We start from the raw sequence: 259,787 nt of genomic DNA on the forward strand, positions 1-259,787 counted from the left end.
CTGAGCACAGCTTGACTGAGTTGTCTGCTTTGGGTCTCACCAGGCTGCAATCAAATTCTCGGCTGGGGATGCTGTCTCATCTGAGGTTTGACTGGGGCAGGATCTGCTCTGTTAGCCAAATTTAGTTCCTTGAGGTTGTAAGACTGAAGGCTTCAATTTCTTACTAGCTTTTGGCCAGAGGCCACCCTCTGTTCCTTGACACATAGATCTCTCCATATGGCAGCTCACAATATGGCGGCTCGTGTCATCAAAGCCAGCAAGGGAGAGAGGAAGAGTCTCCTCACAAAACAAGCATTACAATCTCATGTAACATAGAGGCCACAACATGGCAATTTGATTTTTCAAAGCCATCACAGAGACACTAGCAAGATGGACACTATAATCTTATGTAACATAGTCAAGTACATACTTTCACATTCATGGGAAGGAAATCACACAAAGAATACCAGGAAGAGAGAGGTGACAGAGTTCACCCTAAGAGTCGGTCTTTCGTGCCTGCTTACAGCAAAATAATAATTCTCATAATTTGAAATATGAGCTAGATTAGCTTTGTTTTCAATTTCATTTGACTCTGACACTAAACTCCATTTATTATTTGTTGATCATGGAAAATGATCAACCCCTAAAATTCTAAAGAGAAATCAGAGAGGACAATTTTCAGAAAATTCCAGCTATCTCAACAAGCATGTTCATTTAATTTTGCCTTTTCAGTAGGCACTGCCATCTTCCCTTGAGGAGACAGACACACAGTTACCTAGCCATTATTTAATACAACTAGTACTATGTCTTTATCCAAATCCTAGGCAAGGATCTGGGAATTCTTGGCCATACAAGAATAAAAAATAAATATATTTTTAAAAAATTCATATTGGTACTGTCTCACCTATCTGGTTTTAGTGTAAGTATCAGACTTGGAGCCAAGGAATCTATTTTGTAACTGAAGAGCAGTCTTTCAAACAGGGGTCAACAAAGGAAAGCCCTTGCTTCTGCACAAGTTTTGTCAGAGTTAACAAAAGCAACATATGCTCGAACTCCTCAGGATGGTGTTCTGAAGCTAGTGTGGGCCATTCCAAATCTGCAGTCACAATACTTGATTTCCTTACCCTATGTATGTATCCGGGAATAGGATACATCTAACTGCTGCTCACACTTCTGCACTGGCCTTTCCTTCTCTGAATCCAAGCTCCCTCTGAAAGAGGGTAACGCAAGAACATTGACCAGCTCAGGGCCATCTCACAGGGTTTCCCCGAGGTCTGGGGTAATGAGAAGCTAGATTCCCTCTGGTTCAATTTACATCTGTGCTTAACCTTTATACAAAGCAGTACTTATTTCATTTTTTTTTTTTACTTTTTTCTTTTTTTTTAAAGATTTTTGTTTGTTTGTTTTCTCCCCAAAGCCCCCCAGTACATAGTTGTATATTCTTCGTTGTGGGTCGTTCTAGTTGTGGGTTGTTCTAGTTGTGGCATGTGGGACGCTGCCTCAGCGTGGTTTGATGAGCAGTGCCATGTCCGTGCCCAGGATTTGAACCAATGAAACACTGGGCCGCCTGCAGCAGAGCGCGCAAACTTAACCACTCGGCCACGGGGCCAGCCCCTAGTACTTATTTCATTTTAAACTCTCTTGCTCTACTAAATTCATTAAAATGAAATAAAATAAGCAAATACTAATAACATTAAGAAGTTTCTGCTAACTTCTCAATTTTAAAACAATAGCCATAAAACTATGGTGTTAGAAATCAGAACAGTGGTCACCAGTGGGCTTCCAATAACTAGAAGGGAGGAGGAGGGGCCTTTTGGGAGATGGTCATGTTCTGTTTCTTGATCTAGATGCAAGTCACATGGCTGTGTCCAGTTCGTGAAAAATTTTTAAGTTAGACTCTTACAGTATGCTCATTTTTTGAATATATATTATTCTTCAGTAAAATTTTCAAAATAGAGTCATAATCTTGCTTAGTTTTGTTGCTATGAAATGAAGTTTTCCTGTTTTCTAGCTTGGATATTTAGTTACAACTCGATTTAAGTTCATATTTCATCCCAAACTTATTTTATTAAATGGATTACGATGTGGTTTAAACTGCTTCATTTTTGAGACGTATTTGAATTAACTACTTTTAATTCTATTTGGTGAATTAAATGCTATTATTTTACAAAGGTTTCAACATATATAGAAAAGCTGTCTTCCACTCACCATTGAGTTAGTATTTAATTTTTAAAATTTTCCAAGGTATTTTATGTGAATCATGAAAAATATAAAACTAGGAGATTGAACTTGGTAGGAGTAGGACCAAGAACATAGAAAGAGGAAATCTTTTCCAAGGATATGGGTCGTTCTTCCTGTTAGGCAATGCAAAAAGAGGAAAAGGCTAAATATATAGTTACCTCCTAAATTGGAGAAAAGTTAAGGATGCTTAAAAAGGATGGTCTTGGTTTTTCCAGGGAATAATGAAACAAGGTTCTGTACTAAGAATAAATGTTGGGGTGGGGCTGGTAGTTTAAGGAAAAGGGAAATAGGAAACAGCACTGACAAGGTAAACACGGCTGAAGGTCAAGGGAATTGAAGTTACTAGTGAGAGTGCAGCAAAATGGTTGATAATATGTTCTCACAGTTTAGGAAGAGAAGAGAAGATAGGAAATAACTGATAAACTCTGAGAACAAAGATTGGAGGTCATATTGAGGACAAACTGCAGACTCAATGGGAGGAGTGAGAGAGATAGAAGATAAGGTAGCTCTGGGCAGAGAGGGAAATTCATAATCCAAAATTTTGCAGGTGGAGTAATTTCATCTGATGACTTAATTCAAGCTATGGTTACACCTGTGGGTTTCTGATAAAGAGTGAAGATGAAGATCATTTGAAAAGAGAAGGATGAGAAATTGTGAGGTCAGGGTGCTAATTGAGTCATTATAATGGATGCTGAAGTCATCAGGTTGATGCAGGATATGGAGATAGTTCCAACGCTGACACAGAGTTTCAGAAACACAACTGGGCACAGGCAAGGAAGTAAATGGCTATCCACGTACTTCCTGGTCAGGGCCAGATTTAAACAGAATGCAAGGCAGGCAAAGTTTGTCTTCAACATTTATCACCTTGCTTCTGTAGCATTTTTTCCTAGCTTTGTTCACCTACTCTCAAGTAACCTCAGCGTCCTCATGTTGCCCTCTCACAGTACAAGTTCCCCACCCTCTGCTTTTGACATATCTAAATTCTCAAATGGTCCCAAGGTATAAATGGAAAGTTCTCGATTGGTATGTCACTTTTCCTCACTTATCTTTACCTTTTGACAGGGCTTTCTAATGACAAATCCTTAACTTGAAAGTGATCATTTCAGGGCCAATACCCTACAGAGGTATCTGTAAAGTCATGTAATTCTAGCTGAGGGGAGAAGGGCTCTTGCTGTTCTGAAAAATCTTTCTCCAATATTGACTCATTCTTTTAGCCTAGGACTTTAACCACTCCCACAAATTGTGAGTTTCTTAGGGGTTAGGGCCAGGCTAAGCCAACACAAAGATATCCACAAAAGGGCTAATTCAGTCCCTTGCTTTCCTGACCAGTGTGCAAGGCAGCCTAGTGTGCTGTGAGAGAGTGATTCCCTCTGTCTACTCCGTGCCACTGAAATAGCATCATTTTCAAATATTTTGCGATGCAAAAGGTTTGGGAAGCACTGACATAGTGGACATTCAATAATGATAAGAGCTGACATTTACGGAGCACCTATGTGCCAAGCACTTCATGTATTTTAACTCATTTAACTCTTGCAGCAATCCTATTAGCTTGGTACATTGCTGCCCAAGGTCACAGACAGAGGCATTAGTAGCACCAGGATTCAAATTCAGGCAATTTGGAACCAAAAAGTATACAACCACTATACATTGCGCTGAATAAATGTTCACTAGATCTAAATAAATTTTTTAATTTAACAAAATCCTTCAAAAGTTTTTTGTTTTTAAGATTGGCACCTGAGCTAACATCTGTTGCCAATCTTTTCTTTCTTCTTCTCCCCCAAGCCCCCCATTACATAGTTGTCTATTCTAGTTGTAGGTCCTCCTGGTTCTGTGGGACACCGCCTCAGCATGGCTTGATGAGCAGTGCTAGGTCTGCACCCAGGATGCGAAGTCGCAAAACCCGGGGCTGCTGGAGCGAGTGAATTTAACCACTCGGCCACTGGGCGGCCCCTCAAAGTTTGTTTTAAAATAAACATCTATATAAATGGCCAAACTAGAACACGATCCAGTCACACTCTGTAGGTTAGATATAGGATGACAGGGAGCAGCAAGAGCTGAATGCAACGGAGCCTTGTCTCCCCTGCAGCACCATCCCCAAGCTTGCCTGGGACTTCTTTAGCATGACACATAGCAGGCCCACTTTTCCGTGTCTTTTAAGAATTATCTGGTCAACAACTAAGACATCATAATTTGGTCTATGTTTTACTCTATCTGAATCCTCAATATAATGAAGAACCTTATAATTGTCTGTTAATTTATGGGTATAATTTGTTCGAGTCCATTAAATCATTATTCTCCTCCTATAGCCTGCCATTCTTCCACAAAAGGCCCCGGCCTCGGATGTGCTTCTTTATACACACACACACACACACACACACACCGCTTATCTTTTAAGCTTCTCATCTTGTTTTGGGGAAAAAAATACATCAAAGTGAGCCTGAAGGGCCCTTTTACAGGCTGGGGTAGGAGAATGTAATGAAATTGGTTTTTACTCGGTATTTTTATCACAGATTGGAAGGTACAACCCGCAAAGAAAAACTAGTTTCTTGGCGCGTCACCAGCTCTGGGGTTCACTGATAAATCACACCCAAACTCATTTACTAACTTAAAAATATATATAGTATTAAGTAAGGTCCGTTTACATAAGACTTGGACCGAAGCCTCCACTGCCACAATCTGCGGTGATCTCCTGTGGAGTCACGACCACCGAGCCCTTCAGTCTTCCCGAGGAGGTCCCACGCCTCCTCTGTCCCCAGGGGTGCCCGGCGGTCCCTCGCGGCTCTGAGTCCCTCGCGGAAGGTCGCCAAGGGAGGCCGAAGGAGCCGCGGCGAGAAGGCAGGGCGGCCGGCGCGGGCAGAACCCGACCTTCAGTTCACGACCCCGTTATTCCACGGGAAAATGGAACATTCCGCTCCTTCCGCCCGCACAGAGGAGGTGGGGGGAACCCTTCGATCTCGTCTGGGAGAGGCGACGCGGGCGCTGCCACCGGAATCCGGGACGCCGGGAGCCGCGTTACGGGAATCGCAGCCGCCTAGAGTCCCGCCCCCTCGCCGACGGGTGGCCGCTGGGCCAATGCCCGGGCGTGCCGGGTCTCGCGGGGGCCAATGGGCGTGCAGGCCCCAAGCCCGTGGGCGGGGCGCGCCGAGGGCGCCGCGGGGCGGGCTCAGGGGGGCAGATCGCCCCGCGGTGGGAGGAGGCTTGCGTGCCGCGTCTGCGGGAAGGAGCCTGGAGCCAGCCCGAGCCGGGGCGAAGAACCGAGAGGCCCGCGGAGCCGCGAGGAGAACGCTCGGGCGCCGCTGAGCTGGGGGCCGCGGCCGGCCGGCCTACGGGCCCAGCCCGGCCTGGCGCTGAGGGGGACGTGCGCTGTGGAGACGTGGAGGAGCGAGGTGCCGCGGCCTGAGGTGAGGAGGGGCCGGGCTGGGGCGGAGGGCCATGTAGCGGAAGCGTAAGGGCTCGGTCGGGGCCGACCGGCCGGGAACTGGGGGCCCTCGCGGCGGCCCCCGTTCCCGGGAGAGGGGCGCCCCGACACCGCGCACGGCCCGGGCTTATTCGCCCCAGCCTGGAAATTCCCGCATTCCTTCCTCTCCCGGTTCCCACACCTCCGAATTTGATTTCCCCAACTTTGTCACCTCGTTTCTCGACCTTAGGTACAAACCTTACCTCCAACACACCACGCACACACGCCCCCGCCCCAAGACTACCTTCTGGATCATACTCCTTTTTGGTTACCAAATCCCTGCTTTTTCCACAATCTTCTTTCCGTCTCCCCTTAAATTCCACTAGCCCCGCACTGGACTCTTCATTTTCTCCCCGAAGGTTAATTTCCTTTTCCCAAAGCCATCTTTTCATCCTTAAATTGTAACGTTTCAACATTGCCGAAAGTTCACCGTACTTATTAACGTTCTTAACTAACGTCTGTTTCCTTCTTTTGATCTTTTATTGTGTGCCGGTCCTAATGAATCCCGCAGACCGCTGTATCCTAAAGGCTCCCAATCCAGGTCTTTAGAACTTCACCCCCTCCCCCAAGCTTAAAGGTTATGCCAAGCAGCAAAGTTCTGTTTTTTGGTAGACGGACAGCATTTTATTCATAACCCCAAACTGAAAAAATATCACAGGTTCAAAATAAGACTTGTCGCTTTTGTTCTTTTTTCCTTCAGGAGGAAATCCATTTCGGTTTAATTTGTGTAGTATTGGGCATTTCAGCAATTATACTGCTTCAAAATAATTAATTGTTGGAGTGCCAGGAGGAATCTTCTAAAAGATTGGAGTGTTTGGTTTAGTCAGTGCTGTAAACAAACCCTTTAGACTGTATGACCGCCAGCGTCAAGTTGGAACAACTCTTAATTTGAAATTACTGACTCAGATCATCATATGAGCTGTTCGCCATTATCTTCATTTCTTAAGTTCTTGTTAATTCCTGTTTGGAAGTATATTTGGGTTCTAAATTGGAATACTACATTTATAGAACCAACTTCGTATAAAGTTAAATTGTGCTTTGCAAATATTTCTCTTCTGGGATAATTTTGAATACTTGTTTTTAATCACAAGTGAAAGAAAAAAATTACAGGATGGAGAAAATGTCAGAAAAAGAGGATAATTTTTGTAGTGGAATTTTTCCCCCTTCTCAAATCTGTGTAGTTGACAATACTGTAGGTGTTTAATTTTCTCATAGGTGATTTGGAATATTATAACTACTGCTGCCAGCTAATTTAATATGTTTTCTTCTGAAAAATGTGTTCAGTGTCCTCATTTTTATTTATGAATTGCAGTGTTTTCAGTTTCTTTAAAATTTTTCCCAGGAGAATTTGTGCTTCAGTTAAATGTTAGGGTGAATGTGATTGTATATACCTGTAAAGTAGGTGTTAAAATAACAATACCCACCTTTGAGAGAAGGAAACTGAGGCAAAGGGTCCCTGTGAAACCTTCATCTGCGTAATTCCAAATCCTGTCCTCTCAATCGTTTTGTCCTGCTGACACATTTGTCATAGAGGATACACTATTACAGAGTGGTTTGGGAACGAAAGGACTCCCCATAACTACTCTACAGGGAAGGTTTTTCCCCCCCAGAAGCTATTTCAGAGCTTTTCATTTTAGTGCGAGAATTCCCTGGCCCTGATACATTTGCATCTTGGCTCCAAGAAGCATGGAATGTTCTCACAGTCTTCTCCATTTCTTTGATTGCAAAGGCAGTATGATCAAGCTGATGTTTCTGCTGAGCTTTATTACTTTACACAACAGATACTAAGCACTTACTGCTGGCTGTAGGAACTCACAAAGATGCGCGAGATGTCATCAGGACCTACAAAGGGTTTACAGACATTGGGTTGACAAATGTTACGTGAAAAATTACAAGGATGCAAGGCAGTCTTAATTAAATGCAGAATGATAGAGAAAATGCTATAGATACTTAAATTAGGGAGTGATCGTTTAAGGGTTGGAATGATCAAAGGATTTACCAGAAATCAGCCTTGAAACCTGGGTAAGACTGGGTAAAGGGAAAAATGAACGGAGCCCATTCCGAATAGAGGTCTATGTGGAAAGGGTAGGAAATAACCAAGGTATGTTAATTATAATAGCCAATACATATGTAATGCTTATTTTATGCCAGTCACTACTCTGACTGGTGTAAAATACATTAATACATTTTCCCTGTAGTAACTCATTTGATCCTCATAACATTACAAAATAGATCTTATTATCCTCCTTTTACAAAGAGGGAAACCAAGGCACAGAGAGGTTAATTAATTTTCCCAGTGCCACACAACTCATAAGTGGTAGATCCAAAATTCATATCTAGACAGCCTGGCCTCAGAATCTAAGCTCTTAACCATGATACGTATACTGCCTCTTCGTATAGTATACTTGAGTGACAGTAACTGGAATAATATGGCCATACCAGTGGGTCTTTTAAAACCCACTCTTAATTGTGCCTCAGCGACAGGGATATGGTTTAATAAATATGTCCTTAGGCGATTTCATCATTGTGCAAACATCATAGAATGTACTTACACAAATCTAGATGGTATAGCCTACTACACAGGCTATATGGTACTAATCTTGTGGGACCACCATCATATCATATATGCAGTCCGTTGTTGACCGAAATGTCGTTATGTTGAACATGACTGTTGGATTCTGAGGATATCAAGACATAAACAATTACAGTACAGTGGTATGAATCCTATTAGGGAACTATATACAAGTGCATTGGGAGCAAAGATGTTTGCGAGAGTTGGGAAATTCCACAGAAGAGATGATGTTTCCATCTGAGTTATAAACAGTGTAAAGCAGAATCCAGGAAAAGACATTCTAGAGGCAGGGAATAGCATATGGAGAAGCACAGACTCTGAAATAAGTGTGTTAGAGAAAGTCTAGTCATTTGCTGTGACTTGAGCTTGGAGTCCATAGGGGTGGCTAGTAAGGGAACAAAAGGTAAGATCAAATTGTGAATGGCATGGTGAGGTCAAGTAAAATGAAGAGCTTAAATATTTGCTTTGCATTTGGGAAACTACAAAAATAATTTCAGCATGATTAGAGTGGAAACCAGATTGCTTGCTATTCTCTAGAAGTATAGTGGTGGAGTAGCTTGGGGGAAAAGTCTGAGTAGAGGGGTGTTTTTTAGAATGGACTTTAAGTATTGGAGAAGATAGATTGGACAGGCACACTGAAGCCAAATTTTTAGGTTCTTAAATAGCTAAAATACTTGGCATTATTATTCTCCCTTTAAAAAGCTTTTGAGAAAAACAGTGACAAGTTTAAAGTAGTGTCTTAGAGAGATTCATCCACCAATAACGTTCAGACTGATTTGGAAGGAGGATAGAGACTGGAAGCAGGAAGGCAGTTATAAGTAATGAGGTGATCAATGCCTAAATTAGGTAGAAAAGAGGAGACAAATGGGAAAGACATTATAAAAGAAGACTGCATAAGATTTGTAACTGAGAAAAGCTTAATGTAATAGACAGGTAAGAGACAACGATGGACCCTATTGACTTAGGCAATTCAAGAAGGGTGAGTATTTTTAGATGAGGGAAAAAGATAAGTACTGTGATTGAAAAAAAGTGTGCATTTATGTACATAGTGTGCGTGACCCTGTGTATGTGTGTGTGTGTGGTTTTTAGACCTGTTAAATTTATTTGAGTCAGAGGCAGAATTTCTAAGATATGTAACTGGAGTTAAAAGAAAGGTCCCAGCCAGAATTCTTGAAATTATTTTGTTTGAAGGTAATAGTTGAAGTCATATGTTTTCAAGATGTTAGTATTTTAAAAGAATAGTAGATGCCAGATACTTTGGGGTACGTTCATAGTCAGGAGGTAAAACCTAGCAGAGAATTCAGTAAAGGAGATAGTAAAGTAGATAAAGCAAAGAATTCAACCACTTGATATGATTACATAGAAACCAGGAGATAGGAGAAATTCAAGAAGCAGAGATGGTCAATAATGTAAAATGCTTCAGAAACACTTATAATATTGTCACAATAGCTACAGTTTCTTTTTTTATTCTGTGTCTATCTAGTATATCTTAGTGAGATTTAATGAGAAATGAGTTAGCTATTTAATCATGAATAGGAGATCTACATCTATGGAAATGTGGCTATAATAGAGATTATTGTTTTAAAGCTGCATGTGTACATATCCAGAGCAGGAGCTTCATTTCTTTCAGCACGATAAATCCCTTGCCCTGTTAAAATTTGAATATTCTGCCTCTAAATTTTTATTTTTTCTTTACTCAAACTAATCAGTTTCATGCTTTGCCCTAAAATAGATCGGTTTCATCATTACTTCTGAGTAGTGCATTTCATATCTGTCTTCCGTACAGTCTGTTTTTGTTTGGATGTTCTGTTGTGTGTATTCACTACCCCCAGCCCCTAACACAGAGTAAACTCCTCAGAGCTGTGTTTCAGATAGCACTGCTCTGGTTTGTAGACTGGTGTGCGCTGGGATTTTGCTGTTGGTAATCTTCATTTGACAGTTAGAATCAAAGATGCTGTATAGCTCATATGTATTCTGTTTTCTTTGTCTAGAAAGCCTTTACTCTTAATTTCATAGCTGGGCTCTTCTGGTTCCTCTCTGAATTGGGTATTCTGTGTGTTCCTCTAGTACTCTGTGTATGTTCTACCTCTCTAAACTTTGAACTTCTGAAGTGCAGGAACTGTTTATTTGGCTTCAACTATGTTTGTAATGTTTTATTTCTTAAGCTATGGTGAGAACACAGATGGTCATTAAAGAAGTAGTCTTTAAACTTTTCGTATGTCTAAAACAGTCAGTGATAATTTGAAAAAGCCTTCTGTAACTCTAAGGTCATAAGCATACTCTGTATTTTCTTCCAATACTCTTAAAATTTTACTTTTGCATTTAGGTCCTTAATCAGTCTGGAGTATATGCATCTGATGAAGTAGGGCTCTTTATTTTTTTGCTTGTGGAGCCAGTTGTTCCAGTACTATTTGTTGAATAGTCCTTTATTTTCCTAGTGATATGAGATACTTTTTTTAAAATCACATATATTAAATTCTAATATATCCTTGCGTCTGTTTCTGGACTTTTTGTTTTGTGCCATTTGATTTAATTGTCTATTACTATGCCAATTCCATGTTTGGGGTTTTTTTTTATTTTTGTTTTTTGAGGAAGATTAGCCCTGAGCTAACAGCTGCTGCCAATACTCCTCTTTTTGCTGAGGAAGACTGGCCCTGAGCTAACACCCATGCCCATCTTCCTCTACTTTATATGTGGGACGCCTGCCACAGCATGGCTTGCTGAGCAGTGCCATGTCTACACCCGGGATCTGAACCAGCGAACCCTGGGCCGCCGAAGCGGAACATGTGAACTTAACCGCTGTGCCACAGGGCGGGCCTCCCAATGCCATGTTTTAATTACTGTAACTTTATAGTATGTATTAATAGATGGTACAGCAAGTACTCTGTTTATTCTTTTTGAAAATTGGCTTTTGGCTATTCTCTAATATTTTATGTGAAATTTTAAATTGGTTTGTAAAGTATGATAATAAACCACTTTGCAATTTGGGTTAAAATTATATTGCATTAATATGTTAATTTGTGAAGAAATGATGTCTCTACTATATATATATATTTTTTTCATCCCATAATATTTAGATCTTACTAATGAACCTTTTAGTAAGGTTTTATAGTTTTCTCCATAAAGTTCTTTTATAGTTCTGAGTCGATCTTTTCCTAGATATATTATAGTTTTTGATGTTATTGTGAATAGGATTTTTTCTATTACATTTTCTAATTAGTTGTTACTATAGGACAGCCATATTTTTTTGTGATCTTTTGTTCAACTATTATGTTAAACTTTCAATAGTCCAAATAGTTTGTCATTTGATTCTCATTCTTTTTCTTGATAAGTGATCATATCATCTATAAGTTTTTCTTTTTTCATGTTTATATTTTATTTATTTATTATATTCTTGGTTAAGCCCTCTAGAACAGTGTTGAATAAGTGATGACTCCAGGCATCTTCTTTGAATCCTGACTTTAATAGGAATGCTTCTAATTTTTATCTTTAAATATGATGTTAATTATAGGTTTCTGATAAAGGACTGTGGCAGCAACAACAAGAACTGCACTGATAATAACAGCTTTTTAAATTTATTAAGTACATACTATGAGCCAGACAGATTCTAAATAATTTATGTGTATTGACTTATTTAATCTTCACAAAAGTCCTAGGTGGTATGTGGGTAAGCGATGGTGTTATCCTCATTTTTACAGATAAGGAAAATGAAAGCAAAGGATATGAAATAACTTGCCTAAGATGTTTTACAAAAAATAGAGGAGTTGGGATTTGAACACAGGCAGTCTGATTCCAGAGTCCATCCTTTTGTGTTTGTTATACTTCATCAAGATAGGAATGGTCTCTTTCAGTCTTAGTTTCTGACACTTTGTTGTTTTTAAGTTTTAAGTGAACAGTTGTTGAGTATTATCAGATGCTTTTCAAGTGTCTATTGGAATGATTGTGTAGTTTTCTTCTTTATTAATAAATATAGTGGGTAACATTGATATCTTTTATGTTGAACCATACTTGTATTTTTAGGCTAAATACTTGTTATTATTTATGGTTTAGTTTGGTTTTCAAATACATTGCAAGAATAAATTTGCAAATACTTTAATTAGGCTTTTTCACACCAATATTCAAATAGTTTGACAGTAGTTTTCATTGTGTAATCCTTTTTTGATTTGATATTCATATGACTATGCAACTTGCACTTCTGGCCAAAAGGTGTAACAAAGATAAGATTTACTCTCCTGTCTAAAACAACCATAAAACAGAAAAATACATGAAACAATGATAATCAAGACACTGGACACTGGATGATAAAAGGAAATGGATCTTGAGAGATGGGAAACAAATAATGTGAACCCTGTAATTGCACTAGCCTACTACCTTGAAAGAGTTTTCAGACCATGGCACAAGTAGGGGAAATCCAGGCTAAGCTCAGTGGACACTCTTTGAGTCGAAGGGATGGCTAGGGACACCAAAGTCTGGAGTTCACAGAACAGGATACTGAAGAACTCTTGCAGTTCTTGAAACAAGAGAACTCTTGAAAGATTCAGAGGTCCCCTTCAACTATTCAGCTGAGTACTGACCAGTGCATATGTGTAAAGAAACTACTGAAGGCCAGGGAAAGAACCTCCTGAAAGGATTAGAGATAACTGTGCTTGGTGTTTCCATAGGGTCAGGAATGGTGTGGGTCTTCACCAACCAGATTGGAGACCATCTTGATTCATGAACATTGGATAGAGTACACAAAAGGGTCTTATCTCAGTAGCAGGGAGTAATTAGCCCTAGAATAATCACTTCTCCAGTCCCACCCAGTGTATCTTAAAATCAAGACCCGAAAGAATCAGCCTGTTTCCAGTGAACTGTGTCCTAGGACAAAGTTTGAGAGTATTTATAGGAATACAAAAATATCTGATGCCCAACAAGGTAAAATTCACAATGTCTGACATCCAATCAAAAATTACCAGACATGCAAAGAACCATGAAAATACAATGTATAAGGGGAAAAATCAGTCAATCAAATCTAGCACAGAGCTGATGTTAGAATCACCAAAGACATTAATTAAAACAATTGTTATAACTGTATTCTATGTTCAAAAAGTTGAGTAGAGTTATAGAATATATGAAAAAGAACCAAACTGAAATTCTAGAGATGAAAAATACAATGTATGAGATGAAAATACACTAGTTAGGATTAATGGCAGATTAAACATTGCAGAGGAAAAGATCAGTAACCTTAAAGACCAGCAGTTTTATCATAAACAAAACACAGAGAAGAAAAGAAAAAAAAATGAACTGAGCATCAGTGAGCTGTGGGAGTACTGCAGGCGTCCTGATATACATGGTTATTGGAGTTCTCAAGGGTGGGAGAAGGAGTGGCAGAGACAGAAATATATTTAAAGAAATAAAGGCCAGAATTTTTCTGGATTTGATAAAAACTGTAAATCAGCAGATCTAAGAAGTTCAACAAACTCTAAGCACAAGAAACAAGATGAAAACTACACTGAGGTGGCTCACAATCAGATTGCTCAAAAGTAATAATGAAACTAGCTGTAAAAAACTTAAACACATCCAGAGGGAAAAAAAAGAGACATTTTATACAAAAGAACAAAGATAAGGATAAATTTCTCATTAGAAAACAAGGCAAGTAAGAAGTTAGTGGAGCTACATTTTTAAAGTACTGAAAGAAAAAAACTATCAATCAAGAATCTATACTCAGTTGAAAATATCTGTGAAAATGATAACGTTTTTTAGATATACAAAAACAAAGAATTTATCACCAGCAGACTCACACACAGAAAAAGCTAAAGGAGTCCTTCAGGCAGAAGGAAAATATCAGATGGAAACATGGGTCTATGTAAAGGAATGAAAAACTCTGGAAATGGTAACTACATCAGTAAATATACAGATTTTCATATTATTTAAGTCAAAATAAGTGACTCTTTAAACGAAAATAATGACAATATAGTTTATAACATTTGTGAAGTGCATGTGAAGTTTATAACATATGTAAAATTAAGTTGTATTTCAAAAATAGCACAAAGGTCAAGAGGGGAGAATTGGATGCATACTCTCGTATAGGTATACCTCACTTTATTGGGCTTAGCTATATTGCATTTGGCAGATACTGCATTTTTTACAAATTGAATGGTTGTGGCAACCCTGTGTCAAGCAAGTCTATTGATGCCATTTTTCCAACAGCGTTTGCTCACTTTGTGTCTCTGTGTCACATTTTGGTAATTCTCGCAGTATTTCCAGCTTTTTCATTATTATATTTGTTATGGTGATCTGTAATCAGTGTTTGTTGATGTTACTGTTATAATTGTTCTGGGGTGCCACAAGCAGCGCCCATAGAAGAAGACAAACTTAGTTGATAAAATGTTGTGTGCGTTCTGACTCCTCTACCTATCCGCCAGTCCCCCATCTCTCTTCCTTTCCTTGGGCTTCCCTATTCCCTGAGACCCAACAATATTGAAAGTAGGCCAGTTAATAACCCTACAGTGGCATCTAAGTATTCAAGTGAAAGGAATAGTCACCCATCTCTCACTTTAAATCAAAAGCTAGAAATGATTAAGCTTAGTGAGGAAGATGTGTCAAAAGCCAAGACAGGCTGAAAGCTAGGCCTCTTGTGCCAAACAGTTAGCCAAGTTGTGAATGCCAGGGAAAAGTTCTTGAAGGAAATTAAAAGTGCTACTCCAGTGAATACATAAATGATAAGAAAGAAAAACAGTCTTATTGCTGATAGGGAGAACATTTTAGCAGTCTGGATAGAAGATCAAACCAGCCACAACATTTCCGTAAACCAAAGCCTAATCCAGAGCAAATCCAGAGCAAGACCCTAATCCCTTCAATTCTATGAAGGCTGAGAGAGGTGAGGAAGCTGCAGAAGAAAAGTTTGAAGCTAGCAGAGGTTGGTTTATGAGGTTTAAGGAAAGAAGCTGTCTCCATAACATAAAAGTACAAGGTAAAGCCACAAGTGCTGATGTAGGAGCTGCAGGATGTTATGCAGAAGATCTAGCTAAAATAGTTAATGAAGGTGGCTATACTAGAAAACAGATTTTCAGTGTAGACAAAACAGCCTTATATTGGAAGAAGATGCCATCTAGGACTTTCATAGCTAGGGAAGAGAAGTCAGTGCCTGGCTTCCAAGCTTCAAAGGACAGGCTGACTCTCTTGTTAGGGGCTAGTGCTGCTGGTAACTTTAAGTTGAAGCCAGTGCTCATTTACCATTCTGAAAATCCTAGGGCCCTTAAGAATGATGCTAAATTTATTCTGCCTCTGCTCTATAATTGGAACAACAAAGCCTGGATGACAGCATGGTTTACTGAATATTTTGAGCCCACTGTTGAGATGTACTGTTCAGAAAAACGGATTCCTTCCAAAATATTACTGCTCATTGATAATGCATCTGGTCACCCAGGGGCTCTAATGGAGATGTATAATGAGATTAATGTTTTCATGCCTGCTAACGCAACATCCATTCTGCAGCCTGTGGATCAAGGAGTAATTTCAACTTTCAGGTCTTATTGTTTAAGAGATACATTTCGTAATGCTATAGCTTTCATAGATAGTGATTCCTCTGATGGATCTGGGCAAAGTAAATTGAAAACATTCTGGAAAGGATTCACCATTCTAGATGCCGTTAAGAACATTAGTGATTCATGGGAAGAGGTCAAAATACCATCATTAACAGGAGTTTGGAAGAAGTTGATTTCAACCCTCATGGATGATTTTGAGGGTTTCAAGACTTCAATGGAGGAAGTAACTGCAGATGTGGTAGAAATAGCAAGAGAATACAATTGGAAGTGGAGCCTGAAGATGTGACTGAATTGCTGCAGTTTCATGATAAAACCTTAATGAATGAGGACTTACTTTCTCTGGATGAGCAAAGGAAATGGTTCTTGAGATGGAATCTACTTCTGGTGAAGATGCTGTGAAGATAATTGAAATCACAACAAGGATTTAGAATATAACATAAACTTAGTTGATAAAGCAGTGGTAGACTTTGAGAGAATTGACTCCAATTTTGAAAGAATTTCTACTGTGGGTAAAATGCTATCAAATACCATCATATGCTATGGAGAAATTGTTCATGAAAGGAAGAATAAATCAGTGCAGCAGAGTTCATTGTTGTCTATTTTAAGAAATTGCTACAGCCACCCTAACCTTCAGCAACCATCACCCTGATCAGTCAGCAGCCATTGGCATCGAGACAAGACCCTCCAATAGCAAAAAGATTACGACTTACTGAAGGCTCAGGTGATGGTTAGTATTTTTTAGCAGTTAAGTATTTTTTAATTAAGGTGTGTACTTTTTTTAGACATAATGCTGTTAGTCATTTATAGACTACAGTGTAGACTATAGTGTAAATGTAATTTTTATATGCCCTAGGAATCATAAAATTTGTGTGACTTCCTTTATTGAAATATTTGCTTCATTGTGGTGGTCTGGAACCAAACCCACAATATCTTTGAGGTATGCATGTATACTTTACTATGCATGAAGTGGTATAATATCACTTGAAGATAGACTGTGATAAGTTAAAGATGTATACTGTAAACCTTAAAGCAACCACAAAGATAACAAAACAAAGAACTATAGTTTATAAGCCAACAGGAAGACAAAATGGAAATCATAAAAAATATTTAGTTAAAAATAAAGAGAAAAAGAAGACAAGGGAAACAAAAAACTAAGTAGAAAACAAATATGAAGATGATAGCTTTAAACCTACCTGTGTCAGTAATATTAAATGTAAGTAAATTAAATACCCAATTGGAAAGCAGAAATTGTCAGATTAGATACAACTATCTGCCACCCACCAAAAACAATACTCTTTAAATATGAAGAAACAAGCAGGTTAAACCTAAAAGGATGGGAAAAGATATACCATGATAACACTAATGAAAAGAAAATTGGATTGGCTATAATGATTTCAAAGTAGATTTCAGAGCAAAGAATGTTACTGAGGGTAAAGAACATTATTGCACAATAATAAAAGTCAGTTCATCAAGAGGAACTAATAATTATGTGCCTAATAACATAGCTTCAAAATACATGGGGCAAAAACTGAGAACTGCAAGGAGAAATAAATAAAGCCACACTTATATTTGGGGATCTCACTACCTCTTTTTCAATAATTGGTAGAGGGAGTAGACAGAAAATTACTAAGAATGTAGAAGATTTGAACAACAGTATCAACCAAATTGGCCTGATAGACATTTATGTAACACTCCACCCAGCAACAGCTGTGCTTTTTAAGTACACACGGAACATTAATTTCTTATAAAGCTACATTGATGACTTATAAAGCTACAGTCACCAAGACAGTATACTAGTAGCATAAAGATAAGCGCATAGGTCAATGGAACAGAATAGACCAGGAGTTGGGAAGTTACAGCCCACAGGTAAATATTGTTAGAATACAGCCACACCGCTTTGTTTATGTACTATCTGTGGCTGCTTTTGTGTGACAATAGCAGATTAAATAGTTCCAAGAGACCCTATAGCCTACAAAACCTAAAATATTTACTTTCTGGCCCTTTAAAAGTTTGCCCACCCCTGGAGTAGAGAGTACATTAATAGACCCATGCATATATGGACAACTGATTTTTGACAAAAGTGTAAAGGCAATTCACTTGAGAAAGGATAGTTTTTCAACAAATAGTTCTGAAACAATTGGTTATCCACACGTAACAAAATGAACTTGAATCTCTACTTCATAACATATATAAAAGTCAACTTAAAATAGTTCAGAGACCTAAATGTAAAACCTAAAACTAAAGCTTTTTTTTTTTTAAGATTTTATTTTTTTCCTGTTTCTCCCCAAAACCCCCAGTACATAGTTGTATATTCTTCATTGTGAGTCCTTCTAGTTGTGGCATGTGGGATGCTGCCTCAGCGTGGTTTGATGAGCAGTGCCATGTCCGCGCCCAGGATTCGAACCAACGAAACACTGGGCCGCCTGCAGTGGAGCGCGCAAACTTAACTGCTCGGCCACGGGGCCAGCCCCTAAAACTAAAGCTTTTAGCTAGAAAATATAGGAGAAAACCTTTGAGACTTTGGGTTAGGCAAAGATTTCTTAGATACAGCACCAAAAGCACTAATTGATAAATTGGACTTGATTAAAATGAAAACTTGTGCTCTTTAAAAACACCGTTAAGAGAATGAAAAGACAAGACACAGGTTGGAAGAAGATGTGTACATACCAATTTTCTAATAAATACCTTATATCCAGAATATGTTTTTAAAACTTTCAAAACATAATAATGAGAAAGCAACAAACCAAGTTAAAAAGTGAGCAAAATATTTGAAGAGATGCATTACCAAAAGAGGATGTGGCTAAACATACACCTACCATATGACTGAGTTATTCTACTCCTAGGTATTTTCCCAAGAGAAATGAAAGCTTATGTCCATGCAAAGACTTGGGACTGGTTAAATTATAGAGTATTTATACACTAATAAATATATTATGCACCTGCTCGCAGCAAGGGAGTCAGTGTATTCATCCAGCAAATAATATTAAGTACTTATTATGCTGGGTATGATTCTAGATGCTAGGAATATAACAGGGAACAAAACAGACAAAATTTCCTGCCTCATTTGCTTACATTGTATTTTGGGGCCACAGACAATGTATTCGTTTCCTAGGGCTACTGTAACAAAGTACCGCAAACTAGGCGGCTTGAAACAACAGAAATTTATTCTTTCAAGGTTCTAGAGGCCAGAGGTCCTTCCGAGATTCTGGGGAGAATTCTTCATTGCCTCTTCATAGCTTCTGGTGGTGGCTGTCAGTCCTTGGCATTCCTTAGCTTACAGCTGCATCACTCCAGTCTCTGCCTCTGTTGTCACATGGCGTTCTTCAGATGCGTCTCTTCTTATAATGACACCAGTCATACATATTGTATTACTACTCCAGGATAACATCTTAACTAATTACATATACAACAGCCAAACAGGGTCACATTTTGAGGTACTGGGGGGTGGGACTTCAATATATGTTTTTAGAGGGACACAATTCAACCCATAACAGACAATAAGCAAAATAAGTAAATTAAATAGTGTTATAAATTTTATTTTTTTGAGGAAGATCAGCCCTCAGCTAACATCTGCTGCCAATCCTCCGCTTTTTGCTGAGAAAGACTGGCCTTGAGCTAAGATCCATGCCCATCTCCCTTCACTTTTTATATGTGGGATGCCTGCCACAGCATGGCTTGATGAGCCGAGCCATGTCTGCACCCAGGATCCAAACCGGTGAACCCCAGGCCACCGAAGCGGAAGATACAGAGTTAACCACTGTGCCACCGGGGTGGCCCCTATGTAGTGTTTTAGAACAGTGGTTGGCAAACTGTGGTCCGCAGACCAAATCTGGGCATGCATCTTATTTTTGTAAATAGAGTTTTATTGGAACTCAGCCACGCCCATTTGTTTACATATTGTCTGTGGCTGCTTTTTCATACCAATAACAGAATTGACTAGTTACAGCAGAGACCTTAAGGCCCACAAAGCCTAAATTTTTATTATCTGGCCCTTTACAGGAAATGCTTGCCAACCTATTTCAGAAGGTGTTAAGTGCTATTGAGAAAAAACGGGAAGGAGGGGATAAGTAATGAGTGTAGTCAGGGAAGACCTGCATGAGAAGGTGAATTTGAGGAAAAGCTACAAAGAATTAATCTTCATGTATTGAATTAGATGTCCAATATGTAATGTTAAGTGAAAAAAGCGAGTTACACAACATTATTGTGATCCCGTTTTTGTAAAATAAGAAAGTATATATTTATACAATATAAAGTTATAAGTATATACATTGAAAATTTTACAAAATTATCCACTAAATTGTTCACAGTAATTCTCTCGGTGGGATTACAGGAGACTTTCACGTGATATATTTTCAATTTCTATTCATTTGTAAATTTTTAAATAATTATGTATTTCCTTTGCATTTTAAAATATTGTCATAAATTTAATTTCTTATGTGCTTAAATTATATCAAAGGCTTAGTGTGTTTAAAACAATAATGGAGGATTCAACTCCTTCCCTAAATTTGAAGTTAGCTTGTTACATTTAGAAGAGGAACCACCACTACTTATGCTAGAATTTAACCTACTACTGAACAAATCTTAAAATGAATTTTTACATCTCTATGTATAAAATAGTTTGGCATAGCCTTAAGTTACTGGTAGTGGAAGACAAAAGGTACGATTCTGTTAAGGATTTACTTTAACTGCTTTTGTCAAATTCAACAAAATGTTCCTTTCACGTTTCTATGATGTTACTTGGACCTCAGGGAAGTTCCGATTAGGCATGGGGGAGCTAATAATGTTTCCAAGTTATGTATCAAAACAACAGTAGGATGTTTGAACACTCTTATACAAGTATTTATGGGACTGTTTGATCTGAAGCTCACAAGATAGTCTGAAATGGGATACTTTCTGAAAACCTGAAAGCTTAATAGCAGGCAGGGATTTAAGAAGTACACATATAATGTGTTATCTAAGCCACCTTTCTGAACAAGGCTCTCCTCTCTTTACAGTGAGACCCAATAAAAAGAGCATGACATTTGGAGGCAGAAGACTTAGTTTCAAATCCCTGCTCCTTCACTTACTAATTTTGTGGTTTGGGTAAGTAACTTTGTCTAGTTTTTTTCTTTTGTGAAGTTCCAATAGTTAATTCCTGCCATTCCAAACCCATAGAATGTACAACACCAAGAGTGAACTTTAAGGTATAGGCTTTGGGTGATTATGGTGTGTTAATGTAGGTTCATCCTTGGCAAACTGTACCGTTCTAGAGAGTGATGTTGATAATGGGAGGGCTATGCATATGTTGGGGCAGAGGGTATGTGGGAAATCTCTGTACCTGCCTCTGGGTTTTGTTGTAAACCTAAAACTGCTTTAAGAAAATAAACTCTTTAAAAAAATAAAATGTTGGGGCCAGCCCACTGGTGCACCAGTTAAGTTTGCACGTTCTGCTTTGGTGGCCCGGGGTTCGCCCATTCAGATCCCAGGTGGGGACCTACTCCCCGCTTGTCAAGCCACACTGTGTCAGTCATCTCACATATAAAGTAGAGGAAGATAGGTATGGATGTTAGCTCAAGGCCAGTCTTCCTCAGCAAAAAAGAGGAGGATTGGCATCAGATGTTAGCTCAGGGCTAATTTTCCTCAAAAAAAATAAATAAATAAAATATTAATCCCTGCCTTACCCACCTGCTTCTTTAAGATATTAGGAGAATCAAGTAGAATAATTTACATGAAAGCACTTTGTAATGTAAAATAGTATACAAGTGTTAGTACTTATGAATTTATAATTACTAGTAATGGAATAAAGCAGAGTTGGATAATATTTTAAATAATTTGATAATTAGTTTATACAGTGTAGGCATGAACAACTTTTTGCAAGTTTGTTCAAAGTAATACTGTACAATGTAACAAATGTAAAAGATACCATATTGAAATTTTCCCCATTCTGATCCCTGCTCAGCTAATTCATTCAGCAAATTTTACTTTGCCTTCTGTTTGGCAATTGTAGTTCATCTGCTATTCTACAATTATAGTAGTAAAGTTAGTATAGTAACAATGTTTATACTAGCATTCTTCCTCACATGCAATGTAAATCTAAATGTATTATTCATTCTTTTTCATTCTGTTCTTGTGTCAAATTAAAAATAAAAAGAACAGAAACTCAAAACTCACAAGCCATAGATAAGAAAAATAATTTATAAAGGGCAAAACTATTAAATATTTATCAATTATAACTCCACTGCTTTTTCTTCCACCTGAGAAAATCCATGGGAATGAAAGCGAATGAGAATGAACAACTATAGGGATAGTATTGAATTTGTTCTAATTTCTTTAAGTAATCATTCATAAACTTTGTTACTTTAACATTAATAGTAGTGAATCACTTATGATGCATCTTATAGCTCCTTTCAAAACATGAGTGTGGTGAACCGGGTATACAGGAATTGCTGCTGTAGAAGAACTACTCTGTTCTTGGAATAAACCTTCCCTGTATATGTGATTAGTAGTCATGCTTTGACTCCATAGAAGCTGCCAGGATAACATGCAGATTTCAAGGAAAATTAATGTATGCAATATGTAGCTGTAATCTATGCATAGGAAATTCTGCAAGAGATGAGGAAAGAGGATAGTGCTAGAAATATATCTTAAATTGAATATTTTTTGTCAACAGAATGAATGGAGAGGAAAAATAAGCAGATACTGTCAATTCTGTCAATTTTAAAACAAGATAAGCCCCAAAATGAAGTTGACTATATTACATATAATATTTTAGATAACATTACTGTGTCTCCATCTCTTAAGTTTGGACTATGAAATCAAGTTCCTTAATCAGATGTTCCTGTATCACGTGTCAATGACAATCCTTTAAAAAATAAGGAAACATTACTTTCTAACTGTTAAAATGTGAAATCTACCTTTGCCGTTTTTGCTTTTACTGTCATGCACCGTATAACGACATTTTGGTCAACGACAGACCACGTATGCAACAGTAGTCCCATAAGATTAGTACCATATAGCCTAGGTGTGTAGGCTATACTATCTAGGTTTGTGAAAGTATACTCTGTGATGTTGGTACAACAATGAAATCACCTAATGACACATTTCCCAGAATGTATTTCTGTCATTAAGTGATGCATGGTTATACTTGTGTTTCATGGCACTGCTCGGATATATCTAATTGCTTTGAAGAAATCATGAATACCTTCATGGGACCTCTGGTTTTTTGTTTTCTTATGAGAGTATAGTACATCGATAGAAAGATTGCCAATTTTAAGGAACTGTAGAGGAACCTCTCTACAATGTGAACAAGGTACTTGGTAGGGGGAGTAGTCAGGATGGCATGACCACATATACTCTACCAATGTACTAAGATATTTTATTTGTTTTGTTATTTTGATGAACAGTAGAATGATGTGGTGGATTTTTCTAATATGAGACTTAAAAAATTGGAAAGTAAGGAATAAAACAGGTGGAGGAAAATGGTTCCTGGAAGTTACTTCTTTCATACCTTTACCTGAGACAGTCTAAACAGTTCATTATCAAATGATTTTGTTACAGAGTGACTGTTAGGTGGTTAGGGAGTACAAAAAGTCAAGTTAGTATTTAAATTAAAAGAGTACTGTGTTCCAAATGTAGTATGTGAAGCCCTCATCAAGAAGTTTTATTTAGGAGAGAAAATTTACACATGAAGCATTTTTTAATTTAAATTATATTTATTTATTTATTTATTTTTCTGCTTTATCTCCCCAAACTCCCCCGTACATAGTTGTATATCTTAGTTGCAGGGAAATTATATTTATTTTTTGACTAAGTACTAGAGTCACATGGTACAACATTGGAAAGGTGCAAAGAGTGTATGGTAGAGAGTCTCCCTACCACTCTGGTGTCTCAAACACCCAGTGACAGCCAGTATCTGAATTTTTATCCTTCTGGAGGTATTTTATGAATATATAACGAAATTAGTGTATGTTTTCTTTTTCGTTGTTGTTTTTGCCCACAAATAGCAAATAATACTCTTCTGTACCTTAGCAGTGTATTTTAGATATCATTACATATCTGTACATATAGAGCTTCCTCATTTTTTTTTGGTGGCTACTTGTATACTGTATTTGGATATGCCATAATTTAACTATCCTCTATTCACAAACATTTAGGTTGCTTCAGCCTTTTACTATTAAAAACAAAGTTGTAGTGAGTAACCTTGTACATGTGTTGTTTTGCTCATATCTATAGGATAAAATACTGGAAATAAAATCATTAGATTTAAACATATGTATATTTTAATTTTGAGTGATAGTGCAAAACTGGCCATTCACCTTATCTGGATAGGGTTTTTGTTGGTTTTTAATTGAAATCTAATTTACACAAAATGAAATTCACAGTTTTATGTGTACAATTTGTTGGGAAGGTTATGTCGGTTTACACTATAACCTGCAGTAGATGAGATTGCCTTTATGTCATAGTCTCACAACACTGTGTTGATAACTCTAGTTTTTATATTTTTGCTGGTACTAGAGGTGAGAATGATATTGGGATAGTTTTTGTTTTGTTTGCTTGTTTACTATGTACAACTTACATACAATAAAGTCCACAGATCATAAGTGTACAGCTTAGTGAATTTTTACTACTATCCAGATCAAGATATAGAAATGTCCAGCATCCCAGAATGCTCTCTTTTGTCCTCTTCTCCCCCGAGAAAGATAACCACTATTCTGACCTCTCTTACCACAGGTCGTTTTTCTGTTTTTGAACTTCATATAAAGGGAATCATGTAGAATATACTTTTTTAATCTGGTTTCTTTCTTCTCTATCATATGTGAGATTCAGTCGCGTTGTTGTGAGTACCTGTAATTTATTCTTTTTATTGCTGTGATTCAACTACTTGAATATACCACAATTTATCTGTTCTGCTGTTTATGAATTTTTGGTTCCTTGTACTTTTCAGCTTCTATGAATAAAATTTCCATGAACACTCTTGTACATGTCTTTTGGAGGAGTTAAGCACTCATTTATTTTGGCTATACCCCCTGTCTGGGTAGGTTTTGTTTGTTTTTTATTGTGGTCTGATTTATAAACAATAAAATTCACCAATTTTTAGTGTACAATTTGTTAGGAAACAATTCCCTGTGGGTCTCTTGCACTTCTGCATGTCTTATGAACAAAAGCCCTTACTGCATTTTTTCAGACTATCTTTTCAAGGATATTAGAAGATAGAAATGGTGTCTCTCCATAGAGCAAAGGGCAGGCTTGCTTATAGCCTTGGAAAATAGAGGTAATGGCTCCTTCCCAAATAAAGTATAAGTCTTCATGTGGGCACATATTTTTATTTCTCTTGGGTGTATTCTTAGGAGTGGAAATGCCGAGCCTTATGATGTGCTTTTAACTTGGTAAAGAACTGCCATATTGTTTTCCAGCGTATTTGTATCATTTTGCATTCCTATCTGGGTAGTTTTAATTTGCATCTCTTATTATGAGTGAGGTTGAAAGTATCATTTCATATGTTTGAGTTACTTGTATTTCCTTTTTTATAAATTGTCTATTCAACTCATCTGGCCTGTTTTTCTACTAGATGTTGGAATTTTTTAGTGATTTATAGGCATTTTTCATATATTAGGGGATATTTTGATCATACTATGAATTGCAAACTTTTTTTCCATTGTCTCAAGTATCTTTTGAGGTTGCTTATGTTGGGTTTTGCCATGCAGAAATTTGTTTCTCTGAAGTTCTCAGTCTCAGAGTACTTATTAATAGTGCAAGACTTCACATAATAAAGAAACAGAATTGCTCTTTTAATTGTCCTTAAAGTATAAGTTATGTTTTCCAGCAATATTTTACATAGCATTAATTTCAGGAGGAATAAAGAACAATATTCTGAAGACTTAGACTTGTTTTCTGCATTCTCATAAGAATTTTACCACCTTTTAGAAAACAGCTACACAATGGAAACAAGAGAGTTTTAGAAATTGTGTCTTAACTTATGTGTAATGAGGAAAAATATTAAAAATAATATTACATGTCTTTTACAGAAATATCTGTGCAAGATGTTGACGTTGCAAACTTGGATAGTGCAAGCCTTGTTTGTTTTCCTCACCACTGAATCTATAGGTAAGATTTATGAAATACCTCACCTCCCAACCCCACAGATTAGGTTTATGTATTTTTATATAATTATGTAGTTAAGTTTATGCTTAATAATTATGCTTATGTATTTATTCTTTCTAGGATCATTATTGAGAGAATAGTGTTGTTTTAAAAATTATTTTAAGCAGTAAAAATACTCTTGTTAAATTATAATTTGTATAATTTGAGTTGAAACACTCAGTCACTCAGTAATCCTAAATGCTACTTAACTATACTAACAGAATTTTAAGGTAGGGAAGGAAGAAAATATATAGCTTTTTTCTTTAAATAAAGAAATAGAAAATCTTTTAACACTTTGCTCCTTAATGACCAAGGGTGTCACTGGAGCAGCAGGGTGATTGTGATACCAAAATAAAAAGGTCACTTAGAGCAGTACTGCTTAAACTGGTCCACAGCCTGATGTCTGCCTGACTACAGGCTATTACTGGTCCACAGTGAGATAAGTACAGAAATTAAAATAAATGTCTAGAAACTCTCTTGAACAATTTGACATAGCTGTAACATTCAAGCATGTGATCAGTGGACTTGTCTCATGGAACATAGTGTAGAACAAAAGTGCAAGTTTGCAAAGGATTGGGAAAAAATAATACCAAACCAATCCTTCACCACAGATAGTTAGAGAAGCTCTAAATCAACTCCTCTCCAAATTCAAGAATGCAACTTCTTTTGGAACACTTCAAGTGACAGAAAGCTTACATTGAAAATCTTTTTTATTTAGAAAGTCTTTCCTTATTCTTGAACCCAGATTTTCTTCCTTTAATTTTTTTTCCATTGATCCTATTTCTAGGATTAATCCTAGTTCTGGTTCTCTTCCCACTGCTCAGTTCTTCAAGCATTGAAGGACTGCTTTCATGTGTCTCTAAGCCCTCTCTTCCCCGAACTAAACTTACCCAGTTATCCTAATCATTGTTTATGGGACTTGGCTTCCAACCCTGTACGTAGTGATTACCCTCCTGATTGTGCTCTTGGTTGTCCATGTCACATTTAAAATATAATACCATTCTACTTCTCCCACTTACCAGCTGTAGGACTTTGGCCAGTCACTTAGTCTGTGCCTCAGTTTCCTGGTCTATAAGATAGGGATAATAATGGTTCCTACTTTCTAGGGTTATTGTGAGGATGAAATGAATTAGTATACATTACAAGATACAGAAGGCGTTTGGACAGTGCCTGGCCCACACTAAGCATTATAAAAATGGTAGTAACTATATATTTATTACGAAGGTTTGAATAAAATGCATTTAAGAAAAAAAAGTAATGTAACAGAATTAGGGCATGGTCTGAATGTAGTGACTTTAGTACTTACTTTGATCTGAACATCATTTTTATTAAAGCAACATAGTTTTTTACCAGCTGAGATAAACCATAGTTTTCTATTAAGCTATCAGTCAGTGAAAATTCTCAGGTTGTTTTCAGATGAATTACTTTTAAACCATTTCCCCTCTACCCTATGTTTTTTTCTTATCAACCTAAATAGATATTTTCCTCTCTGGCAGAGTTCATTTTATTACTTTTAGGCTATCTGTGTAATCTTTTAACATAATTTTGAATCCTAACATTGTCATCCAAATTGTTGGCATTCCTTCATAGTCTTGTCCTTTGCTAATTTGGTAAGTGTGTGTGTGTCTCTTGCTCTGTTTTCCCCGAAGTTGTTGATAAAAACGTTGAAAATAAAAGGACTACATTATCTGTTGCTGCCTCACAAAACTTCCTGGCTTAAAATGTTATTATTTCTCATGGTTTCTGTGGGTCAGGAATACCAACAGCACAGCTGAACTGGTTCATCTGTGCTCTGTGATGTCTGGGGCCTCAGCTGGAATATTCAAAGACTCGGGGCTGGAATCATCTGAATGCTCATTCACTTCTCTGTCTAGTGTTGATGCTGGCTGTGTAGGCTAAGGGCTTTGCTGAGGCTGTTGGCCAGAACACCACACCTGGTCTCTCCATGTGGCCATGACTTCCTTACAACATGTGGCTGGGTTCCGAGGGCAAATGCCCCAAAACAAAAAGAAAGCTAGTCGGAAGTTGTATTCTTTTATTGATCTAGCCTTGGAAGTCCCGTAGCATGCTCCATTGGCTGAGGTGGACATAAGCACCCACACAGATCTAAGGCAGGAGGAGAATTGAGACTCCATTTCTTTGTGGAAGGATTATCAGTCACATTGTAAGAAGAGCCTGTGGGATGGGATATATAGGTGTAACCGTCTTGGGACCATGGGAAAATACAGTCTGCCCCAAGGACTGAGGTAGGCACTTCAGCATACTCTACTCAAGACCTTCCTCTCATTGCCTTGTTTCTAACTCAATACTTTTTGTATATGAGTAATCAACCAGTTAAAAATCTCTTAGTTTGCACTTATGCAATTTCTGTTTTTGTAGATCAGGAACAACCAAGTATCAACAGTTTCATAATGCTCATTCTAATATCTGTTACAGTATATTCTAATGCACATTTCTTCATCTTCTCCACATGAATACCCCAATTAACTTTATCAAATACCTTTTTTAAAATTAAAATACTCTCTTTCTACAATTTAATCTCAAATAGCCTGGTAGCCCTATAAAAATAGGATTAATTTGGCATGGGATGGTCTTATTTTTTAATTTTTAAAATTTTTTTAAAGATTGGCACCTGAGCTAACATCTGTTGCCAATCTTTTTTTTCCCCTCCTTCTTCTCCCCAAAGCCCCCCAGTACATAATTGTGAGTGCCTCTGGTTGTGCTATGTGGGCTGGCACCACAGCATGACTTGATGAGCAGTGCCATGTCCATGCCCAGGATATGAACCGGCAAAACCCCTGGCCACCAAAGTGGAGCACGTGAATATAACTGTTCAGCCGTGGGGCTAGCCGCACATGAGATGGTTTTAACGAGTCTGTGTTTCACTTTGACAACTGGAACATTTGCCCATTTCTAGTATTTCTCTTATTCTATGTGATTAAAAATTATTAATATTGCGTCTCTGGATATAGCTCATGTTCTTTAATACTCTAAAGTATATTTTCTATTTACTGTTCCCTATAATTATTTTAGAGAAGGCAAAACAGGAATAATTTTATGAAGGAATAATAAAGTGAGGTCTAGGAAGTTTTAAGGACTAATATAGTCACAGGGTAACTTAATACTCCGCAAGATGAAGTTCTATACAGTTGAAAATTTAGAGTAATATGTGCACTGGGACTACAGTAGACATGTATAAATAATGGCAAGGTCATGTAAACAGGCCTATTATAAGTTTTGAAACAAAGAAATACATATTCTGACTCTGGGTCTTGAAATACGCTTTGAGAGGTCCCAGGATTCCATTGAAGATTCCATTGATGGTAATAGGTAGCTATTAAATAATTTAAAATGGGGAAATGGGATAATCAGAATTTTGAACAGTAACTTTTGCAGCAGTATGTAGGATAAACTGGGAGGAGGTCAGACTGGTATAATATGGTGGCCTGAGCTTCAGCAGTCAAATAGGATTGGTGAGAAGAGGTTAATACACATATTAGGAATATAGAACCAGCAAGACTCAGTGCAGTATTATTAAGTTGGAGGTAGGAGGATGCTAATTAGAGATGTTGAAGATGACTACAAAGTATCTGGCCTAGGGAATGGTACTGTTAGCAGAGGTAGAGAAATAAGAAATAATAAGAAATAAGATAGAATAAATTTGAAAGTGACTGTGATGCATACAGTTTTAGACGTGTTCATTTTAAACAGTAACATGTTCATTTTAAAGTACCTACAGAATATCTCAGGTGGCTATGTCTCAAAAGCTATTGAAAACATAGGAAGGTAGAACTAGAGATAGGGATTTGAATGTCATCAACATGGAGTAGATGATAGTTAAAGCATATAGTTGTGGGTTTTTAAAATACAATCTGATTCTTTGTTTTTTGATATGGGATTTTATCCCATACAACTTATTGTAAAAACTAATGTATTTGGTCATCTTGTTCTATTCATTTTGTTTTTTATTGCTCCTTTGCTGTTTCCTTTGTTATCTGAGTTTTGATGTATGAGTGATGTATGCTATCTCTCCGTGCCCCCATCTGCACTCCCAGCAGCATTCAGGACTGGAGAGGAGCAGAGACTACCACTGCCTGTTTTCTGGAAGGTTTAATTTAGATCTCGGGTTTGAGTTGAGGAACAGGGTTGATGGTGGAGCAAGTATGAATCATGCTGCAGGCAGCCTGTATTTTCTAAAGCAAAGTTAGAATATAAAAGGGGCCGAAGCTTACATAGGGTTTTTTTAATCCACCTCCATCTGCCTTATAATTTGTGTATTTCTTTACAAACTTAGGCATTAAATTCTGAACATATTAATTTTCACTGTGTTTCTTTTTCTGTGTCTTTAGAAATATTTTAGTGAAGATTGAGGGATTGCCTTGATACAAAATATCATTTTGTACCAGAAAAATTCAATTCATTTTTATCTTTTCTATTTTTCTTTTTCAGGTGGACTTCTAGATCCATGTGGGTATATCAACCCTGAATCTCCAGTTGTACAACTTGGTTCTAATTTCACTGCAGTTTGTGTGCTAAAGGAAAAATGTATGGATTATTTCCATGTAAATGCTAATTACATTTTCTGGAAAACAAACCATGTTACTGTTCCTAAAGAACAATATACTGTCATAAACAGAACAGCATCTAGTGTCACATTTACAAACATATCTTTATTGAATATTCAACTCACTTGCAACATTCGTACGTTTGGACAGATTGATCAGAATGTTTATGGAATCAGAATAATTTCAGGCTGTAAGTTTTGTTTTGTTTTTGTCTTATTACAGATTTTGTGATGACTGTTGAATTACATTTTTAATGTCTATTGGTCTCTGTGAAATGCAGTAACTTGTAGGCTCAGTGACTTTTATACATATATATTTTTAAAAAATAAGTTCAGAAGTGGAACTGCGTTTGTATTACTAATATATAAAAAGCGTAAAGAGTAACACGTTTTATATCTTTACTGAAAGTCAAGCATCTGTCAGTATTCTAGAAAAATATTTTGATGTGAGACTTCCAGAAAAGTTTTGTCCAATTAAAATCTGTGAATGTATTCACAGTAACTTTCAGTATCCTTTAATTACTGAGAAAATGCACATATAAAACAGCTACCTGAAGAAATGAGTAAGTACTAGAGAAAGTCCTTCTTCTTTGTCAAAGTAAATAAGTAACAGTGATCCAGGAGTGAATTATCAAATTTGTGGATCATCCGAAACTGCAGTTTTGGCGTTTGCTTTTCCTTCGGTAGAGTTTGGGAAGGCAATAGGAAGAGAAATAAAAGGAATCATTTTTGCTTCTATTTAATTGCCTCTTCGTAACATGCAAATATTACTTTTTAAAATATACTTAATAGAGAAATCATGTGATCCAGTTATAAATGAAAGTTGAGTTTATATAGAAAATTAATTTGATACATACTATTTAATGACAATTATGATAGAAAATGTATATTACTATCTGAAAAGTTTGAGTTTAAATAGAAAAGAAATTAATTTTTTACTCACCAATCTTTCATTATGTCCACAGTTTTTGCTTGGGTTTCTTTTTCTAATTTAGGTTGTAAATGTCTTGGGTAGTATTAAATTACATGTTATTTGTGGATATAAAACTTTTTGAAAATTGCTAATTTTTCCCTTTTAGTGCCTCCAGAAAAACCTAAAAATTTGAATTGCATTGTGAATGAAGGAAAGAAAATGATGTGTCAGTGGGCTCCTGGAAGGGAAACGTACCTGGAAACAAACTTCACTTTAAAATCTGAATGGCAAGTTATTTTAAGTTTGTTGTATGTTGAATTTATTAAGTTAATCATTTGTGCTGGAATTTTTATCTCAGTAAGTAGTAATATTAAATGGAAATTTTTCACCATTTTATTTAGCCTTTTATAACATCTGAAAGATATAAAAGTAGAAAGAATAGTACAGTAAATCCCCATTTGCCCATCCAGTTTCAATAATGATCAGCTTATGACCAGTCTTACTTTATATATACCCCACCCCAGATTGTCTTAGAAAATCAGATATTGTATCATCTCATCCATAAATATTTTAGTACATATCTCCAAAAGAAAAGGACACTTTTCTAAAAAACATAACTACATCCTATTATTACACCCAAATATACAGTCTCGCACCATGTAACAACCTTTTGGTCAACGACACACTGCATATGCGACAGTGGCCCCGTAAGATTAGTACCATATAGTCTAGGTGCGTAGTAGGCTATACCATCTAGGTTTATGTAAGTACACTCTGATGTTCGCAGAACAACAAAGTTGCCTAATGATGCATTTATCAGAACATTTCCTTATCGTTAAATGACGCATGACTATAACTGAAAATACTCTAACGTTGTGACATTTTTAGTTAGCGTTCAAATTTCCCCAGTGGACATGTCTTGTAAGTCTCCCTTAACCATAGGTTCTACCTGCTTTTCTCTTCTTTCTTTTTCTCTGCAACTGAGTTGTTAAAATAATGATTATACATTGTTTAACATATTCCTCTGCCCCTTTATTTCCTAAATATTGCTATTAGATCTAGACACTTGATCAGATTTGGGTTTGATTTTTTTTTTTCCCCAACAATAATCCATAGGAGTGATGTGTACCTCCATCAGGAACCACTGCATAATATTTGACTGTTTCTTTTTCTGATACTAAGATTAAGCAGTGGTTTCAGGTGTTGTCAGCCTATCCCCTCATTATAAAATTCCCCGTTAGTTTTTTTCAAACATAAAGAAAAGTTGAAAGAATTGTACAGTGATTACTTGTACATACCCATCACCTAGACTCCACAGTTAACATTTTACTTTATTTGCTTTATCACATACCTATTTATCTGCGCATCCTTCTCTCCATTTATCAATCCATCTCTTTATTTTTTTATCATTTCAAAGTGAGTTGTAGACATTAGTGTGTACTTCACCCTTGAACACTTCAAAATTTACATCATTAATTAGATGTAATTAACTAGATGTTTATAGGTATGTTTTTGTTTTTAGGTAAAATTTATATATATCTTAAAATATACTTAGGTATCTTAAATCTATTATTCAGTGAGTTTTGACTAGTGCATATACCTGTGTAACTCAAACTGCTGTCAAGATATAGAACGTTATTAACGCTCGCAGAAAGTTCACTGATGCCCATTCCCAGTTAATCCCAGCCACTACCATATCCCACCCCATCCCACAAGGCAACCACTTGTCTGATTTTTCTTCACTATAGATTTTTGTGTGTTCCAGAATATCATATAAATGGAATCATACAGTATCTCCTCTTTTGTGAAAGGTGTTTGTGACTCCGCAGAATGTTTCTGGGATTTAACCATGTTGCTTCCCCTTAGTTTCTCACTTTACGATTTGAGAAGTCATCAGTGATCATTATTTGTATATGAAGTACAAAACAGTAGTATTCTGTCTTTTTTTTAACCTGGAAAACTTCACTTTGTCAACTGTTGCTTAACCTGAGGTACAGTTCATATAAGAGAAGCAAAATTGTATTAATATTTTCCCTTTATAATTAAACAATTTTATAGTTGATTGGTTCCCTAGTGTCCTCCAAAGGTAGATAATGAGGGGTTTTTCCTCTCATTATGAATTCTTATTTAAACACATTTGATATATTATGGTTATTATTCTTCTTGATATTTAAACTGTTCTATCTTTGGTTAGTGGGAACTTATTTGGATTGGCTTGTCCTTTTTTTTTTTTTGATTTTATTTTTTTCCTTTTTGTCCCCAAAGCCCCCTGTACATAGTTGTATATTCTTCGTTGTGGGTCCTTCTAGTTGTGGCCTGTGGGATGCTGCCTCAGCGTGGTTTGATGAGCAGTGCCATGTCCGCACCCAGGCTTCGAACCAATATGAAACACTGGGCCGCCTGCAGCGGAGCGCACGAACTCAACCACTCGGCCACAGGGCCAGGCCACAGGGCCAGCCCCCGGATTGGCTTGTCCTTTTGATACAACTTCATTACTCTTTGTTAGCTGCCTTGATTTCTGATATGACATGATTTTGTAGGTTCTTCTTAATATATTTCCTGCCCCAGACCTATCTAGTGCTAGGGGAACTCCTTGCTCCATGTTTGTTGTTGTTTCTGGCCCTTTTCAGTGGAAGGAGCTAAGAAATATTTTTAAGATAAAATACATCATGAAATTATACTGATAGTTCCAATTTAAAATCCACGCTATGGGTGTTTACTTAATTTCATCTAACGTCTACATCTTCTGTCTTCTGTGCTGAAAACCTTCATTTCCAGCAACACCACCATATTTATTTGCTTTATCCCACAATAAACACAACTGCAGAATAACAATGCCAATATTAGGACCAACAATATGATTACTAAAAAGAATTCTGTGGCAGGATCCCACATGCAAAGAATGGAGGAGGATTGGCACAAGTATTGGCTCAGGGACAATCTTCCTCAAGCAAAAAGAGGAAGATTGGCAACAGATATTAGCTCAGGGCCAGTCTTCCTCACCAAAAAAATTAAATAAAAAATTAATTAAAAAAAAACAAATTTTAAGATTTTTTTTTTAAAGTGTGGCACCTGAGCTAACAACTATGGTGAATCTTTTCTTTTTCTTCTTCTTCTTCTTCTTCTCCCCAAAGTACCCCAGTACATAGTTGTATATTCTAGTTTTGACTGCCTCTGGTTGTGCCATGTGGGCTGCCACCTCAGCATGGCCTAATGAATGGTGCCCTGTCCGTGCCTAGGATCTGAACTGGCAAAACCCTGGGCTGCCGAAGCGGAGCGTGCAAGCTTAACCACTCAGCCACAGGGCTGACCCCTAAGATTGTTTTTAAAGTTACTTGAAATAGTTCCTTTCTATGTTTTATACCACCAACTCAATACAAGAGTTCATATGTTTCATTTTGCTTTTTATTTTTAGGAATTTTCTTAATTACATCAAATAATAAATTAATACAAAAAGTCAAATTTATAAAGCAAAGTATATTCACAGAAGTTTCAGTTCCCTGTCTCCTATACCTTATTCCCTCTCTCCCCCTAGAGGGTACTTGTTTCACTTTTGATTTGTCCTTTTATTTCAAAAAATAGTGTGTTATATATGAATATTCTTAAGTGATGCATACTTTGAATATATATGAGTAAATAAAGTAATATCACTTGAAACTTTCTATGGTGATCAAAATCAAAAAGTGGTTGCCTGGGTTTGACTGGAAAGAGGCTGAGGGAATTTTTTGAGGTGATAGAAATTCTTGTCCCTATCCTCCTCTCACCTCCTAGCATATTGCCCTTAGAAAAAGCATACTGTGCCTGAAGAAAGACATTGCTGGTACAGTAGGATTCTCTTTCAGGAAAGGAAAGAAACAGTACTAAGATCACAGGAATTAGATCATTTTTGGAGAAGGGTCAATGGAAATAGAGCATAACATTCTAAATGTAATATTCTTGGACTGAAAATTTGAAAATAATTTTGTGTTTTAAGATATAGATCAAACTCAGTTTTAAAGGAAAATGGGTTACTTTTTAAGAAATTTTTATTTGTTTTTACTTTTTAAGAAATTTGTTATTTGTTTGTAGTGATCGCACTTTATTCTAAATTTAAGGGAATTAAGTTATTTATTCCAAGCTGTGTTTATTCCAATCTGGGTCTCATCAAATCTTTTCAAGTAGCCTTTTTCACTCTGATTTTTTCAAATCTATTTTTAGTGAGTGATTCCTCCTTTTTTGCGTTTAGGGCAACAGAGAAGTTTGATGATTGTGAAGCAAAACGTGATACCCCCACCTCATGCACTGTTGATTATTCTCCTGTGTATTTTGTCAACATTGAAGTCTGGGTAGAAGCAGAGAACGCCCTTGGGAAGGTTACATCAGATCATATCAATTTTGATCCTATAGATAAAGGTAATTATAAACCTGAATTTGAGAATTTATTAGAATATACAGTGGTTTACAAATTAAAGTAGTTTTTAGATTTTGGTTAATGTAGAAACAAGCATTTTATTATCTTAGTGACTTTTACAAATTCATTTTATCAACAACATTAAAAATAATTTGGAAAAAGAAAAATATGTATAATCCCACCACACTCACAGCTGTTTTCACTTTGCATATTCTGGTATTTGTCCAATTATCAAACATTTTACAGCATTGTAATCATAGTATACATGTTCCTTTTTTTATTCTTTTTTAAATTTTATGTCATAAATATTTAATTATCTTTTGATATCTGAACCTGAAAAGATTAACAAATGTAATAAAGTGACAAGGAAAACTAAAGTTTCTCTAGAAACCTTTCTTTCCATTATAATACTATGGCATAGCATTGTTTTAGAGAGTTTCGTTCACTTTCTAAGAATAAATTAATATTGTGAAATTAAAAAAAATATGAAGAGTGTATTTGAGTTTGTATAAGAAGTTGTGACAGTAAAACATGAAAAACATTGGAGTTTATTTTATTCTTCAGTGAAGCCCAATCCACCACATAATTTATCAGTCAGCAACTCAGAGGAACTGTCTAGTATCTTAAAATTGACATGGATCGACTCAAGTATTAAGACTTTTATCAGACTGAAATACAACATTCAATATAGGACCAAAGATGCTTCAACTTGGAGCCAGGTAAATTGAGAGTTACTGTTTATTCAAGTAGTCTTTCTTGCAACCCTCTAACCTAAAAGTCCCAGTCATTTTCTGAATGTCTTAAGTTTCTGGTTATGTGAAATATTTTACTTGACACCTCTTTCAGATCTGTGTTCAAGCTAGGGCAGACAGACATCCAGATAGAAAATACAGTTTTCCTGAATATAGTAGCTTTTAAGTGAAGCTATGGAAGTGATGCAGAGTGATGGGGAATAGCATTTTTAATGGGAGGCAAAAGGAACACAAATAAAAGCAAATTAAGTGAAGGAGTAAAAATGAAGAGATTACATGGATGAGGTAGAGCAGAAGTTGGCAAACTATGTCTGCAGGCCACATTCAGCTTGCCACCTGTTTTTGTAAATAAAGTTTTATTGGATCACAGCCACACAGGTATTGTCTCTAGATATTTTTGTGCTACAGTGAAAGAGTCAAGTATTTGCAACAGAGACTATCTGGCCCATAGCCTAAAATATTTGCTATCTAGCCCTTTATAGAAAGTTCACCAACCCCTGAGGTCGAGAATGGGGTTGATGGGGAACTTGTAAGACTGAAAAGGAAAAGAACAATGTAACCAAAGATGATGCTGTCAGCAAAAGGAATACTTGCAGATTTTTAAAAGGCTATCACCATAACATTGAACTCCCCTTAATATTCTTTCTTATAACTTTATTTATTACTAACAGTGTGCTTTTGGTTTGTTTCTCTGGTTGCAATAATGAGCTTATAAGGGAATGGAGCCCATGACCTTACTACTTCTGTCCTCCATTCCACTAATCTAAAAGGCTCAGAATACAATCAGAAAAAAAAACAAACCAAAATGGATTAATGCTTCGTGTTGTACACAGAGGATACTATACCTGAAGTTCTTCAAAATATTTTTTAATATCATAGCATCTTAGTTCATTGATACAAAAGTGACTGACACCTATTTTGTTATCCAATATTGAAATCCCAGAGTAGTAGAAAGGACCAATTATTTATCTATATTTAGTCTCCTTTTTTCCTGAATACTAAGTTTATCTACAATAATAGCTTTAGTTTTTCTTAGTTGGGCTAGATATCTTCTTTTTGCCTCTCCAGATCTTACACTCTACCCTTCTCCATCCTACTCTTTGTCTTAGGATGCTGACTTATATGGATTTCGTCTGTGGGTTCCCATTGCCTCTAGTTCCCCCTAGCAAGTTTAGTGGGAGGAGGGGGCCTGGCAAGAAAGAAGAGAGGTAGAAGTGAGATCAGCACTTTTGTTTTCCCTGCTTCCTCCGTGGAGCTGCCCCATATTTCTCAACCTAGGGTCACTGCTCCTCTCAAGTTAGTCCTAGCTGACCCCCTTCCAGGTTCTGGTCCTCCACTCATCCCGTTGGGCCCAGGAGTGGTAATAGCTACAAGCCTCAGAGCACTGACTACACTATCTAAGGTTTCCCTACATCCTGTCCCCTTTCCCTTTAGTAAACTCTCCTTGAACTAAATTCTAATGGGAGTGTACCATATTTTTCCTGCTGAGACCGTGAGTGTTATAGGCCCCATGGAAGAAAGAAAGAAAAAAAGGAAGAAAGGATTAATAATAGATGTTTTCATACTTCCCAAATCTATTAACTTTACTGATTTTGACTGCTTTTTAACTTTCATTAATCTCCAGAGCTTGAGTTTATTAGTGTTGTTTCGTTAAATTAGTTTCTAAAATCTTTTGCAATTTACAAGACCGATAATAAATACCTTTGGATTTATTGTTGGTCAATTTGCTTTATTTTCAGATTCCTCCTGAAGATACAGCATCCACTCGATCTTCATTCACTGTCCAGGACCTTAAGCCTTTTACAGAATATGTGTTTAGAATTCGTTGTATGAAGGCAGATGGTAAAGGATTCTGGAGTGACTGGAGTGAAGAAGCAAGTGGCATCACATATGAAGATAGTAAGTCAACAAGTATAATGAAGTAATAAAGCTAATATTGGAATTCTGGCTGTGAATTGTGTCTCATTAGTCCTCATTGCTTCTTATTTTGTGATCATTTTATCCAAACTAGTATTTTACACTTTTCTTTTTAAGGACATCAAGATATAAAATTTAATGTGCATTGTTGATAGTATAAATCTATTTGATACCTAAAAAATTATCATGGGGTGGTGTCTTCGATACCATGAGAAAACCATTGACTTTAATGGTTGATCAGTCCAGAACATTTTTTAAAGGAGTATGGTCCAGAGATATCCCTAACTAGAGAATTATATCCTGAATCATCAAAAGCAGTCTATCTAGCAAAATATACCTTAGACCTTCACTGTCAAAAGATATTTTTACTCTGTGTTTTCTTTATATTTTTCTGCCAGCACTTGATCAGCTCCTGGAAAGAGATCCTGGAGTTTTGGTTGGTTGGTTGATTTTTTTTCTTTTTATTCCATCATTATACAATGCATATAGTATAGAATCCAAAGGGCATAAAAGGGTGTATGGTCTAAAGTAAGATTCCTTCCCCAAAGCAGCTAACATTACTAATTTCTTCTATAGCCATCAAGAAATAGTCGTATGGCATATAGATTTTTTTTTTTTGAACATTTTCCTATCACCGTCTCACACTTTAGGTGTCAATGGCAGCAGCTATGCTTTCAAACCTCGGCTACCACCTATATCCCTTCACTTCCAGCTCTACTAGAGGTCTAGATAATTATATGAAGTGAGAATGCCAAAGGCAGAAAAGTAAAGTCCCCTTCTCCACTGACAATTTTCTCTCATTCTTATAAATGCCAGGAAAGAAAGCAATCCTGCTACTGCTGGTTTGGAGTCCTCAACCAGATTCCTTTATCTTGGCCAAGAATTCTCAAACTGGGATTCTTGGGGCCTTTAAAGGTACTTGGCTCAGTTTAGGGGAGTTCCTGAACTACTTTAAAATGTAGACAAAATATTGTGGTTAATGCTTGTGTACATTTTCTGAGGAGATGGTACCTAACCTTTGTGAAATCAAAGCCATATCTGGAGCCCAAAAAGTTGTGAACCATTGGATTAAGCATTTCTTCACCTTAGTGAGTGAATCCTCCAGGTTCTCTTTATGTTAGAAAATATTTCTGGCCTATAACATTTTCTTATAACATTTTCTTTATAATTTCATGTTCTTTATTTTTTTTGGGTGTATACTGTACTCACAAATATATCTGTTTGAACCCCCTGTATCGGCAAGCCTTTTCAAAACCCAGCTTTCCTGGTCTGCTTTTTCTCTTTTCTCTGTTTTGTCATCTGTATAATTGCCTCTTCATGATCAACACATCACTGCTTAGATTTTATTCAGATCCTTTTTTAATCTATTGAATACCAAATTTTTCAATTTATAAAAATTTTGAAAAATTAGTTGATCCTATAGGAATTTTAAAAATCTAATTGCTAGCATTTGATACTTTGTTTCACAAAGTGCTTTTTCATGCGGTTGGTGATTAACACAACAATCCTGTGAATTCATTTTTATTATATCCCATTACACTGAATTACATTTACTTCATTTATTTTAATTTGTTTTAGGTTCTTACATATATACATTTGGAGGTTTTAATCATGTATTTAAATATGATTTCAGTTTGATTTTTTGCAATAAGTAATAGTGATACATCTTTGGTTATTGCTTAGGATTTATAGCTTTATAATTTTAAGCTTAGAAAAGAGTCCCAATATAATCTAAATCATCATGCTATTACCTTGAGTAAAGGAAGACCCAGGCATATCATGCTGGGATGGGAAAATGCTGGTATGAAGAAAGAGTTAAAAGACACCATGTGATTGACGGGCAAGAATGTTATAATTTCCAAGATTTTATTTTATTGTTATAATAAAAACTTTTATTTTAAAAAGCTTATGTCATTCCTTTAGGACCATCTAAGGCACCAAGTTTCTGGTATAAGATAGAACCATCCCATACTCATGGCCATAGATCTGTACGACTCATATGGAAGGTAAAAAAAAAAAAATTACATATTTTTATTTTTTAATCTCACAAATACATTGTATATGGTATTATGAGTGGAGTTTTTTTTAACTTTTTATCTAAATGTCAGCAAAGCATTTGATAACTTTTAAATAAATAGACACACTGAGCTTTATATATACTATATGGAAGTCAGATTCATAAACTGCATGTAATAACTCATAGATAGTTCAGCACAGTTCTATGAAAGTTCTATCAGGAGAGGGCCCTTTTTTTGAACTTTCCTGAGTGCCTCATAGAAAATAATTAATAAGGGTTTTGGGTAACAAAATGTATGCCAGTAATAGGAAATATAAAATTTTTGTGCACTCCATAGATGTGCATGAGTGGATCATACTAAAAAGTAGAGAGAAAAATACTCAGGCATAGAATAATTTGAGTCCATGTAGCCACAGTGCAGAGTTGTATACAGAACTAAAAGCTAACAGAATGTTGCTACTTTCCCTCTTAGTTGAAGTCATGCCTTTACTCTTCATTCAGTATGTAGTCGTTTTACTTTAGTAGTGAGTTCAAAATGAGGTTGCCAGCCCCTTCTAATTAAATATTTAGAGATTTGACATTAAAAGCAGAATTTGTGATCATGAAGAATAACTGATTAGCTTTAAGGTTCATGAGATATGTTTGTAAAATAAATTATTTTATTATAGACATTGCCTCCTTTTCAAGCCAATGGAAATATTTTGGATTATGAAGTGACTCTCACAAGATGGAAATCACGTTTACAAAATTACTCAGTTAATGACACAGAACTGACGGTAAACCTCACAAATGATCGCTATATAGCGACTTTAACAGCAAGAAATCTGGTTGGCAAATCAGATGCATCTGTTTTAACTATCCCTGCCTGTGACTTTCAAGGTTTGTGTCTGTAAGATGGAGTCTGACTTATGGATGGGAAAAGGTGGTTAGGTATGGTGAGAGCTCCCATAAAAAAGCATAAGTGTTCTAAGACTGTCTCATCAGTATCAACGATGATCATACTTTTAGAAATCAGTCAGCAGCCAAATAATCTGTTCCATCATTATGTGGCTCACTTAAACTTTTCAGTAAGCTACTTAGTTCATTTAATCATTTTCTGATTACTTATCTGGTTTTTTAAATATTAAGGTTTTGTGAACTTTATATGCATATGACTTAAGTATATTGTTTTTCTATAGCTTTATCTGTAGCTGTCAAAAAAGAAAAAGTTGCAATTTCCATGCACAAAACATTTGAAGAATTTTGGAAAAGGAAGAATTTAAGTTTCAAAATAGAGTACTTTACATGTAAATTATAATGAAGTGCTTTTATTTATGCAAATACATGTTAAAATTATATGCTACCAAAACTGATAGCAAGATAGAGCACGTGGTTATGGAAATGAATGTAAAATATCAAAATTTCAAATTTTTAAATGTTCATTTTATCATAGCAGTATTCAAACTTTGTTTTAAAGCTACTCACCCCGTAAAGGATCTTAAGGCATTTCCCAAAGATAACGTGCTTTGGGTAGAATGGACTGCTCCGAATGAATCTGTAAACAAATATGTACTTGAGTGGTGTGTGTTATCGGATAAATTGCCCTGTAACCCAGACTGGCAACAAGAAGACGGTACTGTCCATCGCACCTATTTAAGAGGTATACCTGGCTAGAAACATTTAAGTTGGTATCCTTTTTCTACCTCTTTAGACAGATTTTTCTTTTACATATTCTTTTCTGCTTTATAGGCATTGTGGTCCATTGGAAAGACTTCCAATTTATCAATGTTACCAGTTACATCTAGTTTACTAGATGTGTGACTCTTCAGCAAGTCACACTTAATCCCTCTGAACTGCAGTCTGTTTATGGACAAGGCGGGTTAATACTATCTTCTTTCTATACCCCAGTGTTGTTTTGATCATCAGAGGAGAACACTTAAACATGTAAAGTAAGAGAGAAATATTAGATAATCCATCCTCTGCTTCCAACTAGTTGTGTATTCTCTACACCTGAGTTAACGTCCTCATCTTTCAGTGAGAAAGTATTTTTCTAGAGCATCTGGGTAACTTACTGACTTCTTACAGCTGTTGAATAGGGGAAGCAGAACTAGAGCTCAGATTTTCCTATGTCTGTTAATTGTACTATGTATTTAAAAGGACTAATGAAGGATAGAAAGTAATGAGGATACAGAGCTCCAAAATGGATTGCTCTGCATTGTAAGGTACTACTTAAGTGGCTTTAAAGTGATATAAAAACTTCAAAGAGAAAACAGAAACACTCAACTTGTGTGTGTTTTTTAAGTAAAGAAGGATAACCATTAGAATTCAGCTATAAATAATATGATTAATCAGAAAAAAACTCTAAGCAAAGATATACATGCCATAAAGTTTGTGAGCTTTATTCATAAAATAGGCTCTTTGGTCCTCATTAACCTATTATTTAATATACTATTTATTTATTTATTTTTTGGTGAGGAAGATTGTCGCTGAGCTAACATCTGTGCCAGTCTTCCTCTATTTTGCATTTGGGAGGCCACCATAGCATGGCTTGATGAGCAGTGGGTAGGTCCGTGCCCAGGATCTGAACCCACGAACCCCAAGCTTCTGGAGTGGAGTGCACAAACTTAACCACTACGCCACTGGGCTGGCCCCTGCTGTGCAATTTTAATAAACTTTGTTTCTAGTTTATCAACCTTATCAAATTAAAAGCATGGTGGAACTAGAGAGGAGACAGATTGGTAGTAACTGGACAATAGAAACTTTTTAAAGTATATCGTAGACTCTAGAGACCTTCAGGTTGTAGAAGTAGCCCCATATAGCTCAGTAGCCCTGATTATGTCACTGTATTACAGCAGAATATAAAAATTATTCATCTTCTCGGCATTACTGAGTCATCAAGAATAGGTAAAATTACTCTGTTTAATAAGTTAAAGGGGCATATGTAACTTCATGAATAATAGGGAAATATAAGTTCTTGTTGAAGGTATAAACTTCAGTATACAAACACCTTATTTTCTGATGTGGACAGATAAAATGCTGTATAAAAAGAACTTTACTATTGCATGCTAAAGGAATAGATGGATTACTTTGTTAATTTGGAGAGATATGGGGCTGGCCCCATGGCTGAGTGGTTAAGTTTGCACGCTTCAATACAGCGGCACAGGGTTTCGCCGGTTCAGATCCTGGGCACGGACACGGTACTGCTCATCAAGCCATGCTGAGGCAGTATCCCACATAGCTCAACCAGAAGGACCTACAACTAGAATATACGACTATGTACTGGGGGGCTTTGGGGAGAAGAAAGGAAAAAAAAAAAAAGAAGATTGGCACTAGATGTTAGCTCAGGGCCAATCTTTAAAAAAAAAAATTGGAGAGATTATAAATACAGGAAACATTAAAAGATAATTTTTTCTTTTAAAATTATGTTACTGTCTGGGAGAAATAACACTAATTCTTTTTTTCCCAGTCACCTGAGAAACCAGGGCCATTAGTGTTTTCGCTAGCTCTTACTAGTGGCATCTTGCTCATTAGGCAGTCTTCAGCGAATTAGGTAAGATGTAGAGAAATTGTCAAACTAGAAGTAAGACCCAGGATAATTTGAGACCACTGTTTTATAAATCCTGAATAGAAATGCAATTATTACTTTTATTGACAACATAAATTTTTTTTTATCCACTGTATTGGCAATAAAAGTAACCGTTTACTTTCATAAACGGTTTTGCTTTATTAAGCTTGAGTCTGGTATACAAAAAGCAATGCTTACTTAAAAAGCTGCAGTGTTAAAAGTTCAATGGTCATGATATTATAATATAAAAATAAATACTGGAATTAAACTTTTTTGTTATAGGAAAAAAACTGCTTAATCTACTATTCTTACTTTAGGAAACCTAGCAGAGAGCAAATGTTATTTGATAAAAGTTACTCCAGTATATGCTGATGGCCCAGGAAGCCCCGAGTCTGTAAAGGCATACCTTAAACAAGCTCGTAAGTCCAAACTCACTTTATTTGAAAAATGTTGGATTTTGTATTAACAAAGGCATTTTATCATTTTTAAATAAGAATATGTCTCATTATGTTCAAATAATTTCATGATGAAATTTTACTAAGTTCTAATGATTTTCAGTTAGCAAATACCTTTATTCTGTTCTAGCGCCTTCCAAAGGACCTACTGTTCGGACAAAAAAAGTGGGGAAAAATGAAGCTGTCTTAGAGTGGGACCAACTTCCTGTTGATGTTCAGAATGGATTCATCAGAAATTATACTATATTTTATAGAACCATCATTGGAAATGAAACTGGTAATAAAACTATATCAGTTATTAAAGAATCAGATGTTTTTTTCTTAAGCTTTTAAATACTAATTTAAGTCTCACCTGCTTATGTTACACATCTTAGTATAGTCACATACCGCATGACGATATTTCTGTCAAGTACAGACCACATATATGACAGAGGTCTTGTAAGATCAGTGTCATATAGCCCAGGTGTTTAGTAGGCTGTACCACCTAGGTTTGTGTAAGTACATTCTGTGATGTTCACACAACGACGAAATCAGCTAATGATGCATTTCTCAGATTTTATCCCTGTTGTTAAGCGACAATTACTGTATGGTATATTATCCTCAAAGAAGAAACACCTGAGAATATGCATTATGGTTGTACTGTTAAAGAAATATTGTGTTGTGCTTATTGAAGAATATTGTCAGAGTATGAAAATCGTTTTCTGATGAAATATATTTTTTATTTGTTTTTAAATACTTTCTCAGTGTCAAATATAGGCCAGATGAAGCAAAAACACTTGAGTAGTTGAATAAAGCACACTTACTGATTTCTTTCAGCCGTAAACGTGGATTCTTCCCACACAGAATATACACTGTCCTCTTTGACTAGTGACACTTTGTACATGGTACGAATGGCAGCATACACAGATGAAGGTGGAAAGTATGGTCCAGAATTCACATTTACCACACCAAAGTTTGGTAAGAAGTAATGACTTTTGATCTTTTTTTTCTCTCTTTATTTCTTTTTAAAATTTAATCATGCTAATAATTGACTTAGTTTATATGCTAAAATTTTGTTAAAAGTGCATCTTTGGATTCATAGAAATGCAGTGTTAATAAATTATGATTTTTATATTGTTGTTTATCTGGTTTTGGTTCTTCCTTTAAACTATAGAAATATTTTTCCTCAACTTTTTTGTTGTTTGATTAACTGTTTCTAATTTCACCTATACTCTATAAATCCCAAAAGAGTTTTTATATCTTTCTAAATGGGTTCATTTTTTCACTGGCAAAACTTGGGTGTTGTCTCTTTCCTTCTTCCCTTGTTCCTTCCTTTTTTAGGCAGGTTGCTGGAAAGACTGCTCCACCCTTACTGTCTCCTCTTCCATACTTCCAGCTCAGTCTTTAACCTCCTGGAACCAGGCTTCCAGCCCACCAGTCCACTGAAACCTCTCTCGTACCACTCATAGAAGACCTCTTAGTTGTCATATCCAGTGCATGGTTTTTAGTATTAATCTTTTTTTCCTACACTTCTCAGTATTTGACTCTGTTGGCCTCTCCATCCTTGAAACTACCTCTTACCTTGGTTCGCTGAACTTTTCTTTGTTTTTTTAATAGCATTCTCCTGAGTCTCCTCCCTTCTGGTACTTCTTTCCTGATTTCCTTTTCCACTCTGCTTTTAAATGTTTTGTATTCTCCAGAACTCTGTTCAAGAGCTCTTTTCTTACTGCCTATTCAAACTCCCTGTCCATGACTTTATCCATCCTCTCTTTCCTTCCCAAATACATTTATCTTTCTTTGTTCCATGCCACAACCATCCAGCTCTTTGCCAAAACCAGAAATGTAAATGCAATTTCTTCATATCTTTTTCAGTTAGATAAGCCAAGGATCAAGTCCTGTTGATCGGGCCTCCTAATTACTGTTTGTCTTTGCCCTCTCATAATCCCTTTCTTTGACCCTAAGTTTCTCATCATTTTCTCCACCTTTCTCTGTCTTTTCCTAGTGCGTTGCCCTGGGTTAGCTTCTCACCGTCTTTTGTTTTGTCTGTTTCTGTAGCCTCCCTAAAGCAGACTTAAGCTGTATTCTTTCTTGTTCTTACTACATTTTGAATAATTATAGAAATTACCTTATTTTACTGTAATTGTATTTGTAGCCCCTACCCCCAAGTACCAACACAATGAATAATAAACACTAAACTCCATATTCCTTGTTGGTTGAATGATTGCTGAATGGGAGAATAAACGGATGAGTGACTACGTAAAATAGATCCTGAGCTTTGCTGTGATGGCCAATAGTGAATATAGTTTCTGGGATAAGATTTGTGGTGACATGTTAATAGAACATATATGTAACAAATAGTATTTGAAATAAAACTTTGTGCCATGATCTTTAGAAAAATAAAAATAATAAACTTTTAAATATTATCCTGATTATAAAAGTAATGTTCATTATAGGGAATTTATACAGTAAAAATACAAAGAGGAAGAAAAATCACTCCTAATCCTTCATCTAAGATAATCTCTTAACATGTTTGTATATCCTTCTAGTTTTTTCTATGCATACATTTTTTCCAAAATTAGATCATACTTAGTAGTATTACTTCATCATCTGCTTTTTTCACTGACCTGTCTATTTTATGGATTCATTATGGTTTCTCCATATGGCATGGGCCTTGCTCCTGGGGACCTTAGTTGAAGAAATACGGCATAAGAAACAAAACAAATGGAGAGCCATTTGGGTGATTTAGACTGTAACTAGAGTAGGAATTTAAACATATCGGTGGGGGGAGTTTCACCGTTAAAGATTTTGTGGAGCAGATAATGTTTGAGCCTTGAAGTTAGAATGTGGACAAATAGGAAAAAGAAGCCATCTTAGAGCAGCATGAGTAAAGGTCCAAGGCATGAAAATATAAGCAGAAGTTTAGCAGCAGTAAAGGAAAGGTTCTGCCTAAATTTGATTTGGCATATATCTATGTATATGAGAACCTTAGCATTCAAGAGTTATTTACCAACCTATAGTTTATTCTCAAGCATTGATCTGATTTGATGACTTCCTAGGCTTCATAAGATGTAAAGTTACTGGGGCCGGCCTGGTGGCCGAGTGGTTAAGTTTGCACGCTCCACTGCAGCGGCCCAGTGTTTCGCCAGTTCGAGTCCTGGGCGAGGACATGACACTGCTCATCAAACCATGCTGAGGCGGCATCCCATGTGCCAGAACTAGAAGGACCCACAGCTAAGAATATACAACTATGTTCTGGGAGGCTTTGGGGAGAAAAAGGAAAAAATAAAATAATTTTGAAAAAAAAAAAGATGTAAAATTACTTACAAAGGGATATATGTGGTAGAAAGATAAGACATAGTGAATATTATATGACTGCAGTGTTACTTTCATAGATTTTTTCCTGTAAAAGACTAATTAAAAGGGGGCTGGAAGAGTCAACAAGAAACAACCATAAGGTAAATCATTAAAAAATATCTCCAATATAGGGACCAGCCCAGTGGCACAGCTGGTGAGTTCACACATTCTGCTTTGGCAGCCTGAGGTTCGCCGGTTCAGATCCCGGGTGCGGACCTACACCCTGCTTGTGAAGCCATGCTGTGGCAGGCATCCCACATATAAAGTAGAGGAAGATGGGCATGGATGTTAGCTCAGGGCCAGTCTTCCTCAGCAAAAAGAGGAGGATTTGTGGCAGATGTTAGCTTAGGGCTAATCATCTTCAAAAAACAAAAAAGATATTGCCAATATAAATTTTCCCAATTAGTGGATTCAGTTGATTAATAAGCTCTCTTGTAAATGCAGATAAGGATTCATGTGGTATTTAGGAATCTTAGACTTCTTGCTTTTTAAATGATGCTGTTCCTGCTTTTGCCACTCCTTGTGCCTAAGATTCTCCTAAAATTCTTAGCCCTATATCAGATACATCGTCTTTTTGAAAACAGAAAATAACTATTAAAAATTTCCCTAAAGGTTACATTTTTATTCCTTGTAGGTTACATTTGTAGTTCAATTATTAAGATTGCTTTAGAGCTTTTCCAATTCTGCCCAGTACTCACAGAACTCAAAGATAAGCTTTTGCTAGGATTCTGCTGAGTGCAGATCATAAATGTAATAAATGGTTAAGTTTGAAAGCTCTAACTTACCAGCTTAGCCAATAAACTGAACGAATCATTTTATTCCCCCAACTGACATCATAATTTATGCGTACTATGTGGCCTTGCTATGGAAGGCATAAGTGGCTAGGATATGATCTACCAAGAGGGGGAAAAACACTCTGTAAAGGCTGTAAAAAGAATTAGGACAGGATTTCATCTTTTCAAATGTAATCTGGTTGGGAAGTTGCATTATTTCTCTTTAGCATATGTGTCAACAATTATTTTCCTTCCTACCTCTTTCTGTCTTTTAGCTCAAGGAGAAATTGAAGCCATAGTTGTGCCTGTTTGCTTAGCATTCCTCTTGACAACCCTTTTGGGAGTATTGTTCTGCTTTAATAAACGAGACTTGTAAGTACCCTTATTCATATTTTTGCAGCTTTCCCCCAGCTTTATTGAGCTATAATTTACACACAATAAAATTCATTCCTTTTAAGAGTACCGTTTGATGAATTTTTATAAATGTATACAGATGTGTAACTACTACCACAATCTAGATAGAGAACATGACTATAACCCTAAAATGTTTCCTCATTCTGTTTTGTAGTCTATCCTCTCCCTCAACCCCTGGCCCCACGCAATCACTGATTTGCTGTCTGTGACTGTAGTTTTGCCTTTTCTAGGATTTCATATAAATAGAATCAAACAGCATGTAGTCTTTTGTGTGTGACATCTTTTGCTTAGAATATTTTTGAGATTCATCTGTGTTGTTGCATATACTAATATTTTTCTTTTTATTGCTGAAGAGTATTCTGTAGTGTAGCTGTATCAAAATTTATCCATACATCTGTTGTGGAAGTTCAGGTTGTTTCTTTCATTTTTGGCTATTATAAATTATGTTGCTATGAGCATTTGCATACAAATCATTGTGAGGGCATATGTTATTTATCTTGAGTAAATACCTAGTATTGGTGTTGCTGGGTCATATGGTTAAGTGCATACTTAACTTTATAAGAAACTGTTAAACTGTTCCTCAAAGTGGCTATACCATGTTGTGTTCCCAACAGCAAATGTGAGAGTTCCAGTTGTTCCATATCTTCACCAACACTTGGTACTTGTCAGGGTTTTTAATTTTAGCTGTTCTTTCTCATGGGTGATAGTGCTATCTCATTATGGTTTTAATGTCCATTTCCCTGGTAACTAGTAGGATCTTTTCATGTGCCACTTACATATCTTCCTTTGTAATGTGTTGTTTGAAATCTTTAGACCATTTTTAAGTTGGGTTGTTTGTCTTGTTAATATTGAGCTGTAAGAGTTCTTTATTCTGGTTACAAAATATTTGTCAAATGTATATTTTGCAAATTCTGGTCTGTGGCTTGCATTTTTGTTTTCTTAACTGTGACTTGAGAAAAGCAAAAGTTTTTCATTTTGATGAAGTCCATTTTATTTGGGGTTTTTGTTTTTTTTTTTTTCACTCAAAGTCCCATTGCAATTTATTCTAAGGAAATTTAAAGGAAAACAAACAAAACATGGAGTGGTTAGGATATATAATGTAGTCCCATATTCCCACATTCCATTTCCAACAATCATCTGGTAACCTGACCGACCTCAGTCTATAGTTTTTACATGATCCTGTTATTTCTGTTCTTGGTTGAAGTCAAAATTCATGAGATTATTCTAAAAATAAGATGAGACTTTGCAAGGTTGCTCAGGCTGGTTTTGAAATCACTCATCCTATGCATGTACTTTGTAATGCTTTTCCCATTGTTTTTAATAACTTCCTAGCTAATTGTTGGTGTTGAGGTTAAAACACCATAGTCTCTGCAGAAATTATTTGTAAAATTTTCCTGGTCACTCAGTCTCACATTCAGCATTTTGCATTTTTCTGTTTTGTATTTTTTTTTTATTAATGTTATGATAGATTACAACCTTGTGAGATTTCAGTGGTACATTTTTGTTAGTCATGTTGTGGGTACACCACTTCCCCCTTTGTGCCCTCCCCCCACCCCCCCTTTTCCCTGGTAACCACCGATCTGATCTCCTTATCAATATACTAACTTCCACCTATGAGTGGAGTCATATAGAGTTCGTCTTTCTCTGACTGGCTTATTTCGCCCCTCGAGGTCCATCCACGTTGTTGTGAATGGGCCAATTTTGTCTTTTTTTATGGCTGAGTAGTATTTATTTGGGGTTTTTTTATGGTTCTTAGATTTTTATCTCCTGTTTAAGAAATCTTTGCTTAACCCAGTGTCAAAAATATGTTCTCCTGTGTTTTCCTCTTGAAGTTTAATCATTTTAGCCTTATGTCTATGATCTATTTAGAATTTTTGTGCATGGTGTAAGATCAGGGTCAAAGTTCATTTTTTCCCATAGGTATAGGTAGCCATTCCAGCATCATTTATTGAAAAGACTTTTTCCTGTTGAATTCCCTTGATGCTTTTGCCAAAATCAATTGTCCATGTAAGTCTGGATCTGTTTGTGAACTTCCAATACTGTTCCATTGATCCATATGTCTATTCATGCCAATACCACACAGTCTTGATTATCATAGCTCTGTATTAAGTTTTAAGAGCAGGTAGTGGAATTCCTCCAACATCTTCTTTTTCAAAATTATTTTGGCTGGGTTCTTTGTCTTTTCATATAAATTTTAATATCAGCTAATCAATTTTCTAAAAAAACATGTTAGAGTTTTGATTGAGATTTTATTGAATCTCTAAATCAGTTTAGGGGAAAAATCCAGTCTGAACATGAGTTCACATGTTCATGAGTCATGTGAGTCTTTTAGTCCATACACATGATATACTTACTGGGTTTTCTTTAATTTCCTTTTGCAATGTTGTGTAGTTTTCAGTGGATGGGCCTTGTATATCTTATGTTAAATTTATTCCTAAGTATTTTTTATACTATTGTAAATGGAATTTTAAAAAATTTTTATTTTCCAGCTGTTCATTGCTAGCGTATAGAAATGCAATCCATTTTTTTAGTATGTTGATCTTGTGTACTGAGACCTTGATAAATTCATTTACTCTAGTGGCTGTTTGGATTCCTTAGGATTTTCTACATATGCAATCATGTTGCCTGCAAGTGAAGATGGCTATTCCAATCTTTATGCTTTTAGTTCATTTACTTATTGTACTGGCTAAGACCTCTCCAGTACAGTGTTGAATAGAAGTGGTAAGAGCCACATCTTTCCACTATTCCTTATTTTAGGGGGGAAGGCATTCAGTCTTTCACCATTGCATGTGATGTTAGCTGTAAATTGAGGAAGTTCTCTTGAATTTCTTTTTGCTGAGAGTTTTTATCATGAATCATTGTTGAATTTTGTCAAATACTTTTTCTGCATCTATTGAAATCATGATATTTCTCTTTTCTTCCATGAATGTGGTGAATTTTATTCATTGATTTTCAGATGTTAAACCATCCTTTCATTCCTCAGATTTTGCTGGATTCAGTGTGTTAATAATTTTTGCATCTATGTTCATGAGTGATATTAGTCAATACTTTTTTTATGATGTCTTTGTCTAGTTTTGGAATCAGGGTAATACAGATTACCTCAGAAAATGAATGGCCTCAGAAAATTAATTGGGACATGTTACCTCCTCTATTTTCTAGGAGAGTTTGTGTAGGATTGGTATTTTTCCTCTTTAAATGTTTGATAAAATTCACAGATGAAGCCATCGGGGCCTGCCATTTTTCTTTGTGGGAAGACTTTTAATTAAAAATTTACTTTCTTTATAAATATAGGGCTATTGAAGTTTTCTTTTTCAGTCTATTTTGGTAATTTGTGTCTTTCAGAGAATTCACTCGTTGCTTGGTTAGTTGTTCATCTGGGTTGTTAACTTGATTGCTTTTCATGTTATGTCCAGAGTTTATAGTTGTTCCCCCAGTAGCGTCAATCTGGTAGGATCTTATTACTCATCTTTATTTTTATATTTGAATTTATTCTTAGATTCCTCACTTCCTGTATACTTAATTTACACTTACAAACTTCTAACTTTGGGCTAGGAACTATAGTAAGGTAAAATACTTATGTTGGCTTTTGATGATGGGGATATTCTAAATTAATTGGGTATTTTTAATATCATTAGCCTTTCTTCCTTGTAAAAAATCAAATTTATCTTATTTTAGCTGGTACCAATGTGAAAATGTATTTGTTATCTGGCTTCTTTCAGTTAGAAATTGAACATTTTTGCTTTTTCTATTGTTCTTGGGAGGAGGTGTACCACAACAGTTTGTGATGAAGTGGCTTTTATTATAGGATTTGTTTTCAGAGATATTTTTTAATTGAATACTGATAACTAGCTTTAGCCTTAACAATTTTTTTAATTGAGGTAACGTTAGTTAATAACATATAAATTTAAGGTGTACATCATTATATTTCAATTTGTGTGTTGTTGTTTTTATCTTCTATTTACAAGTAAGATCATACAATATTTGACTTTCTCCCTGTGATTTATTTTGCTTAGCATAATACCCTCAAGGTTCATCCATGTTGTCGCAAATGGCAAGATTTCATCTTTTTGTTATGGCTGAGTAGTACTCCATTGTGTGTACATACCACATCTTCTTTATCCATTCATCCCTTGATGGGCACCTAGGTTGCTTCCAACTCTTGGCTACTGTGAATAATGTTGCAGTGAACATAGGGGTGCATGTATCTTTACATATTTGTGTTTTCATGTTCTGTAGATAAATACCCAGCAGTGGAATAGCTGGATCATAAGTAGTCCTATTCTTAATTTTTTTAAGAATCTCCATAGTTTTTTCCATAGTGGCTGCACCAGTTTGCACTCCCACCAGCAGTGTGTGAGAGTTCCCTTTTCTCCACATCCTCTCCAACACTTGTTATTTCTTGTCTTATTAATTATAACCACTTTGACAGGTGTGAGATGATATCTCATTGTAGTTTTGATTTTTGTTTCCCTAATAATTAGTGATGTTGAACATCTTTTCATGTGCCTGTGGCTGTCTGTATATCTTCTTTGGAAAAATGTCTGTTCAGGTCTTTTGCCCATTTTTTAATTCGGTTGTTTTTCTGTTGTTGAGATATGTGAGTTATTTATATATTTTGGATATTAACCCCTTATCAGATATATGGTTTGCAAATATCTTCTCCCACCTGGTAGGTTGTCTTTTCATTTTGTTTGTGGTTTCCTTCACTTTGCAGAAGGCTTTTAGTTAAATGTAGTCCCATTTGTTATTTTTTCTATTGTTTCAGTTGCCTGGTCAGACATGGTATTTGAAAATATGCTGCTAAGACCTATTTCAAAGAGTGTACTGCCTATGTTTTCTTCTAGAAGTTTTATGGTTTCAGATCTTACATTCAAGTCTTTATTCCATTTTGAGTTCATTTTTGTGTATGGTGTAATAAGATAGTGGTCTACTTTCATTCTTTTGCATCTATCTGGCTGTCCAGTTTTCCCAGCACCATTTATTGAGGAGACTTTCCTTTCTCCATTGTATATTCTTTTCTCCCTTGTCAAAAATTAGCTGTCCATGGATGTGTGGGTTTATTTCTGGGCTCTTAATTCTGTTCCATTGATCTGTATTTCTGTTTTTGTGCCAGTACCATGCTGTTTTGATTACTACAGTTTTGTAGTATATTTTGAAATCAGGAAGTGTGATACCTCCAGCTTTGTTCTTTTTCTCAGAATTCTTTCAGCTATTTGGGGTCTTTTGTTGTTCCATATAAATTTTAGGATTCTTTGTTCTATTTCTGTGAAAAATATTGTTGGACCTCTGATAGGGATTGCATTGACTCTGTAGATTGCTTTAGGAAGTATGGACATTTTAACTAAGTGAATTCTTACAATCCAAGAGCATAGAATATCTTTCCATTTATTTGTGTCATCTTCAATTTCTTTTAACAGTGTTTCATAGTTTTCAGTGTATAGGTCTTTTACCTCTTTGGTTAAATTTATTCCTAAGTTTTTTATTATTTTTGTTGCAATTGTAAATGGGATTGTGTTATTAATTTCTCTTTATGCTACTTCATTGTTAGTGTATAAAAACACAACTGATTTTTGTATGTTGATTTTGTATCCTGTAACTTTACCGTATTATTATTTCTAAAAGTTTTTTAGTGGATTCTTTAGGCTTTTCTATATACAAAATCATGTCATCTGCAAATAGTGACAGTTTCTCTTCTTCCTTTTCAATTTGGATCCCCTTGATTTCTTTTTCTTGCCTGATTTCTCTGACTAGGACTTTCAGTACCATGTTAAATAAGAGTGGCGAAAGTGGGCATCTTTCTCTGGTTCCTGTTCTTAGAGGGATAGCATTCAGTTTTTCTCCATTGAGTATGATATTAGCTGTGGGTTTCTCATATATGGCCTTTATTATGTTGAGGTATTTTCCTTCTATACCCATTTTATTCAGAGTTTTCATCATAAATGGATGCTGTATCTTGTCAGATGCTTTCTCTGCATCTATTGATGATCATGTGATTTTTATTCTTCATTTCATTAATGTGGTGTATCACGTTGATTCATCTGTGGATGTTTATCCCTACGTCCCTGGAATAAATCTCACTTGATCGTGGTGTAGGATGTCTTTAATGTATTGTTGTGTTCGATTTGCTAGTATTTTGTTGAGGATTTTTGCATCGATATTCATCAGGTATTGGCCTGTAATTTTCTTTTTTTGTGCTGTTGTTTTCTGGTTTGGTATCAGGGTAACGTTGACCTCATAGAATGAGTTAGGAAGCGTCCCCTCCTCTTCAATTTTTTGGAACGGTCTGAGAAGTATTAAGTCTTCTTTCAATGTTTCGTAGAATTCACCAGGGAAGCCATCTGGTCCTGGGCTAGTTATTTTTGGGGAGATTTTCGATTACTGTTTTGATCTCCTTACTGGTGTTTGGTCTATTCAGATTCTCTATTCAGTTTTGGAAGGTTGTCAGATTCTGTGAACTTATCCATTCCTTCTAGATTATCCAGTTTGTTGTTGTATAGCTTTTTGTAGTATTCTCTTATGATCCTGTGTATTTCTGAGATATCTGTTGTAATTTCTCCTCTTTGATTACTCTTTTTCTTGGTGACTCTAACTAAAGGTTTGTCAATTTTGTTTATCTTTTCAAAAAACCTTATCTTCGTTTCATTGATTTTTTTCTTTTTTTTTTTTTAGCTTCTATTTCACTTATTTCTGCTCTGATTTTTATTTCCTTCCTTCTACTGATTTGGGCTTTGTTTGTTTTTCTTTTTCCAGTTCCTTTAGGTATACTGTTAGATCGTTTATTTGAGGTTTTTCTTGTTTGTTGAGGTAGGCCTGTATTACTCTAAACCTGTCTCTTAGAACCACTTTTGCTGTATTCCATAGATTTTGGCATGTCGTATTTTCATTTTCATTTGTCTTCAGGTATTTTTTTATTTATCCTCTGATTTCTTCATTGTCTCAATAGTTGTTCAGTAGCATTTTGTTTAACGTCAACATATTTGTGGCTTTTCAGTTTTATTCCTGTAGTTGATTTCTAGTTTCATACCGTTGTGGTCATAAAAGATGCTTGGTGTTATTTCAGTCTTCTTAAATTTATTGAGACTTGTTTTGTGGCCTAATATGTGATCTATCTAGGAGAATGTCCCATGTGCATTTGAAAAGATTGTGTATTCTGTGGTTTTATTGTTTTGTTTTTGATAATTTTCTTATTCCTATTTATGGTCTTTTCCACTTAAAGTCCCTTTTGCATTTCTTGTAAGGCTGGTTTATTGGTGATAAACTCCTCTAGTTTTTGCTTGCCTGGGAAACTCACTCTCCTTCCATTCTGAATGATAACCTTGCCAGGTAGAGTATTCTTGGCTGTAGGTTTTTTCTTCTCAGCACTTTTAATATCTTGCCACTCCCTAGAATTCTAGCCTGTAAAATTTCTGCTGAGAAGTCCGCTGATAGCCTTATAGGGTTTCCTTTGTATGTCACTTGTTGCTTTTCTCTTGCAGCTTTTAGGATTCACTCTTTAGTTCTTGACATTTTAATTGTAATGTGTCTTGATGTGGGCCTCTTTGGCTTTATCTTGTTTGGTGCTCTCTGTGCTTCCTGTACCTGAATGTCTGTTTCCTTTCTTAGGTTAGGAAAGTTTTCAGCTATTATTTCTTCAAATCGATTTTCTGCCCCTTTGTCTCTTTCTTCTCCTTCTGAGTCACCTGTAATACGGATGTTATTGCACTTGATGTTGTCCCAAAGTCCCCCTTAGACTGTCCTCATTCTTTTTAATTCTTTTTTCTTTTCAGCTTGGGTGATTTCCTCTAGTATTTCGTCCAGCTTGCTGATCTGTTCTTCTATATCTTCTTCTCTGCTGTTGAGTCCCTCTACTGAAGTTTTCATTTCCATTATTGTATTCTTAGTTCTGATTGTTCTTTTTTATATTTTCCAATTCTTTTTTGAAGTTCTCACTGAATTCATCCATTCTTCTCCCAAGATCAGTGAGCATCCTTATGACTATTAGTTTGTGCTCTTTATGAGATAGATTGTTTATCTCTGTTTTCTCTTTCATTTAGTTCTTTTTCTGAGGATTTGTCCTGTTCCCTTATTTGGAACATATTCCTTTGTCTCCTCATTTTGCTGCTTTTTCTGTGCTTATATCTATATATTAGATAGATCAGCTACCTCTCCCAGTCTTAGAGAAGTGGTCTTATATAAGAGATGCCTTTTGAGGCCCAGCAGTTTGCTTGCATCTTGTCACCAGTTCCGGATGTTCCAGGAGTGTCCCCTGTGTGGGCTACATGTGTCCTTCTGTTGTGGTCAGGTTCCTCTTGCTGCAGGTGCCCAGGGAGACTAGTCTTTCCCCCTGGCTGCCTGGTTGTAATGCTTAGCTGCATGCAGCTGCTACACTCCCTTCAGTCACTTTATCAGGCACAGGGAGCCCCAGCACAGTTGGCTTCAGGGTCTAATAGCTCATTCCTACTGCAGTTTTTCTGTTAAGGGAATAGGCCCCCAGCATGGCTGGTTGCTAGGCTCAGATGCTCCAATTGCTATAGGCCTCCAGCCTGCAAAGCTGTTTTCAGCTCTCTCAGTAGCACAGCTGGGTGGGGCCAGTCCCAGGCATGAGAGCACCCAGTTGTTTCAGGCATTGGAATGTGGGGCTGATCCTCTGTGTGGCTGTTTGAGAAGCACAAGTCTGCTGCAGCTGACAAGCCCCACCACCCACAGGCCCATACACTCCATAAACATAGTTCTACCCCGGGCACATGCCTTGACTCACTGAAGCAGACCCACTCGCCCTGCTGCAGAAGCCCCAGACACGTCATGTATGTGGGCCCACAAGTTGCCTGAGGGCTTACTGTTGCTTGGGGCCAGTCCGTAGGATGGGCTGCCTGCCCTGGCTGAGTTGGATTAAATCAGTGCTCTAGTGGGTGGGGCAGACTCCTGTGCTAATAGGCCAGGGGAAGAACTCCAGTGGTGTCTGCCAGCATCTGTGTCAGCATACCTGAACTATGTCACAATAATGGCTGTGGCCAATGTCTGAGTCCCTGGGGAGGCGGTCTCAGCCACCTCCTGCCTCGCCGAGAAACGCCCAGAGCCTATCAAGCGAGTCTCTTTTCACCAAAGGACTGCGCACCTTTCTTTCTGGTGATTTTAGGTTTCTTTCCAAAATGGGTGAATTTGTGCATGAGCCTTTTAAGAGCAGACTTTTCTTTCTCTTATGTCTGATAGCTTTTCTGGGGGTATTCCCCATTGTTGTTAATAGCCAGCAAAGCCAGATATTATGACACTCATCTTGGTTGTGTTGAGTTCAAAAGCTGCTTATTGTGGCAAAGCTGTCCTTTTCAGATCCCCAACTCCTTCAGGGAAAGCTTCATACCTTAAGATTGGTCCTGGCTGTGAAGTGTCACAGCTAAAATGTGGCTTTTTCCTCTCCAGAAAGGAGTTTCTGCCTCTTCCACCTCATCCAGTACTGTCCATTATTGTGGGGGTTCTTTTTATCCAGTTTTCAGTTCTCTCTCAGGGGTAATCGTTCCAAGGGTAGTTGTAAATTTGTTTTGTCTGTGGGAGGTGAGTTCATAGTCTCCTACACCGCAGTCTTTCCAGGCTCCTCTCTAGCCTTAACAATTTTTTATTATGACTAGATTAAGATCCTTATGCATTTTTAACAGTATTTTTATATTGGTTATAAGAAAAATAATTTTTTTGTTGGGTTTGGGGTATAGTAGGTATTTTTGGGTTTATTTAATTGGTTTCATTCTTTTTTTTTTTTTTTTTTTTGCTTTTTCCTCCCAAATCCCCCCAGTACATAGTTACATATTTTTCAGTTGTTGGTCCTTCTAGTTGTGGCACATGGGACATCGCCTCAACATGGCCCAATGAGCAGTGCCATGTCTGCACCCAGGATCTGAACTGGTGAAACCCTGGGCCGCTGAAGCAGAGTGTGCAAACTTAACCACTCGGCCACGGGGCCAGCCCCAGTTTGATTCTTAAGATTCTTTGATGAACATGTTTAGAAATAGGGCATATTCATTGTTCATTATATGTGGGTCTACATATGCCGTATTTCTTTTCTCTCCAGAATAAAAAAACACATCTGGCCTAATGTTCCAGATCCTTCAAAGAGTCATATTGCCCAGTGGTCCCCTCACACACCTCCAAGGGTAAGATAAAATGTTTCTGGTTTGTTTATAATACACAGCATATTACGATACAGTTGTACAGTTCAACCAAAAGATAGACTGAATCAAAAAGTAAACACAAACAAAATAGTACATAGATGAAAATTTTAAATAATACCTACACATTGAAGGAGTTTATCATCATCATAGTATATTTGTTCTAATTCCTAATTTTATTCAGTAAACATTAAAAATATTTAAGTTTTCAATTTGCAAGTCCAGAGTGTTAATACTGCTATGTGTTAACTCTGTTCTAAGGCAAGCATTTTGGATTGGATGTTAAAATCTAATTTAACAGTCTACCATTTTAACATTGATGATATGATTTCTGGAATCCTACGCTAATATCTTTGAACTTCCTTAAGGAGAAATGATTTGTATTTATTACCTTCTAATAATCCTAAATTTTATATTAACAGATTAAAATGCATTGTATATTTCATATTCTATGAAATTTCAGTCATTTGAGTTTGATTTTTCTTAATGTTTCCTAGTTTTTCTGTCGAATTAATCCTAGTCTAGGCATGAATAAAATGTGAAATACTATTTGTAGACCCTTAACTTATCAAAATGTAACACCAACGATATTGATTTGGAATTCTTGGGAAATACAGCCTGGTTTATACTTTTTAGAATCATTTCACAATATCTGTGATTCAGGTAGTTGACAGTGATTTAGTGATATAGCTTATCCCTGTACCATGGAAGGTTACTGAGAAGTTTCAGAGATGCTTTGACTAATATTTGCCATATGTATGTATTTCAGTGTTTCTGAATGAATATATACCAGTGTATAATCCTTTTTCTCTTTCTTAGCATAATTTTAATCCAAAAGATCAAATGTATTCAGATGGCAATTTCACTGATGTAAGTGTTGTGGAAATAGAAGCAAACGACAGAAAGCCCTTTACAGAAGATCTGAAATCATTGGAGCTATTCAAGAAGGAAAAAATTAGTACTGAAGGACACAGCAGTGGTATTGGAGGGTCTTCGTGCATGTCATCTTCTAGGCCAAGCATTTCTAGCAGTGATGAAAATGAATCTGCACAAAACACTTCGAGCACTGTCCAGTATTCCACTGTGGTGCACAGTGGCTACAGACACCAGGTTCCGTCAGTCCAAGTCTTCTCAAGATCCGAGTCTACCCAGCCTTTGTTAGATTCCGAAGAACGGCCAGAAGATCTACAGCTGGTAGATAATGTAGAGGGCAGTGACGGCATTTTGCCCAGACAACAGTATTTCAAACAAAACTGTAGTCAACATGAAACCAGTCCAGTTATTTCACATTTTGAAAGGTCAAAGCAAGGTTCATCAGTCAATGAAGAAGATTTTGTTAGACTTAAACAGCAGCAGATTTCAGATCATATTTCACAGTCCAATGGATCTGGGCAAATGAAAATGTTTCAAGAAGTTCCTACAGCAAATGTTTTTGGTCTAGGTACTGAGGGACAAGTAGAGAGATTTGAAACAGTTGGGATGGAGGCTGCGCTTGATGAAGGAATGCCTAAAAGTTACTTGCCACAGACTGTAAGACAAGGTGGCTACATGCCTCAGTGAAAGACTATTTCTGTTACAACTTCAGCAGTACCTGTAAAGTAAAGCTAAAAATACTTTATCTGGAATTTCAGATAAAAATAATCTTCACCCACTGAAGATGTTGAAAATGTACTGTTCTCCCACATGGGCTGTTTCCTTTCCAGAATATCTGGGATTCTACTTTAAGCACTACATAAACTGACTTCATCCTCTGAATAGCTGAATGACTTTGTGCTGTTTTAGGATGTTTGCACTGAAGAAGAACAGAAAGCTTGTCTGAAATTTATAAAGTAAAACTTTTTGTTTTGCTACCTAGAAAACAGAGAGTATTTAAATAGTAAGCAGTGAGCACAGCTATCCTGATTTTAGTGATAATAGTCATCAAAGTGGCTTCGGGAGAGTTAATAGAAAAAATTAGGGGAGCAAAGTCTAAACCCACTACTTCAGCTGCCAACGTAATTTAAAAAGAGGTTCAGACGGCATAACTATATGAGCGCAGCTTTTATTGTCTGACAGAAAAACCCACAACAAATGGACTCATTTAAAATCATACCAACATATAAAATAAGTTTTCTTCCATTGGTAATAATGTTGCCAGTTACTGGAGAAAAGGAATTCAGGAATTTTAACTTGGCAAATTAAAAATATTAATTTTTGAATGTTACATAATCTTAACAAATTTTAACAGATTTTCAAAAAATTTTCTATCATTATTGACAGCCTCTCTGAAGATCTATTTCACAAAGTCATTAGAGTGTCCAGATGAGAGCTAGGAAGGAATGCCACAAGCTATCTTAAGCATTTAAAAAATTCTTTGCCATTTATAAAGGTTTAAATTGTTAACATTTTCTCTGTGTGTATATAAACATTATTGAGCCTTCTTGTTAAGACTTCAGAGAATTTGGTTGATGAAGCACTTTATATAATATGTCTTTGGCTTAAAATGTGTTTTAATTTAATATTCTTTGTTTTTATTTTTAAGTAGGCTGAGATCAAAAATGTTCTTTTTTTCTAGTAAGTGTTTGAAGCAAACTAATTAGAAGACTTGGGCAATACTCACCAAAACACAACCCCCAAAATGTACATATTGATCTTAGTAAATATCACGGTTAGCAAATATCCTTATTGTAGAGGCACTTAATGAATAGTGTTTTAATATCTGCCAGTTCTGAGGTAGGTGGAACTTAGTTTTACATTGTGATTTAGTAATATTTTAAACCCTTTCCACATGTTCTGTTCTTCAGTGGAGAAGTGAGCCAGGCCTGCAGAGTTTAGTGCTAAACCCCCTTTTGCACTTATGCCATTTCCATTTGACAAGGAGGCAGGGGGTTGAAGATAGGAGCTGAGTAAGTGAGAAGAAGTTGTCATAAATCATTAGTGGTTGACTACTGCTATCAAGTAGTTTGGAGAATATAGGTTTTGTTTTTCTGTCATATTTAAGTTAAAGAAACCAGGTCAACTTAAAATAGTTTGTAGAGGTTATGAAGAATAAAATGCCAAGAAACATTGGTACCCATTTACAGTTGAAATAGGATTCTACTCATTACTCTTTCAGAATATTGTTCACATGAGACTTCCTGTTACACTTTATCCTTTGTATTCTTGCCTAATAATTTTCATGAGTTCTTTCACAAATATGGTCTTTGTGACACAGAGCAGATGCTTTATTCTGATATATCCAGTTCTACTTTCGGCACAACCAACATGAGATTTGTAGAATTACGGAATTAGAAGTAGATGAGGAAAATCAGGCACAGAGAGGTCAAGTAGGGACAGAGAGACTCCAGACACACTACAGGACAATGGCATCACCACCATTTAAGTTGGTTGTCAAAATCTGGTCCAAATCAGGACTACATTTATCTTCCTAAATGTCTGTCATGAAATTTATATCTAATCTATTAAATTTTTTATTTCCTCAAAATAAGTAATCGCTTGATTGTAATCATGTTTAGCTCTCACCTTATAACAAATAGGAGAGTTGAGAAGAACATTCTAGTGTGAAGTTTATACATGGTGGGGGGCACTTTGAAATGTGAACTCATGATCTAAGGGAATAAGAATGAAGAGTCATTTAAGAAAGGACATTGTGCAAGCAAATTTGTCTGTTGAAACTTGTATAGAACATGGTGCAGTGAGGGAATGCCTCCCAGCCCCAAGATCACTTTGGACATTAAATGGATACGTGATTACTGTGTAAAAATCCACTCAAGAAATAAATCTATATTTGGTCACTAATATATAACATACATCTTTTGCCCAAAAAGAGAAAAGCAATCATGAAACTTGTTTTAAGTACAAAATTACTTTCCTAAGGCATATCTTAGAATAATCTATGTTTTGATGCATGTAAATTGTATTTTAGGTAGGCAGAGAAACAAATCTGGTTTATTTATGTGAAAATTAGTCTACGTTAGTGGATTTATTACTCATTAAATCTTTATATCCAAAAATTTAGTTTAAAGTAATGCTACCATATCAGAAAACAGCCTCTTTGTGGACAAAACTAATTTACTGCGTCTGATGCAGTTGTCCGCTTGTAGGATTAAAAAAATAAGCATATGTTACATGTACTGCTGTTGTAATGTGACTGTTAGTTACTGATGTCTTTGGTGTCCTATCCCCATCCCTCATAAAGGCATGATGCTGAATAACTATTGGAGAACTATCCAACTTCAAAACCATTAAAATGTAAAAATTTAATCCTTTTTTAACATGGATCAGTCAGCACTCACAAACATACCCAACATGTAAGTAGATGCAGGAGGAAAAGCAAAATCATTCACGTTTTGTGTTCACATCTGTTCTCTACCTAGTTGTCTGTATAATTTCAACATTATTCCTTTTCTTTTCTTTTTTTAAGATTGGCATCTGAGCTAACAACTGTTGCCGATCTTTTTTTTTTCTTCTCCCCAAAGCCCCCCAGTACATAGTTGTATATTCTAGTTGTGAGTGCCTCTGGTTGGGGTATATGGAACGCCGCCTCAGCGTGGCTTGATGAGCGGTGCCATGTCCGCGCCCAGGATCTGAACCAGCGAAACCCTGGGCCGCCAAAGCTTAACCACTTGGCCATGGGGCCAGCCCCTCAACATTATTCCTTGATAAGAGATTTTACACGTCATCCAGTGACCCTAGCTTATCGTGAAATTAAAGGTATGAAGTCGAAGTATACTTTAAAACATTTATTAACGCTCATAAAGTGGAACATCTAAAATAGCTTTATAAACAGAAATCAAATTTTAAAAGATGTCTATTTTCTACCCACACACCCTTAACTAGTTAAAATCATGCCTTAAATGTAGAATAATTACATAGTCGAATTCCCTGAAATATTTCTATTACCTGGCTCACATTGACCAGTGTAAATTAAGTAGGTGAGCTCTTCCTCCATTCTCCTCTATTTCACATCATTCTCCTCCTCCGTTGGATTTTGAGAACAAATTCCTAAACCATACACTTCTGTTTCACTAGTTTTATTTTGTTGAAATGGGTAAACTGTCAAAATAATAAGCTACAGAAAACTTAAAATTTCATTGTTAGAAATTCTTTGGATAGCTTTGTATTGTAGGTCATGTCAGGTTCTATTGCCCGGGTAAGATTACTTTAAAAAAATTTTTTGCACTTTTCTGTAAGTTGAGAAGATGAAGCCATGAAATAGCAAGGTATTTAGGTTTAGCCTAAAACTGGATATTTTCATTGATTTCAAAGAAAGTATAAACCAGGAAACCTAGAGCCTAATTCTTTGGACAAGTCCTTGACAGCAGTCCCTTTTCAGTCTTTTCATAAACAGAATTCAGATGTAAGACAAAACAAAACTTTCCAAAGCCAGATGTCATATCTTTCGGATTAACCTATTTCTTAATCATATGTGCTACTAGTATGTGTCTTAGCATGATATTCTAGCATACACTGCATTAAAAATAAAGGAAGGTAGCTCTGGGTGAGCTCTCTGTTAGGCATTTTTTCCTAAATTTTTAAGAGTTTCTTTCAGTCAATAGTTCCTTCAAATGGGTTAGTTTCCCTTCGTTACCCAGTCGTTCTTTCAAGTTGATAGATGATGATGGAAATGCATTTAAGGCCAGTGGGGATAGATGGTCCAGGTCTTTTGTCCCATAAACACAAACTTTGGATGATAACTACGTGTTTCAAATGCTGTTACATGAATAGCAAAATGTGATGGTCAGAAATAAAGGGATACTTTGAAGGTGGATGTTTGAAATTCTTTAGTCTTAATGTATATGTATATTGAATAATATACTCAAAAAATAAGTGTGCAATTTGCTAGTACTACAATACAGTGATTAGCATTAGGTGTGTCTCCTCTTTTTAAATACTAGCTGTGTCCCATTTACTTCTAAGTGCAGTCCTTTCAAGTTCACTTGCTCTTTTACCCCGTCTAATCTAACTTCACATAGAAGCCTTGTCTAGAGAGAGTAATGTACGTATTTTTACCTTTGCAGTGAATTGCATGTGCTATCGTAACCACAGCTAATTGCTTTTATGTTGACATAACTCTAAAAGTTGTTGTAAGTGTTCTCCTATATATCAGCTCTAATCCTTTAAGTAAATTTAAATAAATTCTTGTTCAGATTTTTTCTGTGTGGTCACTACTATCTGATGTCATCATATGTAACGTTTGAAGTAACAGTAGTTATCACTACTGGTGTTGAGTCTTAGGTTCAACTAGATGCTTATGAGTTCTGTGCCTTTTTAAATGCTCTTGTAGCATAATGGAATAGGATTCAGAAGAAAATAAACAAACTATCTTGGCTTTAATAATATATAGAGTGGACTTGGAGATGGCAAATTCATTTACCGGTTTTCCAGACTTTTTAAGATGAGTTCTAGAATCCCAACATCCTACCTCCCGGTGGATATTTTTTTCCTACTGGGTTACTCAGGGACCAGCCAAGTACAGAGGTGCTGCGCCATCTTGTGGCCTGTTTGTGCCCACACTGCTGGAGTGTAGTCCTCACAGTGAGGCATGAAGCCAGTTGATGCATAGCACCCCACTGCAACCCCTGAGGTTGCTGCGTAGTAGTGTATGAAACTAACTTAGTCAACAATTCCACCTGGAAGAATATTTGAACTGTTGGAGTTACGTGTCTTCACAGTGTGATTTTATCTAAACTATGCAGTGAGTCAAAAATAAATTCACAAACCAGAAAACAAGTTACCTTCATCCCTTCACATATATACTAAAGGCTATAGAAATAATACCTTGGCTTTGGGGTTCCTTTGTTTAGAATCATATTTGGCTATGGCGCTTACAGGCTCAGTCTGACTTCTTTGTGGTACCTCTTGTCTTCTCCTAATTTGTTTTATGGATCTAGTCCATCCTGCTTCCAAGATTACCAGGCTCCCTCAGCATTCTGTTTCCCTAGCCTAGAGGCAGAGAAACAATTTTAACTTTTTAAAGTAATGTAAAACATTTCTTCCATGCTTTCAGATTATAAATATAAAACTTAGTACAACAAACTGTGCTCTTACGTATTTAAGTCCAAGTCTTGGGCTAGTTGATAAACAGACGAGTAGGAGAAAAGGAGAACTGGGGTGGAAAAAGAAGAAAGGGCAGGAAGCAGAGGGAAGATAAACGCCTCGAGTCCCTGTTGCTGCTCGCTTAGGCTGGCTCTTGGATGACCCAGAAAGACCTTAGAAAGGCTACTTGGTTTCTCAACAGCTTAAAACAGTTCTGTCTCCATTGAGGGAGAAAATCTAACTTTAAATTCAAAGTTTAACATTTATTTAGATTATAGTTACTTTCAGCTGCTAAAGGTTTTAAACACATGGGAAGGCATAACGTGGTTTTAGAAATCTGTGGACATTCAAAACCTCATTCTTTTACATTTATTCCTTGTGACTATGGTTATATCATTTTATACGTTAGAAAAATGTAACTAGAATTCTTACCATTCTTGAATATTTTTAGTGAGGATTATCCCCCACTTAAATTTTTTTATTTTTACTTTTATTTGGTTTATACATTTATGCATTTGTATGAAATTGGAATCTTACCAGGATAACATGGTGAGACACATGGTGGGAATCCTCACATACAAAATAAAATTGGGGAAAACAACTCAGATCAAGTGTTTTTCACTCCAACTGCCTCTTCAGCCAGGGCTGTGGACAGTCGTTTCCAGAAAGTAGCCAGAGTAACTGAGAAATCAGAAGTAGTTTATCCCTGAAAGCACTTAATTCAAACACTGAATAAGACCCACGGTATGACTCAGTTGAGGCCCCCTTTGCTAGAACAGTCTTAATGGGTCCAAGATACAATCTGGATCCTGTCCCTATGAGAAATTGTTTTTCCCACAGTTTTGACTTTTGCCAGAAAAAAGCCTGTTGGCTAGTGATAGCTTTTATTTTATTTATTTTTTATTGTGGTAACATTGGTTTATAACATTATATAAACTTTAGGTGTACATCATTATATGTCAATTTCTGTGTAGGTTACATCATGTTCACCAACCAAAGACTAATGACAATCTATCACCATACACATGCCTAATCACCCCTTTTGCCCACCTCCCTCCCTTCTTCCCCTCTGGTAACCACCAATCCAATCTCTGTCTCTGATTGTTTGTTGTTGTTTTTATCTTCTACTTACAAGTGAGATCATATGGTATTTGACTTTCTCCCTCTGACTGACTTCGCTTAACATAATACCTTCAATAGTGATAGCTTTTAAATGAATATAAATTTCTCTGGAATTGGTTCTATAAGCTTCCAGTAAAGGGATCGTCCTTTTAAATGAATGGCCTAAAAGAGAATGTTTAAGTAAAAAGGTAAAAGCACTGAAATTCTGACAATAGAAAACAATTCTGTGCAAGCATTCAAAAAGTGAAAAGGCAACCACTCGCGATAGGTCAGAGGCGGTGTGAATTTTGCCCTTCCTTCACTCTAGACTTAAAACACCTGGGCTGGCCAGCAGCATCAGAGCCTGGGAAAGGACTTCGGAGAAAAATCTAAGTTCCGCTCTTTAGGATTGTGACTGGAAATTGTTGGCTGCTCATGTTGCTGGGGTGAGGGGCTGTTCCCTGCATGCCCAAGACATTTCTGATTACCTACTGGGGGCCACATACTGGTGCGGCGTGTAGAAAGGTGAATAAACACATGGCATCTATGGAATGTTTTCATTGGGTCATTAAATCCTTAAAAACTTTTATGAGAGAAAGATCAGAACCATTTACAGACTCACAGGCTCAGAGAGGTTGAACGACTTGCCTCAGAGTCAGATGGTTGACAAGTAGCAGGATGGGGTTCCAACTCTAACCAGACTCCAAAGCCCACATTCTTGGCTGTGTGTAGTCACTGTACCCAAGCGCTTTTAGCAAAAGCCTTGATGATCAGATGCCCGAGGCCTGCGGCCCGCTTGTATAGTCCTGCACTGCGGCTTCCCTCTCCTTTCTGAGTTTTCTCTCCCGCTCCTTGTCTGCCTCCGTGCCTCCCCACCACCATCTAGTGCCCTCAAGCTTCCCCCCTCACTAACTGCCTACTTCAAAACACCCTGAGCCTGGAGCTCAGAGCAGTGTTTCCTAGAATCTCTCGCTCTCTCTGCCCTCGTCTGAGTTAGCTCTGAAGCCTGCCCTCCCCGCAGCACGTGCATTTGCTCTAACCACATACAGCAACACCTGAAGGGGAGGTCTCTCTTTCTCAAGCAGAATCCATTTTCACATAACTTCTAAGTCTCGTTACTTCGGCCAAAGAAAAGATCCCTTGGGGTGGAATCTGACGAAAGGATCTGGCAGCAAGGCATCTTTCCTGAGTGCTCATATCACACTCCTCCTGTGCTGGCCGGTTCTGCCAGACTTCCCAGGTCTGCTGCCAAGCGCACCCATCCCCGCCTGTCCTTCTCTGGGGCCTCTCCTCTTCAGTGTGGCTTCCAGCGGCTCCTGCCCATCCCCTGCGATCCACTAAGGGGCAGCCCTGGCAGTGCAGGGCCTGCTGCGTCCAGTGGTTCTGACCACTCCGCCCACATTTGCTTTTCAGCTCCGTGGTCTTTACTGATCCTGCTGTGCCTCTTTCCAGCTTCACAGAACCTGCTCTCCAGAGCCACTCTCTCGTTTCCGGAACATACTGTGTTTCATCTCACCTCTCAGCCTATGCACGTGGTTTCCTCCCCTAATGTTCTCGCGGCCCTAATCCCTTGTTTACCTAGAAAATTCCTACCTATTCATCAAGAATAGACTCAAACAGGTCTTCCTGGGTGGGACCTTCCATTCTCCTCTCTCCTTCCCCTTGGAGTTAAGGGCCTTCTGTGTCCTGAGACCAGACAGACTGGCTGGTGTGTGCCTCTCTCTGACCCAGGAGCTGAGCCCCCAGAGGCAGGTTCCCCATCGTATTCATCTCTGAGTCCTCAGCACCCAGCACAGTGCTTGGTATCTACAGGTGGTGGGTAAATCTCGCTTATAGGAAGAGATGGATGGATGAATAGAACAGATTTTTAAATTTGTTAACTTTTTTTAATTTTTAGCATGTGTCTCAGGTTTTATGATGCCCAGAGTTGCATAGTACCATGAGCAGTCAGGAATTTACCCTCTTCTCCACCTCCAACATTCCTATCTCCAGATTCCCATCCCCACCCCACTCCTAACCCCACCAAAGGCAAAAGCTTTTTTAAGCAACAGATGCATTCAACAAATCAAAAACAAAAAATTCAAAAAAATTAAAGCCAGGGTGGATCCTTACAGATTATCTTGTTCCATCTCCTCATTCTGCAGACAAGGAAAATGAGAGGACAGACCAGAGAGCTTTCCAGTACCGCAGGAGGACAAAACTTGATTTGGGGGGTTACAATAGAAAAAGAAGACCTCCCTGCCCTCAGAAGTTGTCTGGAAAGGAAGATGAAATAAACACTTAGGATCAGGCTCAGTCTTAGAAAAGAACACATCAGAAAAGGCAAGTACATGTAGGCTGCGTAAATGAGGCTCTGAGGGACCTCCAGGCTTGAAGATAAGGCAGCCCGAAGCATAGAGTGATCCTCCAATTTCTCAATGAGAAAATCCTAAAGAAAAATGTTTTGACAAATTGAATGTATAAACTTTAGAGAAGTTGATTAGTCAGTTGTCTACCTATAGATCATATTTCAAGTCAGAGTAGATAGAATACAGGAATATAGACTATCGGGGTTTTTTTACACATACCTTATGAGATAATTCTATCCAAATCTTAATATGCCCTGGGACAATGGGGTCTTTCCTCATCATCACTAGCTCCCCTTTTTGAATCATCAACACAAGTTTTCCAGAGCTCATCCCTGTCACTTCCACCTAGTTGTTTGGGACACAGCATGATGAAGCTGTCATCGGAAACAGTGTTGCAAGCCCTTAGTACCTGCTTGTATGATATTAACCGTTTCCCCCAATTATCTTAGAAGCACATATGTATCATCTCCACAGTGTAACCTCTTACCATTTTGCCTTCTAAAAGGATCTTTAAAAAACTCATTTACAAAGAAATCTAATATATTTAATATTGAGATCATACCCCAGGAGTAATTACTAAAGCTTTGTTTTTTGCCTTTGGCTCCTTTTATGGCAATTCTCCTGGTGATCTCCACAGGCCTCCCAAGCTGGCATGGATGAGGTCATTTTGGTGAACAGATTCTTCCCAAACAGAAATCTTATTTTCAAAGTAATTAAGAGAGAATTTGTAATATAAGAAACTTTCTAAGGAATTAGCTATTAGGAGACTCCTTTTCTGGGAAATGATTTTGAAGAAAACACTCATTTTATATTCAGGCAAAAACTTGTTTCATCAGGCATGCCTTCCTGGAAGAAAAGAATTTTCTGTGGAATTTTGAAGAAGTGAAAGGAGAAGTACCAGTGTGTGCAAACTGTCCTCAAGTCAATGTTGCATTGGTTCTCTGGGTCAGAGTAAATCACAACTCTTTTTGTCACAATGCAATTTAAATTTCAGGATTGGACAAAAGAATTTCTGTTGACCTCTCTGAGCAATATCCAAGACATTACCTTGGCCTGAAGTATGATTTCCTCAAGCCATCGAGGCCCTCCAGTCATCCTATCTCCATTCCTGTCAGCATGGCTACAATCAGATTGATCTGCAACCCAGTCAAGTGCTGGGGGAGGTAAGCCTACTCTTTTTCTACTCCCAGGACAGAAACAGGAATGCCAATGTGACATCTAAGTATAGATCTCCGACCTCAATCAACAAAGGTTCAACAGAGACATCCAATTGCAACTTTTTTTTTTTTTAAAGATTCGCCCTGAGCTAACATCCATGCCAATCTTCCTCTATTTTTTAGTATGTGGGCCGCCAGCATAGCACGGCTGCTAACAGAGCAGTATAGGTCCACACCCGGGAACAGAACCCAGGCCACCGAAGAAGAGTGTGGTAAACTTAACCACTAGGCCACAGGGGCTGGCCCCAGTCACGATCTTTTTACTGAATTTGAGACAAATGGAGGTCTCTTTCTTCTCCAACAGAATCATGGAAAGCAAGCCAGCTCCATTTTTAAACAAGGAGGCTTTATGCAAGTAATTCTACAGGTGTCAGATTCTCTCCTGATCCCATGATAAACGAAGTGTCATGATTTGGTGATGTTGAGGGCCTCCCCAGGGCCTCCCATAGCACAAAGGGAACAGTAAGAAATGAAGTGAGTAGGACAAACAGGAGTTGGTATCAGGGCTGGGGCTAGGGTGAGGCCAGAGACACACACAGAGCACATGACTGAAGGAGGCACTCAGTGCACACACAACCCTGGGGGTGAGCAGACGCCTCGCTGGCCACTCCAGTTGCCACCCTGTCTGGTGATGATGTAGCGGGCTGCGGGGCCGGGCTTTCTGTCATCACATGTGATTGGGCGTTTTCCAGGTTTTCCAGTTGGGCAAGTGGGATAACTTTGAGAAGATTATTCCAGCATTTGAATGAGGAATGGACAAGAGAGGGTAGAGCCTGGGATGGGAAGTGTTAAGAAGGATTTCTCTGATGCTGGTGAAGACTGAAGGGGGCTTAGAGCAGCAGGAAAATAGGAAGACAGTGACAGCTCACAAGACATTTCAGAAGCCACATTGCCAGTCAGGAAAGAGGGAAAGGAGGCGTATCTGGGTCACTGAGCCAGGGAGGTGAAGGAGAGGGTACCCTACTTTCCATGCTGTGGACAAGGCGAGACATCCCTCAGATGATGAGGGAAGCCTGAGGTTCTAGCTCCCTGCCCTATGACACCAGACATCATCTCCCCTCTTTAGGACTGACAGGTTTCTGTCCTGGGGAGGACAATTGGTTGGTTTCAGGGGCCCACATCCATGCCATGTCTCTGGCCATGCCTACAAATTGGGGAGGGTGGGGCCAATAGCAAGGGACAGTTTCCAGGGTATGACTAGACTGAGGACCTCAGCAGGGTGTCTCCAGACAACCACCAATGGCAAACAGCTGAAAAATACCACATTTCCTCTTTTAAGGCAACTGTAGTCAATCCCCTGCCCAATCAATATCTGCCTTCATCCCCCTTCCTATATTCCGCCCCCATCAATTGCCTAACCTCCCAGCATGCTGCCCTGAGACTGCAAGCCTCATCTGAGGTTCTGTTTGTGGACAGTATCAAGGAAGATGGCATTGATGGGAGTAGGAACATGAGGGACTCCAGCCCCAGACATTCCCCAGGTTCTCAGTAACAGCTGGGTCAGACCCCGTCCAAGTTTAACCTTCCCCAGTTATACAGATAGACCCAGACAGAAATGAACAAACAATGCAAGGTTACCCATTAGAAAAAGCATGGGCTTTGGAGGGAGACAAAACTGGCACAACTTCTCTGACTCTCATTTATCTCATCTGTAACGATAACAACAACAAGCATACGCCAAGAAATTGGACAGCCTAGAAGAAATGGATAAATTCCTAGAAACACAGAAACTATCAAGAGCGAATAATGAAGAAACAGAAAATGTGAACAGACTGATTACTAGTAAGGACAGGAAGTCAGTAATCAAAAACAAACAAAAGTCCAGGACCAGATGGTTTCACTGGAGAATTCTACCAAATATTCAAAGAATTAATACCAATCCTTCTCAAACTCTTCCAAAAAACAGAAGAGGCGGGAGCACTTCCAAACTCATTTTACAAGGTCAGCATTACCCTGATACCAAAACAAAACATGGACACTACAAAAAAAGAAAATTATAGGCCAATATCCCTGATGAACGTAGATGCAAAAATCCTCAACAAAATATTAGCAAACCAAATTCAACAATACATTAAAAGGATCATACACCATGATCAAGTGGGTTTATTCCAGGGATACAAGGATGGTTCAACATCACAAATCAATCAACATGATACACGACATTAACAAAATGAAAGATAAAAATCATATGATCAACTCAATAGATGCAGGAAAAACATTTAACAAAATTTAACATCCATTTATGATAAAAATTCTGAACAAAGTGGGTGTAGAGGGACTCTACCGCAACATAATATATCTGACATGCCAATAGCTAACATCATACTCAACAGTGAAAAGCTGAAAGCTTTTTCTCTAAGATCAAGAATAAGACAAGGATGCTCACTCTTACCGCTTTTATTCAACAGAGTATTGGAAGTCCTAGCCAGAGCAACTAGGCAATAAAAAGTAATAAAAGGCATCCAAATCAGAAAGCAAGAAGTAAAACTGTCACTATTTGCACATGACATGACTTTATATACAGAAAACCCTAAAGACTCCACCAAAACAGTTACAATCAATGAATTTAGTGAAGTTGCAGGATATAAAATCAATATACAAAAATCAACTGTGTTTCTATGTTCTAATAATAAACTATCAGAAAGAGAAATTAAGAAAACAATCCCATTTACAATTGCATCAAAAAGAATAAAATACCTAGGAATAAATTTAACTAAGGAGGTGAAGGACCTGTACACTGAAAACTTTAAGACATTGATGAAAGAAACTGAAGAAGACATAAATAAATGGAAAGATATTCCATGCTTATGGATTAGCAGAATTAATATTGTTAAAATATCCATACTGCCCAAAGCAATCTACAGATTCAAAGCAATCCCTATCAAAATTCCAATGGCATTTTTCACAGAAATAGAACAAACAATCCTGAAATGTGTGTGCATCCACAAAAGACCCCAAATAGACAAAGCAATCTTGAGAAAGTACAACAAAGCTGGAAGCATCATGCTCCCTCTGACTTCAAACTATGTTACAGAGCTATAGTGATCAAAACAGTAAGGTATTAGCATAAACACAGACACATAGATCAATGGAACAGAACAGAGAGCCCAGAAATAAACCCATACATATATGCTCAATTAATTTATGACAAAGGAGCCAAGAATATACAATGGGGAAAGGATAGTCTCTTCAACAAATGATGTTAGGAAAACTGGACAGCAACATGTAAAACAATGAAAATAGACCATTATCTTACACCATACACAAAAATTAATTCAAAATGACTAAAGACTTGAACTTTAAGACATGAAACCATCAAACTCCTAAACTAAATTCACGTAAGCTTCCAAACCACTTTGCAAAACACTGAAATTAATTGTGAAGATAGAGGGAGGCATTAAGTTTGTTAAGAACACAGCTTTCTCAGACAGACCTGAATTTCTCTGTACCCTCGTTCCATCACTTTCAAGTGTTATGACCTTGGACAATGTCATCTCATTTGCCCTATTTTTTTATAATGAGAAGAATAACTGAATCTACCTCACAGATATGTTGTGAGGCTTAAGTGAAATAAGACATATGCAACGTTTAGCACAGTGACTGGTCCCTAGTAAGTACTCAGTAAATGGCAGTCAGTGTTAGTAAAATTATACGGAAGGTAGGAAGAAAGAACGTAAGCCTGGATTTCTAAGTTTTCTTTTCCTTTCTGATATACCTTAGGAAGACTGAACATCAGTTCCAAAACAAGTGGATGGGAGTTTTAATTTATCAGGAGGTTAGGAAAGGTTCCACCACTGTTGCTCCAACATAATCTTGAAAGGAGTTCAACAGGCAGAGAAGGAAGAGGAAGTACCTGCCTCCTGCACCGAGACAAACGTCCTGGCATGCTTCCAGGACCGAAGATGGTCTGCAACAGCTCGAGGCACATGAGGGCCTTGGCAGGAGCTTGGGTTGGAGGGGCTAGTGGCAAAGTTGGTGCCACTTAAGTCTGTTAAGAAGGAATATGACCTAAAAGGTTAAAAGACTGCTTTGTCTTCAGGAGAAATGCTTGGGTCTAAGGTAGCGTGTGAACAGAGTCAAGGAGAGCAGTGGGAGGTTGTCGCTGGAACGCAGGGGGAGAGTAAAGGCTTGAATATGGCAGGTCAGGAAGACCAAGAGGAAGGAACGGACAGGGAAGGGTCTTAAGGAGGGGGGCTCGCCAGGATGAGCTCCAGGGATTGGACAGGGAAGGTGAGGGAGAGCGGCCACTCTAGCTGCTTCACCAAATGTAAGAGGAAAGGTGGTCACACGGGAAGAGACCCAGTTGGGGACGTTCAATCCAAGCTGGCTTTAGAAGTGTGAGTAGCACCTGAAAAGAGGAGTCTGAACTGAAGCGATATCTGCGCTGGAGGCAAAGGCTTGAGAATCATATGCAGAGGTGGTACAGGTTTTTCCATTTTCTTACAAAGAAGATGGTAATTGTTTTCCAAGCTCTGAAGAACAGGGAACGGGAGGAAAAATGCTAAGATGTGCTGAGACCAGGCCCACAGGCCTGAAGCAAACAACCCATCTGGCCTCCGAGTTCCCCGCCCTCAGTCTCCGGAGCCCTTCCTCTCCTTGCCCTCAGCCCACCAGCACTCCCTGAATCTGACTCCACCCCCAGCACCTCCAAATCCCTAGTCCTATATCTCGAACCACCTCCCCTTCCAGCTCCCTCCACACACCCGCAGGAAAGCTCCGGGCCTTCATGAGGCCTCCACTTCCAGAACCAACGCCCTGCTTCTCTATCAGCCTTTTCTGCTTCGCCCTCCCCAAAACTCTGCACAGGCCTGTCTCTCCCTCTGCCCCCTCAGCTGGAAGTCCACACCCTGGATAACCCTAATTACCTGCTTCTTCTCCATGCCAAATAGTTTTGGGCAGACCAGCACCATGACTGACCAATCTCAAATGTAAAATTCTTCTTTTATCACAGCAAGAACGATTCCTTACCTTTTGTTTACTGCCCAAAACTTCCATAGCCATTTACTCTCCTGTGAGATGAGCTTGCCTCACATTCAAAATACAATAAAAAACGTTTTAAAACACAACAATAAGCACATCTGTTATTCAGTGGGCGCTTACTCTGTGCTGTGTGCAGCTCAGAACAATCATGACTTCATTTAGGCTCCCCTAAATTGTAGGCAGTGGTACTACTATTCCCCCCCATTTCAGAGATAAAGAAACTGAGGCTTAGGGAGGTCGAGGAGCTGATGCAAGGCCACAGGCGAGCAGGCAGCAAAACTGCGGCTCAAACAGGCCCCACTGCAATGCTCCTGCTCCAAACCACCAAGTGCCACCCTAAAAACCGGGGGCGCCCCTCACAGGGCCACCAGGGGAGTATTAAATGACAATCTTTGACAAACACACAGCATAGTATCTGGTGCATGTTAAATAAACACGAGCTCTGCATTTTTGGGTGAGACATCTGGCAGCCCTCCCCAGGCGAGCTCTGCTTCCTGCCGCTGTGTCGCCTCATGGGCAGCTGGCCTCGTCGGCTTCCACACAGAGTCAAAAGTGCCTGGAAGTTCCCCTCCCCGTGGGGAAGCTCTAAGCAATGAGGGGTTCAGGAGTGTGAAAGTCCAGGCCCCTTGCCTTGGCAGGGGACACACTCTGGGGACCAGTCACTTACCTCCAGTGGCCCCAGAAGTTTCAGGCTGGGGCTGCCCTCTGCGGGACTTTGAAATTCCACTCTACTTGGCTTCTTCCGCATCCCTGTCAAGCTCCCTCACTCCTTTACCAGTTTCTCCTGGAACGCACCCATGATAAATCGGTTACACCTGAATTTGTGTCTCAGGGTTTGCTTCTGGGGACTTAGCCTAAGCCACCATCCCTACCTGCACCCTGCTCCGCTGCAGCCTTCAGTACTCTGACCCTATGGACCTGGCCTTTACATGGTGTGAGAGTGGGCAGGTGTCCAAGGAGGGGCCCAGGTCATGAGTGGAAGCAAACTCACTCAAAGGATCAGAGTCACCTGGCCCCAGTTTACCAAACTCAGAGAGGGCCATCGGGATTAGCTGTTCATACATCCCATTTAACAGCCAGGCTCCATCTGGAAATAGGGACGGAGGGGAACCAACAGCTGGATCCCATCAGCCCTGTGGGTTCTACCCTGCTTCTCCACCCATGACACATGCTGACCCCAGAGCCCCAGGCCCTCCACCTGGAACCACCCTGCCTCCCAGTAAACAGCATTGCTTCCTTTTTGCTCCACGTCCTGTTTTAAAGATGTTGGCCTCTGCCACAGTTTCCAAGAAGATGCCAGTGTGTTTTCGATCACAACACAGCCAGAGATGTTCTGTACTGTGGCACAGGTAGGCTCAGTATCCAAGGCAGGTGAGTGTATGAGGGACCCAGGAAAATATACAGCAACCTGAGAAAAACAATTATTGGCTAACAACCAAGAAAAGAAAACTGCAAAATTGAAACCGGATATTTAATTAAGTGGATATAAAACATAACATAATATCAACTTCATGTAGAATTCATAAAAATGTTATTACGTGTATAAACATTTTGCAAATTGGATTAGAATAGAGGGATTTTCACAATTCATAAGAATCCCTATAGATGCAAGATGACTGCTGAGAAGTCATAAAACAAAATTCCGTATAGTCAATTTCAAAAACAAACCATAAAAACACTTCTAAGATTTTTATGGCAAAAAAGTTATAATTAGTGTGAAATGTGGAAATTTCAACATATTTGACAGTATGTGGGCTCCCTGGGGTCTGTGAAAGCTCTCAGGGGCCCCAGCTTTTAGCACATGCTATTCCATCCCCACCTACTTTCATGCCCAACTCATCAACCACAATTCTGGCAGACTGCCAGAAGTCACCCTATTCTCCAACCTGGTGCAGGAGATGGGACATTCGACCAATCTAATCTGAGGGTGCTGGTCAGAGCCTCAAAGTGAGGACAGGATGGACACAGCAGACTTTGCCAAGGGCTTGACAGGGCTCTGGTCCATTGGGAGGAACCAACGCTTCTATGACACTAGTGCCCTTCAGGGAGGATGGGGGGGCCTGTGTTTAGGGCCCAGGTCATCCTCGGAGATGGGACAGAGCGAACCCTGAGGTCTGCAGTCCTACACCCACCTGGCTTAATGGTAAAAACAGGTTAAAATGGACATCGGTCACAGGGGTGAAGCCAGGAGACAGTCCAGTTTGGTGCTGTTATGAGCAAAGGAATGAATGTTTCATGGGGTGGTTCTCTGTGACATGACCAGGTGTACTGAGGGGGCCAGCTAGGGTCACAAGGATGTCACGGGAACTGGGAGGGACACTGGAGCCTTACAGGAGGCCGATGGACCTGGGGAGCAAGCCTGCCAAGGAATAGGGAGCAAGAGCCACCCTTTCAGGCCAGCTCGTGTTCCAGTCAGGGAGGGGCTCCCTAAGGGTAGAGTCACTGGGCACAAAGCTAGCTGAGAGTCTGGGGGCAGCTGGATGCATCACACTCAAGATAACACCAACACAAGGAACATAACTTTTAAAGAGGAGACAGGTCCAGGAACTGTAGTAGAGGGTCACACCATCCCAGTTCGCCTGGGACTTGCAAGTTTTAGCACTGCAGGGCCCACGTCCTGGGAAACCCATCAGTCCCACACAGCTAGGCACTCTAACCAAAACCAGTGCTCCACACAGCCCTCAGGAGCTGGGGGCAGAGCAGACTGAAGGAGGGAGAAGTAAGCCATGTAAGCCTAGAAAAGAGGGCTTTGTTGCTAGAGTTCTGTAGTCTTGCTGGTGAGCAATGTGCCAGAGAATTCCTGGTTACTGAGCTCTGTCCTAATCCCAAGAGGGTGTGGCCTGAGGGAGCTAGGTACCAGTGTGCAAATGCCCCCAAAGCTTGGCCATCAGTTGCTTCCTCCCTGCTGCCCCTCACTGGCCAAGGAGGCTGGGTGCCAAGGCCGGTGGGGAGTAGGGAGGAATCCAGGGTAACCATTGGTATTCGCGCACCCTGAGGGTGGCTCTGGCACCTTGAGGCCTGTGGCTCCGATCCCAGACACCACTGTGACCTGTCCCCAGAGCCTGACTGCCTTCCCGGCCTGAGGAGTCAGGAAACTCCTACAAGGAAGTGCCTGTCTGTGGGCCTGCACATCCACTCAACCATGGGCAGCATAGCGACGGGTCCCCAGAGCTACCCTGTCCTCACCTGAGAACACAGACCATGGAGGGACCGTGCCCAGCCCATCCATTCACGGCTCTTTCAGCCAAGGAGGGCAGGGGGACTCAAATGATGATGTTCAGACAGTAGTTTGGAGTTTCATTTCCTTGTTTTGTTTTGGGGTTGCTCTTTTTAGAAGTTTTCTTTTGGGGGTTTTTTGCTTGTTTCTGGTTTTTTGCTTCTTTTGGCGTTTTGTTTTTTGACAGGGGGAGGGAGGGCGAGAGGACTGGGATGTAGGAGAGAGAGAAGTCTGACTATGATGGAAAATATTGCTTTACGTCCCAGAGACACTGCCTTTGGATGGAGCATTCTCCCTTTGGTTAAAGTATAAAGAGTTCTCAGCAACCAAACCAGGAGATGTCACGGAACTGTCAGCGTAGAAGCCTGTCATCTTACCATCAGGAAATCAACATCCAGGAAGCCTCTCAGTTTTCCTGGAACTCATGTTTTTTCCTGGAAGACAACCACATATTTTCCTAATAAAACATGTCTTGGGAGGGGCTCGACTTACATGCTGACTCTCTCATAGAGAAAACATTAACTTAGCTTCTAAGGAAATACTATTTATTTGGAAACAATTGGAAGTTTTTCTCACCCTTTGGGTTGTTTTCTATGAAGGAAGATTTGGAGTAAAGAAGCTCTGAGATGTCTAATTCTGGGTTGACCATTAGCAAGCCCACTGGGCCACAGAGAGGCCCAGGTTGTCTGGGCAGCTTTGTCAGCAATTAGATGATATCTTGACCTCTGTCTAGGCTTGGTTCCTATCTAGCTCCCACTGGGCTCTGGTCTCAGACAAGGCTGGTCCATGGCCAGAAACACTGAGAAGCAGACACTGGCATCTCAGGACGAAGTTAACGGACACAGAGCGAGGTTTGGTTGGGGCCTTCATGATGTGCTTCAGGATTCAGGCTGAGCCTAGCCCCAGCAAGCAGAGAGAGATGACTGCAGAAGAACTGTCAGAGAGATGCAACGTGGCTAGCTTTGTAGATGGAGGATGGGGGCCACACGCCAAGGAACCAAGGCAGCCTCTAGAAGCTGGAAAAGGCAAGGAAATGAATTCCCACCTAGAGCCTCCAGAAGGAACACAGCTTTGCTGACACCTTGATTTTAGCCCACTGAGACTGTGCTGGACTTCTAATCTACAAAACTATAAAATAATAAATTTGTGGTGTTTAAGGTGCTAAGTTTGTGATAATTTGTTACAGCAGCCATAACACCTATGAACCCTTTGGACTCCTTAAGAGCGTAGCCCATGAGCCAATAATTTACAAGAAACCTCACCCATTACCATGCTAGAGTTTGGACTTCACCTATAGCTCACAGGGAGTTAGGAAGCAGACAAGAGATGGAACTAGATCTGTGCATGGAAAGCTCACTCTGGAAGTAACACAGAGGACGGATTTGGGAGTAGAAAATAGGACTGCAGGCAGCGAGACCAGTGAGGAGGCCTCTCAAAGATCCAAGTCAAAGATGATGAAGGCCCGGGCTGGCACGGCATCAGGGGGAATGGAGTGGAAAGGACTGATGGGAGAGAAGTTTTGCAGAGAAGTTCTAAGATAACAGAAAATATATATTGGTCTCTCCGCTGGTTCCTGGCACAGAGCTCCTGAAAGTCTTGTAAATTCCTAACTGATAAGGACACTAGAAGCATCCTTTGTTCTAATGAGGTGACTGTTGGTGGGCTCATGGATGGAATTGGTCACCAGAAAGACCAAGCCATGATTAGAAGCTTGGAATTTTCAGCCCAATCTCCCATCCTGCAGAGAGGGGAGAGGGGCTGGAAATGGAGTTTATGACTGATCATGCCCACACGAGGAAGCTTCCATAAAACCCCAATAGCAGAGGGTTCAGAGAGCTTCACCTGGCCGTTCATCTGTATCCTGTATCATTTCCTTTAATAAACTGGTAAAGTAAGTAAGTGTTTCACTGAATTCTGTAAGCCACTCTAGCCAATTAATGGAACCCAAGGAAGGGGGTCATTGGAACCTTCAATCTATAGTTGTTTGGTCAGAAGCACAGGTGACAACCTGGGCTTGCAACTGACAGCTGAAGTGTATGAGGTGGAAACCGTCCTGTGGGACTGAGCCGTTAACCTGTGAGATCCGATCCTATCTCCTGGTAGATAGTGTCAGAATTAGACACCCAGCTGGTGTCACAGAGAATTGCTTGGTGTGGGGAAAAACCTCCACACATTTGGTGACCAGAAGTGTCAGAAGTGTGAGTCTTCCATGTAAAAGTAAAGGAGACCCACAGGAAAGAAAGAGCAGGGAAGAACTGGTTTTTTCTCTACACAGGACGTAGGCTGAACTGAGTTTTTCCAACTCAGGAGTGTAAGGAATTGGTGACCCATTGGATGCTGGTGGTGAGGGAGGAAGGAGTTTCAGTGACTCCAAGTGTCCAACTTAGGTAACTAGTAGAATGGAGAGATAAAGCACGAAAGAGGAAAAGTGGGTTGGAGAGCACAGTAAGAGTTTATCTTGGACATGTTCATTCCCAGTGGAGACCTCCAGTGAGCAGTTGGAAAGGCAGATCCAGGGCTCACTGGGGATGGAGATTTGGGCATGACGCAGATGCAAGTGAAGGCTGGATGTGGAAAATGGAGAGCTTGTGGAGTGAGCTGTCCACCAGGGACTGAACCTCAGGGAACTCCCAGGTTTAAGGGGCAGGTCTGCCAAGAGGAGTTTGAGAAACAAACAGCAGAAGAGTGATTAGGGAGGACTAAGGAGAGGGGAATAATGGGAAAAGAGAATTAGTGGGAAGAGGAAAGTCATAGGCAGGGCCCTGTTCCAACCATCATGGGAAGTCCCTTCTTCCACGATACCTCCCTTTGCCCTGCCCAAGTCCCCAGGGTGCTCAAGATTCTATCACTTGTCTTGGGACCTCTCCTTGCTTCTGCAGCCATCCAAAACCCATCCTTAAGCTCAGGCTGCATTGGGTCTTCTCTCTTCTTGTCATTCCCTGTGCTGAGAACAAGAACATCGTCCCTACCCCTACCCCGACTCCTGCTCTAAAACTCTTCTCAGGGGTCCTGACAGGCACTCGTGAGAGAGAGGAGGGGTCCAGAAGCCCAACCAAGAAGAGATTCTCAATGGCCCTCCACACCCTGGAATCTTCACTCCCCTTTAACTCTCTCTGACCTCAGTAGCCATCTTTATCATTAACCAGAAGCAGAATAACACAGGGGAGTCAGGCACCTGGGTTCCAGCCCACCACCTCCTGGTTGCAGAACCTTGACCAGGTCACTTAGCCTCTCTGAGCTCAGCTTCCTCATCCGTAAACTGGATAATGGTACTAACTCTGTGTAATGGTACCCATGTTTCTGTAAACTGAGTAATACTACCTTACAGCATTGTTGTGAGGATTACTGGATAATGCACGGAAAGCCCTTGGCACAGCAGTTGGCACAGAGTAAGTGCCAGTAAACATTAGCTGTCAGTGACCTTAGTCAGGAAGAGAACACAGCCTGAGGTAACTATGCGTGAAATACTGCCCTGCTCCGGGGCTTCTCCAAGAACAGTGGGTGGATAAGTACCTCGTATTTGGGTACTTAGAGGCTTTTCTGGTATCCTTGCCCCTGTCCCAAAATTGTCTGTTCTGAAGTGCTTGCTTTCTTTATCTCTAGAAAGTTCAAACAGTGCAATTCTCTCACTACCAGAAAAAAAAAAGGAAAAGGAAAAGAAGTTCAGCGGCCTGGGGAAGCTGCTACATGGGATGGGGCCCTACACCACAGGTGGCTGCAGAGAGTCTGCAGGCGGCCAGAGGGAGACGAGATGGAGGAGCGCCCATTTTCTCTTTTCTTTTAAGATGGAAGTGACCTAAGGGGACGGAATTGCTCGAGAGGGAGAAGGTGAAAGAACAGGAGAGGCCAAGGAAAGGAGCAGGGCCATCTCCACTGCTGAGACCTTCCCAGAAGTCTGGCCTGAAGTGGAGAGAAAGACCAGCTGGTGGCGCAACCTCCGTGAAGTGGGGACCACGTCTGCTGAGAAAGGGGAGGAGGGCCGGGGGGGAACTTGAGGAGCTGGAAGGAATTTTAAAATGCTGCCATGAGGAACAAAGTAGAAAGATGGTGAGCTCGGATGTGAGGCCCGGCTGAATCCTCGGCGGGAGGTGTGCGGGCAGGAGTAATTCCCTACGTCTGACTCCTGGTCACCTGCAGCTCTTCTGTGTTTTCCGTGGCCAGAAGACTCCTCTGATCCCTAACGAAGTTGGATATTTACATTATGAAGTCTTATTTTAAACCTCTGAGCGGGGAAAACTTTAAAACAGAAGCATAGCATTACATAAAAATGGTAATACAGTTTTATTATTTGAAAGATCAAAATACAAATGCATTTATAATAAGGCATTTTAAAGACTATTCCCATTACAGTAACTATGTTGTCATGCTCTACTTAAGAGTCCAGAACTTTCATGCACATGCATTACGTATGCATCGATATATGAACAATATATGGAAAAGACAGCATGCACAGCCTACCAAGAGACGGTTCTCTTCCTCACCGTGATCATCATTCAGAATATTCTGCATGTCCATTCTGGTTTGCACTCTCTGACTTCTACGTCAGAGTCTAGGCCTCAGTATACCTTCCTGCATTTTAGCCCAAACATATAGTGAAGTAGAGCAGGACAGAGAATTCCTTTCCTAAAAATGAAATCAGCAGTACAGGCATCTAGATTCCCTTAAACAACCATCTGAGGCTTGCTGACTGCTGGCTCTGTGCTTTTGTGGAGTTATGCTGCTCTCCTCTCCCTCGCCCTCACGCTTCTCACCAGCACCGGGCAAGCATCTCAGACAGGATGGCCTGCATGGAGCTCAGTGCTGAGGGCAAGGGTGGCCTCACAGGTTTGCAAATATATACAGGGGCTGTTTGTGCTTCTGAGCAATCTCTGCCCACTGACCCCTGTGTCCAGTAAAAGCGGCAGAGGGAACAAGGACTGCTAATGACAGTGCAAGACACAGATAACACCACACACTTTGATTACAAATAGGCCTTGTTGCTAATTAATGTTTACATAAAACAATTAACAAAATATTTCAGTGTGAAATTTCTCTTTTAAAATGCACTACAAAAACCACATATTTTAAACAGTCAACTAAATGACAAAGTCGTCTACAAATTTGTCTATAGTCTTGCTGAGTACCTCTAATTTATAGCAGCTTAGCTGGTCTCTCAATGCCCCCTGGAGCTTAGAGGTAGAAGATTCTATAATGTCAACAAGAGGACATGCAGACAGTAAAATATAGATGGGAAAAGTTTAGCTTCACAATGATTTAAGCAACACAAATAACTATGAAGTTTCATTAACTATTCCCAATAAATTGATAAAATCCAGCTTACAGCAATAAACAGCTGATTATAAGTGGAACAGGACAAAGGACACCTCAAACATCTCTGATGACACTGCAAATCACCAGATATTGTAACCTCTTTGGGAGCACAGTCATGCAATACGTGATAATAACCAAAAAACTCTGACCCAGCAATTCCACCTTTGGAAACAGCCCCAAGGAGTTAGGACAAAGGTAGGAAAAGAAAATTCTGTACAAAGACATTTACTAAAGTTGCTCTCCATACGAGAAGGACATGTAAGACAATCCTATCAACCAAAGGGTGTCTTAGCAAACCACAGTATGCAGGCACACCATGAATGTCTGAGGGGCCATCATAATGCTACCACTGTCAACTGAGTCCATGCAGGGAATTTTATATGTGAAATAATAAATGAAAGTAAGGGGAGAACACAATAGAATCAATATGTAACTTGCAATAGATGAAAATGTATATGGGTACACAGATCACATCAGGAGTGAATGAAGAATGGTATAAATAAATGGTATTTAGAGATTTCTGTTGTTGATGTTGCTGTTGTAAAGTTGAGTCCAAAACAAACTTTAAATTTACAAAACAAAAAGGGACACCGAGAGCTATCCATGGATGCTGAGTCATACCCATGGTGAGTGCTGTGGGCCCAGAGCAGACCTTGGCTCAGCCAGGATTTCTCAGCCTCGGCACTACCAACATTTTGGGCCAGATAATTCTTTGCTGTGGGGCTTTTCTGTTCATTATAGATGACTAACAGTTTTGCTGGCTTCTCCCCACTAGGTGACAGCAGCACCCTCCCAAAATGTCTCCAGGCCTTGCCAAATGTCTGAGGGTTGGGGGATGGGGGCTAAAATGACCTGGGTGCACTGGAGTAAGTGATAAACAGCCACCCACTCTCCACCTTAGCTGTGGGCAGGGGACAGGAAGTTCTGAGGGTTGGGGGGAGCCAGAGAGTATGCACCCTTCTAAAGGGGGCAGCCCCTACTTGCTTAAAAATCCAGAATGACAGACCCTGATTTCTTTTTTAATTAGAAGCTAATTCAAAGTGAATACACTTTGTGGGCCAACACGGTGCAGTCTGAGCCTTGTTCTGTACAGGGCCAGATGGAGAACACTGTAAGCTTGTGGGAGAAACTCTGTTACAACTACCCAGTTGTGCCTTGGGAGAAAGCAGCCATAGATGACGTGTAAATGAGGGGCCTGCTTGTGTTCCAATTAAGCTTCATTTATGGACACTGAAATTTGAATTCCACAGAATTTTCACGTCATTAAACACTCTTTTCCTTTGATTTTATTTTCCAGCCTTTAAAAATGTCAACATCGGTTTTTAGTTTACAGGCCCTACAGAAACAGGGCCTAGATATGGCCTGAGGGCCGGTTTGCAGACCCCTGGGATGGAATGTGGCCACAGCAGCAGCAGCAATGAGGGGCATGCTGGAAAGAGGACAGAATCCCCTTGGGTGGCCTGGCAGACCAGCACAGGCTTCCCCCACACGATGGAGGGGCAGCAGTGGGGACCACTGGCATCCATGCTGGCCACCTCTCCCGCCTCAGCTCTCCTCATCTCCCGCCTCTTTCAAAACCCCGCACCGTGTTTTTACACTGCTGCCTCCTGAGAAACCAGAACAAAGGTATCATCATTTTTATTTTTTTAACCACAGATTGGCTTCTCTGCTGTTCTTTCAAAATTTTCTGCTATTATTGTAAAAGAAAGGCCATTAATAGGGCATGGTTCCCAGAGCCCCGGAAAACTCTTAACAGGAATGTTATCAGTTTTTAACGACGTTGCTAAAATGCAAGCTTTCCTGTTTGTGTCCTCTCAACATCTCTTTGACAGTAACAGAGAAAACGCAGATGGCTTTCTCTGGACACAGAGGCAGCCCAGGATGCTGGGGGTCAGGATAGTTCATGACTCCATCCCAGGAGGGGAAGGTCACCAGTGGCTTCTGAGCTTTCAGGCCTGTGTTCCCTGAATCTGCCCTGGAGAGCAGTGTGTGGCCCACTGAATAAGTGTCTGGGGTTCGTGGGAAAACTGCTCCTCTTACTGGCAGGAAATGCTGACTCTCATAAACTACATCTAGAACAAAACAGAGAGTGCCAATTTTCTTAGCCCTCAAACGTAGCAAAAGTAAATATAGGTAGAAGGAGACTGATGGGAAGGGGTAATAAAATGAAAAGAAACAGGAAAAAAAGAAAAAAAAAGGGTGGAGTGAAGAAGATGAGAAGCTGCTGGGAGTGGTGGAAAAAGAAGCAAAAGATAAGAGGCAAGAAGGAAAGTAAGAAAAGAGAAGAAGAAATGAAACAGAGGAAGGACCCTGACTGTGACATTTGCAAACTGTCCCTCAGAAGACGCTTCAGTCGTTAATGAATGATTAAGGGAGGGGGAGCAACATCTTCATCTCTGAAACCCACCCATGGGAGCCATTAGGGAGCCCTTCTCTCTCCCCAGCCATCAAATTTTTGGATTTTAGGATCAAAAGCCTAATCCACATGTGAAACAGACAAGCTTGGGAGGACTCATTCCAGGCACTCCCCTCCCCCACCCACCTCATACAGAATTTGAGAAGATCCCTCAGCTGAAGTGGGTAGAGCGTCACAAGAAAGAGAGAATAGTTGTGGAGGACAAGGCTAGGACCTCCCTATGAGTTCACAAATCCAAAGGCAGAGGTCGAAAGGGCCCCATCTGGAAGGCTGGGGGCGAGGAGCTCATAGAAGTGCCCAAGTCACAACAATGTGTGGGCAGAGGGGAGGTAACGAGGCAGGGAGAGTCCCACCATGGCGTGGGAATCTGGTGCATCCCTTTTGTTTGGTCCCTTTCTACTGTTCTGTAAACTAGGAACAAAGAATTGAGGGGTGGGGATTGCTGCAGACACTTGAAATTTAATGAGGAGAGAGTTTGGGGAGAGAAGCCCCATCTGCCTGCGCCCACAGTAAGGATGCAGCAATTGGCTGAGGAAAGTGGCAGGTGACCCAACAGCGACAGGTGGGGCTACAGGAAAGTCCCAAGACTAGTGTTGGGCAGAAATCAAATGAGAGACAAAACCCTGCTTTTCCACTGAACATCCTCCGTTGCTCACCATCAGTCCCAGGGAGGACAGGGGGTCAAAATCCCGAATGTGACTGAGTTCTCAGAAATCACCAGATTGGGCTGCAGTTACTTCAAAATTTTAGTTATAGGAAAGTAAAGCTGGCGGCTTGTGAAGTTCATGGCTGCTACACAGGTACTGACTCCTCAAACTCTCCTAGAAAAAATACCGCCAGCCTTCATGCTGACAAATGCCAGGTTCACTGCACTCACCGCTCACTCACTGCCTGGCCTCCCCGGATCTCAACAGGCTCTCAGCGACCTCCCCCAACAGCCAGATGAGTCACAGCCACACGTCAGGAAGTCATCTGATGTCAGGGCGCGAGCCCAGTGCCAGCCATAAGTTCTCAGGTCTCAGCAGCTGAATCCTGCCACCAGCATGTGGGCTAAAGGCTCCACGAATTGTCACAAGCTCTGTGCTTAGCTGGGGCAAAGAAGGAAGCATCCTGGTATAGGAGCAGCGAAGGTGCTAACCATTGCATGCTCCCAGGCCCTGCTCAGCTGCTTCAGGGAAGAGGTCTTCAAAGGGTACGTTCAATAAGCATTCCTGTGCTCTGAGCCAGTGAGGGACGGGAGTCCCTGTACAAAAGCCACTGCAGTGTTTGGTGTCTGTCTACTCCCAGGCTTGGATGTAAGATAGAGGGGCAGCAAGGGCCTCCAGGAACTGCTTCCAGGGCTGGGCAATGGCAGACTGGAGAGTAAGGCGGACCTGCCGACTCAGTCTGGAGTCCATCCGCCAGTGCCCTGCTAAGCATGCCCCTCACTCCTTGATTCACCAGCAGCCAGCATGGAGTGGACTAGGGGTGAAGAGTCCTGGGAGGGGGTGCTGCTGCAGACACTTGAGATTTAATGAGGGTAATGAGAGCCTCAGGCACACCATCAGGAAGCCCACTCCACTTTCCACCTGTATGTTGAGGGAGAAACATAATCTCAAAAGTAAGGTTTCAGGGCTATCCCAGAGAGAGAGCCCAGAACCCAGGGGAGGCCAAAGTGAAGGGAGAGAGACTCTCCCCTCCCACCAGAGTGCCCAAGTGCCAACTAAACAACTGGCATCAGGGAATTCCGAGGTGTCGCCCCAGCAAAGGCGGTGATGGTAACCCAATTCCTAGCGAAGGCCAGGTATATCCAACTCAGGGATCCACTGTCCCTCCAAGTCAAGCTGTCAGAGGCCTCGGTGAGAGCTTATTATCTGAAGAAAAGAAAACAAATTGCTTTGCCTCTGCAAAGCACTCAGTCTTATCACCATCGCTGCTGCTTCTCAGGCAAGTTAACCATCTGTGCCAACCAACTTCAACCCAGGGGCATGCAAGACTTTCTCTAACACAAGCAGGATGGGGAGGTGGCCAAGGAAGCTCTTCTGGCCAAGTCTTGACATCTTCTCTGCCAGAGTCACCCACGCTGAGATGCAGAAATATTCAAGCCATGGTGGCATCTAGACTTCTCTCTTGGTTTGGTCTGGAAGTTTTTCAGGCACAAGAAATTCTCTGGTTGTTACTGAATTTTTCAAATATGGATTTGGTGCTCCTTCCTCACAGAGATGGTCTAGCCCTAAACTTGAAGCAGAAGAGAGAAGCTGCTCTTTGTCTTCCGAGGAAGTCCCCTCTGGCACTCCAGAACTCAGGCATTGGGATTTTCTGGATGGAATCTCAGTTGAAAGGGGGAGCTCCTTGAATTGCTTCCCAGTGGGGCAGTAAGGCCTATAGGGAGAGGTCACATACTCATTCTTTTCCCCTCCCAAAATATTTTCCTGACCCTTCCCAGGTTCCTCTGTGGAAAACTCTTCCAGAAAATTCTCAAAGTCCACCACTAACTTGTCAATAAGGTCACTGGGGACAGAACATGGTTTTAGAATCCTCTCTTCTTCCATGTTCACAGAGTCATCAAACTCCTTCACATTTAGCTTGTCCTGGAAAAGAGAAAGGGACACTCCAAATGGTCATTTGGGGACTACATATGATTAGCCAAAAGCTCAAAAGGCTTTGGACACCCAACACCCCACCTCTTAACCAGCTCCCTGCATTCTCTCTGGAGACCACAGTGTGGCTAATCACCTCCACCTACCCTTCCATAGGAGCTTGGTAAGGGTAGCCCATTTCCTGAAAAGGAACACACTGTATTCAATCAATTTCTTCCAGAGAGCTCAAAGCTATTTTCCATAAAATCATATGCTCACAAAACCCCAGTTGAGATGGGAGCATCAAAATTAGAACTCTTACAGATGGAAAAACTGTAATCATAAAGACAACTGACTTGCCCAATATCTCCAGAAAATCAAAGGTGGCCCCATGGCAGAGGCAGTGTCATCCTTGTCATCTTTGTAACACCAGAGCCTAGCCCAGTGCCTGGCATACAGTGAGTGATTAATAAGTGCTTGCTATAGAGGCCAAACCTACAGATTATTCAAAAAGCATTTTAGATATCAGACAATACTGCCTTTGAACTCATTTACTCTCTTAATAACTTTTAATAAGTAGGAAAGTAAATAGAGCAATACAAAACTGATAAAAGAGATAAGGAAATACAAACAGAAATAACAAAAATCATAACAATTAAATAAACAAAAATAAAATGTCCATGTTAAAAGGAGACTTCTGAGTTGAAACAAGGGCTAATATTAAAAATTTCTGCATCAAGAAATACTGGTATATGCTTTCAATAGCAAAGATTTAAAGGTTATATCTGATGGGGCTTATTTCAACTTCAGTAAGAAATTAAACCTTAAAATTTTCAGAATAGTTTTCAATTTAAAAACTTAAGAAAAACGAGAGTTTCTACTTATGGACAATTCACTAGAAAACCCCATTGTCAGTTAAAGTTTGACTTTAACTTCCCCAATCTGAGAAAAACAATTCAAGGTAGCCTGCCCAGCCTTTGGACAGCTATGCACTCTGCATCCGCTCAGGGTCTCCAGGTGGTCTCTAGATTAACTTGCTCTTGGCTGCTTTTTAAATGGTCTCAAATCTTAGAGCCAGGCTCTCTCACGCTCTCTACTTAGACAGTCAGGTCCTTACAGGCAGAGCCAGTGTCTTTCTTCTGTGGCTTCCTTTAAACGACCAGTTCCAGCCTGGTGCACACTGGGTCCTTGTGAGCTGGTGAAGCCTTTCCCTCTTGTTCAAAGAATGAAATCAGAGTCATTCCAGGAAGGCTGATTCCATCTGCCCTGCCAGCCACTCCCAGGACTTTTTAACCTCCAGTTCTATCTGTGTGAACCCTGTACAAAGCTCAGCCCAAGCCTCTTCCCCACCTCCATCGCCCTTGTCCACCTCCCACAACCAGCCTGCTCAAAGATTTCTTTAACAAAAACAGGGGTGTTTACCTCAAAATTATCCCCACGCCACATGGCTATACTGCTTTTAGCGGGGTTGGGGACATCAGGCCAACACAGGTGCTTCAATTTGCTAACAAGAGATAAGATTTTAAATCAGAAAGTGAGTCCAAGAAGCATTTTACTTGCAGTATATGGCCAAGCCAAAAGGGTAGGGCTTTGCTAAAGATAATTGTGTGGCTCCCTATTAAATAAGGGCCTAGCCTCCTGACTAAAACTGGGAAAGCAAAGTAATTCAGAGGGTGAAATTGCAAGTCACTTAGGGAAGTGATGGGAAAAGACCTCTCCACATGCAGAGCTATTCTTACCCTTCCTGCTCTCCCGCCCCTGCATCTACACCCCTGGTCCCGATGCCAGGAACCACAGCATCACAGAGCCATTTCTTTGAGATTTATTCCACAGGAAGGGTAACACTCTAAGCCTTATAAGATACCCACACTTTAGTGCAGTGATTCCCAAAGTGTGGTCTCAACCAGCAGCATCAGCATCACCTGGGAGCTTATTAGACAAGCAAAATGTACAAGAATTTGTGCTGGTGACTTAGTTACAACTTCCAGCTGGGAACTGAGGTTGACATTAGCTTAACCATAACTAAGCACAGCTGCTTGGCAAAGAAGGCCCACAAGTGTGCAATTCTGGAGAGAAAGGTCTACCTGTGAGGAAGTCCTTGACCATCAAGGTAGTATGAGACTCTCTGGGGAGAGAAGCACAAGACCCTAAAGACAAGCTTCTTTCCCCACAGTGGCCAGGGCAGGCAGGACAAATGACCCTGCAGCCAGTTCTCCAACTGCACCACAAGCAAGAACAAGTCTATGCTAGGTCAGGCTCTAATGCTATGGGTAGGCAGCTCCCTGCTCCCTGGGAGAGAAGCTAGTGGCCTTGAGGCCTTTGCTGCTGGGATGGGCCCCCTCTAAACAGTGAGAAAAAGGATCTTCTCCCCAACTCTAGACTCGGATACGAAACATAGCTGATAAAGCCTGTGGGGCAGCTGGCCCTCACCTGACCTCAAAAAGGCTTAACCCTCATACATGCGGCTGAGGGGGTGGGGTGAAAGTCTTATCGTTTGGTCAGAATTCTGATGAGCCACAAGGTACAGCATACAATGAACTTAAATACATACCGAATTAATAAATGAATGAACACCCCCTCTTCCACCCCTGATGCCTTCTACCCTTTTCCATCCCTGATTTTGAGGGCACACGCTGTTGCCTACAAACTCACTTGGGTTTTTTGAGACCATATGCCACCGTTGGGATGATGAGAATAAGAAGGCTTCCTCCAACCAGAGAAGTTATAAGGAAAATCTCGAAGACACCTTTGGGAAAAGGAGAATGAGAGTGAGTAGCAGGTTGAACTCCTCACTTTCTTGACAGAAATCAAAGATTATCTTTTTCTTCTAGTAGTTCAGCAACACATTCCTTATTAGTTTTCTTTCAATTCAATTCAAATTCATTTGATATAAAAAAAAAATTTTTTATGTGGCTGCCCATCCAGTTCTTTTCTCCCTGAATAATACTGACAGACATTGTGTTCACCAAGTTTATCCTGCAACTTCATTCATTTAGTAAATATTTATTGAGCATTTAGAATTTGCCAAACACTATTCTGGATAATAGAACAAACAGCAATAAGCAAGAAGTACAGGATCCTTATTCTCATGGAGCTTACATTCTGGTAGAAGGATTCAGCCAATAAATAAGATTATTTCAGATAAAACAGGGTGACAGAGAGGAAAGTTAGCAACTTTAGATATGGTGGCAAAGGAAAACTTCTTTGACAAGTGAAATTCCAGCTAATGTTAATAATAAGAAGGAACTAGCCCCGCAAAAATACGGGGAAAGCATTCTATGTAGAAGCAACAGCAGATGCAAGTCTTGAAGCAGGAACAAGTTAAGGAACATAAATGGAGGCAGAAAGTGATAAGAGATGATGTAAGAGATCAGTAAAGGACAGATGATGAAGGATCCTGAAAGCTATGGGAAGGAGTTTGGATTTTATCTAAAATACAACAGAAGCCGCTGGTGGGTTTTAAGCAGGGATTCTAGGGTTTTAAACTGGCTGCTGTGTGGAAAACAGATTGTAGAGGATCAAAGATAGAAGCAAGGAGATCTATGATCTGTAGACTAAGGGTAAGAAACCTGTAGGCTCCAAGACAAGATTTGCCTTCAAATGTGACCCCTGGAGAAAATTCCATCAGATAATGCAATTTGTGTCCACTGTTGTGAAAATACAACGTGATTTTAAAATATTTTAAGGAACACTATAAAAAATAACTCCAAAAGGTAATGTTCGCCCATAAAAATAGAACGTTTTCTATGTAAAAAACACATGCTATACTCATATTTTCCAGAACCATAAAGCTATTTTTATTCTTTTGAAAATGTGATGAACAAGAGGCTTTCAAGAATCCTTATTTATTTATTTATTTATTTATTTATTTATTTATTTATTTGAAGAAGGCTGGCCCTGAGCTAACATTCGTGCCCATCTTCCTCTACTTTATATGTGGGACGCCTACCACAGCATGGCTTGCCAAGCGGTGCCATGCCCGCACCCAGGATCCAAACTGGTGAACCCCGGGCTTCCGAAGTGGAACGTGCAAACTTAACCACTGCACCACTGGGCCAACCCCTCAAGAATCCTTAAACAAGACTATTTTTACTTTTACTGTAAAATTTGGCAATGTTTCTTTACTGTTCTTACAAAACGTTGTTCATTTCTTGAAACAGTTTTGGTATATCCTTAAAATCAAATCTTTGCCACTCAAGGACTTGGAAAAATTAACATATTTCTCTGTTTCTCTCATTCTCGTTCCTTCTTTCTTCTTCATCTCCTTCCTCATTCCATCTTCTTTTCCTCTTGAATATTTCCCATAACATCATATGAAATGACATTGTATTTTACACTTTTGTTGTATTTATTAAATTTTTCTTACTCCTCATTTTTTAATGTAAAAGCTGATAAGTAGAACATATTATACATTTTTTGCTTAAAAATCTCTACAAAAGATGAAGTTAAGTCCCTTCATGTAGGCTGATGGTGCTTGTTCAAACAAGGTTTTCCCTCCAAGGCCCCACTGTACACACTGAAACTGGTGACTGTGAACTTGGGGGCAGCCCTGAGGCGGGAGCTAGTTGGAGGCTGAAAGTAAAGTTGGCATTAACTTTATCCCTCCTCCTCAAGATCACATGGGCTACCCAAGAGGAAGGAGCAGCATGACCAGTCTTTCCAAAGGCAGCTCTCAATTTGCCTGTTCTCCCTACTCTCTCCTCACCTGTACACCTCCCAGGAAGGTCAATAAGCCAGAGAATAGATGGTTCTCCTCACTTAGGTACTGTTCTTTCATTTGGCTTCCCCCACCTCCTTTGGCAAACATCATCTCTTATTGGCCCAAGGGAAATGCCAAGGAGACATATCCAGGGCTTAAAGAAAATACTTACTAATTGACAATGTCTTGAAGTTTATCCTGGTGCCATTGATTCCCCCAGCACTGGTGCTGGCCATGACCTGAACAGTGTAAGAGGTCATTCTAGTCAGGGACTCCAAGCCATACTGCAGGATGCTGGAGTTGACTGTCTTGGCTAAAGGAAAAATATAGAAGTCAAACACCACAGCTAAGCCCGATTGAAAACTGTGCTTTAGTGGCACTGAAATAAGAGTGTTGGAACCTGTACTGCCAAGCTTGGCTGTCTCATACCCCAATCCCTTTATCCATGTTCTGCTTAAAATTAGCCTATCAAGATGGATCAAGAATCTAAATATAAGAGCTAAAACTATAAACTCTTAGAAGGCAACATAAGGTAAACCTACAAACCTTGAATTTGGCAATGTTTCCTTAGATATGACACCAAATACACAAGCAACAAAAGAAAATAGATTAAACTGGACTTCATCAAAATTAAAAAGCTTTTGTACATCAGAAGATACTACCAAGAGAGTGAAAAGACAGCCCACAAAATGGGAAAAAAATACTTACAAATCACATATTTGATAAGGAACTTGTATCCAGAATATAAAAAAACTCTTACAACTCAACAACCAAAAGACAAAAAATCCAATTTAAAAATGAGCAAAGAGATTGAAGACTTTCTCCAAAGAAGAGATACAAATGACTAACAAGCACAGGCAAAGATGCTCAACATCATTAGTTATTAATAAAATGCAAAGCAAAACCATACTGAGATACCACTTCATGTCTACTAGGATAGGCATAATAAAAAAATTTTTTAACAAAAAATAATGTGTTGGTAAGGATGTGGAGAAATTAGAACTCTCATACATTGCTGGTGGGAATGTAAAATGGTGTAGCCACTGTGCAAAACAGTTTGGTGGTTCCTCAATAAGTTAAACTAGAATTACCATATGACTCAGCAATTCCACTCCTAGCAATTATACCCCAAAGAATTAAAAGCAGGAACTCAAAGAGATATTTGTGCACTAATATTCATAGCAGCATTAATCATAGTAGCCAAAAGGTGAAACAACCCAAATGTCCATCAACTGATGAATGGATAAACAAAATGTGGAATATCCACACGTTAGAATATTATTCAGCCATAAAAAGGAATGAGGTACTAACACACGCTAATCATGGATAAACTTTGAAAACATTATGCTAAGTGAAAGAAGCCAGACACAAAAGGCCACATGTTGTATGATTCCATTTAAATGAAATAGCCAGTATAGGTAAAACCATAGAGACAAAAAGCAGTTTTGTGCTTGCCAGGGCCTATGGGAAGAGGGCCACAGGAAGTGACTGATTAATGGGTACAGAGTTTCTATTTGGGGTAGAAATAGGTAATGGTGATGGTTATACAACATTATCGATGTACTTAATGCCACCAATTTGTACTCTTTCAGATGTTTAAAGTGGTAAATTTTATGTTATATGTATTTTACAATAACAAAAAAAATTAGCCTGAATAGGAATCCAAGCCTATCCCGGAATTTAGGATGTCAGGAGACAGCGTGGATTCAAGAAATAAATATGACTTGTCAGTGGGCAGTAGGAGCCATGGTAGGGTCCTGCACTGAGGTAAGTGCCACCAAACCGGGTCTGTCCCCACTCCACTCTTTAATCCAGGCATGCTCCACTCTGGAATAACGGTTGGGAAACTCCCAGGAGGCCAATCTGTTCACAGCCTGACCAGGGCAAATTATAGCAACTCCACCTGTTTCTACAGGACTCTCAGGTACTGTCACTTCACTCTCATTTGACTCAAAAAAACTCAAGAGGTGAGTGCTCTTGGCTCCATTTTCAGAGTAGCTCAAAGAAGCTAAATGACTTATGTGGGGTTGCAGGGCACCAACCATGTGGGGTTGCAGGAACCACTCCAGTGGCAGGTCTATCCATAGCATCTACTTGGGGTTTGGGGGATATTTCAGTGTAGCTATAAGCACACTTACAGAATTCCTTTCCATCTTCGGCTTGGTAAAATATGGTGTAGTTGCTGATGAAACCATTTCTCCGACTCATGGGAATTTCTTTCCATGTGATTGTGACTGTCTTCACGCCAATGTTCTCCACCTTGCTCACAGGACCTACTGATGGAACTTTACAGGACAGGGAGATAAACAATAAACACTGAATCACACCCCAGCAGATCCCTGCTCTACAAAGGCTCTGGCCAGTACTCAGACCGAAATCAGTGCTGGAGATGGGAGGTGGTAGCAGAGTAAGGAATCGATGGATCAACTTGTTTGGAAAAACTGCTTTCTGAAGTCATTCATCTTGAACAGGAAAAGAAGCAGTGTCAAAGACCAGAGAAAAAGTACTCTCTTACAGACCTTCTCACTGTAATTTGGCACCCAGCTCTTTCATTCATATGTTTCATAGCTATTATCAAAGAGTCGAAGAGTATGCCTTCATGGGCTACCTTTGAGCAATAGAATCTTGTTCTTAATGTTGAATCTGGAAGATATTAACTTTGAAAAAGATAGTCTGAGCAGTTCCCCAGTAAAACCCTTGCGTATTGCTACACAATTAAAAATAATTTGGGGGGCCGAGTGGTTAAGTTCACGTGCTCCACTCCTGCAGCCCAGGGTTTCACTGGTTCAGATCCTGGGTGCAAATACATGGCACTGCTCATCAGGCCACGTTGAGGCAGCGTCCCACATGCCACAACTAGAAGGTCCCACAACTAAAATATACAACTATGTACTGGGGGGATTTGGGTAGAAATAGCAGAAAAAAAAAAGATTGGGAACAGTTGTTAGCTCAGGTGCCAATCTTTAAAAAATAACAATAATAATTTTTTAGCATTTCCGACTTATGATAAACTCTGTAGGGTCCCTAACTTGATCTTAACTAATTGTTATTTCTGCTTACAACGCTATTTGCACTAAGTTTCTTTGTGAGTTTAGGCAAGTTATTTTACCTCTCTGAGCCTCAATTTTCCATTTGTGAAATAAGGGGCTTGGACTTGATGATCTCTAATGTCTACCCTAGCTTTGAAATTCAGTGAATCTATAACCTGACTACAATTGTGTCAAATATACATAGCTTACTACAAGCTGAAGGTGCAGCACAGACGAGCCCTAAGACAACTGTGAATGAACGACAGGTGTTCACAGCCTTGTCTGAATGTTGGGCAAGCCCCAGTGTTTCCTTTTCCCCATGGGACCTTGTCCATACATACTGCCTTCTTTGACATAAGCCTGGATGGAATATGGCTCGCCCACTTGGTCCTGTAACATTGGATACACAGAGATGTTATAGCACCAGAAAGGTTTTAATTCATCTGTAATAAAAAAACAGAGAGAGAGAAAGAGGGAGAGGAAACAAGCATTAAGTGCAGAGTATGGCATAGTAGGAGGAAGGAATGCTAGACTAGGAGTTAACGGCCTAAGACTTACAGCAGATATTCTATTTCTCTACGGTTTCCACATCTGGAAAATAAGGAGGTCCAGCTGGATGGTCTTTAAAGTCTATTCCAGTTCTAACCTTTTAAAATTAATTCCTAGAACTAAACCCTGGACCACTCTAACAAAATGACAGAGCTACCCAGGTAGGGAAAAGGGAAAAGTAAGAGATCCAGTCCCTCCCCACCACATATTTTGTTATATTATTTGGGGGCACTGCAGAATCAACTTAATCCTTCTGCCAAACGCATATCACCCTAGAGAACTCTGATACCAGGAATTCTAGCTCCTCTGTCTGCCTGCATCCCTGCATGAGTATAATTCTTCATATGGATGCTATTAAGTATTAAGAAATGGTTGGACTGATAGGATTGGGAGGGTGAAGCCCCTCTCATGTGTCTTACATGGAGCAGGCACTGTCTTGAAAAGAAGGCTATTGCCTCTATCAATCACTTGGGGAAGGGACCCAGCTCCTAAACAGGTAACCAGAACTGAAGAGGGTGCCCTGGGTAGGACAGATGGGATATAAACTCTGGTGTTATCCACACGATCAAGATATCTGAGAATGGCTCTCTAATGGTAGGTGTTAAGATGGTGTTTTTCACCTAGAAACAGGCCAGAGACCTGGTCTGATACCCATGGCTTTCTGTCCCAGCCTTGCTGGGAAATGCCAAGAAGTGTGTCACTTTACTAAGCTTGCACTGGCTTGTCAAATGCTATTAACCACATTTACAGCTTCAAAGCCAAAGTTAAAGATTTAAAAACTGATGAAAATGAAACTAAATCCTACGGGAACTTGTGGGATCTGCACTGGTTACCTTGCTGGATTGTCCAGTTCCTGGCCCCAGACACAGATTCCCAGGAGAAGATGGAGGGCTCTGAGTCCAAAACTGGAAACCACTCGACCATCCATGTGTCCACCTCTGAAGCAGAGCTTTGCCACTCCACGACCAGCTGGTCCTGAGTGAGGCAGGAGTGCATGGCCTCAATGCACTGAAATGCTGAAAGGACAGAAAAAGACAGCTTCACAGCTACCTAACTCATCCTCCAAATGCACCAACCACATTGGCATCCATTCACTGCCCAAACTGTAAAGAAGGTCAAAGTTCAGGACCTCCTCGGCAGCCTCTCCCTATGGTACTCTTTTCACCCCTTTTGTTGTATCCCTTTCCTCACCCGTCACCTTTGATAATTAAGTGCCTTCTTAATCTTTTCTTATCTCCCCAAAATTTACATATTTCCAGAAAAGGATCTCACTAGAGAGTTGCTGACTAAAAAGATTTAACCTTCCACAGGTGTCTCTGCAAGTCAAAACGAAAGCAAGCCTGAGAAAAAGAAAGAATCTCTAAAGGGAGAATTTCAGGCATCAGGAATTCTGTGTCTGGGAAGCTGGGAGATGGCAACCCTAAAATCATACCAGGGAGATGGCTTCAAATTTCAACTGTCTAGGCTGGCTCTACACAACCTAGCTATGGATTCCTATTCCCAAGGGAGTAAGAATTGTTGTGCCTGTACTAGAAAGATACAAACACACCCATCCAAAGCACCTAGGTAAGGACCAATATATAAATGACAACATTTTCTGCAGGCCTAGTAGAAAACTCATGTCTGGAAACAGGCACATGGATTCTTTTAACAGAAAAGTTGAACATGTGGCTTCAAATCCACTATCTGGGATGTAATCAGAATTAGAGAGCTATCTTGTTAAAAATGCTCAAACTATGGAAAAGAGAGAACCACTGGAGGTGCAGTGAGGCAGAGAAAGAGGGCACGAAGGGGTGGGGCTCAGAAGGTGCATAGGCTGTGGCTCTCCCCTTGCATTCACTCCTCACCACCCACAACACAACTGAGCCTTCAAAATTGGAATCCACAGGCAGTTTAAGTGGATTTTAACTTATCCAGTTTATGTTGAAATAAACATCAAAGACAGTCCTGGAGAGGGCAGAAGAGACGGTGTTCCTCAAAAAAACTAAAAAGCCTTTTGAAGCTGGAAGCCGAGGCAAGTGTATGGATTTGAGGCAGGGACTGAGGTTACCGAATCCTGCTATTTCTGGGCAACAAGCCCCATCAGGCTGTGTGCATATTTAGGAGCCTCTGTTCTCGAAGGCCACAGTTTATGAATTCCTTTCCAAAACTGGGTCTTTATGAGACACTCCAGCTGCTAGTCCTCCAAGTAAGGCCAGATAATTTGTCAACCTGAAAGGGTAGCTCTGAGGAAGGACGACTGAGGCATGAAGGAAGGGAGAAGCTGAGGAAGGGGTGGGGCTGGGGCAAGGCACACAAGCCAAGAAATCAACCCCCACTAATCCCCAGGGCTCTAACTTTCTCCTCCCGGCCCTCCCCTGCTCATAGCCTCTAAGCATCCTCAATTGCTATTTTGGTCAGGCTGAAAGTCATTACTAGAGCATATGGACCCTTACCTAGCCTCTTGTGGCAGATAATGTTAGCACTCCCAATCTTCTTAGATTCCTTCTTATTGTTTTTGTGTGTTTTGCTTGGTTGGGATAACTTTGAGATGTAACTTACATCCCAGAGTCCCCCTGCAGTGTCAGGCTAGAACCACTCTCCCCAAGACTCTTATTGCAGATCGCATCTGTTATGGGTTGAATTGTGTCTCCGCAAAAAGATATCCTCTTTATAGATATACCACAGAAACTAATCATATTTGGAAATCAGGCCGTTTTTAGATGTAAGTAATTAAGCTAAGATGGTGGCCCTTAACCCAATACAACTGGTGTCCTTACAAGAAAAGTAGAATTTGGACACAGAGGCAGAGACACAGAGGAAGCTGGCCAGGTGAAGACGACAGAGGCAGAGACTGAAGTTATGCTGCCACAAGCCAGGGAACACCTGGGGCTTCCAGAAGCTAAAAGATGTACGAAGGATCCTCTCCTAGAGGCTTTTGAGGGAGCATGGCCTTGCCAACACTGATTTCAGACTTTTAGCCTCCAGAACGAGGCGACAATAAGTTTCTGTTGCTTGAAGCTATTCAGTCTGTGGTCCTTTTGTGAGTAGCCGTAGGAAAATCAAACAGAACCTTTGGCTTGGCCTCTTCCCCTTCCCTGGCCTTGCTTCCTCTGCTTCCTTTTCTGGTCTCTCTGGAGGAACTTTCTTAATAAAGTACTTGCACACAAGCCCTGACCTGAAGACCTGACAGAGTGTTGGTTCCTAACACCACACTCCTTCTCATTACCAAACTGGTGCTCTGAGGAGCAGGAGTCTGGTTGAAAGAGCCAAAAGTGCTGTAGGGACCAAGGGAACAAGCCCACGCTCTGGACCACAGTGGGTGTGGTTCAATTAAGCCAAGAGTCAGCCTTGAAAGACGAAAGGGCCTAGGCATCATTAAGGAGTGTTGAAAGAGAAGTTTCCAAAGCATCACTCTACTAAATATAAACTAATGGCTGTATCCTTCCATCATTCAACAAGAACTTTTTGAGCAATTTCTCCCACCGCAACACATCCCTAGGGGAAGTAGGAAATATAGAACCTTCCTGGGAAAAGGGGGAAGGGGGTTGGCTATGAACACCATTAATGTCTTGTGATTTGCATGAAGGCAGTCACTCTAGGCTTATCAAATACAGCTCTCAGATGCTGGTAGTGCCTCACCTTGCCAGCTGTCCTAGCCCATCCTGAACGCTACCCCAAGTCAGTCCCAGACTCCTCCTCAGTGGCTATTCATCACACAATCCAGGCCCTGCCTCAGACCATTCCATAGCTGCCTACTGGCTAAGGCCTCCTAGAACTTGGAGGATGTTCAGGCCAGAAGGAACCTGAAGGTATATCTATTCCAATCCCTTATTTTAAAGATGGGAAAATAGAGGCTCACAGAAGTAAATAACCAGTTCAGCGTCACTGATTATTTACTGTGACCAGAATTCTAAGTCACTTTATTAATACCAAGTCCAAGGTTCTGGATAAAGGATAGTATACAAGTTTGGAATCATGCAGATCTGGGCTTGAATTCCACCTGAGAGACCTTGGGCAAATTATCAAGCTTTCCTGAATCTCAGCTTCACCATCTATAAAGTGGGTATAATAGCATCTGCCTCATGGGTCATTTCAAGGCTAACATTAGATTAACCTATGTCATCTTAGCACAATGCCTGACATATACTAACGGACAATATATGATAATTATACTTAATGACTATTACACTTACAACAATTCTTATTACTATAACTACTCTCCAGATGACCTCACTTTATTAAGCAAAATTCTGTAGAACATTATTTTCTTATATGTCTAGGACAGGAGTCTGTAAACCTTTTCTGTAAAGAGCCAAATAGTAAACATTTTAGGTTTTGCAGGACAGATAGTCTCTGTCACAACTTTCAACTCTGCCATTGTTGCACAAAAGCAGCCATGGACAATACATAAACAAATAGGTGTGGTTGTGTTCCAATAAAACCTTTTATACAAAAACAGGTATCAGGCCAGATTTGGCCCACAAGCTGTAGCTTGCCTACACCTAGTCTGGGAACATTATAATTGATGATCACACTGATACTTCTGACACAAAGCAAGTACCTTCAGAACTAGGGAAAAGTTTCCTTTTTTTCCTTTTTCTCCCCAAGTCCCCCCGGTACATAGTTGCACATTCTTAGTTGTGGGTCCTTCTAGTTGCGGCATGTGGGATGCCGCCTCAGCGTGGCTTGATGAGCAGTGCCATGTCTGCGCCCAGGATTCGAACCGACGAAACACTGGGCTGCCTGCAGTGGAGCGCGTGAACTTAACCACTCGGCCACGGGGCTGGCCCTAGAACTAGGGAAAACCTTTGAAGTTTCAGAATTGGGAAAAATTTTTAAAGTTGATAATCCAGGTCTAATAGAAATTTAATTAATCAAAAATCATATTAAGAATGATAATAATAATTAGCACTAGACAAAGAATTTTACATACATAATCTTATTTAATCCTCACAATAGCTCTATGAGGTAGGTATTATTATATAATAGGCCCATTTTACAGTAGCTAAGTTTCAGAGAGGTTAGATAACTTGCCCAAGGTTTATGGTATCTAGTGAAAGAGCAAAGATTTGAATCCAGGGCTGTTGGCTTCCAAAGCCCATGCTTTTATCCTCTACTCTTTACTGCCTCCCACTCCAGAGCCACACCAAGACACTGAGATTACTATGCAGCAGCACCTCTTTTAACAACGAATGTATATCCAATGACATATATTTGTCAGAAACTTCATCACTAGGGTATTTGATAGGCAGGAACTAGGATGCCAGGAACTAAAGACTATGGAAAATACCATTAAATAGTAACTAAAATAATATCAAATGTAGCTCAAAACATAAAATACGTATATCTAAGAGTTCTAAAATGAGGCAAGGGAAGAAAACAGGTTATGTTTAAGGAGAAGAGCTAAAATGGAGCATAGGCAGACAAGTCTAGAGCTGGTAGTGGAAATGCCTGAAGCAGTCTGGGTCTAAGCAAATAGAGAGAGGTGACGAATCGGAGAGTGCATTCTCTAACTATGATGTGTTTCAACAGACAGTTACTAACCACCTTCTCTATGCCAACTGCTCTTTGCCTGTTCTGTATGTTGGAATAAAGGAGGAGGAAGGAGGAGGAGACGAGGAGGAAGAGGAAAAAGAGGGGAAGAGAAAAGCAAACAAAAATCTCTGCCCTCATGGAACTTGCATCCTATTGAGGGAGAGAGAGGTAATAAACAAAATAAATGAGAAAATCTATAGAATGAGGAATAGTAAGATTTATAAAGAAAAATAAAGCAGAAGAGTAAGTCCATTACCTGCAATTCCTTGAATAAGAATCAAAGAAGGTATTTTATTCCAAAACAGGATATAACATATGAGTTTGCCTGGGAGCAGTAAAATGTTAAGAACTACTTAATCAAAAGGGTAATGAGCAATTTATTGGCAAGTATAAATATTAGAAATTTTCCTAACTTGGTATTCAAATGTAAGGGAGAAAAGGAAGAAAACAGGAGTGAGCAAACCAAGGTAGGACATGCTCAATATTGTGAGGGGAGGATTTCAAAAGAGAGGTTTCAGCCACTGAGGACAGATATGGCAGATCTGATAGTTTTATATGGCTCATTCCAGCTCACATTCACTTAGAACAAAATAAATACAAGCTGCACATAGAACTCCTAGGGTTATGACTTTGTATCACATGATTTATGAAGTCTCTGATTTTCAGCAAAAGCTTTGTTCCAAAGGAACTTTATTTCAAGGAGCTCATTAACTACCAGAGATTTTGCTCTCCTCACCATGACCTAAAAAGTTCCAACTTCATTTTCATTTTGACTCTAGAGAAATAGCAACCCTTGAGAGGATAGGGACTACTCCTTGGCTACCTGGATGGGACCAGGCATCTAAGTAAGAAGTTTACACTGTACTTACGCTTTTCATCAATAGCTGGAATCCTCAGGGTGGCCAGTGAAGACTCCCCAAGAGAATTATAAGAAATCACAGACACCCAATAGGTCTCGCCTCCTAGATACAGGTCAAGCTGCTGGTTAGTGGTATTCACTGTCTTTGTGAGGTTAGTGTTGTTCTCTGGAAAGTACTGTATGTTGTAGCCAAGTGTTTTCTCCAGGACTGGGGCTCCTCTTGCCTTCTGAACCCAAAGGAAACAAAATTTATTACCAAAAACAAAAAGAGAAGGGCATTGAGGCAGCGATAAATAGTGAGGATGGGGTTGGGGGGTAGTGTTAACTATTAGGTGCTAAACCACAATCAGGTAATTGCTTTCCAAGAATGAATAATATACTCTGTGCTGTGATATTAACCCTTCAAGTGCCAGAAGAGGGGACTTGATAAATGTCTCCTTGGTGTCAACCTTTAACATAAGTTTAACTCCATGAGGCTAAACTAGGAGAATGTCCAAGCCAATGTCAGCAAGCCACCTCCATTTCCTTTTGGCTGTATCTTTCTCTTCATCCCACGTGGGCAGAGAAATATAAGCTACCGAGCCAGTCCCAAGACTGTTCTGGCCCTGGGTCATCTCTCACCTGGAAGCCCCCAAGGGTTGGAAAGGACCTCTGTTCTTGCCTTTTATCTCCCCAACAGCCCTCTGAGGAGGGGGCTGGCTTCCCTGGACCAGACATTTTAGCCAAGAGGACCTAAACATTCCGGGCTGCCCTACCAGAGCCAGATCCTTGATGAGAAGCCTAAGGTGACTCCAGGGGCTCCAGCTAAACTCTTCTTTTCAGCCTTGAACCTGAGCCCACTAACAGATGTTCTGTCAAGGGATCAGAATGCTTAGTATTTCCCAGGAATTATAGGGCTTTCCAGTTGTTCACTTTCTGTTACTGATAACACATATAAATGGAGCAGAATGACTAAATGTAAGGCCAGACAGGAGTTTAGAAGTCATTTTGTCCTGTTGCCTTTCCAGTTCAGGAATTTCTTTTGTAGCTTCCATGACATAAAATGTCAGCTAGAACCTTCTTAATGACTGGGAGCCTTTTCTTTATCAAGGCAACTCATTCTCTTTTTTTGAAATAACAGCTTTATTGAGAAATAATTCACATAACAGAATTCACTGCTTTAAAGTGTACAATTCAGTGGCTTTTAGTATATTCACAGAGTTGTGCAATCATCTTCACTATCTAATTTTAGTCCATTCTTTTTTAACCAACTCTGATTCTTAGAAAACTCTCCTATTGACACAAAGGGAAGACCAGTCCCCAGGCGAGAGGGAGGAGGAGGGCATTGAAGTCCATCTCACCTACTTCACAGCTTGGCCTACTTGACCCACTGCTATGTGGCTAAGACCACACGTGGGTATATGCCATTGTTTGCTTTGTTTCCCCAAAAATATGTTGACAGAGTCATTTGTTTCTACACCTGATCACTGAGAAAGAAACCACAACATCTGGAATTGATTCTCAAAGATTTCCCAACACCACTGGTTGTGCTTTCCCCTGCCTGCTGCCTCTGTAACCTAAGGGTGTCCCACAGCCCTGAGGGTGTGAAGGGAGAGGAGAAAGGTAGAAGGATGCTCTCACTCTGAAGTAATTGGTATTGGAATGTCATTTGGCAAAGCAGGGCAAGTTTTCCATTTTTAAAAGGATTTTAAACTTGCCTAGACTTTAGCAAGTATGAGATAACATGATGAGTATTTCCTGAGAATTTTGGAGACATCCTAAAGAGTTTGGACATCTTACTGGTCTCCTTCCTCTCTTCTTCCCCCCAAATCTCTCATCTTTTCTCCCCTATTTCCTGGCTGGGGTTTTTTTCCCCTCTATTTCCCATTTTACTTTCCTGTATTATTCTCTCTTCCCCCTTCTTTTCAGTTCTTTTTCCTACCTTCTTCTCTCATCTACTCCTTCTTTCTCCTCTTCTCAGCTTCACCCACCTGGCTTCTCCTTTGTTCCTCACTCCCAGGCCTCCATCCTAGAATGGACCATTTGGCCCCTGTTCTGTCCTTGTACCCCACTATGCCAGCACTCAAAGGGGCACATGTGCAATATATGCCCTAAGGACACATCAGTGAGCTGACTCCAAGTCAGTGCTCTTCTCCAATGTGGGGCTGGGGGCTACAGAATTTTACATTGACTTCTAGTGGAGGCCAGACAGCGATGGTTTTCTCCAGGAGGTTAAGTTGCTTCCTGCACTTGAACTTTTTGTACTTGTCTCAAATATTAATCTTTCATGCCAAAGAAGAGGGGGAACAGGGTCTGTCATACATCTTCATGCCATCTACAAAATGACCAATGGGGCTTTTTTGAGCTTGGAAACCACTGTGAGATTTGGGGCATCATAAAGCCTTTAGAGAAGAAAATTCAGCAGGCAAAAGTTCAAGAATCACAGCTCTTGAAGATGTAAGAGATCAAGAGTTTTAAACAGAAAGAAATATATATATCCAGAGGGAGGTCACCTTCCACAACAACTGCACTGGCCTTCTTCCATCCACCATAGCTGGTCTCAGGACTCTCCACAGATCCAGGCCATGTGGAGCTGTAAGGAAAAAGAGTGAGGTGCTCAACTCAGACAGAAGGAAGTTGCAACAGAAGATGATGAAATTAGCTGGGCTGCCTAATGTGGGTTTTTTTTTCCCTGAGCTAACATTGGCCCTGAGCTAGCATCTGTTGCCAATCTTCCTTTTTGCTTGAGGGAGATTGCTGCTGAGTTAACATCTGTGGCAATCTTCTTCCATTTTGAATGTGGGATGTTGCCACAGCATGGCTTGACGAGCAGTGTGTAGGCCCATGCATGGGATCTGAACTTGCGAACCCTGGGCCACTGAAGCGGAGTGTGCAAACTTAACCACTATGCCACCAGGCCCACCCCTGGGTTGCCTGTTTAGAAGATCTAGTTGAGAAGGATTTGCTTGAAGGAGCCAGGAGCAGTCAGTGGAGAGTGGAGGGATGACAGCATTACAATGACCAATGATGTCTTCATTTTGTGGCTGAAGGATTGAAATCAACCAAAAAGGTAAAAAGTAAAGCTGCTCTTGGATCTGATGACTTAATGTAAGGTAAAAGAAAAGCACAATAGACTCCATTGTAGTATAATTTATAACTCAAATCTGGATTGAAATGTGACATCTCATGTCCTCTAAGATAGAACACTTACATACATTACAGCTAGGAATGACACAGATAACTGATAAGGAGGTGTATATATATATATATTTATATATACACACATGACTATATATATTATATATAATATATAGTATATATAGTATATAGTGTGTGTATATATATTTTCTATATAGATATAATATATAGTCATGTGCTGCACAACAATGTGTTGGTCAATGACAAATCATATATACGATAGTGGTCCCATAAGATTAGTATCATATAGCCTAGATGTGTAGTAGGCTACTCCATCTAGGTTTGCGTAAGTACATTCTATGGTCTTTGTACAGCAACAAAATCGCCTAATGATACATTTCTCAGAATGTATCCCCACTGTTAAGCAATGCATGGTTGTATATATAATTTAGGCCATATCTACAACCAAAAAGGATGAAACTGCATACTTACAATGTTATAAAATATGAGAAAGAAATAAAGAATAAAGGAACAGAGAAATAATCTTTACTAGGTCCCTCCCTGAGCTCTAAATTTAATGCTGATCTTCCTCACAAGGAAAGTGAAAAAAAAGACTCATACTGAGTTGCATATTTCTCATGGCCTGATAAAAAGGAAACAAAAAATTCATAAGAAGAGGTCAGTATTTTCTGGCTATGGGCACTGAACTCATAAACAAAATTTATCATGTGAATCCTCTCAAAAAAAGACACAGGGCAGCATACAGACCAATGTCTGCAACTGCACTTGAGCAAAAGTACAGAAATATTGCAAGTGTACCTTTCTCATGATTGTCTTCTGTAAAATGTAGGGGCATAATGTGAAACCTGATTCATGCATTTCTTCAGCGAACAACATAATCTAAGACAAGATAGTTCAAAAGTGTGTTAGCTTCTGATGATCTAACCATACAGGGATAAACAAAACAAGAGGGATGCACATTTTACTTTATCTCTGGACTATATGTCTCACATATCATGTCTCAAGCAAGTTTTGGCAAGGAGTGGATCACTGGCAATTTATAGTTGAATGCTCTGACATGAGCTTGAAATTTCAACATGCTGAGCTTCTGATTAAAGAATGACCCACACACTTTGGCCATGAGAGGAAGGCAGAGTTCTAAAGAACTGTCCAAACGGCTAATGGCCTGTAATTTGGAGAAGCAAGGAAATGTCTCTAACTAAAGCCACAGTTGACACACTCTGATTCTTTTCTCGAGGAAATCACATGGCTGAAGATAATGTAATTAGGTCTGCAAAGAATGGGTCCACCACGCAGGCCAAGATCTAAACTATTTTAGTACTGAGAGATCATTTTCAGGGATCTTTTTAACTTCAGGTGATTGAATGTCTTAAAGTGAAATTGCTGAACTCCAACTACAGACCACTTCATAAGGTGGAAATATGTACCAAAGGGCAATTAAGTCAATAATCTGTCTTGTCGTCAATGGAGAGTCACATTTCTACAACTACTCTTGCAGAAGCCAAAGTGTGGGTAACACAGTCTAACTGTTAGGCTCCAAGTCACCCAATGAGATCTATTGTAATTTCATGTAAGCTGGATATAAGGAAACTGGAACTGTTTAGACTTCACATATGACTTCATCTGCATTCCACTGAGATGCTGTCTTACAAGGTCTGCCAGGAGTTTTCTGATTCCCAAAGGTCTTTATTGAATCAGAAGATGGGACAATCGGTACTCAACTTTCTCAGACAGGGAGCAACAGGCCTGGTTTCAGCCTATCTACAACAAGTGAGATGTGAGCAGAGACAGACTTCTTCCAAGAAGACAGACTTATCCCGAGGCTACCTTCAAAGGTGACCCACAGAACTAGAAGGACTCTCACTCCATTTCTTACTTGCAGAGCTTCTCTATTCTGGTTATGTGGAAGTCAGACTCAGGGATAATAATATTGAGAGTAAGAAAGAAAAAACCTAAAGGTAAAATGTTCATACAATCCAGTCCCACATATTCATCTGAAGGATAGAGAGAGGTAAAAATAAACTGATTATTAAATAATCAATCTTTCTAGTCACTTGATTAGAAATATGAGTGAAATTCTCCTTAGATTTATCCCATAGGTGGTCATTTAGTATTAGCAAATGGTGATGATGAATGAATATAATCAGGTATTTTTTTCTTTCACTGAGGCCACTTTTTCCTGCAGATATGGTCCAAAGAGAAACAGTCTTCCCATTCTAGACTTTCCACAGATACAGCTTTTAGTAACACCACTGCCTGACTAGCATGCAAATGTTCTATAATTATTGAAGCCAATTTTCCATTAACCATGAGTTAATAATGGATTTGCAGTTTAATCAAAGGGGGAAAAGTAATAATTCTGTATTTGCGAAAAAACAAAATTAAAATTTTCCAAATCCATCAAAATATCCACATATTCAAAGGCATCAATTGTTTGGACCAATATAGTAACAATTTGATGCTACATTGTTTCTGTTACAATCTGGGAATACTGACAACTATCACCACCTCAGACATATACTGGTGCCCTTGCTGAAGACCTAAATAACAGCTAACTTCTGGCAAATGCCACTGCAGTAAGCCTTTTACCTGAATTATCTCATTTAATCTCCACAGCCCTATAATTAGGTACACGAATATTATTATCTCCATTTCTGAAGCACAGAGAAGTTAAGCAACTGATAAATATAATAAGCTTTTAAGTAATAAAGCCAGGATTTGAATATAATGATATCTGTGTCATATAGTAGACATTTACATGCTTAAATGTGGGTAAGTAACCCTAATAATCAATACGTTTAAGTCCAAAAGAAAATAGGCAGTATTTCACATTCAACTTAGAATAGAAATAACCAAACACTTAGAAAAGGTTTGAGGTGGTGTGTATTAAAAATGCCTTTCTTTGTGAAAATAGTTTATGATTTGGAAAAGGAGAAATTAGGATTTGCTGGGAGGTGGGGAAATATTCATCGGTTTCCTCTGGGATCCTGAAAAAATGAAGAAAAACAAAAGCAAAAGTTCTCTAGTGGTAACTTTGATAAGTCTTGATTTCATTTAATTAGTAAAGGACACAGAGAACACCAGCATCTCTTGTTTTGCTAATTAATCTTAGTCAAGATAGCTGAAATAATAAATCAGTTGAAATGGCAGATCTTGTTTCTGGGAGCAAAAAATGTGGATGAAACTGACATCAGAGACTGGCTGGACTGTGATGAGCTAACTTAAGACACTGAGCCATACGGGCACCAGGAAGTCACTTGGGAAAAGAGTGGCAGCTACAGAGAGAAGAGGTGTGCAAAACAAGATTGCACCTGAGGTAGAACTTCATCTCCCAGATTGTCTGCTGAAAGGCATAGCAAAGGGAGAGGACAGTTTGCTCAATGATATCGCATGTGTTTCATTCTAATATTTTTTTTACTGCTTTTTCTCCCCAAATCCCCCAGTACATAGTTGTATATTTTAGTTGTGGATCCTTCTAGTTGTGGCATGAGGGACGCCACCTCAACACGGCCTGATGTGTGGTGCCATGTCCGCGCCCAGGATCCGAACCAGCAAAACCCTGAGCCACCGAAGCAGAGCATGCGAATTTAACCGCTCGGCCACGGGGCCGGCCCCTCATTCTAATATTTTAAAAGGGAGGCCTCAGCTAAGACGTAGACAACAATAACTGACTACTCCAACAGACTGTAACCACTGGGCCATTTTTTACTGTGCAATTTATGTGCTTTTTGACATTTGTAAATTATTATATTTGCATTCATTGGACACTTTGAGGTGATCTCTGTAGAATGTAAATACGTTCCTAAATATTGTATGTAATTTTAATCAAAAGTTTACATTAGATCCACAACTTGACTAGTTTTGTTTTAACCATGCTTGCATTTCTATTTATTTAAAATTTATATAGCCCTTAACATTTGTAAGGCACTATTCTAAGCACTTAAACACATAACGATTTGGGATTTTTACTATACTGCTACAGGCTGGCATAGAAGACTGGATGCCTGAACTGAATAGAAGAACAGAATCTTAGGGGTAGTCCAGACTAAGCATGAACATCTCCACTGGGGATAAAAAAACTCACAAGACACCATATTGTTTCCAGACATCCAACCATACGGGAGGACGTGCCAAACATCTGTTAACACCAGCATAGTCTCATGGGAAAACTCAACCAGTATCCAGAGGAATAAACTGTTGTCATTTGGACCAGGGAGCACACAAGTTGACCTAAATGTTACCTGAGACCAGTGTGGGACTTAGCTATGAGATTGAATAAGAAGGGCCTGAAATCATGGCTGGGGTAGGGTGGGGAGAAATTCATGGTCTAAAACCCACATGTTTTATAAAGAAATAAGGTTAAAGCCTCAGAAGTCTAGAAAGGTCAGCATTTTTGCCTTTCTCTTCCATATTTTGGAAGAAGATGTGTGGACATCACTGAGTATTCATCTAATTAGTCATGCATTTATTTATTCATTGTGTTAGGCTGAAAAACAGACCCCCAAAATTGAAATCCTAATCCTTGGAACCTATAAATGTTACCTTATATGGCTAAAGGGACTTTGCAGATGTGATTAAATTAGGATCTTGAGACAGGGAGATTATCCTGGATTATCCAGGTGGATCCTAAATGCTACCACAAAGGTCATTATAAGACAGAGGCAGAGAGATTTGACAGAGAACAGGAGAAAAAGGTTCTGCAAATGCAAATCAAAACCACAATGAGCTATTACCTCACACCCATGAGAATGGCTATTATTAAGAAGACAAGAAATAACAATTGTTGGCAAAGATGTGGAGAAAAGGGAGCCTTCATACACTGTGGGTGGGAATGTAAATTGGTACAGCCACTATGGAAAACACTATGGAGATTCCTCACAAAATTAAAAACAGAACTACCATATGATCCATCTATTCTACTTTTGGGTATTTATCCAAAGAACACAAAAATACTAATTCAAAAAGATATGTGCACCCCTATGTTCACTGCAGCATTATTCACAATAGCCAAGGAAGCAACCTAAGTGCCCATCAATGGATGAATGGATAAAGAAGATGTGGGGTGTGTGTGTGTGTGTATATATATATATATATATATTCAGACGAAATCTTGCCATTGCGACAACATGGATGGACCTTGAGGGTATTATGCTAAGTGAAGTCAGTCAGACGGAGAAAGACAATATACCAAAAGATTTCACTCATATGTGAAAGACAAACACACACACAGATACAGAGAACAGATTGGTGGTTACCAGAGGGGAAGGGGTTGGCAGAAGGGCAAAATGGGTAAAGGAGCACATGTGTACAGTGACAGATGGCAAGTAGATTTTTGGTGGTAAACATGACGTAGCCTACACAGAAGGCGAAATACATTGTTGTGCCCCTGAAATTTATACAATGTTATAAGTCAATGTGACCTTAATTTAAAATAATTAATTAACACTAAAAAGTAGGTACTACTATTAACTCAATTTTACAAATTATATTTCATTATGGAAAAGGGGAATAAATAGTGAGAAAACTAAGGATTAAAGATTAGATATCTTGCCCAAAGTCACTCCAGAGCCAGGCTGGGATTTAAGCCAAGCCCACAGACTTGAATTATTAATCTTAATTACCACATCTGACTCATGGTAAGCACTTAACCCATTTCTTCCTCTTTCCTTCCCTAACTATCATTAAAGATGTGACTCTTTTTTTCTCCTTAGTTATACTTTTATTTATTTTTTTAGTAGCAGCTCCAAGGTTTACAATATATATCTTTAATTTATCATAGGATAGCTTTAAATATTACACTGCTTCATATACAGTACAAGAACTTTATAAGAGTATTAAAGATGTAATCTTTTGCCTTTAGGGCAAAAAGCTGCTAATGTAACTATAACCATCAGAGGAGGGCCGGTGTCTCCTGTGGGCTCAGATGGGTGCAGTGAGTGCCCTTGGAGAGGGAATGTAGACTCCCTAGGCTCTGGGATTGAGGGAGTCCATGATTCCCATGAATAGCCCTTGACAAAACCCACAAATGCTAGGCCCACGCCACCCAACCCAGAGCATACAGAAAAGGAATTACAAGGGACCAGCTTGCCTTCTTCTTCAGTTGTTCCCATTTTCTCTTGGCTCCAGCCACTCCAGAACACTGACTCCTCAGCCACACATTGCAGAGCTACGACATATTCTGTAAAAGCCTGCAGCCCAGTGAGGTTGTATGTTGTGTCTCCATTGGACCCTTCTTTGAAGTTGACTTCCATCTAGAAGACAAAGACAACTCTGAGCTGGAGGGGAGACCACATGCTATCTTTCCATGTTTCTTCTTCACTCCCCAACCCTCTCCTACCTTTTCAGAACTAGTAGCATTATATCTCAAATTTTAATACTGTAACTTTCATAAATAACGCTCCATGCATACCTGGGGACCATTTGCACCTAAATAGATGTGAGTCACCCCATGAACCATCACCCTCTCCATTTCCTGTCTCTAAGCTTGTGAAGCAGAGTTTCCTGCCTTTAGGATGGATGTGAGTGAGCAGAGTCTTGCTGTTCTGGAAGATGTAAGGTGGAGTCCTGGGACCCAGGGCATCTTGGGCCTCAATTTAAACTATGGAGGTGACTCCAACACCTAGAGATAAGGTCTCACAGAACAGTAGGTAACACAGACCTTAGCTGTATTAAATACAATCTTATGTCACGGACAAGACCCAGAAAAAATTAAGTGACTGTGGACTACCTCAGCATTTGTCATCTGCAGAACTAGGACCAGAATACAGATTTCCTCACTCCTAGACTCCCTTTACCCAAATCTTCCACTTCGAATTACTGGTTTTTGGGTGACCAGTCAAGCTGCTAAAGATCTTAGTAGCCTGGATGCATAAACTCATTTTGATACTCTCTTGAGGTGGGGAGGGAGGAGAGGTAAATAAATCACTTCTCCTTTTTAGACTTCAGTTTCCTCATTAGTATTGCTTTATATTATCTCTAAAGTCCTTTCTGGACCTAGCCCTCCAAGAGAACCTGAAAATTCAGCTATTTCTTTCTGAGTATGGTCACTGTTACTACAATATGAACTTTTAACTGTTGGTTTATATAAACTTACATTGAATTAATAAAAATAAACTGCACTAATAGGCATGTCCATTTTGTGAGTACGCACACTAGTTCCAAAGAACCGTGAGAGAGAAGGAAGTCCTGATATTTCTTATGTATATATAACAGATGTGAAATAAGTACATAATTATACCTCCTGGGCCTAAAGGAAATTGGGCAAAATGAGGATGTGAGTATGTGGCAAAAAGCTGAGCCTCCCAGCTGCATCTGGACACTTCTGAACTCTCAGCCCAGTGAGATGGCTTTGGAGCAAGGAACTGGGGACCAAAGGTGAGGCAGTTTCACTGCTGAATCCCAGGTTCCCTGAGCACTCTCCTCCAATAGCCCCTGGAGATGTTGCAGTGGCAGAATAGGGTTGTTGGGAACACAACTTAGGACAAGCCATTGTCTCTTGGAAAATAGCCTCCTCAATTTACCTTGGTTATGGGGCCCAGTTGGAACCAGATTAAGACCCTTAGAAGGTCAACCACATGGTGCCCTCCATATGTAATTTAAAATAAAAACAATATGAAGCCATAAAATATGTGCAAGGAAGTCTAATAAGGTTCTATTTTGCCTTTCACGATTTTTAAATTATATATTTTTTCTAAAAATCTCTCAAATTTTTCCTCCTGCTTTTGCTAGTACCCTCAGCACGTGCTTGGCCTGCTTCCTGGGCCTCCACGTTCATGCTCAGAAAGCTCTGCCTAATGTAGCTATGCAAGCCTGTTCTTCTCAGCCTTAGCCTCAAAGGGAAAAAAAAATAACTGTTCTGTCTTTCAAATAGTGTGCCTCTAAGGCTTCTTTAACTTTTGCTTTTTGTCCAGGCGAAGCGCCTTTGGCCCTCACAGGGTCCAGGATCGGTTGTTCCTCCATATAAAGGCTTAAATCTAAAACTTCCCAACCCAACACAAGCAATAGACTCCTACCAAAACACTAATTAACTTCATCAAGTTTGTTTCTCACCATCTACACTTTGTGCCAAATCCTAGCTCATCCAAAGGGTTTATGTCTTGAGATGAGTCAGAAGTTTTGGTTTCAAGGCCTAAATCAAACTCTTAAAACAGTCTTGAAAAATAAAATAAATAAATAAATAAATAAACAGTCTTGAGATCCTTTTGTAAAGTGTTCACATGGCTCCAATTATAAAGGTGGAAACCATTTAGACTATGGCCACAGGAAGGTGGTCTGGAGGTTGCTAAAGTACATCAAATGAATGACTGAACTTGGAGTCAGAAAACCTGGGCTCAGATCTGCAACTTACAAACCTTGCAATCTTGGACAGGTGATTTAAACTCTCTACATTGCAATTTCCTAATCTGTAGAAATAAGTACTGTGATGCCTCATTTATAGGATATTTGCAAAGATTAAATAGTTTGGAGTATAAGAAAACTTTGTAACTCATATAGCATCATATATATGAGTCTTGCTATATGGACATATTGGGATTTTAGCATTAGTTTTTATATAGTTTAGTTTAGTTAAACATTTATTGAGCCCACATGCCAGACAATGAGAAAACAAAGATGAAAACCAAGGTCTCTGTGTGTGAGGAACTTACAGTCTAATGCTGGGAGAGATGACTTTAAATGACTGTGTTGAGTGTGACATGCAGTGACAGAAGAGGAGCCCCTAGCTTAGGCTCTCCAAAGGAAATATGTCAGACCTGAGTTCTGAGAGATGAATAGATTTAGGAAGGTTTGGGGCAGGAGTAGAGGTACAAAAGCAGAGGGTGTTCTAGGCAGAGGCACAGAATAGGAAAACGACATGACAGAAGGGAAACTTGCAATTCAGAATTACTTGAGAAGCAAGAACAAGATGAAAAGATGAGGCTGGAGGGGTTAATAGGGGCCAAGTCTTGGAGGGTTAAGGATCTGGACCTTTTTCCATAGACAATGGGAACCATCCATAGCAGTTTGGGTTGATTTAGTTAGATTTAGAACTGAGTAGACTTAATTGTTTTGGAAAGCTGAAAGGAGAGAGATATTGGCTGCACGTTCCACTTTCCTTCCTACTTCCTCCAGGAGAGCAGGAGGAAAGACCTCTGACCTCAGGGACTGGAAGCAAGGAGGCAAAGATGAGTGTAGATGTAGGTGAGTTTGTCAAAGAGGTGGGTATAGGATGCTGGGAGTTGGGGTAGTTTACACATCCTACCTTCATTTAGTGTTGTATAGGGTTTAGTAATTTTTTAGAGGGACATAGATCCTGGTTTAGTTTTCTTCTTGAATCCTATTCCAGCAGCTGCAGGACTCTGAGCCCAGACAAACAGAAGAAATTAAGGGTTGCTAGACAGTAGATTATTTTAGAAGCTCCTCGGGTTCACTGAGACCATGACATGTGGTGTGAAGGAAGATGAGCTTATGTTGTGCCAGGGACTGCCCTGCTAAGGGCTTCCTTTCTGAGTTTCAGGAACTACAAATCAGTGAGTCTTAAGTTACATGTAGTCAGGTTCTAGGAAAATGGTTCCAGAGCTGGCATAGAAGGAAAGCTGAGAGGAGGAGTGGACATCATTATTTCTCTTGTCTTGAACACAAGTGAAACTTAACCAATTTTCTCTTCTGAAAGAGTTCTAGACTAGGAGAGAATGCCACAGACATGGTATCTATGGGTTTCAGCAAACAAAAAAGTCTAGTGATAGTCTCATGAACAAGATAAAAAAAAGTAGGCTGAATGAGTCTAGTGGTAATTAGGTATATTCAAAGAAGCCTGAGTAAATGATCACACTCAAAGAAGGAGAGATTGATGTCTCTGAATGGTCTCTACTGATTTACCACAGGGCTCTGATGTAGTCACTACTTTGATTAATGATTAGATAAAGGTATAGAAGTGAGTGTTATCAAATCTGAACATAGCAAAAAATTAGAAAGTTAACTATAAGTTTGGAGTGATAGAATAAAGATTCTAAATAGGCTGAAATGATGGATAAGACAAATATGAAGAAATTCAATAGGAATAAATAAAACACCTGCATTTAGGTTAAAAACCAACAAGTTATAAGACAGTGGAGGTGTGTTTTACTAGCAAATCTTGTGTGGGGGAAAAAATTCTTAAAGATTTAGCTAGATTGAGCTGGCTTGGAGGTAATTAAGAGTCAATATGCAAGGTGTTTGCCACAAAAAATGTTGAAATAATTTCAGGCTGCATTAATGGAAATATGAAAATACCTTCTGAACTCTGAAGAAAATATTTCTTAAGATACAAAAAGCATTAAAAACAAAGGAAAAGATTGATGAAAGTTGACAGTATTAAAATTAAGAAGTTCTATTCATCCAAAGTCACCATTAAGGGAGTGAAAAGGCAAGTCACACAATGAGAGATGTTTGCAACACATATAACAAATAAAAGACTCATAAATATAATATATAAGGAATTCCAACAAATCAATTAAAAATTCAGACAGATGATCCAATAGAAAAAATGTGCAAAAGATTTCAATGAACACTTCACAAAGAAGAACTCCAAATGGCCAATAAACATATGAAAAGTTATGCAATCTCATTTAAAAAGTCAGGTAAATGCAAATTACAGCCATCATTCCATTGTGTTCATACAATGGAATACTACACAGCAATAAAAACGTATAAATTCCAGCATTATATAACATGAACGAATCTTAAAAGCACAATATTGAGAGAAAAAAGCCAAACATAAAAAAAAATACAAAATGTATGGATTTCATTAATATAATATCTCAAACTATGTTGATCAAGGATGCAGGCTTAAATGGTAAAATCACAGCAAAGAGCAAAGAAGTAATTACCATGAAAATCAGGCTAACAGTTAGCTCTATGGGAGGAAGGGCCTGTCATCAGGAAAGGGTAGGCAGAGGGCTCTGGCATGTTATTTTTGACCTCACTGGTTTTTACATGAGTGCTGATAATAATTTGTTAAATGCAATATTTATGGTTTTTTAACTTTTCTAAATGTGCGTTACATATCACAATTTCATAAAAGGTTGGAAAAATTTAAAAAGAAATGGCCAAGCCGTAGAATCTCTGGTGGTCAACGTAGTTAGACACAAACCAAGGTGAAATGCAAAAGTAAATTTCTCACTCTTTAATAAGTCCCTGTGTTCAGAATGCAAGATGCCTATAATAAAACACTTTTCCCATCTAAAAGGCCCAAATGGGAAACTGGGAAGAAAAGTATTCACTATTGTCTACCCTGTATTTTCAATGTAGAAAATGGAAAAAATGATTCCAGGTCAAAAAAGTTGTCAATAATTCTCTTCTTTGGGCCCTCTAATAGAAATATTACAATGGTATAACTTACCCAGCCGGCACCATTTACTGTTCTGAATCGAAGTCTGTATTTTAAAGTAGTTGATTTAGGCGCCAACACAGGCCTTTTCCATTTTATTTGAACCATTCGTTTGATGCCCAAAACTGGTTTCACACTGTAAATCTCAGGTGGTTCGGTTTTTACTGAAAATAAAAATCATACAGTTCCAATATTTGCAAAAGATCAGAAGGTACTAATAGTATCCACCCAAAATAGAAAAAAAAAAAAAAAACTAGAAAGGAAATGATAGTGCATATTTTGTGATCTACTCCATGCGGATGGCATTAGGAAGGCAGTGCAAAAGAAACGCTGCCCCTCCCCCTCCCCCCCTCCCCTGCCAAAATAGGAGCATCCAATGAGGAGAGGATACATTTCTATGATTTTTCTGAAAATCAGCCTTTTACTGATCCTACGCTGAGCAGAAGGGAGGTAAAAAGCAAAGACCACATGACAAGAAAATTGGCTATTCCCCTTATCTATTCTCCCTTCCCCTTGCCCTCTCTTTCCTGGACCTCCAAGATGAAGAAGTGCCCAGTACAAAAGCACCTCTCATTTCCTGTGAACACTAAAACATTCTTTTCCAAAATCTCTCTCCTTGAAAATATGTATTTTTTTTTCTGGTTATAAAAGTAACACATGCTAATTGCAAAAATTTTTTAAATATAGAAAAATACAAAGAAAAACTTTAAATCATCTATAATGCCATCAACCAGAGATAACCATTATTAACATTCTGGTGTATATCTAGGCTTTTTTTCTATGTAAGTATTTGTATATTTTTAAAACAAATTTAATGTTATGCTAAATAAAGCTTTTGTCTTTTTTAATAACATTATGCAGTCAGCACATACCCCCTTGCATTAAAAATTCTTCAGAACATGGTTTTTTCAAAGCTTCATAATATTCCATCTTATGGATGTACAAAACTTATTTGACCCTGTCTCTACTATTGCACATTCATAGTGTTTTCAATTTTTCATTTTAAAGCTCCCTGAGAACAGAAGCTGGGTCTTGATCACAAAACCTAAAATTAACACCTGGCACTGAGCAGGCATCAGATATGTGTTAAGTGAATAAATAAGTGGACGACAGTGCATCTTCGTCTGCAGCTATGATGGTTTCCTTAGTATAGAGTGACTAAGTAAAAGAGTATGAGCATTTTTAGGGCAGCTTCCACACAGTGCCATTTTGCTTTCCAAAAAAACTCTACTAATTGCAGTTTCCATCAACAGTAACTGAATACCCATTTCACAACATCCTTGCTAGCTAGTATTGAATAGTATTATCTTTCTCATCTTTGTAATCCCTGAAGGCTTTTAGAGAGCAATATCCCTTCTTAGACCCATGGAATTAAAAACATTGGGTAAAAATATTCAGAAAGCACTTAGTAGCTACTCAAAAAATAATATGTACTTAGCATGCCTGGACTAAAGGGTAGTCATCAATATATGTGGCCATTCAGTGGATGAAGCTGTAAACAATAGATATATGAAGTAATTTTCATAACATTATTGGTATTTATTGAGCACTTGATAAAGCGTTTTTTGAGGAGAATCATTTTGTTAACTCCTCTCAACCACCTATCATTTCATATACTCATTTTTCAGAAGGTAAAACTGGGATTTTGAAAGGTTAAATAACTTTCTCATAAAAAGCCAAGCTGGGATTCATTTGTACCAACTCCAAAATTCCTTCCCTTAACCATTAAAAAGACTGCCTCTAGTTAAGAGTAAACACAAATCCCTTTTTTAGCTCCATCCAATTCTACAACTATATCACCAAGGAGATATAACGTATTAATTTTTACTCTGATTAAAAATGGCTCTCAGGGGGCCGGCCCTGTGGCTGAGTGGTTAAGTTCACGTGCTCTGCTTCAGCAGCCCAGGGTTTTGCTGGTTCGGATCCTGGGTGCAGACATGGCACCGCTTGCCAGGCCACGTTGAGGTGGCAACCCACATGCCACAACTAGAAGGACCCACAACTAAAATATACAACTATGTACCGGGGGGCTTTGGGGAGAAAAAGAAAAAATAAAATCTTAAAAAAAAAAATGGCTCTCAGAATTGTTCATTAAGAAACTGATATATATATTTAGTGATGTCAGCAAAATGATGGACTAGAAAACTTCAAGTTTTTGTTCCCCCATGGAAACATAAAAAAATAAAAATAAATAAAATAGAAACTGGCTGAACTAACATGGTTGGTGCTCTGAAAACCAGTCAAAGGTTTACAGCAAACAAACAAATACCCAGTCAAGAAAAAGTCACCTTTCAAAGTGTTAGGAAAAGTTCTGTGGCAGTCTTACTTGCCCTTGTCTTATTCCCCACCCCCCAAGCATGTCAGTGGTCTGGAGGATGCAGAAACCCAGCTCCCACTTCCCTTCCTCAAACCACAGAGCAGAACAGACCTTATTTGCAACATTCTAATCTCTCTGGAGGAAGACTGAAAGATTGGTCTCTGTTTTGTCTAACTCAGATCTCAAGTAGGAAAAGCATCAGGTGCTGCTCATGAAAGCTGCTTGGAGACTGGGTCAAGAGATTACAGGTAGAGACATACAACAGGACATCTAAGGTCCTGAGAAGTCGGGTGAGACTTTTTGAGAACTTAAGACATTCAAAAGCAGGTATGTATAAAGAGGAATTAAGAAAGCAACATGCAGGCCAAGGCAAGTTGCACACACAGAAAAGACCCGAGAAGAATTTAAGCTTTCACCTGAGACTGATCCTTAGGCTCAGAGCAAGCCTAGCTAATCTGTGAAGGACTGCCCCAGTACAACTCAAAGTGGATCAAAAAATGAAATATAAGAGCTGAAATAATAAAACTCTTATGGGAAAATATAGCAGATCTTTGTGACCTCAGGTTAGGCAATGGTTTTTCAGATCCGACACAAAGCACAAGCAATAAAAGAATAATAGATAAACTGGACTTCATCAAAATTAAAATTTTTATGTTTCAAAAGACAACATCAAGAAATTAGAAAGACAGGGCCAGCCCAGTGACATAGTGGTTAAGTTTGTGCCCCCTGCTTCAGCGGCCTGGGGTTTGTGGGATCAGATCCTGGGTGCGGACCAACACACCACTCATCAAGCCATACTGTGGTAGCATCCCACATACAAAATAGAGAAAGACTGGCACAGAGTTAGATCAGGGACAATCTTACCAAAAAAAAAAAAAGAAAGAAAGAAATTGGGAAGACAATTGGACTTCAGCATCATGGCAGAGTGAGTTGTTCCCTTTGTCTCTCCCCTCTAAGTTACAACCAGTAGGACATCCACTGGCGAACAAAGGACTCTCTGCACAGCACACCAGCACACCGGAGAGATCCATACATCTATATATCTGAAGGTGGGTGGACTGGACCCCCTGGATGGAGTGGAATTAGGGGAACAGCAGCAGCTCCCCAAACTGGAGGTTCCAGGATCTATGGCCATGCCTATGAACAGAGGCCCCAGAAACTGAGGTAACACCCACGAATGGAGGCCCCAGGAATCCAGGCAGCCCATGCTCACGGAGGTGCCAGGAATCATCGTGGGCCTGTGACTGGAAACTCCAGGAACTATGAGACACTTGTAACCCAGCCTCCACTCCCTCCCCTGACAGCAGTGATTCTGACACTAGCCCTTCCAGCAGTCGGAGCTGCACCCAAGATGCAAATACCCCTAGCAGTGGTGGCAGTGCCCATGACCTAAAGTTTCAAAAAGCATACTAGCACCAGAGACCAGAGGCTACAGGAGCAGTAGCAGCACTCACAGCTCAGCTCCTACCCCTCCCCTAGCAGTGGCAGATGGCACCTGCAACCTGAGATTTCAGGAAATGCAGTGGCACTTGTAGCTTAGCCCCTACCCCACCCCCAGCAGTGGTGGGTGTCAACTGCGACCTGAGGCTTCAGGAGTCACAGCAGTAACTGCGACCCAGCCCTCAGTGGCAGTACCCCAAATACCAGCCCTACCAGCAGCAGGGCCTGCATACAAGACCCCAGGCCCCTGGCAGCAGCAGTGACATCTGCAAACCCAGCGCCTCTAGCAGTAGTGCTGCCAGCACCCCCAGATAACCCAGGAGCAGCAGCGAAGGTGGTGCATGTAATAGCAGCACTTGACCTCGTGGAGAGTCTGCAGAAAGCCAGAGGGGAATACGAGACCCAGGTGACCCCAGAAGCAGCAGAGGTGCTCACAGTCTGGTGAATCCAGTGGCAACACCCACGACTGCAGTGACATTGTAAGCAGCAAGGCACCAGCAAACTCAGAGGCACAAGCAGCATGAGGACACTGACAACTCTGGCAGAAGCAGTGGAGAGTGGAAAGCACAGGTTCTCAAATACAACCAGAAGAAGCTCAGAATCAAAGTAACCAAAACCTACCCAAATAAGGAAGTTGTTTACTATCACAAATGTGCTGGCAGAAAAACAACTCATCAAGCACCGTGAAGAAGTAAAGTAACAGGCCAGCACAGAAAGAAAATGACAACTCTCTAGAAACCAAACTTAAAGTGACAGAAGATTGTGATCTGACAGAGTATTCAAAATAACTGTCATGAAGAAACTCAACAAGCTAGAAGAAAGCTCAGAAAGACAGTTCAATGAACTCAGGAATAAAATTAATGAACAGGAGGAGTACTTCACCAAAGAGCCATAAATTTAAAAACAAAAAATCTGGAGACGAAGAACACAATTAATGAGATGAAAAATAAAGTAGAAAGCATTGGAAATACAGCAGACTATATGAAAGAGAGAATTAGCAAGCTTGAAGATAGAAACCTAGAAATAATTCAGGTGGAAGAGGGGAGAGACCTAAGATTTTTTTTAAATGGTGAAATTCTACAAGAAACATCTGACTCAATTAGGAAAAGCAACATAAGCATAACGGGTATCCCAGAAGAAGAGAGGGAGAAAGTAGCAGAAAGCATATTTAATGAAATAATGCCTGAGAACTTTCCAAACCTGGGGAAGGAAGTGGATTTACAAGTACATATAGCTAAGATAACACCTAATTATCTAAATGCAAAAACACCTCTCTAAGGTACATTATATTTAAAGTGTCAAAAGTCAAGGACAAAAATGAATATTAAGGGTGGCCAGAGAGAGGGAAATAACTTATAAAGGAACATACATTAGGCTATCAGAGATTCTCAGCAGAATTCTACAGGCTAGGAGAGAGTGTAATGATATTTTCAAAATGTTGAAAGATAAAAATTATCAGCTAAGAATACTCTATCCAACAAAGTTTTCCTTCAGATATGAAGGAGAAATAAAGGCTTTCCAAGACAAACAAAAGCTGAGGGGATTGGGCACCACTAGACCTGCCTTTCAAGTAATGTTGTAAGGAGCTCTCCTATCTGAAACAAAAAGGCAAAGGCATACAAAGCTTTGCATAAGGTGATAAACAGATAGACAGAATCAGAAAATTGCAACTCTGTATCAGAATTAGTTAGCAAACACTTAATTATAACATAAAAGCTAAGGAAAGGAAAGCATCCAAAATAGAACCACTTCAAGTTGGTAACAAACTCACAATACAAAAATGGATAATTTGTAGCAACAAAACCACAGAAAGGGAAGAGGACAGGGAAGGAATCTGCATAGGCTAGTGGAGATAAGAGGCTATCAGAAAAAGGACTATCTAAAAAAAAAAAACAAAAAAGGGGCCAGCGACGTGGCCAAGTGGTTAAGTTTGCACGCTCCACTTCAGCAGCCCAGGGTTCGGATCCTAGGATGTGGCACTGCTCATTAGGCCATGTTGAGGCAGCATCCAACATGCTACAACTAGAAGGACGTACAACTAAAAAAATATACAACTATGTACTGGGGGGATTTGAGGAGAAAAAATCAGGAAAAAAAAAGATTGGCAACAGTTGTTAGCTCAGGTGCCAATCTTTAAAAAAGAAAAGAAAAGAAAGAGGACTATCTCATATATGAGATCTTTTATACACACTTTATGGTAACCACAAAACAAAAAATCAGAGCAAAGTCACAAATCATAAGTAAAGAGGAAACTGAGAAAAACATCACAGAAAACCACCAAACTGAAGTAGCAGACAGAAATACAAGGGGAAAGAAACAATGGAAGTACAGAACTACCAGAAAACAAAAGATAAAATGCCAGTATTAAGCCCTCATATATCAATAATCACTCTAAATGTAAATGGATTGAATTCACCAATCAAAAGACACAGAGTGGCTTGATGGTTTAAAAAACAAGACACAACAATATGCTGCCTCTACGAGACCCATGTCAGCTCTAAAGACAAATATAGACTCAGAGGGAGAGGACAGAAGATGATACTCCAAGTAAATGGCAACCAGAAGAAAGTGGGTTTGTGATACTTATATCAGACAAAATAGACTTCAAGCCAAAAAAGACAACAAGAGACAAAGACGGACATCATACAATGATAAGACAGACATCCCACCAAGAAGACATAACATTTATTAACATAAATGCACCTACCATAGGAGCACCAAAGTATATAAAGCAACTATTAAAAGACCTAAAGGGAGAAATTGACAGCAACACAATAATAGTAGGGGACGTTAATACCCCACTAACATCAATGGATAGATCATCCAGAGTCGACAAGGGCACATTGGCCTTAAGTGAAAAACTAGACCAGATGAACTTAATACAGATATATAGGACATTCCATCCAAAAGCAACAGAATACACATTCTTCCCAAGTACACATGGAACATTCTCAAAGATAGACCATATGTTGGGTGGGAAAACAAGTCTCAATAAATTTAAGAAGATCAAAATCACATCAAGCATCTTTTCCAACCACAATGGTATGAAGCTAGAAATCAATCACAAGAAAAAAGCTAGAAAAATCAAACATGTGGAGATTAAACAACATGCTACTGAACAACTACTGGATCAAGGAAGAAATCAAAGGAGAAATAAAAAAATACCTGGAGACAAATGAAAATGAAAACACAATATACAAAAATCTATGCGATGCAGCAAAAGCAGTATTAAGAGGGACATCTACAGGAGAAGGGGAGGAGCAAAATGGCGGGATGAGCTGACCCGGGATTCTCTCCCCTCCAAAATAAAAGAAAGGATTGGAAAAACTGAATTTCAGAGAATAAATCTAATGCCAACACATTAGAGACCTACAATACCAAGAAGGCGGAGATCATAAACCTTGCTAACAGCCTCGGAGGTGCTGTAACAGGTAGGAGAAAACGTCACTCCCCCCCTAGAGTCTGCGATCCCTGCTGCATGGGTCCGGGAAGGAGTGGGGGAGGGGCCGCGTGACCGGGGGATCATCCAGGACTCCTGACGCTGGTTCAGTGGAAACCCACTGACGGGGGAAAGCTTCCGTGTGCGGGGACCCCATAAACCCAGGGCCTTGGGAGATCAGAGAACAGAACTGATCTGAATCCAGATCAGCATGCAAGAATAGCAGCCTCTCCCTCCCGGCAAAGCGCACTGGGCGCTGCCATCTTGCCCGAAGGCAGAGAGCTCAGAACTCGCCGCTCTCAACCCCCATCTAGTGGCAACAGACTGTAACTGCAACCGAATTCTACCACCATGTGAAAAAAACGCTCCTCTACCATCCAGCACTTTATAAAAGCCCCAGACCAGAAGGAAAACAATAAAAACATAGAATTAAGTCCTGAGGACTTGGAATTAGGTAAACTAAGTGATAATGAGTTCAGAGCAGCTATAATCAAAAAACTCAATGAGGTAGAGAGAAAGACAGAGAAACAAGCCAATGAGTTCTGGAGTTACTTCACAAAAGAGACTGAAATCATAAAGAAGAATCAAACAAAATTACTAGAGATGAAAAACACAATGGACCATATAAAACAGAATACGGATTCCCTGAATGACCGTGTAGACACCATAGAAGAGCAAATTAACATAATTGAAGACAGACAGGCTGAATGGCTCCAGACAGAGGAAGAAAGAGAACTAAGAGTTAAAAAAAAAACGAGAAAATCTCCGAGAGATAGTGGATTCAATGAGGAGTGAGAACTTAAGGATCATAGGAATTCCCAAGAACGTGGAAAAGGAAAATGAAGCAGAAAGTGTGCTTAATGAAATTATTGAAGAGAACTTCCCAAATCTAGGGATTGATGGAGAAATGTATGTAGAGGAAGCTTTCAGATCTCCTATATTTGTCAATGTAAAAAGACCTACTGCAAGGCACATAGTAGTACAATTGGCAAGAAGGAAATATAAAGAAAGAATACTCAGGGAAGTAAGAAAAAAGAAGAGAATAACCTATAAAGGAGCCCCTATCAGACTTTCAGCGGATTTCTCTACAGAAACCTTACAAGCTAGGAGAGAATGGAGTGACATATTCAAAGCTTTAAAAGATAAAAATCTTCAGCCAAGAATACTCTATCCAGCAAGAATTTCCTTCAGATATGAGGGAGAAATTAAATCTTTTCCAGACAAACAAAAGTTAAGGGAATTTGTAACTAAAAGCCCTCCACTACAAGAAATCCTCAAGAAGGCTCTCATACCTGAAAAAAGAAAAAAGGGAGAAAGGGGTCACAATCCACAGACTAGGGAGACCGATGGGTAGAACCAGAACAGGATAGCAAATATTCAACTATAGCATTAGGGTAAATGTAAGGGGACTACCAAACCAAGGACGATCTTATCACTCTAACTACAAATTCATAACATGAGTTGGAATAAGAAATGAAAATAATTATTTAAGAGGGGAAGAGCAAAGGGTCTAAATCAGTATTGGCCATGTAAGTAAGAGACCACCAGAGAATAGACTATATTATACATGAGATTCTAAATACAAACTTCAGGGTAGACACTAAAATAAAATACAGAACAGAGTCACAAATCATAAATAAGGAAAAATCTAAGAAACCCAGCATAAGAAATTGCAGTATTAAATGGGTAGGCTAAAGCACACAGGAAAAGAAATGCAGGAAAACAAGATAATGAGCGACAGATTGACAGCATTAAGTCCACATGCATCAATAATCACTCTCAATGTAAACGGATTGAACTCTCCAATAAAAAGACAAAGAGTGGCAAAATGGATTAAAGAACAAGATCCAACAATTTGTTGCCTCCAAGAAACATACCTCAGGCCCAAGGACAAAACACAGGCTCAGGGTGAAGGGGTGGAGGACAATACTTCAAGCTAATAGCAAGAAAAAAAAAGGCAGGTGTTGCAATTCTTATATCAGACAAAGTGGATTTCAAAATAAGACAGGTAAAGAGAGACACAGAGGGACAATATATAACAATCAAAGGGACACTTCTTCAAGAAGAAATAACGCTTATAAATATCTATGCACCCAACACAGGAGCACCAAGATTCATAAAGCAACTATTAACAGACCTAAAGGAAGATGTTAAAAACAACACAATAATAATAGGGGACCTCAACACCCCACTCACATCAATGGATAGATCACCCAGACAGAAAATCAACAAGGAAATAGTGGAATTAAATGAAAAACTAAAACAATTGGACTTAATAGACATATATAGATCACTTCACCCTAAAAGAGCTGAATACACATTCTTCTCAAGTGCACATGGAACATTCTCAAGGATACACCATATGTTGGGAAACAAGGCAAGCCTCTACAAATTTAAAAAAATTGAAATAATAACAAGCATCTTCTCCGATCATAATGTTATAAGGCTAGAAACTAATTACAAGAAAAAAGCTGAGAAAGGCACAAAGATGTGGAGACTAAACAACACACTACTGAACAAGCAATGGATCATTGAAGAAATTAAAGAAGAAATCAAAAAATACCTGGAAACAAATGAAAATGATGGCATGCCATACCAACTCATACGGGATACAGCAAAAGTTGTATTAAGAGGAAAATTCATTGCAATACAGGCACATCTTAACAAACAAGAAAAATCCCAAATAAGTAATCTTAAACTACACCTAAGTGAACTAGAGGAAAAAGAACAAATAAAGCCCAAAGTCAGCAGAAGGAGAGAAATAATAAAAATCAGAGCAGAAATAAATACTATTGAAATGAAAAAGGCAGTAGAAAGGATCAATGAAACAAAAAGCTGTTTTTTTGAGAAGATAAATAAAATTGACAAACCCCTAGCCAGACTTACAAAGAAAAGAAGGGAGAAAGCTCAATAAACAAAATCAGAAATGAAAGAGGAGAAATAACAACAGACTCTGCAGAAATACAACGGATTATAAGAGAATACTATGAAAAACTATATGCCAACAGAATGGATAACCTAGAGGAAATGGATAAATTCTTGGACTCCTACAATCTCCCAAAGCTCACTCAAGAAGAGGCAGACAATTTGAACAGACCAATCACAAGGAAAGAGATTGAAACAGCAATCAAAAACATCCCAAAGAATAAAACCTCAGGACCAGATGGCTTTCCTGGGGAATTCTACCAAACTTTCAGAGAGGATTTAATACCTATCCTTTTCAAGCTATTCCAAAAAATTAGGGAAGATGGAACACTTCCTCACACATTCTATGAGGCCAACATCATGCTGATACCAAAACCAGACAAGGACACCATGAAAACAGAAAACTACAGGCCAATATCACTGATGAACATAGATGCAAAAATTCTAAACAAAATTTTGGCAACCAGAATTCAGCAATTCATCAAAAGGATCATACATCATGATCAGGTGGGATTCATACCAGGGACTCAGGGATGGTTCAACATCCGCAAATCAATCAACGTGATACACTACATCAACAAATTGAGGAATAAAAACCACACGATCATCTCAATAGATGCAGAGAAGGCATTTGACAAGATCCAACAGCCATTTATGATAAAAACTCTGAACAAAATGGGCATAGAAGGAAACTACCTCAACATAATAAAGGCCATATATGACAAACCCATAGCCAACATCATACTCAATGGGCAAAAACTGAACGCCATCCCCCTGAAAAGAGGAACGAGACAAGGATGCCCTCTATCACCACTCTTATTCAACAGAGTACTGGAGGTCCTGGCCAGAGCAATCAGGCAAGAAAAAGGAATAAAAGGAATCCAAATAGGGAGGGAAGAAGCGAAACTCTCGCTGTTTGCAGACGACATGATCTTATATATAGAAAACCCCAAAGAATCCATTGGAAAACTCTTAGAAGTAATCAACAACTACAGCAAAGTTGCAGGGTACAAAATCAATTTGCATAAATCAGTAGCATTTCTATACTCCAATAACGAACTAACAGAAAAAGAACTCAAGAATACAATACCATTCACAATCACAACACAAAGAATAAAATACCATGGGGTAAATTTAACTAAGGAAGTGAAGGACCTGTACAATGAAAATTACAAGGCCTTTCTGAGAGAATTGGATGACGACATAAGGAGATGGAAAGACATTCCATGTACATGGATTGGAAGAATAAACATAATTAAAATGTCCATTCTACCTAAAGCAATCTACAGATTCAATGCCATCCCAATCAGAATCCCCATGACATTCTTTACAGAATTAGAACAAAGAATCCTAAAATTTATACGGGGCAACAAAAGAACCCGAATTGCTAAAGCAATCCTGAGAAAAAAGAACAAAACGGGAGGCATCACAATCCCTGACTTCAAAACATACTACAAAGCTACAGTAATCAAAACAGCATGGTACTGGTACAAAAACAGGTGCACGGATCAATGGAACAGAATTGAAAGCCCAGAAATAAAACCACACATCTATGGACAGCTTATCTTTGACAAAGGAGCTGAGGGCATACAATGGAGAAAGGAAAGTCTTTTCAACAAATGGTGCTGGGAAAACTGGAAAGCCACATGTAAAAGAATGAAAATTGACCATTCTTTTTCACCATTCACCAAAATAAACTCAAAATGGATCAAAGACCTAAAGGTCAGACCTGAAACCATAAGGCTTCTAGAAGAAAATGTAGGCAGTACTCTCTTTGACATCAGTATTAAAAGGATCTTTTCAGACACCATGCCTTCTCAGAGAAGGGAAACAATAGAAAGAATAAACAAATGGGACTTCATCAGACTAAAGAGCTTCTTCAAGGCAAATGAAAACAGGATGGAAACAAAAAAACAACCCACTAACTGGGAAAAAATATTTGCAAGTCATATATCTGACAAAGGCTTAATATCCATAATATATAAAGAACTCTCACAACTCAACAACAAAAAATCAAACAACTCAATAAAAAAATGGGCTGGAGAAATGAACAGACATTTCTCCAAAGAAGATATACGGATGGCCAATAGGCACATGAAAAGATGCTCATCATCGCTGATCATCAAGGAAATGCAAATCAAAACTACACTAAGATATCACCTTACACCCATTAGAATGACAAAAATATCTAAAACTAATAGCAACAAATGTTGGAGAGGTTGTGGAGAAAAAGGAACCCTCATACACTTCTGGTGGGAATGCAAACTGGTGCAGCCACTATGGAAAACAGTATGGAGATTCCTCAAAAAATTAAAAATAGAACTACCATACGATCCAGCCATCCCACTACTGGGTATTTATCCAAAGAGCTTGAAGTCAGCAATCCCAAAAGTCCTATGTACCCCAATGTTCATTGCAGCATTATTTACAATAGCCAAGACATGGAAGCAACCTAAGTGCCCATCAACAGACAAATGGATAAAGAAGATGTGGTACATATATACAATAGAATACTACTCAGCTGCAAAACAGAACAAAATCATTCCATTTGCAATAACATGGATGGACCTTGAGGGAATTATGTTAAGTGAAATAAGCCAGCTAGAGAAGGATAATCTGTGTATGACTCCACTCATATGAGGAATTTAAAAATGTGGACTAAGAACAGTTTAGTGGATACCAGGGGAAAGGTGGGGTGGGGGGTGGGCACAAAGGGTGAAGTGGTGCACCTACAACATGAATGACAAACATTAATGTACAACTGAAATTTCACAAGATTGTAACCTATCATTAACTCAATAAAAAAAAAAAAGAGGGACATCTACAGCAATACAGGCCTATCTCAACAAACAAGAAAAATCTCAAACAATCTAACACTACACATAAAAGAACTAGAAAAAGAAGAACAAATGAATCCCCAACACATACAAGAAAGGAAATACTAAAAATCAGAGAAGAAATAAATGAAATAGAGACTAAAAAGACAATAGAAAGGATCAATGAAACTAAGAACTGGTTCTTTGAAAAGACAAACAAAATTGACAAACTCTCAACTAGACTCAGTAGGAAAAAAAGAGAGCAGGCTCAAATCAATAAAATCATAAATGAAAGAGGAGAAATTACAATGGATACCATATAAATACAAAGAATTATAAGAGAATACTATGAAAAACTATACACCAACAAATTGGATAACCTAGAAGAAATGAATAAATTATTAGAATCATACAACCTCCCAAAACTGACTCAAGAAGAAATAGACAATCTGACTAGACTAATCACAAAGAGAGAGACTGAAACAGAAATCAAAAATCTCCCTGGGGCCAGCCCCATGACTGAGTGGTTAAAGTTCTGCAGGCTCTGTTTTGGTGGCCCAGGTTTGCGGGTTTGGATCCCAGGCACGGACTTGCTCCACTCATCAGCCATGCTGTGGAGGTATCCCACATACAAAATAGAGGAAGACTGGCACAGATGTTAGCTCAGGGCTAATCTTCCTTGAGCAAAAAAAAAAGGAAAATTGGCAATGAATGTTAGCTCAGGGAGAATCTTCCTCACCGAACAAAAAGAAAGAAAAAATTCTCCCACGAAAGTCAAGGATCAGACAGCTTCTCTGGTGAATTCTACCAAACACTCAGAAATTTAATTCTTATCCTTCTCATACTTTTCCAAAAACTTGAATAGGATGGGACTCATTTTATAAGGCCAGCATTACCCTGATACCAAAACCAGACAAGGATAACATAAAAAAGGAAAATTATAGGCCAATATCACTGATAAACATGGATGCAAAAATCCTCAACAAAATATTAGCAAATAAAATACAACAGTACATTAAAAGGATCATACACAACAAACAAGTGGGATTTATTCCAGGGACGCAGGGATGCAACATCCACAAAGCAATCAATGTGATATACCAAATTAACAAAATGAAGAATAAAAATCACACAATCATCTCAATAGATGCAGAGAAAAAACTGGACAAGATTCTACAACCATTTATGATATAAACTATCAATAAAATGGGTGTAGAAGGAAAGTGCTTCATAATAAAGGCCATATATGATAAATCCACAGCCAACATCATACTCAGTGATGAAAAACTGAAAGCTATTCCTCTAAGAAGAGGAACAAGAAAAGGATGCCCACTTTCACCACTCTTATTCAACATAATATAGGAAGTCCTAGTCTGAGCAATTAGGCAAGAAAAAGAAATAAAAGGGATCCAAATTGGAAAGGAAGAAGTAAAACTGTCACTATTTGCAGATGACATGATTCTATACACAGAAAATTCTAAAACATCCACCCAAAAACGATTAGAAATAATTAACAAATAAAGTTTCAGGGTATAAAATCAACATACAAAAATCGGTCACATTTCTATACAGTAACAATAAACTAGCAGAAAGAGAAATCAAGAATATAATCCTATTTACAATCACATCAAAAGAATAAAATACCTAGGAATAAATTTAACGAAGGAGGTGAAAGACCTGTACACTGAAAACTATAATATATAAGTGAAAGAAATGGAAGAAGATATGAAGAAATGGAAAGCTATTCCATGCTCATGGATTAGAAGAATTAACAAAGGTAAAATGTCCATATTACCTAAAGCAATCTACAGATTCAATGCAATCTCATTCAGAATTCCAATGGCATTTTTCACAGAAATAGAACAAGGAATCCTAAAATTTATATGGAACAACAAAAGACCCCAAATTGCCAAAGTAACCCTGAGAAAAAAGAAGAAAGCTAGAGGTATCATACTTCCTGATTTTAAAGTATACTACAAAGTTATAGTAATCAAAACAGCCCACCACTGTGAGAAAAACAGACACCCAGATCAATGGAACAGAACAGAGAGCACAAAAATAAACCAATACATCTATGGAAAGCTAATTTTCAACAAAGAAGCTGAGAACATACAATGAAGAAAGGAAAATCTCTTCAACAAATGATGCTGGGAAAACTGGTCAGCCCCATGCAAAAGAATGAAAGAAGACCATTATCTTACACCATACACAAACATTAACTCAAAATGGATTAAAGTCTTGAAGGTAAGATGTGAAACCATAAAACTACTAGAAGAAAACATAGGCCATTTGCTCTCTGACATGGGTCTTAGCAGCATCTTTTTGAATATCACGTCTCCTCAGGCAAGGAAAACAAAATAAAAAATAAACAAATGGTAATACCTCAACCTAAAAAGCTTCTGCAAGGCAAATGAAACCATTGATAAAATGAAAAGACAACTCAACAACTTGGAGAAAATATTTGCAAATCATATATCTGATAAGGAGTTAATTTCCAAAATATATAAAGAACTCATACAACTCAACAACAAAAAACCAAACAACCCGATCAAAAAATGGGCAGAGGATATGAACAGACATTTTTCCAAAGAAGATATACAGATGGCCAACAGGCACATGAAAAGATGTTTAACATCACTGATTACAAATGGCTACTATTAAAAATATAAGAAATAAGTGTTGCAGAAGATGTGGATAAAAAGGAACTCTAGTACACTGCTGGTAGGAACGCAAAGTGGTGCAGCCACTATGGAAAACAGTATGGAGAGTTCTCAAAAATTAAAAATAGAAATACCGTATGATCCAGCTATTCCACTTCTGGGTATTTATCAAAAGAATACAAAAACACTAATTCAAAAAGAAATATGCATCCCTATGTTGACTGCAGCATTATTCACAATAGCCAAGATATGGAAGCAACTTAAGTGCCCCTCAACAGATGAAGGGACAAAGATAAGATGGTATACATATACAATGGAATAGTACTCAGCCATAAAAAAGATGAAATCTTGCCATTTGCAACAACATGGAGGAACTTTGAGGGTATCATGCTAAGCAAAATAAGTTAGATGGAGAAAGACAATTACCATACGACTTCACTTATATATGGAAGATAAACAAACACATAGATACGAAGAACAGATTGGTGGTTACCAGAGGGGAAGGAGGTAGGGGGAGAGTGAAAGGGGTAAAGAGGCACATGTGTATGGTGACAGATAGCAACTAGACCTTTGGTGGTGAGCACAATGCAGTCTATACAGAAGCTGAAATTTAATGATGTACACCTGAAATTTATATAATGATATAAATCAATGTGGCCTCAATGAAAATAAAGATATTGAAAAGACAACCCACAGAAAGGGAGAAAATATTTGCAAATCATATATCTGATAAGGAACTTGTACCTAGAATAGATAAACAGCTCTTAAAACTTAACAATAAAAAGACAGCACAACCTAAAAATCGGTAAAGGATTTGGATAAATATTTCTCTAAAGAAGATATACAAATGGCAAATTAGCACATGAAAAGATGCTCAACATCATTAGTCATTAGGTAAATGCAAATCAGAACCATATTGAGATACCACTTCAAACATACTAGGATGGCTATAATCAAAAAGACAGGCAATATCTAGTGTTGAGGATATGGAGAAGTTGGAACCTTTATAAATTTCTGGTGGGAATGTAAAATGGTGCAGCCACTTTCATAAAGTTTGGCAGTTCTTCAAAAAGCTAAAGACAGAGTTATCATTATTACCCAGCAATTTCACTAGGTATGTATCTAAGGGAATTGAAACATATGTCCACACAGAACTTGTACACAAATATTCATAACAGTATTATTCATAATAACCAAAAAGTGGAAACAACCCAAATGTTGATCAACTGATGTATAGATGAACAAAATGTGGTATATCCCTACGGTAGAATATTATTCAGCTATGAAAAGGACTAAAATACTGATAAATGCTACAACATGGCTGAACCTTGAAAACATTATGCTAAGTGAAATAAATCAGATCCAAAGACCACATATTGTATCATTGCATTTATATAAAATGTCAAAAACAGGCAAATCCATAAAGACAGAAAATAGACTAGTGGTTGCCAAAGGTTGGGGGAAGGGAGAAATAAAGTACTGGGGACTGGCTATTATGGGTATGAAGTTTCTTTTGGGGGTGATGAAAAGGTTCTGGAATTAGATACTGATGACGTTTGCACAACTTTGTGAATATGATTTAAAAAAAACAGTGAATTGTCATTTTTAAAAGGTGAACTTTTAAATGGCATGTGAATTATATCTTAATAAAGATATAATTGGTGAAATATGGTGGAATAAATATGGTGAAAACAAGTGTCTGAAAAAGAATTAAAAAGGTAAGAATTAGTAAGATTATTACTTTTTTTTTTTAAGATTTTTATTTTTTCCTTTTTCTCCCCAAAGTCCCCTGGTACATAGTTGTATATTCTTCGTTGTGGGTCCTTCTAGTTGTGGCATGTGGGACGCTGCTTCAGCGTGGTTTGATGAGCAGTGCCATGTCCGCACCCAGGATTCAAACCAACGAAACACTGGGCCGCCTACAGCAGAGTGCGCGAACTTAACCACTCGGCCACAGGGCCAGCCCCAGTAAGATTATTTTTTAAAATAAGAGTTTTACTCTCTTTTCCTACATGAGCAATGATATTTTGAGGGGAAAAACTCTGTTTCTTTGAGTACAATTTATGGTACAAACTGCAAGAGGAAATCAGGGACCAGCAAAAATGTTTCTTCTCATGCCTTGTTTTTCATTGATCAATTCCTTCTCTCCTTCCTTTTTTCCTTCTTTCCTTTCTTCCTTCCTTTTCCCCTCCTTTCCTCCATCTCTCTCTTCCTTCTTCAATAAGAAAACAAATTTTCTGTATATCCATAATACACACCTACTATATCTTTGAACTTTGAGTCTACTTTTGAGTCCACAGATATCTCTTTAAAAAGAAAAAAGAAGGGGGTATCTCTTAATAAAAGTATATAAGAATATCAAATGACACTTACCTATGGTATCTAATCTCCATTGTGTTATATCAGATTTAATTATACCGTCTGCATTTTGAGCTTCCACTTGAATGGTGTAATTATCTGGTATTGTTATTGGTGGAGGATAAAAAGAGCATGAGGTACGAGCTGTACTTGTAGAATTACCAGTAGTACAATGATCACTTTTACGTCCAAAACAGCTTTGAAGGAAAAAGTTATTCAACACAACTTTAGTACAGCAGTTTGGAATATATTAGCCATACTTAATATATTAAACACATATTTGTTAGTTTCACTCTGGGTTTCTCTTGCGAAGTGTATAGTCCAGAATTTAGTGTCCCTGTCTCCAAACTCCTTCCTCACCTCCAAAGAGAGATAAAAATTACCTGCTTCCTGCCTACCTGAGTTGCTATGAACCGTGGAGACCTCCTTGAAACCCTATGAGTCTATCAAAAGCTACACTCATAATGCATTTCCTATTGATAAAAAATAATGACTAGACCCCTGAAAATCCAAGATTCTAGCCTTGAGAACTTATTCTTAAAAAATAAAATCAAAGTCGATTTGTTAAATAAATTATGGTAAATAGATAAATTTTAAAATGATAGTTTTTAATACATCTATATTTATTGATATGAAAAGATACCCATGCTCAATTGTTGATGAAAAAAAGCAGGATACATATTATGTACAGAATGCTCAAATTTATAGAAACATATTTACATAACTATTCTTAGAGATGTCTGGAAAGATCATCAAAATGTTAATATTGTTACCTTTGTTGGTAAGATCTGGGGTGATATTTTATGTTCTTTATATTTTTCAGATTGAATTTCTTGCCACTGGTATATATTGTTTTTGGAAAACTCATTACAATTATTTTCCTAAAGAGATAGATAATTTAAACCCTACCAAGGTGTAACTTAATGACAACAAGAACTCATATTGGTAGGAATCACATGCGTGGATATAGCTATCATGCACGTGGCCCTGGGGATTATGTAGGAGACGGAGTAGGCTGAGAACAGAAAAGGAGGCCCTTCTTACAAGGTGCCATTGTTTGCTGGGGCAGGGGGTGAGGGAGCAGAGCTTGGACACACAGCATCATGGGATTTTGAAAGTAGAAAGGACCTCAAGGGTTTTCTACGGTTATTGTGCAGTGCAGAAACGGCCTCCAGGGTAATGCTGTGTCCAGGTTACAAGTACAGGCTCTAGAAGCAGACCAGGTTTGAATCCTGGCTTTGCCCCTATTAACCCTATGCCTTGGGCAAATTTCTCAACCTCTTTGTGCCGTAGTTTTCTCATCTCTATAATGAGAATAGTAATATACCTATAGCATAGGTTTGTTCTGAGGATGAAAGGAGTTAATATATATAAAATACTTTTAAAATGTCAAGCACGTAGTCTAAATGTGAGGTAATATTGTTGCTACTAGTACTATTATAATAGTTGAATATTTTTGTGTTTATTCATGCTAGAACCTTCGAGAAATACTCCTTCATCCCTTTTCTACACCTCTAGAGATCGTTCAAGTTTCAGTTCAAAAACCACTACTTCCATGAAGGCATTCCAATCCCTCTTTTTCTTCTCTGAGGAAAAATCAATTCCTATTGTTTCTGGGCATCAGTAGGTTTTTGTTCATACTACTGACCCACTGTAATCCACCCTCAGAGTTGACTAACCACAAGGAAATCCTTCCATTCTGCTTGGAAGAGATGGTCTCAGTGATAAAATCACAAAAATACAAGCCAGTCTGGGACTCTTGGAGAACCTAGCAGGCCTGGGGTCATCAACTGGGGCTGTGTATAGGTCTTAGGACACCCAGGGGTTTCCTGCTTCTACATGACCAGCTGGCAATAATAATGACAATCCAAAGGAAGCAGCGGAGGGGCAGGGGAAGAAATGACTCTTTAAAACAGAAATATAGGAGTAAACCTACTGAGGCTTACAGATTTTCATTCTACAGGCTCTTCCTATTCAACATTGGGCTTAGAACCAACAAGTCTGGGAGAAGATAAGTCATTTGGACTATGGATTATTGGGCTTTTATCATCCTTATTTTCTAAAGGAGGGGTTAGCAAACTATAGCCTGCAAGTCAGATATAATCTACCTCCTGTTCTTGTGTGGCCCACAGGCTAAGAACAGGTTTTACATTGTTAAATGGATGGGGGAAAACAATAATAAGAAGAGTATTTTGTGGCATGTGAAAATTATATGAAATTCAAGTTACAGTGTCCATAAATAAGGTTTTATTTAGGACAGTCAGCTCCATTGTATGTTTTACATACTGTCTATAGCAGCTTTCCTGCTACAGAAATAGTGTTGAGTAGTTTGACAAAAACCCATCTCTCTCCAGGCCTAAAATATTTACTATCTACCCCTTTACAGAAAAAGTTTGCCAACCCCTGTTTTAAATCATCTCTCTGATATATTCATTGATATGCCAGTGCTGCAAAGAACACTGTTTACTTCTTTTCCTTTCTTCTCCTGTAAAACATGAAGTGGACCTTTCCTTACAACACCACTTACCAATTTCCAAGGAGTGAAAAAAAAAGGAATATATATGAGATCTTGCATTCAAAAACAAAACAAAACAAAAACTTGGAACTATAGACTTTCTTTTTGGAATGGAAAAGACTTAAAGATCATCTTTCAATAGTCCCCAACATGGGCTTCCTTATTCCTCGGGGAACATGAAGGACATTTCAAGAGCTATTTTAAAAATTTCAAAAAATCCCTCTCTAAAATATCTAGCTTTTGGCTAGGATTATAATAAAAATTTTATATTTACATTATAATAGAATTAGAATAAAAAGGGATATTTGAGGTAGTGAAGAATTGGGATTCACTGTCCTGGTGGAATATTGTTTGAGAGGGGTCACATAGCAAATTAGTAGCAGTCTGAGGTAGATCTGCCTCTTAGTTTTGGGTCTATAACCCTATTTACTATATCTGAATCCATGAATAATGGACAGTTTATAACACATTCTGGAAAGAGGAGGAATATAGTTGAATATAGTAAATAAACAGATTTTTCCACTGTGCTTATCACTGGTGACTACTCTCGCCAATCCAGCAGCTCTAGGAGGAAGCCATCATGCAGCTATACCCGCCCTCCCTCTGTAGCTGCAGATCCTGTCAGCATGGCTGCAAGTAGCCAAGATATCACCCCAACCACTGGATGCATATCGTGGTCACCCAGAAGCTGTAACTGAGAAAACATTTTACTTCATAAGTGACTTGAATCATGAGTGAGCCAGGAGCCTCCGCCTCCCCTCTTACTCCCACTGAGAGCACACAAGCTCCTGTACTTACTAAGTTCTCTTAACTGTGTACCATGTATCACTGGCTTCTTTTTCTGGACTCCAGGTGCAAGTAAAATTTCTCTCATAGTAGAAGATGCAAGAAATGTTCTCAGGCTTAGCCAGCAGAACTAAAATAAAACACACAACTTCAGTACATGATAAATACTGCCAGCATTGAATATTTTGATGAAAATAAGCTAATCAAAAGCTGGATTTGTTGGTTAGTTGCTAGGTATAATACATTCTCCTCATCAGGTCCATGGAAAAAAGTCTAACTCAATCTCTTCAATTATTCCCTATGAAAAGCTGGATTTCTAATTTTTACATTCTTACTCAAAAAAGCAATATTTGAGGAGCAAAAATTACATTAAGACACTGGGAAAATACAAAGTGTTAGTGAAATACAAAGTAAAGCATCAAATGATAAAACCACTCTGGATAACTGGGCAATGGATGATGTAGGGAGAAGAGAAAAATACAAAACGTTGAACTATGCCACACTTCGACCTTATCTATCAATAATTTTTTACCAGGAGAGTGTATAAAAGAGAAAATTTCTGAAATATCTTCAGCTGTATTTTCATATCTTATAAATCTTTCTCCTTCTAGTTCCCCATCCAATAATATCCATCCCTTCATACAGAGAGCAGATGCTACCTCTAGAACAGGGATCTAGACCCTCAAGGGGTCCAGAGATAGAATTCAGGGGTGCATGAAATTAAATAGGAAAAATTATGCATCTTTATTTTTCCTGAATCTATCGTTGACATTTACAAATTCCTTCCATCATGAATGTGGTCAGCAACCTACAGTAACATCACTACTTGTAACTTTGTCACCATTAAAAATCACAGTTACTTTCTGTTATATTTCAGTTGTTGCAGATACCTTGAAATATCAAATACTATTGTCACTATTACTAAATTAAGGTAATTATGAGGTCTTCTTATTTAATGTGTTAATAAAAAAACACATATATTACTATGTTACAAATTTGTTTAATATTTTGATAATGTTGTTTTAATATAGTTGGGTTCCTTTGTAATCCTATACATCTTATTTATGCATTTACAAGTATTATTTTGAGAAGCGGTCTACAGGCTTCACCAGATGACCAAGGGGTTCACCATACCCAGGCACACATAAACACAATTAAGAACTAAGGGCAATTTTAAACCAAGGGCAATGTTCAGCTCTGAGGCTCAAACTAACTTTTTTTTGAGCCTTTGGTAAGAGTATAGCCTTAAGAATTAGGCATTTTTGAGAGAGGAAGGCAACTTCTTAAGTTACCTTCAGATGTTAAAGCAAAGCTTTAATGCTTCTAGGAAGGTAGTCCCTACCAGACAGGAAGTAGGGAAAGGCACATCACTTCTAACAAGTAAAATATTGTAGGGGTTGGGGGGAAATGAAAATAAGGTAAAGTAAAGGGCTCAGTTGTGAGTGTTCTTGGTGGAGCAGTACAAACACATAGATGGGTCTCATGAACCAAGGCCATCTGGGCTGGTGGCCTATTTCACCAGGCACAGCCTGGAGGAGGTTACAGGCCTGTAGCCTAGAAGCCTCATGTTCTGTTCAGCACCAACTCCAGAGTGGCAGAGAAGTCTTAACACTGCACTGAGGGTAGGCTGGGGCAGCTCTTCAGGTGCACTCCATACAAGTGAGTGCAGCATGCAGAGATCCAGAAGTTCACTGTGTCTCAGAGTAGGTGGTAAGGGGTGGGTATAGATGTATGGGGCTGGTCCAGGCCTGAGATTCAGATGAAGAAGCTTCTGTGCACAGGGGGACTTCAGAACCACAGGCAAACAACTGGGGTATGAACTTCAGGAGTAGGTGCCAGAATGATGCCCCAAAGCCAAGATAAAGCCAGTTGTCCTGCAGTAGATAGCAGAGGAGGGATAAGATCACAGCAGACAGTCCAGAGAAGACCACAGGGCAACACAAGGACTGCTCACATGATTCAGGAGCCCCTGCCCAAGACTCTGAAGTCACATAAACCCTGCTCATATACCCAGACACCATCTAAGCAGGAGTGGGAGAAAGGCAGGAACTCTGAAACAGTAAGCATGTACCCCAGAGAGACTGAATTAGCTAAAAGACACCATAAACCAGAAGAAACTAAGACAATGTTAACAAATGTAAGTGCTACCCACTCCTCCCCTTTCTCAGCTCTACCTGGCTTTCCAAGGGAGAGGGGACTTTTGAAATTGATTAACTTGATTATAGCAAATAAAGATGCTATTAATTTTCTCTGCACATCTGACTAATACTGTATACATTTCAACTCTGTCAGAGGTTTTACTTTCTAATAGGAAGGCAGTAGTAAAGGGTTCCAGAATGGGTGGCATTCATTGTTTTGTTTAGGTTTGAGATTTTTTGGATTTGTACATACATTCACATATTTGCTCTACGAAATGCACACTGACCACATGGGTAAAGGAGCCCCTGGGAACGACAAACAAGAGTGAGGGAGAGCTAGGTGCCTCCATGTTGTGTCAACATTTCCAGCTCTTTCCTGAGAAGCTGCCTTCCTCTGAGTCCTGCACATGAACCTGATCCCTGCAGGTGACCCCTCAGTCAGCAGTTAAGTCAAAAGACTTTCTGTCTTTGCTACTTGCATGCTGAAAACCATGACAAAGCTGGTGATCTCTAATTCCAAATGATTAAAAAGACCAAAGTTAACCGAACCTGAACCAAATAATACTGCATTATTAAGTGGAGATTAGAAGTTAGACCAGTAACACATTCCTCGAAGAGCCCACACAGCTTGAAACTCTCCTTGAGGATTCCTTGGGTCAGCAAGCAGAATATTAATGATTTGACACTTCATAAGTGCCAGTGGGAACGTGGAAAATCCTACAAGACAGCGAACCAAGGGTCAGCAACAACGCCCCTGGAGGAACAACTTTCACACTGACCAACTCACTCCCTCTTTCCATGGCTCAGAGATAATGGCTGTATGTGTGTGTGTGTACATGTGGGTCTGTCTTTAGTCCTTCGGTCAAGTTTCTTACAAATAGTCATCCAATGTTAGCCTGCCCCCCAACCTCCATTTCACTAATACCTGTCACACTAACTCTTAGCAGGATTTCCAAGGTGATCCTTTGCTGGAGATCAAGGACACAAAACCTTTTCCCTATCTCCCCAGAATATTCTTTGGTCTTGTACTACTCTCATTACGGCTCCCTATGCTTTTTTTTTTCTTTCTATTTCCTTCTTCATTCTCACGCCACCATACATTGGCTGAACCCAAAGCTAGCCACCAAAAAACTAAGGCAGGAATAGATCCTCATGGATCCAAATATACCCCTACAAAACCTTGGTGAACCATGGTCTTACCTGTTTTTCCTCGAATACCTGTCCTTAGCTCTTTCAGAAGCTTTGATTAAATTATATAAAAGCCGTAAGTCAGTAAAGGAGTTAAACATCTGGGTTCTAGAACCATCAGTATCACCAGGTATCAGGAGAAGAGAAGGTGGTTCTAAAAACAATTTTCCACTCCACCTGAGCTTTTTTATGGAGTTACATTTGTTTTGCCCTTACTGTTTGGCACATGGCAAGAGAGAGCAACATTCTTACAGAGGCCACTTGATATTGGTATAGGGAAGGAAAAAATTCTTTTTCCTTTAACTTCCTGGGTTCTCCAGCTGGGGTCCTGTAAAATTAGACTGACGAAAGACAGATTAATAAGAGAAAAAGAGTATATTAATGCATGCAATGCATATTATGCAAAAGAAACCTCAATGAGGAATAACTCAAAGGGATGGTTAGAACTTGGGCTTATATAGCATCTTAAGGAAAAAAACAACAAATTTATAGAGAATAGACAAGAAAAAGAAAAGAAATTTAGGTTTTCAAGGGTGGCAAACTGTGGAAAGGTAAAATATATGCGGGAAATTAATGGAGCAAGGTTTGCGTCTGTGCAGGTCCATCTTGGCACCAACTTTCCGTCTTCTTCATGGCCATAAAACTTCCCCAGGAGAGGAGGTTTTCAGCAGTCCTCATTTTTCAGAAGTTTCTGCTTTTAGTCAGATAAAGGAAGAACCAAGAAGGCTTCATTTCTTCTTCATCTATTGAGTCTCATTTGCCTCCAGATCAAAATAACCCTTATGTCAAAGCAGCATATTTTGGGGTGGCATATTCTAATCCCCTACACTGGTATTACAGAAGAGATCAGTGATAAATAAAATGAATGCTCAGTAATACTTCCAGTGCTTATCAATATCTCCCCTTCCTGGACATATGAGAAGAATTTACTTCCTTGCCCCCTTGAAATTAGGCATGGCCATGTGACTTGCTTTGGCCTCTGACATGAGAGGAGAACTTAAGTGCTGGTGCATGATTCATCTTTCTCTCCTCCCTCTGCCCCTGCACAACCTGAAAATCGATGCTGAGCTGGTAATATATTAGGATGGTAGAGCCTGCATCAGCCTAGGTCCCTGCTTACCTGTGATGGACATATAAAGTTTGTTGTTTTAAACACTAATATTTGGGGCTTGCTTATTTCTGCAGCATAAACAATGCTCCCTGATTCATGTAAAAATAGAAAGCCTAGTCTGAAAATCTAGGATTCTAAGACTTGGAGGAGGAATTAACTTTAACAGTTTTGCTGCTTCTTCTTGTGTGTCCTCATGACATTCTAATTGTGCATATGTATCTCAGGTCATTTTAGCTTTGTTTTATCACAAATTAGGGGGTTGGGGGAAAATGGAATAAAAAGGACTAAGTCAATAAACAATATTAGGCTTTACTCTAACTTTCTTGCTTTACTTATGGTTACCCGTTCCAGTTTCAGTTATCTGGTGTGACACACACATCTGAACTGCCTTAACGTTATGTAACAGAACTGCCATGGCTGGCAGAGCTTACACATCTATTGTCCTGCCTTTTGACTTGCTGGCAACCAGCATGTCTATTTTAAATCTTATTCAACTTATCTCTAATTAGAATTCAACTCTTAAGTGGAAGGAAATTGTGACCAAGCAATGAAGGGCACTTCACCTCTGTTATATTTTTTACAAAAACCCAGTAGTACTGGACAGTACTCTTCATGACTGTCAAGGTCATGAGAAATAAGAAAAAAGCTAGGAAACTATCACAGACCAGCAGAGACTAGCGAGACATGACAATTCAATGCAATATAGTACCCCAAATTAGATCCTGGAACAGAAAGAGAACATTAATGGAAAAACGAGTGAGATCCAAATAAAGCCTGTAATTTAGTCAACAGTAATCTGCCAAATATCAGTTTCTTAGTTTCGGCACATGTACTGTGGTATTATAAGATATTAACAATGGGGGAAAGTAGATGAGGAGTACACAAGAACTCTCTGTACTATCTTCACAATTTTTCTGTAAATCTAAAATTATTCAAAAACAGAATTTTTATTTTTAAAAAATAGGGTAACTGAAGGCTAATTTGTCACTTGCACACATCTATCCTCCCACAGCTTCAAAAAACTACATAACTATATTCCTACATTTCTAGAAATAACTATTTCCCCTATTTTTAGAAATAAGGGGTAATAGTCATAAATTTCTTCTAAGAAAGATTAGGAGAATGTTCTTGCTTTTCAGAGAATTTCCCACATGTAAGAGGAGCATTTTTCAAAATTAAAAAGATGTTCTCAATCCCCCTTTTTTTCTCTACGCTCATATCACTTTGGTGCTGTTGCTGTCAGTCTTTTGAAAAGTGTCTTGAAATAGAAGAGTAAGGCTGAGCAGAGACCAAGGGAATGATAGTGCAGAAGGGAAGTAGGCTGGTAACTGAAGCCAGTTATGTAGGAGATGGTGTAAGTAAAAGGTGGTAAGAAGAGAAGACAAAGACGAAAGATAGGAAAAGACAAGCTGAGGGAAAAGGTGCTATGATGCACATAATAAGAACTTTAAATTGGATAACTGGGAGCAATTGTTGATTTATGAGCTGGCCAGGAGAGGCTAAATGAAATGGGGAGACACAGGCCTCCCTGCCTATATTGTCTATAAAGCTCCTGGGTACCACAGGTGTAACCCAAGGGGGCTGCAAGCCAGGCCATGCCAGGACAGAGGTCTGAAAAACATTATCTCTAGGTCATGACTGCTCTCTTGGTGACCCCCACTTACTACATGTTATGGGCTGAATTGTGTCCTCATTCAAAATTCATATGTTGAAGTCCTAATCCCGAGTACCTCAGAAGGTGACTGTATTTGGAGATAGGGCCTTTAAGGAGACATTAGTTAAAATGAGGCCATTAAGGTGAGCCCTGATCCAATCTAACTGTAAGAAGAGGACATTAAGATACACAGAGGGATGACTACATGAAGAGGAAGCAAGAGAAAAGCCAAGTGTGAGCCAAGGAGAGAGGTGTCAGGGGAAATCAACCCTGTGGGCACCTTGATCCTGGAGTTCAGTCTCCAGAATTATGAGAAAATTAATTTCTGTTAATTTAAGCCCCCAGTCTGTGGTATTTTGTTATGGCAGGCCTAGCAAACTAGTACACTACAGGATGCCTTCCCTACCTTCCCATTGCCCATTCTTCACTTTTCCCCCCTCTGGTCTTAATTTTTTTCCTTTAATGTAAGATGTGATCAAACTAATGGACCTTAGATCTGGAAGGTACTGTATGGATATTAGGCCCATAGTCTTGAGTTGGACCGTTGTAGAAATACATTGTTTCATCATTTCCCACATTCTTGGAATTTATTGCAAATAGTGCAAAAATTATATATTTTTGTTTTTATGTATTTACGTTTTATATGAAACCACTGCACTTAACACAAAAACTATTGAGATAAGCACTTATCATTACTCTAAAACAGTAGATCTTGACCTTTTGGGGGGGGGGGTCATATCTCCCTCTGAAAATATGATAGGCCATCTTGCCAAATTTGCATATGCATAAGTATATACCAAAATGCACACGCCTACCCACACAAATTCAGGGAGTTCACAAATCCTCTGTTGCCCATGAACATGTGCCATGTCCAGGTGTCCCTTTGTTATCAGGTAACAATTCTTGTCCAAAGAAGGCAGTAAGAATCACATAATCCATAAAAGGCCACAGGCCCACCTACCTGCCAGGCTGAATTTGCAGAGTAGAGGGAGCATCCACAGTGTCCAGGCCCACATAGTCTTCTAGCTATCTCAGGCAGGCTGGTGAGAGAGCTGAATATGTCATCAGTCAAGAGTTACTGTGCTTCCTGTCTCTTCTCAACAACTCTATTTCCAGTAACAAACAGATTCTGGGGATTTTGAGGAAAGGTATTTTATTTATTTTTTTAACTCTTTAATTTTTTTTTTTTTTTTTGGCAATCATCACATAGATCCCTTCATAATTACTCTATCAACCCTAGTCAACATTTTATTTTGTCCACAATTCATTCCACTATGTAACATGAAAAGTATACTAGCCACCAAGAATATATCCGAAAAATAGTACTGCCCTCTGGTCTCCGTCTCAGTTCCCAACATTCTGGCCAAATGGAACAACCAATAATTTCCCAAAAGCACGGTGTTATTTCACATCCCCATGCTTTGCCCATGTGGTTCCTTCTGCCTAGAATGTCCTTTCTCCCTTATTCTTCGCAAATCAATCCATCCTTCCAGACTTATCTCAAGGCTAACCTTCTCTAAATGCCCTCCCTGAACTCCCAGACGGAGTTGGCCAGCCAGTTCCTCCCTGTGTCCCATCCACCGTCCTTGCCATCTTTACTGCAGCACGTGACACACAGCATGGCATTTAGCAGTTTACCTATTGGCTTCTCTACATATAGGAAGCTTCCAAAGAGTAGAGCTTCTCTTACTCCTCTTTGAAGCCTTAGTATTTAAGACAGTGCCTGGTACATGGTAGACATTCACTATTGTTCATGGAATTAATTAGACTAAAAAGACTGTTGGCTCCTCATCATATCCCAGGTAAGATGGTGAGATAGTCTAAGGATAAGCAAATGTAAAAGCAATACCTCACTTTCAGGAAGAAATAGATGATGCTACATTTTCATCTGACAGATCATTATGGGAAGGGGGGAGAAGAGTTCTCAATAAAATTAATCATTTGAGAAAAATTCACATGCAGCATTTCTGGAGAAAACCACAAGGATAAAATTTTCTCATGTATGAACCAATTGAAATACCTAACTAACTGAAAATGCCTAAGACAATAAAGCAGAATGAGAACTTGGAGCTATAATAATAAAAATACTATCATGAAACAATAAGAGGCTGGTTACATATCAGCAATAGTTAATGACTGTTACTCAATAGCAGTAGCTATTCTTTCAAGAAATAACTGTTTTGATTTAAATGAGTCCAAAGTTTAAAGGGAAAAATTTTAATTTTCAATGAAAAATAAATGTGTTGTTTAAAAATTAATCATAACACTAATAGCATTTTTTAAGGTCTAATCATTAAAAATATTCTCTTAATTTTTTCCATCTCCTAGCCAGAAGGCGTGCCCTTACAAGTCCCAAAAGTATACTGCAAAGGGAGGGAGCCAAACCATGAAAACTCTATAGAAGCTATGATGTTGACAGTCTCAATAATTGAATAAATGAATAATTACAGATGCTAAAGCTAAAACTGCTATTCTGGGTTTTGCATTTTATTAATCTTATCAATATTAAATGTTGAATAAAATATTAACATATAAAATATTTTTAAATTAATAGTAATTATTGCTTGACTCCTTTACAGTGAGAATACTCACCTACTATTTGGGAAATTAAAAAAAAAACCTCAAAGAAAATCAACAGTACTAAATTATATGTAGAGACAAAGCTGGAAAAGTTGCAGTAGTTGAAGAGTGTGGCATTCTAGAAGTTCACACTGCCTGAGTTCGAGCCCTGGCACTCTCACAAATTAGCTGGTGACCTCAAGTATTCTCTTATTCATTCAGCACTGTGCCAGCCACACATTAGATGCTGGAATAAAAGAAGAGCCTGTCCCTGACTTCATTCTAGTTCAATGGTTTTTAAGAAGGAGAAGGGGGTCAGAGGACAGAGAGGATGTAAAATTCCAGGGTGAGCTACTGTCATTGATGGCTCTGTGTCATACCCCTCAAATGGGTTTGAGGCAAAAAAGGGCTGAGAACCACTGATCTACTTGCAGAGACAGAAGCATGGACACTAATCACAAATATCACATGCTCAGTGCTGTAATTATAATAGTGCAAGGAGAGCACAGAGCATCTCAGGAGAGGACTGACAGTGGAAAGCCAATAAGCATTGCTATTATGACAATGCCCCTCATTCTAATGCTTGCTTACCCTCCAGTGCCTTTTCCACTTTCCCTGACACACCGGAGGACCACCTCAAAGTGATTGCTCATGGGTGGTAAATGCGAACAAATGTGAGGTGCCTCCCAGGAACTTAGAAATAAGTTCAATTGAGAGTTCAACTAGCAAAATCTGTGCACAAAGGTGACCCTAGTTATCTGTGGGAGTAAATCAAGACTATATGGGTAAATGTTCAGTTGAAGAGCTTGAGTTCACTCCAAATGCCAGGCAAGGAAAACTGGTATAATCTCAGAGTTGGATCTGGAAAATCATCGTCATTCAGCTGCAGGAATCTATTCAACTAATTGAATCGTAAATAGAAGGAGATTTTCAGAACAGAAAGGAGAGGTCACCTCTGAATGTAAAACATCGATAGTTAAAAATAAAACAGTAAGTTGGCAGTGTTTATCCAGTACTATCTGCTCGAAGAAATGATGAAACTTCCTGTTACTGGAGCAATATATTCTATAACAGTGCAACCATCAGACCTCACCACAACCTTGATGAAAGATACCTCAAAACCCCAAATCTCTCTGATTGCTCTGATTCTGTGAAGCCTTCTCTGATTACTAATTTAGCAGAAGGGGAGGCCCTGAACAAGAGATGTGAGCCTTCTAGGGGGAGGGCGAAAGGGGTAAAGGGGCACAAAAGCATGGTGATGGATAAAAACCAGACTACTGGCAGTGAACATGATGCGTCTATACAGAAATTACTATTTAGTAATGTACACCTGAAATTTACACAACGTTATAAGCCAATATGACCTCAATAAAATACTTAAAAAAAAAAAAGAGACATGAGCCTTCTAGTTATTAGAAACACTATCCCCCCTTTGGTTAAATACATCAGTTTCTTGAATCTTAAATGATGTGAATCAGCCTCCCCAAATCTGAGCAGTTCTGGGTGCAGCAACACTGTGGGTCACAGGAAATTCACAAAGATGATGCCATACTCTTGAGGAGAACCATCAAATCATTTCCTGCATTCCCTGGGTCATCAGCCCCAACTTTTAAAATGCAGCAGCTTTTAATAACTGGACTTCAATGAGGTCACTTCCTAGAAAGACACAGTTTCTCAATGGTAGGACCTCATTTGAATACAGCATTTAATGGAGGCCTAGAATTCTCAAACAACACTATGAATATTCCATGCTGGACTAAAGGACTCAGAATATACAGTGATGCCACTTAAGTAATTCGTGGGGTATTATCTTTAAAGTACTAGCTACTGTTTGGAGTAGAATGAGTGGAAACAAATCCACGCAATTATTGCTGGCTATAGATAGTCGTTGGGGACAAAGCAAGAGGGAGAAAACAAAGGAGGAGATACTGCCTCTGCCAGTTGATGCTAAAAATTTTAGCATGTTAAATTATCCCTGCCTCCTCACATCCTGTCTCATAACCAAAGCAAAAGAAATAGAGTGTGGCTGTTCTACTTTCTAGCAATCCCCCACTACACACACAAGTGCGTACACATACACACACACACACACCCCCACAGGCCGCCCTCTGGCAATTCAGTTCCTACTCAAAGCTGCAGCCTGGATGCTGTTTCATCTGCTTTCACTTGTACAAAATGTACCACTATGTGATTTTTCCCGGGTCTGGCCCTACTTTCATTCATTCATTCATACAGTCACTCAACTAATGTATGCTGATACCCATTCTGTCCCAAGAACTGTGCACACTATGATATTGGGTTTTTAAATGATGAGTAAATTCGAGGAGGAGTAAATTCAAGATGCCGTCAGCTCTATCACTGGGAGGAAGGTAGCAAGCAGCTAGCTACCTGGCCTTATTCAGTGTCCGCAAATTCCTTACAGACCAGTAGAATTTGGTTTATAGTTTTACTTTTATTGATCAAGTAGAGGGGCCCCCTGTTCTCATTCTCTTTTAAATGTAGATTTGGAGCCTGCAGTGATGATGATAATAATAGTAATAACAGCTCTTTATTTACAAAGCACTTTTATACATATGGTCTCATTTGATCCTTGTCACCTTTGAGGTAAATGAGGCAGATATTTTTAGATTGAATCACATGAAATTGCTATTTTCATAAGTTTAATAGTCAAATATTGGCAATTTTAGTCTAATAAACTAATGTTATCCTTTCTTTTTGGATGAGGAAATTGATTACATACTCTGCCAAAGATGGGATCAAGAGTTATCAATATAGTGCCTATAGTTAATAATACTGTATTGCATATTTGAAAGTTGCTGAGAGAGTAGATCTTAAAAGTTCTCATCACAAGAAAAAATATTTTCTAACTATATATGGTGATGGATGTTAACTAGACTTATTGTGGTGATCACCTTGCAATATATAAAGTATCAAATCATTATGTTGTACACCTAAATCTAATATAATGTTCTACGTGAATTATACCTCAATTTAAAAAAAGAGCTGTCAGGTAACTACATTCAGTTTCAAAGTCTATAAACCCATTTGAGGTGCATGCTACCTTTGTACAAAGAACATTTTGAGATGGCAAGCAGGAAGATTGCCAAAACACAGTGATGATGTGACACTGAGACTACAAAATACCAATTATGTTACATAAATTATATCTTGTCCTTCTAAAAATCCCTGTAGAGTTGGCATTATTATCTCCACTTTACAGATATGGAAATTGAGGTTCTGCGATATTAAGTAACCAGTCCAAAAATCACGCAGTTTGTAAGTGGCATAGCTATATTCAAACCCATGACTGTCTTATTCCAAAGCCTAGACTCTTTCTACCAAAATCAAGCAGTAGCTATTAGTGATTTACTCGTCCTCAGCCCTCCTGCCACAAAACACCAATACACACAAGGATTTTCCTCCATATCTCCTACGTCTAATTTTCTGTAGCCTAGAGTTTCAAGAAAGATAAATCCATTATGTTCATTTATTTTCCCCAGCCCCTGACCTCTGACCCCCCGATTCTCCACTATCACCCCAGCATTTTAAAATATTTACAGCCAAAATATAGATTCCCTGTGACAATCAACAATCAGTCTAGCTAAGGAGCAATTCATGTGGTGGGTTCTCACCCATAATTTCACTGAAGAAAGCAGAAAAAGACTCTTGCATAACAGAAAAAGAGGCCTAATTTGCAAGGGTTTGAGTTATCAGACTTCTGAATGAGTGTGGCGCTCACCTGCCTGTATCAGGCGGTGTCTCACAGATGTCCTGCTGGTTCACAGGATCCGCATCAAAGGTGCTCTGTCCCTTCTGCACAAGTCAGGACAGGGAGGGCGATTTGGAATTTATCTACAAAAAGTCGTGTGAATATTTCCTCTCTGGTTGTCCAAGGGCTCTTCCTTTGCTTTTAAGCCCAGCCCCAGCCAGGGTGGCACTTAACCCACTTGTGCTGGGAAGTGGAGTGCATTACTGTAACTAAAAAAAAGAATCTGCCTCCATGGGACCACTCAACTTTACAGGAAAAGTGACATCTGAAAGTGCCATAAACAACTAAAAGGAATGATTAAATTTTAAATTTTAAATTCAGGAAGTCCTTACAAATGTGGTAATAGGTAAAATGCTGAGAGTATCTTTAGCTCGAAAAGAGAAAGATGTAATCATGTAATTACTTTTAAATGAAGAAGGAAATATGGTAGCTAACTCAGAAAAGAGTTTATAATTCTTATTTATGTCTCAAGGAAAGCATACTGAACTGAGAGTCTGGAGCCCCAGCTAAGCCACTAATTTAGCAGATTATGAGAGTTAATGATAATTAATAATATGAGGAGCTCTTACTATGCATCAGGCACAGTACTAAGAACTTTGAATTAATTATCTCATTTAATCTTCACAACAATCCTATGACATCAGTAGTATTTTTTCCCCACTTTACAGATGAGGAAACTGAGGCCAAAACAATTGAGAAACTAGTCCAGAGGAAGTGGTGGAACCAGGAATTGAAGCAAGGCAGCCTGACTCAGTTTCCTATGAATCAAAGGGTAAAATTTGATGACTTCTGGGATCCTTTTGAGCACTAAAAGTTTACAACCTTTTGTAACTAAGTCATAAAATAGACTAGGGAAGAGATTATGAAGCAAAAGGAAGGAAACCCAATCTAAACTTTAAAACAATATGTGCTTTCCAGCCTCATATGTTTTATTTTGAACCCATTCCCCATCTTCCTTAGGCAATGTTCCATAAAGTAAAAGAGGTTAGCAGAAATGAGGAGGAGAAAGAGAGGTAGTCTTCTACCTAGTAGATCATGAGATATTAAAAATCTCATTATAATGTACTATCTAGAATAGCTACGTTAGCATAAAAATGGTACTTCCTTAATTTATTCAACCAATACTTAATAAACATCTGTTATATGTGTAATACTGACTAAAGGTCTTGTGTATGAAATAGAATTCTGGTTAAGACATGGCTGATTGAACGTAAGCATTTATCTCTACTCTCTCAGGAAACTCCAGGAAAATTAAAGGTATAGGAAAGGTATAGAGCCACAAAACAAATGGGAGAAGAGACAATGAGAGATGTCAACACATTTTTGCAATATGAGAAGTGAATTGTGTGGTAACTGAATTGGTAAAGACAAGAAAGCTAAAACCTAAGAACACCCAAACAGGATGCCAACAAGAAGCAAGAATTGTGCCATGGAATCTCATAATGGCTCAGGAATTTGAGACACCAGATAGCTATAATTGATCCTCATTATTCATGGATTCCGTATTTGCAAATTCATCTACTTTCTAAAATTTAACTTGTATCCACAAGATCAACACTTGAGGTGCTTTTGCAGTCATTCGCAGACATGTGCAGTGGCGAAAACCTTGAGTCGCCTGAAGCGCACATTCCCAGCTGAGGTTAAACAAGGCAACACTCTGCTCTCATACTGTACACAAGTGTCTTTTTGTTGTTTATTTAGTGCCACGTTTTTCAGGTTTTTGTGTTTTTTTGTTGGTGATTTTGCTTTTTAAAATGGCCCCCAAGCATAGTGCTGAAGAAGCAAGCTGTGATGTGCCTTATAGAGAAAATACATGCGTTAGATAAACTTTCTTCAGGCACGAGTTATACCGCTGTTGGCTGTGAGTTCAGGGTTAACGCATTAACAATATAGTAAATAAGGTGTCTTTAAACCGAAACACATATAAAACAAGGTAATGTATTGATGGGTTGACAAAAATGTTGTGACCAGAGGCTCACAGGAACTCAACTCTGTATTTCCCCTAGAGAGAGAGGCTCAGTATGTATTCATTAATTCAGTCTTCGCAGTGACTTTATAGAACATAATTACCACAAATAACATCTGTGCAATATGGTAGATTAACGTGAACTGAAGGAAGAGAGCAACTTGAACCTGCAGGTCCCAATGAAGCTATGGCAGCAGGATTTTGTTGATAAGGGCTAAAGTAGGTGGTGGCAGCAGGGAAGGAAGAGATGGGGAAGGTCTGAGTGTGTAACAGAGGGCATAACAAAGCACAAAATCAGAAAGAACTGGGTGAAATGGATAATTAATATACTTGAATAAAGTAACACTGAGGTTAGAGGGGAAGAGACTCAATCCACACACTCCAGTCTTTCAACTCAATTCCATAAACATAATTCAATGTCAGGTCCTGTGCTTGACACTGTGGAAACAAAGCCCAGGAAGGCAAACGCCCCACCCAGGAAAAGTTCACAACTTAAGTGGGAAAACAGACATGTAAACAAGATGCTATAAGCCAGTGGCAAGTGCTGTCAAAGAGGTGTGTATAAAGTGCTACGGGAAATGGGAAAGGGAAGCCATTAATTCCACCCTAAGAAAAGTGGATCCCAGAAAGTAATGAAGAGAAAGAGACATTTTAGTGGAACATGTCACTTGGAAGTAAATGCACAAAATTATAAAATAACAAATATTCCTGGCAGAGATGTGTAAAAGCCAGACACTTACTGGCACCTGGGATGGGGCCTAGAAGCCATGCTGGTAGCCTTTGACTACACTTCCTGTAGTGGGTCGAATAGTGGACCCTCAAAAGATATGTCTACCTGGAACCTTAGAATATTGCTTTATTTGGAATAAAGATCTCTAGATGTGATTATCCTGGATTAAGGTGGGCCCTATAGCCAATGACCAGTGTCCTTATAAGAGACAGAAAATGAAAGAGAGAGAGACACAAGAGAAAAGCTATGTGACTACAGAAGCAGAGACTGGAGTGATGCACCTACAAGCTAAGGAACACCAAATGCCAGAGCCACCAGAAGCTAAGAGACAGGCATGGAACAGATTCTCCCTCAGAGCCTCCAGAAGGAACCAACCCTGCAGACAGCTTGATTTTGGACTTTTAGCCTCCAGAACTGAGAGAGAATAAATGTATGTTGTTAGCCACCAATTTTGTGGAAATTTGTTACGATAGCCCAGGAAACTAATACACCCCCTGTCCCAGGTTACAAGTGATTCACAGGCCAGGCTGACCCATCAGATTCTCTCACCTAGGTACATGGAACTGAGTCAGCTAGATGGTAGTGGACCATGGGGCTAACAGGTCATTGGTGCTAGCAGCCATATTTTAGATGTGCAGGAAAAGAAAGAAGGTTAAGAGGAGACTGATGGAAAGCAAAGAGAGAAGCAAGGGTGATAGTCCACATGATGACATACAGTTCAATACCCGACTTCCCATATGCTTGTGTGGAACACACGAGACCCTGATGTATTCCCTGCCTACGATGTCCATGACATTATCTGTTATATCACTGCAATAATCTGCTGATTAAAGTTAGATTAAAGTTCCTTGCAACCAGATTATCCCCAATTTAACAATGATGTTTGGGAGAAATATAGTTGTAAGAAAATATAAGGAAGTGGAAATAAAATAGTAATTACTAAACAGATGAATAATTTCAAAGTGTAAACTGATCAGGACAGACAAAATAACAATTGGGAAATTTTACCAATACAAAGGCTCTCTGAATAGAAAGCAAAGAAGTTTTCTCTTATAACACAGCATGTTGTTTCAGGTCCCAGACTGGATATTCAAATCAGGGGAAATGATGAAAAAGGAGAGACTATCAAATGGCGAAGAGACTGAACAAGTACAGCTCTACTGACCACCATTTATCCCTCCATGGGGTCGATATTGTGGTGCTCTGCCCTGATCAGGTCTCAATATCTTATATACCAGCTTAATTACCTGATTCCTTCAGTCTCTAAATATCTATTAGCATCTAACACATGCCAAGGATTATGGTAGGCCCTGTGATACAAAGATGAAGATCTCAGTCACTAACATTCTGTGGACTAGGTGTAAGACAGACGTAGAAATGGGCAATCCTTACATAATGAGAAAAATACAGGACTGAGGAAAATGGAATGTTTAGGGAAAGCATTTAACTTTGCCTAGGAAGTTCAAAGGCAGCTACATAAAGGAGTAAACATTTGAGCTAAATCATGAAGAATGAGTAGACAGACGTACACCAGCAGAATAAGGCATCAAGGGGCATTCCAAATAGAGACTGCACAAAGTTGAGAAGGTGGAGAGAATGACACTTGCAAGAGCAGCAAGTCCTTCAGGCAGGGACCAGACTATGATGGTAGGAATTTTCTGTTCTGCTTACTGGTAAATCCCCATTGTTAAAATCTACACTCAATAGTCAGAATGGAAGTTCACAAAGGCAGTGATTTTTTTTTTATCACAGTAAATCCATGTAGCTTAATCCAATGGTCATTTCCTAGACCTCATCTTAGCAGCATTTGACACAACTAATCACTTTCTCCCTGATACTCTATCTTCTCTTGGCTTCCATGCAGTTGCGTCCTGGATGTTTAACAAGCTCTCCAAGAAAAATCTTAAAAGCCCTGATTTGTAGCATTTGCTGATGTCTGTAGTATAAATAGTTCTACCATGGCCAACTTTAAGCTACCAATGTGACATCACTGAATGCGGAGTTGGAAACAGATGTGCAATAGCACACATCATTATATGGTATTTCCACCACACAGATACAAAAGACATAAATAATCTCAAGAGCATAGACAGTAGTAAAATGTAGTAAAATAATTAGAAAGTGATTGACCATTACTTTTATTAAAACAATTTTTTAAATTAAGTTTATATAATTTTTAATGATGGCCATACTTGACAACCAGCTCACTAAATTCTAAGCTGGCACCAGGACACCACTGCTTCCAGAGCACCGTGCTCTACTGGTTTTCCTCCTGCCTCATGAGTCTTCTTTTCAGTCACCTTCACTTAGGCCTCCTCTTCTCCCTGACCTCTACCCTCTACATGTTAAAGTGTCCAGGGCTTAGACGGAAGGAGATGAGAAGAGGGAGGAGTATCTACAAACGAGTTATTTTAATTTTATTTTATAGTTGTATATTTTATGACACTTTGAAAATAAAATTTTATTTTACTATTACTTGCATAATCTGTTTAGCACTTATGGCATCTCGAGCTGTGCTGTCCAATGCAGTAACCAAGTGGCTATTGAGCAACTGAAATGCAGCAATTTCAAATTGAGATGTGCTGGAAGTGTAGGATACACACCAGATTTTGAAGACAATACAAAAAAAAGAATGTAAAATTCTCATTAATAATTTTTATATTGCTTACATGTTGAAGTAACATTTTTAATACATTGGGTTAAATAAAATATAATTAATTTTACTTTCTTTATAAAATGAGGCCTTTCCTGTTGGATTATGGCTGCTTTAGTTTTAACGCAGCCTTGCCTCTACCCTTCTTTTCCCCTACTCCTCCTCTGAAAATCTTCAGCTATACTATTACTTTTATCTTCTCAAAGGTTTGTAAGTTTTACATTATTTTACTTATGACATACATGCTTTATCTATACGTTGATTTTAAAACAACAAATAGCATTTATAATACTAATCAATAATTACAACAGAATCAAGTAGTGTTTTGCACATATAGAAAAAGTAACATAATCCCATTTCCCTCAAACTACAACGCCAGATTGTTTCAAGAATCAAAGTCAACTGGATTATCTTTTCCTAAACTCTAAGGTTTCCTCAAAATAATGCCACACTTTTTCTTATTTAGATGATGACTTTCTAGTAGAGCTTTTTATTTTTCCTGAAGTTTTGTTTCCTATTTTCTTGTTGACATGAGGAGCCTATACCTTCATCTAATACTAAAATCATCCAAATTCTTCATTACACACTTTGTTAAAGTAAATCCATTTTAAATCCACTTTGTTAAAATAAGTCCTCTTGGAGCCAGCTGCAATGAGATTTTGGCAGCAGGAGCATGGATGCAGCAGGAGGAATGCATGGGAAGTGAAGAGCAGCATGTCTCTTGAAAGAAGCTTAATTCTGAAATTAAGGCTGTGAAAAATGGATACATTGGTGGGATGCCTGATAGAGGAGAGGGTACGTGTTTATTTGTCCTCTCAGAATGAAGAATGAACTTGACTGCAGATGTGTTTGTAGATTGGAGCCCTTTCCACCTGATGGCCTCTGTCTTCCCTCTAAAATAGGAGAAATGGCCATCTGCTAAGAGAAAGGATTTAAAGACAGCAGTAACATTTTGGAATAGCTAATGAGAGGAATGTACGAGGAACCAGATCCTGCTGAGGACAAAGACAGCTGAGTGGAAGCCAGGATCCCACATGGCTGAAAAATGAAACATTCTTATTCTCCGATGCTCATTGCTGAAAAATATATTTATTTCTATGGCATTCATCTCAAAACTTAAGCCCTTTCATATTATTTCAAGAGAAAAGACCTATGGCATCAAATCAATGAATATTTTCCTGTCACAGCTCGAAAGAAGATAAGTCTGTTACTGTTTCTTTAACTAAACTCCTGACTCCATCCCTCTTCCCACTTTAATAACTACCGCAGGGTAATTACACAGCTCATTGTTGAATCCCATACTCCAACACCTGGCAGCTCAGCTCGCTCTCTCCAGCTCAAGTGAGTGCCAGAAGTCACTACTCAAACCAAGCACAATGCAGTAAAGTAATCTGAACACAAAGCATGGAAAAGTCAGAGGTTCGTAAGAGGTTTATCAGCCAGGATTTCCATATTGTTCTTGTTTTCTGTGTACAGAAGAAAATGTTGAGCAACTACTACTTATTAAACACTGAGTTGGATGTGCTAGTCATGTCAAAACTCATTAAACAAATGGAAAAAATTCATAACACTATAGATATATATTTGAAAGACAAAATATTTGGTTCTTATGAAACAGGAATTCAGGGAAGAGAAGCAGAACCATGAACTATAGTAATCTAGGAAGACTTTTGTGAAAGAAGTAAGACTTGAGTACAGCATTGAACTACTAAAATTTGGGTAATTAGTGGAAAAGACATAAGAATGCTAGAGTATAAGATCCCTATTCTCAAAGAATAGAGTCCTTTTTTCACACTCAGGACCCCGTTGCTGGTTAGATTTTTTTGAAAGTTAGATGTGTATGCCCCTATAAGAACAAAACAGCTTTCTTTGAAGAGTCACATGGAATGGGATGTATGATTTGCAGAACTTCAATCTTAATTTCTTTGACTACATTCATTTTCCTTTAGTTTATATTCCCTGAATTCAAACCAATGGATTATAGAAAGAGCAGCTTGAATATTTCCCCCAATAATTGTTTAGCTAAACCACTATGTGGCAACTGACAAGCAACTTGACCAGAGTTACCAGCCTTTGGACTTGGAAAGAGACATCTTCCAAAAAGGTACAGCCATTCTGCTCTAAAAAACTGGACGCTGAACGCTTATTAGAAATAATTAAGTTTTAGAAACAAAGTAGCTTTGGAAGCCTGGCTTCCCTCCACCTGTTCAATTACATTTGTTTATTTACTCAGCCTCACGTTCAATTCTACCTACTTTCAAATAGGTTTGATAACATTTTCAAACCATAAATATTTCTTGAGCACTTTCTCAGTGCCAGGCAGAAGTCCCTGCCTTCCTAAACCGTGTAGTCTAAAGTTAGTCTAGACTCCAGAGTTACACTGTCAATATAGTAGCCAACAGCCAGCGGGTGCAACTGAGAAACTGAATTTTTAATTACACGTAATCAAAATTTAAATTTAAAAACTGAGACTTGATTCAGCTATTGGGAAACTTTTAAGTCTGTTTGGAACAACTTGGGTATGTGAGTCTCTACTGGGTATGTGAATCGTAATGTGTATTTTATAAAATCTAAATATTGATCAAGTATTTCCAATGAAAACAGCATTCAAATTGAAATGTGAGGTAATTGTAAAATATGCAACGGATTTCAAAGATTTAGTACAAAAAAGGTAAAATACCTCAATAATTTTTATATTGATTACATGTTGAAATGATATTTGGGATATATTGATCACATATGTGGCTCACATTATATTTCTATTGGTCAGCAGTGCCCTAGAGCAACAATTTCCCCAAGGAAAGCTTAAACACAGAGCTTCTTAGGATGATCTACTGCAGCTCAACTCATGCTCCTTTTCTTTCTGTTTCCTCTCTTCTTTCTTCCCTTGCTTTCTTCTTCCTCTAACAATGATGTACACTGGACTCTTAAGAGCTAGAAAGATTGCTGACCCAGGGTTTAAATGATTTAAGGCAACCTCTCTCTTATTGGTTAAGGATTTTAACTACAAAAGAAAAATGGAATGACTTTAGCAACTCCAATGTATTAGGAGTATCTTAGTAGCTCAAGAGAAAGGTGTCAAACAGCTTTGCACTTCCCCATAGACAGTCTTAGAAGTAGTTTTCTAATAAGTCACTAAAAACTACTTAAACACTTTTTTAAAGTTTTAAAATCACAAAGTCCTGAAATATTAATTTTATTACTTTATTCTAAATTACATTTATCTTATAAATATCAGATATTAGACAGATAAAATTATAATGGAGAAGAGCTTTCACCAAAGCATTTTAAGCCTTCACAGAATGGATTTATTAAGTTATCATTATCTGTACTTCCACAGTCACTCTCTAACTCCTACAGCACAGTCAGGCTACAGACAACACAGACTGCAAAGGTGTCTTATTTAAGATCCTTTAGCAGTTTACACAGATTCCTTGCTATCTGAAGCAGATCAGGAAGTTAGTCTTTGTTCTGACTTTAGTACAGAATCCATTAACTGTTCCTGAGAACATCTCATTTCATCAGTAGTGGCAGAGACTGCTAGCTGATTCCCAGCTTCCTGGGCACGCAGATAAGGTTACATTTCCCAGTCTCCTTCACAGTTAGATGTGACTAAGTTCTCAACAGTGGAATGTGAGAAGAGATCTATATGCCATTTCCTTGTTTGATCCATAAAAACCTTCCATATATTTACCTCCTTCTTCCTCCATCCCCACTCTTTCCCTGGCTTCATGAAGAGCAGCATAAAGATCTTGGAAGCCATGTATCAAAGACTGCAGAGCCACACGACAGAAGAAGCCTGGAGTCCTAAGTAACTATTTGAGAGGCCATCTACCTACCAGGAACACCCTCCTTAGATAGTTGGGTGAACAAAAACATACTTCTACCTTGTTAAGTCACTGAAGTTTTGGGGGTCGTAACCTCAGCTACTATCACTCTAAGAGATATAATCAGTGACCCAAAGGACTGTAATTTAGCCAAAAGATAAACCATTTTCACAACTCTTGGTGTCACCAATCCACTGACCAGAAAAATAGCACCCCATCCCTTGATTCCATCTTTTCTCCACCCCCTTTTATGACTCAGGTGTATTTTTTGCAAGATCATGACTGAGTAGACATGTAAACAGGTGAAAAAAGAAAGAAATGGCCAACAGACGTAAGAAATCAGGTAAATATAAATTAAAATCACAGTAAATGGCTAGAATTAAAAATACCAGCAATACCAAACAATGGTGAGGATGTGGAGCAAATGAAACACTCTTACAATGCTAGTAGCTACGTTAAATGGTACAAGCATCTTAGAAAACTCTTTGGCTATTTCTAATGAAGTTAAATATATACTTACCCTATGATCCAACAATTCCACTCCCAGGTACACGCCTAAGAGAACTGAGTGCTTATTTCACCAAAACACTTATAGAGAAATAGTCATAGGAGCTTTATTCATAATAGTAAAAAACTGAAAACTTAAATGCCCATCAACAAGAAAGTGGAAAAACAATTTGTAGTATATTCACATGACAGAATACTGCACAATAAAAAGGAACTAACTAATACACACAACATGGATCAATCTCACAGATGTTATGTTGAACAAAAGTCAGACACAAAAGAGGACACATACTCTATGACTCCATTTAGATGAAGTTGAAGAACACGCAAATCTAATTTATGGTGATAAAAATCAGAATAGTGGTTGCCTCTGGGCAAGGGAGTTGACTGGAAAGGGGCAAGAGGGTGATGAAATGTTACATATCTTGATTTGGGTGATGGTTATAAGGAGTACGCATAGGTAAAAATTTAAGCCATACACTTAAGATTTGTGCATTTTATTATGTGTAAATTTTATTTCAAATGAGAAAATTAAAAAGTTAACTTGTCCCAGAATACAAAATTAGTAAACAGTTGAGCTGGGATTCAAACTTAGGCCAATTTGAGTCTTTTCACTAGAGTAGGGTTCATTTTCCTACTGAATTTTTCTATACAAAGATGAGAAAACGATGAGAAGTCTCTATTATTACTTAAATACACAATAAGCATCATTCATGTCGTATATTTTATTCGTAACATCCACAATATGATAAACTGTACTTATTTTGGCACCAAAACATCCTATATTCTAGTTCAAATGCTGATATTAACTTTGTGGCACTATACCAACAGTAACTTTTTATGGAATTGAAATAAATTGTTGGAACCAAACTTCCCACCATCCCAGATGACTGGTAACCCAGTAAGATAATTCAGCTGAAGAACAAACATGTTAAGATGAAATTGTCAGAATATGCATTGCCTTTAACTGGCAAGAACACATTAGCTGATTGGCATTTGTGAATTATCATTAATAAATCTCCAGTGGTTGAACATCCTAAGATTGATGAAACAATTTACAGATAGACAGTAAGATGCCAAAATGTCAATTAACAAGCATCACTTATGCCTGTGTGATATTTATAATATTCAACCACTACAGTTGCAAATATGATCTCTAGCTTGTTTCTCAAGAATCAACTATTTAACATTGAGAAGGCAGCTAATGCAATATTAGAATAAGACTTGAACATTAAAATACCAGTGCACCAGCATTCAGCTATGATACCCTGCATTCTTACACAGGATGCCTCTCAAAAAATATTTTATTGTGGGGCCAGCCCGGTGGCGCAGTGGTTAAGTGTGCACGTTTCACTTCGGCAGCCCAGGGTTCACCAGTTCCGATCCCGGCTGCGGGCATGGCACTGCTTGGCAAGCCATGCTGTGGTAGGCGTCCCACATAGAAAGTAGAGGAAGATGGGCACAGATGTCAGCTCAAGGCCAGTCTTCCTCAGCAAAAAGAGGAGGATTGGCAGCAGATGTTAGCTCAGGGCTAATCTTCCTCAAATAAATAAATAAATACATATATTTATACATTTTATTGTAACAGCATGCAGTGTGTGACTTCTCCACTGGATGCAGATGAACATGGAGAAAAATCCCCTTCTTTTTTATAAGCAAACTGAGGCCTAAAATAGAGCAATGATACTGCTAGGCATCACACAACTCAACAAATAAAACCAATGTTAAGGCTACTTCAATTAGATCTTTATTATGAAGCATCATGCCCACCTTGTTATACAGGAGCTTCTCCTATACATAAAATTTTTAAGTATTTTTAAGCGTTTTGATTTCTGTTGAGAATTTTTATCCTCCACAGGGTAACTCTCCCCCTCCCAAAAAAACTGAAAACAAAAATCAAGTTAAAATAGATATATCCAAGACTTTGGGATAATTAGTAAGTTCATACATTAGAAGGTGAGGAAAAGTTGGTTTTTGTCCTGAATGGTGAAAAAGAATCCTACAAACACATGAGACTCCAAATCTAGAAAACACTAACTGATGGAGACAAAAGGAATTCTCACACACAAAACTCCCCACAGAAAAGTAAATTCGTGAGGAACACGATGCAGTCTATACAGAAACTGATATATAATAATGTACACATGAAATCTGCACAATATTACAAACCAATATGAATTCAATAAAATCATTTAAAAATAGATATATAAAAAAAAATTCCAATGCCCTACTTTGACGGTTTGACAATCACTCCCTAAATTATAGCTTCAAACAATTAATGAATCACTTAGGTAAAGGTCTAAAGAATTTACCTGAATCGCCATCCCCCAACTCTAGGACAAATCTCACTTGCTCACTTCAATCTCCAGTGTCCGCAGTGTCCCTGGCACTAACCAACCCTGTTGTCCCGTCCTCTCAACTTGGAATTCCTCACCATCTGTCTCTAAAACAGGAGTCTTAATTTCCGGTTCCTGGGCCCTGGGGGTGAGTCTATGAATGAAGTTTACATAAGTTGATAAATCCCCTGAGATGTTACGTAAAACTTCGGTCTACAAATTATGTGACCAAAAAGATTAGGAAGTGTAATTCTAAACGGAGAACCCGAGAAAAGCCTGGTCACTCACCTGGATGCGGCAGGCCCAAGCTCCTGGCGACAGGAACCCCTTCGCGGGGGCTCAGCCCAGTTCCCTGGGTCCCATCGGGCCAAACTCAAGCTCCGCCCCGGGGGAAGGCTCCCGACGCCCCACGCCCTCACTAGCTGTCATTCCCAGATGCGGAGCGAGCGCTGCCAGATCACGAAGAGCGGAAGGACCACCCGGTCACGGCCGCCCCTGGGAGCCGCCTGCACGAGGAGCCGGACGCAGGTGGAAGTTGCTTTTCAGCACTGGCAGCTTCACAGTACCACAGCAGCACACAGCCGCCGACTCCCGAAGCTTGGCTCTCTCCTGGCCGGATTGTAAAGGGCAGAGTGCCCTTCCTCACCGCCAGGGCCTCGGGATGTAATGCGAGTCCATTCCCGACTAATTTACAAACGAGGTGCGCAGGGCGCGGTGGGGTAATCTAAAGCCCACAGTGACCACAGCAGCTTCTGCCGACCATGGCATCATGCGCGGTGGCGAGTGGCTGAAATTTTCAGAGCCATTTTCAACACACTCAAAAAGCTATGAAGAGCACACAAACCAAACAAATGAAAAGCTGTCTTCTCTCACATTAGGGGAGAAGTGATTGATTCTTGAGAAACAAGCTAGAGATCATATTTGCAACTGTAGTGGTTGAATATTATAAATATCACACAGGCATAAGTGATGCTTGTTAATTTACATTTTGGCATCTTACTGTCTATCTGTACAGCACAAGTGTAAAGCTATGGGGAAGGTGGGGGGGTCAACTTCTGATCAATGCTGCTGCCCTCTATAAAAATGTTATCCGCGCTGAACAATTAAATCAGAAAAACAGTTATTACTCTACGCCAAGACCCTTGGGACAGATGGAGTACCTAGGTCGTCTACCTGTATGAAATCAGCATCATTCACTTCATTCACTACCACCATTGCCCCACACGTATAGCTGACCTTGATATTCCACATTTTGAGCTTCCTACCTTAGCTTTGGCCAGAGCCTTAGACTCGTTAAAATGTAAAGGGAACAAAAGCTAAACTTTATTATTCACATCTCACTCTATGCCTTCTCTTGAGAGCTAGGTCTTGATGAAAAGAGAGACGAAAGGGCTAGACTCTGAAAGGTACAAAAATGGGATAGACTGCTGAACTTGACTAAAGCTAGAATTCAATATACACACAACTTATAAACTGATAAAAGCTTAAGATTTCTGATGCCAAGCAGCAGAAAAACAAATGTTTAGTGTAAAAAACAAAAAAGATTTCTTGGGTTAAATTCCAGGGATTAAAAAAGTTTCAGTGAAGCAGAAAACTATTAAGCAACATTTGGAAAAAACGAAAATTAGATAGCTCTTGGGAATAAAACATAACTGCTAAAAAAAAAATAATAAAAGGGTTGAAAGACAGTAAATATTCTACCAGAACATAACAAGCAAAAAGATGAAAAAACATGAAAGAGATAATAAATTACTTCTGCAGTTCTAGCATCTGACTAATAGAAGTTCCATAAAGAGAAAACTTAGAAAAAATTGTCAAAAAAGTAATACAAAACAATCCCAGGGCCAGAAAAGGATGATTTGCAAAGTGCATCACATCAAGTACTATCAAAAATTCACAGGCCTACTCATTACAAAATGTAAGAACACCAATATCTTTTGGGAGCAAGCTTCCAGAAAACACTAACTTTGGAACCTAGAACAGTAATAATATAATGAAAAAGCCATGTCTTTTCTCCCAGCAAGAAAAAAGGACGATCAAACTGCAGAGTAAACAAATTGCTCAAAAATAGTCCAAATTTAAAGCAAAGTGGTACGTGGAATGGTTTTGATCAATTTTCATCTGACCCTGGCATTTATAATAATAATTCTCTCCGGAAATACAGCGGTCATAAAACTGGAAAAATAGTAAAGAAAAGGTAGTAAGACTGTGTTAATTGGCTCATTCAGAGAACAGTACCTATAAAATGTAAACCCTGCCTATTGATTTCCAATTTTAGAATCAATCTGCAGAAATAACAAGGGAGACTTGATGGTTATAGAATAGAACGCAAATATTAACTTTGGAAATGTAAATATACAGTTTACAGATGGTACAATGTAAAAACAGAAATAGAGGGAAGGAAAAAGGTGCATTTATCATCATCTCACAAGGTTCTTCTTGTTCCTGTAGTTCTTCTAACTATATTAGTTACCAATTTTTTTCCTTTTTTCACTTTCTCTTTTTATTGTGTCTATATGAGATGATGGATACTAACTAAACTTACTGTGGTAATTATTTCACAATATATGTAAGTCAAACCATTATGCTGTACACCTTAAACTTATGCAGTGATGTATGTCAATTATATCTCAATAAAACTAGAAAAAAATAATAAAGTTACCAAGGAAGTGAGAATGAGGTGAGTTAAATCCTTCCCTGTCACACAGAAAGTCAATGGGAGTTTAAACTTGGTGAGACAAAAATAAAATATACAATGGCAACCACCAGAAATGGTTAAAGGCAGTTGTGGGAGGTAGAATAGCAATTTAGAAAGAGAAAAGCAGAATATTGCTGCTTCTTATAAACCCTTCTGATGCATTTTATTTTCTAATCATATAGATATCTGATACCTTGACATTTTTAAAGAAATCATTCAAATCTATACCCAGAAATGAAGAAAATAAATGAACACTGAGACATTTACAGTTGGTGTGTAATGATGGTAGGATCATGTATGATTTTCTTTTCCTTTTACATTTGATTCAGTAACGCTGTTACGGTAATCTGACAAATCAAGTAAATGCAAAAAAAATTTTTAAACAATCAGGCTATGACCAAGAAGCTCTTAGAGGAAATGAAAAAAAGGAAAAAAAGATAGAAATGGCCTATAAATGCCCTTTGTAAACAAAACAAACTGGAAGAGAAAATTAAGACAGACACTACAAATAACAATGTGAACACCTTCATTCATTTAGCCTTTCCCAGAAGCAAGGTTATAGAATATAAGTTAAATATTTCCCATATTTTTATCAGTTGAACTTCCCTTTTTGAGTTGTCTATTCTTTGTGCATTTGTCTACTGGTATTCCTACATATCCACATATAAAGGTCTACACATTGAAATCCACTGTAGTCACAGTAATATTTTTCCTTGTCTACTGTTTATGTCATGATTTCTGTCCTTTGAGCTTAAAGTCAACTCTCATTCTCCAATTCAAAGGTTTAATATTTAACTATATTTTTTGTAGTTTAATTTTTTAGAACTCACATAGAAGTGATTTTGAATATGGCATGGAGTAGGCATCTAACTAGTTATCCTAACAATATCTGTTGAATACTCCTCTTTTCATATGTGATGCCTCATTTATTAACCAAATTCCTATAACAAGATACATGTCAGGGTCATGTTGCTTTGGATTTATGGTTTTTTTTGCTGAGGAAGATGAGCCCTAAGCTAACGTCTATTGTCAATCTTCCTCTTTTTTTTGCTTGAGGAAGATTAGCCCTGAACTAACATCTACACCAGGCTTCCCCCACTTTATATGTGGGTTGCTGCCACAGCATGGCTGAGGAGTGGTATAGGTTCACACCCAGAATCTGAACCTGTGAACCCAGGCCACCGAAGTAGAATGTGCCAAACTTAATGACTATGCCACAGGGCCGGCCCCTGGATTTTTTTTTAAGTGAACAATAATATACACTCAAAACTGATCATTTTTGTCTTCCTAATATTACACCTCACTTGTCTTAATGTCTTATCTTTTAGTTCATTCATTTAATGATTAAGAACTTCTTACATTCTAGACATAGTAAGTTTAAGATATATAATAGTAAATGAAAAAGACAGGGTTCTTTCCCTCATTAATCTTAAAACATCAAAAAATTAACTATGGCAAGAGTCAACAGCATTGTTTTATGTTGATATAGTTTGAGTTCAAAGAATGATTTTCCTTATTACATCTGTGTAGTAATGTATATTATACTTATTTAATTTATGTAAGACTTTTTGTTCACTTCATTGGTTTCATAACACTCAAAATTTCAAAATACAGGAGTTGAGAACTACGATACATAAACAAAGAAAAATTAAAAGCGCTGTTGGAAAACTTAGGGGGAAAAGTGTTTCATCCTTTATTTTCAAGGAAAGTCTGTATATTATAAAAACAAATATTTGTTATGACATTGAGTACAGAACTCACATTGCAAACATTTAACCATTTTCATTATGTATCTGATGATCTAAAATCAGAATCACCTTGAAAGGCTTATGTCTTCCACTGTTTGCTTCGTAAGAATCATGTTATCACATTTCAGTGACACTACTGTTTTAAAGACTCCTTTTATGTAAAAATGAGACCCAATAATTTTTAACCAAAAGTGTATTATATATCCTACTGCCTGTTATAGGATCAATAAAGACTATACTAAGACATAGCATTTAGACATGAAAAATGTCTAAATCCCTGAAGAATACTCTAGAAATAAGCAAGACATTTACAATGCTTTAATCTTTCCAGTTAACACTATTTGTATCAGTAACTGCAACGTTGTAACTTTTAGCATTTCACATAACTAGTCAGTAAGGACTTTTTTTTAAGGGTGGGAGTAAGAACAGAATGACAGAAGATACCAGAGTGTCAGGTTTCACACTTCTGTTAAAAACTCAAAAATCAAAACTATTTTCTTCTCTGCACCAAAACTGTACCACAAACTTGAAGGTTGTTTTAGCTTTAATCCCATGACTCATCATCTACTGGATTGGGAGCTTGTGAAGAAGAAAACCCTGCTGCATTCAAAGTGCTCTTGCCCTGGTAATTCTTCAAAAAAAAAAAAAAAAAGAGAAAGAAACAGTTAATTTTATGACAGCTTTAAAGTTACATTGCCCAGACTGAGAGCAGGGATTCAAGCTTTCTACCATGTCCTCCCCAAATATATGAAGAACTATTCTTACTAAATCCAATCCATTGGAAAAAAGGCCCATAGCAATCTGGGAAGTCTACATTGAATAAAATATTTCAAGAAAAAAACTTTAAGCCAACGGTTTTGGAAAGCAGAAAAAACTTTCAATGAATAAACATAAATATTTAATGATTAGTAGGCTCACTGTTTCTGTATAAAGGCAGTGTTGCCCATAAACTGACACATGCAACTCATATCTCTTGTATTTTATCTTACTGAATAATGTGGTCAGAATGCCAAAAATCAAGAATTCCTACAGAGAGTTCAGAAGATCCCAAATTAGAATTTAAATGCCAACACATTTGGAAAAGGAGGATGTTGGAGCATAAATCTCAAATTTGTCAACTTTAAGACCAAAACTATACATGTACATAAAATTTGAGAAATATTAAAGATATTGTAGGTATGAAAACAATGATTTAGATAAATTATCGAATGTTATATAGTTAATTCACAACATTAAGCACAACATTTATAAGAGTAACTAGAAGCCAACTGAATTTTTCCCCTCAACTAACCTTTCTAGTATCAACTGATGCAAACACACTTCCTCTGGTACTACCACTGAAGCCAGGAACATATGTACTAAAGGCAATTTCTTCCAACCATGCAGGAACATCCTGTTGAGCCTTTAAAAAAAATAATAACTTCATATACAACACTCATAAATAAAGTCTCAAAGATTGGAACAGTCTACCTTTCCTGAATATACTATCTATAAAATGTCTATTTTCAATGATAAGGTAAGAACACTACCCACCCAGTTTTAAAACTTGACAACTTACATCCGACAGTACTTTCACTAGAGGCTGTGCTAAATGGCTATCTGATTCAGGATCAAAAAAGGAAACAGCTCTGCCAGTATTTCCACAACGACCAGTACGCCCAATTCGATGAACATATTCATCAATGGCAGAAGGAAGATCAAAATTGATAACATGTTGAACATTTTCAATATCCAGCCCTCTGGCAGCTACTGATGTAGCAACAAGAACTGGGCATTTTCCACAGCGAAAATCTCCAAGAGCTTGCTCTCTCTCTCTCTGCTCCCGATCACTTGAAAGAAAAGAAAGCATGTATAAGGACAGCTTAAGAAAATTATTATAGAGAACCATTACAGTCCAACATATAAATTTCTTTTTAAAAACAGTAAAAACAGCAGCATTTAACATTAATGTCTACTTACATACTAGGTATTATACTAATTCCTTTCAAGCCATAATTTTATTTAATTCTCACAATAATACTTTGAGGTTAGAACAATGATCCCCAATTGCAGATAAGGTAATAGCTAACATGTAGAGCCAAAATACAAACTCAAGAATGACAAATATCCAATCACACTTATTAATAATCTCTATTAATCTCTTTCTAGTCTTGACAAATATATACAACTGTTTGATTAGAATGCTTTCTCAAAATATACAGATTTTTGAAAAGTATAATCTCAGAATTCTACATATTCATTGATTAATATTTTAGATCCACTAGTAAAGTGCCAATAAAGTTCTGTTAATATGACATTTTTAAGTACTCCAATTAAAAAAATGGCAGGCATCAGAAAGATTAGATTCAGCAGAGGAAACACTTAGATCCAAAGACTAAAGAGCCTTAAGTGAGATAGATCTCTTGAGAATTTACCACTCCTCATGATGAGGAGTCTAAGACAGACCTTTAAGTTGTCCATCCCCACCACCCAGTTCTTATAAACACTTAAAATGAAGATGAAGAATAACAGTTTAGATCTTGAGAATGATGAATCCTAATCTCAGAATTTTATATTAGTTATATATACTAATGTTTCTTAACACATGACAAATAGAAGTCACCTCCCTACTAAGAAATCACATTAATCTACTCACCCATGAATACTTGTTGTTGATATTTTTTCTTGACAAAGAAAAGTGGCAATAAAATCTGCTTTCTTCTTAGTTTCAACAAAGACCATAGTTCTTTCATCACCTACAAGACAATGAAACAATGATTAACATTCAAACTACAAGAATAGGAAAAGGAAAAAAGGGCAGGGTGAGTAGGAAATTGCCTCATCCACTACTGTATTCCCAGCACCCAGACCCAGGTCTGGTAGGGAATAGGAAAAGAAATATTTCCTAAATAGATGAATGTCAAAGATAAAGAGACAAGGACAGTTTTCCTACTTTAGGGACTAAAACAATTAGCTTGCCCTTTGCCCTCCCAGACCAACACCAGAAAGTAGAGCCTTAGGGAAAGATAAATTATATCTATCTGCCAATTCTTAGTGATTTCAAATTTGCCTCAGGCCCTTCATTTCCCTCTATATAAATAAATACCTTTGCTTTTTATCTCCCAAGATAATCCTTCATTCTGCCTTGACTGCCCAAGGTATTTATAATAACAGCACCCAAACCAGAGCTGACAAACTCTACAATATTCCAGGTGCCAACTTTATCTCTTAATTAAAATCCTTTAATCCCCAAAGTATCTGACACATACAGAAAATTAAATAACATTATTTCAAGGTCTTAACACATTAAAGAATATCTGTTAGCTTAAAGTATTTAACTAGTAGAAATTCAAGCATAAGCCAGAGATTTTTCCACACAAGGAATTTTCCTATACTATGTTAGACAGGAAAGATTCTAATTTATAGCCTTAATGGAAGGAAGAATGCACTATTGTTCATAATTCCTTTCCCCCATCTCTCTATCAGCTGGCTTCATTTATTCAACAAATATTTAGTGCCTAGTAGATGCCAGTAACTACTCTAGGTGTTGGAAATACAGCAATAAAACAAAGGCCCTGTTCTCATTGTTGGGAGGCAAACAGTAAACAAATATTATATATTAAGTCCTAAAAAGGAAAAACTCAGCAGGATAAACAGTCCCAAGAAGGTTACTTTAAATGTACCCTCTCCAGTTAGATGACATCTCAGTAGAGACATGAATAAAATAAGATAGTGAATTATTCAGCTATCTGGGGAAAGAGCATTACCAGGCAGAGGGAAGAACAAATATAAAGGTTCTGAAGCATGGGTGTTCTTGATGTGCTCAAAAAAAACAGAAGAGAGTCCCCCATGAGCCTCTACATTCTGGGCAGAGAGAACAGCAAGTGCAAGTGTCCATGTGCTCTAGAATATTAAAGAGTACAATGAAGAGGACAAAACTTGGAAAACTGAATTTTATTTGCATTGATTTATAACGTGAGTTTTCATGGAAACTATGAAATGTGTTAAAATTTTACAAAATTCACTTTGGACAGAACTATTTCTTGATTTACTGTTTAATGCCTTTACTTATAATAGTAAAGGTTATTCTTTCTCTTCCTTGTAATGAGTCTATCTAGTAAAGATTATGTGGACATTATTACGTCTTTGATTATTTAAAGAAGGAAAAAACCCAAAAGCCAAAGATCTTTATTCTTTACAATCACATTACCTTCTACACTGATTTTTAAATATTTTATTGTCACTTCAATTAAATTGGTAACCAAGTATTGTTTCTCAGACACCAATGGTCCTACATTTATCAAATACTCAACTCTTCGTTTTTCCCTTTTTAAGATCAGACCATAAATTTAGAAAAAGAAATCCACCTAACCTACCTTTGAGATTTTCCAGAGAACCCCAGGAAAAGTAAAAAGGGTTGTTATAAAATAAAAGAAAGGCTAAAAATAACTAGGCTTGTTTGATGTGTTACTATTTTTAAGAGTTGCATGGCAAGAGTTGTCCAATCATAGGAGACACAAAGCTTGCCCCAGGTTAAAATGCATAGGTAAAATCTTGTTAATACATTTCAAAAATGTATCATTTGTGGAAAGTCCCTGGAGATGTGTAAATTCTTTTGCTGTTCATAATAGGTTTTTACCTTCAGGAGAAACACCAACCAAAACTTAAGAAATCTTAACTCTATAGAGTTTTTCTATATTTTCAGAGGCCTGAAGGTACACTGCCTGATACAGAAGTATAGTGTTGCCAATCATAATTTCACTTATTATTTAAAATATTTGGCTACAACCTTACTTCTCTCTTAACTTGAATCTAGCATCTTCGAGGCCAGTGGTTCTCAACGAGGATGTACATCAGACTTACAGCATTTTGTAAAATACAGATGACTAGATCCTATTCTACACTTACTGAATCTATTTACTTGATATTTTTGGTATGAAAAATTGTATCTACACATTTTCATACACAGGATATTCACATCAAGTAACATTCACATACTTCTTTGAAAATAGGCTTAATCATCATCATGAGAGAAATTTTGTCTATAATTTTTGTATGTGGGTTGCCACCACAGCATGGATGCCACTGAGTTGGTATCGGTCCATGGCTGAGAACTGAACCCAGGCTGCCAAAGCAGAGCATGCCAAACGTAACCACTAGGGTATGGGGCTGGCTCCATCTATAATTTCTTTGGAATGGTTTTATTACCTTTATTTTACATGCCACAGAAACAAGCAAATTTCCTTGTTACTAGCATTATTATGATGATCCCACATCAGATCTTCCATATTTAACAATTATCAGTAATAAACTAACCACAATCATTAAGTCTCTGACAGCTACACACAGTTGTTTTCTTTCAATGCTTGCCCAAAGGCTGTGCTATAAGCTACAGAAGGATAAACTCCTTCTGGATGGATATTCCACACAAAGTAAAAAAGAAAAAAAAATAGCAATAAGAGAGCAATGAACTGCAAACTTTCACAAGAAATTTAACAGTTCAAATAATACAGAAGTATACCAATAATGCTCATACACTGATCTGAAAGGTTTCTCAAAGGCAAACTAGTACTTTTGAGAAACTGCCTTCATTAGGATTATTCTCAAAATAAACTTTATTCCACAAATTCATATATAAAAAATCTTAAGGTGTTTAGAATAGAAATGTGCTCTAATTTGAGCAAAACCATATATTGCTTCTCTCTTCTGCATCTGAAGCTTCAATTAATATGGGCAAGTTACTTGACCTCTCTGTGGTTTCAGTGTCCTCATTCTTAAAATGGGGATAACAAAACCTGACTCAGAAAGTTGTTCTGAAAATTAAATGAGCTAACACATGTAAGACAATCAGAACAGTATGTGGCTCATAACAGTTATTATTTTTATTTTACATGCTATAGTACGTGTTACGAAACATATGATGAAGCAAACCAATAACATTTCTCAAACTCAAGATGAGTATTTGGTTTTAAAACTTTTTTTTAATAAAACTCAGTAGAAAACTGAAGACTAAGAGCCTTTAAAAAGCGTTTTCTAAATTAACTTCCTTTCCTTTTTTTTTGCACTTGGAAATTAGATGGTTTCTTGTCTTCTCATTCCCCTATCCCAACACTGACATTCAAACTGAAACAGAATTGGTAAAATGGAGGACAGGGGGAATGGACCATATGTAAGTACACTTAGCCTATGAGATAACTAAAAGATATTAAAATGGTCATATTAGAAATTTTTATTTCCAGGCAAAAACTAAGGCTATTTCAATCACACAAAGAAATATGACTTTCTATAAAAATTGTTTTGGGAGGGGTGAGGGAGAGATTCCTCACTAGTATTGTGAAGGACGAGAACTAGATTTTTAAAGTCCCTTCCCTCTCTAAAATTCTTTCAATCTATAAATAAGGGAAGTCTTAGGAAGCAAACACTGGGAAGTATAAATATAAGAGAACTCAGTTTTGGTGGAACAAATAGAGCTTGATGTCAAGATATATTACATTTTTATTTTCTAAAACAGAAAAATATATATTCCTGCTGAATAGCTTTCAGTCAAACATTATTAAACCAAGTCTCAAATCCTTCCTATTTTTAACATTTATGGAGGAGAAAGGACTATAATGCTATATAATTTACACAGAAAATTGAATCATAAAACCATTTTTAAAAAGAAGTTTAGAGAAAGGAAATAAAAACTTACTAAAACTCATGCCAAACAATTCTTAGAGTAATTTTTTTAACTAGTCATTTTTTAAAAGTCAAAATTATGATAAAAAAAGAATTAAATTAATGTAAGATACCTATGTTTCGTAGAATTTCAACAAGTTTTTCTCTTTTTGAGTACTGGCCAACTTGGAGAATGGTCTGCTGAACATCTCTACATGCTCCACCCACTTGTCCAACAGCAACAAATAAGTATTTCGACTTTAAAAACTCCCCAGCCAACCTTGAAAAACAAAAGATTATTCCTTAACTTATCCTCTTCCATTAATAAACATTCACTGAATTCCTACAAGTGTTACTTCAATATTAATTAGACAGATTATAACAGCTGTAATAAGGTGAATACTTACATCATCCAAGTACTATTTTCAAAGATCAGTAAAAAAATGTTAAGATTTTGCAAAATACAAAACAACTGCTAGTGAAAAAGTGTGTGTCAAATTATGGATACAGTAATTTCAAGTGTATGTGCTGACCATGCAAAACTATATAAGATGTGTATATAATAATAATAAACAAGTATGCTAAACTAAGTATCAGACTACAATAAGCAGCAATTTTTATTAAAAATTGAAATGCAAGCCTATGCCAAAAATTCTCTTTTTCACTCACTGCTTTTATATATGTTATTGCTAGGAGTTGTTTTCTAAAAATATTACTTGTTAAATTACTATACTTCAAATGAACGTTTATAAGCAGTGCTTTTCACGTCATGACACACAAAGAGAATGATGATATTTGTAAAGCACAATTTGGCAAAAAAAATGAGACACAAGGTGAAGGGTCTAGGGGGTAGGCCACACAAGGCTGCATATGCTCACCCCAAAAGTGGAGGGCATCAGCATCTCGACACACACACAACTCACTGACACACACAACTCACTGACAGCATACAATTAAGAAGCCCAGCTTCAGATCACCCAGAAACACGGGGGAGGGGAGAAGGGGAACTGCCATTGAGAGAGCTAGTTTTCTGGGATAAAAAGGGAGGTCCAAATCTATCTTCAGTCCTCCTCGCTCCTATGTAGGAGTCTCTTATTTTCTAGCTGCCTTCTAGAATATCACGAAAATAGTTCAAACTCAGCATATCCAGAATCTTAATAAATCACTGATTCTTCTTTCCCTTCACCTGCTCTCTTACCATAAAAGAAAAATAAAAGCTTCTTTTTGATATACCTCCTTCTAGAGTCAACAACCCTCACATCCAGGCACAAACATTGAAATTATCTGCAGTTCTATATTGTCCATCATCCTTTTCATTCACTAAAACATACAAGAAGTGCCTTGTGTCAGGCATACATGGTACAAGGTACTGGGAGTACAAAGATGAATATGATGGTCTCTGCCTCTGAAGTGCTCACATCTAGTAGGATAAACGTAGTTATATAAAAAGTAATTACTATAATTTAAAAATATTTAATTATATTTTAATATTTACTTATTTTAATTATATATTAAATATTTTAATATCTTATGCTTTAATAATCTAGTTTTAGAATAGTTAACATCTACTGAACATTTACTATATTCCAAGAATGCAAAGTGTTTTAAATAGTTTCTTTCATGAGATACATTGACAAGAAATGGATAAAATGATGTCTATTTGGAAAAGCCTTCAAGTTTGAAGATTGATCTAAGAAAGCAGCAGGGAAGAATGTGGAACAGTGATGACTGGGTAATGGGCTTCTACACTGAAGGAAAGAAGAGACAAGAATAATGAAGAAGGATAGAATTTGGCTTGCTCACCCAACAGGAAGAGTCTTAACAGACGACAGACTATGCCATGTGTAAAAGAATTTGAAAGTTGGTTAGTTTGTGGAGATGGGAAGACATGGGAGGGTTTATTTTGAATAAATATCCATAAGGATCAGACTTTATTTTGGAATCATTACACACCCAAAAGGGAGACTAGAGCCAGGGAGACAGGTTAGAAAGCTACTGCCAAGGAGCAGAGGGAAACCCAAAAGGACTCAAATTAAGATGGGAAATAGAGAAGAAACTAACATATTTGAAATATTTTAGAGATAACTGCTATGCTGAATATTTTTAAAGGGTAGAAAGTTAAAGGAGCATGAGGGAGGAATCAACATGATTCAGAGGATTTTGGCTTAGAAAGACCATGATGCCAATACGGAAAATTAGAAAGGAGAGAGCTGAAGAACAGGTTCAATTTTGGATGTGATGAACGTGAGTTACTGGTAATCAATCTAAAAGGAAAAACATTCCTAAAGAGTTAAATCTGAAAGTCTGGAACTCAGGAGAGAGATCAAGGATACAAGTAATAAGTTTGGGAGAGTTACAGGTAGAAGAGCAAGCCAAGGAAACGGATGCTGCTATGGTTCAGCAAACAGGCAGAATGAGAAAAGTGGACTTTAGGGGCCGGCCTGGTGGCACAGCAGTGAAGTTCGCATGTTCCGCTTCAGTGGCCCAGGGTTCACCAGTTTGGATCCCGGGTGTGGACACGGCACCGCTTGGCAAGCCATGCTGTGGCAGGCGTCCCACATATAAAGTGGAGGAAGATGGGCAGAGATGTTAGCTCAGGGCCGGTCTTCCTCAGCAAAAAGAGGAGGATTGGCAGCAGATGTTAGCTCAGGGCTAATCTTCCTCACAAAAAAAAAAGAAAGAAAGAAAAGAAAACTGGACTTTAGACAGAATAAAAAGCAAACACTGGAGGAATTAACAAGTCATGATGAATTCAAGAACATAAAACAGCTCAAGGTCAGGGACTCTTATCTTGTTTACCATATATCCCCCCAAGGCATTTAATCAAATATGACTCATAAAAAGTCCTCAACAAATATTACTGACTGATGATAGTACACATTTAGTCATTTTGGCTGGTCAATATCCAAATACTTTTCTATTTCAGGGTAAATCGAAAAGTAGAGATAGGCAGCAGGAAAATTACCTGCTAATTAGGTAGGTAATTCCCTACCTAATATAAATTACCAAACATGATGATGGGAATGTAGATACACCATTGCAAATATAAGACATCTTTTAAATATAAAAAACTATTATTTTATGTACCACTAACAAAGAAAAAGATCTTGCCAAGTGGCCAAATGCCTTCTTAAGATTTAGACTTTTTCCTCCATAAAGAGCTCTTTATTTTTTTTTCTAATGTGGTTTCTTCCTTAATTGAGTTTATAATAGTTTACATCATTGTGAAATTTCAGTTGTACATTATTTCTTTTCCAACACCATGTAAGTGCTCCCCTTCACTCTCTGTGCCCACACCCCACTCCCCTTCCCCTGGTAACCACTGAACTGTTTACTTTGTCCATGTATTTGTTTGTATTCCACATGTGAGTGAAATCATATGGTGTCTGTCTTTCCCAGTCTGCCTTATTTCACTTAGCCTAATACCGTCCAGCTCCATCCATGTCACTGCAAATGGGATGATTTTGTCTTTTCTAATGGCTGAGTAGCATTCCATTGAATATATATACCATATCTTCTTTACGCAATCATCAGTCAATGGGCACTTGGATTGTTTCCATGTCCTAGCTATTGTGAACAGTGCTGCAGTGAACATAGGGGTACATATGTTACTTTGGTTTGTTGATTTCAAATTGTTTGGGTAGATACCCAGCAGTGGGATAGCTGGGTCATACGGTATTTCTATTTTTAGTTTTTTGAGGAATCTCCATACTGTTTTCCATAGTGGCTGCCCCAGTTTGCATTCCCACCACAATGTATGAGAGTTCCCTTTTCTCCACACCCTCTCCAACATTCGTTATTTTTTGTCTTAGTGATTATAGCCATTTTAACAGGTGTTAGGTGGTATCTTAGCTTAGTTTTGATTTACATTTCCCTGATGATTAGTGATGTTGAACATCTTTTTATGTTTTTAGTGGCCATCTGTATATCTTCTTTGGAGAAATGTCTGTTCATATCCTCTGCCCATTTTCTGATCGAGCTGTTTGCTTTTTTGTTGTTGAGTTGTGTGAGTTCCTTACATATTACGGAGATTAATCCCCTGTCAGATATGTGATTTGCAAATATCTTCTCCCAAATTGTGGGTTGTCTCTTTGTTTTGATCCTAGTTTCTTTTGCCTTGCAGAAGCTCTTTAGTCTGATCAAGTCCTACTTGTTTTTCCTTTGTTTCCCTTGTCTGAGAAGACATGGTATTCGAAAAGATCCTTTTAAGTTTGATGTCAAAGCATGTACTACCTATATTATCTGCCAGGAGTTTTATGGTTTCAGGACTTCAAGTCTTTGATCCATTTTGAGCTTATTTTTGTGGATGGTGTGAGATAATGGTCTATTTTCATTCTTTTGCAAGTGGTTGCCCAGATTTCCCAACACCATTTACTGAAGAGACTATCTTTTCTCCATTGTTCTTGGCACCTTTGTCAAAGATCAGCTGTCTGTAGATATATGGTTTTATTTCTGGGCTTTCAGTTTTGTTCCATTGATCTGTGTGCCTATTTTTGTACCAGTACCATGCTGTTTTGATTACTATGCCTTTGTAGTACATTTTGAAGTCAGGGATTGTGATGGCTCCAGCTTTGTTCTTACTTCTCAGCATTGCTTTAGCAATTTAGGGTCTTTTGTTGCCCCAAGTGAATTTTAGGATTCTTTGTTCTATTTCCATGAAGAATGTCATTGGGATTCTGATAGGGATTGCACTGAATCTGTAGAATGCTTTGGGTAGTATGGACACTTTAACTACGTTTATTCTTCCAATCCATGTACATGGAATCTTTTTCCATCTCTTTATATCACCATCTATTTCTTTCAATAATGTGTTGTAGTTTTCATTGTATAATTCCTTCACCTCCTTGGTTAAATTTATTCCTAAATATTTTATTCTTTTTATTATGACTATAAAGGGAATTGTATTCTCGAGTTCTCTTTCTGTAAGTCTATTATTAGAGTATAGAAATGCAACTGATTTTTGTAAGCTGATTCTGTACCCTGCAACTTTACTGTAGCTGCTAATTATTTCTAAGTTTTCCAATGGATTCCAATGGATCATGCCATCTGCAAACAGCACGAGTTTCACTTCTGCACTCCCTGTTTGGACCTCTTTTATTTCTTTCTCTTGCCCAATTGCTCTGGCCAAAACCTCCAGTACAATGTGAAATAAGAGTGGTGAGAGTGGGCACCCTTGTCTTGTTCCTGTTCTCAAATGGATGGCGTTCAGTTTTTCCCCATTGAGCATGATGTTCGCTGAGGGTTTGTGATACACGACCCTTATTATGTTGAGGTAATTTCCTTCTACCCCCATTTTGTTAAAAGTTTTTATCATAAATGGCTGTTGGATCTTGTCAAATGCTTTCTCTGTGTCTACTGAGATGATCACATGGTTTTTATTCCTCATTTTGTTAATGTGGTATATCACACTGATTGATTTGTGGACGTTTAACCATCCCTGTGTCCCTGCTATAGATCCAACCTGATCATAATGTATGATCTTTGTGACGTACTGCTGTATTCCGGTTGCCAATATTTTGTTGAGGATTTCTGCATCTATGTTCATCAGTATTACTGGCCTGCAGTTTTCCTTTTTTGTGTTGTCCTTGTCAGTCTTTGGGATCAGAGTGATGTTAGCCTCACAGAATGTGTTAGGAAGTGTTCCATCTTCCCTAATTTTTTGGAATAGCTTGAGAAGGACACTTATTAAATCCTCTCTGAAAGTTTGATAGAATTCTCCAGGGAACCCATCTGGTCCTGGGCTTTTATTTATTGGGATGCTTTTGATTACTGTTTCAATCTCTTTACTTATGATTGGTCTATTCAAATTACCTATTTCTTCTTGATTCAGCTTTGGGAGATTGTAAGAGTCTAAGAATTTATCCATTTCCTCTAGATTGCTCATTTTGTTGGCATGTAGTTTTTCATAGTATTGTCTTATAATGCTTTGTGTTTCTGTGGTATCTGTTGTTATTTCTTCTCTTTCACTTCTAATTTTATTTATCTGAGCTTTCCCTCTTTTTTTCTTTGTTAAGTCCGGCAAGGGGTTTGTCCGTTTTGTTTACCTTATCAAAGAACCAGCTCCTTGTTTCATTGATCCTTTCTACTGCCTTTTTTGTTTCAACTGTTTTTATTTCTGCTCTGATTTTTTACTTCTCTCCTTCTGCTGACTTTGGGCTTTGTTCTTTTTAATTCAGTTAGGTGTAGTTTGAGACTGCTTATTTGGGATTTTTCCTGTTTGTCAAGGTGAGCCTGTATTGTGATGCATTTCTCTCTCAGTACCACTTTTGCTGCATCCCATATGAGTTGGGATGGTATGTATTCATTTTCATTTGTCTCCAGATATTTTTTTATTTCTCCTTTAATTTCTTCAATGATCCATTGGTTGTTCCACAGGATGTTGTTTAGTCTCCACATCTTTGTCCCTTTCGCAGCTTTTTTCTTGTAATTAATTTCTGGCTTCATAGTATTGTGATCGGGAAAGACGCTTGTTATTATTTCAATCTTCTTATATTGACGCTTGCCTTGTTTCCCAGCATTTGATCTATCCTTGAGAATGTTCCATGTGCACTTAAGCAGAATGTGTATTCTGCTGTTTTTGGATGGAGTGTTCTATATATGCTTATGAAGTCCAACTGGTCTAGCTTTTCGTTTAATTCCACTGTTTCCTCGTTGATTTTCTGCCTAGATGATCTATCCATTGATGTGAGTGGAGTGCTGAGGTCCCCTACTATTATTGTGCTATTATTAGTATCTCCTTTTAGGTTTGTTAATAGTTGCTTTATGTACGTTGGTGCTCCTGTGTTGGGTGCACAGTGTCATATCCTCTTGGTGGAATGTCCCTTTGATCATTACATACTGTCCCTTCTTGTCTCAATCTGTGTTATCTTGAAGTTTACTTTGTCCAATATAACTATTGCAACACCTGCTTTCTTTCATTTGCAATTAGCTTGGAGTATTGTCTTCCATCCCTTGACTCTGAGCCTGTGTTTGTCGTTGGAGCTGTGTCTCCTGGAGGCTGCATATTGTTGGGTCTTGTTCTTTAATCCATCTCACCACTCTGTGTCTTTTTATTGGAGAATTCAATCCATTTACATTTAGGGTGATTATCAATATATGAGGGCTTAATGCTGCCATATTATCACTAGTTTGCCAGTTCTCCTGCATTTCCTTTGTTTCTTGTCCTGTGTATTTTGGTCTACCAATTGAGTTACGTAGTTTTTTATGTTGTGTTTCTTTGTTTTCTCCTTCTTTATTATTTGTGTCTCTGTTCTGCTTTTTTCTTTAGTGGTTACCATGAGGTTCGTATTCAGAGTCTCATAGATAAGATAGTCCATTTTCTGATGGCCTCTTATTTCCTTAGATTAAACCCATTCAGTCCCTTTCCTCTTCCCCTCCTATGTTGTTTTTCTCACATCTTATTCCACCTTGTGCTGTGAGGTTATGGTTAAAATGACAAGATTATCTCTGTTTTTGTTGTTTTCCTTCCCTTTATCCTTAATGCTATACTTGAGTACTTGCTAACTTGTTCTGATGTACAGCTACAATTTTCTGATTTTGTCTACCTATTTATCTCATTCTATGCTTTTTAACCCCTTTCTCCATTTTTTTTCAGGTATGAGGGCCTTCTTGATCCTTTCTTGGCGGGGGGGTGGGGGGGCTCACAGCTATGAACTCTTTTAGCTTTTATTTAAATTTTAATTAAAATTTTAAAAAATTTTTATGGGAAAATTTTTATTTCTCCATCATATCTGAAGGATATTTTCACTGGATAGAGTATCCGTGGCTGAAAGTTTGTGTCTGTCAAAGATTTGAATATGTCATTCCAGTCTCTCCCAGCCTATAAGATTTCTGCAGAGAAATCTCCTGAAAGTCTGACCGGGGTTCCTTTGTAGGTTATTTTCTTCTGCCTTGCTGCCCTTAGTAGTTTTCCTTTGCCATTCATGTTTGCCAGTTTCACTACTATATGCCTTGCAGTAGGTCTTTTTACATTGACATATTTAGAAGATCTCAGAGCCTCTTCTACATGGATTTCTATTTCCTTCTCCAGGTTTGGGAAGTTCTCTGCTATTATTTCTTTGAATAAGCTTTCAGTTCCATTCTCTTTCTCCTCTCCTTCTGGAATATCTATAATTCTTATGTTGCATTTCCTAATTGAGTAGGCTATTTCTCGGAGACTTTCTTCATTTATTTTCAGCCTTAGGTCTCTCTCCTCCTCCATCTGGAGCATTTCAACATGTCTATCCTCAATTATGCTGATTCGCTTATCTATGATGTCCGCTAGAGCATTCAGGGAATCCATATTTTGTTTTATCTCATCCATTGTGTCTTTCATCTCCAATATTTCTAATTGATTCTTCTTTATAGTTTCAATCTCTTTTGTGAAGTAGCTCCTGAACTTGAATTGTTTCTCTTTTGACTCACTCAGTTTTTTTAATGACAGCTATTTTGAATTCTCTGTTATTTAGATTACATATTTGTGTCCTCAGGACTGATTTCTGGGTACTTGTCATTTTCCTTCTGAAGATTTAATATAATTTTTGATACTGCTAGAGGGCATGGCTCTGTTTTTGCACACTGTGATATTATTTGGTTGTAGTTACCACCTATCACCACTGGGTGGGGGTCAAGAGCCATGTACTCTGAGCCTTTTGCATTCCGCCAGGATCCCAGGCACTGGAGCCGGTGCTTGGCGGGTGGGGGGAGTGGCACTTTCTTCTGTTTGCTTTCACGGGCTTACTCGCTCTGCTCTTGCCACCTGCTCTCCTGGGGCGTTGGTTTGATGAGGTCACCCCCTGCGATAGCTTTCACTCTGGTAGAGGGCTTCCCTCTAGGCTGTTAGCGCCCTCGGGAATCTTTGATGTTCACGCGAATGAACATCCCCTCCTCCCTTCTTCCCTCTGAGAGGCTGCACACATTCCCAGATCACAGTCTTTTTGGGAGAGAGGGAAGTTTCCTCTTACCCCATTCCACTTCCTCCAGATAGGGTGGGGGGTCCAGCCTCTCCACCCTCTGACAGGTGGCTTCGTGGGTCTCTCAATCTTCTGCGTTGTGTGGATGTCCTCTGAATGTCTTTTTCATTGTATGGTAGAGGGGAGAGATTACCAGGAGAGCTCACTCCACCATGATGCTAATGTCACTCCAATAAAGAGCTCTTTTTAACTTTACAACAGACTTTTTAAAGCACCTACTAAGTAAAACAAATTGCTAGCCAGCACCACTATCTGAGGGCTTGTGAAGTGTTTGACCCCACATAACATCCTATCAGATTGGGGACCCACTTTACAGCCAAGGAGGTATTGGAGTGAGCCCATAACCACAGGGTCCACAAGTCATATCATACCACAATACCCAGAAGCTGCCAGCCTGACAGAAATTCAAACCATCCACTGAAAGAATAGCTGAAGGGCCAGCTTGAAAGTATTCTTTATGAGGATGGTACATCATTCAACAAAACAGAGTAACTCCTTGAATCAAAGATCTTTATATGGTGCATGGTTCTGGGAACCAAGGGATCCAAGCAACAGTGGTCCACTTACCATCACTCTCAATGACCCACATGGGAAATCTGTGATTCCCGTCCCCTCATAAGTTCTGCAGGTCTGGAGATCTTGGTTCCCAAAGAGAGAACAGTTCCACCAGAGAAAACAACAAGAGTCTTACTGAATTATAAGCTAAAGCTGCCATTCTGGGCGCTTCAGGCTCCCTGTGGCCAAAGGACCAGGAGGCAGGAAGAAGAGTCATCATTCTACGAGGGATATATCACCCTAATCTCAGAATTCACCAGAAGACATAGTATACAGTATGATACTCAAATACTTGTCAACAATGAGTATGTGAATTTTCTACCAAAGGCCCAATTCTTCCAAGCTCTATAATTTTGGTTTGAAGGGAAGGCACAATTATAAAAATAACTTCATATAGCAAGCACTTATTAAAGCCTAGCTAAGTGCTTACAGCTAAGTGCTGCGCTGTAAGACCCATACACATACACATTTTAATAAAATGTGATAGTAATGCAAAGGCAGGAATAAAGGTAAGAAAATGAAAAATATGGTAAACTTTTTAGGAATACATCTACTTTTCGAACTACCTGTGTTAAAATCTTAAGTTAAAAAAAAAAAAAGCTCTCAAAAATAGGATATTCACATTGCTTCTCCTTCCACAAAAGCATTCATGTACATAACAATTACTTTAAAGAAGAAAAAAAATTTACTTTTGAATTTCTTCTGGAAAAGTTGCACTAAACATAAGGGTTTGACGCTGTTCCTTTGATGGCATTCCTGGGCAGGAAATTAATTTCTTCATTTCTGGTCCAAAACCCATATCCAGCATGCGATCAGCTTCATCCAAAACTAAATACTTGACTTGTCTGAGACCAATCTTAAACGGTATTTTTCAAGGGTTAGAGCAGAAAATGCATTCTAGTTAATATATTAAACTAAAATATTGTCTACAATTCCAACTGTTAATATATTCTTAACGATGAAGATTAGAAATCAATGTATAAAATGATGAAAATTGTTATGCTTAGATAATACTACTGCTGCTCATTTCAGTTCTCAATTTTCTGTTATAAAGCATTTTATAAGACTAAAAGAAACCAAGACATCTAGATCAATACTACACGATAGATCTGCAATTACTTAAAAATTCTATTTCTTCACTGTCTAATACCTTAGCCACTAGTGACATATAGCTATTATGCACTTGAAACTTGGCTACTGTGCCTGAAGAAACGCATTTTTAATTTATCATTTTTAAATTTAAATAGCCACATGTGGCTAGTGACTACTGTATTGAACAAGGCCGATCTAGACTGTTAACTGGTAAAGTCAGATTCTTTAATGTAAGAAATAAAACTTCCTATCAGCATGACATATTCAAAGTCTTATAACGGGTAAATTTATTTCTAACTTCTTTAAATCCTTAATAAATTCTCCATTCTCTAATCACTCAGGAATAACTAGGAAACTTCTCTTACCTATGCATGAACACTTATTTCTATAAATATAAGCACACATTTGAAAAAGGAAACAAGTGACTTTAGTACCACCATGGAAGATGGTTAGTGAGAAATCAAGGTGGATTTCTCTGGATACTATTAACAAGTATCCTAAGAAAAGTGCCTTTATGCAGAAAGAACATGTTTTGAGGAACCCCTTTAGAGAAGAGCCTAAAAAAGCAAATCAGGTTCACGAAAGTGAGTTTAAATAATGATTTAGAGACATAATAATGTGGTATGCGAATACCTAAAGTAAGTACATAGTCCTAAAACCTCTTTTTAAAGACTTAGAAAATTAACAACCCTGGCTAATATCACTCCCATGCTAAAACAGGATACGAGATTACTCATACCACAAAGGCTTTCTTTCAGGGAAAAAATATTTCATTAAGACATACACTAAACTAGCTAAAAGCACTTACAGCATTTTTCTCCTAGTGTAGTGGGGTATAGGATATGGATTCTGGAATCAGAACCACATTCTAACCCTAGCTCCACTACTTACTAGAGTTAACTGAGGGATTTTTAAGTAAAGTACATAATCTCACTTAGTTTGTTTCCCATTATAAAATGGAAAATACTATTTACTTCCTGTTTGGATTATTTTAAGAATTATATGAAAAATCATAAAAGAATCTGATGAGGGCCTAATATATAAATGGTGCTCTAACAAATGTATCTATCTCTGAACCATTCTTTCCAATTTCCATACAAAAAAATTAATCAATCCCACAACTTTGTTATCCCTCTAGGGCCTACCTTTTCTTTACTTATGATATCCATCAGTCTCCCAGGAGTAGCACACAATATATTACAGCCTTGTACTATTTGTCGAATTGAATGCCCCAACTGGGTTCCCCCATATATAACAACAGCTCTTACACAAGTCCTATTGACAAGAAAAATAAATGTCATTTTCTAGTTATTTGAAAATTAGACATTTCTTTCTAACAAGACATAAAACGAGGGGCCAGCCCCGTGGCCGAGTGGTTAAGTTTGCATGCTCTGCCTGGGCGGCCCAGGGTTTCGCCGGTTTGAATCCTGGGCACAGACATGGCACCGCTCATCAAGCCATGCTGAGGTGGCATCCCACATGCCACAACTAGAAGGACCCACAGCTAAGAACAGACAACTATGTACCAGAGGGTTTTGGGGAGAAAAAGGAAAAATAAAATCTTTAAAAAAAAAAAAAGATATAAAACGAAATCCGTAAGAAACTGATACATTCAACTATCTGGAAAAAAAAAATTAAATTCATCCCAGGAAGAAGTTGAAAAACGGTAGGGAAAAAAAATATTTTGCAAATCTAACTGATAAAAGGATCTTCAGAAACAATGTAAACACCATCCACACAAAAATAGGCCCAAAACATGAACAAATGGTTCATAAAAAATACAAATGACTTTTAAACATTTTTTTAAGTTCAACGCTACTTTAAAAAGAAAAACAAGTGAAGACTGACACTGTTTTTTCTCAAGTGTGATCATATCATGTTAGGGTGCAGGGAAATTGGCACTCATGAGGGTAAACTGAGAAATCCCTTTCACAATTTTAGTCTCTATTAAAATTTAAAAACTTATCTTTTCCCCAATAAATTCGCATCTAAGAATTTAGCATTCAAATATGTCCCCACAAACAGGCAAAGATGACTGTACAATAATATTCATTGCCAACATTATTTTTAGCATCAAAAGACTGAAAAACAAGTGTCTAACAATAGAGGACTTAAAATTTTAGTCCACTCATACAAAAGAATACTGTGCATTCATAAAAAGAAAGGGGTACAGTTCTAGATTAAGCATTACCTCCAAAAAACATTTAAAAAATAGGGTGACAACAGCTTAGTACTTCATCATTTGTCAACAGGAGGATTAAAGTGCATACATGTGCATCAGCTATTTCTATAATAATTCATATGAAACTGCTATTAGCAGATAACTCTGAAGAGGAGAATCAAAGTACTGGGGATCAAGAGTACGGGAAAATTTTATGTTTTATTAAATAAACTCATTGCTTTAAATGGAGTGTTTGTTTTTCACTATTGTAAGGACTAAAGAGTTAACATACATAAAATACCTAACTTAGCACATGCTAAGTATTCAATAACTTACTTATTACCATTATTATTCTAAATGTACCATAATTTAACAAGTCCTCAAATGACATTTAGATATTTTTCAGTCTTTTGCCACAATGTTGCAACAAATATCCACATACAAATATTTATTTTGTGCACACATATTACCTGAAATTACCATGCACATTTTCATCTTTAAAAAAGAAAACTATTATCTTTTACTTGATTTAAAAGCCTGAAGAGCAACATAATACATGCAGATTAGCCAGAAATAAACACTAGTATAAGCAATATACATCTACTTTTTCCAAAAGATCTATCCAGCTTGACATTAAAGAGATTTTAAGAATTTTAGTTTTTTCCTCTCATTTTAAATAAGCTGATTTATACAAAATAAAGGTTAACAGTTTCTACATAGAAAGGTCTAAAAAAGTTGTAAAGAAAAATACTGAGATTCCAATAGAGAAACTGGTAAATAACAAACAGATAATTCACAAAGGAAAAAAGTAGTTAAACTTCTTAATCATCAAAGAAACAAAAAAATGAAGATCACTGTGGTGGTTTTAAAATATGTACACAAATTCTTCAATATTCCTTCCTTCCTTCAAATATGGATCCTAACTCCCTTCCTTCTTAAGTGTGTGCAAGGCTGGCTTCACAGGTGTGCAACCTGCACAGTCACACATAGCCCCAAGCTTAGAGGAGACCCGAGCTTGATTTAATGCTCGACTTGCTGTCTTAAAATTTGCAAGAATTTTTAAACAAAGGACCCTGCATTTTCATTTTGTACTAGTTCCAGCAAATTACATAGCTAGTCCTGAGTATGGGCTAGACTTAGTGACTTGTTTAGCGATGAACAGAATATGGCAAAAGTGACTGAGACTATTTTATACATGCGCCATTGCAGCCTCCTCCTTGCTCTTTTCTCATTGACCACTCAATCTAAGGGAAGACAGCTGCCATTGCTAAGGACAACCAAGCATCCTCATGGACAAGTCCGGTCAAGCTTTCAGATGACTGCAATCCTGGCAGACATCTTGTGTGCCAACTCATAAGACACCCTAAGCCAGAAGGCACCCAGCTAAATTGTTCTCCAATTCCTAACCCTCAGGAACTGAGATAATATTTATAGTTTTGAGCAACTAGGTTTTAGAGTAATTTGTTAAGCAGCAATAGATAACTAATACTAAATATAAATACCAAAATGTATAGTGAAACTGGCATTCTCACATACTGCTGCTTTAAAATAAGTTTATACCTTTCAACATTAAATTTATAAAAATCTACTCTGAGGAAATACTTAAAACATAAAAATAAAAAAGTTTTATACAGCAGGCTGTTCATTACAGTTTTATTTATAGTATCCCCAAATTAGAAACAACCTAAATGCCCCAAAATAGGAAATAAAATATATACACATGAACAATCTTTTAAAGTCATTAAAAATTAGGCATGATAATGAAATAAGCAGTTTTCCATACTATGGAAGTTATGTGTAAAAGAACAGAAAATTATCAGGAACACCCTAAGTTAATATTTTAAATACGCATTGAAAACTGCCAGAAAATACACTAATATGTTCACTATTGTCTTATCTTTCTACTTCTGCTATCATCTAATTTTTAATAAGCATGTTTCTTTTTAAAAATAAAAAACATGGATTCCATAAACAAGATTATGAAAAAGTACACTTCAATCAAGTAACATTAATTACATGAGTACCTTATTACTGAGTTCTTCCCAAACGAAGTGAGAAAAAACTCTAAAGAAAAACTTGTTCGCAAGTGCCATTCCAGATGTACTCACCCAAAAGAAAATTTTCTGGCTTCCAAATAGATCTGATTGATCAATTCTCGAGTTGGTGCTACAATAATACACTCTGGCTCCTGCAGCTCTTTAAAACGACTGGCAGTTATTCCATCACGCATCATATGAGCCAAAATTGGCAGAAGAAAAGCTGCCTAGAAGTTAAATTGCATAATTTACAAATTTATACTGCATCATCCTTCCCTATGGAAACCTATTCCTCATGTCCTTTATAGTCTTTAGATTCTTCTTCCATCTTGCTGGTAAATTTAAGATAAGAAAGGAAAACAATTTTTATTTCAATGAGTTTTTAATATCTAGGTCTTTATACTCATAGCTACCACAAAATGTTTGATAAAGTTAATCTACTCTTTCAAAATATTTTTTAGTTCTTTTTTCTTTTTATGGTAAGGAAGATTCACCCTGAGCTAACATCTGTTGCCAATCTTCCTCTTTTTTTTCTGCTTGAGGGAGATGAGCCCTGAGCTAACATCTGTGCCACTCTTCCTCTATTTTCTATGTGAGATGCTGCCACAGCATGGCTTGATAAGCAGTGTGTAGCTCCATGCCTGGGATTCAAACCTGTGAACCTAGGATGCCCAAGCACAGTGCACCAAACTTACCACTACACCATGGGGGCAGTCCCTTTTTTTTCAGTTCTTTTAAAAAAAAACAACATACCCATGGATTCTAAATAAATCAACAACACTACTTATTTATAGAGAAGAATGTAGATATAACTTGATAGAAATCACTGCACTCAGCAGTTATTCTAAGTGAGTGCTTCTGGAGTAGTAATAAAATGCATGACAGAAGTGGCCCACAAGCAGAGTAAAAATTGGGAAATCATTAATTTGGATTACTAAACATATCACCCTTATTGAAGTTACATCTGTCAAGAGAAATTTTCTGCTATACTCTTCTCATTGAATAAGACACTAAAATCTACCTCCAAAACCACGTTTAAGTCACACATCAGCTGCAGTATTATACCTACTGCCCCTTCTACTCTACTATGGAGGCTGATTAAGACTAAAATAGTATGAACCAAGACTCTATGATCCTGGAAATGATCGTCTTTAAGGTTTATCTCATGGAACTCTATTTAACAGACAAATTCCAGAGAGTAGTCCTAGGACCAACCTGGTTTCATCAGAGTTCTTTAGAATTAAAATAACCTGAAGTCATTTGATAGTAAGGACCACATACAGTGCATATAGCTATTTCTCACTGCCTGACTCCAAAACTGTGATTATCAGCTATATTACATGAATTTTTTTCTCTCTTTCTCTGTGTTTTATAACCTCTGGTGCTTTGATCCTCAATCATTTTGTTTTAAATACTACCATGTTCCAGAAGAAGTTAAACACACATACTTAGATTAAACATCTATGAACTGCAACACTACTCTAGAAACAGTTTAAAATTCTTTCTTCAGAAGTATACAAATCCCAGTAAAATCAGAAAACAGAAGCAAAAACATGAATATTCATCACATTCACTGAAATCATTTACAAACTTTTCTATCTAACAAAAGAGATTCAACCAACCTGGGAAGAAGCAAAGTTCAAAACACTTAACAGTCTGCGTTTGGGACAGAATACATACGGGAAAATGACTTACAGTCTTTCCAGATCCTGTTTGAGCACAAGCCATCAAATCTCGTCCTGCTAGTATAATAGGAATACTGTATTTTTGCACAGGAGTAAGCTTAGTATAACCAGCTTTAGCAATGTTGTTATTCAGTGTCTGACACAGATTAGCTTCTTCAAAAGTCTAACAAAAAAAAGGGAATTAAATTCCATATCATATGCAGATCATTCCATAAATATATTCCATTTGAATTAGTTTCAAGTTTTTGTTAATTACACTTTATATATAATGCTGTTTTACCAATATATCCCCACTCAAAAGTAATATCCAGAACCTATATATCATTACTTGATAGAATTAAGGAGTATTTCCTACGGACAGTGTTTCTACAAATGTTTTTTCTGCCCCCTCAAAACCTGTGAGAGATAAATAACTGACCAGTAAGAACAGCTGATTACCAACAGGGGACTGGGGGCTCTCCTATTCCTTAGAAAATCACTCCCCTAAGACACACTTTCTCACATCCTTAGAAAGCAGAAATCTTGACTCTCTAGGAAAAGTATTCTTTTTAATAAATTTAAATAAAGCTCTCTTCTTGGTTTGTGGAGGTGGGGACGAAAGATAGTACCCTCCCTTTTGACATTATAATTCTATTGTTGATGGTAGACACAGTTCGAAATTTCCAACCTAAGATATTTGATACTAAAGATGGAATTTTTATATTCTTATCAACTTACAGAAATGTACCATATATTTTAAAACTAAAGTCTGCTACATAGTCAATACAGAAATAATTATTAAACTTACCAGAATTGCTGGTGGGGCATCATGTCCAGATACTTCTACAAGAATATTATCATATTTGTCAAAGTTTATGCCTGTCTGATAATGTGCAAAGATGGAGTCCTCATCCTCAGGTGGGGGAGGTGGTATGTAGGTCACTTTTGGGCCTTGAAGTTTAAATAAAAAACAGAATTTACACTACAAGAATTAGAAGAAATAAAGAAAAATAAGAAGAAAAACATAAAAACTGACAAAATCACATTTTAAATACCATGGAACTTCACAATGTTTATGATTAAAGTTTCCATTTCAAATAAAAAAGTTAACTTTACTTTTAAATTATTTGGCATTTTTACTAAAATGCAATAAACATTCACGTGGATCACACAAAAATTAATATACCTTGAACGTCACCACCTTCTCCTCCTTCAGCTTCTGACTTCCAAGTATCTTAAAGGGAATCAAACCCCAAAAAAAGATAAATGTTTTTAAAAATCAAAAGGCGAAAGAACTCACTATAAAAAATTAACTACCTTATCTAAAGTAAAACTTACTCTTTCCAGAGTCTGTTATTACTTCTTCATTTAAACCTTTGTAACCACCTATTAAAGAAATCCATAGGGACAATCAGTCAAGATACAAGGCTGTGCATATCTTTATTTTCATTGCTTGTCTTCAAAGAGAACAAGTTCTAAACATAGACAGACATCTTTAAAGTCTCTTCGTACAAATAATACTTGAGACAATTAAGATAAATGGCATCCTGAACGTTTGAAGTTTCCTTAGTATTCAAAATGCTGAGGTTTTGCAGATGACCCTGGTATATAGTATTTTTTTGTTTAAGCTCTCTTTCCTAATTCCTGTTTTCCTCAGCAAAGCAATGTATTTTCTAAAAGAAACGAAAAAGCCATGTGTGTTGGACTATTCCTACTACCACTCACAGGTTCAATGATTTGCTAAGACAGAATATAGTAGTCATATTCATGGCTATGACTTATTACAGCGAAAGGACAGGGAGCAAAATCAGAAAAGAGAAAAGGTGCATTAGTTAAAGTCCAGAGAAAACCAGGCATAATTTTCTCTTGCACTGATGTCCCACTGATGCTTAACTCCCCCAGCAATGAGTTCTAACAACACACTGGAAATGTTGCCTATCAGAGAAGCTCATTAGAGACTCAGTACGCAGGGTTTTTATGAGGAGCTGATAATGAGGCACTTTATGCCTGACACATACCAAAATTCCAGACTCCCGGAAAAAAAGCAAGTATGCAGCATAAACCACATTGTTATACAAACAGTTTGGGCATAGTGAGTCACTCTTAACCAGTTAGGGTGGTGAGAGCCCTCCCGAAATCTAAGTTCCTAGATGCCAGGCAAGGGCCAACCTTGTAAGCAGGGCTTTCAAACAATAGCAGTCAGGCCTGTTATGTTAACTCTTTCCTATACACTACCTTTCTGATTTACAGACAACCAGTCATCTATTGTACCACTTTCAGTTACTATCACAAAACAGAATAAGGACTGCATTAGATTTGAAAAGCTAACTAGATATAACATATTTATAGGTGAGCTCTTTAATTTTCTTGTCCTGTATGCCCACAGGTCTTGAAATCCTCTTTCAAACAAGATACAAGCATTTGTAGAAGATATGGTTTGAGTAGCAATTAATAATCTCTTTCTGTAATGAAGATTCCAAAAATGAGGTGGAAGGCAGTTCAAGGTAGTTGTCACTTTGAAAGTTATCAGACTAATGATCACTGAGAATTTTTCGGTGACATCAAACAAGCTTTATTGTTTTACTAGTCTGGAAAGCATTTCAACTTTTATATGACATTTAAGTATTTCTAAGTCTGAAAAAAATTTTCATAGTACAAAATTATATATACTGAACTTTATTCCCATACCAAGCCAAATAACTATCTCACGATTTAAAAAACATTGTTTTAATAAGGATTTGTAGATACAGATGTATCTCAATCTTTAATATTTGCACAATATCCCACTTTATGGTTATATTATTTATTTAACCATTATTTACTGATGAATTTTAGGTGATTTCTAGTTCTTACTTACTATAAATGAAGCTTCAGGGAACACCCCTGTATACGTGTTGAGCAAATACATCTCTACAATATATAATTTCTATAATGGAATTGCTGGATTAGAGAGTATTAAATAACTCTCCAAAACAGGCTGTGCAAATGTATACTCCTCAAAGTGAATACTCCTCAAAGCATATACTCCTCAAAGCAATAACAGTTAAACTTGGATTACAATAATTTTAACCGCTTATAGGTAAACCAAATAAGAACTCACCTCGTCCACTTCCACTGCAACTTCTGCTTTGATAAGTGTCACCATTACCTGTAAGGTATTGTTTGCAGAATATTTAGAGAAAACACAGCTCCTCCTCAAGCACATAAACCACATAGCTATTTCTCTTCAAACACTGAGTAATTACTCAGGATTCCTAATCCCCTCATCCATCCATCTCTTAATTATACATTTAACTTAAACCTTTTTCTCATTTGAACATTTTGTTTAAAGACTTCTTTTTTTAGAGCAGTTTTAGATTCACAGCAAAATTAAGAGGAAGGCACAGAGATTTTCCCATAAACCTTCTGTCTCCACACCTGCATAGCCTCCTCCGTTATCAACATCCCCCACCAGAGAGCTACATTTGTTACCAATGATGAGACTACAATGACACATCATTATCACTCAAAGTCCATAGTTTACATTACAGTTCACTCATGGTGCTTCACATTCTATGTGTTTGGACAAAAGTACAATGACATGTATCCATCATCGTAGTATTATACAAAGTAATTTCACCACCCTAAAAATTCTCCATGCTCCACCTATTCATCCCTCCCCTCTAACTCCTGGAAATCACTGATCTTTTTACTGTCTCCACAGTTCTTCCTTTTCTAGAATGTCATATAGTTGGAATCATACAGTATGTAGCCTTTTCAGATTGGCTTCTGTCACTTCGTAATATTCATTTAAAGTTCCTCCATACTTTTTCATAGCTTGATAGCTTATTTCTTTTTAGTATTGAATAATACTTCATTGTCTGGATATACCACGGTATATCCACATTTGAGTATTTTTCACCAACAATTATGTTTTTTTTTTCCAAGTTCCCTAAGTCAGAATGCTTTCTTTGAAATCAATGCAAACTTCATTTTCCTTCCTCCAATTAAGAGTATAATTTATGGGGATGGCCCAGTGATGTAGGGGTTAAGTTCGCATGCTCTAGTTTGGTGGCCTGGGGTTCAAAGGTTCAGATCCTGGGCATGGACCTACGCACCATTCATCAAGCCACGCTGTGGTGGCATCCCATATACAAAATAGAGGAAGACTGGCACAGAAGTTAGCTCAGGGACCATCTTCCTCAAGCAAAAAGAGGAAGATTGGCAACGGATGTTAGCTCAGGGCCAATCTTTCCTCACACACACAAAATTATAATTTATATCTCAAATTAACTGGTAGCTAAAGGGGAAGAAATAATCCACAGTGTACAAATTTTATAAGAGAGGCAAAAATGTCCATTTATTCTTGCCTATAGATCTAAAAAACAAAGAAAATCATAAGCCAACCTAGTACACTTAAACATACATATTAGGTTAACTAATCCTAGAGACAAAAGCATGTATGAATGATTAATATTCAGTAATAAAGTTTTACTTCTCACCTGCACCACTTAATGCTGGTCTTCTAGAACCAAAGAGCCCACCAGTGCGCTGTGTCCCCTCATCTTGTTCATATTTGCTATCTAGATTTGTAGATAATAAAATGAGGCTGTTAGTTTTAAAAAGTTTTTAAATCATGCAATTAAGAGAAAAAAATCAAGTTATGGTGCCAGAAGTTAAAAGATGTGGGGTAAAATACTTTAACAGGAATCACAGTATTTTTCTAAGCATCACAAAAAGGCTTTCTCCACAAATTATTTCCTTCAATTACAAGTTACTCCCTCACAATTTTATTGTATTAAAATTATTTTGTAAAAGAAGTTAGGGCCAATGTTATGCCAAAATATGATATAAGCAAAAGTTAAATCACCTCTGAAAAGTAGCACCATTACTGCCCCATAAATTTCACATTGCATCATCTCACTGCTTATTGTCCAGAATAGCATGCCTTGCTCCCACTGTTGCCAAATCAAACCTTAGCAGTCCTGCACACCAACCCTCCAGATCCCTACACTTCTATAAAAGTGACAATTCACTAATCTTCTATACATCTATTAAATCATTATTACAACTTTATCTTTTAGCTCCCAAAGCCACTAATCTGTCCTCCTCTGTTAAAAGACACATGCAATCCAACAGTGACTTCTAAAGACAATACCTTAACTCCAAGGAATGATGGCTGGAAGAATTTAAGGTAGAAAGCCACATTGTGGGGTTGGGCAGTTGAGCCACAGAGAAGGCCAGCTATTTATAAGGTCAGCCATTATTATCAAGGCTCTAAAACACTTGATAGTATTTAACATAAAAGAACTGAGTCACACAAACTTCTAAAAGGATTCATACATTTCAACTTAACCAGTATGCAATTATATGTATGTCTAAAAAATATTATATACGATGCAGGTGATTATGTATCAGCCACTGTGCTAAACTATTCTCATACAATCCTTATAACAACCTTATGTGATAGGTATAATTTTTTTTTATCATTTCCTTCTTAACAGATGAAGCACACCATTTGGAATCCACTACTAACTTGGACTTCCTAGACCAAATCCTCCACGGCAACCTCGGAAACTACCTCTTCCACCTCTTCTGGATGCCCCTGGAGCTTCTGAATCATTTCCATCTTGATAGCCTACAATATCAAAACATACACACAAGAACAACACAAAACAACAACAAAGAAATCTTGTGGACATGGTGGCCAAATTAATTGAAGCCTTCCATAATTCAACGACTTTACATAAGTATTTTAGGGCATTAATGGATAGTTACTAAAAAGAAATGTCATATTTGACCTATAAAAGTTCAACTTTATTGATATAAATAGATAAGGCTACAATTTAAAAAAACCTACCACTTGCTTTGGGGATCAGAAAATGACTAAAAGGAAAAAGTGAACTTGTAAAACACTGGAAGTGGCCACAACTGCACCATTAACAGGATTTCTACAGTCCACACAGGATTAAATAAATCTAGACTGATATTTGCTCCCTATAAAAAATAATAAACATCTTACTCAAAGCACAGACATATAGGCGCAGAGTTTGATTTCCTGTTACAAACAGTACATTTTTAATTCAATTGAATACCAAACAATGCAATCGAAACAGTTCAAAGAAAATTTGATCCCATCTGGGGCAGAATGGGATCAATTCAAAACCAAAACGCCAACTGGGCAGGAAATAAAGAAACTGAGATTATTCAGTTTATGAACTTGCAACTATTTATAAAGAAACTGATCAATAAAGGTAAAAGTTCTACATATGATATTTCTTGATATTGAATTATATGGTTTTTTTGCAGGGTGGGGGGCGTTGAGGAAGATTAGCCCTGAGCTAACATCCGCCACCAATACTACTCTTTTTGCTGAGGAAGATTGGTCCTGAGCTAACATCTGTGCTCACCTTCCTCTACTTTATATGTGGGATGCCTGCCACAGCATGGCTTGATGAGCAGTCTGTGCCTGGGATCCGGGCCAGTGAACCCCAGGGCACAGAAGTCAAACACGTGAACTTAACCCCTATGCCACCAGGCTGGCCCTGAATTATATATAATGTATTTTTAAAGTCAGTTTATAAAACGGGGCAGAACTATCACACAGTAGATTTATAGTTATGCATCTATGACCTAAACCTTACAGAATACTCTTCGACCTAACAACAAATCTATTTATCAACACTTACACCCACTTTTTATTCTAAATTATTTATTTGTGCCTCTTTATCTTTCAAGAAACCTTGTCAGGGTTTATCTCTTTTCAGAAAAAAACAGTTTATCTTTTTGATCTTTTTTGTTTTTTTGGTATAAGTTACTTTCTTATATGTGTGTACATAAGTAAACATATATAATATATATATAAGTTTAAAATATAATAAAATGAAAACCTATGAACCCACCATCCAGCTTAAGACTAAAATGTTCCCAGTACCTGTGCAACCTATTTGTGTCTCTGCCTATCATGTTTCCCTTCTTCCCCAAGACACTTGCCCCCCACCTAACCAATATCCTGAATTGTTTTTCATTTTCTTGTTCTTATTTTATTTTACCAACTATGTATATACCTTTATGCAATGTATTGTTTAGTTTTGTTTTTGAGTTTTATATAATGGAATCATACAGAAAATATTTGTCTTGCTTCTTTTATTCACCTTGGCTTTTGTTGATGGGCGAAAACGTGCCTTATCCACTTTACTGCTGAATAAAAATCCACTGTATTTATTTCTAGCATTTATGTCTATTATATTTTTTACTTCCTTCCACTGAGTTTTCTTTATCCCTTTTTTAATTACTTAAGTGGAACACTGAGTTAATTTTTTTCTAGTGGACGTATTTAAAACTATAAAATTTCCTCAAAAAGCTAGCTGCTTTAGTTATATCCCATAAGTTCTGATATGTTCTGTTCTTACTGTCATTCAGTTCTAAATATTTCACTATTTCCAAAACTGAGAAATTCAGTTTCCAAACCAAAAGGATTAAAGGTTTTGTTTATGATTTCTACTTTAACTTGAGGACATAATCTATGATATAAATTCTATGGTATATTTTGGGACTTCCTTTTGGCATAATAGATGGTCAAATTGTACATATTTTCCATATGCTAGAAAAGGATGTGTAATTTACAATGTGGGGGCATATTATTCCAAATAGAACTATTAAATCAAGATTAGTAACTGGTATTCAAATCATCTATAGTCTTAATCATTTCTAGTCTGCTCAATCTATCAGTTTCTGAGGGAAAAAGTGTTTAAACCTAGGATCAATGGTTTAACTATGATTTGCAAATGTTTCCTTATAATTATGTCTATTTTTGCTTTATATACTTTAAGAATATGTTGTTTGGGGCCAGACCGGTGGTGCAGTGGTTAAGTGCACACGTTCCGTTTCAGCGGCCCGGAGTTCACCCAGTGGGATCCTGGGGTGTGGATATGGCACCGCTTCGCACACCATGCTGTGGTAGGCGTCCCACATATAAAAAAAGTAGAGGAAGATGGGCACGGATGTTAGCTCAGAGCTAGTCTTCCTCAGCAAAAAGAGGAGGATTGACAGCAGTTAGCTCAGGGCTAATCTTCCTCAAAAAAAAAAACCAAAAAACATGTTATTAGATTCAACCCATGTTAAGAACTGTAATGTCTTACCAGTGAACATGGATGGTATCATTAGGTAATTATTTCTTTATCTGTAACATGTCTGCCTTAGAGCCTATTTTATCTATTTCTATACCAGGTTTTTTTTGGTTAATATTGGACCAACATTTTTTCTCTTTATTTTCAACCTGGCAACGAAATGTTTACATATATTATAGCTATTGATACATGGATTTTTATTTTCTATCATCTTATTTTCAATTTTCTCTTTACTGAGTTTTTCCAATGCTTCTTGTTCTCCTTTCTGTCCATTAGATTTCCAAAAATGCGATATTTTATTTTATGCTTTTACTGATGTTCTTAAATTCCACCATGAATATTTAACATTTAAATTATTTTCAACATATTCTCTTCCTACAAAGTATTTCCTCCACTAGTAAGTTAGACATTTTATCCTTTTTCTGATTCCTCTTCAATTTTACCATATTTAAGAAATCTTGAAGTTAGTTTTAACCTATTCTCCTTCCTACTGCGCTGGTGAAAAACTTTAGTCTTTTCATTTGCTAGTATTTTAGTTCTTTCTTATTTCTAAAACCCTGAAATTAATCATCGTTATTATTACTAGCTTATACAGTCAGTACTTACTTAGGTTAACCAATATGCTTACCAATTTTAAATTTTTCATTTATTTATTTTGGTGCATCACTGCTTCCCTCTCCTGTCTTCCTGCAATCAGTTTCCTTCTTACTAATATATATGATTTAGTAGTTCTTTCCTCAAACAGCCTGAGAGTATTAAACACCACCTTTATCTGAATGGCACTATTTCTCCCCAACATTTAAATTATGTGACTACAGCAGTTTGGATTCAGAGCTATTCTCGCTCACCATTCTGAATTCTACTACATTCTTATCTCTACCTTTACTGAAAAAAAAGCTCTGCTGTTAATCTCTCGTTCTTTTACAGATGGATCTGTCTGTTTTTCTCTGGGAGTTTTAAAGATTTTTTATCTCTGTAATCTCATAATTTCAATACATCATAAGGGTGTAAATTTGTTTTTACTTTGTTTGCTAGGGACTCTTATACCTCTTGACATCTAGAAAAGTCTCATCTATTCTCTTTCAATAGTCTCCTTTCCACTGCTTCCCCTCCTCTCATTTTCTCCTCTCTCTCCTCAGAAGATATTTAGATATATGTTGGAATAACAGAGCTTCTTATTCTATCTTCCATATCCATTAGCTGCTTTCATATTTTCCATTTCCTCAGATCTTTGGATTCATCTATTCTCTTCAACTGTGTTTAATCTGTTTAATCCATCCATTATGTTTTTAATCACTCTTTTCTTTCCTGTAAGTTCAACATGGTTCCTTTTCAAATCTATCTCTTCCGCTGAGCCAATGACTATGTAATACCTCAGTATCGCTGGTATCTATTATTCCACACACAGCAGAAACTCAAACGTTTAAAAGAAACGCTCTTCTTTTCCTTTAATTGATGCCAATTCCAAGTTCTATAAAGAGCCTAATAACTAGAGGTGAAAAGAACATGGATGTTATGTAGAATTAAAAGTCTACACGACCTTCTTCTTCCAAGGTAGGGGCAGAAATTCCACGTATCCTGCACTGTCTTGAAAATAATGATCTTTGTTAAAATAAATAGGTTAAAAAGTTAGGAAAACACTATAGAACTTAAAATGAATGAAATAGATCTACACTTTCAATAAATAATTTTTAAAAATGTTGACTAAAAAGGTCACAAAAAGAAAAGTATAATATTAAACTTTAAAAAAATATGAGCAGGAAGTACACACACCAATGTCAAAATAAGTTACCCCTTGGAAGGGGAAGACGTCAAATATAAAGGGAGGACAGGTCTTCCAACAATTTTGTAATTTTTTTTCTATATTTGAAGTAAATATGACAAACTGTTCCTATTAAATCCAGGTACTAATATACAGGTTTTTGTATAAGAGAATATTCAGCGCTTTTCTGAGTTATTGAAATATTTCAAAGGTTACCACTTTAAATGCCACTTTTCATAAAATAACATTAATATATTTTTAAAGGTGACATGAGTCCTTCCATGACATATATTCTGCATTTCATAAGGGAGAACCAACAATCTTTCATGGTTCTTAAAGACGTCTGATAACATCCTCCAAAAAGAATGAGTTTAGAAATCATTTAAACTTTGTGTAAAAGAAACATAAACATCTTTTTTCATTTAAAAAAAGTACTTACCATAAATTTAGTGAGGTCACTGAAACTTCAATATACAAAAGTCAACTGAATTTCTATATACTAGCCAAGAAAGTGAAAGTTTTTAAATGATATGGATCACTGACATCAGCGAAAAAGGCAAAGTAAGGAACTCCAAATTCTACGACTCCACAAAAGAAAAAAATGGACAAAAACTATCAGAATTAACATTTTCTTAGCTCTGAAAATTAATCAAAGACTTGCAGCAACCCAGGGAACATTTATTTTAAAAAAAGGCCTAATTCTCAGTAAGAACAGTGAACTCTGCTGCATATTTTAACTTACCCCAGCCCCAACCCCTGGTAATTCCATTTCTAGACATATACCAAAAAGATGAGAAAACAATGACTCAAACAGGTAAGTGTATATGAATGTTCACAGTAGCATTATTCACAACAGCCAAAAGGAGTTAAATACCCAAGTGTACATCAACAGACTTATGGATAAACAAAATGTACATACAATGGAATATTATTCACCCATAAAAAGGAATATGGTTCTGATACATGCTACAATATGGATGAACATTAAAAATGTTATGCTAAGTAGATTAAGCCAGACGCAAAAGAGCAAATGTTGTATGATTACACTTGTATGAAATACCTAGTACAGACAAACTCATAGAGAACATAGAATAGAGGTTACCAGGGACTGAGAGGAAGAAGGTATGAGTAGTTATTGCTTAATGGATACAGGTTTCTGCTTGGGTGATGAAAAATGTTTTGAAAACAGACAGTGGTGACAACTGCAAAACAGTGTTAATGTACTTAATGCCACTGAATTATACACAAATATAGTTAAAACGGCAAATACTATAGTTATTTTACCACAATAAAAAAATACAACAGCAGAAAACTTCCCAAATTTCAAGAAGAATAGGAATCTACACATCCAACAAGCTAAACAAATTCCAGGTACGATAAATATAAACAGATCTACACCAACACACATCAACATAAAACATGAACAAATGGTGCTGGGACAACCAGATATCAACATGCAAAAGAATTAAGTTGGACCCCTACCTCACACCATATGCAAAAATGAACTCAAAATGGATCAAAGACTTAAATGTAAGAGTGAAAACTATAAAATTATTAGAAGGAAACATAGGTGAAAATCTGCATGACCTTGGAATAGGCAAACGGTTTCTAGATATGACACCAAAAGCACAAACAAAAAAAAAAAGGAAGAAATTGGACTGCATCAAAATTTAAAACTTTTGTGTTTCAAAGGAAACCACTAAGAAAGTTAAAAAAATAACCCAGAGAAAGGGAGAAAATATTTGCAAAGCACAAATCTGATGACACTTGTATCAAGAATATATAAAGAATTCTTAAAATAAAAAGACAAATAATCCAATTTTTTAAATGGGCAAAGGATCTGAACAGACATTTCTCCAAAGATATACAAATGGCCAATACACAAAGGAAAAGCTGCTCAATATCACAGTCATCAGGAAATGCAAATCTAAACCACAATGAGATCACTACTTTATATCCACTAGGATGGTTATACTCAAAAAGACAGACAATAACAAGCACTGGTGAGGATGTGGAGAAACTGGAACCCTCATACATTGCAGGTATGAATGTAAAATGATGCAGCTGCTGTGGAAAACAATTTGGCAGCTATTCAAAAAGTTGAACATAAGAGTTGCTACATGACCCAGCAATTCCACTCCTAGGTACATATGCCAGAAAAATAAAAACATATGTTCACAAGATGCATCACAAATGTTTACATCTTACTCATTATAGCCCCAAAGTGGAAACAACCCAATGTCCATCAGCTGATGAATAAACACTGTTTATTGACACAATGGAATATAATTCGGCCATTAAAAGGAATGAGGTATTACCACATGGTACATGGATAAAGCTTGAAAACCTCACGTTAAGTGAAAGAAGTCAAACACAAGAAGACCACATAGCATGTACTTTCCTTTATAGGAAATGTCCAGAATCGGCAAATTTACAGCTACAGAAAGCAAACTGCTGGTTGCCAGAGGAAGGGGAGGGGGGAATTGAGGAGAGGGGGACTAACTGCTAATAGGCACAGAATTTCTTTTCAGGGAAAGGGAAATGTTCTGGAATTAGACAGTGGTGACGGTCACACAACATGGTGAACATATTTAAAACCACTCAAACTCCACTTAAAAAATGGTGAAGTTGGAAGAGTGATGTCAGCATCACAGCAGAGGAAGCTCTTCCGTTACACTCTCCCCACTAAGATACAATGAAAATGACGTTCATAAACCAAGAGAGGACACACACACAACACAAAAGATGTCTGAGAGATCCATGAAGCCATACATCAGAAGGTGGACGTGCTATATCCCCTGGGAGAAAGTGGAAGGAGGTAAGGGGAGCTCCTCTCCCTCCTCAGCAGAGACCCAGGGCATGGGAACACGTGCAGCTCTGAGAAAAGAAGTGGGAGGGGCAACTCTCCACAAAAACTCCTTTGCTCTCCAAGTTCTCTCACAGCCTGTGGGAAAGTTCGACACAGAGGAGGCAAAGCTACTGCAGGAGTGTCTTCATCAAGCCAGTAGCCCAGAAGAACAGATAGCAAGGATAGATTGAGAAATTCACCAGGGGTCTAGCCCAGTGGCACAGCGGTTAAGTTCGCACATCCCGCTTCTCAGGGGCCAGGGTTTCGCCAGTTTGGATCCAGGGTGCAGACATGGGACTGCTTGGCAAAGGCCATGCTGTGGCAGGCATTCCGCATATAAAGTAGAGGAAGACAGGCATGGATATTAGCTCAGGGCCAGTCTTCCTCAGCAAAAAGAGGAGGATTGGCAGTAGGTAGCTCAGGGCTAATCTTCCTCAAAAAAGAAAGAAAGAAAGAAATCAACCAAGATTGCAAATGAAAAAGAAAGCACCCTTCCTCCCACCAGTGCTCCAGCTAAGTCTGTGAGCCAGAGTGCCAGTGCATATGTTAGAAAAGCAGCAGCTGTAAGCAAGTGAGCCGGGAATCACAGACTGGCCATATCAGCACAGATGCCAAAGGACAGGCACAGAGGCCAGAGATTACAGTGGGCTCAGAAGACACAGCTCCTGACATCCCCACTCCCAGTGGCAGTAGGTGGAATCTGAGACCAGATACTATCACAATGTGAAGGTACAAATCCACAGCAACAAACAGTATGAAAAAATATATTAATACTCCAGACCAAAAGGAAAATGACAAGCATGTAGACATCAATCGTGAAGGCACAGAAATTTACAATCTAAATGATAGAGAATTCAAAATAGCTATCAATAAAAAACTCAATGAGTAACAAGAGAACTCACAGGGACAGTTCAATGAAATCAGGAATAAAATTAATGAGCAGAGGGAATTGTTCACAAGAGAGATTGAAACTATAAAGAAAAACCAATCAGAAATGTTGGAGATGAAAAACACAATGAGACAAAAAAAAAAAAAATCTGGAGCCCTTAAATAACAGAGCTGATATTATGGAGGACAGAATTAGCAATTTAGAGGATAAAAATACAAAAATGCTTCAGATGGAAGACGAGAGAGAACTAAAACTAAACAGAAATGAAGAAATGCTCTAAGAAATATATGACTCAATTAGGAAATGCAATATAAGAATTACAGGTATTCCAGAGGGAGAACAGAGGGAAAAAAGAGCCGAGTTTCTTCAAAGAAATAATAGCTGAGAACTTCCCAAACCTGGAGAATCAGCTGGAATGACAAGTAAAAGAAGCTAAGAGAATTGCTAATTACACCAATGTAAAAAGACCTTCTCCAAGGCATATATTAGTAAAACCGGCAAAAGTCAATGAGAAAGAAAAAATATTAAGCTCAGTAAGACAGAAGAAAATAACCTACAAAGTAACTCGTACCAGGCTTTCAGCAGATTTCTCAGCAGAAACCTCACAGCCTAGGAGAGAGCGGAATGATATACGCAAAATTCTGAAAGAGAAAAACTTAGCCAAGAATCCTCTATGCAGTGAAAATATCCTTCAGATATGACGGAGAAATAAAAACTTTCCCAGATAAACAAAATCTAAGGGAGTTCATCACCACAAGACCCCCCTCTACAAGAAATGATCAAGAAGGCCCTCACTCCTTAACAAAAAGAAAGAAAGGGTTTACAAAGCCTTGAGCAAGCAGATAAAAAGGCAGACAAAATCAGAAAACTGCAGGTCCCTATCAGAACAGGTTAGCAAATCATTGTAACATTACATATAAAAGGAAGAAAAACATCAAAGATAACTATAATCTTGTCATTTTAACCACAAACTCACAACACAAGATGAAATAAGTTGTGACAAGAATAACTTAGAAGGAGAAACAGAAAGGAGTGGCATCAGCTTAAACTAAGGAAACAAGAGGCTATCAGAAAATGGACTGTCTCATCTATGACATTTCTTATACAAATCTCATGGTAACCACTAAACAAAATATTCATAACAGAGACACAAATGATAAATAAAGAGAAAATCATCATAAAGAACTACCAAACTGAACTGGCAGTTGCAAATACATGGGACAAGAAACAAGGGAAATACAAAACAACCGGAAAACGAGTGATAAAATGGCAGCATTAAGCCTTCATATATCAATAAGGACCCTCAAAGTAAATGGACTGAATTCTCCAATCAAAAGACACAGAGTGCTGAGATGGATTAATAAACAAGAACCAACAATATGCTGCCTCCAGGAAACATCTCAGCTCTAAAGACAAACACAGGCTTAGAGTGAAAGGATGAAGACGATACTCCAAGCTAACGGCAAACAAAAGAAAGCGGGTGTTGCCATACTTAGACAAGGCAGACTTCAAGATAAAACAGACAATGAGAGACAATGAGAGGCAATATATAATGATAAAAGGGACACTCCACCAAGAAGACATAACACCTATAAATACATATGCACCCAACACATGAGCATGAAAGTACATAAAGCAACTATTAAAAAACCTAAAACAGCCTATTAAGAGCATAATAATAATAGGGGACCTTAACAGTCCACGTACATCAATGGATAGCTCATCCAGACAGAAAGTCAACAAAAAAAATAGTGGAATTAGAGCCAGCCCAGGGGCACAGCAGTTAACTTTGCACATTCCACTTAAGCGGCCCGGGGTTCACCGGTTCATATCCCGGGTGCAGACATGGCACTGCTTGGCAAGCCATGCTGTGGCAGTTATCTCACGTATAAAGTAGAGGAAGATCGGCACAGATGTTAGTTCAGGGCCAGTCTTCCTCAGCAAAAAGAGGAGGAGTGGCAGCAGATGTTAGCTCAGGGCTAATCTTCCTCCAAAAAAAAAAGTGGAATTAAATGAAAAACTAGACCAGATGGACTTAAAAGATACACAGAGAACACTCCATCCAAGAACAGCAGAGTATACATTCTTCTCAAGTGCATATGGAACATTCTCAAGGATAGACCATATGCTGGGAAACTAGGCAAGCCTCAATAAATTTAAGAAGACTGAAATCAAATCAAGCATCTTTTCCAACCATAATGCTATGAAATTAGATATCACCTACAAGAAAAAACTTGGGGAAGCAACAAATATGTGGAGACTAAACAACATGCTACTGAACAACGAATAGATCCTTGAAGAAATTAAAAGAGAAATCAAAAAATATATGGAGAAAAATGAAAATACACCACATCAACTCATACAAGATGCAGCAAAAGCAGTCCTAAGAGGGAAATTCATAGCAGTACAGGCCCACCTTAAGAAACAAGAAAAATCTCAAATAAGCTATTGTAAACCACACCTAACAGAACTAGAAAAAGAAGAACAAAAAAGCCCAAAGTCAAGAAGAGGGAAATAATAAAAATTAGAGCAGAAATAAATGAAATCAAAACAATGAAACAGTAGAAAGGATCAATGAAACTAAGAGCTGTTTCTTCCACAAGACAGACAAAATTGACAAGCCCTTAGCCAGACTCACTAAGAAAAAAAGAGAGAAGGCACAAATAAATAAAATTAGAAATGAAAGAGGAGAAATTACAATGGATACCACAGAAATACAAAGGATTGTAAGAGAATACTATGAAAAACTGTAAAGCCAGCTAATTGGACAATCTAGAAGAAATGGATAAATTCTTACTCATACCATCTCCCAAAACTGAATGAAGAAGAAATAGAGACTCTGAATAGACCAATCACAAGAGAGTCAAACAGTAATCAAAAACTTTCCCCAAAACTAAGAACCAGATGGCTCCTGTAGAGAAGTCTACCAAACATTCAAAGAAGATTTAACACCTATCCTTCTCAAACTATTCCAAAATGCTGAAGATGATGGAACACTTCCTAATACATTTTACAAGGCCAACATCACCCTGATCCCAAAGCCAGACAAAGACAACACAAAGAAGGAAAATTACAGGCCAATATCACTGAAGAACATAGATGCAAAAATCCTCAACAAAATATGGCAAACCAAATAGAGTAATACATTAAAAGGATCATACACCATGATCAAGGGGGATTTATACAAGGGATGCAGGGATGGTTCAACATCCACAAATCAATGCAATATACCACATTAATACAATGAGGAATAAAAACCACACCATCATCTCAATAGATGCAGAGAAAGCATTTGACAAGATCCAACAGCCATTTATGATTTTAAAAAACGCTCAAGTAAATGGCTATAGAAGAAAAGTATCTCAACATAATAAAGGCCATATATGACAAACCCAGAGCCAACATCACACCCAGTGGAGAAAAACTGAAAGCCATCCCTCTGAGAATAGGAACAAGACAAGGGTGCCCACTCTTTCCACTCTTATTCAACATAGTACTAGAGGTTTTGGCCAAAGAAATTAGGCAAAAAAAAGAAACAAAAGGAATCCAAATAGGCAATGAAGAAGTGAAACTCTCACTGTTTGCAGACGACATGATTTTGTATATAAAAACCCTAAAGAAGCCATCAGAAAACTATTAGAAATAACCAACAACTACAGCAAGTTGCAGGGTACAAATCAACTTACAAAAATCAGTTGCATTTCTGTACCTGAATAATAAACTAACAGAAAGAGAACTCAAGAATAAAATCCTATTTACAAGGGCACCAAAAAGAATAAAATATCTAGGAATAAATTTTTTCTTCTTTTGAGGAAGATTAGCCCTGAGCTAACTACTGCCAATCCTCCTCTCTTTGCTGAGGAAGACTGGCCCTGAGCTAACATCCATGCCCATCTTCCTCCATTTTATACGTGGGACGCCTACCACAGCATGGCTTTTGCCAAGCGGTGCCATGTCTGCACTCAGGATCCAAATCGGCAAACCCCAGGCCACTGAGAAGCAGAACACGCAAACCTAACTGCTGCACCACTGGGCTGGCCCCTCTAGGAATAAATTTAACCAAGAAGGTGAAAGACCTATATGTTGAAAACTATAAGACATTATTGAAAGAAACAGATGAAGACATAAAGAAATGGAAAGATATTCTATGCACATAGATTGGAAGAATAAACATAGTTAAAATGTTCATACTATCTAAAGCAATCTACAGATTCAATGCAATCAGAATCCCAATTACATTCTTTCTGGAAATAGAACAAAGAATCCTAAAATTCATATCAGGCAACAAAAGATCCCAAATAGCTAAAGCAATCTGTGGAAAAAAGAACAAAGCTAGAGACCTCACAACCCCTGACTTCAAAATATACTACAAAGTTACAGGAATCACAACAGCATGGTACCAGTACAGAAACAGACACACAGATCCATGGAACAGAATTAAAAGCCCAGAAATAAAACCACACATCTACAAACAGCTAATCTTTGACAAAGGAGCCAAGAAGATACAATGAAGAAGGGACAGTTCCCTCAATAAATGGTGGTGGGAAAACTAGACACCCACATGCAAAAGAATGAAAGCAGGTCATCTTTCACCATACACAGAACTTAACTCAAAACGGATGAAAGACTTGAAGGTAAGAGATGAAATCATAAAAGTTCTAGAAGAAAATACAGGCAGTAGACTCTCTGACATCAGTCTTAGAAGGATCTTTTCAAATACCACGTCTACTTGGGCAAGGGAAACAAAAGGAAAAATAAACAAGTGGGACTTCACCAGACTAAAGAGTTTCTGCAAGGCAAAAGAAACCAGAAAAAGACAATCCAACAACTGGGAGAAAATACTTGAAAATCTTCTATCTGACAAGGGGTTAATCTCCAAAATATATAAATAACTCACACAACTCAACAACAAAAAAGCAAACAACTTGATCAAAAAATGGGTAGAGGATATGAACAGACATTTTTCCAAAGAAGATATACAGATGGCCAACAGACACATGAAAAGATGTTCAACATCATTCATCATCAGGGAAATGCAAATCAAAACTACACTAAAATATCCCCTTATACTTATTATAATCACCAAGACAATAAATAATAAACGTTGGAGAGGATGTGGAGAAAAGGGAATCCTCATGCACTATCAGTGGGAATGCAAACGCATGCAGCCACCATGTAAAATAGTATGGAGATTTCTCAAAAAATTAAAAATAGAAATACCATACAACCCAGCTATCCCATTACTGGATATTTATCCAAGGAACATGAAATCAACAATTCGAAGAGACTTATGCACCCATGTTCACTGCAGCATTATTCACAATAGCCAAGACGTGGAAGCAACCCAAGTGCCATCGACTGATGACTGGATAAAGAAGAAGTGGTGTATATATATACTACTCAGCCATAAAAAAGACAAAATGGTTCCCTTCGCAACAATACAGATGGACGTTGAGGGTATTAAGTTAAGCAAAAAAAGCCAGAGAGAGAAAGACAAACACTGTATGATTTCACTCATCTGTGGAATATAAACTAATACAAGACAAAGAGAACAGATTAGTAGTTACCAGGAGGGAAGGGGGTCAGGAGGTGGGCATAAGGGGTAAAGGGGCACATTTATACAGTGACTGACAAGTAATAATGTACAACTGAAATTTCACAATGGTATAAACTATTACAACTTCAATAAAATTTTTTTAAATCGTAAAGTTTATGTTATATGAAGTATGAGCTCAATAAAAAATATGCATCACAAATAATCAACTACTCAAGTATAGAAATACGTACAAAAACTCAATAGTGAAAACACAGTAGTAAAAATTAAAGACCTAAACAAATGGCCATATTTATGGTTTGGAAGACTCTATACTGTAGAGATGTTCATTCTCCCCAAATTAATCTACAGATTCAACACAATGCCAATAAAAATCCCATTCGTGTTTTCTGGAAATTAGTAAACTGATTCTAAACATCACATGGAAATGCAAAGGACTAAGAATAACCCAATCTTGAAGAACGACAAACTTGGAAGACTGACTTACCAAATATCAGGACCTATTCTAAAACTACACTAATTAGACTACATGACAATGGTGCAAAAATAGAGAAACTGACCAATGGAATGGAACTGAGTCCCGAAACAGTACAACATATATACTGCCACCTAATTTAGGATAAAGACAGCCTTGTAGTGTAGACTGGAAAGTCTTTTCAATAAGCAATATTGGATCAACTGGACAGCCTTATGGGGAAAAAAACTGTACCCTGATCCCTATATTACGCCACAAAAATAAATTCCAGATGAATTATAATCTGAAAGTGGAAGCTAAATAGATAAAGTTTTAAAAGGAAAATAGAAGAGAATATCTCCATGACTTTAGGAGTAAAGAGTTCTTAAACAGGACCAAAAACAAAAGCACTAACCATAAAAGACCAGGCTGGTAAACTGCACTTGATTAAAATGAGTAACATCTATTCACTAAAAGACTCCTAATATAAATGTTACACAGGAGTTACTTGTACTATTCTTGCAAATTATATGTAAGTTTTATTTACAAGTAAAAAGGTAAAAATGAAGATAGCCAACAGAAACGTGGGCAAAAGACCTGAATAGGCATTACATAAAAAATGAAGCCGAAATGGCCAACAAACATATGAAACACTGCATGTTTTATTAGTCCATCAAGGAAACGCAAATTAAAAACACAATGAGATACACCACCATGCACTCAGCAGAATGGTTAAGATGAAAGCAAACGAAAATGCTAAGTCTTGGTGAGGATGTGGGAGTGTATCTTAGCATATTTACTTTGAAAACATTTGACAATAGCTATTAAAGCCAAAAACATACATAATCTATGAGCCAGCAATTCTACTTCTGAATATATACCAATGTTACCAAAAGAAACGTAGTAGAATGTTCACAGCAACAGTTTCAAAATAGCCCAAAACTGGAAGAAATACAAATACCCAACATTAGCAGAACAGTAGAGCAAAGGCAATGATAATCTACAACTGCAACCAACAATACGAATGAATCTCACATATACATTAAGTGAAAGCCAGACACAAAAGAGTATACGTATGATTCCACTTATATGAAGTACAAAAACAGACAAATTAATCCATGCTGCTGAAAGTCAGAAGAGAGCTTAACCTGGCTGGGGGAGGGTGTTGCTAGTGAGCGAAAATGAGCATGAAAGGGGCTTTTGAGGTGCTAGTAATTTTTATTTCTTGATCTGGATGCTTGGGAACACATCGAACACAAGTGTGTTCAGTTACTGAAAAATCACCAAGCTATACATTTATGATACATGCACCTGTCTGGTTCTATATCATGTCATACTCAATGTAAACTTAGATACACTTACATTTACACACACACTCATTATTCACCATGTGCAAATTTCCTTCTCTCAAAATGTATTCATCTACAGAGAATAATGACTGAAAAATGACTGTGTCCCTGCTAGTTACCCTATACTAGTCAATAAGCCAGGATCAAGCACACAGAGCTAGCTGCAACTGATTTTTGATTGTCTCACTTAAATATGAATTAAATTGACTTAAAGAAAATGTAATAGTAAGGAAGATATTCACTGCTCTGCAGAAAACAAAAAAAAATTTAAATAGCTACATTTTGGGAACATTAAGTGTCAAAAATTGCTTGTTAAAAAGGGGAAAAAAGCAATCCTAGGAGTCTGGTTTTTTCTTAGCTAAATTTCTTCCCCATCATTACACAGCCCCTTGAAATTATTATAAAAAGACTCAATTTATATGACAAATGGCCACCCCTCACTCACCACCAAATTCCTCCCCACTTCATGGCCCCAACAAGGCTACACTGAAAGCCACAGCAAGTGCCAACTTCACTATGGAGGGCCTGCCATTCAACAAGCTAACCATCCAATGAGCAAGGAAAAACGATGTCCTCAAGTTGCAGCAAAAACACTGATTTCTATGGAGTTCCAAAACAATAAACTATTTTATCATAAGTAGACTGGCATATCTGTAGAAATTTTGTGATAAATTCACTATTTTTTGTGGGTTTTGTTGTTGCTATTTTAACATGTCTGTCTATAGATAATCAGGAACTAAGCATGATAATTTTTATACCATCTCACCTCAACTTCATTAGAGGTACAACTAACAGAGTATGGTGGAGTACTGCTAGAAAAAGGTAATCTACAATTTCTTCCCTCCTCAACATCTCCAATGATCCTATTTAGAGACGAAGACATTCCAGTTCATCTATATTGTGACTGACCATGATTCACTCAGTCCCTCTTCTATACTTCACAGCACATTCTGGGGATCTTAGGGGAAAAAAAATCCAGTGACATTAGAAAGTAGAAGGAGGGACACCGACTGAATATTCAGTCAAGTATTAATAGCACAAAACATATGGCAAAGTATTTTTCTTCAAAGTTTCCCCCCCGCCAAGAATTTTTCTTTCTTTAAGCTCTTCCAAAATCAGTTTTGTCAGTTTAGTACCTCTGTCTTAAGTACAAATTGTTCCAAAACATGGTTCTTACCGCCTCTCCTGGAAAACCCTCTGTTCCGTGTTTGATTATCTTCACAGTCATTATTAGACTCTTGAATAAAAATTTAACATGTGAATAGCATCTAAATAATTAACTTTAAAGATGTAATATCTAAAAAATAGCACTGTCACAAGATAAATTAGTAAGAAAAAATAACTATTTTCATAAGTTAAAATATGAACAATTCTTGAAATAATTTTAACAAAAATTTAAAGACATTATTTAGTCAATTCCCTATACAAATCACCTAACATATCCAAATATTGAATGTTAAGCGTATGACTTCTGAGACATTGTTTTTTTTTAATATATGCAAACTTTTCCCCATTCACCCTAAAGAATCTGGGGACATCCTTGTTTTTCTGTTTTTAATGACACATACTAAGGTTTCTAAATAGTGGTATGAGGATCTACTCCAAAAGCTGCCTAAGAATTATCTGGCAAGTTTGTTAAAAATAAATTCCCAGAAACCACCACAGAGATGTTTATTTTCATAGTGTAGAGTGACAACAAGAAATGAGTAATTTTTCAAAATTAAAAAATTATGTTATTAATACAACTTTTAGCAATAACTTTAAGCTTTCTAGAAGACTCCAACAAAGCCATGATTGGGAAATACAGAGATGGTTTCAAGGGATCTTTGTATATGTCATTAACGTTTAATATATGAGAACTTTAAGCCAAAGTGATGACAGCAAGTGGCTAAACAGATTACAAGAAATCAGTTAAGTTTCTGTGCAAAAGTACTAATCTACTTAATATTGTTTTACTATAAACAATGACCCAGACATCTTGTTGCAGGCTCCTATTTGAAGTGACATCAACAACTGACAAATATTCCTAAAGAGCCATCTAACATCAAGACAATTTTCTCAGAAGCAGGATTTAATACTACAAGAGAGCTGAACAGGAAAGAATGAATTCTGGAAAGAAGAATGGTCCTAGAATAATGATAATAATAGCTAACATTTATTGCCTTATAGAAAAAACCTATGAACTAATGTTAGACCTCTTTCTCCTTGCCAGGTCCCAAATTATCTGTGGCCAATTATTCCCCTAAAACAAACCTACAGTTACTTTGACCAACTCAGGAATTAAAGTAAGCTAATGACATTAGAACTAGGGTGAAGGGTACAATTACAGTACAAGAAGAGGGAAGGAAATCCTCTGTACTATTTTTGCAACTTCTTTTAGGTCAAACTATTTCAAAATAAAAAAGTTATTAAAAAAGAGATAATCTTGGGCCAGCCTTGTGGTATAGTGGTTAAGTTCAGCATGCTCTGTTTCAGTAGCCCGGGTTTGCAGGTCTGGATACCAGGTGCAGATCTATACCATTCGTCAGCCATGCTATGGCAGTGACCCATATATAAAGTAGAGGAAGACTGGCACAGATGTTAGCTCAGGGCTAATCTTCCTCAGCAAAAAAAAAAAAAAAAGAGAGAGAGAGAGAGAATCTCCGTAGGATTAGAAAATAAAGCCAAGCACAAACAAAAATGAGATAATATCTCAAGATTAGTTACAACCTATTAATTACATAAAGATAATAGTAATTACAATGCCTACAGAATTTAGTCTATGTCTGGCACTGTCCTAAATGAACTGTATATATTAACTTTTTAAATCCTCACAAAAACCTTGTGAGGTGGGTATTATCCTCATTTTATAAATAGAGAAAAAGAAATATAGAGAAGTTAAATACATTTTTCAAGATAACACAACTGACAGGAAGAGGAGGAGGATCTAGATCTAAAACCTAGGGTGTCCAACTCAAAATCTGAGCTCCTTAATCATTACACTATACCAGGCAGGGGAAAGTAGACTGCAAAGAAAATAACAACCACAAAACACTATACATTTGTGTGCAGAGAAAAAGTTTCTATCATGCTATCTAAACCTGCTCCTGGGCTTGCCAAAAACAATTGTGAGAATGAAAAAATTCAATCCTTATATATAATTTTTTATTTTAGGGGAACTAAGAATGAGAACAGAAGAAAGTAGACCAAAGGGAAGAAAGGAAACCATTTTGGAAAACACGTTCTCTCAAGTGCAGTAAGAAACTGGAATTTGTGCTCAAGAGCACTCTGGCCCCAAGTGGGGAGGAAGATCTTTGATAAGTGGAAATGTTTTTGAATATTAATTAAAAGTTGGAAAATAGAAAAGAATAAATATGGTGATGTGTTTCTTCTCTCAAACATTAGTTCTATGTTATGCATGTTTTCATTTGAATGGGAAAGGAGAAAAAGAAGACAGAAGCAGAGAGAATGAGACTGGCGGTAGTTTGAGGAAACAGCCTGATTTGATATATTAAAACCCTACCTTATTCCCAAAGGGTTTTAAGGTGATCAGGTCTGGGTTTGGTTCAGATTTTGAGAATCAAAGATAATACAAAGATCAATTTTCAAATACTTAATGAAGACAGATGCCACTTATTGTTTACCATGAATGTGTCTGGTACTAAACTCCATGCTTTTACATGCATTCTCCCTTAGTCTGCCTAACAACTCCTATAAAATGGGTGACCTCCATTCTACAGAATAGGAAACTGTGGCTCCAAGAAATTAAGTAATTTGCTCTAAGTTATTCAACTAGCAGGTGGCAGAGCAAGGACATGAAACAAAGTTTGGAACTCCAAAATATATGATGCTACAAAGATTCCATAGATCAGTGGTTACCAAACAAAAGAGGCATCAGAATCACCAGGGATGCTTTTCAAATACAGGTTCCAAGGCCTCACCCAAATCCACTCTCTCAGGTTCTCCTGGCAAAGCACTGTTAATTATTGTAATCTATCTTCTGATAACATTACTCTATTTTTATCATTCTCTGTATTCCTCCAAACCAGAGTGTCAGTAACTTTCACAGAAACGTCTTTGATCTCAGCAGTGATTCACATTCTCATGAATCTTTTTCCACTGTCAAGACTTATTTGAGTCTGAAGAGGGACCTATATGTCCCAAGCTGTATTTATATATGAAAGTGGAGCTTTGATTCTTTACTTGCTCTTTCAACTGCCCCCTTTTCCTTAAGGTAGCAAAGCATTCAAAAGCTGCACCTCATAGATTCAGGGAGGTGGCAACAGGCCAAATTAGGATGCCTGAATTCTTGGGTAAGGATCTGGCTATAGCTGCTTTATAAAATCGCTTTATAAAACTTTATAGAACTAAAATAAAACTTTATTTATTAAATAAATCAGAATTGGAACAGACTAAGATATTTAACCTTAGTTTCTCTTTAGCATGTACTCTGGACAATAAATTTTAAACGTCACTACAAAAAACACTAAACTTACCTCTCCAGAAACCAGAGGTATCACCTTCTTCAAACTTGTTTGAAAAATCTATAAAAAATATATAATTAAACTTGCAAATTTCTTAAAACAAGTTACCTGTACCTCTTTGGAGGGAAAAAACCCACACAAACAAAAAAACACTTTACAGGACTACTAGTTAATGACGCCCCTTTAAAATAGGATAAACCACATATAATTATATACATAAATAGTGAATGAGAACTCATTCAGGTTGTATTACAATTTCTGCCTGTGTCAATTTAGTAAAGTTAAAACGATAGCCAAATGTTATATCACCTCAAATGTCATATATTCCTCTATAGGTACATGAGCAAAACAGGGGCATATGTCAGTATAACCATTATAAAATTTCTATTCAAAATATTAACATTTTTTTAATTTTATAAATTAACTCAATCTCTTCATCTGCCAGAGGACAACTAAACTATAATCCAATATTTAATAATTTTTCCCTTCTCAGTAACAAGGAAATTTTGCCAAGATTTTTTTGTTTACAAAATTAAAAACAATCTTTCATCCAGCCCTGACTTCAAATTTCTCACTTAACAAAACTCTGTGGCTAGATTTATACATCTCTGGAGCACAGAGACATGTCTCTAAAATTAATTTTAAAAGCATCCATCAGCAATATTTCATAAAATCTTAAAATGCTGAGCCTTAATAAAATGATCTTTACTGCAGAGATATTCAGGGACTAATACACCTCAAAATTAAATGTCAATCTACGATGCCTGTCAATCACTATTTAATCAAAATTATAAAATATTAAATATATTAAACTATGGCTGCTGTAATACAGAGACTAATCAATTACTGTTTGACAGATGTTAAATTTATATGCAGAATGTAAACATATCAAGTCACTTAAGATGTCAGGTTCAACAAAATCTAATGCCCCTTCCAGCATAAAACTCCGTGGAAATTTAATACAGAATTAGCATATAAAAAAGTAAGTACCCTAAAGCATCAATATATGATTGTATGACAAAAAAATTTTTCCTTAATCAGATACATAATTTGAAAATAAAGATAATCCCTAAGAAAGGGTATCTTATCACAAAACCTAAGTTTTGAGTTATTTTATTCATTTAAATATTTGCAATCTTTGAAGCTGGTTCAGAAAAGAATTATATTCTACGGTCCTCTACAACTGCCTCTTCCCCGCCATACTTCCTGCCCCAAGAGAGTCAAATTCTGGGTTTCCAAAATGCGTGGGAAAGTCTTCCACCTACAAACTATTGGTCTTGATCGTAAATTCTGCCTAAGTTCTGATCTATAATCTTTAAGGAAAAAAAAGTAATTTCAAAGCTTCTACTGGTTCTTTGCTCAACTAAAGATGGAGACTCAAATTCACCTTCAGGAGCATAAAATGGATCTCTTATGTGGGGGTTGGGGGAAGAGAGTCTTGAGTACAGAAGAAAAAACTGGGGTTCACCTATAGGGTAAAACAATTTGAAGAGATGCTGCAGCAAGTAGCATGGCTATCAAAAAAAAAAAACGCTAAATGGAATAGCAGACACATCCAAAGCAGCATAGACTGCTACTCTAAACTATGACTAAGAAAATGAAAGCCTTCTCTTATGATCCTCACAAATTCTCGGGAAAGGCACAAACTTTCTATGCATATTAAAGGGAAATATGAACTCAAAGACTGGAAAACTTGGGGGGTCACAAGTTTTAACCGTAAGATATAATAAGCAGGTTACCTCTGTTTCCAAAACCCTTTCCAGCTCCAAAACTACCCACTGTGGTAGTATTCTCTCTTTTATTAGACTCACCAGCATCTGAAAAAGTTCAGATAGAGTTAAAATTCTTTAACACATAAAATTGTGTCCTCAAAAACTAGGAAGTAAATGAATCTTAGGGGTAAGGGGACTTCCAAGGATGGGGAGAGAGTAGTACAGGAACTTATAAAGATACAATATATGTTTCTTGTTTTTTAAAAACTCTTAAATTATGATACCAAGATAAAAACATAAATATACTACTGGTGAAATACAGCTTTCCACTAGTTATCTTTCTAGTGACCTTTAATCAAGAAATTCAACTCTCTGATTTCCTGTATATTGAAACCTCACCCTGACAGAGCCAGCTATTTACATTATGTCCTTGTGTGAAAATCATTGCTACAGAAAATTTTATACTCTTGTTTTATTTCATTATTCTATTTATTATGTATTCATTATTCTAGTATTTATATCACTCTCAATCTTTCCACTTTTAAAACTAAAATTAGGAAGGGACTACATAATAAAGGGAAAAAAAAGTATGAATACCACTCCCCATCACTTCCTGATCCCTCCATAGTATTTCCCTGTATTAGCCCTCTTAGCTTTATCACTACACAACTCTGAATACCCAACATTTTAATTCATATCAAGCAACTTCCTATACTTCACACTGTGAAATTCTAAACTTTCGTACCTTCCTACATGATGTTCCCTCACCACGGCATTCCCTGCTTTCCTATTTTGCCTATGAAAATTCTTTTCACTCTTTAAAAGCCCAGTTCAAAGGCCACCTCTTCGGTGAAGTTTTCCTTTAGTCATCTAGTCATAATCCTTGCTGCACAATCCCACAACACACTATGTGTATCTCTTTCTAGTAATATTTCTTTCCATGTGTTTTTCTACCACTAGATTAAGAATTCTGAGGGCAGAGTTGCTATAGCAATGAGAGCGGTTACTTAAGACAAAAAATTGGAACAAGAGACATCCACAACATCACAAACTGCCACTTTACACTATGACTGGGAAAAATTAAAGCATTATCTTGTTATCCTCATAAATTGTTTTACTTATCTCTGCAGTATCTTAACACAGGGAATCCGTGAAACTCCTAAAGCCACATGCAAAATTGTCTATGAGAAACTATCAGTATTTTTATCAGATTCTAAAGATGTGTGTGATACAAGAAGTTAAGGCCATTTAGACCATACTTCACAGATCATGAAAAGCTAATCAATATTATATTTTAAGCAATTAAGGGTCAATTTCAAAAACATTATTAGCTATGCAAGATAGAAAAAAATCAGACACTGAAACTAATTAAAATGTTAGATGAATTATAAGGGAAAAAAGTTGTACTCATGGGTCTATGAATTTTCAGGATTATATGTAGTATAAAGACAACTTTTTAAAGTATTAACATTCAATAAAGAGTTTTGATGAGAAGTTTAATGTGTATTTCAACCTAAAACATATGGAATTAAAAATTTGTAGTAAAATCTATCTTTAAAAAGCCTTTATTCTACAATGTTTAGAAGTCTGCATCAAAAAGTATCACATAACCTAAACTAGGATTTTAAAATATATCTAAATATTAAAAATTCCCAAGTATAATATTAAGATATTTATTATCTCTAATGTTGGTAGTAACAAATAAAACCCACACTTGAACCTCTTAGCACAACTACAGGGTCCAAATCATCAATATCTCTTAATTAATACGAAAGCTTAAAAAACAAAACATATACGCATATTTAAAGAATTATTTCCATTAGTAGCAGAAACATGTCAAAATATAAAGTTCACATTTGTGTTATTATATCTAAACAAGAAATTAAGTTTTCCAAATAGCAAATGAAACACCACACATCAACCTCTGGTTTCCAATGAATAAATAAAAGATCTAGAAATATCAATAACGTTTTTCAAAGAATAACACCTAATAAATTCAAGAATAAGTGTTATGTATATTTAAACCTACCAATCAGCCCTAGCTTATGGCATCCCATATAGAAAAAAGTGGTCACATGGATAGTTAAATAACTTTACTTTGAATTTCTAATAATATTTTATTGCACTATCAAAAAACAGTGCAGAATATTTTCAGCTTTTTAATATCAAATCTAAAAACGGACTGTAGGCAGCTATTTTGGTATGTCTTTATCTGTCAAATCAAGTGTTGGTTGTTCTAAAAGTAACAATGAAAAATTCTAAGCCTAGGAAAATAACCTCTTAATGCTAATGAGCTAACAGACATGCTTCCTATACTGTCTTTTCTTAAGAAGTACAAAACTTAAAGAAGTCCTTCTCTGAAGCTTTTACATTTCTCTCAAGCCAAGTGTCAGAAATCAATCACCACAAACACATTAAGAAGTACCTCTGTGAAGCAACTATCTTTTTAACCAATCTATCTAATCAATTTAACTATTTCCTACTATCCCAAAAAAATAAAACAGCAAAGACATTTGAAAAAATGATGAACTCATTATCCAAAAAAAATCTACCGTACACTGAGTTATAACAGATTTAGCTTTGCAGCAAACAGCCATAAACGCCCCTATTCATTCCACTATTCAATAGTCGAGAAGATTAAAGAAAGACAAAGATATTTACCTCTGTTTCCCAAACTCCTCCCAGAGGCAAATCCACTTCTCATGAAATGATCTCTTCGAGAAGGTCCACCATCCATTTCTAAAGCAAATAACATTTGAAGCAGTCAAAATAACAACAAATGTCTTAGTGGTATGCAGACTTTAAACCTTTTCAATTTGCCACCCATGTGGCAAAGACGGAATTTTATACAACAAAAAAAAGACCAATAGCCTCGCAGAAAAACAGGCTATGAATAAGAATAGGTAGTTCTTCAAAAGAAAAATAAATGATGACTAAATCTCACTCATAATTAAGGAAAGTGGAAATCAAAAGAAGGAGATAGCTTTTTGCAACCACATGATTGACTGGAAAACAGAACTAAGTTTGCTAATATTTGAGAATAGTTAAGGACGTAGGGAAACACACACAAATCACACACTACACTGAAGCAATAAACTGAATCAATCTTCATCCTAATTTTAAAAGAATATACTTTTTGAAAGTACATTATTGTGAAGTTCTCCTCTGCATATTGTCACATGGTAACACAGATACACATAAAGATGTTTTTATAAGCATTGTCTGTAATAACAAAAAAAAGTGATCAAAGGATAATAGGTATACTATAGCCATCCACAGAATACTGTGCACTTTCACAGAACTATAGCATCCGACATTAAAGAACTGACATTCTTCAACAGAATGTTTAAAAACACTGACCACATGGAAGGCCACAATACAAATCCAACAACAAATTTCAAAAATCAGTATCATATAACCAAAATTCTCTAATCACAATGCAGTCAAATCAGAAGTTAGTAAATTCCAAAAAGATTTGTTTAAAATCATCTTTTATTTGGAAATATGTTTTTAAAACACTTCTATATAACCCATAGCTCAAAGAAAAAAAATTACAATGGAACTTTAAAAATACTTAGGATTAAGGGCCAGCCCCGTGGCCAAGTGGTTAAGTTTGCCCGCTCTGCTTCAGTGGCTTAGGGTTTCACCAGTTCGGATCCTGGGCAAGGACATGGCACTGCTCATCAGGCCAAGCTGAGGCAGCATCCCACATGCCACAACTAGAAGGACCCACACCTAAAATATACAACTATGTACTGGGGGGATTTGGGGAGAAAAAGCAGGAAACAAAAAAAGACTGGCAACAGTTGTTAGCTCAGGTGCCAATCTTTAAAAAAAAAATACTTAGGATTGTATGATAAAAATGTTACTTATCGGTACTTAAATTTTTATATAGTCGCATGCCACATGACGTTTCAGTCAATGACAGACTGGATATAGGATAGTGGTCCCATAGGAGGTAATAGTACTGTACTGTACACATAAAAGGTTGTATGAGGTTAGATCTCATGTTATGTGCTTTTTATCACAATAAAAAATAAAAATTACCATGAACAACTTTACACTACTAAATTTAAAACTTAGAAGAAAAGTTCTGAGAAAATTAACTCACCAAAACTGACTTAAAAAGCAATAAAAACTAAATTATCCTATAGAAATTTAATCAGTACTTAAATCTCTGCATTATGCCTAGATATAGTTTTACAGGCGAGTTCTACACTCTAAAGAACATTCCAATGTTGTACAATTCTTCCAAAAATAAGAAGAGGAATTATTCCCCAACCTATTCCACAAGGCTCCAGGGGAGCAAAATTTGCCAACCCACAGTGCATCTCTTTGGCATGAGGATTATTTTAGGCTGATTATTTTTAAGAAAAAGAGAACTTGGAAAGTTTTTCTTTTTACCTCCCTCTTAACTACCTTAAATAATTTAGACAAAGGGCCTGCTCCAGGAAAAGAGCTCTAACTAGAGATAACTACAAAGAATATGAGCTAGGTGTGGTAAACTGGGGGAAACTTAGCACGGCCTGCTTGTTCAAAGTTCTCTGTCCCATTGTCTCTGCATGGCAGAATCAACATCTGTTTACCAAACATTCGCTCTTCCCATCTTCCTGTAAACTGTCTTCCTCACCTTTGAAGTCTCAGACTCCTACCCCCTTTTCTCTTTACCTCTAGATAGCATATAAGCTTCAACTGCCTGACTACCTGTGGGTCTCATATTCTTTTGGAATTCCCATACATATGTAATTAGTTTTTCTCCTGTTAATCTGTCTTACATCAATTTGATTATTTGACCAGCCAAAGAACCAAGAAGGGCAGATAGAAAATTTCTCCTCCCTTACAAGGCCAACATAAGTTTGATATGACAAGGATAGAAGAAAATTATAAACCTCCCTTACTCATAAGTAGATTCAAAATCCCAAAAACAAATATTAGCAAACCAAACTCAACAGTAACCTGAATAGATACAACATTATGACCAAGTTGGGCTTATTCCAGCACGCAAGGGTATTTTAACATCAGAACATCTAACAAAGATAATTAACAACACTAACAGATTTTAAAAAACTAATTATCTCCATAGATAAAGTATATGATATAATTCCACATCATTCATGACTTCAAAACATACTTAACTAGAAAAAGAAGGGATGTTCATGGCAGCTTTGTCCATGACAGCAAAAAAGGAAACAAATGTGCATCCAGAAGAGAAAAAAATTATGTGGTACAGTCACACAACAGAGTATTACATACACTATGTTCTATATTATATAGTATTATACATCTTATGTATATGTGGCATATTCACACAACAGAGTATGATTATAAATGAACTACAAGTGACAACATGGATAAACCTTAGAAACAATATTGACTAAAAAACTCAAATCGCAGAACTAAGACTATATAGTAAGGTACCATTCTTGCAAAACTCAAAGAAACAAACTTAAATATAGTGTTTGGGAAGACACACACATGCAATAGAGTTTTTTGAAAAGAGGAAGGGAAAGAAACAATGCAGGATGAGGACTGAACAGGACAGAATCGGAAAAGAGAACATAAACTATGTAACAGTACTAGTAATGTTCTTAAAATGGGTGGTGGTTCAAAACATTTATATTAAGCTTTACAATTTACATATGTGACGTTTTTAATACAGTAGGTATTTCCTTTTATGAAAAGCTCTTCAATAAAAGTTCTACAATAAAGTCACAGGTAATACATTATTCCTTAAATTCTTAACTCTCACTAGTTGCTACATATTTAACAGGGCAAAAGAAATAAAACTTCCAATAATAAAATATGCTGAAAAATATTTAAGTCACATATCCCTCCTTCTATATGTTCCTCCTCTTGATAAATTCTGGCACCACAATTCATACCAGTTTCCTTCTCTCTTGACAAGGCTAGACAATTCATCAAGTAACCTAAAGCTGCTGAATTCCAGGCTGCAGTAACTAGGTTAAATTCAAATGCTCTCAGATCATGGAAAACTCAAAGCCAACTTAAGAAAATCTATTCACAGGGCCAGCCTCATGGTGTAGCAGTTAAGTTCATATGCTTCGGCAGCCTGGGGTTTACAGGGTCGGAGGCCAGGCACAAACCTACACACCACTCATCAACCCTTGCTGTGGCAGCGTCTCACATACAAAATAGAGGAAGACTGGCACAGACGTTAGCTCAGTGACAATCTTCCTCAAGCAAAAAGAAGACTGGCAACAGATGTTAGCTCAGGGCCAGTCTTCCTCACCAAAATAAATAAATAATTTTTTAAAAAATCTATTCAAAATCTAATTGCTCCAACATTCAAGGGATTCCACAAGAAGTACCAGTTTCATTATCACTGAGTAGCCTAGCTTTTGGCAATGAGTTAAGAGGAAAGAGAAGGTAACATTACAAGGACAAGGACATTCCAGGCAAAGACTCAGCCAGAAAAATTAACAATTCTCCAAACACTACTTTCTAATGTTTGCCAGGCTTTACCCAAATACACAGGATAAGAATAGCTATGCCTTAGCTGGCTCAAATTTTAAAGCTATTCTGTGTAATACAATAGTCCCTAGCCACATGCAGCTTTTTAAATTCAAAATTAAATAGAATTAAAAATTCAGTTCCTCAGTTGCAGTAGTCACATTTCAAGTGCTCAACAATCAAATACAGTGCAACTAGAGACTATTTCCATTGTTGCAGAAAGTTCTAATGAACAGGACTGGTCTAAGATTGGTAGCTCCCAAGCTGTGAAACAAAGACATCAACAGAAACGAGAATAGCGTGCTCATTCATATTTCCATCCTGAATCAACATATAAAGCAGACTTTAGCATAGTGGTATTCAAATACAGAAGAAAGTAACTTATGTATAAGAATAGGTAGGCTCTTGAGAGTCAAGAGGAATTGTTTTAGGCTCAAGAAACAGCCTACAACATCCTTCATTCCATTAAGTTAAGTTTCTGTATAGGCTTCCCAAGACTTCCTCTATCTTTCAGCATTTATACCATTTAGCCACTACTGATTTTTTTCCTCCTTCATCTCCTATAATTTTACGTAACTCTTCATCTGACTCATTTTGCACTTAAGATCCACGAGATTTATGTCCATTTGGTTTTCCTATGGTATCTACAGCCACACTTGTCCCCATTTCTATGACAAAAATGCAACTACCAAGACAGAAGGCCAAAAATTAAAATTACCATACAAATAAGGGGGGGGATGATTTTATAATAATAGCATGGAATTTTATATTCTGAAACCTCACTCATGTCAAGCAAATTTAATTAAATTTGTGCTAGCTATATTTTACTACCAGTAAAGAAAGGTCACTTACAGAACACGTAAAGGCTTTCTGAGAAATGCAGCTCCTTAACTAGAATGCCTATGATATCGTATCACACAAACCTTAATCATGCTTGGAATTTAGGAAAAAACCTGATATGGTTATATTCTTATACAGCTTCATCCATTTTAATAAATTGTCAACTATGTATGGAGAGAAAAGCAAATTCTCACTATATTTAAAGTTTCTTTCCCCAACAATTGTGGGACTGTTTCGTCAAATAAAATAGAAAAATTATAGTGGATATAATTAAACAATGCAAGGCACTGTCTCCAATAAAAGCATTTTACACTGGTATACAGCTTTATACTTTACAAAAGGACTTTCATATACATTACCTCATTTGATCATATCCTTATAATAACCCTATTAGGAGGCAGGGTAGGTGTTGCTGAGTTTGTTAGTTTTTAGAAGAGATTAAACTAAGTGAAAATCCCAAAATAACAGAACCTCTAACGGGTAAGCTCAGAATGCAGGGTTTCCATCCCCAAACTGTGCTAAATTATATTCATTCCAAAAACAATTTAAAAGATCGGAACTAGTAGGAAACATGGAAAAAATAACATACAAAAGAAAAGTTAAGATTCAACTAGTCAATGATAGTCGTAGATTAAGTAAAATTAGTTGACAACTAAAACAAGTGGTCAAATTCAAGACAGCTAATTGTTATCAGATGTAAACGAGAAAATTCTCATTTATTGAGTGCCAAGAGGTACCAGGCACTACATTAGGCCCTTATGCATATTAACTAGGTTATTTAACCCTCATAAACTTATGAGGTTTATTCTCATTTTATTTTTTTTTTTGAGGAAGATTAGCCCAGAGCTAACTGCTGCTGATCCTCCTCTTTTTGCTGAGGAAGACTGGCCCTGAGCTAATATCCGTGTCCATCTTCCTCTACTTTATATGTGGGATGCCTACCACAGCATGACTTGCCAAGCGGTGCCATGTCCACAATGGGGATCTGAACTGGCAAACCCCGGGCCACTGAAGCAGAATGTACACACTGAACTGCTGTGCCATGGGGCCGGCCCCTATTCTCATTTTAAAAACAAGAAAATAAACAGTTTAGAGAAGCTAGGCAACTTTGCCAAGGTTATTCAGCCAGTATGAAGACTGGACTTCAATTTGAACCCAGTTATCAGATTTAAAAGCCTACTTATTGGGCCAGCCCCGTGGCCCAGTGGTTAAGTTCACACACTCTGCTTCAGTGGCCCAGGGTTTCACCGGTTTGGATCCTGGGCACGCACATGGCACCACTCATCAAGCCATGCTGAGGTGGCATCCCACATGCCACAACTAGAAGGACCCACAACTAAAAATATACAACTATGTACCAGGGGCTTTGGGGAGGGAGAGGAGAAATAAAATCTTTAAAAATAAATAAATAAGCCTACTTATTGAAGTCCTATACACATTCTCTACAGCAGATATAGCAGAAGCACCTTGCCATCTCCAGATGGTAAATCAGATGACAAAGTTATAAATAAGTTTGAAAAAGATCCCACTTTGTCATTCAAATTTAGTAAGTAAAACATAGGACAAATACAATTATTTTTAAGAATTACAGGAACCAGTATGCAAGATTTTTAAAACTCTCGAGGTGAAGTCTAAAAATTATGGTCTAAAATATGTATTAAGTAAGAATTAACCCATCTTGCCATCTTTGCTATTAGCACCCAATAAACATGAAATATGTAATTAGTTTCTTTACATTTAAATTTTTTAGTAGTTTTAAACCTCACAGTAGTTTCAGGGATTACTGCTCTCACTTTCACGAATGTAATGATATGCTGTCAGTGAACTCTATCAGGTCAATCTCCATCATAATAAATACACAGCAACAAAAATATCAATAAAGAATTGAATAATACTAATAAATGAAGGAGTATAGCTACTTTTCTTGAATGCTCTGAAACCTGTCAGACAAACCAAAGGAAATAAAAATAAACTGAATTTAAAATGAACTTAAGTTAATGAAAGCAATCCCCAAGAACTGACCACAAAGAATATCTCCTACATACAGTCACATTTGGAACAGATCCAGGAAGAAGTACCAGATTTTGAACAAGAACTTAAAAAAAAGAAATCCAAAGAACCAAAAGCTATAAGACTTCAATTTGAGCTCTAATCCTCTATAATCTTCCAACCTTCCTCCAGAGTGATCTGCTTAACCCAAGGTAAGGAAGAATAAGGGAGGATGAGAAAAGAGTTAGCAGCAAAGACTTCTGAAACAACCTATCAGTACTTAGGACTACCAGCTGTCCTGACTCTAATCCCCTTCATTATTTCAAGTGGCTGAAAGATTGAATATTTATAAATCATCAACATCCAGTCTTCCAACTAGAGAGCATATAATTACAACAGTAGTGTGCATAGAAATTGCCTGGGGATCTTGTTAAAATGTAGCTTCTGATACAGTAGTTCTGGGTGGAGCATGAGACTCTGCATTTCTAAGAAGTTTCCAGGCAATATCAACGCTATTGGTCTGCCAACCACATTCTGACTAGTAAGATTCTTATATCCACCAAAAGATATGTACTGGAAAACATTCATAATAGAAAAATACTGGAAACTACACAAATGTCTATCAATATAATTTATTGTATATCCAAATAGTGGAATACTACATATCCATGAATAATCTACAACTACTTCTAGCAATAGGGAGAAAAACTTGAACACAAGAGAACATAATGTATAATTCTATTTCATATGATTGCTATTTATAGGGAAAGCTGATCCATGCTGTTAGCAATCAGAATAGTGTCTTGAAGGAAGACATAAGAAGGTTTCTACAGTTCTGCTAATGCTGTTTCTTAATCTGGATGCTGGTTACAAGGGCATATTCAGCTTGTCAAAATCCAGTGAGCTGTACATTTGTGATGTGTATCTTACTCTATTAAAAATATTGAATGTGGGTGTACACTATGTTTAAGAAAAAAAAAAAAAGCAGCAGCAGAAAAACCTGGCCTGGCCTAGACATTTCTGTGGACCAATTCGACTAAACCTGTAATAAACAGGTAATCTCCACGTTCCAGAGCTTATTTTTTAAAAAGATGAAAAGCTTGAAACCAAAATCAAAAGGGGATATGAGAAAAGAAAACTACAGGCCAACCTTAGATTGATTCAAAAGTGCTAAATAAAACATCTAATTTCATCCAATAGTGCAATAAAAAAGCTATGTAGGGCTTATCCTAGGAATACAAAATTAGTTCAAGTTAAAAAAAATCCATTTATTTCACCACATTAACAGATTTAAAGGAGAAAAACAAGAGAAATCGGTAATTTCCAAAAAGGTATTTGCTAACATTCAACTGCCATTACTGAACAAAACTAACATTCAAGCAGAAATGGAAAGAAACTTCCTTGGCATGATTTAAAAAAAAAACAACTAACAGAAGCCTAAAGCAAACATATTTTAATCATAAAAATTTTGAAGGATTCCCCTTGAAATGAGGAAAAACCTAAATGCTTGTTATTTCTACTCCTATTCAATGAACAGATTTTATCCAGTACTTTAAGACAAAAAAAGAAAACAAAAAGAAGTTACCATATGCAGAAAAAACTGGATCTCTATTTCACACCATATTCAAAAGGATGGATTCAACTATACACTTAAAAATAGTTAAGATGGGGAAATTTACTCAACTTGATAAAGAATATCCACAAAAAACCTAGAGCTAACATATTTAATAGTAAGAAACTCAAAATTTTCCCACTAAGATCAGGTGTAAAGCAAGGATGTGCCCTCTCATCACTCCTTTTCAAAATCATACTGGAAGTTCCAGCTAATGTCATAAGCCAAGAAAAGGAAATAAAAAGTAGACATACTGAGAAGGAAGACATAAAACTATCTTTCTTCACAAATGACATCATCATTTATATAGAAAATCCAAAAGAACTGACCAAAAAACTCCTGGAACTAATATGCAATTACAGAAAGTTTGCAGAATACAAGGTTAATACACAAAAGTCAACTGCTTGCCTATATACCAGCAATGAACAAGTAGAATTTGAAATTAAAAACACATTACCATTTACATTAGCATAGTTGAAATAGCTGAGTATAAATCTAACAACATATATAGATGATCCAAATGAGGAAAACTATAAAACTCTGATGAAGGAAATCAAAAAACTAAATAAATGGAGAGATATTCCACATTAATGGCTAGGAAGACTCAATATTGTTAAGATGTCAGTTCTTCCCAACTTGACCTATAGATTCAATATACAATCCCAATCAAAATCCCAGCAAGTTATTTTGTGGATATCCACAAACTGATTCTAAAGTTTACATGGAGAGGCAAAAGACCCAGAATAATCAACACAATACTGACGGAAGAGAACAAAATTTGAGGACTGACCCTACCCAACTTCAAGACTTACTCTAAAGCTATAGTAATCAAGACAGTGTGGTACTGGCAAAAGAACAGATGAATAGATCAACGGAACAGAATAGAGAGACTAGAAATAGACTCTTATGGTCAACTAATCTTTGACAAAGTAGCAAAGGCAATACAACAGAATGAAGACAATCTTTTCAACAAATGGTGCTGGAACAACTGGACGTGAAAAAAAATGAATCTAGAGGAGACCTTACATCCTTCACAAAAATTAACTCAAAATGGATCAGAGACCTAAATGTAAATGCGAAACTATAAAACTCCTAGAAGGTAACATAGGAGAAAAACTAGATGACCTTGGGTATGATGACTTTTTAGATAAAACATCAAAGGCACCATCCATGAAAGACTTAACTGATAAGCTGGACTTCGTGAAAATTAAACATTTCTGCTTTGCAAAAGACAACATCAAGAGAATGAAAAGATACAGAGAGGGGGGAAAAATCTGCAAAAGATATCTGATAAAGGACAAAATACCCAAAAATCTATTAAAATTCAACAATAAGAAAACAAACCCCATTAAAAAAGAGGTCAAAGACCTTAATAGACATCTCATCAAAGAAGATATACAGACAGCAAATAAGCACAAGAAAAGATGTTTCAACTATGACATCAGAGAAATGCAAACTAAAACAATGAGATACCACTACATACCTATTAGAATGGCCAAAATCTGTAACACTGACAACACTAAATGCTGGCAAGGATGTGAAGCAACAAGAACTGTCATTTATTACTGGTGGGAATGCAAAACGGTACAGACACTTTGGAAGATGGTTTGGTAGTTTCTTACAAAACTAAACATACTCTTATCCTACCATCCAGCAATCATGCTCTTTCGTATTTACCCAAAGGAGTTGAAAACTTATATCCACACAAAAACCTGCACACGTATGTTTACAGCAGTTTTATTCAGAATTGCCAAAACTTGGATGCAACCAAGATGTCCATGAGTAGGTGAATAAATAAAAACAAAAACTGTGGTATATCCAGACAATGGAATATTATTCAGCACTAAAAAGAAATGCACTATCAAGCCATAAAAAGACATGGAGGAACTTTAAATGCATATTACTACGTGAAAGAAGCCAACCTGAAAAGGCTACACACTGTATGATTCCAACTATATGATGTTCTGGAAAAGGCAGAACTATGGAGACAGTAAGAAAATCAATGGTTGTTAGAAGCTGAAGGAGTAGGGAGGGATGAGTGAGCAGAGCAAAGAGGATGTTTAGGGCAGTGAAAATACTCTGTATGATACTACAACAATGGATATATGTCATTATACATTTGTGCAAACCCATAGAATGTACAACACCACGAGTGAACCATAATGTAAACTACGGACTTTGGGTGATGATGTGCAATGTAGGTTCATCAATTATAACAAATGTACCACTCCACTGGGGGATGTTGATAGTGTGGGAGGCTGTGCATATGTGGGAACACGGGATATTAGGGAAATCTCTATACTTCCCCTTCAATTTTGCTGTGAACCTAAAACTACTCCAAAAGAATAAAGTCTTAACAAAATATCTTAAAATTTTAACAAATGATTAAGATGGTAAATTTTATGTTTATTTTACCATGATTTAAATTAAAGAAAAAAAAACTCCACTATAACTGCTGAAGACTCAAGGACCACATTGACCAGAAAAGTCTTAATGTCAGATTCTCTTTTGTGAGTCCTGTATGCACATTGATACTGCATACGCTATATGGCATTCAAATAAACATGGTGACAATGAATTTTTTTTAAAAAAGACAGATTAAGATGATTAAAAGCTAAATGTAAAAGGTAAAACTCTAAAGATAACTTAGATGGTTACTTTTTGACACAGAGGTAGGGAAGAGCTTCTTAACAAACTGCAAAAGCAAACCGGAAAGCAAAAATTCATTTGACTTCAGAATTAAAAGCTTTGATCAGTAAGGCATATCATAGACAAAGTTGACAGATAACAGAACAAAAGGAGATATTCAACAATGTCTAAATCAGAAAACAGCATAAAATCTAGAATGTAAGAAGAATGCCTGCCAATCAATAAGAGAAAGAGAGTAAGCCCAACAGAAAAATGGACTAAAAATATGAACAGGCAACTTACAGAAATGGAAACCCAAAAGAATAACAAGCATATGAAGAGACAGTTAAGCTCACAAGTAATCAGATAAATATATGTTAAAAAAATGAGATTTTACTTTATATACTCAAGAGACTGGTTAAAATTAAAAGACTGAATAATGTCAATGGGGATATAAGACCCCTCATGTCCTACTGATGGGAGTATAGACTGGTATGGCTATTCTAGAAAGCAATTATTAAATATTTAGTCAAATTAAATACACGTACACCCCATGATCCTATAATTCCTCTTCTGAATCTACTACCCAAAGAAATTCTCACTCTGGCCCACAAAGGGATATGTACAAGAATGCTCATCCTTGTGGTGGTAGAGGGAAATAGGTAATCTCAGCGTCCATCACGGGGGTAGAGAATTAGATAAAACTTGGTGATAAAGTGTATGAAATACTATGCAGTAGTTAGAAAAGATGAAATCAATCATCACTTAGGAATATATCTTGAACATAGTGGTGGGTGTTGGGGGGAAATACACGCACACAAAAAAATATGCACATGAAATAACATGTTTTAAAACACATAAAAAAGAATGGCTCATTCAGGGAATGAGAGAGATTAGAAGTCCCTGACACTTCCCTCTCACAAATACTTGCTCTAAGAAGAATTCAAATCATTCAAAAATAAACAAGAAATAAGCAAAGGCAGCACAGGATGTGTACAATACTACAGTGAGGAAAGAGAGGGAGGGAAGGAAGGATGAAACAGGAAAATGAAACAGAAAACAGTTTAAAAAACTTAAACACTCTAGACAAAGACTAGATGATTCCTCTCTAGGGAAACTGCTCTCCCCTTAAAACAGCCCTGGCCTAGGCCAATCAGTAGAGCTCATGAGTCAACAAGTTGTATCCATGCATAAGAGTTAAGTTTCCAATTAGTATTTTAATGTTCCACTCTTGTAACACCAAAAGGCGGGCAAGGATCACTAGACTTTTTAAGAAAGCCACCTACATAAAAGACACAGACTAAAACAAATACAGGAAAAAAAACATTCTAAGAAACAATAAAGGGAATAGAAATAACCTTTAAATGAAATTACAATAATCCTCAGAGAAAAAATAACACAAGAAAATGTCTCAGAAATGAAGGATATGAATTTCAGATTTAACAGGCCAACTAAGTGTCTTGTACATAAATAAAAAGCCCCACATCAAGGTACATAATCATAAAATTTTCAGAATACAGAAAACAAAATAAGATCCTAAAAGCTTTAGAAGAGTTTTAAAAAACTGTCATAAACAAAGGCCAAGGACTCATTGTCAAACTTCTCAATAGCATCACTAGAATTTCATATACAATGAAGCAACATGAAGTTTGGGGAGGGAATTATTTCCAACCTAAAATTTCACTCAAACTATTAATCAAGCAGGAAGGTAAAGACACTTGCAGTATCTCAAATCTTAAAAAGCTGCAGGAAAACGGGCTCCACTGAACATGGGGGTGGGGGGTCAAGAGAGAAAAAACACGGGATCCAGGGAAAATGAAATGTGACACAGGAAAGAGATGAAGGGTAATTCTTGCGATGAGAGCTTAGAGAGCAGTGAGTCTATATTGGAGTAGATGGAGGCATCAAAGATGAGGCTTTTATAAAATGAAACTAATAGGGGCTGGCCCGCGTGGCTGAGTAGTTAAGTTCGCACACTCCACTGCAGGCGGCCCAGTGTTTCGTTGGTTCGAATCCTGGGTGCGGACATGGCACTGCTCATCAAACCATGCTGAGGCAGCATCCCACATACCACAAATAGAAGGACCCACAACGGAAAATATACAACTATGTACCAGAAGGGCTTTGGGGAGAAAAAGGAAAAAATAAAATCTTTAAAAAAAAAAATGAAACTGATAGATTACTGTATGTGTTACAAACTATGAATATAGATAGTGTGATGGATATTTGTGGTTAGAAAGATGTATTATAAACTAAAATATAGATAGGAATGTATATCCGTGCTTCTGATAGAGGGTTTGGGAGTGAACTGGCAATAGAAACACAGAAGATAAAGTAAATAAAACAAGGTAATGATTAACTCTAGTAGAAACAAAACAGGAGTTGAATAATAAAGGAAATGTAACCATAATATACTGCATGGCTCAAATGTGAATGATATATACACAGCCATGATGATATAAAAACTGAATATATATTTTTAAGCAAAAAATGTGATAACTATTAGGAGAGTGGGAAGGGAAGAAGTGTAGTAGGGTGTACAGAGGGAAAAGGAGGAGCTAAATATTCATGTTCCATACTAGAAAGCCAAATGATGAGTAAGAAAGGGGACTAAATATTTTCAGTTATAAGCTGTGAAGTTACTAGTATTTGACATTGTAAACCCAGGTAATGTGAATTTTTTTCACTGATTTTTGGAAAGCATTAGATTATATCAGTTGACTTAGAAGGGTTTCCATGACTAACATTAAGTAAAAGCAAGATGCAGTATAACAGGATTCCATCTTTGTGAAATAAACAACGAAAATAAACATATCTAAATACAATTTTAAGATCATGAAAAGGGTATGAAAGATAAGGGCAGGTATGCAAAGGAAAAGTAGGACAGGTAATTATGATAGAAAGGAATATATATATATAATATGCCAGTGGAATATAATTACATATGTGGGAATATATACAGCGACCTGAAAAAATCAGAGTCAACAGAGTGTCAATGGTGGCTAAATCTGGAGCCAAGATTTCAGATCATTTTCTTTCTTTCATTTTACTTCTGTATTTAAGGATTTTTTCCACAATAAGCAAATTTAGGTATTGGCTTAGTATACATTCATTAGCCTTGTATATATTTCTGTAACAAGAAAATTTTCATGAAAAAAAATTTTTAATCAAAAAAGAGCTACGAAAGTGCTTACTATCCAGAAGAAGACAAGCAGGCAATCTTGTATTTTTCATTACCTGATTTCATCTCATTAGCCTTTGCCTTAAGAGATCTAGTGCTAAGAAAAGTCCTAGCTTTTAGTTGGTGGTTATTTCAATCTAGCTTCTTAAAGATTTCACCACAAAACAATGTTATGCTTTAATATACTATAAACCTAAACTTGCATTCCTTTACAAAAATTGGTTTTTGACACCTCAAAGAACAAGGTCTCCCCTGATTACACAATGATCTACACAAACAGACATATTAAGAAGTACAGATTACCTTTACCCATTTGTCTTTTTCGAATATTTCAAGTACACAGGCATGCATGAGGTTCACATGGTAGAAGCAAAATCAGCCTTTTGCTGGGGTTTCAGCAGGTAGCAATTTCATGAACTTTGGAGAATCTGAATATTCTATATTAAACCACTGCATTTAAATGTTCAAGAAAGACAAATCCACCTTGACAACAGGAAAAGCAAAAGTTTTCTAAACTTAACTTCTATCAACATAATTACTTCGAACTTAAGGTAAACACGGGAATTAAATTTGCTTTAACCTGATGAACTCTTTCAAACTCTCCTTCCCATTCTAGCAATTACCTTTCCACAGGTTTTTGCACTTTAATACAGGCCTCAGTGAGCCAGCAGCTCCCTTGACTATAAAATGTTTTACCTCATCCACTAATTTTTGCTGACAGAAATGATGAAACTACCTGGTGCCACCAGGAGCTTTCTCTCACACTAAAGACTTAAAAGTAGTAGTTACTCAAATTCATAGAGACTCATGATAAATTCATAGTAACTCAAATTCATAGAAAGTAGAATGGTGGTTGCCAGGAGCTGGAGAGAGAAGGAAACAGGTAGTTACTGTTTAATGGGTATTAACGTTCAGTTTGGGAAGATGAAAAAGTTCTGGAGGTGAATGGTAGCGAATACCACTTAAAAATCATTAAAAGCGTAAATTTTATGTTACATGTATTTTACCACAATAAAAATAATTGAAAAAAATATAGTAGAAATAGCATTTCAGCCTACTTCGGACTTCAAGAAAATGAAAGAGTACTACCCTGAGTTTAACTTCCTAGGCCAGGTCCTACCGCTTCCACCCATCTTCCCATCTACTTCAACTCTATAAAACATTTAGGCAACCCAGCCAGAAACAAGTGGTCAGGGAAAAACAGCAGCTCCCTTATCTTGATTTGCTTCTCTTGCCCTCCTAGGACCCTTCCTAAATTAATTTTCAGATCTCAAAGAAACTCATATCATCTTGATGGTTTGTTTTAAATAACTGTTACCCTGACAGGTCACCACAACTGTAAGCTGCTCAACAGCCTTACAATCCAATCTCCTACTCCCGTATGTCAGGAACCCTGACAATTCCATAGCAGCCTGAAAGCCAAACATGCAACTTCCACATTGGGCAAAGATTTTACAGCAAACCCACTAAATCAAATAATACAGTCTATATAGCACTACACTCTCACCTCTCTCCCTTCCTCTAGCTAGAAGTGGCCCCCATCCCAAAATATCCACAGCAGGACGAATTCTCACTAGGAAATTTAAAAATCACTCTCTACAAGATGTCTACTAGTCTGCTCCTCATTCACTAGATGAAGCCCTTAACCTAAAAAGGGTTTCACCTTTTTGCCTTAAAACCTACCTGATGATGAAGCAGGAGTCCTGTTAAAAGTGTCTCCATTTGCTCCAGAAGAATACCTATCCTGTAAGAAGGAAAAAAAGACTAGTTTTCTACTTTGAATAAGAATGTGTCATCTATTTCACAAATATTTAAAAATGTTAATAACTGGGCCTTGTTCAAAACAATTGTAGAATGTAAGATTTTCTGGGTCACTAGACATTCCTTTATTAATTATTCCAAAACATCTTCGCTCTAACATTGTATGCATATTAATATATCACTTAAAACGGTGGTCAGTAAACTACAGCCATGACCCAAACCTGGTGGGCCACCTGCTTTTGTAAATAAAGTTTTATTGGAACACAGCCACCCTCAAGTCATCTAGGTATGTCTATGGCTACTTTCACTACAAACAGCAAAGTTGCAACAGATACCATAAGGCCTGCAAAGTCTAAAATATTTACTTTCTGGCCTTCTGTGAAAAGAGTTTGCTGACACCTTACTTAAAATAAAAGTTTAGCCTACTCACACACTTGAAAAGTATAATCAAATACTATCACTATATAAATAAAATCTGACCAAAGTAATACATGAACAAATCAACGTCTGACAATATACAATTTACAGAATTCAGTATCTTACAGTACACTTATCAATACCGTACAAAGCACAGAATAGTGCATAACCGTTTCTACAGTAAAGTACTACAGAAATTTATTTTTTAAACTTCAAATGTGTTTATATAAAGTGAAACAAATTAACGTGTTCACATGTTTTAAAAAGGAACTCACTCTAAAAAAAACCTCACTTATTTACTATAAACTATGTATCTATTCAGTCACGTGTAGCTTAATGACAGGGCTAAATTCTGAGAAATAATGCATTAGGCGATTCTGTCATTGTAGGAACAACATGGAGTGTACTGACACAAACCTAAATGGGATAGCCTACTACACACCTAGGTTATATGGTACTACGCTTATGGGACCACGGTTGTATATGCGGTCCGTTGTTGATGGAAACATCATTATGCGGCACACGACTGTATATGTATCTTGCAGGTTCACTACAAATCCAATAAAGTGGTGTATGTCAGCTATAGAGTCCAAATATTCACGGTTAATTTCAATCAAACTTGTCACAGAAATAGGTGAAGACTGTCTTTGATGCTCACAAATACTGACTGTCCCGTTTTCCCTACTTTAGTCTCAAAAAAAAATGTATTCACCATCAATGCATATACATTACATTTGCAATGGTATGACTGTTGGACTCAGAAAAATAACTATGTTATAAAATCAATAACTTTCAAAGTAATTTTGGAACTTTCCAACATTCCTCAGGGTATCCTTGGGTTAACAACAACTTGAGTTAACTTTTTTCTCACTTCTAACTCCTAAGGTGTCCTTATCATCATTAATCCACTCTTTTATGTCCTCTCACATAAGCTTCCTATACTTGGGGCAACCTTTCAGAACAGAGCTCTGAAATGTTTTCAAATGAAAATCAGAATTCAAAAATTCAAAAAGGAAAGGTGATCTAAAAGTTACAGACAATACCTTAACTTACTGCAAACAGTCACAGTATTCCTTCAAATAAGTTCCTTTAAATAAATCCAAAGCTGGAGGGAGTGCATCAAGGTAGATATTTCAGGTAACACTTATTTTCTAAAATTTCTTTCACAAAAGACACTAAATTTAAAAACTACTTTTATAAAGCTCAAAAGTAATCTGATTATTTTTCTGAGTTATTAAGAACAGAAAGACAATGGTATCCTTGAAATGCCTTGGGCTTCTAACAGTAAAAAGTTCCAACTTATGATTACCACAGACATTAACATAAACAAGAAGAGTGATCCAGTTTTCCCTACTTAAAGTGAAACCCTGAAACTTTTTTCTCTTTTCCAGTGGCCTAAGTGTTATTGGGCGAATAGAGTCCCAAAAAAGGCTGGTTTTGTAAGTGTTACAAAGCTGATAAAAGGTAATGAAACACTCTGGCACTAAAGAACTGAAAAACTATTATTATTAGACAATCTTCAGGCTGTGGAATTTAATATCCCATATATATGGAACTTACAAATTCCAAGGCAAATTTTGAAATAAGACATCAAAAAATTCTTTCAACCGAATTTCATCATAAAAAATTCTTAACCTCTTCCATTACCTTTTAAAAATAAATTAACTTCATATTCCCTTCCAGCAAATGGACCACTTCTCTGTCCTCTTTAAAACAAAATCTCTTGTCTACAGTTGCTGTCTCTACTTTCTCATATTCCATTCTTCCCTTAAGCCACTCCAGTCTAGCCTCCATCCTTACCTCTGCACTGAAAATGCTTTTAAATAAGGAAAATATATAATAAAATAACTACTTTTATGTTTTATCCTACCAGAGCTCTCAGTAGCATTTGAAATGACAGACTATTCCTTCCTCTTTATAACATTCTCATCTTGTCTTAAGGAACACACACTCCCCTGGTTTCCTCTTGCCCCACTAGCCACTCCCTCCTCAATCTCCTTTGCCGGCTCCTCCTCTACTGGACCTCTAAAGGTAGAGTGTCCAGAGCTCATGGCAGAGCCCTTTAAGTGTGTCTTACTCTATCCGACCTTATCCAATCTCATAGCTTTAAATCCCATTAATATACATATAATACCCAAATTTCTATCTATAGCCCTGATCCCTCTTCTTAAGCAACAAATTCATATAACCCACTGACTGGCATCCTTACTTGTTTTCACAGGCATCTCAAATTGAACACAGCAAACAGAGAACTCCTGATTTTTTTTTTCCTTCCAAACTTGTTCATTATCTATATATTCCCCATCAGTAAATGGCACCATCATCCATCTAGTTGCCTAAATTAAAAACCTAGCCATCACCCTTGATTCCTCTTTCACTACCCACATCCAGTCCTATCAACTCTATGTACACAACTATCTCCAGGGTTCTCTCCCTCTCCTTTTCCCTTTCCTTCTTGGATTTCATTTTCTACCACTCTTGTCTTATCTCACTGTGCTTTAGCCAAACTAGATATAGTAGGCTAAATAATGGCCATCCAAAGAGATCAAGCCCTAATCCCTGAACCATGTAAATCTTATCTTATTTGGAAAAAGAATTCTTGCAGATATAATTAAGGATTTTGAGAGGAGGAGATCACCCTGGATTATCTGGGTGGGCCTTAAATGTCACCACAAGTGTCCTTATAAGAGAGAGGCAAAGGGAGTTAACACCAACACACAGAGGAGGCCATGTGAAGACAGAGCAGAGAGATCCAACCATGAGCCAAGGAATGCCTATAGCCACCAGAAGATGGAAGAGGCATGGATTGTCGTAAAGCCTAGAGGAGCACAGCCTTGCTGACACCTTGATTCCTAACTCCTGGCCTCCAGAACTGTGAGAGAATAAATTTCTGTTGCTTTAAATCATCCAGTTTGTGGTAATTTGTTACAGCAGCCATAGGAAACTAATACGTTGTACTTCTTCCTGTTCCCTTAATACCCCAAATTTGCTCCCTCCTCAGGACCTTTGCACATGATGTCTTGTTGAGACTCCTTCATGTCTCAGGGAAGCTTTCCTCTCCACCTGATCTAAAACCTTCCCACCCTAGTCATTACAACAAATCTACTGAGAACCAAGGAAAAAAAGAACCATAAAATATCGTTTGACCAAGTAATTCCATTTTTGAAAAAAATATTCTCAAATTAAAATAAAGAATAAGCTGTATATATTCATGACAATAGAGTGAAAAGCTAACATCTTAAATTCCCACCAACAGAAAATCAATTATATATGATAGATCTATTCCATGAAATATTACGTAACCATAAGAAAGTACTTTTACATAGTAATATGGAATAGTTAGTGAAGAGTGCAAAAGCTGGAAACAAAAATTACTATTAAGTACTATCATTACATTCTATATAAAAATATGTTTGGGAAAAACAGAAGAAAATTTGCCAAAAATTTAACAGGAGTGTTTGTGCTAGTGAGCAAGATTGTTAGGTGACTTTTCTCCTCTTTTCCCAATGTTGTTACAATATTTTTATGATGGGAAGAGGACTATAAAAAGCTAGCATACAAAAAACGTTAATTCTAAAATAAGTTCCAAAACAAGAAACACGATAAATTCAGATTAATATCTTGGGTATTTTAATGTAAACTTTACATACAGATCAAATCCAATTAAGACAAAGGATTACATATTTTATACTTTTGTTTGAAATAACTTCCACTAAGACACCACTTGAAATCAGAAAGTGTGTGTCAGAATTGACTAACAAACACTAACGGAAAATTCTAAAGAAAAAAAAATCAATTTTTGGAAACATTTTCAAGTAGGTAACACTTACGCAAAAACAATCCCTTAAAATACAGTATCTTCTAAGTAGAGTCTGTTAACTCTTTTTTGAGTCAATTTTCAAGTCAAAACTGAAACCCAAAAACCTACTGAAGGATGACTCTTTCTGAATCTCAGTGTAACTCCCCAAATTCCATTAAAGAAAAAAATCTGATGACTCATACATTTGAAGATGAAACTGATAATATCATATGAATCAGCATAAAGTATTTATCTTGAGAGCCCTCCCTGTATAAAACTAATTTTAAGAATTCAAAATGTCACCCAGAACCAAATTATATTAGTTTTCTATACAACTGTCTCTCAGGGACATTCAACCACATCTGTACAAGCCTGCTTTCACCCACAATAAGTCCTAAGCCACTGAGACTCCAATTAAGTTAATACTACTACTATATGTTAGTTTTTAATTATCAAATTACCTCAGACTATTTTAATCTATTTGAGGCTTAGCATGCCCCATAAAATAGTTAATAACAGTCACATGGAGATAAACTGAGCATACTGAAACAGACTACAATTTAGAACTTTCCCACCACAGTAATGTTCAACTTTGATAAAATCTGTAGCATTTAGTAATTTCAAACTTTTAATTTTAGTACCTTCTCAAATACAGGAACGTAGGAAGACATATGAGGTTTGATTATTTCCGCTTCCCAGTCTTCATCTCCCATGGTGGCTCCCTGTTCTATTTTAATACAAATACAAACGTGCACATTTGGCCTTAATTAGATGAGAACCGTATCTTTATAAGCACAAACCATCACTTCACATACACCCCTTGAACCTACTCAACCAGGTGCTGATCTTCCCCAAAAATCTTTGCAAAAGGGGGAATTAACTTTTGTTTCTTACCTAGAGGCAGCATTGATATCCACCCTTTTTATCTTTAAAAATTAGTTGCACCACTTACCTAATCACTCTAGCAATCGCTATGTCCCCACTGATGCTTAAGCTTTACCCCAAAATCTGTTCACAGAATTTATCTTCTTCAAAGAGTCCCCAAACGGCTTATTAGGATATTAAAGAGAGGGGAAATTCTGAGACTACTCAAGGTTTCTCCCCTCAAAGTTGGATAAGATGCTCGGTTTGGGGTTTTTGACAGTTTCTTGGGGGAGGGGGACGGGGCCCAAGGTCTTGAAGTCTGGCGGGGAAGGGGAAGACGGGTTAGGAGCCCCAAATCCCTCCAACAAAGGACAACTAGTTTCGCCAAGGAGCGCGTGTACACAAAAGGTACTACAACCAGCCTTGTTCAAGGAAAAAGCCATGCCGGGGCTGGGCCAAAGGCTCCTTCACCTCCTCTGCAGGCCTCGAGCCCAGACTTTAGGGGTCCACAGGGCGTTCGGATCTCAGGCAGAAAGCCAAAAGCCCCCAAAGAACGACTTCAAACCCCCGCCCACTCTATCCGTTCTTCGTTTAGCCCAAAGTCCAAAGCCCAGCTTCTGGGGAAACCCAGCGTGTTGAGCGGGTTGGGGGAGACGCCGGCGCCCCAAAGAAAGCGGCCAGCCAACTCACCCCTCAGCGGCTTGCTCTCCCGGCCTTCGCAGGCAGCCTACGCCACTTAAACGGCTGCACGTGCAGGACGCTGACTGCGTCAGGTGCGCAGTTCCAACAACAAATAGCACCACGCGCACGAGCGCCACCAGCCAATCAGCGCGCAGGCGGCCGGTATCGTCCCGCCCCCCCACCCCTCCCTCACGTCCAGCCCTCGTTCCCTACTTGCTTCCGTTCGAGGCCGCCCTGGGAGGTCAGTGGGCTCCTCGCCGAGTGGCCCGTTGGGCCTGTGGATACAAGGCTAGCTGCGGACCATTGTCTCTAGATTCTTGGGTGGGGTCCTCAATCTGGAGAGGCTATAGATTCTGGCGCTGCAAGCCAAAAAAGTCCACCTCCTTTTTACTAAAGGAAAAACTTAAAAGGGAAGAGGTCTAACGCCCTCCTATCTCTTTAGCTTTCTCTCCCCCTTTACCTACCGCGCTCGCTGGCAGTTGGCCTCTCTGGTTCTTTTGTTTCTGAGGCGCTTGCTTCACATCCGGGAATCCCAGGTACCTCAACTTGTGACTGAGGCCGATGGAGGTGCTGCTTTTCCTCTTCAGCCCAGTGAGGGCAGAGTTAAGACTCAGTCCGGCTGGCACCGCCTCCAGAAGGTGTAAAGAAAGCCTCTTGTAGAGAGTTAAGGATCTAACTTTTGGAGAAGAAGATGCCCTCTGATCCAGAAGGAAGAAGGAAGTTGTGCTGGGTTAGGTTGTTCATCAGGGCTTGGATTTGTGGTGAACCTATTTATATCCCTAGGGGTACTGAGCAAACTGGAGTGTGACCGAGGCTCATTTCGGTACTTAAATGCTTGCATCAATCGGATATTCTAGTTCTGCCCCACAAAAAGTGGAGGAAATCCCTTAGTATTTTCCCAACCCTCCAAAAAGCGTAACAATGGACTGCTTTAAAAGTGTAGTTTTCATTTTCGGCATTTTTTGTTCTCTGAATCTTTGAAGAAATTCCTGAATATTTCCTTCAGGATGTAATTCCCAACATAGTCTGACGCTCCAGTATAGAGGATAAGGCACTTGATGGGCTCAGCTTACTTTATGCTTCTTATCTCTAGGACCACCGTTATTGGTTCTGTCTCTTCCACCAAGAATGTGTCGGGATTTATTAGCAATAAACTTTGTCAGACTATTTTCAAGGTGAATTATTTTTTAAAAATTTTATTTAACGAAAGTCAAACCGTAATATATTTTGACATAACTGTCATTTTTAATAATTTCCATTTTTAAACCAAGTCTTCACATCATACCCTTGAGGTGGCTGGTACCTTAAATCACTGAGGATGTTGGGGGGGACCACCAACACCCCTCCTGATGCTCTAAATTGTGTACAGAGTACCCTGAGGTATTTCAACCAAATGAATGTTGTTCTTTCAAAAAATTTTGATGTCATGGGAAAATAAGTGAAAAGAGCAATATAAGAAATCATGTAGATAGAATGATAACCAATTAGATTTTTTTTTAAGTATGGAAAACTTGGAAATATTTTCTCAAATGAACGTGTTTTTTAAAACACTTGGTGAAATATTCTCTCCTATTCACTCTTGGAGAGAACAGATTTTTGTTGCCTTCAGGTATTGTAATGAAATAGTTCTTTATGAAAAATTCAATATATATAATTTTTGAGAACTAGCCCTGGTTAAGAAAAAGTGAATTCTGGTGAGAACTGAAGTTCAATATTGAGGAAAGGGTTGATAACAATAGATGAAAATAATATAATTCAGAAATTGAACATAAACAGTGGAAAAGGACAAACACAGTTCAGTAAACGCTTGCTCCTTGATGTGTGTCCCAGGAAAGTGAGCCCAGTATATTCTATATTCTGTTTCCCTCTGACAGATCTTAAATTAGTGGTGGCAATACACTGCAACATAGAGAAAAGGCAGGAATTCATTCAGTTGCTAGATAAGCTTTAAATGAACACCTACTATATGCCAGGTACTATGCTAAGTGCTGCAAATAAAATTAGCCCATCTCTCAAGGAACAGTCTAATGAAAAGAATGGCAGTGGCTAATGGAATTTAAAACCTTATCTCTTTCTCAAAAGATTCACTGGAAAGCTTATATATGGTTTTTGCAAATTCTCTAAATCCCATATAATAAGGTAGGACAAGAGTTTTCCTCAAAGATGTCTCACAGTTTGGAATCAAAGTTTGTAGTTAAAACTCTTCACACTTCAGAAAGACATGCTAAATTCTCCAACATAATGCAGATAAAGATATTCAAACAATGATTTTTTTATTGATGTGGAATGTACCTAGCACCATGCCAAGGCTGTGAAAAATTTCTTTTAATCTACGAGTAAGCCAAAACTGGAATGCCTCAAATGGGGGACAGTAGATGTTCATTCTCAGGTGCTACAAATATTTGAGAATCTCCTCCTATGCACATAACCATACAAAAGATTTAAAAGATTAAATATTGCAGCTTGGAGCCATAGAACTCAACAAAAAATGGAGGACGGGTTTATAATGTCTCCAAGATACCATGGTTCTAGTAACACATCTAAGGAAGAAAGTCACCAGAGAGGGGTTTTCAACACACCAAGCAGGGTTCAAAGAGACAAAAATCTCTATTTTTCCAATAATGGCTAAGGCAATATTTACCAAAGCTTGGAACGTATACCACTGATTTTAGACAATTCATGGACAATTTTCATTTTGATAGTTAGTTTAGTGTCTATATTTAATATTTATTTTAAGGTGTATTAGAAAACTATAGAACATCAAACCTGTGATTTCAGAAATATACTTGCTTAGAATGAGGCTATAGTAAATATTTAAGTTTAAAAAAAGTTTATTCAGAAAAACTATTAACCATATACAGGAATGAGAAAAATCATGAAGGTGGCGTTCAAATGACTAAAGTGTGGGAAACATTGATGCAAAGGGAAAAGACTCTGCATCTGGGGGCTGGTCACTAGAGGGGCTTTCTCTATGGTGAGGTAAAGGTATTTCATCAGCACCTGTTCTGATTCCATGATCACTTAGCAACTCCCCCAAGTATTTTGATACTGAGAAAGGAGATGCAGTGGATGAGACATATAAGCCTTACTTGGTCCCCATTATGAATCAATATATTCAGATTCTGGTTTAGGAGTCCATCTTGTTTGAGTTTAACTGCTGTTCCTGATCCTGCTTGTAATCAACCAGACCTCACAGATGACATAATACATTCAGTGCCCCTTAGCACGCTTAACAAGGGTACTTAAAAGAGAGCTCAAAGTGAGTGAAGGATAAAAAATCAAATACTGTGACAGGATACCTTGGACAATCCTTCCTAAGACTAGGGGGTCCTCTTGGCCCTTTGCTGTGAAACAATGGTTCATCAGTAAATTATGGAATTTAGTAATAAACAGCCACTAGGAAAGCATAGTCTAGCCCTTTCCATTTCCACTAGGTGTTAGTTATACCTAACAAAGAAAACTGACTTCTCTGTGTCCCAAATAGCAAAAGAAAAGTGATTTGTCAGTATCACCACTGTCAGTCATCCTGGGTATAAAAGAGTGAAGTATTTCACCTCAAGAGAAACAGTGACCAGATCCTGTCCATGAACTTTGACCAGGGATGAATCACTTTTTGTCTGATTCTCCAAAGACTAAAGTGTCGGAGCTTTCAAACAGGGAGGAAGAAATCACTAGCAATTGGCTGAGAAGTGACCATTGGTAATCTCTGGTTGTCCATTTATTAACCACGTGATCTTGAGCAAGTTATTTAATCTCTCTCTGTGTAAAATGGGGATAGCCAGAGCCACCAGATACAGTTCTCGAGGTTGAACCCTGCACAAAGGCAGAAGCCAAGAGGCAAGAAGGAGCTGAACTCAGCCTGCACGCCACTTACCAAGTCCTGCTCCTCCAGAGCCACGCCTACCCATATAAGGTACCATTTTCTAAGTTTCACAAAGGTTAAATTCCTTCCATTTTAAATATTTATAATGCTTTCTGCTTTCCTGGTTGGTCCCTAACTGAGACAAGGATTTACTAGAAAACATTTTTGCCTGAAATCTGTCTCTTAGAATTCTAAATCTTTTTTATGGTGACTAATAAAAAGACTTTATTAATTTAGGACCTCACAGGGAGCTATATACACTTGTTCTTTCCACTTTTCCACCTTCTTTCATTCCTGAACCCATTGCAGTCTTGCTTCTGACCATTACTTCATTGAAACTGCTACTGGCAAGGTCACATTGACCTCTTTGTTTCTAAACCAAACGGACAGTTTTCAATTCTTAACCTAGCAGATCTCTTAGCAGTCCTTGACACTGCTAACTACTTCTTTGTGAAAATACTTTATGTGTAACTGGATAGCCATGTGGAAAAAGACAAAATTGGACCTGTTCTGCACACCAAATAACAGGATAAGAAATTCAAATGTAAAAACAATAAACCCATGCAAGTACTAGAAGAACACATTGGTGAATTCCTCTATACTTGGAAAAATATTCCTGCCTATTACCCTGGATTCAAAACCCAGAAGTAATAATTTCATGTAGTGTGACTACATATACATTAAAAAATAAAACTTTACATGACAAAAAAAATAATAAAGATAAATGACAAACTGGAAACAAATATTCCCAACATAATCCAGAAAAAGGGTTAATATCTTTAATACAGAGAGAGCATCTAAAAGTAAAAAAGGAAAAGATCAACAAATCTAAAGAAAAATAGCAAGAGTATAAAAAAAGAGTTAACAGAAAAAGAAAAGCAAACAGCCCTTAAATACATGAAGAGGTGCTCATTTTAATTCATTTTATGAGCGATGCAAATTAAAACTACACTAAGATACTATCTTTCACCTAGTAAAATGGCAAATGTTTGATAATGTACTCTGTTAGGCAGCAGGGTAATAGGCACCCTTATAGTTGCTGTTGGGCATGCACCATGGCCCAACTCTAAGAAAAGGGGATTTGAAAATACCCAGCAAAGTTACATGTGCATTTGCCCTCTGATCCAGTAATCCTACTTCTAGAATTTATCTCAAAGATACACTGGCAATAAATATAAAAGGATATATACACCAAGTTATTAACAGCAGAATTAAAAGCTCAAGACCTGAAACAACTCAAAAGTCCCTAAATAACAAACTGAAACACCCACCCATGGTGTTGTAGGGGTGGGAACATTTTCCCTTCTTCCCTTCTAGGTTCTTTGCATGGTCTAATAATTAAACTGACGTAAGACAGATTAACAAGAGAAAAATAAATTTAATTTTGTAAGTGCAGGAGCCCCATAAAAATATGAGACTCAAAAAACTGACCAAAGCAAGAAGATTTTATACCAAGAAACAATAAATTTGTGAAGTAATTGACAAGACAAAGGGGTTTAGGCTTGGGGTAGTAAATTGTTAAGAAGTAACAAGTTTTGTTTATGCAGCCTCTTCACCCTAAATTCCCTAGCTCTGATAATAAGCATGCTCTCTACCTTCCTGGTACAGGGAGGGTGACTTTCACATGGTAGCTGCTGCTTTCAGGGAGACAAAGAAGGGTCAGAGTGGCCTTGCACAGGCTATTTCTCAAGTACATTTAATTCAAAATAGTATACCAAAGTGGCATATTTTGGAGTGACATAGTCAGCTTCCCTTCAGAGTACTCTGCAGCTGTAAAAAAGGAAAAAGGATTATCTCTATATATTGCTATGAAGTGACCACTAGGATATATTATTGGAAAAAAGCCAGGTGCAGACTAGTGTGTCCAGTATGCTAGGTTATATCCAAAAAAGAAATACATTTTCGGGGCCAGCCTGGTGGTGCAGCAGATGAGTTCACATGTTCCACTTTGGTGGCCCGGGGGTTCGCCAGTTCTGATACCGGGTGCACACATGGCACCACTCAGCAAGCCATGCTGTGGTAGGCATCCCACATATAAAAAAAGAGCGGAGGAAGATGGGCACAGATGTTAGCTGAGGGCCCGTCTTCCTCAGCAAAAAAAAAAAAAAAGAGAAGGATTGACAGATGTTAGCTCAGGGCTAATCTTCCTCAAAAAAAAAAAATACATTTCCTTACATATTTAAAAAATGGATAGATAAACCAAAAATATATAGAGGCCGGCTTGGTGTTGTAGTGGTTAAGTTTGCACGCTCCACCTTGGCAGCCTGGAGTTCACTGGTTCGGATCCTTGATGCAGACCTACACACTGCTCATCAAGATGTGCTGTGGGGGCATACCACATAGAAGAACTAGAGGAACTTACAACTGTGTATGGGGGCTTTGGGGAGAAAAAAACCAAGGAAGATTGGCAACAGATCTTAGCTCAGGGCCACTCTTCCTCACCAAAAAGCATCCAAAAAAAATTTATAAAATGACTACCCATGAGAAAGAAAAGAAGGAATAGGTTGAGAAGGATAAGAATGTGGGCTAGACTTCTCTGAGTGAATGGATTGTGAAACTATGTGACATGCGAAATTATAAAATCAAAATTTATAAAGCAATGTTAAAATTTAAAGCAAAGGAAACAAATACATATCAATAAGTATGTATTGAGTTAGTGGCTTAACCACACAGAGAGAAGTTATTTACAATACAGTAATTTGACCATATGTCCCTAGGGTGGTATATCATAAGGCAAAAATAATGGCAAAAGACAGACGAATTCTGTAATCATATGGTTAATAATAAAATGGTATATAATTAAGTTAATATTGTTTAGTAACAAAGATTTTCAGTGTGAGAGAAAAGAAATTGAAATCGAAAATTAGAGAAGTTAAGAAATAACTCTTTACTGCTGAATTTGAATAGGAAATATAAGTATGAACTCATGATATGTTATCTACTTAAAAAAGGATTTCCTAACTCTGTCCACTGACAAAGCCTAGAAACAATGACCAACCCATTAGCAATGGATATGCTAGCACACAAACTGTGGTCTCTAATACCACTTCCCAGTATGTGTTAACCTAAAAATAAAGAGCCTAAATGAGAGGCAGAGAAGCATTTATTTGGAGATCAAAGAATTGCAACTGGGGTACATATGTGTAGGTAGCAACCCAAATAGTGTCCCGCTAGCGAGTAAGAGGCAAGGATTTGTAAAGGCAAAAGAGGGAGGTTTGCCTTACAAATAATGCTATTGGGGTTGGTGGCAGAAGGCTAACCTTGGCGAAGCATAATTGATTGCTAAGGCTAGCTAGAGAGAGGAAAGAGTCCATCACTGTAATTACCTGCAGGTTTCATGCAGCGTTACTCAGTTCAGAAGTTCATGTTCTACCTGATGAGGACATGCATAAGACCCATTTCCTTGATGGCTTCTCAAATCCATTTTAAATCTCTTACACAGAAGTGACCCCATTTTGTTTCACATCTCATATTTTTCCCTTTTGATCAAGATCTTTCTTTGAAAGCGTTGCTGATCAACCATAGATTTGTTTAGTCCCACATTTTTGGGATGGACCTGTCCCAGAAAGTCATGTCCCACATCGGGGGGAAAAAGGTTTTTCCTTTTTTTCAATGGTCATTCCAAGGAGTCAGTATCATAAGGGTTTGCCCATATTTGAGCAACAAGGAGGTAGTCAGGAAATAACTCTTAGGCAGTTTATTTGCCGGAGAATTTCATCTGGTTACCTGAAGGTTCAGGCAAATAAGCCTTCTCTATCATTTCAATACACTGAGGGAACATAATCTTGGCGTTTGTAGAAGTTCTGGAGCAGATCTGAGTAGTAACATAAGAAGTTTAAATATAAGCACACATAGCAAAATTTCAATAATAATCATAAACAATATTTGAAGTCCTATACCCGAAGGAAGCCAGCTGAAAACATTGAAATCAGGAAGGTCCTGTGCAATTTTCCCAAGTTCTAACTCAACTTCACCAGAAGAGTTGATCCAGATACAGCACAAAGTGTTGGGTATGGCAAAGATGCTGCTCTGTTCTGCAAGGAGATAATCAAGTGCCATTTAGTTATCTAATACAACCCTCACTGGAGAATCCAGAGATAGTTGTTGTTGAGCCAGGGCTTGAGCAGTAGAATTTGCCAGTTTAGCTACAGTTAGGGATAAATTTTGTTTAAACAGGTCATGGACCTCACCAATCCAAGGGACAAACACTTGGCAATGATAATCAATAGAGAGTAGATGGGATGCAAAAAGGGGGTCGTCAATTCTCACCTAGACCTATGATATTGCAGTTGGGTTTCTTCTTTAATAAAAACTTGAAGTGGATACTGTGGAATCCTAAAAGGCATTGTCCTGCTATATACCAGCTGTCTAGACAGTCATAAGCGCATGGTTCCCTGCTGTAATGAAACGCAAAGGTATACCCAAAAGGGACATGAGATGTACAATGTCTTCTAGTTCTGTAGCAGCGTCAGTGGTCAGGAGGACTTGCTATGGTCCTTTCCAATGGGGATCAAGGGCTATCCTCCTCTGATGACACTTCCAAAATACCCAGTCATCAGGATCTAGATTGTGACCAACAGGATCCTTTAAATTGGAATCCAGGAAAGCTTCTTTAACCTGTTGATGATAGGCTTGAGCATTAGACATTAGAGACTTACAGTAGCTGGTCATACTAGCATAAGACAATAAGGGATCAGCAGAAGGTTGTATACCAATAGACGTTGGTCTACCAGTGATTCTCTTGTGTGGAGTGAGTTTATGTTTTCCAAAGGGAGTACTTCAAACAGTCAGCGAGACCAAAGGCAATACCTTAAGCCAGTTGAGTCCAGTATACAGATATAACAAAACCTAAAAGAACATTAACAGGACTAGAATATAATATCTACAAAGGTGCAAATGTAATTCTTCTCTCTATGATTGCCCCTCCCTTTTTTTTTTTAACCAAATATGGTCACAGTAAAACTCATCTGTTTGTATTAAAAACTTGGCCTGATTATTTGTATAAGTGAGAGTTTCTGAATTTTGGAGGGATTAAGTAGAGAGAAAAAGCAAATGTTTCTTCTTTGTTCACAAAGGTATCTTGCAAAAGAGAAAAGATTTCTCTAAATCTGAAAAAATGAAACAGAACAACCTCCTCAGTTTATGCAGTCGCATGTAATTAATACTTTATCCTACCTGAATCCAGTTTTTTCATTAGTTTTCTTGACTTTGCCCGATGATTGATGGTGATAGGGACAGTGATAATTCCAAGAAGTTTGCAAGGTTGTCATTAAGGCTCATATGATTTGCCCAGTGAAGTGGGTGCTTCAATCACTGGAAGCTATGGAAGGGATAACCAAGGGGGGAAATACATTTTCTAACAATTTCTTTGCCATTGTGAAAGCATCAGCTTTGTGGCAAGGAAAAACTTTACCCCATCTGGAGAACATGCATACAATAACAGGAACATGTTGATAACCCATATTAAGTGTCAGTTGAATGAAATATAGCTGCAGCTGTTCAATGGTCCCAGAGGGTGAAGGTCTGAGGCCTCTAGGGACAAAAATAGTTTTTCTTAATGCACTATGGTGGATGAAGGAATGCAAAAAATGAAAAATAGGGTTTTCCTGGAAGCGCCAAGCAGCTGTCTTGGATTTTCCGTAGCCCTGACTGTTCATTTAATTTACGACCATTGTCTACCCTTCTTAATTTCTCTGATTTAGGAGCAGTCTGTTACCATGTTACAAGGACATCAGGCTGGCGAAAGTCAGGCAATGAGGCGTTATTCTTTCCAGAGGCAGAATGGACTTCATTCACACATGCCAATTTTTATAGATTCTGTCATTACTGCCTTTATGTGAAAATCAGCTAAGGCATTTCTCAGATATTCAGGTTCAATTCTTTTAGTGTTAGACTCAATTTTGATGAAAGACATTTTATACTATGAAATATTAGACTTCCAGGAATTTCATATAATTTCTGGAACTCTTATACATTTATAAAAAAAGGTTTAATGATATTTGTTATTTGACAATGCTTCCCACATAACACATCAAATAAGCCTAATTAGTTTAATATCTCTCTTTTTATAAGGAGAGAGAACAAATATTTTGAGATGTTTCAGGAATCCTCTGAAAAATCCCAAAGTTAGCTAGAGGTCAAAAAAGCCTTTGTTTAGTATCTGATTTGGGAAAGTTTGTCCAAAAATATCAAAAAATAGTTTTTAGGGGCCAGCCCAGTGGCTCAGCAGGTAAGTTTGCATGTTCCCCTTTGGCAGCCTGGGGTTCGCTGGTTCATATCCCAGGTGCAGACCTATGTACCACTTATCAAGCCATGCTGTGGCAGGCACCCCACATATAAAATAGAGGAAGATGAGGACGGATGTTAGCTCAGGGCCAATTTTCCTCAGCAAAATGAGGAGGATTGGCAGCACATGTTAGCTCAGGGTTAATGTTCCTCAAGGAAAAAAAAGTTTTTAAAATACTTGCCTAAATAGGATCACAGATCATTATGAAACTTAGTATTTAATTATCTATTTAACCAAAGTGACAAAAAGATTTCAAAGACAAATATAGAAGGTTGCATAGCTGCAAAACCTTAGTTCTTTTTAATAGAAAAGACTCAGTTTTTAACATAAAGCACAGAAAGTTATTTTGATAAAACATAAAATTCCTGCCATTTGGGCAGATTACTTGAAAGTAAAGAAAAACCTTTCATAATATCTTTATGAAGAGTGGACTAAAAGCCCAAAAAGCTTTGCCCTTATAACAAAAAGAAACCAAATTCTAATTTGGCACCAGATTACCTTTGATATTAAAACTCATCTATTGGGGGCTGGCCCCGTGGCCGAGTGGTTAAGTTCGCGCACTCCACTGCAGGCGGCCCAGTGTTTCCTTGGTTCGAATCCTGGGCGCGGACATGGCACTGCTCGTCAGACCTCGCTGAGGCAGCGTCCCACATGCCACAACTAGAAGGACCCACAACGAAGAATATACAAATATGTACTGGGGGGCTTTGGGGAGAAAAAGGAAAAAAATAAAATCTTTAAAAAACTCATTTATTTAATTAAATTCATTCCGATCTTAGCCAGCTTGACTATACATAAAGCTAGCTTCTTTTCTCACAGTTCCTTTTCCATAAACCTTCTATAACTTTCTAGGTCCATTTTCATTTGTCCCTTGTTCTCTTTTTCATTCAGAAATAAACAGCTTTATTTTGGGACACAATTATTTTTTTTCCTCAACAAAAATGTATCTTCATTCCTAATACTTTTTCTTACCAAAAACATACATCTTCTTCTTCTTGCACACAGAGATTTTTTTCCCTTATTATTTTTAGTGGCTTTAATTACATATATTAATTAGAATTCTACTTTTTTGTTTTTTTGAGGAAGATTAGCCCTGAGCTAACTACTGCCAATCCTCTTTTTGCTGAAGAAGACTGGCCCCGAGCTAATATCCATGCCCATCTTCCTCTACTTTATACGTGGGACACCTACCACAGCATGGCTTTTGCCAAGTGGTGCCATGTCCACACCCAGAATCCCAACCGGCGAACCCCGGGCCACCGAGAAGTGGAATGTGTGAACTTAACCACTGCACCACCGGGCCAGCCCCTAGAATTCTTAATCCTTAGAAACTAAGTGAAAACTAAAAAGTAAGCAATTGTGAACTGTATTGTTACTGGTACATTGGGTTCTTGTTCTCCCCCAGGATAGAAATCAAGAGAGATAACAAACGGGAGTAGAAAAGTAAAAGTTTATTAGCTTATGCACAAGGGAGCCAGTGCAGAAAGGAAAGGGGGAGGTGGCCTGCTTGTGAGGGAGCAGGATTGTGGGGCTTTTTATTAGCAAAGGCTGGGGTAGAGTGCCTCATAGAGTGCATGTAGAGATGAGGTTTTTCTTGGGCTTACGCTGTTGTTTGACATGCCACCACATGCATTGTGTGTATGACTAGCGTGCTAGTTCTCTACCCCTGGGTGTGATTTTTACTATGGTAATGCGGTCACCTTCAGTCAACTCCTGGGTGCTAGGGCACAACCTAAGCCTGGAAAGTCCCAAGGCTAAAGAATGTGCATCTTGGTGGTCTCTATCTCATTCTCCTAGCTTGCTGATTTGTGGGGGCCTTAATCTTGTTAGGCCAAGGGCCTTGCAGATGGCCCTATCTCATTAGGCTAGTTCCTGTCACAGTATGTTATGCTCATATTCTTTAAACGAGTAAATCTGTGAATACATTTTATAATTTCTAGAAACATATGTTTCTTCATAGTGCAATCTTTCAGTAAAGCACAAAGATGTTTATTAACAGACCCAAATTTATCTTTTAGTTTCTCTGTAATAAGAAGCCAAAAGTAGATAAACCTCTGTTCAGTAATTAATGTTTTATTATTTTATCTTATCTGGGAATGATCTAGATATTCAATGAATTTCCCATTATTTAACTTAACTTAGCAAACCTCTAAAGTTTTAAGTTACCAAAAAAATTCAGGGAAGCTATTTTTTGTTTTTTTTTCTCTTGAGGAAGATTATCCCTGAGCTAACATCTGTTGCCAAACTTCCTCTTTTTGCTTGAGAAAGATTCACCCTGAGCTAACATCCACTGCCAATCTTCTTCCATTTTGTATGTGGGTTGCTGCCACAGTATGGCTGCTGATGAGTGCTGTAGGTCCATGCCCAGGAACTGAACCCAGGCCACCAAAGTGGAGCACAACAAACGTAACCACTAGGCCATGAGGCCAGCCCCTTGGGAAGATATTTTTAAGTAAACATATAATAAAATATAATTATTGCATCTAAAAATTCTTATTTCATTAACATCTATATAATTCATTTGTTAACAATTGTACTTAAATTATTCATGAAAATTTCATGAGATTAAAGCAGTTAGTCATCATCTTAAGTTATTATTTTGTTGTCATTGACAAATTTTATAACAGAGATAACATGAGCTTATTTGACTAATAACCCAGGTAGAATAAAAGTTGCCTGTCTGCATTATATTTAATGTTAATAAGACATGCTTATTTTAATTAAACCAACAAACTTAAACAAGCTTTTATTTATGAAAGACTTTTATGTCATGTTAACTTGAAAAACATTTGAGTTAGTTTCTATTATATTTAGAAATAATTTATATAACAGCTTACTTTAAGTCAATTAAATAGAACTCTTTTTAGAAATTAATTTTGTTAATATCATCCAGGGGTAGAAATATCACACATATATAATGTACATACATATATATAGACAGATACAGACAGAGATCTTATAGCTTTTATTTTAAAATTTTAGCTGTGAATTTGGTACAATGCAAAATCACTAGTTTATAAATAATTGTCTCTAGCAGATGGAACAAGTTAAGGTTACCTGCTTAAAAGTGTTTTTTGTTGTTGTTGTTAATATTTGTACGGAAGACTTTTAAGATTTATCTGCCTTAGACAAAGAGGCTGTAAATTAGATTTTGGACATGAGAGCTCTTCCAGCAGCCTGCATTCTAAATGAAACACTTGTAGGGGAGGAAGACATTTCCTCTACCACTCTGGGTCCTTCTGGCCAGAGAATGAATTAGATTCACATGAGACAGAATAACAGGAGAAAATTAAACAAAGCTTTATAACATGTATACATGGGAGAAGCTCAGGCAAACTGAGGAACTCACCAAAATGGCTGAAGCCACCACCGTAAATACCATCTTCAGCTAAAGACAAAGGAGGATGTTAGGGGTGGGGGGAGTCAGTTATGGGAGGTCATCACACATGTACAGTAAACGAGGGTAAGGTTATTGTGCAGATTTAAGTCCTTGCCTTCTGCATTGATAAGAGTTTCTAGAGATAAGCTCATCCTCTCTTCTTCCTGGTACCAGATAGGGAGACACCTTTACAGATGGAGATTTCCCTTACAAATGTAAATGTCTCTTATCAAAGGGTAAGTAAATTCTACTTTTCAGAGTTTCTTTCCTGTCTGCAGTTCTTAAAAGTAACCAGCCCAAAATAATCCTCATGTGAAAGAGACATATCTTGGGGTGGCCAATTCCGGTCCCCCACGCACTTTTCCCTTTTTTTTTTTAACTTCTAGTTTTACTGATTAAGATAACCAATCTTAGTCTCAGGTGATTGTGGGCTATTATCTTCTGGGGTGTTTACGTTCCAAAGACATGGTAAAACTTACAACTTCAAAGGACGGAGAGGTTTTCTCCCCCCTAGGAGTTTTGGGGCAATTGATAGTTAAAATTTTCCTTCAGTCTTAGGAATTGAGGATCCTCTAGATAAGAGTTCTCAGAGAGATTATAAGTCTTTTGAAATAAGTAGGGGAGGTTTTGGGATTGGTGAAAGAAAATGGGTAGAATCTGAACCCCTCTAGAATTGCATTTCCAGTTTTGCAAAGATTTGCAAGATAAGGAGAGTTGCTCTCAATTCCTCAGGACATCATAGGTTGTTTACCATTTGAAACATTGTTTACCAGCCAGCCCTGTGGCCAAGTGATTAAGTTCGCATGCTCCCCTTTGGTGGCCCAGGGTTTCACTGGTTCGGATCCTGGGCGTGGATCTGGCACTGCTCATCAGGCCATGCTGAGGCAGTGTCCCACATAGCATAACCAGAGGGACCTACAATTAGAATATACAACTATGTACTGGGGGGCTTTGGGGAGAAGCAGAAGAAAGAAAATAAAAAAGATTGGCAATAGATGTTAGCTCAGGTACCAATCTTTAAAAAAAAAAACATTGTTTAAACATTGTTTACCATTACCAATTTAAATGGCATCATAGGTTGATTTACCCATCCAATTACATTATCTCTAATTTGCTTCTTTCCCTCAGGGTACATAGTTTCATTTTATCCTATCAGGCTCTGAATATCAGCTTCCAATTTGGCAAAGTTTCTGATTATAAAGTTATTAAATCCTTTCAGATATCTTATCAACTTTTGTTTGGGACAAACAGTAAATATTTCTGGCATTATTAAACAACCCCATTAATTCTAATTTTGGTTTCCCCTATGCTATTTAAGGGAATAACATAGCAGTTTACCAGGAACACCCTCAGAGTCTCATCAATTCTGGGAGGGGCCCATATGGGAGCCCTCCTACTAGAGGAAACATAAGGGCAACTGTAAGGCCACTAACTTGGTGGACTTTTTTTTTTTTTTTAAAGATTTTATTTTTTCCTTTTTCTCCCCAAAGCCCCCCAGTACATAGTTGTATATTCTTCGTTGTGGGTCCTTCTAGTTGTAGCATGTGGGACGCTGCCTCAGCGTGGTTTGATGAGCAGTGCCATGTCCGTGCCCAGGATTCGAACCAACGAAACACTGGGCCGCCTGCAGCGGAGCGCACAGACTTAACCACTCGGCCACGGGGCCAGCCCCCATAACTTGGTGGACTTGTGTTTGCAATTGTGTAGTCTTTTCTTTTAGGTACCTTAGAGCCTTAATTTTTCATTAGTTTCTTTGCAACAAAACTTTTGACAAAGCTACTTTACAATTTTGAAGCCTTTGCTTTTAAGTGTACCTTTTAAATGATCTTACCTTATTAGGACATTCCTTCTCCTGGCCACTGTAATTTTAAACCATCCTTAGTAATTTTGGTCCCCTGAGATAGAAATTATAAAGAGAAGGGATCATAGTTCTTAAACATAAAACCAGCTAGAGTTCCCAAGTGAGAAACTTCTCCAGAAACTTTAGAAAGTGAAAGTCCTATGTTAAGAAAGAGTGCGCAAAAAAGAATGACAATACGGAAATCCTTCTATTACGTCAGAGTACACACCAGTTGGGGGAAAAAACCCTCCTGAGGGAAGCCCTTCCGATGGCAATGAGTCACGCTACACTGAGACAACCATCTCCTGCACAGTCGCCCCCGTCCCCCCAAAAATGGTACTGACCTTGACCAAATGGAGCGAGGTCAGAACCTTGGAGGACTCATGATCAGAGGAGTCAGTGATCCATGGAAACAGTGAGCCCAAGGGGCTCATGTAGGTGCTGTATCCAGTTCTGTGGAACTCCAGTCCACAAAGGAAGATCACTTCAGGTCCTGTTTCTGGCACCATGTATTTTAACCAAAACATAAATAGCCTAAGTGAGGAGCAGAGAGGCATCTACTTGGGGACCAAAGAATGCAATTTGGGGTACATATGTTTGGGTAGCAACCCAAATAGTGTCCTGCTAGGGAGTAAGAGGCAGGGATTTGTAAAAGCAAAAGAAGGAGGTTTGCATTACAAAGAATGTTGATTGGGGTTGGTGGCAGAAAACAAATCTTGGCTAAACATAATTGATTGCTAAGACTAACTAGAGAGAGGAAAAAGTTCATCACTGTGATGAGTTGCAGGTTTCTTGCAGTATTAGTTCAAAAGTTCATGTTTTGCCCAATGAGGACGTGCATAAGACTCATTTCCTTAATGGCTTCCCAGCTCCATTATAAAGCCCTTAGACATAAGTGACCTCGTTTTGTTTCACATTTCACACAAGAAACCAACATCGTTGGAAAAACACTGATACCAGACCTGGGGCAGCAAATATAGAAGATCAGCCTGAAATATCAGCTCCTAGCAAAAAGCAAGGAAACTTGCAAAAACTACCAAAGCACTAAGGAGCCAACTGATATGGGCTCCCACTGGCCAAATCTGAGACAATTCGAGCATCAAAGTAAACAATGATAGTAACAGATGGTAACCCATTAAATAAAATAAGAACCCATGCACATATACTGATAATAAATAAGTAAACATTAAAAAACAAAATTCAACTGAGTAAATTTGAAGATCTAATTGGCTTTATTCAACAATTCACGAATTGGGCAGCATCCCATCTAGAAAGTGGAAAGGAGTTCCGAGGAGCTGTACAAAATGGAAGTCTTTTATAGGCAGAAGGGGATGGAAAAAGGAAGTTTCTAGAAAAGAGTGGATCAGGCAAGATCATCTTCCTTTTGGGGAAAGCAGGGAGT

At 37.9% G+C, this 259,787-nt stretch overlaps 3 protein-coding genes across 10 annotated transcripts; 1 reads left to right on the forward strand and 2 right to left on the reverse strand.

Annotated features, from left to right (window-relative positions):
- The first annotated feature begins 4,617 nt into the window (after nucleotides 1-4,617).
- IL6ST (interleukin 6 cytokine family signal transducer) lies at nucleotides 4,618-65,231 on the forward strand. Of its 7 annotated transcripts, none has more exons than XM_014860361.3 (18): nucleotides 5,399-5,621; nucleotides 20,770-20,857; nucleotides 24,699-24,788; nucleotides 25,780-25,858; nucleotides 30,344-30,649; nucleotides 31,538-31,658; nucleotides 35,597-35,763; nucleotides 36,326-36,480; nucleotides 38,253-38,412; nucleotides 40,354-40,436; nucleotides 41,116-41,326; nucleotides 41,904-42,086; nucleotides 44,309-44,410; nucleotides 44,577-44,723; nucleotides 45,263-45,403; nucleotides 48,828-48,924; nucleotides 59,006-59,087; nucleotides 59,922-65,231. In XM_014860361.3, exons 3-18 carry the CDS (start codon nucleotides 24,735-24,737, stop codon nucleotides 60,660-60,662), a joined length of 2,829 nt encoding a protein of 942 aa, XP_014715847.1. In that variant the 5' UTR covers nucleotides 5,399-5,621; nucleotides 20,770-20,857; nucleotides 24,699-24,734; the 3' UTR covers nucleotides 60,663-65,231. The 7 variants fall into 7 exon arrangements, 5 of the variants coding, with proteins under 5 accessions (XP_014715853.2, XP_014715849.1, XP_014715847.1 ...); XM_070519644.1 differs by lacking the exon at nucleotides 24,699-24,788 and adding an exon at nucleotides 24,939-25,025 and having other exon boundaries at nucleotides 5,423-5,621; XM_014860363.3 differs by lacking the exon at nucleotides 24,699-24,788 and having other exon boundaries at nucleotides 5,359-5,621.
- On the reverse strand, nucleotides 65,085-164,645 carry IL31RA (interleukin 31 receptor A). 2 transcript variants are annotated; one of them, XM_070519647.1, is made up of 15 exons: nucleotides 164,384-164,645; nucleotides 146,710-146,800; nucleotides 139,670-139,787; nucleotides 136,372-136,553; nucleotides 118,414-118,565; nucleotides 113,146-113,308; nucleotides 106,412-106,491; nucleotides 103,930-104,146; nucleotides 98,377-98,559; nucleotides 97,336-97,437; nucleotides 96,104-96,250; nucleotides 94,138-94,278; nucleotides 91,919-92,012; nucleotides 90,689-90,770; nucleotides 65,085-89,278 (listed from the first exon to the last, which is right to left on the reverse strand). In XM_070519647.1, the coding sequence occupies exons 2-15, from the start codon at nucleotides 146,762-146,764 to the stop codon at nucleotides 88,805-88,807; spliced, it is 2,190 nt and encodes a 729-aa protein (XP_070375748.1). In that variant the 5' UTR covers nucleotides 146,765-146,800; nucleotides 164,384-164,645; the 3' UTR covers nucleotides 65,085-88,804. The 2 variants fall into 2 exon arrangements, with proteins under 2 accessions (XP_070375748.1, XP_070375747.1); XM_070519646.1 differs by having other exon boundaries at nucleotides 146,710-146,877.
- A 3,826-nt stretch (nucleotides 164,646-168,471) lies between these two features.
- On the reverse strand, nucleotides 168,472-242,186 carry DDX4 (DEAD-box helicase 4). The gene is made up of 21 exons (XM_014860354.3): nucleotides 242,115-242,186; nucleotides 237,180-237,240; nucleotides 221,437-221,514; nucleotides 218,803-218,880; nucleotides 217,076-217,123; nucleotides 213,778-213,837; nucleotides 197,152-197,253; nucleotides 196,118-196,198; nucleotides 194,737-194,784; nucleotides 192,975-193,022; nucleotides 192,823-192,870; nucleotides 192,445-192,587; nucleotides 191,668-191,820; nucleotides 190,045-190,199; nucleotides 186,921-187,050; nucleotides 185,373-185,539; nucleotides 175,312-175,457; nucleotides 171,177-171,276; nucleotides 170,100-170,370; nucleotides 169,833-169,943; nucleotides 168,472-169,172 (listed from the first exon to the last, which is right to left on the reverse strand). The coding sequence occupies exons 1-21, from the start codon at nucleotides 242,184-242,186 to the stop codon at nucleotides 169,086-169,088; spliced, it is 2,187 nt and encodes a 728-aa protein (XP_014715840.1). The 3' UTR covers nucleotides 168,472-169,085.
- Between the last annotated feature and the right edge of the window lie 17,601 nt (nucleotides 242,187-259,787).

The sequence above is a fragment of the Equus asinus genome, chromosome 10 (assembly GCF_041296235.1).
Source record: "Equus asinus isolate D_3611 breed Donkey chromosome 10, EquAss-T2T_v2, whole genome shotgun sequence".
NCBI classification, from domain to species: domain Eukaryota; kingdom Metazoa; phylum Chordata; class Mammalia; order Perissodactyla; family Equidae; genus Equus; species Equus asinus.

What these genes read in the sequence shown, in the direction of transcription:
- DDX4 (XM_014860354.3), bottom strand. Translation starts at nt 242,186, where the DNA reads ATGGGAGATGAAGACTGGGAAGCGGAAATAATCAAACCTCATATGTCT. An exon ending in TCAACAACAAGTATTCATGG is followed by an intron (nt 170,371 to 171,176) that starts GTGAGTAGATTA and finishes TTTTCTTTCAAG; the next exon opens with TGATCGGGAGCAGAGAGAGA. An exon ending in CATCAGTTGATACTAGAAAG is followed by an intron (nt 169,173 to 169,832) that starts GTTAGTTGAGGG and finishes TTTTTTTTGAAG; the next exon opens with AATTACCAGGGCAAGAGCAC.
- IL31RA (XM_070519647.1), bottom strand. Translation starts at nt 146,764, where the DNA reads ATGTGGGCCTGGACACTGTGGATGCTCCCTCTACTCTGCAAATTCAGC. An exon ending in GGCTTATGTCAAAGAAGGCA is followed by an intron (nt 96,251 to 97,335) that starts GTATGTATGGAC and finishes TGTCCTGTAAAG; the next exon opens with TTCCATCAGTAGGTCCTGTG. An exon ending in CGAAGATGGAAAGGAATTCT is followed by an intron (nt 94,279 to 96,103) that starts GTAAGTGTGCTT and finishes TTTTTCCTTTAG; the next exon opens with CCAAGACAGTCAACTCCAGC.
- IL6ST (XM_014860367.3), top strand. Translation starts at nt 5,325, where the DNA reads ATGGGCGTGCAGGCCCCAAGCCCGTGGGCGGGGCGCGCCGAGGGCGCC. An exon ending in GCGAGGTGCCGCGGCCTGAG is followed by an intron (nt 5,622 to 25,779) that starts GTGAGGAGGGGC and finishes TGTCTTTTACAG; the next exon opens with AAATATCTGTGCAAGATGTT. An exon ending in ATTTACCACACCAAAGTTTG is followed by an intron (nt 45,404 to 48,827) that starts GTAAGAAGTAAT and finishes TCTGTCTTTTAG; the next exon opens with CTCAAGGAGAAATTGAAGCC.